The following is a 221,350-nucleotide window of genomic DNA, read 5'->3' as shown; positions in this document are numbered from 1 at the left end:
AACGGTGCGCACAGCGTCGCTGCTTTCAGGAGCCATTGGAATTTTTAAGGTTGCGCAAATCATTCAAAAGTTACGGTAATGCTTGGTGGAAAACTCAATATCCCACAATTCATAGCACGCCTCTGCCGAGTCAAACAATGGCGGCCATCACTTAGTTTTTATTTTCCTCTTAATACTGTTTCTAGGTCACAAAATAAACTTTTAAGATATTTTCAGGCGAGAATATAGGTGTGTAAACTTCAAATATCTGCTCATTTTGTCAAAACATCCCATATTAGCGACAATGTTCTGACGATGTCGTTTCTGCTTGAGGCTAGCTGGCTAGTGTGGCTAGCGCGGCTTTGCTAACAAGCTACAGCCGGCCTGGATGACAGTGAGAGCGGCTTACTCTGGTTTCACACCCGGTCCTTCGTAAAGTCTCGTGGTCACAGCTGGACTTATTTTAAATAAATAAATGATTTATTTATTTATTCATTTTAGTAACGGTATAAACAGTGAAAGGTGGTGGATTGGCCAGATGTAAACTTCAAATATGTGCTCGTGTTACCAAGACATCCCATATTAGCTCTGATGGTTTCGGTGCCTGCAAAGAGCTAGACAGCTAGCTAGCTAACTGGCTGTCTTTTTGACTCAGGGTCATAGCTGGACTTATTTTTCGTTTTTATGAGCCGATGAGGGGTTTTTTTTAGTAACGGTACAAACAGTGAAAGGCGGTGGATTGTCCAGATGCTGGTCGATGTGGAAAAAATAACTGAGTTGTTTGGTGGTCGCTGACGCGGAGCTACAACCGAGGGCAGCTATCCACCGGTGTGTGTCAGACAGAGCATGCAGGGAACGAGGCGGCGAGGCGACCGCCGATCAACCGGTGGTAGATCGTGGATCAGGGAAACCGAAGGCAGGAGAAGCAGGCGGCTGCCGGTCAGAGCGTGAGGTGAACTGAATTTCAGGTAAGAAGTTATGAACTGCACTCTATTTGGGTCAGATATAAACCGAGTTTAGGTGTAGTTTATTTTCGTTGTGCTGACTTTTTACAATCAGTTATAATAACTCGTACTGCGTGCTAGCTAGCACGACGGAGTTTCTATACAGCTGTGTGCGCGCTAAGTTACTGATGTTGAACTTTATGACAGCCTCCCCTGTCATTCTCTCGCCTGTTCAAACTTCAGTCATGAAACTGATCAATGATCGGCTTTTCTCTCTTGTTTGTTTATCGCGCTAAACAACAGCAGCACGTTTAAGCTTGATCAGCTGTTGTTAGAATTCATTTGATTTTAATTTCTAGTATCAGCTGATGTTTGCTGGAGCCACAGCTGTAGAAGCGGCTGGTGGAAACCAGGAGATGACCTTACTGAATCATCAGAGCTCAACTGGTGATGGAGAAACAGGTTTACCTTTTTTTTAGGTGACATGAATGAGTTGAAGGGAAGTTATGAACTATTTCTGAGAGAAATAAACACCAAGCTCCTTTTTTATTTAGCTGACAGCTGGTAACTGTGCAGGGGCGGATCTAGCAAAGCTTTTGCCAGGGGGCCAGGTAGGGCATCTTACAACCAAAGTTTGTATAATAATACACAAGATTGTCTGTAGACCATTGTTAATCATTCAGAACACTGTGTAAAAATAACAAAAAACAAAAAGTGAATGCAAAAGTGCATAAATATTTATTTTACGTGATTGATGTGTGTGGCGGGGCGTGGTCTGCAGTGCCGCTGCAGGGGAGGTGGACCCACCTGAGCGGCATCTGCAATCACGCCTCTCTGGCGTAGTCTGTGCTCTCTCGGCTGTTTTTTGGGTGTGTGTCAGGCTGTGAGTTGAAAAGCTACAGCCGGCTGTGTGGGTACACCAACTATGTGTGAAAAGTGGTCCATAACGTAATGCTTCAAAGCGTGTTCATGCAAACATTGTCGGGTCTGCCGTGGTACAATGGGACTTCTGCTCATGAAACTATGTGCACAGCGTCTGCAAATCGGGGCTGTACAAAGTCACTTCATCTTTACCCAAAATTGTAAGCTGTCATCTGTGAGGTGCGAGCGGTGTTTGTTTTTACCATAGTTCATGGTGGAGAATGGCTGCTCTGCTGAGTTTTGCTCTCTGTAGCTGTATGAATGGCAAACTACACTGTTTACCAGCGGCATAGGCACACTTAAAATTTCTTCTGAAATTTTCGCTTTCTAGTTATTATTATTATTCTTCAGTTTCCGCCTGAAATTTTGCAGCGAATCTCGCCTCGCAGTTTTGAGACAAGCTTCATATATGTTACCTCATTTTGTGCGGCTGGATCAGGAATGGTGTGCTATGACTTTTGGTGTTTATGACTATTATAGTTTTTTAAATATTAATATTTTACTGAAAATTTTCCCGCGCTTCTCTGCCAAACAGTTTTGACAATAGGGTTACATATGTTAGATCATTTTGTGCGGCTGGAGCTGGACTAGTATGGTATACACTTTTGGTGTTTATGACTTTTATAGTTTTTTAAATATTAATATTTTAGTGCAAATTTAGAAAGATTCTTCTTTTGGCGCCATAGAAACAGACTTCATTTGTGGTGTGTTGGCTCCATCTTTTGGTCCCACTGATACAAATTTCAAACTTCATTTGTGGTGTGTTGGTTCTCTCTAGTGGTATGCCGGGAGTAGTACGGCCTGTCTACCCTTATTTGGATTACCGTAATGATGACAATATCAACGGTGCGCACAGCGTCGCTGCTTTCAGGAGCCATTGGAATTTTTAAGGTTGCGCAAATCATTCAAAAGTTACGGTAATGCTTGGTGGAAAACTCAATATCCCACAATTCATAGCACGCCTCTGCCGAGTCAAACAATGGCGGCCATCACTTAGTTTTTATTTTCCTCTTAATACTGTTTCTAGGTCACAAAATAAACTTTTAGGATATTTTCAGGCGAGAATATAGGTGTGTAAACTTCAAATATCTGCTCGTTTTGTCAAAACATCCCATATTAGCGACAATGTTCTGACGATGTCGTTTCTGCTTGAGGCTAGCTGGCTAGTGTGGCTAGCGCGGCTTTGCTAACAAGCTACAGCCGGCCTGGATGACAGTGAGAGCGGCTTACTCTGGTTTCACACCCGGTCCTTCGTAAAGTCTCGTGGTCACAGCTGGACTTATTTTTCGTTTATATGGACCGATGATTTATTTATTTATTCATTTTAGTAACGGTATAAACAGTGAAAGGTGGTGGATTGGCCAGATGTAAACTTCAAATATCTGCTCGTGTTACCAAGACATCCCATATTAGCTCTGATGGTTTCGGTGCCTGCAAAGAGCTAGACAGCTAGCTAGCTAACCGGAGTTGGCTGTCTTTTTGACTCAGGGTTATAGCTGGACTTATTTTTCGTTTTTATGAGCCGATGAGGGGTTTTTTTTTTAGTAACGGTACAAACAGTGAAAGGCGGTGGATTGTCCAGATGCTGGTCGATGTGGAAAAAATAACTGAGTTCTTTGGTGGTCGCTGACACGGAGCTACAACCGAGGGCAGCTATCCACCGGTGTGTGTCAGACAGAGCATGCAGGGAACGAGACATACGAGGCGGCGAGGCGACCGCCGATCGACCGGTGGTAGATCGTGGATCAGGGAAACCGAAGGCAGGAGAAGCAGGCGGCTGCCGGTCAGAGCGTGAGGTGAACTGAATTTCAGGTAAGAAGTTATGAACTGCACTCTATTTGGGTCAGATATAAACCGAGTTTAGGTGTAGTTTATTTTCGTTGTGCTGACTTTTTACAATCAGTTATAATAACTCGTACTGCATGCTAGCTAGCACGACGGAGTTTCTATACAGCTGTGTCCGCGCTAAGTTACTGATGTTGAACTTTATGACAGCCTCCCCTGTCATTCTCTCGCCTGTTCAAACTTCAGTCATGAAACTGATCAATGATCGGCTTTTCTCTCTTGTTTGTTTATCGCGCTAAACAACAGCAGCACGTTTAAGCTTGATCAGCTGTTGTTAGAATTCATTTGATTTTAATTTCTAGTATCAGCTGATGTTTGCTGGAGCCACAGCTGTAGAAGCGGCTGGTGGAAACCAGGAGATGACCTTACTGAATCATCAGAGCTGAACTGGTGATGGAGAAACAGGTTTACCTTTTTTTTAGGTGACATGAATGAGTTGAAGGGAAGTTATGAACTGTTTCTGAGAGAAATAAACACCAAGCTTTTTTATTTAGCTGACAGCTGGTAACTGTGCAGGGGCGGATTTAGCAAAGCTTTTGCCAGGGGGCCAGGTAGGGCATCTTACAACCAAAGTTTGTATAATAATACACAAGATTGGCTGTAGACCATTGTTAATCATTCAGAACACTGTGTAAAAATAACAAAAAACAAGAAGTGAATGCAAAAGTGCATAAGTATTTATTTTACGTGATTGATGTGTGTGGCGGGGCGTGGTCTGCAGTGCCGCTGCAGGGGAGGTGGACCCACCTGAGCGGCATCTGCAATCACGCCTCTCTGGCGTAGTCTGTGCTCTCTCGGCTGTTTTTTGGGTGTGTGTCGGGCTGTGAGTTGAAAAGCTACAGCCGGCTGTGTGGGTACACCAACCATGTGTGAAAAGTGGTCCATAACGTAATGCTTCAAAGCGTGTTCATGCAAACATTGTCGGGTCTGCCGTGGTACAATGGGACTTCTGCTCATGAAACTATGTGCACAGCGTCTGCAAATCGGGGCTGTACAAAGTCACTTCATCTTTACCTAAAACTGTAAGCTGTCATCTGTGAGGCTCGAGCGGTGTTTGTTTTTACCATAGTTCATGGTGGAGAATGGCTGCTCTGCTGAGTTTTGCTCTCTGTAGCTGTATGAATGGCAAACTACACTGATTACCAGCGGCATAGGCACACTTAAAATTTCTTCTGAAATTTTCGCTTTCTAGTTATTGTGTGGATGCCTGAGGCATCCACACTATTGAGTTCCTGTTTCTCTTTAAACTTTATTCTTCAAGTTGCTACCCCGTTTTTCGGCACTTAACTACTCCCTCAGTTTTCAGCCGATTTTCTCAGTTCAAACTCTAAACTGTTCTGCTCTTTCTGCTAATTCCTGCTATGACTTTTGGTGTTTATTACTATTATACTTTTTAAAATATTACACTTTTTTCCTTTAATTTGTCCCATTGAAATGAATGGAAAACTTCCACAATTCTGCTAAAACTTGCTTGGTTTTGAAACTTAACTGCTTCCTCATACTTTCACCTAGAAACTCCATTCAAACTTTAAAATGTTCTCAGATTATTGGGCTATTCCTGTGTGATTCAGCTTTTTCAGATCTTCTACCGTTTTAATTTTATACCTCTTTAAGTTTTCAGCTCCAAAATTGTGATTTTTCAGAAAATACATGCGTTGCTATGGTTGCTATGCAATTAACTCAGAGTGTGTGCTGGTCTGTTCTGAATTTTCTCTTCATGTCTGAACAACTTCTTGCTACTCGCTCAATTTCCACTCAACCTCCACAAATTATACATCAAAACGTAGGTATTTTTGCTGGCTTTCAGACAATGTTACTATCTTTATTGTGAGATTTACCGTTTTTTCGCAATTTGCCTCGAAGTGACACATAGTCTGGTTACTTCCCATTCAAAGTCTATGGGGAGGTTTTGAAATTCAGAGCTGAAATTCTGTAACGGGAGGCATTTTGAAATCGCCATATCTCCTTAACAAAGCAAAGTTAGGACATGAGGCTTGTGCCAATATATCTTCAGACACTGCTGACACTCACAGTGGAAGCAGTTTTTACAATTATCTTACCGTTGAGCAATGAATTACGTTTGTTTAAGGGGTGGAAATCTGTCCTCCTCTCAGTTTTCAAACTCCGAAAATGAAGCCGTTTCTTCTCTCGTCATATCTCCGCGACGGAGGTACAAAGAGCTATGAAAATCGCAGTCAAAATACACCAAAGTCCGCTGATTCACCCAGTACAAGAATTATGCTGCTAGCCCTCCTAGTGTTTGAGTTACACGACGTTTTGTAACTCCAAAAACCGGCGTTTTTCGCCTCTCACCGCGATCAAATTCTGACTGCTCAAGTCTCTGTCTTTCAGCCGCCCGCCCCCTTTCCAGGTGGCGCAATCAGTAATGACACGGGTCTGCAGCTCACAGGTCGTGGGTTCAATCCCTGCCTTTTCTGCTGTTTTTATTAGAGTTGTCAGCTTTTTCACCTTTTTTCAGTTATGTGAGAACCAGTTTGGCTCAATGAGTAGCTGAAAAGTTCCAGCCTCTTCTGCTCTTTCGCACATTTTTCCTCTCATCATATCTTTGTTTGTTACCAGACCTCATTTGGCTCAGAGAGTTGAGCAGCTGCCGTGAGACCCGGTGGCAGAGGTTCGAGTCCTGCCTGTGACAGTTGCTACATATCTTCCCCGCTTGCTTGCATGCACTCTGCTTTCTTGACACTCTTCAGTGTACCCTTAGACATAAAGCCATTTTCATCAAGCACGTCTACACCTCTATTTTGGAGATAATTCTGCTTTTTCAGTTGTTTTCAGCAACTGCTGCTCAAGTCTCTGTCATTCAGCCGCCCGCCTCCTTTCCGGGTGGCGCAATCAGTAATGACACGGCTCTGCAGCTCAACGGTCGTGGGTTCAATCCCACCTCAACATTTTTTTTTCACTACAAATTTATACACTATCACAGACCTGTAATTTATATTGCTAATTCATTACAATTCTGCAAAGTTTGATGATTTTAGCAGCTTTTCTAATATGGACCTTAGATTCATGCCAGAAATACATACAAGTACACAGCCTGATGAAGCAGACAGAAGCAGTACCTCTGATTGGTGAATTTGAGCAGAACCAGGTTGTTCTGCCTCTTTTCAGCAGAAATTCTGCTGACTCACCTCAGACTTTTTAGCCTTTTCACCTCTTATCAGTGCAATTCTTCTGCTCATTTCAGCAGAATTGTCCGTCTCTCCACCTCTTCTTTGTGAGAATGACTTTGGCTCAGGGGAATGAATAGCCGCCTTGAGACCAGGAGGGCCAGGTTTGAATCCTGCTCAGGGCGGCATTTTTTTTTTTTCACCACCATACAACTTTTTGCAACTTTTCATCATTTTCAGCTTTTCAGCAGACAGCTTCAGCGTTAAGGCATCCACACAGCATTTTCGCAGGAAATGCAAATTTTTCTAGTTATTATTATTCTTCAGTTTCCGCCTGAAATTTTGCAGCGAATCTCGCCTCGCAGTTTTGAGACAAGCTTCATATATGTTACCTCATTTTGTGCGGCTGGATCAGGAATGGTGTGCTATGACTTTTGGTGTTTATGACTATTATAGTTTTTTAAATATTAATATTTTACTGAAAATTTTCCCGCGCTTCTCTGCCAAACAGTTTTGACAATAGGGTTACATATGTTAGATCATTTTGTGCGGCTGGAGCTGGACTAGTATGGTATACACTTTTGGTGTTTATGACTTTTATAGTTTTTTAAATATTAATATTTTAGTGCAAATTTAGAAAGATTCTTCTTTTGGCGCCATAGAAACAGACTTCATTTGTGGTGTGTTGGCTCCATCTTTTGGTCCCACTGATACAAATTTCAAACTTCATTTGTGGTGTATTGGCTCTCTCTAGTGGTATGCCGGGAGTAGTACGGCCTGTCTACCCTTATTTGGATTACCGTAATGATGACAATATCAACGGTGTGCACAGCGTCGCTGCTTTCAGGAGCCATTGGAATTTTTAAGGTTGCGCTAATCATTCAAAAGTTACGGTAATGCTTGGTGGAAAACTCAATATCCCACAATTCATAGCACGCCTCTGCCGAGTCAAACAATGGCAGCCATCACTTAGTTTTTATTTTCCTCTTAATACTGTTTCTAGGTCACAAAATAAACTTTTAGGATATTTTCAGGCGAGAATATAGGTGTGTAAACTTCAAATATCTGCTCGTTTTGTCAAAACATCCCATATTAGCGACAATGTTCTGACGATGTCGTTTCTGCTTGAGGCTAGCTGGCTAGTGTGGCTAGCGCGGCTTTGCTAACAAGCTACAGCCGGCCTGGATGACAGTGAGGGCGGCTTACTATCGTTTCACCCCCGGTCCTTCGCAATATCTCGTGGTCACAGCTGGACTTATTTTTCGTTTATATGGACCGATGATTTATTTATTTATTCATTTTAGTAACGGTATAAACAGTGAAAGGTGGTGGATTGGCCAGATGTAAACTTCAAATATCTGCTCATGTTACCAAGACATCCTATATTAGCTCTGATGGTTTCGGTGCCTGCAAAGAGCTAGACAGCTAGCTAGCTAACCCGAGCTGGCTGTCTTTTTGACTCAGGGTCATAGCTGGACTTATTTTTCGTTTTTATGAGCCGATGAGGGGTTTTTTTTAGTAACGGTACAAACAGTGAAAGGCGGTGGATTGTCCAGATGCTGGTCGATGTGGAAAAAATAACTGAGTTCTTTGGTGGTCGCTGACACGGAGCTACAACCGAGGGCAGCTATCCACCGGTGTGTGTCAGACAGAACATGCGGGGACCGAGACATACGTGGCGGCGAGGCGACCGCCGATCGACCGGTGGTAGATCGTGGATCAGGGAAACCGAAGGCAGGAGAAGCAGGCGGCTGCCGGTCAGAGCGTGAGGTGAACTGAATTTCAGGTAAGAAGTTATGAACTGCACTCTATTTGGGTCAGATATAAACCGAGTTTAGGTGTAGTTTATTTTCGTTGTGCTGACTTTTTACAATCAGTTATAATAACTCGTACTGCGTGCTAGCTAGCACGACGGAGTTTCTATACAGCTGTGTGCGCGCTAAGTTACTGATGTTGAACTTTATGACAGCCTCCCCTGTCATTCTCTCTCTTGTTTGTTTATCGCGCTAAACAACAGCAGCACGTTTAAGCTTGATCAGCTGTTGTTAGAATTCATTTGATTTTAATTTCTAGTATCAGCTGATGTTTGCTGGAGCCACAGCTGTAGAAGCGGCTGGTGGAAACCAGGAGATGACCTTACTGAATCATCAGAGCTGAACTGGTGATGGAGAAACAGGTTTACCTTTTTTTAGGTGACATGAATGAGTTGAAGGGAAGTTATGAACTGTTTCTGAGAGAAATAAACACCAAGCTCCTTTTTTATTTAGCTGACAGCTGGTAACTGTGCAGGGGCGGATCTAGCAAAGCTTTTGCCAGGGGGCCAGGTAGGGCATCTTACAACCAAAGTTTGTATAATAATACACAAGATTGGCTGTAGACCATTGTTAATCATTCAGAACACTGTGTAAAAATAACAAAAAACAAAAAGTGAAAGCAAAAGTGCATAAATATTTATTTTACGTGATTGATGTGTGTGGCGGGGCGTGGTCTGCAGTGCCGCTGCAGGGGAGGTGGACCCACCTGAGCGGCATCTGCAATCACGCCTCTCTGGCGTAGTCTGTGCTCTCTCGGCTGTTTTTTGGGTGTGTGTGGGGCTGTGAGTTGAAAAGCTACAGCCGGCTGTGTGGGTACACCAACCATGTGTGAAAAGTGGTCCATAACGTAATGCTTCAAAGCGTGTTCATGCAAACATTGTCGGGTCTGCCGTGGTACAATGGGACTTCTGCTCATGAACCTGTGTGCACAGCGTCTGCAAATCGGGGCTGTACAAAGTCACTTCATCTTTACCCAAAACTGTAAGCTGTCATCTGTGAGGCGCGAGCGGTGTTTGTTTTTACCATAGTTCATGGTGGAGAATGGCTGCTCTGCTGAGTTTTGCTCTCTGTAGCTGTATGAATGGCAAACTACACTGATTACCAGCGGCATAGGCACACTTAAAATTTCTTCTGAAATTTTCGCTTTCTAGTTCTTATACATGTAATACATTTATTACCAACCTGAGAGTTTATCCGCTGGTCATTCGACATGACGAATGACTTCTGAAGTCTTAATTCAGCTCAAGACGCTGTAGAATCCCGTCAGTAACACTTTCGGCCCGCTGATAAAACGTAGTTCATTTAATCTGCGCTCGTTTACTCTTGAACCGGAACCGGAAGTAAGTTCCAAAAAACTGAATTTTGGAACTGAAATTGAATTGTAGAACTGAAACTGAATGGTGAGAGTGAAACTGAAATTATTCGAGAGCTGAATTTTTAAAGGATAAAATGCAGTTTCAAAGCAAATGAATTCATTTTCAATATATAAAATTCAATTTCAATTTAGTGATGATCATTTTCAAACCATAAATTCAATTTCAAATTAGACTAATTCAAATTCAGTTTTCAAAAGCTTTTATTCAAGTTACAATTCAGATTCAAATTTAACTTATTCAAATTCAGTTTCTGATGGCACAGATTTCTGCCCATAGGAGATCCGTCTTTGGTCTCTGCTGGATTGTGGAAGTCACCACAGTAAACAAGACTGGTTTGGGTGTTTGCACAGGTTGTCCTTTTTGGGGGAGGGAGGGTTTCACCAGTAGTTTGGTCTTCTGTTTCCCTCTGTGTCTTCTTTCTAGCCCACATTTCCTATTATCCCCTGTCAGGTATTAATGTTTACTCCCTGTCTTGTATTACTTGATTAGTTTCTCCTGTTATTTTGCCTCAGCTGTGGTGTTTCCTTAGTCCCCCATCTGAAGTCTTAGTTTGTGTGTACGTTATGTTGTATTGTTTGCTGTTTCTCACATTTCTGTTTGGATTTTCAGACATCGTCTTCTGCCTTTTGCTATATGGATCATGTCATTTACTTTGTCACTTGTGGACACTTTTTTCCTCCCTTCACCCTAATTTCCACTCTGACTGTAATCAAATTGTGCTAAATTTCAGCCCTTTTCATGTACATGTTAGACTATTTTTATTGCTTGTGATTGCATTTACCAATATTACTTGCTATATCAGTATAAAAGGAAGTTTCATAGTGTTTAGAAAATTTACTTTATTTTTCACGTGGAAACTCCCCGTGACCATTAATTATCACCATTTTTGAATATTAGACTGATGGAAAGACTGAACAAGGAAAAACAGCAGAAAAACAATGCCTCATAAAAACTTCTTGAACTATGCAAGTATAATATACAATGTATATTTTACATGGAGCCAAAAAGCAGTCGGATGGGCCAAAACCAGCTTCAAATGTTCAGTTTTTCCTTCACTTATTATGACTTTGAATCCAGTTAAACTCCCTGGGAATTCAAAGTACTCAAATGTTTGTAAATACAAGATGTCATTAAACATCAACAACCAAACAAATACATGGATCTTAGAAAACACTGGATACATTTGGCCTTATTACACTTAAAAGCATTTATCACTGTCAGGAAACTGTTCCTCAAATGATACACCGGCTGTTATCCTGCATGTGTCAGTTGTTTGGAGGCTTCTCTGTATGTCCACTGAGCAAACACAGCCAAGACTTTTAAAACTGCTAAACACCAGGGCCCTGTTTCAGAAAGCCGGTTTAGAAAACTCAGAGTTAAAAATGATACTCAGGGTTGAGTAACCCTGAACTGTCCAACTCGGAATATTCGGTTTCAGAAAGGCTGATAACAATTAGTTCAATCAACCCGGAGTTGCTTTAACCCCAAGTTAAGCGCGCGCATAAAGCCCTGATTAGTGGAGCACAGATTAAGCGAGTCACCATGGAGACGGAGGGAAAGAAGGCGCGGTCAATGTATTTTACAGCGCTTGAGGCCGAAATTCTGATGGCAGCATATGCCGATAACATGCAAATTTTCCGGAAAAAAAGTAACACAGCCTCAGCTGCAAAAGAAAGGGAGCATGCATGGCAAAACATAGCCGACAGAGTCAATGCGTGAGTGTTAATTTAAACATTGATCTAGGGATTTCCACCCATTTAACACGTTATTTTATTATATTTCATTTTATTTTTTATTTTATACATTTTATTTTGTGATGTGATGTGAGCGCAGGTGCAACCCAACAGGCCCCAAACGTTCCTGGCAGCAAGTAAAAATGAAATATAAAAATATAGTCCAAACAGGTGTAATTGTATTATGAGCCATAGTGCTTGGTCTGTTTGTCCTATGTAAATCAATTGCAGTTAGAGGCTACATTATTTTTCTTTCTGTAAGCACTTATTGAAATTATCTGAGCACATTACAAGTACATATTTGCTTACTCTGTATGCTCAAATGTGACCCGTTATAGCCAACAGAAAAAAAGCGGAGGCCCGAAAAACAGGTGGGGGTCCTCCACCACCACCACTCACAGAGGCTGAGCAGTTGGCCCCAGCCAAAACAGTGGGCGCCCTGTGGCTGAAGGCATCTCTGCGGGGACATCCTCTGAGTCAATAACCCCGCAAGACACAAGTGCCTACATAAGAGGTTAATTACTATACTCCATTACTTTAATGAAATAATTTGTTAGTTTGAAATGCTACAGGGAACTATGTACCTGTACATTAATGCTGTGGAAAGACTTCCTGTTCACATAGTCTCCTTCATTTACTGAAGGAGCAATGATTGGAATGTGAGTGCCATCTATACAGCCAATCACGCCTGGGAACCCTGAAAATAAATGTAAAATCTAAGTAGTAGTTCAAGTATCACCACATCATGAATTAGGTTTTGTTCATCCTGATACCTGCAATTTTGTGGAATCCCTCTTTGATAAATCGTGTGGGTCTATGACCGGGGAACACCACAAACGAGTACAGGAGACGTTTCAGTGCAACTGTAACATTCCTGACTGCCCGACAGACGGTAGCCTTGGAAACGTGCTCAGCGTCACCAGTATTATACAGAAAGCTCCCGTTTGCAAAAAAACGAAGTGCAATACAAATAATATGTACAGAACAGAGAGAATGTCCGCGGTGTGTCACATGAGCAATATAAGGCCTGAGGATGTTATTCAAATAAATTATAGATTGTGCTGACAAACGGTAACGTTCACAGAGAAAATCATCAGGAAATGATAAAATGTCCAAACGCGCTCTAATCACTCTCTCCCGGCGGAGAGCTCTGCGGAGAATTTGGGCTTCAACATCTACTGGCTCTTCAAGGAAGGGGCACGCCATGTCTGACACTTCCTACAGTCAGGTTTCCGACAAAGAGGCGGAGACAGTCAGGGTTAGTTGAAGTAAACCTGCTAGGGGGCAGGTTAGCTTCACGGAGTGTGTCGTCATAGTAACTCACTCAGAATTAATCTAAACTCGCTTTGTGAAACCGAAAACCCAGAGTTTTCGTTAACTCAGGGTATACTTACTCAGAGTTTGCACTAAACCGGCTTTCTGAAACAGGGCCCAGGTTTTCACTGTGGGTCAGTAAACCACAATATACATAACAAATCATCATCAGCCTTAAGACTCAACCATACACAGTGTTGTAGATCGATGAGCATGAACAGAATTTCACAGACGGATTTTGATGAGTTGATTAATAAGAAATAAGAGGAGGGAGGGGACTTTAATTACCAATAACCAGTTTATATTGTTGTCAACATGTAAAAACACATTAAAGTGGAAATGAAACACTAAAGGCTAATTTACACTGTGGAGCCAAGCTCTCAAAAACTGTCAGATTTAACGATGTGTGAAGCTGGATTTAAGAAATCAGTGTGATGCTGTTGGATGTTGGATTCCCAATCGAGCTTCACTAAGAAATGTTTGTGGTGCACGTGCAGAAAACAGAGTGTGGCTGGGGAAGAATGGACTTTATTGCAGTGAAAGGAACTCTTTTGTTGCATGCCAGGTGATTTCAGCCTTTAATGAAATGATGAGTTGCACAAACAGGTTTGTGACTGCTCATTTTACAAAAGTCACTCTCTTCACAATGAAAGCAAAACAAAAAACAAAAAAACAACCAAACAAAAACAGATTTTGGTAGAAGCAGAAAATCTCCTTACAGCAAACCCAGTTTGACCAGAGAGAATTTATTTGATTCAGTGTGAAGTTCCATCACCGTTACGCCATTATCTGCTGTCATACATTAGGTGGACAACACCATTCAAAGTAAGCTGGGAAGTTTTGGCATTCTTCCTGTTTGGAGAAAGCAAACAAAAGCAACTAAAAGGCAGCAGGAAGACTTTGGGCCAAGTCTTCCTCCCTGAAATAAAAACAGTAACTAGTTTTAAACTAATTAACACCATATTCTTCATATATAGATGGAATTTCTATTTCTAAATGTGTTGTTCACTTCTAACCCTAAACCCAAAGACATTTATCGGTGTTTTTTGACCTGATGATACTGTACATATTAATGCACAAAATAATGGGCTCTTACATGTACCCACTACAGGGGAACACTGGACATCCTGTTTCTTTAGCACCAGCACCTGTCAACATCTCTTCATGAAGAACATCTAAAAGTAGATTATGGGTAATTACATAAAAAAGAAGTCCAGTACATAGATGCATCTGGATATGTTCACTAGGCTGTGTGTTCCCCACCGATATATGACAGATGAGGAAGAATCATGAGACGAGGGCAGATAAATAAACAGATCCCACAGATTCTGTTTGGCACAATTGAGCCAAGGGAGCAAACATCTAAGCTGATCTGAGGAATGTTGGCTGCTTATCTGCTAATCCATGTCTATTACAGATAAACCGCAGTAGAGGAAAGGAAAGAGAGAAACTCCACTCTCATTATTCACGTCAGTTCATGGATATAATGTGGTAGCAGAAGGCCTGACGGAGCCAGTCAAAAATACAGCGCAGCAGCCGATCGAGATTTCAGGGCTCGATTTAAACGGCCCAACTGGCTCATCAGCCAGCTGTAGTCCATGCTGATAACCTGCACCTGGCTTCAGGTTGGTGCAAAGAGTCATTCTGAGCAGAGGTCTGATGCAGCAGAGACATCCCTCAGTCCTGATGGCTCTTGTCCTGAATGAATTTGTATTCATACTGGAAACAAGGGGAGCAGGAGAGCTGTTAGACACAAAACACCACTTAAAGCCCATCTACTTTAATATACCAATATGGACATGATGTATCATTGTAACTCAGCTGGGTGACTTCTTTAATCAGTCGATATACAGTGCTGTAAAAAAGCATTTGCAACCTTTTATTTTTTTTTTAGTACATTTATCATGTTTCATCAAACAAATTTAATATCAGACAAACCCGAGTAAATACAACGTGCACTTTATAATTTTGAGGGATGAAGCTATTCTGGACCTATGTGAAAAGAAAACTGAAGAGCCTGTAATGGAATTTCTTTCACTTATGTACTAATCACATTATTTTATTGTATAATGCCATGTCTGACACCCATACTGTAAGAGGGAAGTTGGGGGGGAGCAGACCACTCCACAGGAAGAGTCTTTTGTCTCTTTAAGGACTCTGGGAGGTAGCAAGGGAGTGTGAACCTTAAGGTGTGAAACAGCTGTGTACTGCCTTTTGTTCCTGAAGAAGGTATTTAAACTGAGAGCCATGCTAGGCTCAGTGAGAACTCTGCTGACCTGCCCTGCGTCATGCAGGCTCTCCATCAAGCTTGGTTGTCCGTTGTCTTTGTGTGTCTGGATTAAAGAATGTTAGCTACCGCTCACCGCTCGTCTGCAGGCTTTATTTAAGTGGAAAAACTTCCACAACAGAATGGCGCTGTGAGCAGGGTGGTCCGTGTGGTCGCTGAACAACGGTTCCGTGGACGGGCTGATCACCCCTGAGGGAAAAGGTACCTTTGTCCTACCGGCTGTTGAAGCAAAGGAAATGGAGGAGTCACGGAGCCGCGTGTTTCAGCGACCACCAAGACCATCGACTTTGAGGGGACTCCTGCAGATGGGTGAGTGATAGCTAACTTGTAACAAGTCACGAGAGTTTTGTGTCTGGCCGAGGAGGTGAGCGTGTTGCAGCCTTTGGAGAGCTCAAGAAGGTGAACGTGTTACGACCTTCCAGGGCAAGAGCTCCGAGGGAGTCTTCGTGTAGAATCACGGAGAGTCTTCGTGTAGAATCACGGAGTGACATCCCTAGCATCTTCTAAAAGATCCTAACTTCTTCGAAGGAGACTGGGGGTGGCGGTGTTCGTTCCTTGGTCCGTAGAAGGCAAGGAACCTCACGGGGGACGCCTCGTGCAGTAATAGAGAATCTAGATTCCAGGGGCAGTCAGCGGAGCCGGATTAGCGGCTCGAGAGGCGACTGCGGCAGACGTTCCACCGGGCGGCCAGGGACAAAACTCAATGTGTGATTGTATGTTAAGAACTGAGTAAATGTGTGGTGTGTAAGATTGCAGAGAATGGATGTGTGGGAAAAGTTGTTGTGTGTGTAAAAAAAACCCAAAAAAAACAAAAATGGGGTTCAAAATGTTGAAAATGGGGAACAAAACAAGGACAAAAGAAAAAAAAAAAAAAAAAGAGAGAGGAGTGTAGGAATTTGTGTAAAAGTTGTTTCTAACTAGCGGGAGAAGGTGGTACTGCAGGCCACCAGCTCCCCTAGGGTGGACACACAAAAATTAGCAGAATTGTTGATGAAAATAAGTAATAAAATAGGAAGAGGGTTTGGTGGTTTTCAATGTAGAACAACAATGTAGAACAACTACAATCTCTCTGGGTTTTTAAGAAAGGGGAGTTCAGAATCAAGAGAGAGGAGATGTGTTGTTTTAAGCAGTGATAAGAATGATCAAAATGTCTCAGTGTGTCACTTGCAGGTGAAGAGCAGACCCGGATCAATTTTCCACGTGCAGCAGTCGGAAGGAAATTATAGGTTTACACCATTAGAAACACTCAAGTTAAGTTTTGGCTGAATTGTTTTACAGCTTAACTTCCATGTCTTTGTCACCCTGAGAACACAAGCTCCAAGAATCTCTCCCTGAAGACAAGAAATGCAGTTCCAGAACAACGAGATGGATCTCAAGAGCTCACAGCAGCACCCTGAGCAGTGAAGAAAAGGTCCAGCAGCAGCAGCAGCAGCAAACAGCTGTGCAAGACAGCGACAGCAAGGAGAAAAATGGCATCATCATGACTGGATGGATGGATTTGCATTTCCAACGAGCTGCAACTTCACTGTGTGTGAATGGACTTTTGAAAAGACTGAGTTGGACATTTGCCACTTTTGGAGCAAAATGGCAAGATGAGACAGTGGAGAACACAGGACAAAGCTGAAAGACAACTGACTCTCACTGGACTGCTGCAAAGGGGGAGAGATGAGATGAGACCACAGTGGAAGGAGCAGGGGAGAACATGGCTGTTTTAGTGTGGGAAATGAAATTTGGGTTTAGGAAACTGGGAAGAAAAAACGACTGCCTTGCGTGGAGAATTGAAAAGTGTCTGGAGCACCGCAAAGAGGAGAGGTACACAAAAATTACACAAACAGAAAAATGCATTAATCCTACTAACACATACACACATGCAAGGAAGCTCATGAAGACCAAATAGCATTTTAAGCATGCATTGCTGTTACCATCATCTTGTCCGGTTCACTTAGTGGGTTAAGAAGTGATACATAGACTAGTGAACTAGTATTATTTTGGGGAAGGATGATTGAATCATTGCAGGGGTGAACAGAATGCTGCAGGGGGGTCAGATGAGTGGGGACTAATAGATTATTGAGTTTCTTGTTTCTGATGTGTGGGGGAGGTCTTATCATAACACACATCTGGGTACATGGGAGAAAACAAAACTCATTATCTAATAGAATATTGTTGTGTGAGGTGTGTGACTGGTGGATGAAAGTTTTGGGGATTTACTTGGCGGATGCATTTTCTTTTGGTACCACTTTGAAACTGCCAATTAGTTTTGTTTTGATCTATCATTCTAAGAGAGTATGCTTAGACAACTTCTAAAAAGAGGCCTTCATATTTTTTTGATTTTAACAGTGCACTGAGATTTTTGTTTGGCAATTTTCTCTTTTGAAGCAGGCCTGCAATATCGGGATCGAAAGCGCTACACAACATGTTGAACAATCGCAAGTGAGTTTCTCCAAAAATTTAAATGGGCTCAGGAGAAAGCCACTTATTTGGGACAATCAGAAAACAAGTCCCTGCCAAAAAGGATTCCGCCAGGTAATCCAGTCTAAATTCTTTTTTCTTTTTTTGAAATGACGTCATTGCAGGCAGTAGAAACTTATTGCGTCACGAGAGGTTCTACTGTCAGCAAATAAAAAAATGGGGACTGACTGGACTGACAAAAGCTTTGACTGACTTGACACCAGTATGCAAGATTGCACCTCCACCTTGACCTGACAAAAGGGTGGATGTATGTATGTATGTTTCTTTTTACAGGAGCAGAAAGATGACAGCAACAGGCTGCATGACCTTTGGGGCATGCAGACTTAACCTTTAATTGCCACTTCCTGTGTCTTTGTGAATTTATCAGCAGTGTGTTATTCATGACCTTGTATTGTTTACAGTGCAGAGGTCACTGTGAGAAAGTGTGCATACAGATGCGCTGCACTAACACCTACATCACTTTTTCCACAGCAGAGGGCTAATCATATGATCTAATCACATGATTTACAGCAGGACACACCACTGGCTAATGTTTTCGTACGACAGGGCCTGGAGTGAAACTACTCCAGGGGAGAATCCCTGGGAATTTTTAAGAGACAATGCACAACTTCATTGTGCATGTCTAATTGTGCTAAGCTGACATAGGGCAAAAAAGGGTTTTCCGTGGAAGCTTTCATTTTCAAATTGCAGAGACCGTGACATGAGGGATATGGAAGGATTGACGCAGATACAGACCATGACCAGAAAGAAGACTTCAACAGGACCAGTAAGAAGCAGGGACCATCTGCAAGACAGCAGACAAACGACAGTGGGCTGCACCACTGGGCTTCCAAAGGATTGTCACGAGGAGATTTTGAACAGCAAAAATCTTAAAAATAAAATGAAAAGTTTCTACGTTGACGTTGAGGAGGACAACTAAGGTGTACGACGTGCTCTGCCTTAAATCTACAGCCGCGTTGGAACAGAAATCGAGGGATGAAGAGAGCGTGCCAAGCTCCAAAAGTGACAGCGCAGAGGGAGACCAGCGTTGGAATTATGACTCTGTAAATGGCACAGACACCAGGAGCCATGACCGAATGACCACCTAATACTGTTTCACTTTGCCATGCAAAGTACTTTGACACTCTGGAGAAGACCTTTCCTCTGTATCATTGTTGTTGCCATTTGCATGTGAGAGCTTAGATTGTGGGGAAGATTAAAGATGAACAAAGGGTGGTGGGAGAATGGTGAAGTGAGGATACACAGTGTGAAACTCCTTTAAGTGTACAATAATGTTGATGTGATATACAGAATGTCAGGAAAGAAATTCCGGTATTAATGTGATTCTTGATTTAAGAAGCAAAGGGTGGGATTGTAATGGAATTTCTTTCACTTATGTACTAATCACATTATTTTATTGTATAAAATAATGTCTGACACCCATACTGTAAGAGGGAAGTTGGGGGGGAGCAGACCACTCCACAGGAAGAGTCTTTTGTCTCTTCAAGGACTCTGGGAGATAGCAAGGGAGTGTGAACCTTAAGGTGTGAAACAGCTGTGTACTGCCTTTTGTTCCTGAAGAAGGTATTTAAACTGAGAGCCATGCTAGGCTCAGTGAGAACTCTGCTGACCTGCCCCGCGTCATGCAGGCTCTCCATCAAGCTTGGTTGTCCGTTGTCTTTGTGTGTCTGGATTAAAGAATGTTGGCTACCGCTCACCGCTCGTCTGCAGGCTTTATTTAAGTGGAAAAACTTCCACAACAAGCCTGAGAACTAATCCAGGAGGTCCCAAAAGAACCCAGAACAACATCTAAAGAACTGCAGGCCTCAGTTAAGTTCAGTGTTCATGATTCAACACTAAGAAAGAGACGAGGCAAAAACAGCATCTGTGATTTCCAACATGAAAAGTACTGCTGACCAAAGAGTCCACGTGCCTAGGTGTTTCATTTTATAAACCTGTGGTCATGAAAGTGATCACGACACTTAAACTGGATGAACTTGGATGAGTGAGCGAACAACATCATGTAAATCAGATGTTTTTGGTCTGTTCATCCACAGCCACTGTCGGTTGGATGTACTGCCAAATTCTCTGAAACGCCTTTGGAGACGGCTTATGGCAGAGAAATGAACATTCATTTCACGGGCAACAGCTCTGGTAGACATTCCTGTAGTCAGCATGCCCATTGCATGCTCCCTCAAAAGTTGCGACATCTGTAGCATTGTGCTGTTTGATCAAACTGCATATTTCAGAGAGGCCTTTTATTGTGGGCAGCCTAAGGCACACCTGTACATTATTCATGCTGTCTAATTAGCACCTTGATATGCCACACCTGTGAGGTGGGATGGATTATCTTGGTAAAGGAAAAGTGCTCACTAACACAGATTTATAAAGCTATGAGAACAATATTTGAGAGTCATGGGTCTTTTGTGTATGTTGAAAAATTTTCTGATGTTTGAGTTCAACTCATAAAAAATGGGAGCAAAAACAAAAATGTTGCGTTTATATTTTTGTTCAGTGTAATAAAAACTATACTGGAACTTTTAACCTTTTTAAATGCATCTTGAAACATTTTATATATAAAGCTTATGACAGTAATCATTATGGACGTCCAAACGTCTTTTTTTTTTAAATGGTTAAACAGATAATAGTTAATAGAAAATATTCTAAAAATGTGATGCCCCGAGATGGACTGAGGTGTTTCCAGTATTACAAAATTCAGCTTGTTACCATAGGGGACTTTTTTCATACTTGAACTGCTACTTAGACACTTTTCCATGCATCTCTCCCAGATTCAGATTTTTTTTTTTAAGTTAAGAAAGACCTGTTAAAATTTCAGGCTTTTATTTTTAGCTTTTGAGAGAGCCTGGCTCAAGCGTTGGCTCAGATTTCAAAATGCAAAGAATAGCCTGAAAGTGGACAAACCAGTGCTTTTAAATGTTAAACCTATATTTAAAAAAAAAATGTCAGTTTTATTTAAAAAAATAAATAATAATTATGAAGCTTGGTTCATGTTTGTATGTACACTACCAGTCAAAAGTTTGGACACACCTTCTCATTTAATTGTTGTTGTTGTTGTTTTTTTAAATCATTTTCACAACTATTTACATTGTAGATTCTCACTGAAGACATCCAAACTACGAATGAACACATATGTTGTAAACAAAAAGTGAGAAATAACATGTTTCATACTTTAGATTTTTCCAAATATCCACCCTTTGCTTTGATTCCTGCTTTGCTCACTCTTGGCGTTCTCTCCATGAGCTGCATGAGGTCGTCACCTGAAATGGTTTCCAACAGTCTTGAAGGAGTTCAGAGATGCTGAGCACTTGTTGGTCCTTTGCCTTCACTCTGCGCTCCATCTCATCCCAAACCATCTCCATTGGGTGTAGGTCAAGTGACTGTGCAGAACTCCATCACTCTCCTTCTTGGTCAAATAGCTCTCACACAGCCTGGAGGTGTGTTTGGGGTCATTGTCCTGTACCAAAGATCTCAAATTTGGACTCATCAGACCAAAGCACAGATGGTCTAATGTCCATTCGTTGTGTTTCTTGGCCCAAACAAATCTCTTCTGCTTGTTGCTTTTCCTTAGTTGTGGTTTCTTAGCAGCTATTCGAACATGAAGGCCTGATGTGACTCTTGGTCTTCCTTTCCTGGGGCGGTCCTCATGTGAGACAGCTTCATCATAGCGCTTGATGGTTTTTGCGACTGCACTTGGGGATACATTCAACGTTTTAGCAGTTTTCCGACTGACTGACCTTCAGTTGGTGGACTGTTGTTTCTCTTTACTTAGCTGATTGGTTCTTCCATAATATGAATCCTAACAGTTGTCAAATAGAGCTGTCAGCTGTGCACCAACCTGACTGCTGCACAACACAACTGATGGTCCCAACGTCATTAAGAAGGCAAGAAACTCCACCAATGAACCCTGACAGGCACACCTGTGAGGTGAAACCAGTTCAGGTGACTACATTATGAAGCTCACTGAGAGAAGGCCGAGGTTTTGCAGCGCTGTCAATAAAGCAAAGGGTGGCTAATCTCAGGAATCTGAAATATAAAACATTTTTCCTTTCCAGTCACCTTTCTCACTCACTATGTGTTAATAGACCTCTCTGCATTGAATCATATCTGTTATTAATCTCTGTCTCTCTTCCACAGCATGTCTTTATCCTGTCTTCCTTCTCTCTCCCCCAACTGGTCGCAGCAGATGGCCCCGCCCCTCCCTGAGCCTGGTTCTGCCGGAGGTTTCTTCCTGTTAAAAGGGAGTTTTTCCTTCCCACTGTCGCCAAAGTGCTTGCTCATAGGGGGTCATATGATTGTTGGGTTTTTCTTTGCATCTATTATTATAGGCTATACTGTACAATATAAAGCGCCTTGAGGCGACTGTCGTTGTGATTTGGCGCTGTATAAATAAAATTGAATTGAAAATTGAAATTGAATTTGGAGTTATTTATCATTGTTTCCTTTGCTACATAATTCTATATATTTTGCTTCATATATTTGATGTGTTCAGTTTGTATCTACAATGTAGAAAGTAGTGAAATAAAGAAAAACCATTAAACCAGAAGGCGTGTCCAAACATTTGACTGGTACTGTAGATTCAAAATTTGGACGATAAAATCTTTTTGCAAATCAGAGCAGAAAATGTTCTAAAAATTTTGATGAATTGAGAAGCAGTGACTGTTTAGCCTTAATGTAACTGATGTAAATGTAAACTGATTCGTTTCTTACCAAAGCTAGTTGCCGTCCAATGTTTCCCATAGTTATTACTCCTGCAAAGAAGATGCAGGGTAACCACGAGCGAATGTAAAGGAAATCAGGCGACGTATACCTGGGCAGAGAAAAGGCAAACATCAGAAACTCACTTTAAACTACACACAGCAGAATTAACTGACTGTTTGAATTAACCAAGGTTGCTTTGTCATTATTATTATTATTATCATCATCATCATCATCATCGTCGTTAATAATGTCCAGTCTCTGGACAAGATCTCTAGTCATTTAAAAAAGTGTTATACACTACTGTGCAATACTCTTGAGCCACCTGTCATTTCTTTATATGTTGAGAGGAAAATGGGAGATAGGTACAGTGATCTTTGCAGAAACACTTCTTCAGATGGTGGCTGCCTTTAATTCTGTTCTCTGCTGAGATTAAAACCGGTTCTCAATTCACATCTATAAAGTGCAAACTGTGCCCAGGTCAGAAACAACTTATGCTGCTAACACAACTTTGGCTCTTTGCAAATATATGCACAAAGAGCATGCTAACGCTAAGCTAGCCAAGAACCAGTGAGACCAGAGCCAGTCAGGCTGCGGCCTCCATTTCTACCTGTTTAAGTAGAATCAATCGTTATTAAGTTTTCTGAGCTTGTTTTCATCTTTGCTTCATGCTGTTGGCTTTGTGTTCATACCTAAATGCTAAGAGAAAGATCATGTGTGTCCTCAATATGATAGGGATTTGTGTTGGTGTGTGGGACTGCGGGCTGTGGGTTTATAATATTAAATGATATCTATGAGACAATACGTTTCAGGTCATTTTACAGAGAAACGTAATGTGTACAAGTAGTAACAAATTACTTTCTCCTGGGAGTAAGTAAGGTACTGCATTAAATTTAAGAAAAGTGTTCTGTGTAATATGTGTAATACATTATTGCTTTGAGCAATGACACCAACAATGACCACAACAAAGAGTGGAAGTACCTCTAACATGCACAAATATTTAACCACACAATATGCAATTAAATTTGGAATTAATAGCAGAGCCAATGAGAACTGATAAGGAATGGAATCAATAAGCGATATCTATCAAGGAATCTGAATCGCTACATTAGTATCGATTCCTATCCCTCGTCAAGATGATCCATTCAATCCCTCAACAACATTTAGGCTCGGGCTCACTACTGACGGAGTTCCCGTGAACTAAACTTACAGTGTGTTTAACATCATTGGCGTGTTGACAAATTAAGCTGCTGTCAATCAGAAGTATTTCAGATTGTATTGCATGATGGATAACAATCCGATGGTACTTTGTGTTCATACTTCCATTAATTTTGGAAAAACCCTTAACATCACAGGGTGAAATGCTGCCCGAACCACGTCAGAGCCTCCAGTGTGATTTCCAGGTGCCTGTAGACAACAGTGTACCTCTCTCCTGATTTCCTCAACACATACTGACGTCAATGTGAATAAAAATGTCAGAATTTGAATTCATCACTCCATAAAAGCAGTTGACCCTGATATTCAGTCCACTTCTAATTTAATGTGTAATTTTATTTACCTCAGCCTTTCCCTTCCTTAAGAATCAACTACTGACAGCCACTCATCCAGTAGAACAAAGAGTAGATGGATAAACTGAAGGGCAAGACACATTTCCTCACATCCTGTGTCAAGTCGTTGCTAGATTTTTTTCATATTTCTTAATGATATAACTTTCAGTACTGTTCACCTGCTATAGATAGTTTTTAGGCATGCCATTTCTTTGGTTCTCCACCTGTCCACTTTCCTCAAATTGGTTTTCATGTACACACTGCACACTATGCCAAGACATGTCAGGTTTTCGTGTTTATGCCTGTCGTCCTGTGTTATCTTTGCATTTTTAGTAGATTTAACTAAAGAAACAGGAACAACCTGTGTGTTCCACTTTAGTAACAAAGTGACTAAATATAAGACTGTAAATTGGTTCTGTGCCAAGTTGTCTGTTACATGTCAACACCACACTGGTACAATCTCTAGGTGCCTTTTTACACTTGAATGACTTAAAGGTCAGTGTTATGGATTAACAACAAAACAAGAAATCTTTCTCAGATGGTCAGGTTCATGGGCCGGCCTGAAAACACCTCAAACATATTCAGAACGCTTGAGAAATATCGCTCAAGACCACTTTAAAAGTTACAAGAAAGTCTGTCTCCTTATGGCATATAAAGTGCTAATGGGTGGCTCAAGGATTTTGCACAGTAATACTAGCATTCTGCACATACTCTAACATTAGTCATTGTGCTGGAGGATATAGCTGTGTGCTGTAAAGGCAGCGTGGCGCTGCTAATATTATGCCTCATATTAAGAGTGTCAGTTTTCTTTTGCTGAAAGAGATCACTGTGGACCAGTCAATATTCAACTGTTGGAGCTAGAGGAGGGTAACTTACTACATGGTGATATAACTTCTTATTATCAAATACTAAATTATAAACAGGGATTACAGTGTGCTACATTACTCTATTCAATAAGCACAATACAGAAGCCCACCAGACAGAGTACGCCATAAGTCTGTGCTGGTACACCAGTGCAACTACTTACAAAGTTCACTTGGAGTTCACATTATTGCATTGAGCAGTTTATTTAATGGTAAAGTCTGAGTTACCAAATTCATTTGTCGTTGTAATGATTTTCTCTCAAATCAGCCTCCACCCTGCACTTTCCACCATTTTATATGTTTTTACATTGTCTTAATATGCAAACTAGTGTTTGAGTAACTTACTGGAAAACTCCGTTGTAAACCAGGAGCTGGGTGGCCAGCGTACCCAAAAAGGCAATGCAGATTCCCAGACCGAAGCCACTGCGGGAGCGATCGAATGTCCACCACAGGCCAATGGAAAGAGCTGCCAGAGTCAGAGACAGCTGAACATTGTTGGCAAAATCCACTTTCTGATGCAGGCAGAGGTCAAGGACCAGGCTGAATGCTCTAAGATGCACTTACACACACGCTTACACAATGTACAGCTCCATCATCTACCCAGTAAGTCATTAAACACAAACTTCCTTGAATTAACAGTGAAACTCTGTGCTTTACTTACATCTTGAATGCTTGATTTAAAATCCACTCTGGTGGTGTAGAGAGGAAAATTATTAAAAAGAGAGAGAAAATAAAAAAATACCAACGTTCTAAGGATACAGCACTGGCGTGGTTGATACCCACAAACACAGCCACGCAGCGCATCACGCTAGACCATTCCCGCTTGAACTTGTGTGGTTCACCCAGACGGCTGTCGATGCAGGGGTACAACAGCCCAATCATTGCTGCGAGGGGGGGAAAAAAGGAAAAAGAATACTGTGAGGAAAGATAAGGGAAGTTAGGCATTTGTATAGCACCAATTCAAAACAACAGTCGCCTCGAGGTGATTTAATATTATTGTAAGACCCTATAATATTTGAGAAAATCCCAACAATCAGACGACCCACTATGGGCACGCTCTTGGCAACAGTAGGAAGGAAAACGTCCCTTTCAACAGGAAGAAACTTGTAGCAAAACGAGGTTCAGCGAGGGGCCTGAAAACAACGTAACAATAATAAACAATAAAGAGCCAAAACAACCAAAACCATCAGAGACTCATGGAGAGGAATTTGCTTTAAAAGTGTTGCAAATGAGAACAATATGATCCACAAGCATAAACTGTGCAGTGATTTGTGTGCAACTTTCGAGGTCACACAAATGCGTGCTCCCATCCACACAACTGCAAAGCAATATGACCACTCTGTATATTTAGAATATAGATGTAATTCAGGTAGTGTGTGATAATACTTTGACAGTAATAGCAGTCTAACACTGATGTTAGCTTAGTGACTAATCCTGAACATTTCAGCATGTAGGCAGCATTTTATGGCTAATGTGTGATGGTTTTAATTGTTAAATCTAGGTTTTCTAGTAGAGGGCTGAAGAGCTGCTCTATTTATTTAGAAGAAGAAACGTCCAGTTTATTAAAAACAAACACCAACAACGCCCAGATGTCCCAGTTTTACACCGGGATTTGAACACAGCTTACATTCATGGATAGAAGACTTTTTGAAATGGAAAATGAATCTGATTTGTGAAGCTAAACTTTGTCCTTAAACACCATTTATTCAGGTTTGGATGTACGCGTTTCTACAGTAGTTTTTGTGTGGTCACAGTGGTTCGTGTTTGTATGTACACTACCAGTCAAAAGTCTGGACACACCTTCTCAGTTAATGATTTTTCTTTATTTTCATGACTATTTACATGTTGGGGGATTGAATAAATCCCCACCAGTGTCACCAGAAAAGCCCCCCACCCCAACCATCATGCCTCCTCTATGCTTCATGGTGGGAACTAGGGCTGGGCCATATTGTACCGTTAACGGTAATACCGGTATAATGTTAGGCAACGATAGGAAAATGAAATATCGCGATAGAATATGGGTCAAACGCGCATGCGCAGTGCCTTTGTTTTCATACGCACATGGCCGATTGTTGAGTGAAACGGATGAACCAGAATTAGTTTGTAAAAATGGTGCCACTTCAGTGATGTGGAATTGGTTTGGTGTTTGTCCGTCAGATACACAACAAAGCACATTTTTTTTGTAGAACATGCAAGCGGCCGCCGTTATTGCCGTATTTGTCGGACTAAGGTGCTCGTAAATCTGGGAGTAATCTGGGTCCTAAACTCCCTCCGCTTCAGGTCCCAAAGTCAAACAAACACTGCAGCATCACTAAGAGTTAAAAACTGTCTAAATTCTTTCATCTTTAATAAAATGATCAGCATTGCTGCTTTACTAGGTGTAACTATGAAGTTTAAGATCCAGGCATACATGAAAACAGAATTTATTACATTTAACGGAGTCAGTGGCGGTCCTAGCCTGTTTGGCGCCCTGGGCAAACACTCCCTCTGGGAGTGAATTTTAATGATCACTGGGTTTTCATTTGTTTGGTTGCTATGGTGATGTGTAACGGGAGTCACGTGGGTGCTAGCGGTGACATTAAGAGGGCGTTGTCAGTCTGTCATTCACTGGTTTGATTTTGACAGAGAGAAGGGCTGGGTAGCCGTAGTTTTTGTTGACCGCAGCACAACGAGTTTCCCCTTGTTGCATTAGAGCCTGTGATGTTTTAAGAGTTTGAATCGCGAGCCGATCACATTGCTCTGTAAACTTTTCAAGCACTTTAATAAACAAGCAAGCAATTCCACCTCTCGCATTATTGCGTAAAGTTGACAGCGCGTCAGGCAAATAGGCAGGCTCCATCCCCAGCCTCTAGCGACTGTGGAAGTCGCTACACTCCTCCTCTTCTTTTCTCTTTTTTTTTTAAACTTTAAAAACGGGTTGTGTGTGAGACTTTAAATCAACAAAATATAAAATATACATTTTAAATTGTTATTGATCCCTTTACCCCTGGTCCTAAAGTGTATATTTATTTTTTTACTCTTAAATATTTATTGTTTGTTTACTTGCACTGCTGTAACTGGAGCCTCGTCGTCTCGTCTCTCTATATCAGGGGTGCCCAATCCCAGTCCTCGAGAGCTACCGTCCTGCAGCTTTTAGATGGATCCTTGTTCCGACACACCTGAATCAAATGAATGGCTTGTTATCAGGCATTTGCCAAACTTGATGGCATGCTGAAGAGGCAATCAAACCATTTGATTCAGCTGTGTTGGAGTAGGGCTGCATCTAAAAGCTGCAGGACAGTAGCTCTCGAGGACTGGGATTGGGCACCCCTGCTCTATATACTGGACTGTATGTAGCAGAGATGACAATAAAGTTTACTTTGACTTCAGCAGCGCGCAGGCGCACCGAGGGCTCTCGCGCTCACTTTTCGCGTATAGAATTTTGAAAAAACATTGGTGCAAATTATAAGTCTGTATCACGATGTCTGGTGTTTTCGTGTTTGTTGGTTTGTTTTTATTTTGTTTTATTTTGCGAGTTGGTTATTAGATGCTGCTCCAGCCAGCCAGAGAATCCCCCGCCGCCCCGCCCTCTCCTCCCTGTGCCGCAAGCAGCAGGCGCACCTCGCAAACGGAGGGCGCCCTTACTCCCAGCAAATGGGCGATAGAAAACCGATTGGTGCCTATGCCATTCCCAATATGCGCTGGTCGATGTCAGGGCAGCATGAGTACAAGCATTTTTTTTTTGCCGATGTCCGTGATGCCGCCCCCCACCACGATGCCGCCCCGGGCAACCGCCCGTGTCGCCCGTATCTAAAACCGCTACTGAACGGAGTTAGAAGTTAGCAGGAAGCTAGCGGAAGTTAGCTCGCTAGTTTCGCTAGTTACCTAAGCATGATATAGCATGTTCTGACTGAGAGATTTCTGAAAAAATTCAAACGTACAGCTCTGCTATCACTTCCAACATAAATGAAGACAGGAAACTAAACAGCAGTGACGTTTGTAAGGTTACTGAAGTTGGGCTAGCTGGTATGTAATGATGTGCTACGTGATCGCTAGCGACACAGCTATGTTAGCATAACATAAACAGTGAAGCTGGAGGATGAACGCTAACACTTTTCCACTTAATAAAAGTTAACCTGAAGTTTCCTGATGGTTAGAGACAAATGCAATCGCATAGCAGGATGCTGTAAACGGACCAAACTTTAGTCAGGAGAACAACTGAGATAATCCATCCACAATAGAAGGTTAGTCATTAATATACTGCAACAACATGGGAATAGAGCAGCTGTGATAGAATACAGCATTAATGAATCAATGGTACAGAAGTGGAGGAAGCAAGAAGAATGAGTTGAATAAAGTTTGATTTATCTGACTGCTTTGTTTCGCTTAATGTGCCTTATAATCCCGTGCACCTTATGGTCCGAAAAATATGTATTTGACTTTTTTATTTGGCACACTGCAGTTTAATGTTGCAAAGCAACTCTTTTTAACTTCAGTGGATATTATACATGGTTATGCTCAGGATATGTCAGCCCATTTCTACTGGAAATGCCTTTTGGTTAAACTTTCAGCAAGGAATTTGCATTTGCACTGTTAAATTTTTATATAGCTTTAATGCACATAAAAAAACAGCTTCTTGTTTAAGTGAAAATAAATGGATGGTGTTTTTTTGTGCTAGTAAAGTTGTGGAGTTGTATTTTGTCTCGCATCAATTATATCGTCAGTTATATCGTTATCGCAAATTTTCAAATATATATCGTGATAATTATTTTTGGCCATATCGCCCTGCTCTAGTGGGAACCATACATGTAGTTGTGGTTTCTTAGCAGCTATTTGACCAAAAGAGCCTGATTCACACAGTCTCCTCTGAACATGTAGAGATGTGTCTGCTACTGGGGCTCTGTGTGGCATCTATCTGGGCTCTAATCTGAGCTGCTGTTAACTGGAGATTTCTGAGGCTGGTGACTCGGATGCATTTATCCTCAGCAGCAGAGGTGACTCTGGGTCTTCCTTTCATGGGGCAACAACAACAAAACCCACTTTGTTCCCATTTCTGTCATTTAATCTGGTAAAAAATGCCAACGATAATGGTTCGATAAGCACAACAGCATGCAAAAATAAGTTCATTTCTGATCGAGCAAGGAAACTCAACTTAGAATTTTTAAAAACAAAACAAAAAGATTATTTTCATTGCAGCACACATCTACGAAAGCTCTAACCTAGCTACTACAGCTGCGAATCTATTTCTGCACTTTCAACAGAATGCAGAAGCCGTCCTCTGGGATACAAAGTACTGCGTATTTCAACAACAGGTGGAAATGACAGGCTCCTGTGGGCGACGATGTGTGTCTGGGGATTAAGACAGCCTTGGGCTGTTGTGCTCTGTGCTGAGCCACTCGGGAGCAGCAGGCATTGCTCTACATTTCCATCGGCAGCATCACACCCAGAAGACAGCATTTCAATAAACCAAAAGCCTGGCAGGTATGTTGTAACCTTCAATGTAATGATGTGTGTGCGTGCACAGTTATCGTCATGTTAAAGGTGCCCTGACGCAACCGTTGTTGTGATTTGTTTCTATATAAATAAAACTGAATTGTATAGTGTGCATAATTTTTCTAAAAATGCCACATAGCACTATCAAGTATGCTTTTATATAAATGGTAAATGGACTGATTCTTATACAGAGCTTTTCTACTATCCCAGAGTACTCAAAGCGCTCTTTACAACATGCCACATTCACCCAATCACACCCATACTCACAAGCACTTTCTCTGTACTTAGTGCTTTCTAACTACAGTCACACACATTCACACTCCGATGGATGCATCAGAGAGCAACTTGGGGTTAGTATCTTGCAGCCACCCCTATAAAAATCACAAATTTATTGTGAAAATGATTATTTGTTTGACTCAGCAGTGCTGTTGAAGCAGGAGCATTACTGTCCTCTTGAAATGTTTCCCAAACTGTTGTTCAGTCATGAACACTGACACATGTTAGTGGGAGCAGCTGTCTGTCTGCAGGGTGAAGTCAGCTACAGGAAGCCAGTTTGTATCAATACGGATGCAAATTAAGATTAATATACATTTTCAGTATTGATTAATATCTGAATATGGATTTGCATTTATTTTTTGACAACCCCAATTCAAACTCAAGTACACTGCATTTCATCATACAAACAGTTAGTGCATGTGTCTGAAAGGTTTTAGCATTTGATTGGCCAGAACCAGTGACTCAGGGACCTTCTGTCTTTAGATCAATAAATACATTTCGATGTCATATTAGTTTGATAACCTTCACTATCAAAGAGACACTTTAAAATCTCTGTGCAGATGCAAAACATTAGGGCCCTATAACAAAAGTGACACAGCATCAGTTAGGCTGTCAACATTACTAGTGGGTGTAAATCTCTAACATTTTACCACCTGTGAGTTTTAATCAGCATGTATCTCTGAAACAGAATGGCTACAAAGCCTGGCATGCAACTCTGAGTCCTATTTGTGTTTGTCCAAATCAATGAAATAATAAAAAAAATACATAAACTTAATTATAAATAGTAAAAATAAAAAATGTGCGTATACCTAGTATACGCACATTTTAAATTTGAGACTCTCAGGTGACTACCTTCATGAGTTAACATAGTTTCAGTTTTTGCTGAATTCTACCTTTAAATTTATGTGGAACACCGTTTTAACATTCAGAAAATGCATAAACTGTGTGTCTTAATTGTATCATAAACTGAATACCATCATGCACCTGGTGAGTGCTCACAAAATATTCTGCTTATTACTGTGTAACTTGCTCATTTTAAGTAGGACTGGGAAAGATCTGTCTATGCCTGACACAGATGGACAGCGTCCAATGAGCTTCAGACGGGTTCAAAGGTAAAGGCTGACACTGTTGCACCCAGAGGTTAGTACCTTTTCTGCATGCTCAGTAATTTGCTTGTAGCTGTGGAGCATTTAAGATTCATTTCACTGGAGGTATAAAGGAGACTGGAGCGATATTCTTTCCAGTACCCTTCACTTAGTGAGTAATCTAACCTGAAAAGCAGTTTAATACTTATTGCCATACAGAGAGTTCATTTTTAGTGTGCTGCTTGGTGTCGTTTTCAGCTAACAACATGGAGATTTTAGCTCAGTACCATCGCAGAACTTCAAGGTCTAGAGGACAGCTCTTGCTAGCATTGTAGAAGATGAGCAAGCAAACAGAGCACAGACAAGTGCCATTTTGGACCACAGTGTGTCTGTGAGCTGTACAGAGTGTGTATTTCCCATGGAGAAGAAGAAAAGTATGATAAGTGCACTCTGACATGGAGAAAGATGTAAGAAAGACGGGACAGGAGAGGTAAGGCCTACTCAGTGGTGTCTGATAAACTGGAAATCATGGTAGATGCAGTGCAGGCTAAGCAGGTTACCTTAAAGTATTGTTGTGAAATGTACAGGGATGCACTATGTTGGACTGTTGCAGGCACGGCTGATGTGGTAACGGGCAATGTTAGGCTATATCAAGGACAGCAGACATCAATTTAAATTTAAGGCCAGGACTGGTACTCGTGCCTAAGTACCTAAGCTGATCTGTCTGCTTAGATCTTCTAGAGTTCAGTTAAATCTGCAAAAAAAAGGTAAATCTCAGAGCAACAGCAATGCTTCTTTCCCTCTTAATTACCATGAAAACATTAAGGATGTTCTTTGTTTCTTACTCTGCATTTTAGCTTAGCTTTTGTTAAATAAATAATGACACAATGTAATAAGTCATTTATTGTTGTTTATCTGAGCTTAGATTTGCCTTCTCTCTCTTTGTTTTCCTCGAGCGTTATGGGAGTAAACAAAAGGACACAAGGCAAAGTGGTGTCCGCAAGACCACACATTATTACAAAGTTCAAACTGGTTGATGAACACAGCTCCTGAAGTGTTTCCCAGTCATAATGAAAAACTGATAGCACTGTGCACAAAAACAGAACTTTTTTGCTAAGGACTCGAAGCTTTCGTCGAAGCGGCTATCCTAGAGCGCAAGCTAGCCTAGGTAAATACCACTTCAGTTGCAAGTATCACTTCTAGCTACACCCTACATCACAGAGTTGGAGAACATCAAGAATTACTTACAGCAATGATAAACAAAGACGTTAAAATCATTTTCAACTCCAGAGGGAGCCACTGGAGATGGGCAAAGAGCCACAGGCAGCACCAGGGCAGGAGGTTCACAACCTCTTGTCTAGCTACATTTTGTGGTTTCCATCTGAACTTTTTCTTTCCCTTTTTATCTCGCCTGCCACTTAAAATACATTTTTTTGAAACTCATTTTGAAAAGGGAAACGTTTCACACACCTGCAGCTGTCCCACAGCAGAGCGGCACCCACCAGGCCGAGGAGAAGATACTGGTTATGACATCAGGGGGAAACAGGGTGATGTTCCTCTGTACCTGAAGTAAGTTAAGCACCAGGGCCAGGAAGACGCCCACAGAGAACAACATGGCCCCTCGGATCAACAGGTTGGTCGTCCTGCAGAGCAAAGTAAAAGGCGTCAGGATGCTGGTCTGGATTGGTATTTAGGTGCTATTGTGTTTTCTAGTCTTCTTGACCACTCAAAGATCTTTTTTCTCTGTACTTTAAGCACTTCATTCACATGCACACACTCACACTCTCTTGGACCAGAATTGTACCAGTGGCGAATTGGGCTTCACCTTGCTCACGAATACTTTTAAAAGTATACTGAAGGAGCTGGGACAGACCATTAGTGGACAGCTTGGCTACCCTGTTACCCAGGTCACACCCAGATTACCTGCATACAGTGTTGAGTTTTAGCAGGACAACTTAGCCTCAGATTACAGTTTCTCTGCTACAATGTTCAATGAATAAAAGACTAATGAAAGATTTACCTTACTATGTAACATACAGCAAAGACAGTAAAAATAGCACTATGGGAGTTTGTTGTTCTTCTTATGGTGACCTTCTGTAGCACACAGAGCTAACCTGTTGGTGATAACTGAGATGTATGGTCCACGAGAATGCTGCATCTCTCCAGACCTCGACCACTGCTGCTGGTCACCGGTCACTGTTCTTCCGCTCATCGTCGTCAAGGTTAGAGACATTCGTAACACTAATTCAGCAAATTATAGATGGTGTCTGACATCTTTAAACATTAGTGTGGTCAATGTCCTCCACTGACATCCCAAACCATGCTGAAAAACAAGAACAGACAAAAAAATGAATAATTAGGCTGATTTCTGTTTCAATCAGAACATCATAAAAAAGGTAGGTTAGCTGGGTGCTACATGCAGTGGGTGACCTAAGGATTTTGGATAGTAAGTTTTAGAACTTTTTTTTTTAACCTAAAGGATTTATGGTGTAAGATATCATATGCACGGCTTCTAACGTTAAAACTTTCTGTATCTTTCTGAAATAAAAGTCAGTGTGTATGTTAAGAAAAGTCTACATACTCCATGTTTGCTTGTAATTACAACACAAACCACCCAACTATACTCCATGATCATGAATTCCTGTAATCTGTGCTCATTCATGTAGTCTTGTACCATCAGTAACCATGCATAGAGGTGACTGTAAAACCATGACCTGTATATAGATAGAATGAGTGGTTGACTGCATGTATACAACCTGTGCAACTTGAATTCATGTATCTAAAACTAATACACTATTATGTAACCACCATCCATGTATGCATGTGGATATTTGGTTACTGGCTGTTAAACTGTGTCGAGCCGAGGTGATTATTAGAACAGTGATGACTTCAAAGTCAAAGTCAAAGTCAGTTTTATTTGTCAATTTCTTCAGATGTACTTGCCATACAAAGGAATTGAAATTACGTTTCACACTGTCCCATGCGTAGACATAGACAACAATAAAGTGCAGATGCACAACATTTAGGTAACATACAGGATATAACAAGACAGGACCTACACATAACATATAATAAAGTGTTCAGCAGGACTTTAGGTCTTTGCTTCAGTATCAGCAGGAACAGGAAGATGTTACTGGTGGATTTTACTGGTGGAGAGCTGGTGACCACAGAAAAAGGATCATATTACATTTGGATACAATTCAGGAACAGTTTAAAAAAAAAACAGGGGGGGGGGGGGGGGGGGGGGGGGGGGCTTCCAAAGGATGCACTCTCTGAGAGCAACTCCTGCAAAAGAATCCAAACCACTATTTTTGAAACCCTCTGATGAGGGAAATGACTCCACAAACACCAAAACCACGTTCCTCAAGTCTGGTAAAGAGCCACAGACCGAACAGCAGCTATACCATCGCCATGACTTCCTCCATTGTTGTGTCGCATTTGTTTCTCAGATAGAAATGATGTCACGGGACTTTAAGCCGTGTTGCTATAACGACTTCACGCACATTTAGTTGGCACTCAGTTGTAATGGAAAATGACTGAAACCGAGCAGAGTCGAGTCATGCCGAGTGGGTACCAGTGGAAAAGAGACAAATTAGTCTGCATCCACCTAAAGCATCAAAATCAAGTCTCACATAGGGAGACTGACAGATGCACTTCCACAGCACCTGCAAACATAGATACTAGAGCTGGGCGATAAAACGATAACGATATGTATTGCGAAATAACTTTTTCTCGATAGAAAAATTAAACTATTGCGATAGACCTCATCTCTCTCTTGCTCTCTTAAAAAAAAGAAAAGAAGAACAGCCAATCCAAATTAAGAAGCGCAGAGCCGAACCAATCACAGCCGCAGCGTCACGTCACGTGACTTGTTACGTACAGCACAAGTGCCAAGCCGCACATTATTATTAGTAGTAGTAGTAGTAGTAGTAGTAGTATTTCGTAGTGATGTGTCGGTCGCGAACGAAATGGCTCTTAGAGCCGGATCTTTGACGTGAACGACGCGAGCCGGCTCCTTATCGCGACCCGTGGGGTTTTTTTTTTTTTTTTCTTTCTTTCTTTCTCTCACCCTCTCTCTCTCTCGCACTTCTTTTCCGCTTCACTCCGCACACGAGCCTTGCGCTTTGCGCTGGGAAGAGGGGGGAGGGGCGGTAGTTACACTCGCAGTAGCACAGGAACAGAGCGGGAGGGAGAGAGAGGGAGAGAAAGAGAGCCAGGGACAACAACGTCACATTAGAAAGGTATAGTATTCATCCACAACTATTTTCAGTTGCGGATGATAAAGGATTCAGAAAGTTCAGAAAGCTATACAAGGAGAGATTGAAAATTTCCTTTTAGTTCTCAGTTTATTTGATATTGACAGTTAAGTTAAGTTAGTCAATTTTGTCTGTTCTTCTGTAAAACAAACAGATTTATTTTTAGAATTAATATTTTGTTTCTAAGTGGAATTGACAATTTAGTAGTCTGTTTTGTTTGTTCTATTTTGAAACTTAAACGCTTTAGCGGCTGCCTTTTGTGTAGTTTGCAATATTTGCCTTTATTTATCTGAAAAAGTCTGATGTTCCTTAAGTACATCTACCCTGTTGAACTTATTATGAGAAATAAATAGTAAAATCAAGACAAGCTGCTGATTATTTCACATTTTACTTGTGAGCAACGGCACATTTAAATCTTACAAATATAGTTATTTGGCTTATATCGTGATATATATCGTTATCGCCTGAAATGAAAAAAACATATCGTGATATGAAAAAATCTTATATCGCCCAGCTCTAATAGATACTTAACTTTTTTTTAACTTAACTTCCTTCATGGCTTTCAAGCTGTCCTGAAAGGCTAGGTCAATTTTACTAGCATTACCGACAATTCAAGCACTTTATTATCGTTGCTAATACTAGCACTGCGCAAAATGCAAGCACAAAGGAGTGCCAGTACACTTGTGAGGAAAAGTAACTGATTTAATTAATTGAACTGAATTAAAGATTAATTCTTGCTCTTGCTTTTTTAAATGCTCCAAAGTAGCAGCTGCTGTCATATTCAACTGCAGATAGGTTGTTGTGGGTTTGCTTTATAGTAGCCTGTATGTAGAACTACAATCAGAATCCATTATTATATAGACCTATAGTACTAATGTCATCAGATAAACAGTCTCTATGCCCTAATGCTGTGCACTGTTTTGCTTGTATTTAACATAACTTTGTTAAGCGGTTAACATACAGTGGTGTGAAAAAGTGTTTGCCCCTTCCTGATTTGTGATGGGCCATGAAGTTCAACTTCTGTCGAGTCAGTCCACAGAGTATTTTCCCCAAAGTCTTGGGGATCGTCAAGATGTTTTCTGGCAAAACTGAGATGAGATGATGGCAGTTCCAGGATTTTCATCTTGGAACTGCCATGCAGGCCATTTTGCCCAGTCTCTTTATGGTGGAGTCATGAACACTGACCTTAAGTGAGGCAAGTGAAGCCTGCAGTTCTTTGGCTCTTGTTCTGGGGTCTTTTGGATGAGTCGTCATTACCACTCTGGGGGTAATTTTAGTCAAATGGACACTCCCAAGAAGGTTCACAACCGTGTTTTCACCATGTGTGGATAATGGCTCTCACTGTGGTTCATGGAAGTCCCACAGCTTTTTGACTGTCTTTGTAATATTTTGGCTGAGAGCTCTCAATTACTTTGACCGATTCTCCAAAGAGGTGATCCACCACAGCTAATTTACATTATAACGGGGAGGAGGCAATAACTTTTTCACACAGGGCCATTTAGGTTTGGCCTTTTTTTCCCCCTAAATAATAAACACATTCACTTAGAAACTGCTTTTTGTGTTTACTTGTGTTATCTTTGTCTAATATTTAAATTTGTTTGATTACCTGAAATATTTAAGTGTGACAAACATACAAAAAAACTAAACAAACACAGGAAATCAGGAAGGGGACAAATACTTTTACATACCACTGTAGCAGCTATATTAACCAATGCTGAATATAATGCTGTGATGCTGCGACATTTTTCTATCTACAGACAGTTTGAGCAGATATACCTCGTACCACGTATCTGTATCTTTAAAGCTTTATTTTTAGCAGGCGTCAGGGCTGCCGCAGCCTTTTGCCCTCGTTAGACCGATTAACACAGCCCCCATTTACCTGTCCTTTACTACCTGGTGGCGACCAAAACATGTCAAAGAAACAACTAAACACCCCAATTAAATAGTCACATTTGAAAACAAGCAACTGTCGAGGTAACGTAGGTTAGCTTAACGTGAAGTCCGTTGTGTGTACGTAAGCACTGAATAGTTAGCTAAAACGAACGTGTCGTGTACGTGATAGCACACTGGCTAAGGTCCAAGCTCTTACCTTATGCCGACAAACACCTTGTTCTTACACATTTATTCATTTCAATGGCTTTTGCTCGTCGTGTAACACTAAACTGAAACAGACGAAAAGAGTTTTCTCTCCCTATTGTGACTACTTCCGGCTGAACGGCTAGCCAATAGGCGTTTAAAGGCATGATGTAACCGCGTCACAAAAATTGACGTGTCATGTGATTGGATGTGTGCGGAAGGTTAACCCAGAGAATGAATCGCTCTGGATTATAAAAGAATGCCAGTGATATTCTAATTGTGCAGAAGCAGAGACAGATGAGAGAGAGGATCTTCTTCTGTAGAAATAGTTTCAACTGTTGATTGTTTTTATTTTTTTTTAATTAACAGTCGCTTCATGCGAAATGTTTATGCCTCAATAACTAGGGAAGGGGCAATGGCCATGTTTAATTTAGTGAGCAATTAAATTTATCTTTTGTAGCTTAATAAAACAGCCACAATACCCAGCTCAGCGTTGTACTCTAGTTTTTATCCACTCAAAAGAATCCTCACATATACACATACACTTAACTTTGTATTTATTTATTTTATTTACCACATATTTGATTTGTTTGTGGTCTGATTGGCTTACAGTAATGAAAAAGTGAGAAAGTCACCGTGCGGTGTGGATTACTCTTAATCCTCATTTATGCTATTTTGTAATCAGCATACTGAGACCTGCAACTCATGATGGTGTTTTGGGGATTATACCTAGGTACACAATGGTCTTAGCAGAAAGAGGCTTGCCATGCTCTCTTGTCAGCTATAGCACTTGGTTAACTTTATCTGTTAACTGGAGTTTACATGCTATGGATCTTAAAAATACCTGTAGAAAGCTTAACACTGAAGAAATGTTGAACTGAGGGAAATTGTTTGTTAATATATTTAGTTAATATATTTACTAAAATCCTGGAATAAACTCAAATTAGAATTAAACACGAGTCCTATATGATAAACTGGACTGTACTACACTAAGCAGTAATTGTTAGTGCTCACGTGGTTGAAAAGAGTGCTGTACCTTCACTGAGTCCAGCAAAGTTGTGTCCTCTATGATTTCTACATATTTTGGGAGGTTTGATTGACATGAAGTTCAGTTCAATTTATTTATACAGCACCAATTCACAGTTGCTTCAAGGTGCAGTTAGAGTTAACAGTTTGAAACAATTTCTTTCCATCTGAGGGTCACTTTGGATCTCCTTCCAGCCCCCGGCAAAGTGGTGACACATCCAGAAAACTTGTACTTACATACAATTGTTTGAACTGATCTTATCCTGTTTAGAAATGGCTACAAAAGTCATTGCCAAGTGGTATAAATTTAATCATCCTTCTTAGGTCTTCACTGAGCTCCTTGGAGTTTCAGAGTCCAGCATGTGCTATTTAACAAATCCTTTTAATGTTCTGTAACTATGTGTGTAATGTTATTAATAAACTTTAATTATTTATACATTTGTTTTTATGTGGAAACAGTTCGCAGAATATTCAAAGGATGGTTTAAATGAAAACCACACATTTAAGTTACACAACATGCACACTAATGATTTTTAAAACTCAGCTAATTGCCTCAAAGACAGACAATCATCTGAGACAGAATGTCTTGGAGGGAGGTTCAGAAGGTGAGAGGGGTGTACAACGTCTTGAGACCCATAATGCATCTAACCAGCCCCTGTAAGACACTAGTCAAGTGCACCATGAGAAAAACACAATCTGAACCAAATGTGCTTCAATCCGTTTGCAGTCCTTTTATAGAAAAAATGTCTCACCATGCTTAAGCACTTTTCTCCATTGCCACAGGCACTATGAGCATAAAAGACCTGCTCCAGTCACATGCAATATGGCCCAGAGTCTCAGCCTCTTATGTGGCATTAATTCCAGTTTCTGCCCCTCATTTGCCTTGAAGTTCCACATTGGTGTACCCTCAAGCTCAGGATTGACACCTATCCCCCCTCCCCCACATGTCCTCCATCTCAACGAGCATTTCAAGAGCCCACTCAGTGGACAGCTGATTTGCCACCTGACCAAGTGCCACTAATGTCTTCTCCTGTGTTTTCACATGAATTACACCACACCATGATTTCATCATGTGCAATTAACCTCCATTAATCACTACTGAGATCTCAGCCTTTTCTTACAAGAAACAAAGAGCATTATGTAGGATGAAGGATAGTTAAAAAGTTGAAAAAAGTATTAATTTCTTTAAGTATACTGCAAAAAATTAATCTGCGAAAATCTGACTGTAACAAAATCAAATCAGTATTAGCAATAAAAATCCAAATGTGTCTTTACAAGAATATATTAAGCATGGATTTAATCGATATTTGTTCTAAACACATGCATTTTCTTTAACAAGCTGCATCACGTAAGCCAGGCTAATCTTCTTAGATTCATCCACACATTAAACTGATCGAACTGAAAAATCCCACCGAAACAGGCACAACATCACAGGAATTTACTGGAAAACACAAAACAAGCATGGCTGCCTCGGCTGGTAAGAATCACGAGTGATGCTTGCTGCTTTACACTTTGTTAAAAAATGTGACGAGTTGCTGCTTGCCTGGCAGTTTTATGGAAGACTAAACTAAATAGAAATGATCATCTTCAACTTCCACCAACTATGTTATTGAATATTAAAAGGTAAACAGTCATACTACTATGTTTACTGCTGCCTTAAGTTGTGAAATAACCAGATGTGATGGTTTATTACAGTAATATGTAACTGTGAAATATACATTTTAGAAATAAAAAATATAAATAAATAAATAGATAAATAGCTGGTTTCATTTGAAGATACATTTGTAACTGCTAAATGAAACTGATCCCACACTCCAGTGAACAAAATATATATCTATATTATTATTGTGTATAAAAACAGCCGTGACTCCTAAACATTAATGCTGTACTACTGAAAGTCTCATTATTATACTTAAATACACGCAAGGACATAACTGTGAGTTACAGCTAATATTTCTCTGTTATTTCTTTAAAACATTCCCAAAGATCAAAAGCAGCAATTTCTTAGTTGAGCCCTGAATACGTTCTCAGTTTGCTGAAGCAACAGTACAGCTCTAAAAAGTCTCAGATAATAATAATAATAATAATAATAATTATTATTATTATTATTATTATTATTATTATTATTATTATTATTATTATTATTTAGACCATTTTTATGTAAATTTAAAACAGTGCTTTTTCCAAACATGACAACACATCTTTATTTATTTACTTCATACAAGTAGTACAATATTAAGTGAAACTGAGTTAAAAGTACTTACATTGTGTGTGTGCTTACCATCGGGTCATGACACATATCAGGTTTACGGTCACCATTAGAAGTACTAGAATCCATTCATTGCTTATCTTTTGATAATATTATATTGCATTATTATTCACAATGATACAAATACAATTAGAATTGACTTCTGTCTGATATCTTCAATCCTCAGAAAACCCTCAGGCCTACAGAGTGTGCTCCTCACATGGCTGCAGCGCACTGTTCTTTAGCCCATGCTGCTACACTGATCTTTATGTGTGTTTTTTATCCACTAAGATGACTCAGCAGGTTCTGTGCTGGACTATCAGAGAGTCCTAAGGGACACTCACTTAACTCTAATAATTAGATTGATAAAGGGAAGTAAGAGGAGGATATAGGGAGCTTTAAATTAGCTGTCAAGAGCTACTTGGAGGCCCCGTTACACAGTCGAACAGGCAGGATACAATTCATCATCCTGCCTGTGCCGAGCACTGAGGACCTTTTCATGATTAGTCCTCTGTCGGCTCATTCACTTTAAATGTGAGTGATCGTGTGTGTGGTGTTGATTGTGGATGGTGATGGAGAGGTGGGGCTGGGCCTTGATCATAACAGTCATCCCCATTGGACCATTGCAAGTCCCATCTCAAAAATAATAGGCCTTGTGACCTCTCTGTTGTCTAGAATTAACCTCTAACCCCCTCCCTGTCTGTGCCATCTGCCAATCCCAGGACAGCCGTCATGAAAAGGGAGAGGCTGTTTGGCGAGCGTGTTCAGCAACTGCACGTGTGAAGGATTCAAATGGGAAACAAGAAAATGGCCTCTGCTCTACTTTTCATAGTATATACATCACAAGTTTGGGGACACAATAAAGAATGAACAACAAAAATTCTTGTATGTTCAGTGTGAGTTTATTTAGAGCCCGAGAGGGATTAAACATGTACAAAACTGTGATTTTTTTTTAACATCAGGGAAAATATTTCAAAATTTAAAAAACAAAACAAAAAAGAGTTATGGATAGACAATACATATACAATGTGCATGCTGCTCAGAGTTTGGTTTCTGTGCTTGGCATGATTCTGAATGTGCATTACCTAAGCTCTGTATGGTGGAGAAATACTCGGCTCTGGGAAGAAGAAATTAGCCCGAGAACACTGCTACCTCCCCGATTCACGTAGTCTGACATTTACCAACAATGAAACATCTAATGAGCAAACAACAGTGTAAAAAATCCAAAATCACAAAGTTAAATGATCCCTAATGGATGGAGCTGACACCTGTACATGATGACATTTATATGGCTGAGAATCACATCAGGAGCAAATGAGACACGGAACAAGGGAGCTTTTCTGTTCCTGCAGCAGCAGGCAGAAAAATCTTTAATGTCCATCCAATGGAACCAGAGCCCTGATTTGTGGTGAATCATTGTCTGTGCACATTCTTGGAACTATGAGGAGGAAATGCTAATGTCCTGTTGCTGGCGGCACCATGAAAGCAATGCCAGCATGTGTGTGGCATACTGAATGATAATGACAAAGTGTACCATATCCCCTGTGAGCAAGCCTGCAGAACAATGATTACAGATTGGCCAGTGTGTCCTTAGGATCACAAGGGAGCCTGGTTCTAATGCTAATCAGTGCTGCTGCCCGCTGAAACATATCTGTACTTGCAGGACATGAGGAAATAAGCTGGAATTTCCAGCTTAGACTATAATTTTACGATGGCGCTGTTTATTTTTTATATTTTAGCCCACAGGAATTTACAAAGGCAGGTTTAACCTATTGCACCACCTGCTGGTCTCAAGTTGGTAAATAGTGATACAAGACTATTTTTGTTCTTCAAGCAATTATCCACCACGTTGCGTTAAACATTGATGTATGAGCTTCGCTGTATTCTTCATTATTCAGTTTATTTCACAGGGTCTGTTAAAAACGCCTCATCTCCTTCTTGTTAGGGGGGAATGAGCTAATCCAGCCTAAGGAGGGATTCACCTGCTGGCCATCCACCTCCATCAGCTAACCCGCAACCCCTCCACGCCACCACCACAACCAACGGCCCTCTTGGAATATACTCTATTTTCATTCCAGGGAGCGAAACAAGAAGGAGAGCTGAGGCACAGCAATGCTCAGCTGCACACTCAATGTAGCTTAATGGAAGGGAGGAGAGTCTGAGTTGAGGCTGTCTCTGATTGGCTGGCCCCGAGATGTGCAGCTTCTCCGCAGCACAACCTGTCACAGTTAATCAGGACCCATCTCTTAACAGCCAGCCGGGGCTATTGAAGAGGTGAGCCTATTTCTATTCAGGACGAAACAGATGATAAATCATTTGTACATAATTAGTGCTCAGCAAGGTTATAACTGACACGTATTTTCATCTTAATTAGGAGGGAAATTTGTTCCATTAATTTAATTTGGCGCGCATGAGTGCCTCTGCACCTAACTAAGTTAATCTTACACCTGTCAGGGTGGGAATGGAGTTGGGCTTTAGATTACAGGGGAAATGGGAAAGAGTGCTCTATCAGATTGTTTCATGCTGCTGTATTATGAGGTAAACTCAAACTGCAGCTGCACATCTCCTGCTAAAAGCAGGACAAAGCCACTGTTAACGCAGTCTGAGGCACTCAGCAGTAATTAGTCTTATCTAAGAAAGCCCTTTTTTTCTGTAACATTTCACAGCCATCCCACCACCCTGCAAAAGAAAATAAGCTGGGATTGCATCCTCGGTGCTCAGTCTGATAGGCATACACACTTCTTCATCCCTGAACAAATATTTAAGCAGATCTCACAAATTGGTGCGATGGAGAAAATCACATTCCATCATGGGACCCGTTTCCATTCAAAAGCCCACATCTCTGATTTACAGCCACGGGAGCTTTCATTGGTTCGAGCGAGAAAAACTGTCTGATCCTGTTGAGGTTCAATAGGCAGGAGTAAGTCCAAGGCCTGGGTCTCTTTTCATTGCTGGAAGCTGTATGAAGCTGTAGTAATTGCCCCAAAGAAGTGGCTCAATAAAGAGTGAGCTGGAGAATGACTGATTTAGTAACTATAAGGTTTCTAATCGAGTTCTTCATCGCCTCGCCGACATACAAGCTGACAACATTACCTGAACTGATGCACAGTCCATTACAGAGTGCTCTGCTTTAATCGAATGTCTATCATAAAAATACAGAGATGTCGGGTGCCAACGCATGCACTCTCACCCATGTGTGAAGGTGTAACCAAACTGTAATGGCTTTTCTTTTAGATATACCATTGCATGGCCTTAAAAATGAATATTAGCAGGGAAAGAGAGTGAGAAGAAATGAGCTTTTAACTTGTAAAAATGCTGCTGTTGGACGCTCTTCTTTCAGACAGGAGAAATAAGCAAGCTCACTGACTGAATGAAATGGGACCAGGCTACGGCAAGTGCAGTCAGATGCCTGTGGAAGTAAATCATTCAGATGGTTGCAGTACAAATCCATCATACGATAGGATGCTACAGCTAAGCTTTTGGTGTTTGTTGAGATTATCCTTAAAATTACAGGCGCAGAGGTCGACATCATTTTGTGTAATTGCAAAACCACTGATTTAAAATTAACTAGGTTAAAATTTGGACTTTAAATTTCTTCAGTTGTTGAGGCAGTGAAGAAACTCCGAACCTGTAACTGAGACCAAACTGTGTGATTCACACTGTGACTTAAGTTGTCTTGTATTTTAATTTTATGCTGCATGCGGCTTCATTACTTGTAGTCCACGCCTTTAGTTATTCTTACATTTCATGAAGAACATGAAGACAGTCCATCCATCCTTTTCAGGGTCGTGGGGGGGCTATCCCAGCTGTGTTAGGGCGAGAGGCGAGCTACACCCTGGACAGGTCGCAGGGCTGATTAAGAATTAATATACTTATTTTAAAAAAACAGGACGGCTGAAATAAGGGAGCAGCTGAAAGAACCAGTTGGATGAGCTGATTTCTCCTTGTAAATGGTCCCCATCAGTCAAAATTGAGGACATATCTGAGAGTCTGCATGATTATATTATCTAAGTATAATAAATTTAAAGTGTGAAACTGCCGATGAAGCTGATCAGTCTGTTTGTGGTTTAGTTTTGCTCTCAGTGCGCTCAAGATTTAACCCAAAGAATTATTTACAAGTGAGCTCAAATATACACAGGTATCCTTCTCTGGTTCAGTGAAGAAAACTTCATTTACATCAGGTCACTTATAAATTCAGTTTGTTTTTTATTATTGTGACCATTTACTATAATTATAATAAAAAAAAATGAAATACCCTGAGTGTGTGAAGTTTTGACTGGTACTGAAAGAGTGTGTGTGAAAATTCCCACTTTGTGTTACATTAACAAACATGAGATGAAGACAGCAGTTCTTCTCAAAGACACTCCCTCATTTGTTGATGTTGACCTAACATACTGAAACCTCCCCCTGCTGTTAAACTCGGGTGAAACATTACGATGAAGCACACAATGTGTGATTACAAACATTTTGTAGGAACAGTGAACCCTTGTGTACAATAGATGGCAGCATTCCCACACAGACCAGGACAGCCAACTGCCCCCACAACAACAGTGCTGCCTGATCTCCTACTTCAGGGTTCAGGATCAACTCTTTTAATTCGTCTCCCATTTGTACCTGTCATATGAAATACTAAAGTACCTGTGGGCTGTGTGCACTCTGCTTTAACAACACTTGAATTTCCAAAAGAAATAAAAGCTACATTACATTTAGACTGAATACTGTAACCATACGGGATGTCAGGATAATATTCTGTTAGTAAATACTTTAAGAAAGCACCATAAATAGAATTTCAACATTTCTAACACTTTTGTTGTATGCTACTTCCTTCTTCCACTGACTACATTTAAGAGAAAAAATGGATCTTTGAGCTACAAACGACCCTGTAAGCTCATAAGGTTGTATATAAAAGTCCAGCAGCTACAACATGGATTACACATCGTTGCCTCAATATTAGTAATCTAACGATGTGTATCACAGACCCCTTAACTATGTTTACCTGCTAATACTTACTATTTATGTAGGATTTACTATGCAGCTCTTTCACTTGAGTATTTTTACAGTTGTTTTGATACTTTAACTTGAATACTTGCTGTGTTTCAATGCACAAAGCTGCAACACTCCCATGTATGTTTAAATGAATTCTTAATGTATTAACGTCTTTTGTATGTTACTGCTCTAGATGTTTAAGACTGAGCTTATCTTAACTATCCTACTTGTGAGCAGAAGCTTAAACAGCAATGCGATGTACTCATGTTTATAGTGACACAACACATTAAATCTTAATGTAATGTACAGTCCTATTTTTAGCCCAACTTCTAATTATCTTAAAAATCAACAAATCGAACACATCTTTTCATGGGACTTAATATAATCAGAACGAAAGCTAAAGTTCTCACACAAATGTAGTGGAGTCCAATACAGACCACCCGCTTCGAGTGAAGTCAGTGGAAATATAAAGTAACATATATTGTATATGTTTCAGTATTTATTTATTTACATTTTTCTCGAGTACTTAAATGCATATGATGATGATTATAATTATATTAATTTCCCTTTGGGATCAATAAAATCATACTTACTGTATACCGTTACATTTAACTGGTGAGTATAACACACAATAACCTGGGAATATGCTGCAATATACAAAGATTTGTCTCCATTAGAGAAAACTCACAAACCACATTTCAACACATTCGAAATGTTTCACAGCCTCGTGTAAGAGAAACTGGGGAAATTTGAACAGGAAACACATGTTGGCAGCAACAATGTGCAGACTCTGAATCTGCAAACACTTCATTTCATGTGAAAAACCTTCTTTAGAGAGCCCAGCCTGTGTGTTGTACCACAGGTATCGCCTTTTCCAGGAAAGATTAGACATTATAGCACACATGCCATAGTGGTGATAAAAGATTGATTCAATACAAATTGGCAGGAAAAATAACAAAAAACACCAACAGTCAGTATAAGAGTGTAATTAAAAAGCAAATTTTCTCCAAGAAGTTACAAAGCAGACATCTCGACATTCTGAGATATTTGTTTTCTACAGCGCGTCTCAAATAACAAATAGAACATTTAAAAGATCTCATCACCATTTGATCAGATCAGCCCCTGAAACAGAAAAAAATTATTAATGATATTTAGTCACTTCAAATATTCTGACATTACAGATCAATTCCACTGCAGCAGGGAAAGAAATGTTGTGAAGCGATGTTTTAATAATGTCCACAAAACAGCTTCTTTACATCATTTAAGCTCTTAAGGTTTTCTTTTCACACTACTGCTGCTTCCTGCAGACGCTCCGTTCTTGTCCTTCACTAGCTCCTCCCGAGTCATGGGCTCGATGATGGCGCCCAGCTTGGTGACGACCTTGGGCTTGGTGACCTTTTTCACAGTGTGCTCTGTGTTCCAGGTGCGGCCAAGCGCAGAGCGGATGGTGTTCTCAAAGACTGAGGGGCTCTCAAAGGGAAAGGGCAGCGCGTTGACCTGATGGAGCCTGATGGAGCTGCTCCTCTTCTCAGAGATAATGACACCAGGTAGATGCTTGTCTTTCCTGGGTGTGGGTGGGGTCATCTTTCTCCTGAACTTCCTGCGTTTTCTGCATGATGGCTGCAGTCCTCCCCCTCCCCACTCACCCCACCCAGGTAGTGTCAGGTCTACCACCTTAGGCTTCCCTGCATCCTCTTGCTTCCTCTTTTCCTTCAGAAAGTCAGAGATGATGTCATCTCCAGCGAAGGCCTCTTTAATGAGCCCCCTCTGGTCCAGCTTTTCCTCCGAGTCCTCTGCATCCTCGATGGTGGGAGCAAAGGAAACCTGGAGGACCTGTGCGCCCTTGGTGAGAACTTGTTTCAGCTCAATCCCTTTCCTCCTCTTCCTGCTTTTGCCCGTCTTTTGTCCATTTTCTGTGGCTGGAGGATGCTGCGGAACAACAGGTCCTTTATCTGTGGCTTCCTCCTCCTCTGCCTCCTTGCCCTGAGTGAGAAGCTCTTCATCCTCTTGACACCTGATTTTGAGCTCCTTTTCCAGCTCAGCTGCTGTGTCAGCCTCTCCACAGCGCTCTGCTATTCCTTTGAAAAGGCTTGTGAACTCTGAAAGCTCTTCTTCCTCTTTGTCAGAAGCATCTTTGTTTTCCTCCTCCTCCTCTTCCTCCTCCATAAGCATCACAGCTGCGTCGGCTTCCTGAGCTTGACGCCGTTTCCTCCTGCTATCAAATTCTCTGAGTAGCACCTCCTCTTCTGTCTCCTCCACCTCCTCTTCCTCAGCTACATTTTCCTCAGCTCTAATAGTCACAGCATTACTTGTCTCCTTCTCCACACAGTCTTGAGAGAGCTTTCCAGTCATCCAAGGATTTGAAAAATCCAGTCCTTCCTCTGCATCATTCACAAAGTCAGGCACCACGTCTGCGTTACCTTCTTCCTCCATCGTCTCCTCCTCTTCCTTGTTCAGTGAGGTCACCAACTTCTGGGTCAGGTCTTTGTTCACTTCTAGCTGCTGCTGAATAGCTTTGCGGGCACCTTCATCATATTTTGCCATGATGGCCTTGGACCTGGCCCACTTACTGCTGTTCTGGTGCTTCAGTGACATCCTCTCCTGCATCCTCGCCATCTCCATCTTATTCAGCTCCTCCAGCGCAGCAGCTGGGTCTCTCTTCACCATCTCATCAAACTGCTTCTGGAAATCCTTGGATTTGGCCTTGTTCAGCACTTTGTGGTATTTCTTGCTCTTGATCTTCTTTTGCCTCCTCGCCTTGGCCTCGTAGTAGGACTGAAGAGCCCGGGCCTTCTGCAGCTCTGCACGACGTACCTTAGCTTCCTCCAGGCTCATCGCTTTCATGGAAGCCTCCTCAGTGGGAGTAAGAATGGGGTCATTAATAGGCTGCTTGTTGGCAGACAGGAGAGTGAAAACTTCTTGCTCAAGCGGAGTCTGAGCCTTCCAGTCCATCACCACCCTCTCAATGGGCTTGGGGCCTGAATGCTCCTGATTGAGAGGGAAGACCAGCTGCTCAGCCCTCTCATTCTGTCTGATGACACTCTTCCAGTGGCTCACCTCTTTGGAAACCTTCTGAAAAGCCAGATCTCTCCTTATCCTCTCGCTCTCCTGCTTGCTTAGCGGGCACTCTATGGTCTTTCTGCTTTGCTCCAAATTCTTCAGCCGCTTCTTGCTCTTGCCTGAGAGTCCAGGAGTTGTCTTCATGGACCCTATCAAGTCCGACAAATCGACTTTGTCGCCCTCGCCCTCTGCGTTGACCGTAAATTCGGACATATGCACGGCCGCCTCGGACCTCTCCCCCAGAGTTTTCTTCCTCTTACCACTGAGAGTTCCGATAGCCTCCAGCAGCTTTTGGCGTTTTCGTTCATCGTACCCGTCTTCGTCCTCAACAGTAATATCTTCATCAGTCGCATCCTCCTCCTTTTCATCGTCGTAAATCACGTCTGGATGCCCCTCGTTGCTCTGCTCCGCACCTCCGGAGCGTGTTTTCTTTTTACTCGCTTTCTTTTTCGAAACTTTAGCCATGCTGAAGCAACAACCGCCGGAGCTCAATGCACTAAACTGGGACGACTGCATGCCCCACGTGTGCCGTAAAAAAATCCGTTGTCGCGAAACTTGCGACAGTGTTCTTCTTCTTCTTCTGACATTTGTATTGGCGGTTGGCAAACAACTGAAAGGTGCATTACCGCCACCAACTGGTACGGAGTATGGTCTGGAACAACGCTCAAAAAAAAAAAAACTCAAATCCTGCCAAACAGGTTCCCCTCTTTTAAAAACAGAAATAAGGCCTGATAACTCTTGCTTCCCGATTCCTTTTGCAACAAATCAACAAGATTCAGTTTGATTTTTAGGTTTTGCGACAGTGTTGTTCACTGTCGCAAAATATGTTGGGGTTTGTTTTTTTGGGGGGTCCCACTTCACACTGTATATTATCATTTTATAAATAATATCATCTTAAATAAAGAGATGAAAATGTTCCTGTCGATGATGCGGAGACATGTTTAAGAATTCATAATTATTCTATGAGCGTTACATAATAAACACTAACCAGCTTCAGAGTGTACACTGCGTTTCCTAAATGTTTGACCCACATTTGATAATACTCTTGTGTTTTTATTCTTTTATTAGCCATGGCTCCTTCTTGGTCGAAAGAATCGTCTAATACAGTTATAATTTCTCATTGTACCTTGTGGTTGTGACAATATAATAGTTTGGACATACTGTCACATTATCAAACAATAAGCTCCTGAAGAATCTTTTTGTTGTTGTTGCAAAGCTGATTATCTGTTCATCCAGAGGCACCTTTATAGTTTGAGTCACTTCAACAAACTTTAGTGGAGAAAGTCCGTTTGCTGTTTCAGCTCAGTGCTGTGTCCCCATCTGCTGCTCATACTCAGAACCACTCGGTCGTTATTATATAACACAGCGGTCCCCAATCCCCGGGCCTCGGACCGGTACCGGTCCGTGAGTCGTTTGGTACCGGGCCGCGAGAGTTGAGGCTCAGGTGTGAAATGTATGGTTTTCAGGGTTTTTATCGGTTTTCAGCGTTATTTTGTTATCGTTTTTATCGTTAACTCGGTTTTCCTGGGTCTTTTCACGTGTGTTATGAATAAATCTTCATTTTTTCGGTACCGGTACTAGTTTTATTTTGTTCTATTTATCCGCAACACCTTAAAGACCGGTCCGTGAAAATATTGTCGGGCATAAACCGGTCCGTGGCGCAAAAAAGGTTGGGGACCGCTGATATAACATACATTCCGTTGGACACACTCGGAAACGCTGCGTTGAATATTTCCTGTCATATGCTACGGTCACGTGACTGTCATCCACAGTGCAGTTAAACATGGCGGTGGCTACGTCTGTTTTCCACAGAGTAAGAACCGGGTCGAAAATAGGCGCTCAGTATGACCAAGACGGCAACCTCATCCAGGTACAAAGTAGCTGGATCAGATTTCAACATGATGGATTTGAACTGTCACACTGCGGACGCATATCGATACAAGCTAACACCGAAGCTAACGGTGAAGCTAGTTTGTTAATGTTGAATTAATAACGTTTTGATGCATGCTAAATCATCCACGCAAGTAAATCCCAAAAAGTTATTTCTGTTGATTAATGAGCAAGAAACTGACCTCACAGCTGTTCTTTCAGTGGGCTGGTTTCAGTCACTGTGCAAAAGTACTGTTTATAAGGTTGGAAACCTGCAGTCAGCTGAGACTGAAGTCACCTGGATGAGTGACGAAACGTTTGTCCCAGTGAAAACGCTACGTCCAGATGAACAGAATCAACCTTTTGGGATTGAGTTAATAACGTTTAAAATCGTGCTAGTAGTAATTTTAGTAACAAAAAATGGAAGAGTAAATGTGAAGGTCTGAGAGCAGACGGATTCCAATACAGTAGGACCTCAGCCATATGTGAGCTATGAAGTGTTTCTGGCCTGCAGGTGGAAACCCGGGAGGATGAAGAGCAGAGCGTGAAGCTGACAGAGATCCTGGAGCTCCTGCTGGCAGCTGGATACTTCCGAGCCCGGATTAAAGGATTGTCACCTTTTGATAAGGTATACGCTGGACTTCTGATTGCTCTTTTCTTCCTCTCTGCTCTTCTTCCATCCCAACTGGTTTTATCAGATTAATACAACTTGTTCCTGCTAAAGGTGGAAACAAAAAACTGTTTCACTAATTGAGCTAAACACACATCCGAGTACAAGCTGACTATAAAGGCAGTGAGGAGGTGATGTGTGACCAAAAAGTAAACAAACTTCTCTACCAAGCACTTGCTGGCTACACAGACTGGTACTGATGTAGCATCATTCTACTCAGCTGAGCATTCAAAGTGCCTTCTGACAACTGTCATTCACCCAGTCAGCTTTTATCTGAGCACTTTCTGACATTGACACACTCTCTCTCTCTCTCTCTCTCTCTCTCTCTCTCTCTCTCTCTCTCTCTCTCTCCCATGGATGCATCGCTAGCAACCCAGGTTCAGTATCTTGGTTAAAGACACTTTAGCATGTGGGCTGCAGGCTTGATCAGCTCTACCACCACAGCTGGCTCCATGTGATATATGAAAGGAAGCGTAATCTGTGGGTAATAATCACTGGTGCATTTACCTGGTGGTAAAGAATGACTTTAAGCAGCCTGGTGAAAACCTTGACCCAAGATACAACGTCCCAGATAAAAAATATTTTTGTAAAATGTATTAAATTAATTTTCACCTCAGAATTCTACACGCCATATCCCATAATGACAAAGTAAATAAAGTTTGCTTGAAATTCTTGCAAATGTATTAAAGATAAATGAATAAATAACATGTAGATTATTATTTACAGCTTTACCTTTGGAGAATTTAGATGATAATCCATGATTTGGAAATTCACACACCTGTCTATATAAGGTCCCATAGTTGACAGTAGATGTCAGAGCACAAACCAAGCCAACCATTTAACCACCATTCCACCAATCACACCTGTAGAGTGGCCAGGCACATGACAGCCCACCTGGTGTTTGCCAAAACACACCTCGCAGACCATGAGAAACAAAATTATCTGGTCTGATGAATCAAAGATTGAACTCTTTGGCCTGAATGCCAAGCGTCATGACAGATGGAAACCAGGCACTGCTTATCACCTGGCCTATACAGTCACAGGTCACCCACAAATTCGAAGGTTGGTAGTTCGATCCCTGTCTGCTCCAGTCTGCATGCCAAATATCTTTAGGCAATAAACTAACCTCAGATTGCTCTGTGATGTCAGAGTATGAATGTGTGTGAATGTTAGTTAGAAGCACGTATGTAGGAGAAGCAGAGAAAAAAGTTCTGCTGTGAATAAAGTAAAGCACTTAGAGTGCTCAGAGTAGAAAGGTGCTGTAGAAGAAGCCGTTCTTTTACAGTGAAATGTGGTGATGGCAGCATCACGCTTTGGGGAACTAGGAGACTAGTTATCTTTCTAAGGGTATCTCCCTTAGAGCTACGGTGAGGAGAGGGGCTCATAGTTGAGCTGCTATGCTGCCCCTCGACACTGAGAGGAGCCAGTTGAGGTGGTTCGGGTATCTGACAAGGATGCCTCCTGGGTGAGATGTTCTGGGCTTGTCCTATCAGCAGCAGGCCTCGGTGTGCACCAAAGACATGCTGGAGAGATGATATTTCTTGGCTGGCCTGAAATGCAGCAGTGTTTCTGCCTGGGCAGAGCGAGGTCTGGGGTTGTCTGCTTAGGCTACTGCCCCTGCAACCTGGCAACTGATGATTGGCACTTATATGAACATAGAAACATCAAGTCAGCAGAGATATGAATCATTCCTTTATGTCAGAACTTTTGGAGTAAAATCTGAATAAAAACGTACTCCAGATATTTGAAAACTGCATTTAGCATTGATCCCATGCTGTAGTTGTTTAGATATTTGCTTAACGAGTTTAGTATCTCTGGTTGATTTCTGAGAGGAGAAACAAATCCCTTTGGGTTTGCAGAAAGGGCATCTGCTGAGCTACCTACTGTGGTGACGCCTTGTGAATGAAGGTCTGAGTAAAGCCAACATGTTTGATGATATTACCGGCAGCGGGAAAGCCACTTCTATTTATGTTCAGCATTTAGGTGTAGGTAGGCACTGCAGTATTCTCCTGAATGATGGGTGTCGCCATTCAGACAATACCACCACATCAGCACTGATACAGGAAGAGAAGTTGAGCTGGAAGCAGAGAAACTACAGGTTTTCTTTGGTTTGTTTTAGGGTTTTTCTCTCTGTTTGATTAGCTAGACCACCACTACCGTGAACTGAAGTATTTATTGTTATTGTGCATTTAACTGAGAAAACCTCAGCTCACAGTTCTCCTCTACAGGTGGTTGGGGGTATGACCTGGTGCATCACCACCTGTAATTTTGACATAGACGTGGATCTTCTTTTCCAAGAAAACTCAACTATTGGGCAAAAAATGTGAGTGTTGGCTGATTTCTTTCCGGGTTTCTCTAGGCTGGTCCAGATAAATCAATTTAAAGTGACACATCATACGAGCCACATTTGAATCCAGTTAAAAATGAATAATTTTGCTAACTTAAGAGCAGCTCAGATGGATAATGTCATCAGATATTTGGTTACATTTTTCCATCCTTTTAAGTGTTTTTCTTTGTCTGGGTTTTGCAGTTTCACACTGGTTCCTTTCTAACAGTGGCAAGTGCTGTTTCGTTGCAGATCCTTGACAGAGAAAATTGTTTCTGTTTTACCAAAGATGAAGTGTCCTCATCGCCTGGAACCCCATCAGATCCAAGGGTTGGATTTTATCCACATTTTCCCGGTCATACAGGTATACGGAGAATTCAACCAAACTAATCTCAGATGCATTAATGTGCTTAATGCATCTGAGGAAAGTGCTAATGAAAAGGTTAAGTGGTCTACTTAAAGTGTGCAGTGTTTCCCCTAGGTGCACCCTCACATACTTACCCACATGCAGTGCTGACGTTTTCCTGTCATCACAGTTTCAGGGTTTCATACTTTACAGAATTCAGAACGCTGATATGATGTTTGTGATTTGTCTTTAAAGAACGTATTCATAGCCGTCTGGAAGCGTGTGAGTAACATTAGTATTAGCTAATGAGCTTTGACTGCTGCTGGCATCAGACCCAGTACAGCTAGCAGGTCCAGCTGGAGCATGGACATGGCCAGTCTGTATCTGCTGGTTCATCCTTGTGTTTGATGAGCTGTGTGTTGTTTCATGCCAGTGGCTGGTGAAGCGAGCCATAGAGACGCGGGAAGAGATGGGAGATTATGTGAGAGCCTACTCCATTTCTCAGTTCCAGAAGTCCCACAGCCTTCCAGAGGTAACAGACATTCAGCATGAAGACCAGGCCGTAGCTTTACTAGACACATCTTTGTATACAAAGGTCATAAAATCACTTAAACAAAGAATTTAGTTGTTAATGACCTCTGCTCAGTGCCATTATCTCCATACCATACACACAGGCAACAGGTCTTACTACCGTCTCGTCAACCGTGCCATTCGCTCTTGCCGCTATCCTTCTCGCTCTCTTCTCCACCCTGCTTGCAGTCTCTTCGTCTCTCCTGTGCACCTTCCATTTCTTTGGGTGGTCGAGTGCAGGTTTTTAACTCTAACGAGTATTTAGACATCTGCTTCCTGCCTGTCTCCTTCACACACATATTCTCTCTTGTTTCTACTCTCCAAAGCAAACCTCCCCCTTTCTACTCTTTCTCTCACCTGCTTCCTCTTTCTTGGGCTTATTCTCATATTCAACAAACAAAAAATAATAAATGGTAGGTAGGCGTAACACTACAAAAGATTTTCCAGAGAAGCCCACCTGGAGTTCCTCTGGTTAATTACATCTTGACCTAAGTTGAAGTGTGGTTGTTTTAACTGGACCGAGTTTATGAAAACAAAGTAGTCATGATATATATGAAATACAAAGTCAGACAGAAAAATGAGGCAATAAAATATATAATATCAAGATAAGAAGGAAGATTTATGGGCTTTTAGTGATGATTGTACACACTCTAATTGAAAGTAATGAGACACAAAGGCATTTTAATATGGTAAACATCACAAGAAGGCAAGAAAGTAACGTTGGGACTTCTTGTCTGATTGTAGGAATGGGATTCAGTGTCAGAAGTCTAACACGGTATTCAAGTTTTAATGACCGCTGTATCACAACCCTCACAGTCATAGAAACGTGTTTAGTCAAAGTGTTAGTCGGCCACATGTCATTAAACGTCCTGTGTGTAAGAGGTGCTGTTCACTGTACTGTGACAGGATAAAGAGTTCCTCCAGAGGAAAGACAAAGCAGTGAGGGCAGTGCTGGACGTGTTGGTGAGTGACTACACTGATACAAACGATACACTAAAATGAAATGTACCTGCGTAATCAGCAAAGTCAAATCGTAGGTCTGTTGTTTAGATAACTGTCAGGCTTTTTTGAATGAGCCTCGTTCTTTTCTAGGAAGTGTACAAACCACAGAGGAAGTACAGGAGGCATAGGAATGCAGAGGAGCTGCTGGATGAGGAGTCCAGGGTCCACTCCACTCTGTTGGAATATGGAAGGTGAGCTTTCACATCCGGGATGTACATCACTTTCCCTGTTAATCCATCTTTTGCCAAAGTGGCTGTAAGACGTCTGTCTCATTTATTTGTATTTCCGTGTAAATAGAAAGCGCTGAGTTATGTCAAATCACCCTGTCATTTCTCTTTGGAGCCATTTGTAGATCAACTTTTATTCTTATAAGGCTGTTGGTGCCCTCGTTTTGTTGTTGTTGCTTTTCTCTCCGCTGGACTTTGTTCATATTTTCTGATGTTTATAGACTAAGCAGGATAGTAATAATAGGACTAAAATGTGCACTGGCTGCTCGCTTTATTGGACATATCTGTTAAACTGTTCTTTTAAAGTAAACACCACCCAATTACAAATTTAATGCATTTAAAACTGACCCAATCTCAGCAAAGGGATTTTGCATCTTCCCTTCTGTTTATCTAAGAGCAGCGAATTGAGGCTGTTTTCAGGAGGAGCTCATCACGCTGAAGACTGAAAAAAGATCGCCAGACATTCGACTTTTGTTTCACTGATCTGTTGTATATCTGTCGCTGATTCATTTAGACAAGTGTTGGTTAGCACATGTAGGCGCATCATCAAACAGTGTTGCTTTTGCATTGTATTGGCAGAACACGCACTGTCAGTGTTGGTTCCTCATACACATACTGTGGGAAGCCAAGCTGGTGATTAAGAATAAAATTAGCTTAATTGTGCAGCTCTAGCTGGTTCCTTATTCCTTTTTACCCTTCAGCTTTAAAGGCTGATGGGCTGTTGTTGTCACCTCAGCGTGAACACCCAACTTTGAGAACAAGGAGATTAAAACTGATGCTGCATCTCCTACGAGGCTGAGGGGTAGGACCGGCAGCCACCAATGTTTTTACATTTCATATAACATGGTGAAAGTTTCAGATGAGCTCAGCCATCTACCTGCTTAAATGTTGTGTTAGAAAGCAGCAGAAGAAAGGGAAGAGAACTACAATGTCTTATTTTAGAAGGATTGATTGTGATGAGGTTAAAAGTTGGGTCACAAATCTGCAGAAGTTACATAATGTAAACATTCTTACACCGTTCAGTCTGTACCACATAGATTTCAGGTAGCTCTCCACCAAGATGTGCCTAATAAGGTGGTCAGTAAATGCATAGGAATACAGAGGTTTTGTGTGCTGGATCAGTCGTTGGGCTGTTCCTTCTCTGGGCGCCACAAATTGACCTTCTGTGTCTAATTCCTCTCAGTGTATCAGCCTAGCTCTTAGTTTATAGGAAACGAGTCAAGAATTAAAAACCTGAGATTTAAACTTAGACAATGTTCAGTGTCTCATCTGATATATTGTTTTGTTTTCTTCATTCATCCATCCCTGTACTAGCCTCTGTACTAGAATGTCAGAGCTCTTGCTGTAAGTACTGTATAACTGTGTGAAGCTGGGGGGGGGGCAGCATCTGCTTACAGCACCCTGTGTTGTGGTTCAACATGTTTGTCAGAGAATGCAAACAGTGCACACTTATTTTGGCATGATGGACTGTGGTGCTGCTTCACTGCACTCCTGCATTTTATTTTATGTTTTTTAGTTGTTTAAACAGACGCTGCAGATCGGGGAACCATCTAGTTTGTCCACCTGATGGATTCATGCGCTTTATTGTGCTGATACTTTTTTATCGCATGATGTAAATGAATTTTGGGGGTTTGGGGTAAAAAGAAGAGTATACTTTATTCCAATCTGAAGTCATATCTCATACTCGTTGCTTTTGTTTTTTCCAGGCGATATGGATTCAGCAAGCAGAGCAAACAAGACAAGGTAGGCGCCTGAAGGCCTGACTGTAGCTGGTTCCACTGTGGGTGGAGCTGCAGGGAGGTTTGGCTGCTCTCTGGTCAGCAAGGATTTTGCTCCGTTCTTCATCTTCTCTTCTTTTTGCCTCTTTTCAGGTCGATGAGGGGAAGGCTTCACTGGCCGGTGGCTCTCAGGCAGCATCTCATGGGATGGCTGACGTGTCAGAGGAAGAGGACCTGCAGGCAGTAGAGGAAGTGAGAACTTTATTTACTGAGCATTTTATACAGAAAGACAAATTAGGCACACGTGTACAGTAGAGGGCAAAAAATGATACGCTAAGCCTTTCAGTTTAAACATTTAATTCACTTCAGTTTTATTTATGTGGCACAAAATCACAACAGTAAGTCACCTGAAGGCACTTTTGTCTCCTGTCCTCGTGCCCTTGTTCTTGATTTTCCTGTTGTTCCTGGGCCTTAAAATAATGCTGTTTGGTGTGGGCTTTGCCATTTTAGAAGTACAACAAAAATCTATAGCTCACTAATGAAAAGGAAAAACTCAGAGTTCTTTAGTGTGAATCAAAGCCAGCGTGTGGATGCTCTCAGGTTATTGTGATCTGTTTCACCAGTCTGTTAAAAGCCTGGAATAATAAAATAAGACCATATTGTGTTCAACAAATAAATGACATTTATTTTTTTCCTAGATGCGAATTAAAACGTTGATGACCAACATGGCTGCCATGGCAACTGAGGAGGTATGTAAATAAAACACGGTACAGAGAAGCAGAACATTTCTGCATCCGGACGACCCAAACATATAAATATATGTAAAGGAGCCAAATAGTGACTGGTCTGATATTCAGCTGCCACTGAATAATCTTGTTGATTGCATGGAGTTAGTCAAAGTTGGGTTTTTCTTTGATTCCTGCTGACTTTCCTCACCGCTGCACTATGGTAGTGACTGAGCTTGTGTTTTCAGGGGAAGCTGACAGCAAGTGCAGTGGGTCAGCTCGTCGGGCTGCAGTCTGAAGAGATCAAACAGTTTGCTTCTGAGTACGCTGAGAAGGTAAGCAGCTCTACACTATCTGCTCCAAGTTTAGACTGCAGTTACTGTGTTAGTCAAAGAGAGGGTAATCTTATAGTACAGTTCTGTCCTAAACACCAGCTGTATATAAGATGCTGCTGTGTGTTGGCAGCTTTTTAAAGTGTTCATTCGGACTTTCTTCTTGATCAAACGCAGTGAAAAAATCACCAGTTAGCATGAATCCAAACCAGAATGTCACCTAATGGTAACTTCTTCATTTTTCTAAGAGCATTGCTTTGCTGACTGTTGTGTCTTCCTTGTGTCCCTGCAGCAGTTAGAGCTGTCCTCAGAGGAGCATGAGCATTATGGCCCACTGCAGCAGCACCACAGGGTGGTCGCCTCACTCAACAAACAGATCCAGCAGAAGACTAAAGAGCTGGGGGAGGTGTGTAGGTCACTGTGGTTTAATGAATGTGCCGTCCTCAACTGTGTCCAACACTTTATTTTAATTTTTTTACATTATTAATACTGACCTCACATCTGAAACCAGTCTCGGTAACTGAAACAAACTTTTGATCCTAATGTAGCAAAAGCATGAAGTGATTTCGTTGTGTCAGTCGTAATAGTGTCAGAGCTTCCTTTGACTGTATCTGTTTTTGTGGCCACAGCTGCAAGCCAAGCATGCAGAGGTGAAGATGGGCTGTGATGAGGACAAGAGGAAACTAACGGAGGTGAGCTCAGGTCAAGGTTTCCTTCACTGCCCAGTATGGATCTGATCCATTGGTTGTACAGCCTCTTAATGATAGAAAAACACCTGGTCCTTACCAGATTGTAAAATGATTTAAATACATCTTCAAATGAACAACAACACCTGATATATTACACTGTGATTGTTTAACACACACACATACATGCACAGTGTTTCAGAAAATGAGCTGGGACACAAAATCACCTTTGGATTTAAGAAGTGACCTATTTTGTTGTCACCACAGGACAGGAAATCAGAAATGTCAGGGGTCAAGTTTTCTGAAAATCTTGCAAATGCGATAACTTGAGAACAAGGTGATGTAGGATTTTGATACCACTGGTGTATGGGTGTACTGGTACCAGCTGCTGCTGCCAGTATTTATGGAGTTTGTCTGAGCTGGGTCCACTTCTGGGAAGATTTTTTTTTTTTTTTTTTAATAAAATAATAACCCTATAACACTTTCCACTGAGGGGCAGCATTTTTTGCTTTTTTAAGACCGTTGGTCTGCATTCGATTAACAGCACCTGGACCAATGCCTGGGCCCCACGTTTGCCTGACCTCTTTGGTCCATCTGAAGCTCTGGTCCAGATCTGGGAGGAGACTCCCTAGGACACCATCCATCATCTCATCCTCTCATCATCAGGATGTGCCTTCTTTTCCGCATGAATGTACATGTAGAGTTGTTCACATTGAAATAGAAATAGTCAAAACTGTTTGGCAAAGAACTCAGCTAAAACGTTCAGTGAAATATGTTTTACATTTCAGGGAGCTATCAGCCATTCAGATGCTTTGATCAGTAGCTTTTAATTTGCAGGCTACAAAGGTGTCGGAGACTTTGGGGAAAGAGTTGGTGTGTTTGGAAGAAGTGGAGGAGCAGGCTGACAGGAGGTGAGTCAACAAAACGGTCCTTCTGTTATCTGCTAACGTTTTATTCTCAAGAACTGCGGACTTAAAATATTCACACACACGTGCATTGAAATGGATTCTAATCTAAATTTTGAATATACACTTTTTGTACACTTTTTTTTAACAATACATCAACCAGTTCTCCACCTAGTATATATTCTTGTTAGAGTAAAATTGAATGTACTGGTAGTTACACAGCGCCTTTGTAATGTGGACACTGTCTGGTCCACATTAGAATAAAAAATAAAGGTAAAATGTGCTGTCAAAAATAGATGGGCACCTACTGATGGGCTTTTATGTTGTAACTTTACTGCACTCTATTTGATTTGATGACAGCATTTTGTGGGTTATTTTGTAAGTGATTTATTGCCAGCCACGGATTATCTGAGAGCTGCTAATTATGGATTTAATTTTCTGCCAAGAAAGAGCGTTCAATACATACTATCTTTAGAAGACTGCATTTCCCAGAATCCCTTTCAGTAGAGATGGGAGGTGCTCCTATTTGGCTAGGGAAAGAAAAGTTCTGCAGGGAGCCAGTATATATGTTGCTCTGATGTTGGTCAGTTTTTGTTGTACAGCCCTTTTTTGAAGGCGATCGTTTCTGTAACTGATGTTCGATCCATTTTCTTGCCACATTTTGTATTGACAAACATAGTGTGTGATTGCTGTACTAAAATGGGCTTGACCCTTTAATCTGCAGACTTGGTTTGAGCAGCTTCTTGTAGATGTCTACAGTGGTGGAGTGTTTGCCCCCTTCCTGTGGTTTGGGGGGGGGGGTTCGGCCCGCTCGTCTTTGCAGAATTGTTGTAATTCAGCCACATGCGAGGGTTTTGGAGCATGAACTGAAAGTGCAGCACCCGTCTGAATCCTGACGATGAATAAATAAACACTTTAATAACACTATTTGTAAAAAAATATATTATGTAGATGGCTTAACAGCAGTTTTACTAATAATGCATGGATTGCACCGTTTTAAAATGCAGTAAATTGCCCGCTGTGAACCACCTGTATTTTATTTTTTGGACTCTCCTTTCACGCTCTGCTCTCTGATAAATCACTGCAGTTATTTTAAGGCCAAACCAACTTTTACAGACAGGTAAGAAAGAGCAGACGGTCGCTGGCTTCACAGAGAATTCATTAGTCACACATCAGGTGATCGTTCAAACCCCCCACAGAAGGTGAACGACTTTCAAACTCACGCCCAAATATCCTCTCTGTGCCGGCTGTGAGTTTAACACATGTAAACACTATTCCAGGAAAAACTGACAGAAAGTATTTACTGAAAAATAATATAAAAAACAATCATTTACTTTGCATTTTTCCAAACTTTAAGTTCAAATGAAGGATTTTTGCTATTCTGATTTTATTGCCACACTTCGTTTGCATTGAAACTATCATCAAGGTTCTAAGATCAACTAACGATCGAAGAACCTTCAACGAACAAGCCATCAGCTCAGCCCAATGTCATTTATTTTGTATTTTTTTTTTTTTTTTTTTTTAGAACAAACAAGTAAAAGATGAATCACCTCTATCAAAAAATGATGTTTAATATCGCGTATCATTATAGCTGCACATGCTGTGATATATGAAGACATCTCCTCAGTGTTGAAAGTCCAATGTAAACAACAGCAGTCACATCTTGTGGTGAAGAAGTTCTTTAAAATCAAATGACTGGCTGCCTGTTCAGCTGCAGCAGTGCAGCAGCAAATGTAACCCGTGATTCTGGGCCTTACCAGACACTGGACTTTGCCCTCTGTGCATTTATTAAGCAGCTGTGAGTAATAACAGGTTTATTTCCTGTTAATAGACCTGCTCATTTGTGTCGAGGGGAGCTCTTATGGCAGCTAATTGTACTTTTGCATTCCATGTGGTGGGAAGCATCCGTGTGCTGCTCAGTAAGCAGTCTCATGGTTGTTCTTGTGTTGCCTGATGAGTCTGTTTGAATGTGTTATTAACTGGTTTACATTTACCAGTTCCTACCATGTCATTGTTTAGTAATGATTAAGTAAGTTTTCTGGGAAGCTCGATGGTGCTCGACTAACACATGCTGCTGTCTTCTCTGTTAGCACACCACAAACACAGACACCCCATGTCCAGTATGTACTCCCTGCTGCTCCATTTGTATGAAGAATAAACTATTCCTTCTCCAGACTCTGATTCTCTAATCAGAATTAAGTCCATATTGTTTCTGCCTCAACCAGCTTATATTTAATGCTAGAGTTTGAATCGACTGTGGAAGTTTTAGTGACAATTGTACTAAAACACATGAGGTTACTGGCAGTGACAAAATGTGTCTCCTTTCATCAGTCGGTGACTTTCTGATCAAATGTTTCTTTGTTGAACAGGCTGCTCGATAAGCTGAGGGCTCTGGTGACGATGAATGAGAACCTGAAGCAGCAGGAGCAGGAGTTCCGCACACACTGCAGAGTGAGCATCAATGCAATCACTGTCACTGTGTATCCTGCTCATGGTCACTAGCAGCATTTCTTCCTCTTAATGCTTGTGCTCTGTATGCAGGAAGAGATGGCTCGTCTGCAGAGGAACGTTCAGGAGCTAAAGTCTGCATCAGGACAGGATACAGAGGAAGAGAAGGTACATATCATAGACTGGCTGTTGTCTCTTACAGTATAAAGTCATTGTTGCCTTTCCTAGATTGTGAGTAGGTGAAAGTGAACTTGAGCTTTCCACTCAGATAATCTTGATTTACAGCACTTTCTCTTTCCTTAGGAGAGGGACCAACTGATAGACAAACAGTACAACACAGGGAGGGAGAAACTACAGAAGATCCGCCTGCTCATGGTAACTACTTCTTAAGCCACAGTAATGACTGTAAAGATGTGCTGAAAAGTGCGAACAGGTGGTCGGGTCTCTCGTGCCCCAATCCTGGGTTTCAGCACCACTGTAAACGATGCGCGACAGACCCGACCACGTGTTTGCAATTTTTAGTACACTTCTTTATTGCGGCTGTCGACTAACACACACGGCTGCAGCGGTTGCGCATATTATTAACCTGAATGCCGCGAATTTCTTTGTTCCCCCATAAAATTGATTCCGATGTTAAACATTAGTTCCACATGACTTTTCTGCCAGGTAACCTGCGCCCCACCTGTCAGAACTCTGCGCCCCCACACTTTGAGAACCAGTGATTTAAACTAACATAAACCTCCTGGTAAACAGTAAATCAGTTTGCTAACCAGTTATTAAACCATGGACTTCACTTTTTTTAGTCTTTGGTACACTTCTATATTGTTCTTTCTTTGTGATTTATGTTTGCTGATTTTTGGTTTGTGTTTTGTTGGTTTGGGAGAAGACTTAGTTTTGGGGTTTTGGGGGGAAACCGGGGCTGAAAAGCTGATTAAAATCTCTCACGTTACAAAACTCGCTATTGCTCTCGCTCTCTTTCACCACTGTCACTCCCAAAACTTTCCCCTCTTCCTAAGCAGCCAAATGCCGTGTGTTGCCATATCATATTTTGATTGGTTGACAGTGGTGCATTTTTCTACCAATAGGAAAGGGGGTGTTGTCCCCCATGTCTGTGACACTATATATTGTAACCCTACAATAATAATGAGTATATCCCAACAATCAAATGACCCCCTTGAGCAAGCACTTGGGAAGTTACCTATACAAGTACCTGAGTCAAACCTATCTCTTTGTGATGCTCTGTAGCTGAGTAAAAAGGCTGTTTTTTATGATGAAAAGTAAATTGGCCCCAGGACCGAGAGCTGTTTCTTTATCTCCTGTACCTCCACCAAGGACGTCATGTTTTTGGTAGTGTCTGTATGCGTCTGTGTAATCAGTCTGTTTGTAAACACGCTAGCTCAGAAAGTTTTGAATGAATTCTGATAAAACTTGGTATGGCTTTCTAAGTAGCTGCTGTTTTGCCCCTCTGGTGTTTCTGGGCCCCACTTAACTATTGCCCATTCATCTTAGCCGCTATAACACCTGACAGGAGCTTCCATGTTGTGCTGAAGCCAGTCCCTTCTGGGGGGGATCCTTGGGGATCAGGACTGTCCAGCCTTCAGTTAGCCATTCTCGGTGTGTCTCATCTATTAGAAGCTTTGTTGGGGCTGTTCCTTGAGAATACACCTTGGATGGTTCACTGGAGAACTATCTCCCTGGCTTCTATCTCTGTGGTATACCTCTTTGACGGCAAGCCAAGGCTGTGAGTCTTTGCTTGGCTGTTTCCAAGGCCTTGGGGAGGGACAGCTTGCTGTACTTGTTTTCACACCTTTGTACAGCTCCAATAGTTAACTGATTTCCATCTGTGCTGCCTTGATCTTGGCCTCTAATCTCTTTCTCCGTGGAGGGTACTGCTCCTTGTGCCTGTTCATCTTAGAGCCAATTGTCTCAGTTATCACTGCTGCCATGGTGTCTGGTTTGTTTCAGTGATCGTCACAGCAAGGATTGTCCATAATCCTTCGTTCACATCTTCTGGTAGACCTCCAGAGTGTATGTCACGTAGTCTTGGTATTTGGCTATGGATGGTCCAGGTTTCCAGCTTAGTTATGATCCTCTATTTTTAGGTCCGCTTCTCTTGCACTCAATGTCTCCAATGCACTAGTTGTTCTTAGTGCTTGGTACCTAATCTCAGAGGGTGGGGATGATGATATCTCCCCCCTCACCTGATGTACTGGCTCCTACTTGCAGCAGGAATTGTGTTGGACCTCATCTCTAGTTGTGATGGCAGTTGCTTATTCCAGATGTTGGAACCCTGACCTACAGACAAAAACATGGCTGTGCCATGGGCTCCCCAGTGTCACCTATTGTAGCCAACCTTTACATGGAGGAAGTAGAAAGAAAGGCTCTTGGCTCTTTTAAAGGGAGAGTACCCAGCCACTGGTACAGATATGTGGACTACACCTGGGTCAAAATCAAAATCCACGAAGTAGAATCCCTCACTGCTCATATCACTGCTGTGGATAAAAACACCAAGTTCACCAGGGAAGACACAAAGGATAACTGTTTGCTATTCCTGGACTGTGCTGTGCACATTGAGGAGAATGGAAAGGTCAACATTGAAGTTTACCGGAAGCCCACACTCATGGACCAGTACCTCCTCTTTGACTGCCTGAAGGGAAAAAGAAGGAACACACACATGTAAGGGAAGCGCTTAAAACATGTGGTTATCTTAATTGGGCTTTCATCAAGTCAGCAAAGAGGCACAGAAAAGGAGGTCAGACACCAGCGAGGGAGGATAAGAAGACAAACGCAACAACATTGTCATCCCCTATGTAGCCGGTGTATCAGGAAAAACTCAGGAGAGTTTTCTCCAAGCACGACATCCCAGTTTACTTCAGACCCAGCAACACACTCTAAAAAACTCAGACAAAGACAAAACTCCAAAACACAAACTTAACAACGTAGTGTATGCTGTACAGTGTAGCGAGGAATGCTCAGAGCTCTACATTGGAGAGACCAAACAGCCACTTCATAAACACATGGCACAACATAGAAGAGCCACCTCCATGGGACAAGACTCAGCAGTCCATCTGTATCTAAAGGTCAAAGGTCACTCTTTCGATGATGCCAATGTTCACATTTTGGACAGAGAAGACAGATGGTTTGAAAGAGGAGTGAAAGAAGCATCTATGTCCACTGTGAGCGACCATCTTTGAATAGAGGCGGTGGTTTACGACACCAACTGTCTGCCATCTATAATCCAGTTTTGAGACGCCTTAACGCCCACTCACATCCTGGGCCATCTGACCTCAGGAAATCACATGATAGGGTGGGGCCAGGTTTCACAGTGAGCTCACCTGAAACCCTGGCTGATTGTGACCCACACCCGTTTTCACACCTTGGCTCATGTGATTAGGTAGAGGATCATCAGGGGGTCATTTTGTCCCTCTTGGGAGGGACACTTCCACAGGGCTTAAATCTGGGACTCTCCACCATTTGACCCTGGAACAGAAGAATCTTCTCGGATGAGAGGTGAAACGTCTTCAAGCAACTTAAAGAAGTCCAGACGCTTTTCATTCCAAGCTCCTTAGAACCCTGACCTAGTAGTTGTTTACTTTTAGTCTAGATTTTGGGTGTCAGAAAATCCATAGGTGCTACATGCTCTTCATGTAACCCCTTCCACAAGGATTACTTGCATATTAATATTCCAACAGCTCCCTATTCTCATCCCTTGTGCCTTCTTGCTCCATTAGCCCACTTCTCAATACTGGTTCCTCAATAACGGACACATACTTTGTTAATCCGGGCAACAGCTGAGTCTGTAAGGCTTCACTCATATATTATTCGCGCAAACTTGAAGGTAGGCTGGGATGGCATGTGGGGCATTCTCCCAAACTTTTCCCACAAAGTTAGGAGAATGAAATTATCCAAAAAGTCTCCTTTCACTGGAGCTAAGGGTATGTGCTCAACTCCTGAAAAATAACCCCACGTCATAATCCCCCATTCCACCAAACTTTACACTTGGCAACCCCCAAACCTAGACAAGAGCTTCATGGAATGGGTTTCCATGACCAACCAGCTGCATCCGAGGCTTTGCATTTGCAAGCTCTTGACTTTTACATGGCCTACCACTTCCTGGCTGCGTTGCTGTCCTTCCCAGTGGCTTCCTATTTGTTATAAACCAACAATAGTTGACCGTGGAATATTTAGTAGTAAGGAAACATCACGACTGGACTTGTTGCATAGGTGGCATCCTATCATAGTACTACGCTGGAATTCACTGAGCTCCTGAGAACAGCCCATTCTTTCACAAATGATTTTAGAAGCAGGGGAGACTTCAAGTTACAGATGGACAAACTGGCGATCACTAACCAACCGCATTTAGTGGTGGACAAAGTCTTGTTTAGTGATCGATGTAGCTCGCCCAAGTGATAGCTACATCAGGGACGTATTCACTCATTCTAATATGTATATATCGCTTCACTCTCCACAGGCTCGGAGGAACCGAGAGATTGCCATCTTGCAGAGGAAGATTGATGAGGTGCCAAGCCGAGCTGAGCTGACACAGTATCAGAAGAGATTCATTGAACTCTACAGTCAAGGTAATTTCCTCGTCTTCATCTGCTTTGACCAGTGCTGTTGCTGTGTGCAGGTCATAAATGAATCCCATAAAAATCAGGAGTTATAAATAAATGCTTGTTCTTTTTGTGCCTTTCAGTTTCTGCTACTCACAAAGAGACTAAGCAATTCTTCACTCTGTATAATACATTGGATGATAAGAAAGTCTATCTTGAGAAGGAGGTAAGTAACCACAGCAGACCCCTGTCAGCAGGGTGCGAAATGATTGCCAGTAAAATTTCTGATAGCATTTGGCTTTGAATTATGATTTGTTTCACTTGAGATATGTGACTGATTAAACACCTTGGTAAGTGTCACGAATAGACTTGTACTTAATGCTATTCATAACAAAATTTTAATTTCTGTAGGTGAACCTCTTGAATTCTATTCATGACAACTTCCAACAGTAAGTATAATTCTGCTCATTTGTCACGTCTAACACTGATGTTGTTCCAGTGAATAGTTTTCTATCAGTACGTTTCTTAGCTCATTGCAGTGAAATAGTGCTAACGTCCTCTACTCTTGTTCAGAGCCATGTCGTCTTCAGCTGCCAAAGAGCAGTTCCTCAAACAGATGGAGCAGATAGTCGAGGGAATCAAACAGAATCGCATCAAGGTACAAGTCTTTCTGTAAAAGGGGAATTCTGCTGCTCTTCTCTTTATAAACGTGCGTTATAGGGATGGAACCAAATCACAGATTTAGTGGTCAGTATCAGTAACACACATTTGTTCAGATTTATAGAATTAAAAAAATGTCAGCCTGTTTTTGACAATGCTGACTACAGATAAGATAATGAGCTCAGGGTATATGGCAGTACTGCTATAGACCTGCACCGCATGTCACAGCCTAATGATGCAAAGTTTGTCCTGTTTAGAGACAGATTCCTGCAGTACTGGTATGGCATGTGTTTCTCTGGTTTTTCAGATGGAGAAAAAGAAGCAGGAGAACAAGATGAGGCGAGATCAGCTGAATGATGAGTACCTAGAGCTCCTTGACAAGCAGAGGCTGTATTTCAAAACTGTCAAGGACTTTAAAGAGGTAAGAAAAGCATGTGCTTAAGTGCTGCTGGCTGTTTCTGAGAGGGCATTTAAAGTTAGAGCATACCATTATAATGAATGATGAATGCTATTCAGTAAGCTATAGTGAGCTATTATTCTTAGGGATAAAGATGGGTTTCACAAAACATTATAACACCTAATCGTGTTGGAAGATACAAACTGTAGCCTTCAGAATGGTTGTGAAGCAAAAAAAGTATCACAACCAGCGACTGCCATGTTAGACAGCGTTAGTAATAAATGGATGTGCCTATAAAAGTGAACAGTTAGTGTTTGTTGACAAATGTTTCATAGTTTGGTGTTTTATTGAAAAATGACCTCAGAATGATGTGATGTGAGAAACCGCAGTCATGCCACAGAACTTATGCCTGAGTTTCTCGCAGTCTCAGTTTGGAAAGCTACATTCAACAGAAAGTTATTCACTCAGTCATCTTCTCTCAAATTAACCCACTCATTACTTTAATCACTTGTCCTGATTTAAGGCATAAAAGCATTTAAAATAAGTCCCTGAAAATCCTCTCTTCCCTGACCACCTCTAGATCTTTAAGCTTACAGGGTTGAAATACAAAACACTGGGAAAAATTCTTAGTAGATTTCTATCTGAATGTACTGTAACTATACAACATTTAAATATAAGAAAGAAATTAGAATTACTATCATTTTCTTCAATGCCATGTGCTAACACAATGCAGAGAAGTTACCTAAACTTTACTACCACAACAGGTCAATAATTCAGTTAAATTTTTATATAATATATTGTCACATCTGAACAAGTCGCCTCAAAGCGCTTTATATTGTAAGGTAAAGACAACATTACCGTTACTAATTGAAGAAAACCAGTTCAGAGTTATAGCTCTAAGTGCTAATGACTTTGTGAACTTCTGCTTATCCGGGGCCTGGTCGTGGGCACAGCAGCCTAAGCAGAGAAGCCCAGACCTCGCTCTCCCCAGCCACCTCCTCCAGCTCGGCCAGCCGAGAGAGATAATCTCTCCAACGTCTAAAATCCTTACCCTGTCTCTAAGGGAGAGGGGAGGTCTAAGGGAGAGGCCAGCCAACTTTCAGAGAAAGCTCATTTACACCACTTGTATCCATGATCTTGTTCTTTCAGTCACTACCCAAAGCTCGTGAACACAGGGTGAGGGTGGGGACGTAGATTGACCGGTAAATCGAAAGTTTGGCTTTTTCGCTCAGTTTTCTCTTCACCGTGACGGACAGGTTACCGCTTATTGGCTGCAGTGACCTGTCTGTTGATCTCCAACTCCCCCCTCCCCTCACTTGTGAACAAGACCCCTAGATACTTCCCATTCCCGTCCCTGACCCGGAACGGGCACTCCACCCTTTTCAGAGTGAGGACCTGAGGTCCATCTTGTTCTTTCCATTCAGCTGAGTCCTCTGGACCTGCTTTACTGTGTGCAGGTATTTGGTGGTTGGAGCCTCTTTGTGGTTCCCATTTGCCCGTGGGATTACCAAGTACTTGTAGCTGACCTCAGTGTCTGCAATCCCCTCAGTTCTGACTACTTAGTTGTAGTTACCATCCAACTACACTTCTCCAGCCCAAAAGACGTTCCAATGCCGTTGGTGTAGATCAGTAAATCGATGTCTTGTTCACTCCTGGCATACAGCTTGATGTCATCCATGTAGAGGAGGTGGTTGGCATTGGTCCATTCCAGTCCAGGGGTTCAGGCCTATGCAGAACAGCAGTGGGAACAGAGCATTTCCTTGGTAAATCCTGCTCTTGATAGTGACTCGTCCTATTGGCTTGAAGCTCGCCTGTAGTGATGTTCGCCACATCCCCATGGAGTTCCTAACAGAGGCTCTTAGGGTCCTGTTGAACTTTTGTAGTTCTAGGCATTCATGGATCCATGTGTGCGGCACTGAGTCATAGGCTTAGCCCACAGGTAGGTCTGGTCTTGCACTGTTGAGTGACCCTTCTGTCCACCAGTAGTTGGTGTTTTGCCCCTCTGGTGGTGCTCCTGCTAATTCCTTTCTGTGGCTCCACTCATGTATCGAGCCATAAGCCTGTTCACCTTAGCCACTATGATGCCTGACGGGAGCCTCAATGTGGTAGTGAGAAAACATATTTGGTAGTTGGATGGGACCAGTCTCCTCTGGGGATCCATGGGACTCGGGAATGTCCGGCCTTCAGTTAGCTGTTCTTTGTGTGTCTCATCCATTAGCAGCTGGTTCATTTGTGGTGCCAGACAGTAGGCATGAATCATGACAGAGTATACCTCAGATGGTTTAGTAGAGTTGAGTACAGCTGGTTTATTCTCCTGCCTTCTGTCTCTCTGGTAACAAGCTATACCTCTTCAACTCAGGCTGTGAGTCTGTGCTTGGCAGTCCTGCCATGGAGTAGATCAGCTGATTAGTCAGCTGTTTGGTGGGCTTCTGCACTCAAACCAGCGCCATCCTCAGCCTTCTCTTTAGTTTAAACCAGGAAAGACTGAAAAAAGCAGTCAGATAATTCAAGAAAACAGAAAAAATATTCACTGCAAATTATGCAAATCAATCACAAGACAATGTGAAACAAATGTGCACACCACCATTTAGAAAACAGTGTGTCATAATATATTAAAACAAATTAACCAAATAAATTACATGAATTGTGTGCTATATAGTTTGCAGTCAATAAAGCAACACTTTTGTTTCAGCAAACACAGTTAAATATGAAAAAAGTGGGAGTGTAAATCTTACCTATGTTTGAATAGATAGAATTTTATTTTGAACATGCAAATATAACTGAAATAACAAGAGAAAAGAAGAAAAAAACTTCAAGTTTTCTCTATCTCTATAGCTACACAATGTGCATGCTCAAAAGGGAGTAGAATGAAGTTTTAATATGAATGTTAAATATAGATAATGTCACCGGATTATTTCAATTGTGTGGTTGTGGACACAACCATCACAACTTGTTTATGCCTCCCAGTGTTTGAATTGGGTGTCTGCAGTTGTAGCTTTCCAAACACAGAGTTGAAGAGTGCCATCTAGTGGACAAACTGTGCAGTGCCATCAAATAACATTGTCAAAAGGTGTTTCTCCCATGTCTCGTTTTTGTGTGTTGTTGTTGTTGTTGTTGGTGGTGGTGGTTTTTTTATGTGTATATATATCTTGGTTTTTTCCTGTGTATTTCCCATAATAACTGTCGATAGCTAACATTACATAGCTAACATCAGCCAATAATATCAACCCACTGATTGGCCTGACTCTAATGAAAAATGTTTTAATCAAAAAGATTTGCAGATTTGATTTGAGCTGTCTTTTTGATTACCATAAAGAGTCGCCTCAGAATTGAAAAGACTTTGCAGTAAGTCACAGGTCACGATTGAGTGGATTGAAATTAGGCTTTATACTGAAAAATGATCATTGCATCCTAGTTTCTACTATAGGTCTGCCTTAAATAAAGGCTTGTTACTTTCTGCTGTTGAGGTCTATAAAGGCCACAATCTGTATTTCAGGAAATGTGCTATAATAATTTTCAACAATGACCCTCTGAATGTAATGATCATGTAACAATAATAACTTTTTTCCTTTTTTCCCCACTAGGAGTGTCGGAAGAATGAGATGCTACTGTCTAAACTGAGAGCTAAAGGAGCCTCTTAGCTCCGACCATACTGTTAGTGTGTTTCATTTTAAGTAATAAATATGATGCAAACCAGTTACTAATCTAATTACTTGGATGACTTTCATATAAAATCCTGGACATGAAATGTGTTCTTCACATGTGCCAGATGCAGCAGACTGGACAACATAAATGCAAATCATTGTTTTAATCACACCTTCTGTAACATCACAGTGATCACTAATTAAGACCATGATCAGCCAGTTCTGCCTAATGTTTTACTTTTCATGGTGAACATAACAATAAAAAACTTAACCAGCGCTCCACAACAGTCTTGCAAATTATGACATTGTGTTTAATAATACTGGGCAATTTTACTAACACCCCGCACTGTACTGACTGTGAAGTTATACGTATGTCTTTATGTTGATCATGAATTCAGGCTGCAACAGTGAAGAGAATCCCATAACTTGTAATAGTGATGTTTTTGTGTTGGAGAGTTTCCTGGTGTATTTACATGCCTCTGAAGATTGTCTTCCATGTACCATCCAATCACCATGGATGCAGTATTTAATGAATAAAGAATTGCTTATACAAACAGCATAAATGACTGTGGTCTGTCTCATCTCAGATAGGATCTAACTAGTGCTGGGTATCGTTACTGATTTCTATAACTGATTCAATTCCAATTCACAAGGTCCTGATTCGATTCAATTCGATTCAGTTTTGCCTCTGACAGTCAGAAATATAATTCTGATCATTTATCAGTACTGACACTTGTGAGACTTCATTAGAGGTGTAAGCATCACAGCCTTTGTCTCAAAGTAACTGATGATAAAACAGAAAAACATGAAGGAGATTTTCCTGGTCTGGATTTTTATAGCAGATAACCTTAACCTCCTAAGACCCGAACTCTTCCACGGCATGCATTTTTAATTTCTCTTTGATATCTGGGCATATTGGGACCTGATGAATGTAAAAACAAAGAATTAGCAGATTTTTTTTTTTTTTTACCTATTTTTTGTTTCTAAGAAAAATGAGAGCCACATATGAGGATATTCGTTTAAAATTTCAATAGAACAGTAGCAGTATAATGTCCTCGTAATTGGATATCGGGCCCTTGTAGAGCAAAATTGAGTATTTTGGTCGAAATAACCCAAAATGTGATGTCCACATATGTGGACGTCAGGTCCTAGGAGGTTAAAAATATTCTCCAGTAGAACAAAAAGTGAAGAAAACCATGAATCAACATCTGAACATTACCTGATGCTGCCGTAAGCTGGAGAGGAAATGGCATGTCACAAATTTAGATCATCATTTAGCCTGGAGAAATAGTTTGTTGCTTTATAAGAAAGCCCTCCGCAAAGCCAGAACATCTTACTATTCGTCACTGATTGAAGAAAATAAGAACAACCCCAGGTTTCTCTTCAGCACTGTAGCCAGGCTGAAAAAACAGTCAGAGCTCTGTTAACTAGTAATGACTTCATGAACTTCTTCACAAATAAAATTTTAATCATTAGAGAATAAATTACCAATAATCATCTCACAGATGTAATATTATCTACAGCTACTTTCAGTACCATTGATATTCATTTAGACTCTTTTTCTCCAATTGATCTTTCTGAGTTAACTTCAATAATTACTTCCTCCAAACCATCAACGTGTCTTTTAGACCCCATTCCTACAAAACTGCTCAAAGAAGTCCTGCCATTAATTAATGCTTCAAACTTAAATATGATCAACCTATCTCTAATAATCAGCTATGTACCACAGGCCTTCAAGCTGGCTGTAGTTAAACCTTTACTCAAAAAGCATCTCTAGACCCAGCTGTCTTAGCTAATTATAGGCCAATCTCCAACCTTCTTTTCATATCAAACATCCTTGAAAGAGTAGTTGTCAAACAGCTAACAGATCATCTGCAGAGGAATGGCTTATTTGAAGAGTTTCAGTCAGGTTTCAGAGCTCATCACAGCACAGAAACAGCTTTAGTGAAGGTTACAAATGATCTTCTTATGGCCTCTGACAGTGGACTCATCTCTGTGCTTGTCCTGCTAGACCTCAGTGCAGCGATTAGAACATGCTGTAGGTATTACAGGTACTGCACTGCAGTGGTTTGTATCATATCTATCTAATAGACTCCAATTTGTTCATGTAAATGGAGAGTCCTCTTCACACACTTACGTCAATTATGGAGTTCCACAGGGTTCAGTGCTAGGACCAATTCTGTTTACATTATACATGCTTCCCTTAGGCAGCATCATTAGAAGACATAGCATACATTTTCACTGCTATGCAGATGACACGCAGCTCTATCTGTCCATGAAGCCAGATAACACACACCAATTAGTTAAACTGCAGGAATGTCTTAAAGACATAAAGACCTGGATGGCCGCTAACTTTCTGCTTCTTAATTCAGATCAAACTGAGGTTATTGTACTCGGCCCTGGAAATCTTAGAAATATGGTATCTAACCAGATTCTTACTCTGGATGGCATTACCTTGGCCTCCAGTAACACTGTGAGGAACCTTGGAGTCATTTTTGACCAGGACATGTCCTTCAATGCACATATTAAACAAATATGTAAGACTGCTTTCCTTCATTTGCGCAACATCTCTAAAATTAGAAACATCTTGTCTCAGAGTGATGCTGAAAAACTAGTTCATGCATTTATTACTTCCAGGCTGGACTACTGTAATTCATTATTATCAGGATGTCCTACAAACTCCTTGAAAATTCTTCAGTTAATCCAAAATGCTGCAGCAAGAGTACTGACAGGGACTAGAAAGAGAGAGCAGATTTCTCCTGTATTGGCTTCCCTTCATTGGCTTCCTGTTAAATCCAGAATTCAAAATCCTGCTCCTCACATACAAGGTCTTAAATAATCGGGCCCCATCTTATCTTAATGACCTTGTAGTACCATATCACCCTATTAGAGCACTTCGCTCTCACACTGCAGGCTTACTTGTTGTTCCTAGAGTATTTAAAAGTAGAATGGGAGGCAGAGCCTTCAGTTTTCAGGCCCCTCTTCTGTGGAACCAGCTTCCAGTTTGGATTCAGGAGACAGACACTATCTCTACTTTCAAGATTAGGCTTCAAACTTTCCTTTTTGCTAAAGCATATAGTTAGGGCTGGACCAGGTGACCCTGAATCCTCCCTTAGTTATGCTGCAATAGACGTAGGCTGCTGGGGGATTTCCATGATGCATTGAGTTTTTCCTTTCCAGTCACCTTTCTCACTCACTATGTGTTAATAGACCTCTCTGCATCGAATCATATCTGTTATTAATCTCTGTCTCTCTTCCACAGCATGTCTTTGTCCTGTCTTCCTTCTCTCACCCCAACCAATCACAGCAGATGGCCCCGCCCCTCCCTGAGCCTGGTTCTGCCGGAGGTTTCTTCCTGTTAAAAGGGAGTTTTTCCTTCCCACTGTCGCCAAAGTGCTTGCTCAGATGGGGTCATATGATTGTTGGGTTTTTCTCTGTATGTATTATTGTAGGGTCTACCTTACAATACAAAGCGCCTTGAGGTGACTGTTGTTGTGATTTAGCGCTGTATAAATAAAATTGAATTGAATTGAATTTTTATTACAGACACAGATGGGAGGAGTTGGCCGTCCAATTGGGGTCTGGGCCTCCCTGCGGCTGGCGGGCCGGGGGCGGCCTGCATCCTTCCACCCCAGGGAAAAGGGTAACATCTCCTGGGTCTGGGGCCTGATTGCCCCCCTGGGGGCAGTGATACCTGGACCTGGGAGTATAGAGTATGTTTAGGGAGTGCATGTCGTGTAAACCCTTTGAGCGTTTACAATATAACACACTTTAAGGCAGCTGTTGTTGTGATTTGGCAATATGTAAATAACGTTTAATTGAATTCCACAGTTCACAAAGAGGTGTATGTGCTTTATTTACTCTCCAGCTGCTTCCTGCTTATTCAGAGAGGTCTGTTTGCAGGAATCAGTGTTCAGGTGATCAACAGCCTTCTTCCTCCCTTGTCTCTATGCTTCGAATACATTCTGTAACCCAACCCACAGAGCAGGAGATACAGCATCACCTGATCTTCATGCTGTGTGGGAACATTTACCTGCTCAGGTGTCAGTTTGTGTCAGAGCGGAGGCACAGCAGGAGGGCAGCCATTAGGACAAAGAGATAGGAGGAAAAAGGAAACAGACAGTGACCGTAATGAAGAGATATTAGGGAGTTTGAGGTCTTATGGTCTTAGTCAAAGTGTAGCTGAGTGTGGACGATGGCATGATGACTGAAGACTGTGAGAAGATCAGTACGTTGGACATAATTTCGAATTTAGGAATCCACTACATACAGCTTTTGTCTTTAGGACTTGACTTTTATATCTACTCTCTCAGTAACATCTCCAGTTACCTCTCTGTAGCACTGTCTCTTTATTCCCACAGGTCCTGCTGCTAGTGCTGATAACACATCATCCACCTCAACAGTAAGTGGACAAAATAGAGTACATGAGAAACTTTGTATTTTCTTTTTCGTTGAAGGCCACCAGGGGTTATGTAACATCCATGCCTTAGACATGAATTACTGTAATGTTGCCAAGAATTGGCTTCAGAGTGACTAACAAAGCTACTGTGTTTTAATCTAAAGGTTGTAAATGTCAAATAATAAACGATGATCATATACAGTTGACTTGGAAGACACAGCTGTTCAGGCTTTCCTTTATTTAGTTTGAACTATTTACACCATTTTAATTGCTGTTTCTTATTCTGTATTTTAAAGCACTTTGTGAATTGTGTTCATAAACAGGGCTATGTAAATAAACTTTACATTATTTTAAGCCATTTGAACATATTTTCACTAAAATAATTTTCTGACAGTTTGTTATTGATCTGAACGGTGAATTATAAATATGTTTAGTGATATAAATAAAATTTTAAATTCATATATTCAAAATCTCATTAATCTACATTTACAAGGCAACAACAAAGAGACATGTGTTTTTTTGCAAATCAAGAAAAATAAAGATATCTGTCATTTTCAGACAATTCTGTTAAAAACAATTCAATTTTATTTATATAGCTCCAAATCACAATAGCAGTCACATCAAGGCGTTTTATATTGTAAGGTAAAGAGCCCAGAATAATACAGAGAAAACCCCAACAATTAAACAACCCCTATGAGCAAGCACTTGGTGACAGTGGGAAGGAAAAACCTCCCGCAGAGCCAGGCTCAGGGAGGGGCAGCCGTCTGCCACCACTAGTTGGAGGTGAGTGGAGAGACACGGGACAGAAAACAGAAATTAATAAGAGAGACAGAAGTTAGTAATTACTAATGATTAAATGAAAAGCATTGTGTGAGCTCATAGAGAGTAAAAAACGTGATTGAGTGCATCAGGGGAAGCCACCCGGAGGTTGCGTGTCCCTTTGTATATTGCAGCATAACAAAGGAAGGTTTTAGGATCCAGCCCTAAGTATATGCTATATGCTATAAACCAAGCTTTGATTGCTGCCAAAAGCTGAGTAGCACGTGCCTTTTTCAGGAAGGTGACCAGACACCACTTTGTTAGTCAGGCTTTTATCTGAAAGTAACGAGAGAGATATTTCATTTCAGGGCTATTTGCCAGAGATTCTTGTAAAACTTGTTGTTAATCATGTAAAGCTCCAACTTTTACGACCAGACTGTCAATCTTTTCCTTCTCTTAAGAGATTTTTGTGCCTGGGCCAGCCAATCTGAAAGTGAAAAGTGAGGATAATAAGGGCAAAAATGTAAATAAATTTAATCTGAAAAAAGAATTGTTTTGGTTATAATCAAACCCCAATCAACTCGGGATAAAGAGTGTTTGACAGATTAATACATTCACCACAACCTGCCTCCTAGATCACAGTTGTCCCCCTGCATGATGGCTCATCTAATCCCAGCCAATAGAATTTCATCTGTTAATCAGAGGTCTGTTCAAGTAAATTGTCTTGATGCATGTTCAATCATCCAGGTAAGGAAATCACAAAAGGTTGATTCAGTTCATCTGGACGTAGCGTTTTCATTGGGCTAAAATGTTTTCGTCATCATCCAGGTGACTTCTTCAGTCTCAGCTGACTGCAGGTTTCCAATCTTATAAACAGTACATTTGCATAATGACTGGAACTAGCACCACTGAATTTACAATGGGCAGTAAGTTCAGTTCCTTGATAATTAATATGCAAATTCTCATGGACATTGATCAGCAACCAATGATCAATGTCCATGAGTACCATTCACAGAGAAGACACAGTTCCAAAAGCAAACGCACTTGGTCGATGCTGAGAGTGGTCCTGTTGCTGAGGTTGGGGTCATCCTGTAATCTCTTACGAACTACCTCCAACGCTTCAGTGACTGGGATGCAAGTGAAGAGAGATGTAACATCATACGAGACCATGGTTTCATCTGCCTCCATCTCTCACCTCTCACAAAATTTTCTCATGATAGTCTTTCTAGTTTGGCAGAATCGTGCACGTACCCATGTCTGCCGGAAGTTGTTGTCGTTACTAAGTGATGTGAGTGCCACATTACTATAAGTAAGCCAAACGAACAGCACGCAGCAAATAAGTCAAACGTCCTTTGTTGCCTGGTCTTAGACTTTTCCTGCTGAGCTAGATGAGCTTTCTCAGTTCATTCAAACACCTTTTGAAAAGGATGTTTGTTGTTGTTTATCAATGGTCATAAAATTTGCATCTTAATGATCAAGGAACTGACCTCCCAGCCCATTGTTCGTTAGTGGTGCTAATGGTGCAGTGGTGCAGTCATTGTGCAAATGTACTGTTTATAAGATTGGGGTCAGTCAGCTGAGACTGAAGAAGTCACCTGGATGAGTGACGACTCGCTTCTCCCACTAAAAACGTCCAGATGAACAGAATCAAGTTCATGTAAATTGTTGACAGGTGGACATAACCACTGCTCACCGGTTTCTGGAATTTGCATTTTAAGTTCTCAACATTAGCAATTTGGCAGGGACCGTTTTGTTTGTTTGTTTGTTTGTTTGTTTGTTTGTTTGTTTGTTTGTTTGTTTGTGCTACAATTTATCATATTTTGATGAGAGGGTGGAGTGTTTTGTTATCTGCCTTGTTTAGCAAGTTTGATTAACAAGCAGCATTCATTACTTATATAGTTTTAACACACATACTTGCATACTTGTTAATCCAGTGTTTAAAACAGTTATAGCGGCCAGTGTCAGCTCACCTGTGGGCCTGAGCAGTCATGTCCATGACTTATAGTTCAATTAGGAAAACAATTCAACTATTTAATCATCAGGCTCAGATGTTGCTGCTAGCCCAAGCTAGTTCTGGTTTACAGCAAATTTGGGTATTTAGACGTTTTAGTTTGACAGTCACACCAACATTTTTCTAGCAAGCCTTGTGTTGGCTGTAAATGTCACATAGTTTATCAAATAAACTGAACATTGTTATAGTTGTATCTGATTTTCCCTTTTTTTTTTTCAATCTTACGCGTAGGAACCAAAGAAAGACGCACCGGAGCAACCAGGCTCCTCCACGATAGACGTGGTCTCGGTGACAGAAGAAGACCTCCCTACTGTCGAGACCCCCACCAGTCTGAACATCAGCCCCCTGGGCAGCTTTGTTATTGAGCCACAGTCAGGGAACTATTGCACTAAACCCGCAGATCCCCAACCTCCACCCAGTCCAGCCATGCCCATTACCAAAGTGCAGCCATTTATGCATGGTGAGATGCTGTGATACTCTAGGGGTGAATATGTACTTGTATGACATAATATTACTGTTCAAGGGTAAAACTAAAAGGAGATCAGCACAAAATCCAACTAAATACAATACAAAAGATCTTTTACAGATTCAGCTCTTTGTTACTTGAACGTCTTTACGCCTCCCTTTTTAAAACGACTTTTACAATTTGCTTTCTATCAAAAAGGTCTGAGTAATATTGAAGAAAATTATTTTGACAATTGTCTTGGAAAAATGTCAAAATAATCTTCCTGCTGCTAGATCAGTGTTTGCAAAGGGACACAGCGTGTTTCCTCGGCTCAGGAATTAAAATGCAAGATGTAAAATGTGATGACTAAATAAAGCACACAGTCAGTGTAATAAAGCCTAAACTTAAGAGCCATTTAGTGTTGGAGATGAAAAGCTTTAAAACTCAGGTGCTCATATTGTATATTGTTGGCACAGCAAATGTTCACTAACCCCCGTCTGTCCACAGAAGATGACATGGATAAAAGCTGGAAGAGCAGAATCTTAGCCCATCGCTTTGCCGTTCTGATATTCGCTGTTTGCTGCATCCTCGGGGTGGCTGTCCTGCTCAGCGTTGGCCTTGGATGTAAGGAGCTCAGTGCTGTGGTAACTCTCTACATTTTGCAAAAATGAGCCACTGAAGTGTCAGAATTGTTGCACGTTCAATATGTCACGTGGTTGGTGGTCACAACCTTTATAGGACTGTGTGAGGAATGACCAAGAATGACAGAGACAGAATTTAGTGGGTCGTTATTTTTATTTATCAAAGCTCTAATTCACAAAACTTAACATGGCAACTCAGACAGAATCACACAAATTATTAAAATGTTCAGTAAATAATCAATAAATACATAAAATACTGAAACAAAAATAACATTTACTCCACACAAGCAACAAAATACGTTATTACAGACCAGCAGAGGTGTTCCTCCCTGGTGCCCACAAGAAAGATTGCAGGTTGCCCATCTTTTCTCTTTATGTCTGCAGTATTACCAAACACTGAACAAGATCATTCAGTACTTCTAGAACCTTCCTTATCTACAGTTTCATCTGTGCCTACAGTGGGCCTGAGCTGTTCGGGGAGGTTTCACTGTGGCTCCTCGTCTCAGTGCATCAACAACATTTACTTGTGTGACGGAAAACTTCACTGTAAAAATGGGGAAGACGAGCTTGGCTGTGGTAAGACACACAAACACGCACACACACGCACACACACACGCACACACACGCACACACACACACGCACACACACACGCACACACGCACACACACACGCACACACACGCACACACACACGCACACACACACATAACCATACCATATAGACTGGAAGTGTCGTTTAGTGTTTTAATATTTCCACATATGGAAATACAGCAACTGTAAGTTGAGCTAGCAGACACATTTTGTGCAAACTGTGCAGAAATATTTGTGCTTCTGCTGGAATTTTTTAACAGTTTGAAATGACCTGGCCACAACTTTAGTGACATCTACAGCACCACAAGCATGAGAAGAAAAAAGGATGTGTTGAGGGTGTAAACAGGATGACACTGTTTTCATATTACTGTGTGAGTTTCTCCGTGTGGTCAGCTCACAGCAATGCCAGCCTGCAGGACAAACACACAGGATCTGGGGGATCTCAGGTGGACTCCCATACAACCAGGCCTGGCTCTGCTTAGCTTCTGAGATCAGATGTGCTCAGTTGGCATTAACTGAAGATGCCAGAACAGCAGTTCTATGTTTTAGAAAACAGGATAGTCCTCTATGTATTTGAGTGTACCGTCTCCGTTCTTGTAATTTCCTGTCTGTGTCGCATGTGTCTGTCTCTCAGTGCGTCTGAGTGGCAGAAGTTCAGTCCTGCAGGTTCAGATCCAGGGAAAATGGAGGACAGTCTGCTCAGAAGATTGGAACAACAGGCTGGGCAGAGCTGCCTGCAAGCAGCTTGGATACTCCAGGTTACACCAATGGTTCATTCATTTCTGCAGTGTCTAGTTGTCAGGCTGAGATGATACATTTCTTATTCGTGTCCTTTTTTTGTTTAGCACATTTTCTTGTTTTGGATGGACTTTTAAAAAGTGGCCCACTGCTCCAAAGGTGGTGGACCAGTGGTCCATTTGACCAATTAAATTACAGTACAGTTACTTCAATAGACTGGGAAACTGTCTGGGATGTGTTTTGTTTATTAACTTGTGGAAGATGGAACATCCATGAATACTGTAACATCTGAGATACTGATAATATAGTACTAGTACTAGAGATACTATATGTCAAAAAATATGAAGAAAACTTATTCAGTTTGTGTCCAACATCATCTGTAACTGACATCACTTCAAAATAATGCTTGAAAGAAAGGATTGCTTACTTGGTTAAATGCCTGTTCCCTTGAACCCTCCCTCCTTGTGTCCCTGCCCCTGCTCTGTTCACATCAGTGATTTAAATTCTGGGGCCATTACATCTGGTTCTTTGCGACTGTGGTTCGATGTTTGGGCTTGTTATTATGCTGCAAAATGAATTTGGGTAGTTTGGTTTATGCTGGCAGCAGAAGATAAACTATAAAGACTGCTGAACCAAAAATGTATTTAAAAATTAAAGTAAGAGTCAAGTCAGCTTTATTTGTATAGCACGTTTAAAAGACATCAAGTGTCAGGCAACTAAACTCTTACTGTACATAAGAGAGTACAGTAAGAGTTTAGTTGGAGCATAAAAACAACTGTGTTTACAGGGCTTTTATCATTCCAACTACAGTAAGAAATAGATGGTTTAGGTCACAGAGTAATTATGGTTTTGAAACAACAGTAACCGTGGGTTTACCAAGGAAAATTCTGCAAGGTGCATCACCTTCAGCGGAAATGACAAACAGGCCTGTCAAACCCTGAAATGTATCTGTGTGAGCTGTAACAGATCCAAGACATGAAAGTCTCACAGGATGTCAGACTATGAAGGATTTGGGAAGTTTTTAGTTAGTATCACACACACCTAAAACTCATAATTGTACTGCTTAGGACAGGGGTTCATGTCACTTTTGGAGGAGCTAACCATACTTGAAATATTTGAAGTATGAACATAACCCTGACCCTTTTGTTTTTCAGTTATTTAGAGTCTTTCTTCATCTCTCTGACCTACATTGAGAAGGACCTTCAGAGTGACCTGATGTCTTTCCACTGGAACAAGTCACAGATAATCAAACTTCAGAACGCCCCATCTATCAGGTGTACACACCTTTTGTCCTGTTTGAGTAAATGGAAAGTGTGTATTTTCCCCAAAGTGATAACACTGCTGTTGTCATCCAATTAGCCAATCAGAATTTAAAAAAATAAATAAATAAAAAAATGTATTGCCTCAATATTAACCAATCAAACAAAATACTCTCCAAAAAGGTCTGTTACACAGCAATGAGCTCTATAAATATTTTCACTAAACTATGAAAACATTACAAATTCAAAAGAGACAAACTATTACTATATCAGCCACGGGTAGTTCCACCACTGCGATACACATTTGAACTCTATAGATGTACCCTGGGGTCACACATGACAACATCAAAGACTTCTGATAACCACTGACTGCTACAGAACACTATTTAAATAAATTCTGTGTTATTAAAAATTGCTAATAATAAAAAACTCATACATGATATTGCCAAAGTATTCACTCACCCAACCAAAGCAAATACTTTTGGTAAAATAGTGTGCAAACATACACTTCACTGGCTTTAGTATCTTGTCCAAGAACACTTTACTATACAGACCAGAGGAGCCAGACATCGAATTACAACCCACCAATTACCTCGTGATCTACAGCTGTCCAGTGGCTGAGCATTTAAAGAGCAGAAATAGAACAGGTCATATTAAAGCTTAGAGGGAATGAGATTAATAAAAGATGTCATTTAGTCCAGTACACCATCACAGTATTTTGAAGCTTTCGTTTTAAGGTATAAGAGTGTTTTAACTTGTTGTACGTGTTCAGTTCGGCTGAGCTTCCATGTCATTTGACCTATGGTTTCTATTTCACCACAGTAAGACACAGTGCAGCTCAGGGCTGGTGACAACTCTAAAATGTCTAGGTGAGAAAGCATGCAGCATTTGTTTTATTGAGTGTTTTTATTATATAAGAAAGTTTTCCACACACTTTGCTTGTTCTGTGTTTTGTCATGTTACAGCCTTATTTCAAAATGGATTAAATTAGCTTTTCACTTCCAAATTCTACAAACAATACCCCATCATGACAAAGAGAAAAAAGTGAAACAATATAACATGCGTATTTAAGTATTCACAGTGTTTGCTCAATGCTTTGTTGAAGCACCTTGGACAGGATTTACAGTTTTACATCTTTTCAAGTATGATGCTACAAGCTTGCCACACCTATTTTCATCTATTAATCAACCAAAGACCCAGACAGACTTTTAATTCATTTGAAAGCCTGATGCTTAGCCTTGTCCACCCCAGCTGTAAAACTCAGAAACCAGTCTTACTTGTTATCATCTATCGTCCACCTGGGCCTTACACAGAGTTTCTCTCTGATTTCTCAGACTTTTTATCTGATTTAGTGCTCAGCTCAGATAAAATAATTATTGTGGGTGATTTTAACATCCATGTAGATGCTAAAAATGAGAGCCTCAACATGGCATTTAATCTGTTATGAGACTCAATTGGCTTCTCTCAAAATGTAAAAGAACCCACCCACCACTTTAATCACACTCTAGATTTTGTTTTAACAACGTACGACTCTGGATACTGTAGCTCCTGTGAAAACTAAGGCCTCAAATCAGAAGTACCTGACTCCGTGGTGTAATTCTCAAACACGTAGCCTAAAGCAGATGACTCGTAAGCTGGAGAGGAAATGGCGTGTCACAAATTTAGGGGCTCATCATTTAGCCTGGAGAAATAGTTTGCTGCTTTATAAGAAAGCCCTCCGCAAAGCCAGAACATCTTACTATTCGTCACTGATTGAAGAAAATAAGAACAACCCCAGGTTTCTCTTCAGCACTGTAGCCAGGCTGACAAACAGTCAGAGCTCTTTTGAGCCAACCATCCCTTTAACGTTAACTAGTAATGACTTCATGAACTTCTTCACAAATAAAATTTTAATCATTAGAGAAAAAATTACCAATAACCATCCCACAGATGTAATATTATCTACAGCTACTTTTAGTACCATTGATGTTAAGTTAGACTCTTTTTCTCCAATTGATCTTTCTCAGTTAACTTCAATAATTAATTCCTCCAAACCATCAACGTGTCTTTTAGACCCCATTCCTACAAAACTGCTCAAAGAAGTCCTGCCATTAATTAATTCTTCAAACTTAAATATGATCAACCTATCTCTAATAATCAGCTATGTACCACAGGCCTTCAAGCTGGCTGTAGTTAAACCCTTACTTAAAAAGCATCTCTAGACCCAGCTGTCTTAGCTAATTATAGGCCAATCTCCAACCTTCCTTTCATATCAAACATCCTTGAAAGAGTAGTTGAGTAGTAGTGAAGAGCTGCAGTCGTTCTGGAAGGTTCTGCTCTCTACAGAGCAACACTCTTGGTCACCTCTATGACTAATGGTCTTCTACCCTTATTGATCAGATTGGCTGGTTGGCCAGCTGTAGGAAGAGTCATGGTCAACGTTCTTTCATTTATGATTGATGGTGGCTGCTGTGCTCTTTGTTGCAGAACATTTTCTTTACCCTTTCCCTGATCTATCCCTCAATACAATCCTGTGCATTTTATGTTTTTTATTTTCAATACATTTGCAAGAATTTTGAGTTTATTGTATGTAGAAAGGTGTGAGGTGAAAATGTAATCGATTTTAATCCTTCAATGCTTTTTTTGAAATAAGGCTATAAAATGTGGAGCAAATATATACATCCCCTACAATTAGGATAGAGGAACCTGTGTCACTCTCCTCTGAAATCTAGTCTAAACAAACAAAACAAACAAAAACTATTTTGTCTATATTTAGCTTTAAGAGCATAGCAAGCAGCCTTCCAGTGGTCCTTTTTATGACAAAAGTTACAGACTTTGTCCAGGTTGTATAAGTTGACCTCTGATCCACCTGACTGGACAGAAACGCTAACAGAATCAGCACTTGCTACCACTGTAGTACCAGGGTTATGAGAATCCCCCAAAACACACTTATGTGCCACCATATAATCATCTGCTAGAGCAGCAGCTTCAGTAGCAGTGTTTGCTTTTTAATTGTTGATGTGCGACTATAGCCTCAAGAATCCAAATTTTAAACTGTTCCAAGACTATAACCCAGTAACCCTAACCCAGCCTACAGGGTTAGATTACCAGTGCATGATGTGAACAGATAAACTCAAGATTGTTTGTTCTCCTTTTTTTCCAAGTCCCAAACCGTTCCCTGTAAGCGTCAGGAAAGCTGCTTTTACAATATAATAACTTAGAATAAAGAACCTTGAACCTTGAACTTTGTCTTCTTCAGAAAACAAAGACAAGTAAACTTCCAGTGCAAACTGTAGCATTAGAGTGTCAGCAGAATCGAGCCACTGTCATTGATGTGCAACGTGTTCGAGCAAGGAGAAAAAAGTTTTCTGAATCATTTTCATTAAATTTTGACAACAGTGTCAGGCTGCACAAAATATAATACTTTTCAGTCCAAGGGTAAAATAAAGAATTCCGCAGCTCAACAAGATTTCAGTTTTCAAATATAGCCTATATCTCTCCACAGCTTTCAAAACACATTCTCTCCATTGCTAACTGCTTCTCATTTTCTGCATTTTGCTTCCTTGCATCATGTTCTAGCAGTAATTTAAGCAACTCTTTTTACTGTTCAAATGTTAAACCGATATCTGGTAGAGAAGAACTAGGAACAGCTGAACCAAGTTCCATTGTACATGAATCAAAACACCCATTTCACTTAAATTTGCTTGGATACTTTAAACGTGTCCATAAAGCTGTTGTCAAATCTCAGTCTCATAATGATCTACTATTGATCATCACTATTAATGAGATAAAAGCTTTAATAAAGTAATCTATTTTAGCCATATTTTTACAACACACAAGTCAGAGGATCAATTGACCTCCTCTACATGTCATGCTAAAACCCAAACATGGCTGCTTCCAGGGTACAAACAAATCCAGAAGAGTACAAATCCCTTCTAATATACTACCTGCTTATAAAGCATAACCTGATACTTAGTCAGCCTACTCTTCATGCAGTGTCAGTGCCAGATTGGCTGTCTGTGTCTGGAAGTCCCACGGGATCTCAGCTTAGTCATTCTCAACCACCCTAGGGGGCATATCCCATTTTCACTTCCAAGGGGCTTCCAAGCCATACTTGACACAGATGTTACTGTGTACTATTCTAGGCACTTGGTTATGCCGTTCCATGTATGCCCTGCCTGCTACCATCTTGCACTCTCCTGTTATGTGCTGTCTTAGGGCCATCTTTGCAAAGCCTGCACCTGGAGTCTTGTCTGGTGTGGTAGGCTCCATCTCCTTTCAATCTTGTGCTTAGAGCTTGTTCCTGTGCTGCCATGATTAGTGCCTCTGTGCTGTCTTTCAGTCCAGCTTTGTCCAGCCATTGTTAGGATTTCTCAATATTAGTTACTTCTTCTATCTGCCAGTACATGTTGTACAAGGGCACGTCCTTCCATAACGGTTTCTCTTCTCGCTCCTCTTCTTTCTTGGGTTTCTGCTGCTGGGTAGTGGTTTAGACACACACTAGTCCTTGGCCTCCTTTCTTCTGCTTCTGCTGGACTTGGGGTGAAACCCTCGTGGCATGGTAAGGAGCTTTCTTGACCTGATGTCAGTGTCTTCTGTCTTCTCCTTTGACCAGTTATTGTATCAGCAGGGTATCTGACAACCAGCAGGGCATAGGTGTTGGCTGGATCTTTTTCTTCCCATTCAGCTGAGTCCTCAGGACTTACCTTACTCTGCAGGTATTTGGTGGTTACAGCTTTCCTAGCAGCCTCTTCATGGTTCATATTTGCCTTTGGGATTCTGAGGTCCTTAATGTCTGTAATGTTGTGTCTCCCACTCTTTGTTACCATCTGACTACACTTCTCCGGACCGGATGAAGCTTCGATGTCACTTCTGTTAGATCTTAGTAGTGTGGATCAGTGAACTGATGTCTCGTTCACTCCTGGCGAACAGATTGATGTCATCCATGTAGAGGGTGTTTGCTCCAGTCTGAATTCGGTATCTGTAGCCAGTCTTGCTGATGATCTGGCTGAGGGGGTTTAGGCCTATGCCGAACAGCTAACCTCTTGCTAACAGTTAACCTCTTGTGTTTTTCCGCCCATCTTCATTTTATTCCTGATGAAGGCTCTTAGGGTCCTGTTAATCTTGTACAGTTCTAGATATTAGAGTATGAACCATGTGCCTATTCATGCTAGCTGCTATGATGCCTAACAGGAGCATCCATGTTGTGCTGAGGCAGATTTTTGGCCAGTAGTTGGATGGGACCAGTCCCTTTTGGAGATTCTTGAGGATCAGGACTATCTGGCCTGCAGCTGGTCATTCTGGGTGCATCAAATGCTTTAGCAGCTGGTTAGTTTGTGCTGCCAGACACTCATTGAGTGCAGTTAACTTATTGAGCAAGTTGGAGTGAATCATGCAGGCCCTGGTCCTGTCCAACTCTTCATGCTGTTTCTTGGATGTCTCCCTTGGATGTGACTGAAGCATGTTCAGGGAGGAGACAACCGTGGTCTGCTCTTAGATCCACTAACCACTGAGCATTGTTGTTATGCATTGCATCCTTCTCCCATATGCTCTCCCAGTAGTGCTCCACCTCCAGCCCTGGTGATGATGTTCTCATACTGTTCCCCTGGCACTGAAAGAACATCTTGGATGGTTTGATGGAGAACATCTTGTTTATCCTTCTGGCTTTTATCTCTCTATATCTGCCCAATTATTAAATCATTTATTGATAGGGACCTAGAAGAGAGAGACCTAATGTTTAATAAACCAAATTTAACTGTTTTACTCTGATTTAAGCATTGCTTAAATGCTTAAATGTGATGCTTAAATCGGTATAAATGGTAGAAAATTGTTTTTTCAGCAGGCCAAGCATTCCAAAATCTGTTTCTTCTTTTTCCCCTTCTTTTAGGCTTTAAGCAGTGGAGTTGCTGGCATGTTTCAGATCATACCTTCTGCATAATCAGGGCCTAAGGGCTTAAGATGCAGGGCCTAAACTGATGGCCAGATATTCTCCTTCAAGATTTTTTTGTACAGAGCAAGGTTTCATCAAAGTAGCAGTAGTAGTAGTAGTGGCTTTTTTTTGGTCAGCAGTATTGAAGTCGTTACCCCAAAAATGTAAGGTATTACACATTACTCATCACTTTCATTGCTACTAATTACATTTACTAAAAGTAACCTTTTCTTAAAAGTAATCCATTACATTCCTTAATTCTTCACTGGAGAAACAAATTCTTTACGCTACTTGTTGCATTAGTTTGTCGTTACTCTGTAAAATTACTAATTTACAAAACACACATTATATCAAGGGTCAGTGGTCAGCACTGTTGTATCACAGAAGAAAGTCCTGGGTTCAAATTCTAAATTGGTGATTCTGACTTGTGTAAGTGTGATTGGCTGTCTGTCTCTCTGTGTCAGCCTTGCAACAGGCCTGTGCAGGGTAAGCCCCTCCTCCTGCCATATGGCAGCTGAGATGGGCTCCAGCATCCCCGTGACCCTGAAATGGATAAGCCCAGGAGACATATCAAATGTTTATTATTTATTTGGCTTATTAACCTCACCATACGACAATGCTGCAAAAAAATTAATTTTCAAGTACAAAAATAAATACCAAACTTTAACCAGTTTATAATCAGGTAGACGAAAAGATCCATTCACTGATTGTATGTACAATATGCATAAACTTTGAACTATTTACAGTGAAACAACACAGAAGATCAAACAACATAAAACAACATAACATAAATTAAAATATGTAAAACTAAAAAAACAGCATCCATGTAACAATTTTAGCAACTCTTTCTGCTGTCAGTGTAACTGAAGTGTATCCAAATTTAATGTGTCACAGCTCGTTGTCTTTGTAGTGGCTATACTCTTTCTAACCCCCCCCCCCCTCCCCCCCTTGCTTGGTGTGTGCTGAGTCTGTAACCCCTCCCCCCACCCTTCCCCTTCCTGCTCAGTGCATAGCAATGACTATTTGATGTGGACTATCAGATGTCCTGTAGTCGACCAATCACACACAACTTGAACAGAAAAAAAAGAGAGAGGAAAAAAAAGAAAAAAACAAAAGCTCTAAAAGAAATTTCGTTCCCAACCGACACACTATCACTATAGGACAGTACTAACCTTCTGGATGGGTGGTGACACTATAACTGCTTGACACTTTATTTCTCTGTGCCCTCAGACTGTGGTGTCAGGCCTCAGTACAGGACACGTATTGTTGGAGGTAACATCTCGAAACAAGGCCAGTTCCCCTGGCAGGTTAGCCTCCATTTTAGGAATGAACACCTGTGTGGAGGCTCCATCATATCACCATACTGGGTCATCACTGCAGCACATTGTGTGTATGGGTGAGTCAATCAGATGTAGATATTTTACATTCTCTACAAGCATTAACATCTGGTTCTTCTTAATACTGACAACAAAGGCCTGTTTGTTGAGCAGGCATAAAAACAGTATTATGCTTATGTCTGTTAAGCATAAGTCTTTGTTGTATCCATAGTGTTCTTCTCCTAATGCCTGGCAGCTCCAACTTTGCCTAATGTATCCACTATCCCTCTTCTGCACGTGTCCAAACCACTTCAGGTTGTCACGGTCTGTGTGGCAGACCGTGGGGATGAGAGGAATAAGGACCCAAGATGCAGGACTTAATGATGAAGGCAGTGCGTTTATTTACAGTGGTGTAAATAGTTCACAGAATAAATCCCCGTGTTTTCCCCTTGACTTCCGTGTCGTGTCTTCACCCACAAGTCCCCAACAACGCTTCATTAGCTGCAGGTGTGTGTGATCATCTGCTTCAGGTGTGGCCATCCTCTAGACAGGACACGCCCACCAGGCCTACCTGAAACCCAGTACTCAGCCACACTCACAGACACACCCACTTGCCTATACATACAAGGATGGGGAAATCACAAGAACAGCAGCAGTGCAGACAACACACACATCACAAAATAACAGCAATAATTATAACAGTAGTCCACACTGCTCACGTCCCCGAGTCCCCGGAGCTGGGTCCGTGACACAGGTTGGTCCCTCTAACTTTGTCTCCAAACTGCTCGACCTGAGCTATCCCTGTGATGGACTCTTTTATCATCCTGCCCGTTCTGTTTATTTCCAATGAACATCTTAGCATCTTCAGCTCTGCCACCTCCAGGTCTGCCTCCTGTCTTTTTGTCAGTGCCACCATCTCCAAACCATAGCAGGTTTCACCACTATCTTGTAAATATTCTTTTACTCTTGATGATGACTGTAAGGGCTGACAGTGTTACCTGAAGATGGCAGCAACCCAGTCACAAAATCCAAAGTGATATAGACCACAGGTGACCAGGTGTTTAGGGGCCTCAGGAGCCCTGCGGGTGCAGATGTAGAGCACTTGTTTTGAACGGGTTAGAACTCTGTGGACATCTTTGGCTAGAGATGGCCACCAGAACAGATGCTGGAGTAATTTAGTGACTCGGCTGATGCCAGGATGGCAAGTGAATCTAGCGGTGTGAGCCTCATAGATGACTTTGGATAAGACTCCCATGGGGATATAGTCAATTTGGAGAGCCCATACCAGGACCAGGTTCGGCATTCCAGCCAAGCGGATCTCGGACTCTGTTTCCCAGGTTAGGGAGCCAACAACACAGGACACAGGCAGAAGAGTCTCTTTTTCGTGTGACCTGTCTGGATAGACCAAATGTCTAGAGAGAACGACAGGCTTTACATATTGAGAACCAGGTCTGTAAGTTTAGCAAAAATTAAAGAGAGTAAAGAACAGGGCCCACCTGGTCTGATGGGAGTCATTTAGCAGTTTGAAGATAAGTAATTCTTGTGATCAGTCCAGTCTACGAGTGGATGCTCTGAGCCCACCAGCCAATGCCTCCACTCTTCCAAAGCTAGTTTAATGGCCAGCAGCTCCTGATCACCAATGTCATAGTTTTTCCTACGGGATAAAAATGTGAAGCGAAAAGGGTAAAAAAAGGGACATGGGTGCATCTTACCTGCATCTTGCTGTGGGAGGAAGGCTCCCACTCCTGAATTAGAGGTGTCCACCTCCACTATGAAGTTTTTACTCAGGTCAGGTTGTATAAGAACAAGGGACTGTGGCAAACAGTTGTTTTATCAAAGGTGGCCTGGACTGCACAGTTCCACTGAAATGGGTGCTTGGGAGAGGTGGGACTGGTTAATGGAGAGGCACCTTTACTGAAATCTGGATAATCCTAGATAGAAGTTGGCCAAACCCAGAAGCCTTTGTAATTGTCTCCTGCTCTCCAGCACTGCTGGCACAACGCTAAGGAGCATTGTGTTAGAAACCACCAATTTTCTCTAACTCACCCGAGAATACTTCAGGCTTAGGCTGAGGCCTTTCCGGGGGTTCGGGAGGCAGAACAGCCATAATTCAACAGGTGATACAGAGTTCTGGTAAACAGGTGGGCTAGACAGAACACCTGTAACTAGAGTTTGCATCACACCTTTAACTTCGAACAGGTGTTGAGCGAGTTCTCCAGAGTTCTCTGGTGAGTTCTCAGTTCTTGGGTCATTGCAGAAGTTCAAAGCTGGCAAAGCTGTTTCTTTTGCATGACTACGGCACAGTGAACAGAATCTGAGCCTGCTGAGTCCATTCTGGCTGAATTGTATGTGCAAAAGCAGAGTGAAGGACCAGTTGTGGAGAGCTACAGAAACACCTGGAATCATGAGGTGCAGATGGCCTGTATGCGTGCAAGACTTTTTTGACAAAAAATGCCACGTTCTTAGTCAAGTGTGTGCGTGTGTGTGTTCCTGTCTAGCTATCTTTGTGAGGACCAAATCCTGCATTCTACTATACTTGTGAGAGTGTGGGACAACAGAGGGCAGTGAGGATTAAGAGAGCTGGAAGGTGCATGCACCGCTGGAAGCCTTTAATTCATTTTATTTGTGTGTTTTTTTAATGCGGAAAAAAGAAAATCAGAATCAAAGTCAGACTTACACACACTCCACGTCAGTGTGAGATGGTCATACCAGAGCAAGGAGCCCCGAGAAAAGTAAAAATGTGTCTTCACACAGCAGCCAGTGTGGGTAAAATGACATTGTCTCTGTCTCACAGTGCGACCTGAGCTGGGACTCCTCCCCTCCTCCCCAATAAAGCAATTTAAAATAGAAGTGGCCCTACCCTTCACCAGTGAGAAAAACCTCTGATCAATAAAGCAATTTCAGAAGGGCAGACTCTCGCTTTTACCAGTCAGAGAGCGGAGGAGGCCTGGGTTTAACCTGATCCATGTAAAACTGCAGTTTGGGGGGGTTATGACCCCCACCCTCGCTCAACCCCAGCAACCCAGAGTGAGCGGAAACTCTCGCCTGCCTCACTTTCATCTTCTGGAAATAGCGACCTGACTGTAACCCCAGGCTGCAATCTTGAACTCCTCCCAGACTGTCAGTAAAGTCCTTTCAGAGAGGCAGGTTCTCGCTTCGGCCACTAAGAGAGCGGGAGACGGTTTTGATCTGACCAATGAGCCGAATTACGGCCTTCTGACGAGTGAAGCGTGCAGAGTTTTTTCAACCAAAACAGCTTTGCAGACTCTCCAGAAATACACAAGTCCTTACCAGCTGCCCCACAACCCAGTGTTTCAGATGGCTGAAAGAAATGTTTGATGGCAAAAGGCAAAGCAGTGTTGAGGTTCTAACGTTTAAATAAGAAAATGCCAAGAGGAGACCAGCAGCCCTGAGTCTGCATGCAAAACATGAAAAACTCCAAAGCAGATACTTGTTCTTACATAGCTGCACATATTCTTTGTTGTGGTACTTTTCTGTTCCAATGAAACAAGAAGATCTCTTTTTTTTTGCCATCCTGTGATTGCATTTGCCATATTCTCTTAATATCTTAGAGCTATTTCCAAGAATGTTAGATTCTGTTCTAAAGCTGGATGTGATCTTAAAGTCACTCTCACAGCACTGATTTTAGAGTAATGTACAATAATTGTAATGTCATTTAAATTTCCAAACTGCAGTCAGGGTTATGTTGAACTACAGGCTGTATGGAGGACCGTACCTTAACTGTTAAGCTCGCCTTATGACACCATGTCTGTGTGAATTACTGACATGATATCAACATACCAAGGAGTTTATGACTTATCTGTTTTTCTTTTCTCAAAGAAAAGACGGAAAACTTGAAGTTACAGCACAATTTCTCCAAATGTGTACTTCTTTTTCAGCCAGGGTGCTTTTACAGCTTCCATATTAGCTCAGGTGATAAAAATACAATGACCACACAGACAGGAAGTGAACTTTAACATTCGAGGTTCTGTTCGAGCCTTTCTTAGATGATGTGAACAGTCTCATGGACCTTCTTTTTTGTTTATTGCAAATCACTTGTACTTTATTTGAACACATGCAGGGAGCTTCTGTGATGCATTTACTTCTCCAGCCTCGTGTTCCCGTCTTGTATTTCTAAAATCCAACTTCTGTGTTTGCTCTGTAGACTCTCAGATGGAAACACCAATGAATCTAAACATTCACAGATTTCATCAGGACATCTTTAACATCTTAAGTCTTTGTTGTTTTTATGTTTTACATTTTAAATAAATTTCAACATTTTCTATTTTCAAAGCACAGTGGCATGGAAAGATATTTTTCTGCTGCTGCAGAAATTATTGTCCCAGAATGATTCTGGGATTTTATGGTCAAACATTGGGATTTTCTAACTGTGTGTGGAGTAACATGGGCTTCCTGTGATGATGTAAGTGTCCTGACCAAGAATGGTTCAGGATTAACAACACATACTGTTTTGATAGCAGAAACAGTCTTTCTTATAGCTCTCAGGGGTTACAGCCAGTTTTACAGACACATCCTTTTTCATGTCTGTTTACGTGGTTTTTATGTGTAAAGTTATTTTCAATAGTACAAGCATCGTCTAACTTTTCTTTGCTCTACAGTGTAAATGTAGGAACTTGCAAGTTTTTTTCAAACTCTCACAATTTAACACTCAATGCCAAAAACAGGGTTGACCCATGTTTCTATGAAGTCTGCTTCATATATGTACAGCTCTGAAAATTCCTTTTTTTAAAAAGTAATGTAGAACATGATCTCTCTCACTCTCTGTGTCTGTAAAAAAGAAAACCACAAACTGGTAATCGCTTCTGAACAGTGGGGATAGTTTATGGCTCCTTATCAGCTGTAACATGTTAGAATCTCTTATAAGGGCCCCAACCTGCAGGCCTTAGGTGTCTGACCTCTAACCCTTGCTGCCATATGTCCCTCTGAGGCCCTTGTGCAGTAGCAGTAGTAGTAGTAGTAGTACTATTTGTGCAACAACCAGGGATTCCTGGTCAGTTCATGCAATAATTATAAATTAAAGCTGCACTTCAGTTAACTCTTTTTTTCTAATTTAGAATTTCATAACAGGTTTATTTCTTAGATCTACTGATACAGGCAAAACATATTGCTTGTATAATTCTGTAGTGTGTCACACCTTCCCCTTTCCCCCGGGACCACAACAGGGTGATTCCCAAAGTATGACTCAATAAACGGAGACACTAAAGCCAGAACAGAAAGATCCAGTTGGAAGATCAAAGATTAAAAATAGTGTTTTTGTAGTACGTAGTAAACCATCTCCTCGTCCTCTCGGCCTTGTTGTACCTTAGAAGTCAAATTATACATTAGCTATACTTCCAAAAACATTTTACATTTCATTTCTAACTGAGATGCCAAGCTGCTGTCAGAAATCTTATGCTCATCATGTATCCCCACTTTCAAAACCTTAAGGTGTCAAATCCACGATCCCACCATGGGGCCATTACACACGGGTAAGAAGTGCAGGTCACCCTTTACTGACACACTGTAAGTAAGTTTAATGCTGGACAACAGGACTAACAGCCTCATGAACAAGCATAATTTCCACTTCTGGATAAAGATCACTCTATCCACTATGGATACCACGGATTTCCTTTCCGATCCGATACAAAGTAAAATTCAGGGTGGTACATTGTACTCCATGTTTTGTGCTAACTGTGTTATGTAACTGTAATAATAATATAATAATATAGCTTCATAATGATTATAGACATCAGACTACTTGTTCTTATTGCTTAATAATGCAGAATTATCATATAGAAATAAAAAACCTGAAGTTGTGCGCTATTTGAACACCTTGCCTGCCTGCAGCACTAAAGGACTCCGCGACAGACGTCTGTCTCGCCCTGGCAGCACCTGTCCCTCTCCTCCTCTTCAGTTCACCCCAAGCTCGTCATATTCTGTGATATGATTTACTCTGAGGTGTTTGACGAGGTCAGTGCTGTTACCACAACACCTCACTGTCTTGCCACATGTATCGCAAACCGCTTCTTAGCTGTTTGTGGAGGTAAAATACGTCCACACGTGACTCAGTTTACACTCAGCCATTGTTGTGAGTGTGCACGCCAAGAGGCTGCGACACATTTATACAGCCGTGTTTCGCACATGACTATGAAAGGCGTAAGAGGAAGTAGTTCCTTCCAATTTAGACGATCCGAATGATATAGTTTCTTTCCACTGTGTTCCTGTTAATGAAAAACTACAAATTTACCCCAAAGTACTAAAATATTGACATTTTAATATGAGAATCGATTATAGAACATAAATTACTGGTATCGGAAGAATCGATATTTCAGTATCGATCCGCACACCACTACTATCCACAGCAGCCTCTGACCTGATGACCTCAGAGCTCGGGAAGGGGGATGAGGTTTCAGCAGATCAGATATAAAATGGGGAGCTTGTAGTGCCCTTAAGGTTAAAACCAACATTTTAAAGTGAAACCTAAAATTTCCTGGCAAGGAAGTTGTTGTTTAACCATTGCTTGATATCTGCTGGGCAATTACTTAAACAAGACAATTTAAAACTCAGACTTTGAAAGAACAGTATAACTGAATGTCATCAGCATAGAGATAGGAAATATTATTGTAATGCCTAATGATTCGGCCCAGGGGGGAAATATAGAGCACAAAACATGGAGTACAATGTGTTTAATACGTTTAAAAGAGCATTTGTATCCTACATGGTTCAATTTTACAAGCATCCTGTTTTATTGTGAAGAGCTTTGTAAGAAGAAGTGAATGTGGTTGTGATCGGTAGCAGGATTGAGAGAAGTTGCAATGGACAGTACAAGAAGATTTGTATTTGTATGAACCAGACTATCTGCCTGACAGTCTTTATCCATGCACACATTTTGCAAACCGCCTGTGAGAAGCTCGAAATCCACAGTGCAGCTGCTCACTTTTGTTTTAGCATCCAGAGCACGCGACATCTTAGAGTTGTTCGCTAATCACTCTGCATTCCTTCACACATAACTGCTTCGGTACATAAAACATGCCCTCCACCCTCTGGAAACATGAGACTACAGAGCCTATCGAAGCAGTATAAAAACATGTCTGTAATGAGTTGAAGTTTGACAGTGAAAAGACGTCCACAACAACCACATTTTAGCCCATACATGGAGGTCGTACAGACAACAACACTAGATGTTCAGTAGACATTGGAAAAAGATGTCTCCTGGCATTCCAAAACAACAATATTCAATTTCAATTCAATTTTATTTATACAGCACCAAATAACAACAACAGTCGCCTCAAGGCGCTTTATACTGTAAGGTAGACCCTACAATAATACATACAGAGAAAAACCCAACAATCATATGACCCCTTATGAGCAAGCACTTTGGTGACAGTGGGAAGGAAAAACTCCCTTTTAACAGGAAGAAACCTCCGGCATTGGAGAACAATGTTTCCTTTTCTCTCTCTATCTCAAACATGTTTTCCTCCTCTCCTTCTACTCTGTCTTCAGTAACATAATTTCCACTCGGAGTGGCTGTAGCTCAGGAGGTAGAGCAGCTCATCTGCTAATCAGAGGGTTGCTAGTTTGGTGACTGTTCCAGTCTGCTTGCCAAAAACCTGTGGGCAAGCTACTGATCATTTCCAAAGTTGCTCTCTGATGCAGCCATCAGAGTATGACTGATGTTGTCTAAAATGCTTTGAGTGTACAGGTAGAGCAGAAAGGTTCTATAAGAACAAGTCAATGTACCACGCTGCTGGCCAACAATGGTTGTTGTCACGTTCAGTATGTTTATTTATTAAATGCCAACATCAGGAACATTTTAGATTGACATAAACTTTTCTCAGTTATCATCTGTCACTGTTACTGTTCACACTTTGCAGCACTTATAAGATCACACTGAGGCTGATGGAACAACTGGGACAGACTGAGACTGAGCCTACCCTATTTGTTGTGTGCTCATGTCTTTTTTTCGTTTTGTCCCCCCCGGATCTTTTCTTGCTGTTTGTGTTTAGGTTTGTAAACTCCTCCATGTGGTCAGTCTATGTGGGACTGACAGAGCAGCCGCTTCACGGGGCCCAGGCTTTGGCTGTTGAGAAAATCGTATACCATAATCGTTACCGACAAAAAGGACTCGACTATGACATCGCACTGATGAAACTGGCCAAGCCACTTGAAGTTAATGGTATTAGTATCCTTCAACATCTCATTCGCTACAACTTTTTTCCTTGACAACACTCCCTAACACTCATTATTTGTAGCCAAAGCTAGAGTGTTCCAGCTGTCTTCATTGGCAGACTCACAGGATGCAGTTCAATCCCCAGACCAGCCAGATTTACTACTTTTGTTATTCACATTCTTTGTAGTTTAGTAACTTTATTCTAAGAAAGTACTTTACTTCATATTCCTGTAAGTGCATCTTTGTTAGAATGTCTTCAGCACATACTGTAAGTGAACAATGAGCATGACTATGCAAATACATTTCACTACATACAACAGTAAATGCATCCTTATTAGTATAGATTTTACTACATATAAAAGCACATATCAGAACACATCCCACTTCAAATGGGTTTCCAACAGTGATTGCACACTGAACACCAGTTGCCCCATGCTGAGTTGGTGTACGTTCTCTGTTCACTGGTAAATCTAAATTATTGACGGCCTTATTTTTTTGCGTACTGTGCTTTTAGACCTATAAACTGCACAGTGCACTGCATCAAAGATCATTCCGTGTCTGGCAAACTTAAAATACGTGACAGCTATCAGATAATCTTCCTTTCAGTCCTGTTTAGGGATCTTTCACTCTTCCCTCCCTTCTGCTTTACTTTCTCTCCTAGGATATTTTCTTCCTGACCTTGGAGTCCCATAGATCAGATTGTATGAATAAGTCTGACATGTATCAGTAACACTTTTCCCTGCAGGCTCTGTGCAGCCCATCTGCCTGCCCAGCCATGGAGAGGAGTTTAAGGAGGGCACCTTGTGCTGGATCTCTGGTTGGGGTGCAACAGAGGAAGATGGTGAGTGTAGAAATCTAAAGCTTATTTTGTATTCTGTTTCAGTTGGGTGTTGTTTAGGATGTTTTTGTGGGGATGGGGCCACATTTATATGGTTGAAATTCTTCTTTTTAACAGGAGACACTAGTGTCGTTCTGCGCTCAGCTGTGGTACCACTTATCTCCAACCAGAACTGCAACAAACCAGAGGTTTACAAGGGCTTAATCTCCTCCTGGATGATCTGTGCAGGATACCTGGATGGTGGAATTGACTCCTGTCAGGTACAGCTAGTTTCCTTTTGCACTAAAATGAGATATATCAGTTTTATGGGGAGGAGGTGGATTGCACAGATGAGAGTCTGAAAGGGAGAATGACAGAGAGCACAGATTTAAACCACTGTACGCATTGCTATGACCACAAGCACGCAAACAAGGTACAAGGGTTGTAATGGAAAACCAGTCGATCCGAGTCGAGTAGTGTCGATCCGTGGCAAGTCGACATGATTAGGTACTAATGGAAAAGGGGTGTATGTATGTTTTCACCTATCTGGTGTTTCCAGGGGGACAGCGGCGGTCCGCTTGCCTGTGAGGACTCGTCTGTGTGGAAGCTAGTTGGAGCAACCAGTTGGGGCATTGGCTGTGCTCACATAAACAAGCCGGGCGTTTACACCCGCATCACGCACGCTCTCAGCTGGATCCACAAACAGATGGAGGTCAGTGAGAAAAACCTGTGTCCATATTTAAGGTCCTGATGTAGCAAATCTTGACTTGAGTCAAGTACTAATCCTGTCTGTCACATCCAGCAGACAATGTCTATAGAGCTAAAAATGGATTCAGACTGATACATTATGAATGTAATATTACTATTAATGCACATGCAGCATTCTTTTGAGGCTCATCTACGCGTAACTGGTTTAAATGTCTTTACACACATAGCGGGTTTAGTCGGTGCGTTTTGATTAGCTTGTGAACAGATACACAAAGCGCTTTATTATGCAATGAAAATGCAAAAATGTATGCATCAGATGTCATCATCTGACATAACTTATTCAAAGTTTGTAACAATCTGCGTATACAAAGATGCAATTACTTCTCATGTTATTGTTTAAGACGCTATATTTAGAAACGGAATCACTGTCATTGCGAAGTTTGAACACAAACAAGGAATTTATCATCGTGTCGTGGTGCAAACCCCCCCCCCAACAAACAGTGGTACAGAGATAGAATATATGGTACATTTCTATGTAAATATTACAAATATGAAAAAGAAATACACACAAAGAGAATATATACTAACTACCTACAGATATAGATCACAAATTAAAAATGAAGAAATATGTATGCAAGGTACATGTAAGGTACGGCATGATGTGCAAAGTGCCTTTACTGAATTGTCGGCAGCAATCTTCTTCGCCTGTCTCAGTGTCCTGGAGGTGTACAGGTCTTGTAGGGAAGGCAGACTGCAGCCAATTAAAGTGGAAGTGGAAGGACTTCACTGTCTCCACTGGGCAGGCATGCAGGAAGATGGGATCTGAGGGGCTAGTTTCAACCCGAGGTCCACTATGAGCTCCATTGTTTTGGCAGCACTGAGCTCGTCATCTCCACCTGAGATGAGCCCGATGATGGCGGTCTCATCTGCAAACTTCAGGTTTGTTGGACTGGTGATTGGAGGCTCAGTGTTGGGTGTACAGGGAGAATAGCAGAGGAGAAAGTACACAGCCCTGATGCACTGAAAGTCTGAGACATGCCTGCCCAGTCTCATATGCTGCCTTCTGTCAGACAGGAAGTGCAGGTGGGAGCAGGAACAATCAGCTGGGGAGCTTGTCCTGCAGCAGAGGCGGGATGATTGTATTCAAAGCAGTACTAAGAAATGTCACTTGCATAGGTTCCAGTGCAGTCCCATGTTAACAGCATCATCTACTGACCTGTTGGCTCTGTAAGTGAAAAGGAGGCCCACATGAGGGTCAGTGATAGATCTGACATGATATAGTACCAGACGCTCAAATGTCTTCATGAGTACAGACCTCAGAGCAACAGCCATTAAGGTTTGTGATCCTTGGTGTTTAGGAACATGGTTAACATTTGTGCAAATCCACAGGCTTTGGAAAGCCACGAGGATTTCAAATTGAGCACTGCAGCCGGAGTAAAGATAAAACTGCATGTTTTAAAACATATCGAGTGCATTTTATATGTATTAATAAGCATCTCCGTACATTTCAGAAAGAAGAGGCTCTGAAAACAGGAAACTGAATCCCCCACAGTGACTTCTCACCGGACTATACACATGTCTCCACATTTGGCAACAAGTACCTGTAGAGACAAACTGTACACATTATCACAGAGACTTTGAAGCAGTCCTGTTTGATGGAGAACCTGACGGAAAAAGAGTAAAGAGACAGTGGACGGCAGAGTTAGGCATCATTTATTCCAAAATAGAAAGCTCTAAGGCAAAACAGACGAGCGAGAAGTACAAGAGAAAAGTGAATGCTTCAAAAAAGCTAGACAGAGGTGACAGAGTTCAGCGAGGGCAACGCGTAGCCATTAAACCCTCAGACTGAATCAAATGAACAAAGTTAACTTTACAAGAGGGATAAAAACTGAGTTACTGCAACTACTTACAAACAACTGTTTTACAGTACAGCATTACAGTTATTTAAACAAGAGGCACCCCAATATGTGCAGTAATGTCAAACTGATGGAGCTTTCAGATCCTTCACTGTGTGTGTGTAGTGGGGCGGGGGGTCATGGTCGCAGCTGCAGCCCTTGGGATCATTCCTTCAGGAGGGCAATGACTCCAAGTTTCCAGCTGCTCTGTTTTCAATGCAACAGCATGTATGTAGCGTGTACATAAAATAAAAGCTAAATGCGTGCAAAAAGTCCACTGCTTCTTATTGATGGAGTTCGTAACCCCTCCTGATTGTGTGGTTAGCATAGTGTTCTGGATTGTGCATTTTAGAAAGTGACACCTACGCTACTACTGTAAGATGGTTAAAAGACATAATGTATGGTATACACATTGTGGGCCAAACAAAGACGGGAACGCTGCAGTCGCTTTGCTGCTGGAGAGGGTTCCCGTGATACTGCAGTACACAAAGTAAAAATATGCTTTACGGAGCCACAAGTGTTCCACTGTTTAGTGTCTTTTTGGCCAATTTCTCCAAGGGTCATACTTCCTTTTTGTGCTTCTTGGTAAGATTTATTTTAGAAAAGAACACAGATAAGGCCTTGTTAATATTTTAAGCTTAAAACCAATTTAAATAGTAATTTTCATCAGCATTCAATTTCTTTTTCTGTTTTTTAGAAAACTTCAAAAGAACCCTGGAAAACAGGGTCACAGCATTTATTATGAATCTGTACATAAATATTTCTTACAAAACAGGAGAACACAAAAATGAAACCAAAAATCAAACAAAAAAACACTCATTTCATATGTTTGTATAGAAAAATAAGCATCTCTCCTCTAATTTACTTTTAATCTCTCCACCTGTGCTCTACTCTGCCTGCAGGGGGCAGTGTGAGCCATGGAGTCAGTCATAAGAGCACACATCTACTTAAAACACAAGCATGCAAAAGTCAAGACAAACCAGAGATACAAGAACAAGACAGAAGTGGTCTCATCCAAAATGACAATCTAGCTGGGAGCAGGGGGGGGACGGGGGCGGGGACAAAAAAAGTCAACATTTATTAACGGAGTATACAAACTTGTCTCAGGTGTTTTTAACACTTGTTTTGTTTTTCAGTTTGATTTCATCTTTTTGAGCTTAAATATACAAAAAGTGCACTCACCTACATCATTTATATAATAAAAAACTGTTTGTGAAATGACACTCCTGACATACACGTGCAGCAACAACCGCCGTTCAGCAGGGTGGAGGCAGGGTCCGTCCCAGTGTGTCCTGTGCTCTGTGGAAATCAAACGGACGCACCTCTGTTCTGTCGAACTCATTTTGTGTGTCCTCTGCGTGTGGGCGGTGCTTGTCCTCTACTGCAATGAGTTGCTATTGTCCAGGCCCAGCCCCGCCATGTCCGCGTCATTGTCCTCATCTCCGCTGTCCCCCGACTCGTCTTCACTGTGGCCTCCCAGCATCACCTGCTGTACTGCCAGCGTGGCACCGTCTGATGTCAGGCTCTGCAGACCCTCCACGTTCATCGTCACCATTGTACCTAAAATATTGAGACAGTTTTTTTTAAAAGCTTATTACCAAAAAAGGCAGAAGGGAAAAGCTGTGGCTGGAAACTCCTGACACGAGTCACGAACATGTCTCGTTGTTTTCCAGGAAATGACTAACGTTTGCTTTGTGTGCTTTTATTCTGCTTTATCATGTAAAACACACATCCAATATGATCTTACAGTTTTGTTTTTTGTTGAATTAAAACTGTATTTGTTTCAGTCTGCCTTGCAGCCTTGAAATGAATATGGTCTGTTACACCTCATGCCCTCTTTCCTCTCACTATATAAAGTAGAAGAGCTGCTGTGAGCCTTCAGCATCTGCTTTATTTAAACTAAAACTGTATCAGACTAAGTTCACGTCTTTACTTAACAGTTCATCTGTTTAACTTCTGTAGTCCAGATTTTTTTTGCCGTGTAAAACAAACAGGGGTGGACAGAGCAGCTTACAAAGTTCGCTGTTCTTCATGCTGGAGCTTGTTGATCAGGTGGTTTGCTCAAGAACTCCTGCCAGCTTTTTCCTAGTAAAACTTCCTGTGGCAATCATAGCAACAGCACTGTTGTTTTGGATGCTGGAAAAATCTTTTTTTCTCTACCTGAGCGCACTGTCTCTGTAACAGTACCAACTGCCTCTGTGCTTTCCACATTAAGCTACTTAATAGTGACACCTGAGTGCTACAGAGCTGTAGATTAAACAAAGCATTGAATCAATTTGTGTCAAGGATTTTTAAACAATCGAGCTATGAAATGTTGCAGTCCTAGTCACATTGTCAGCAATTTGTTAAAAGCAGCAACATTTGTGATACAGTGATGACATTTGTTGCCAAACTAGAACGACAGTTTGTCAAGCAGCAGCAGCGGGCAGGAAATCTGCTGGTATCACTACATTAACTAGTGTGTGTCTGTTTCTCTGCATTAACTCTAATATAATGGGCCAAGTACAACAACAAAAGCATCTCGATACGGTGTTGTGCTGCCTACCATCAGGCATGGTAACTTGCTGCTGGGTCCCTCCTCCTGCTGCGATGGAATCAGGCCAGAAGCGCTGCAGTGGCCGGTTTTGAGGTGTCTTTTTCTTGGCTTTGGGTGTCTCTGAAGAGCTGGCATCCAACATGGGCTGCAGGATCCGTCTCCGTGCATTTATAAACCTGCAGACACAGGGTGATGCTGGCTGTACAGACCTTTGCACTTCAAACGCTAACAGGTGCTGATTAGGCTCACTGACAGGTATGGACAGCTGTATGGTTAGCTGGATTTTACACACCCTGACTCGAAGGACACAAAGAATAGGAACTGTCTGATGTCCTGTACATATTAAATACACCGTAACCTCCTTAAACTTAGCCAAAAAGGTGACACGTCCTACCTGTACTTAAAGAAGTTGCCGTTATTAACTTAGGACAAAGTTAAATATCGTCTTTTTTGTTTTGTTTTCATTAGGCAAAAAAGCAGAGAGGTCAAATGGCAAACTATGGGAACAAGTCAGAGTTTCATGAGTGAAAAGTGAAACGAGATGAGTAAAGAAGAAACCCTCAGCTGATCACAAGAAGCCCCGCACAATTACCTGGCTGACCAATTATACTACAACAATTAGGCAAGGCAAGTTTATGTATACAGCAGAATTCAACAGCAAGGTGATTCAAAGTGCTTTACAGAGACATTAAAAAAGAAAAACAAATAAAAAGCATGATTTAAAATGAAAAAAACAAAAAACAAAAAAAAACAAGTTTTGAAATTTAAGCTTAAAAGTAAAACAGTGCAGATTTGGTGCTTTATTCAAATGCAGCTGAGAACAGGTGGGTCTTCAACCTGGATTTAAATAAACTGAGTGTTTCAGCTGATCTGAGGCTTTCTGGGAGTTTGTTCCAGATATATGGAGCATAAAAGCTGAATGCAGCTTTTCCGTGTCTGGTTCTGACTCTGGGAACTGATAAAAAACTGGATCCAGATGACCTGAGGGATCTGGAAGGTTCATACTGGGTCAGGAGGTCAATGATGTATTTTTGTCCTAAACCATTCAGAGCTTTATAGACCAGCATCAGAACTTTAAAGTCTATCCTCTGACGGACAGGCAGCCAGTGTAAAGACCTCAGAGCTGGACTGATGTGGTCCACTTTTTTGGTCTTAGTGAGGACTCGAGCAGCAGAGTTCTGAATGAGCTGTAGTTGTCTAACTGATTTTTTAGGTAGACCTGTAAAGATGCTGTTACAGTAATCAAGCCTGCTAAAGATGAATGCATGGACTAGTTTTTCCAGGTCCTGTTGAGACATCAGATCCTTGATATATTCTTGAGGTGATAGTAAGCTGATTTTGTTATAATCTTAATGTGTTTTTCTAAGTTTAGGTCTGCATCCATCACTACACCCAAATTTCTCGCCTGGTTTGTGGTTTTTAGGTGTATAGATTGAAGTTCTCTGGTGACCTGTAATCGTTTTTCTTTGGCTCCAAAGACTATTACTTCAGTTTTGTTTTTGTTTAGCTGGAGAAAATTGTGGCACAACCAGTCATTAATTTCCTCAATGCATTTACCAAGAGCCTGTACATGGCCTCGGTCTCCTGGTGACATTGTGATATATATTTGTGTGTCATCTGCATAGCTATGACAGTTTATTTTGTTGTTCTTTATAATCTGTGCCAGTGGGAGCATGTAAATGTTAAACAGAAGAGGTCCCAAGATGGAACCTTGGGGAACTCCACATGATACTTGTCTGCTCAGATGTGAAGTTACCTATTGATACAAAGTATTTCCTGTTTTCTAAGTATGTTTTGAACCAGTTTAGTACAGTTCCTGAAAGACCTGCCCAGTTCTCCAGTCGTTTGAGTAATATGTTGTGATATGGCTGTGATGGCCGAGTGGTTAAGGCGCTGGACTCGAAATCCAATGGGGTTTCCCCGCGCAGGTTCAAATCCTGCTCACAGCGTTCGGGTCCTCCACCGGACAGGTGAAGTATTTTTAGGCAGGGATAGCTCACTAGGTAGAGTGGTGGCCCTATGATCGGAAGGTCGGTGGTTCGAATCCACTGAACGGCTACCCTGAGGTACCCCTGAGCAAGGTGCCGTCCCTACACACTGCTCCCCGGGCACCCAATGGCTGCCCACTGCTTCACAGAGTGAATGGGTTAAATGCAGAGAGGAATTTCCCCATGGGGATCAATAAAGTATACTTTCTTTCTTTCTTTCTTAACTGTATCAAATGTTGCACTGAGATCCAGTAAAACTAAAACTGACATTTTTCCACTGTCTGTATTCAGACATATGTCATTAAACACTTTGGTCAGAGCGGTTTCAGCGCTGTGGTTCTGTCTAAAACCTGACTGGAAGGCATCATAGCAGTAGTAGAAAAATGCCTGCCATCACAAACATGACTGTAAATAGTAATGTAGTTAGTATTTTCTTGGGATGAAGAGCAACTCACCAGTTGTTGACCTGCAGAAGTGTCAGGTTTGTTTGAGTAGCAATCTGCTTCTTTTCATCCTCTGTGGGATATGGATGCTGCACAATAGAACAGGGTTGAAATGCATCACTATTTTGTAAGGACTTGAGTTCTATACAGGCAGATGATCTATGCACAAAGACTCACCCCGATGTGCTGGAAGAGCCATGAGCGCATGACATTCGTGGCATGTTTTGGAAGAACGCCGCGCTTGTTCTTGGTTGAATTGTCCTCATGACTAAAGAGGTTCAAGTCCTGGTGAAACTGCAGCTGAAGCTGAGTACACAGATGTTTGTTTAGCCATCTTTTAATTATCTCAACAGAATGAAAGGTTATGTTAAATTACAATACTGTTCTACATCATTTAATCAAGGACCTCAGCTCTAATTTTGAATTATTTGCCCTTAATGACAGGGCACCAATCTTAAAAAGCTACATCATTTGTTCTTAGGAGCAGACAACACATTATCTGCCATAGTCAATACGCAGTAAAGGTTGTTCTATAACAATGTAACAGCAAAGTTACAACGTGATGCCCTCCAACACCTCTAAGCTTGTCTTCATTTAATTCAATACACTTTTACTCTGCCTCCCATTCTACTTTTAAATACTCTAGGAATCACAAGTGGGAGCAGTAAAATTCAATGACAGGGATTCCACTTAATAGCACGGCAGCAACATAGACAGATGTATTACCTGATTGTTCTGGACGCGTATTGTCCCGGGAGAAAGAGCCTGTGTTACCACCTGGCCCTGAGGAGTTACGACTGTGACTGGCTGGTACACAGTCCCGCCTGAAATACAAACACACAATTTTCTAACCTGCTCAGCTGAGCGCAGAAGACTCGATCAAAGAGTCCTGTTGGTACATGTGAATATTTCGGCTACAGTCATTAGTGCAGTACCTGAGGAAGGGGTCGTACGCCAAGATGACATACCTGCGACCACCTGGGTGGGGTTGACAGCTGTCACGGTAACGTTTCCTTGCTGAAGGGCCGATGCTGGAACTACAATTTGACCCTGGGGACTAATGGTCCCTGATATGGAGCTGGGGGTCTGTGTAATAGAGCATGCATAAATAAAGTAGGCGCATGTATGTTTTCCATGCTGCTAACTCTTACAACGCCATTTTTAAAGTATTCCCATTTAACTGGCTAATATACCCCAGCAGGGGCACTGATCAGTGGTAGCTAACTCTTCACCTGAGGCGTTTGGTGGTGACGCCTGTAGTTCACCTACACTGCATACCTGAGACTTGGTGGGTGAGAAGCTCTGGGCCTGGCCTTGTACAGGTGAGTATGGGCTTCCCGGGTCACCACTCAGCAGAGTCTCACTGTTCATCTTAGTCTTGAGGCAGGCGATGTAGCGACTGCAAAAGTCCTTGCACAGGTCGCTCACCTTCTCCAGCTCCAGCAGATGGATCCGCAGCACCTGGATGGCTTTCACCATCTTCAGATAGAAGGAATGGAAAGAGTTCTTAGGCTCAACATCTTTCTGTTTAACAAATGTTTACCTGAGGGCATTTCAGGGAGGTCAAAGGTCAGGTCCAGCTATGACAGTCGCTTCTGATCACAGCACAGAATTTCCAAGTCAGACCTGACCACTCAATAATACCCACTGTGGCATCATTTTCACAAGGAATTCTTATTAACTGGTAGAAACCGGTGAACAAGCAATACAGCACGATGCCACCCTGTGAAGATTTAATTACTACTTATTTGTTGTAGCATGAATGGTAACGAGGTCTTTCTCAGTAGGAAAATAAACCTAAAAGTCTAAAATTTATGCCCTCCTTCACATTTCCAAAGCCATCCCGTGGGCCGTCTTTAACAGGCCGATTCTGGCCCCTGTAGCCGTTTACTGTCACAAACAACAAGTCTGTGGGCTTCTACTGTTGCTGGCCCTTCAGAGAGAAGTGAAATCAACAAACAAAGAGCTGAAGTGAAAACAATGAAAAGTGTCCACCAAAGCCTTTCATGCTGTTCTTGATTATCTTTTATTATAGTTTACTTTTTGTGGTTTGTGTTGACCTTCTGTCACTCCCTTTCTTTTCAACCAATCGGTATATCAACATCCCTGTTGAGCTTCAAGTTGTTGGTTGTTTGGAAGACAATATGCAAGCGTGTTCGTATAGGTTACATAGCCCTCTGCATGTACAAACATAAATGCTGTGAAATAGGGTTTAGCTTTCTGAAGCAACAATGTCTCACCAAGTTGTCAAGTTCAGGGTCTTCGCTGAAGAAAGGTTTCCCCTCCTTCTCTTGATTACGGACAAAATTCTCAATGTCCACATCAAAGCTTGCTGAGGTGATGCAATCAGAGCTCAGCGTGGACTGCTCACACTTCTCAAACAGCAGGGCCAACAGAGGGAACAGAGGATGCCTGCGAAAGGCACACACACAGACACACACACAGAAAAAGGATCACTTCAAGCTTCCTCAGTAAGAACTTGGAAAATCCACAGGGACGGGGAAAAACAAAAAAAGTATTGGCAGCAGGACGTGAGACCTAAATGAATCAGAACTTGTTGTTGACATCAGACATTTAATATATGTATATTTACACACACGTATACACACACAGTCCTAAACTCTTTCAACCATTCAACCTGCTTCCCTCCTGAGGTGAGGTGTGGAGGATATCCTGAACTCTTCTGTCAGTAACCAAAAATATTTTTGCCAGTGTTGGTGAAACTTTCTTTGAAGTGGAGCTCACGTTGTTGGACTCTAACGCTTGGAAAATAAACTCTCATTTGATGTGAGGATGTAACCAAACTCTTTATCTGGACCCTTTTAGGACACTAGTCTAACATCAGCTGGCATAATCTTAGCTTATAACCAGCTGTTGCTGCCTAAACAACAGCTGGTTATAAGCTAACATGATGCTCATTGTAAGCAATCAGGGGGCAGCAGGGTTACAAGTCTAATCTGCTGATGATATGTAATTAGGACAACATTTGGAATAAATAATCATGTCTATGCACATTTTCATGTGTTAAAGATTTGACTTCAGTTCAGGAAGTCAGTTTGGAGGTGAGGATGAAGAGAAAAAGAGGCGTGAGAGAGAGCAGTGGTGGAGAAGGAAGACTACAGAGGAAGATGATGAAAATATGCATGTGCAAACTTTTTTTCATATATAGTTTGATTTAATTTAAATTAAACAGCTTGCATATACTGCTACTGTTGAGAATGTCTGATTTTCTATTTAAACAAACACAAACATACACTCCTACCGATATATGGAGGCCTTGTCAGCGTCCATGGGTGTCTGTGGCTCTGTTGGTGCCAGGCTGGGCACCTCTCCCAACGTACCCTCCATAAACTTCTGCTCCGAATCACTGTCTACCTTTATGATGCCTTGCATCTGCAGGGAAGGTGAGAACAGACAAGAAACAGACAATTACAGCATGGAGCGTTCAAGAGAAAGACGACATGTGACAACGTGTGGCTGAGCTTCATTTTAATAGCACTCCTTTTCAAAGTCATAGGAATTTTCAAGCATAAAGACTATTTTCTGAGATCAACAAGTTACTCACAAATGACTACAGAAAACCTGGACGACCTGACAGCTCCCAAAAAGTGTCTACTGCCCCCTGGTGTCAGGCTGCAGTACAGGTCATAAAGCCCACCCTCTCTGTTAGCAAATGGGGCAGGGCTCAAACAAAAACAAAAGAAGTTCACCTCAGATTACTAGTACTGCCATTACTACTACTCATCATGTTGATCTGGGTTCAAAGAGTCACCTTTCTTAGAAGTTTGATGAGCAGCAACAGTTAGAGAATTTTGGGTGTATCTCCTTGGTAACTGGAGGCAGAGTCTAGATACTGAGAGAAGGTCTACTGTTTACTTTCCATAACCACAACCTGCTGTTTCAAACTGACAATAAGGTGTTCTGCAGTAAACTGGACTAACAGAAAGAACATGTTTCTACACCATGCCTCATTCACCCAGTCACACATATTAATTCAAGTGCTTTCTGTCTAACATTTACACACAGTATCCATCTTCAGTGTCTTTGATACTTTGGCATGCAGACTGGAGCAGCCAGCGATCAAACCACAGACCTTCCAACCTGCTCTACCTTCTGAGCCCAGCCACCCTGCAGGTATACGACTAAGCTGGTGACCAGCATGTGGAGGAGCATCACGTGCTACTGAGGCCCTGTTTGGCAAATGCATAAACTGCCAATATGGCAGACTTCAATCATCCAAATCAATAAATGACACCAATCAATAGAAGAATATGCTGTTTGGAAGGGAAGATTTGGTGAGTTTTCGTGGGTGCAACCCACATACTCAATTTTGCTGCTCAAAGCACAAATCCATTTTCCCTACAACTGTGAAAAAGTATTGAACACATTAAGAAAGGGAGGTGCAAAAGCTGAAATCTATCAGTAATTATAAAGCAGTCCTGCCACTTGGTGCAAATTAATATCAGCTGGCTCAGTCCCAACTGGTGACTGTGAAAAGCTGAATCGTTACCAAGGTGTCACACAAGAAACATCTCATACTGGGTAAAACCAATGAGCTCTTTCAAAACCTGCGCAACCTTATGGTTCCTGCAAAACATACTGATGGCATCGCTTACAAGAACAGTTCTGAAGACTGTTCTAGTGATTAGTACTGTTTGGGGCTATAATGTGGAAGTGGAAAGAGCATCGTTTTACCAAAACCAGCCATGACCAGATGCTCCCTGCAAGATTTCAGACAGGGGAGTCAAAAGAATTATGAGAAGAGATCTGGAATCAGCAGGTACGACTGGCCTGTATGCACAATGACCACACAAGACTCCACCGCTGAAGAAAAAGCATGCTGAAGTGTGTTTTAAGCCTGACTAAACAACATTTAGACAAGCCTGTGAAATACTGGGAGAACATATTCTGGTCAGGCGAGACCAAAACTGAAAACTTTGGATGCTGTAATACACACCATGTTTGAAAGTCAAACACCCCAAACCGAGAGTGAAGTTTGGAGGTGAGAACATCATGGTGTGGGGCCATTTTTCCAGCATACGGCACTCGCACACTTCATATATCTGAAGGAAGGATGAATGGAAAAATATACCGACATTCCTGATAAAAATCAACTGCCATCAGGCCCAGCCAATCACACGACCTGAATCCAATTTAAAAATCCATGGAAAGAACTAATGCTTATTTTATTGCTCTATATAGCTTTGTTTTTTAACAAACACTTTGCATGTCAGCTGTCATCAGAATTGCAGACTGTAAAATATATAAGACGTTCAGAACCAAAGTGTGTCAGGATAATGGAAGGATGAGCTTTAAGGGATAAACTTCACATTTGACTGTGATGATTCTTTGATTACCGGAGTTGCTCTCAGATTTCAGCACCACCCAGTGACAGATGAATCATCCAATATGCCCACTCTTTATGCTAAATTCATTTATTTAACTTTGGAGCAAAATTATAGTAACTCAAAAAATGACCTGATTTAAAAAAAGAACAAAGGCTAAACTGCCAGATTATTTACCGTCAGTGAAGGCTGCAGCTACCTTACTGAGGAAGTTCATGAAAGAAAGTCAAAGGGATTATATATCCATGTAATTGGTATCATTATGTACCATTATCCTCTTTACCTTTAAGCGCATAAACAGTTACTCAGTTTGGGATTTAAGAAAACTGATGATGTCTGCTGTGCTCAGCTTCTGAACATATTAGGGCAACACCTCTCTAATTACTATATGTTTAGATTTTAAATAATTTTCTACTGAACTAAATGTAACACCATTGTGTAAAAGTTCAGAAACACTGTTTAAGTGCTGGGTTTGTCCTCCTTTTAGGCCTACGGTGGAGATCTGAAGACTTCCCTTTGAGGGAGCTGATGGTGAAGCCTGAGCTCTTCTTGATCCCTCTAATGAACCTCAGTCCTCCTGATGTTTCTGACACGATGTCTACCCTAGTGGGTCAAATGAACATCTGGCACAGGACAGCTGTGTTGAAAGAATAGTAGGAAGTTTCTACAAACCACTGGACCCAAGAATCCAGACCCAGCTTGGCTCTGATAGTCTCCCTCACTTGTTTTTGCCTGAGTAAATGCAGCTGTTGATTTAAAAAACAAACACTAACAACTACTGCTACTCTGGGTCATGTTGTTAAATGAAAAGAAAAAAGTTATACTTCAAAGAAACTTTCTGCTGATGTGTTTTTAAATGTAAGATCCAATTGAAAGTTTCCATGTTACCAGGCTGCAGAGTGCTCAGAGAGTGTAAGTCTCCAGTTCTCTTTATGTTAAAATCTCAAAAGGCAACATTGAATCTTTAGATAATTACAGTAACACTGTGTTTCTGAGGTGTGTATGCAGCTGTCATTTCTCTTGTCTAAAATCAGGGTAACAAAGTTACACTGACTAATTAGTCAAACATCTCGACTATGAGCAACACTGGTGTATAACAACAACCTTCTAACAGTGTGTGTGCTAACTGCTAATCCAGCTAACACGTTAGCAAGGATGAAGGAAGGGATGTTAGATGTTGTATACAACTATAGTATGGTAAGATGTGTGCCTTTTTAATTAAACCAACATGGCTTTATTTGCCTTAATTTCCTGAGTCGTGAGGAGCAGTAAAACCACCAGCAGAGATGTTAAAACTGAACAACCCCGGCTACATAAAAAGCACATGGGATATGCTCACGTTTAAATCATGTGGGGCTGTAGACAGGAGACCAACAACTCCTCCACTAAGAGTCACTACTGCACAGACTCTGACTCCTGAAGTACAAGATGGCAGCCCTCACAAGTGGGAAATTTTGGCTTCATTTTTGTACGACTGATGAAATGGAGCCACGTCATCATGGATAGTCACATTTTTGGAGTCATGCATTTCGATGACATCATGTTACTTGGAAAAATAACTGCTGTGTATCTGCGGCAGACAGAATCACTTCAGTCTATTTCAGCATAAAATTTCCCACACTCTGCAGACACAATCTGTACTGCTGTTCAACAGACATTGGTGTGAATAAACAGTGGTATAGCTTTTTTCATGAGCACCATTTTGTGGGTTTACATCACTTCCTCTGAGCCTCCCTGCCAAAAGGAGACACATTAAAGCGATCACTCAACCCCATTAAATGAACAGAGTAACAATATATATATATTTTTAAACATACAATGAAAAACATTAACAGATAGTTTCTGATGTTTAATCCCAGCTGCCTCTGTCATGCAACTTTGTGCTTCACTGTTACAATGCATTATGGGTTATTTATGTCAGTGTCCTCCTGTGTTTGCTTTTGACAACATTCCCTTGGAAGTAGCACTAGGCGTACTCCTGGGTGGATACATAATAAGAATCGCACATGAACTAAATGCCACTATTTTACCTGACATTGTTTTGCAGGCACCGCAGAGTTTGCCAATGACTGCACCGAATGAGTGTGGGAGGTACAATTTTATCTTGTTTATCATTACTGTAGCACTGTCCACCTGATATAATGTTAACTGAGTGGTGGAACAGACAGATCAGCATAAATGCTTATATATATCTCAACACACAGCAGGACAGGCAACACATCAGAGAGTTTAGTTCCCACCTCCAGTATAAAAGGAAAATAAGATGACAATGACCGATTTGCTTCTTCCATTCCCTTTGCTAACATCTCCATACTTTAAACAAACAAACTGTTAAAAGAAATGGGAAAATATTAAGATTCATTAGGTTGTAACCCTTTTCTGAAATATTTTTTTAAGTCCCCAGTGCATAGGTCTGGCAGAACCCTCATGATCCAGAAAGTGAAACACTACCATCTCTGCTGTCCAAAGAATAACAACTGAGAATACACTCCCCTAACTTCCATACGCCTGTGTTAACAGACCTCTCTGCACCGAATCATACTTGTTATTAATCTCTGTCTCTCTTCCACAGCATGTCTTCTATCCCATCTTCTGTCTCTCACCCCAACCAATCACAGCAGATGGCCCCGCCCCTCCCTGAGCCTGGTTCTGCCGGAGGTTTCTTCCTGTTAAAAGGGAGTTTTTCCTTCCCACTGTCGCCAAAGTGCTTGCTCACAGGGGGTCATATGATTGTTGGGTTTTTCTCTGTATTACTATAGGGCCTACCTTACAATATAAAGCACCTTGAGGCGACTGTTGTTGTGATTTGGTGCTTTATAAATAAAACTGAATTGAATTGAAATGTGAGCACAGGCTCTGCAAAATACTTTCATTGAGCAAAGTCTTTCTCCCTTTTTACACTGTGCCTGCCTACCAGCAACACAGTCCCTTCGAGGAGCATAAATCCCATCCCCAACCATGTGACTGCAGCCAACAATGACTTAGATTGAACACAAATAGACCAAAAATGATTGCCTGCGTAGGGAGGAACATTTCTTCTTAGTCATAGTTCATTCTTAGCTCTCAACACCCACAAATTTTGGCACCTAAATAAAGATGTTTTTTAAGCAATTTACAAATATGCATACAGATAAATACTAGGAGGAAATGAGGCTTACAATGCATTACTGATGTCTCCCATACTGAGTTTCAGAGACAAGCTCACAGCCTATATATTACTCAAACTGGTGTAACAGCACTGACACTGATTGCGTACCAGTGTTACATGCACCAAGTGTTCACGTTATTCTGCTACCAAGGCTGACTTATCACCACTAACAATAAATTATCTATTAGGCAAAGAGTCCAGAACACTCAAAGTTGTAGCCTAGAATGTTTAGATGTCCCAATTACAAACAGTATCCTGTCCTGCTGTTGTGCTTATTCTCTTTAGTTAACTAGTATCTCAAAAGAGCAGACTATAGCTCCCTGCAAGTCCAAGCAAAGTTTGTCCCTCTCACCCACCTGCTGCTCTCCCTTTGGGTACTTATCTATGGAGACTGAGTGGGCTGCCATCACGTTCACTGCAGATGTTGCAAACACTGGGGCATTATAGAGTGCAGGGACTGGTGGCCAACCTACACAGTACACACAGTTTCAGTTAGACTGCCTCAGGTGTTTGCACATAAGCTTCAAATGACAGAACTGTTCTGATTTCACTATTAAACTATTATCAGTGTTACTGGCTTTGTTAATTAGGCTGGCATTGTTACGGTAAAATACAGAAGTATGGACATAATACTGTTCCCCTTTGTAACACCAAGATGAAAAATATATACAAAATGTCAATATTAGAACAGAAATGACAAGGTGCTAATGATATAATCGAATGTTGTCTTCATATGTGCTCGTAGCGAATGCACACTACGGGGTCCAACGTTACTCTTCTTTGCATATAGCTTATCCAGCTCACTTCTAAAAGCCAAGAAGAGGCTGGTATCATGAACCTAAGGGGTGTTGTACAAATAATAATGCTGATATTATCTTAGCGTGTCTTGCAATTGATGTTAACACACCCACCACGGTTTAGCCTTTAGCTCGTGTTAGCTTTGGCAACCGTGGCGGCAAGGGGACATTAAAGTGAAATAAATCCTTTGGCCTAATATTAGCCTACTCTCCTATAACCCGACTAACGTTACTCGTAAACAAAGCAGCCCGACTGGAAAAACGGTCGTTTTCGTACAGCTAACAATTATCCAGTAACGTAAACGCCACATTTGCGCTAGTTCACGAAGCCAACCTAGGCTTCAGTCAAATAAGCAACCATATGGCCGAGCTAACGTCTTCGACGTAGCTAAGTATTAACTTCAAAGTGTATTCGTGCTGGTAGTGCAACCAAAACGCAAAGCGCCATATTTAGCGAAGGTAATCGCGGCCAAAAAACAAGCTAGCTAACCAATCTAGCCAGGTACAGAAAAAGACCCTCCTGCGGATTGATTCGAAGTAAGCCATTTTACCAAATAATAAGACCGCGTCGGTCGCTTAACAGTATGCATTTTAAATTAAATTATATTTCTTGTCAGCTATATGAAATAATTGGGCAGCAAAGAAATTATTAAGTATTGGATTGCTAGCCCGGTTGATCCTAAATTCCTCCCCTTTTCAGTCAATCAATCATGCGGGGACAGCTGCCCTCTACTTCCCCTCCCCTACGTGGTAAAGTGTTGGGCCTCGTTTCTAGCGCTCGCCCTTTGCTTTTCCACAATCCTCCTCAGCCCCCAAAACGCCGACATATTTTTTAACCCCCCCTCCCATGTATACAGTTTTTTTTATCCTTCACACAGCTCTGCCGCTTCTGTTTCCTCTAAAAAACATCCTCTACTGCCCTGACTAAGTCCGCGCTCCTCGCCCTGGGACATTTTTGCGTGCGGCCCAGATTGTTTGATTGATAGGGAACGGAAAAAGAGGGACTTTGAGTGACAGCTTACCTGAGTGCCAATCTTCGTCACACTGACAAGCGGCTGCAGCAATCGGGACCCGCAGTTGTCGCGTTACGTCATCGCGCAAGGGCACGCAGGGGCGCAGGACTCATGATTATGTATTAGGTGGGCGGAGACATGACGTCCTGCTGCCTGCGAGTCCTTCTGCGCCCTGCTGTTTTTTTTGTCTTAGCAAAAGCGATTCACTTCCCTCGCTTTATACTTTGTTCCTTTATATACACACATGTTCTAATCATCAACATACTAATGCGTGAAACACAACAGACTGCTGAGTGCTTATTCCTAAACGAATGCGTATGGATAATTTGAACATTATGTGCATGCAGGCATGCTAAAGGAGTCAAAATTGTAATCATTAAAATAGAACCACAGATAAACCACTTGCACACTCAGCTCTATTCAAATGATGCCCCTAAGGCAGAAAAGCATGATAAAAGAACTGTTTGATCTTTCCCATTTCTTTATACACCAATTGCTTTATACAAGACAAAACAACCAAGTCAGGCAAAAAACAGACCTCAATTCTTATGTGTGGACTTTAATGATTTACTTTAAAAACAACAGAAGTAGGGGGAAAATGAAAAAAGGACACACTGCCATCACTGTCATCTTTAAGCCATAACTTATGGTCATATCAACTCTTTTTAGTGCCTGGGTGAAGGCTTGCCAGAGGAGGGCTGAGGGAGACGAAACTTGGCCATCTGCACATCCAGGTCTGCGAATGTGTAGGGGTTGTAGCTGTGGTGCTGGTAGTTTTTGTAAGTGCTGTTATCAAACAGTTCTTCTGGCTCCGAAGGCACGGCCGCAGCTTCTGCAGTAAGGAGGGGGAGGGAAAGAAAGATGTAAGAAAACTGGTAGAAGGGTGAGCTTTACAAAATGTCTTGTATGGGAACAGAAATAAAACAAGGTCAGTTAATGCAGTACTAGGTTTAGTCCTGTGTCCCTGTTACTGATTTTAAAGTAGTAACTGCTGCTTGAAGGGCTTCATCACACCACATTTGATAATTTCTAAAAATGAGAACAAAGATGCAGTTTTGTATGTGTTTTTTGAGGGGACTGCACATTTCCACATTACTCATGCTAACACAAGGAGGTTTGTGGCCACAGATTTTTACAATGGCAGCAACCCCCAATGGAGTATGGAGACACTAGCGTAAGGAGCATCATGTTTGTGACTGGAAAAAGGATGTCAAGATAAACATGTTTCCAGAGAGTAAAACAGCCCATCATAGAGAAAGAGTGATACTGCAGAGGTAAGAAAAGAAATGGAACAAAACAAGTCAAAAAAAAAAGATGCCTGACCCCCGCACAGCGCTATGTTACTCTTAAACAGAGATACAAGAGAGAGGGATTTCCTGTAAATCTGCCAGCATGCTGTGACAGTAAAGTTAAAAAAAAAAAAAAAAAATGAAAACACATTAAAAACTTTTTTCCACCTACACTTATCGACACTTATCGAATACGATTCCAGATAAACCAAAAGCTAAGATTTCAAAAAGTGAAATAAACAAGTGGTGCAATTAATGACCAAGGTGAGGAGCGGGGGAAGGAAGGTTACTTCAGGAAGCAGGAATACAGTCTTGGGATGTGTGGGACACTTCCAACTTCAAACACAGCTAACAGCCGTGTAGTTGGATCATCTGAAACCCCGTGAAGATACTGCAGCAACGGCCTTGATGTAGGATTTGCACTCTTCTTCTTTTTTGGGACTCAAACAGTTTTTAAAAAGGGCCTGCAATCCTGATTCCTGTAGTACTCTCACCAACTCCAGCCACTCCCAGCTTCTCCTCGTCCAGCTGCTGTTAGGGAAGAGCAGTATATTCATCTACACTACAATCATGAGCCACTGATGCACCGGGGACAATGATCTGTAACCTCAACATTACCTCAGGCACCTGTAACTCACATTCCATACACACAAAGATAAGGGTGCAAATGAGCCCATGTGAACAGACGTTAACATGAGAAAATAGCAGTCAACTACTCTGTGAGGGAAAACAGACACTGTTAGCAGTCCTAGGACAAGAACAATCAAACTGTGAAAGAGTTCAGTTGGTCACAAAGTCAAAGGGAAGACTGCACAAGCAGGTTTAGTGTAGCAGTATGCAAGAAGCAATTTCATCTGATGACAAACCTTTAATCACATACACCTTTGCTCTTGATCCTCACAACAATTAACTTCAGTTTGAGTATACAAGTCAAGTAAATCCTCCAACAGTAGCATAACACAGAGTATGGATGAAAAGAGCCAAAAAGCTCTACAAGCATCGACCCACAGCGTGTACAGTAGAAAGCAGAACTAGAGAAGAACTACTTATTCCAATTTAAAATGATTCTTTCATGATTAACAGGAACAGTTAAAAGATTCCACCTCGTGATATACACTACCGGTCAAAGGTTTTAGAACATCCCAATTTTCATTAAAAATTATGCAGTTCAATGTCTCATTGCACTCTGAACGGTACAAATGAGCAATTGGAGTTAAAAAAAAAAAAAACAAATCATAGAATCTATTTACAGAGTAAAATGTATTCTAAACTTTTGACTCAAAGTAGCCACCTTTGGCAGATATAACAGCGGCACACAACCATGGCATTCTCTCTACAATAGAAATCAAATATTCTTCACAAAATTCTTCCAATATCTGTTGCAGAAGTTCCCATAAATGTGGCACCTGTAGGTTGCTTTGCTTCCACTCTTCTCTCCAGTTCATCCCAAACCAGCTCGATGGGGTTTGGGGCTTACTACGACTACTATTAAGCTGTTGTGCTGTGAGCCGCCAGCACACAAGCGGTTAACTCTCAGAAACTTGTCCTCTGATTCAATTTTGTCTTTGGGTCTGCCAGACCTCTTCCTGTCACAGTTTGTTTCTGAGCCTTTGGATGGTGAAAGAAACACTGACACCTTGACTTTCTTTGCAGTTTCTCTGTAGGAGAATTTTTTAAGTGTTATGATGGTCCATCTCTCCTCCATTTTTAACTGCCCGTTTCTCGCTATTTTTGTAGCAACACTCTACTTTCTGCAGTACAATACGGTTCAACTGATGCTCACGAGGGTATGGTACCACAGTGTGTTCCAACACTGCTTTTATGCAGGCAGAGGGGGAAGTAATCCAGAAAGGTTGAACACCTGCAGGAATTAGTAGCAGCAGCTTTCAAGGCTTGATCAGCCTCCTTCGCTGCAGAACAGCTTTAAATTGTTAACCTATGTTGTGTTCCCTGAAAAAGGCCATTGTGTATAATTCTGATGTGTACATTATTTTACAGTTTTGGGTAACTTTTTTTTTTGTAAACCTCTGGCAGTTCACCACTTACCTTTGTACATTTTCAAGCTGTTCATTGGACCTGAATGACTTGAACTGCAATAAACAACTGGAAGAATTGTGGTGTTCTAAAACTTTTGACCCGTAGTGTATATTAAAAAAGAAAAAAGAAGTGTTCCACATTAGAGTACAGTAACCACTGTAGCACAACTGAAATCAGCTCAACCTTTGTTCCCTATATGTCCACTAGCCATATGATCGCTTCAATGTTATTAGCAGGAAATAAGCATTTTAGCCATTCTGTGACTAGAGGGTATGGGAGGGGTCAGGAGCTGCAGAAAACACTAACTGACATCATGCACTCCAATATAATCTATCCCAGAAAGAACGAAGAAAACTCAATGAAGCTTGCTTCTGTCACAAACATGATATTGTGCCAGTTCTCATGTGCCTACAGTATGTCCCTGAGATGATTTCAGTCTATTTCTTTCTAGTCCTGTTATTGTTTGCCAGCACTAAATTGGCAAGCAGTTCAAGCTGCAAAGATGACCCAATTCTCCATAAAGGTTTTCATCCTGTTTACGTTTTCAGTTCTCTTACGTGGATGAGCAGAACTTTCAGGGAACTTAAAACAATCAACATCAGTGTAAAGTTGACATATTCTAATGTCAGGAACCAGGAACAACAAACCTCCGACGTTTGTCTTTAACCTGAACATCAATGTTGCCAGTGGGGTTTGTCAGAGAAAAACAAGCTGCATATCCCAAAGTATTCTCTAATATTATAGACAAGTTTAAACTAGTGCATCTCCCTTATTTATGTTAGGATCTCTTTGTAATGACTTAGAATTTAATGAAAATTGAAGTAGTTCTCTACTCTTTCTCTCCCATGTAACTAACAAACTGAATCCAAGGCAATCAGAGATATCGCTTTAGTTGCTGTAAGTTAAGAAGATAAGAATAAACATTATTGTCCCATGTGGGAAATTTGTCTTGGACAAACAGTGCTAAACATAGTAGCATTCTGATAATAAAAGCAGCACCTAGAGAAGCTTAAAGGAGGCCATTAAATAGAAAACACGGACGATACTTTTAAAATACAACATGAACTGTTACATGTGAGGGGAGCTGCCGCCTGGTTAATGGAGCAACAGCACTCAGACTGTGTTTGGAGGCACAGGCAGAAAAACAATGGTCATTTCTAGAAGAGCCATAAATAAAAAGAGAGGGAGGTAAAGATTTGAGGGTCAGGGTAGTGTTGTGTGTACCCTTAGAGTGTTCAGCTGTGGCCTCTGTCTGCAGTTCCTCTCCTGCAGTTTCAGTTACAATAGGAGCAAGGTCCATCTGCTCCTCGGTGCTCCCTGCACAGACTGAAGCTTCAGCCACAGCAGCAGCTACAGCAGGAAGGGCGTCTTCTGTTCCAGCTTCAGCAGCTTCGCCTCCAGCCACAGGAGCAGCTTCAGCAGGAAGGGCGTCTTCTGTTCCAGCTTCAGCAACTTCGCCTCCAGCCACAGGAGCAGCTTCAGCAGGAAGGGTGTCTTCTGTTCCAGCTTCAGCAGCTTCACCTCCAGCCACAGCAGCAGCTTCAGCAGAGGAAGACCTCGGGTCTTTTAGAGCCTCACCAACGGCTTCGCCCGGAGCTTCTATTTGAGCATCAACAGGAAATGCAGCATCTTTTATCACTCCTGCAGCAGTTTTGGCTGAAACATCAGACCCGGTCACCTCTCGAGTGATGATTTCAGGGCCTGACTTCACCAGCTTCTCAAAACCAATGCTGGGTACCTTCACTGTAGCTTGAGCTGCTCCTAAGGGTGCTGGTGTTTCTACACCAGGTGTGATAGGAGCCCCATATTCATTCTGAGCTTCGTTAGTGCCTGCCTTTACTCCTGTGACTGTGATCCTCTGGGGTTCTGCCTCTGGTGCAAAGCCCTTGATTTCTTTCTTCTTCTCATCCTCAGAGTCAGAGTCAGAATCGGAGTCAGTAGAGTCTGAATCGGAGTCGGTAGAGTCTGAATCGGAGTCGGCTGCTGGTTCAGCAGCTACTTGCTCACTGGCAGCAGTAACAGGAGTGATGGCTTGTGCAGCTACAATGCTTTCTGCAGTGGAGACAACCGCTGGTCCCGTTCCATCTACAGACTGTGCTGGGAAACATCCAGGCCCTGAAAGTCTAACTGGGAAGGCAACTGCTGTCTTGTAGGCTAACAGGTTTGCTCTCTCATCTGGAGCCTCTGCTGCTGAAGAAAATGGTAAATATAACATGAACAGTTAAATAATAAAAATAATATATTCAATTTGATTTGTCGGTGTGCATTCACAACTCCTTTTAGATACTTTTAAATCCCACTTAGAATTAAATGTACTTCCCCAATCCCATAATCTGGAACTGTTACCTCACAAACCTATTTTATACGTAACAGAACATCGTTTAAACATTTGATATGTTTTCTGACATATCTTACAATTTTATGAAAAATATAAGCTTTTTTTGAATTTGATGACAGAAAAGTGTTACTAAAAAGAAATAGCAGGGGAAACATTTTGTAACTGATTAGTTTAACTGGCAACAGGTCAGTGACATGACTGAAGAGAGCATCTTAATGAGGTGGAATTTCTAAAAAAAGTAAAGATGAACAGATGATCACCAACTTCTAAAAACTGCCTCTGCAAATTGTGGAACAATTTCAGAATAACGTAACATTATGGAGACTTTGATATCGCGTCAGCTGCAGTTCATGGTATCATCAAAAGAATCAGAATTAAGAGACTCTCTAAGCAGGTACATGCTGTAAACCAATATTGGATTTTTAGGGCTTCAAGCTGCACAACATTAAAAACAGGCATGAACACTGAAGAGAAGAGGGACAACCAAAAGTCTGCATCTCTAAACCTCACCTGCACACCTCACCTTTCGCCTGTGGAAAGGTGAGGTGTGCAGTAGGACTGACAGACGGGTTCAAGGTTTTGGTGGGATTACATGGGACCAGCTCTGAGGACCTTTTTGTTTGCAGTGGTGATGGACAGGTTGGCTGATGAGGTCAACGAGGAATCCCTGTGGACTGTTTACAGACAAAACAGGAGGAAGTGAGCCTGGAGAAGGTGAGGTAACATCTGGACAGAAGAGGAACGAAAATCCACAGGAACACGTGTATGAATGACACGAACACAGAATGGTAAAAATGCAAGGAGCAGAGGGACAGAGGGAACAAAGGTGGAACACTTGAAATACCAGGGGCCAACTATCCAAACAACAGATAATGCACAAGAGAGATGAATGGTAAAGGCACTGGTTCTTATAGAGCGCGTTGCACAACTTGCCTCATTCACACAAGCAAATGCTTTTTCTATGTAAGTGTTTTCTATTTAATATTCACATTCATACTCTGATGCATCAGAGGGCAACTTTGTGTTCGTAACCTTCCCAAGGATATTTGGCATGCAGACCAGGGATTGAACCAGCAACCCTCAGATTAGTAGATGACCTGCTTTACAGCCATCCCAGGTGAGAGTGCAGGACCGGTGGAGTGGGTGAAAAAGAGCGCCAAAGGTGATACATCAAAGAAGCATCACAGCAAGAGCCGAAGGGAAGGTTTACAAGACGGTATGGGTTTGGAGATGATGGCAGTAACATGGAGGCACGAGGTACAGCTGAAGCTGAAGATTGGAAGACTTCAAGTCATTAGGAGTGACAGAATTAGAAATCAGTACATCAGGTTGAGCAGATTGGAGACAAAGTGAGAGAAGCAAAGTTGAGATGGCTTTGAGGTGCAGGAGGGATCGAGGATATGCCGGACAAAAGATGGTCAATATGGAGTCAAGAGGAAGACCTCAGAGAAGGCTGACATATGTAGTGAAGGAAGACATGGAGGGGATCGATATGACAGAAGACAACAATAATCCCCTGTGGCCACCACTACAGGGACTAAGGGGACCGACCAAATAAAGAGCTTTATCATCAAGGATCTACGGCTCATCTGGGCTGGTACCAATGTTTAAGAAAGACAAAACAAAACTATTTAGCTGGCAACCGATGACAGGGATTGTTTTATTTCCCATTTTTGTATTAAAAGGAGACGGGGAATGTTGATTATCAAGAAATAATATGTTTAAGATCATTCAGCTTCGTACAAATTTAGAAAATTGGCTATTAGACAGAAGGACCACAAAACTAACGACAACATGTCACAGTCAGAGTAAAACAGCAGCAGCTTTATCCCTTACAGACTTATACTGAATTCAATTAAAATGATTAAAATGTACCACATGCTCTAAAATGTAAAAATCATATGGCACATTAGCTTCACTGTGGAAAGAAGTGCATGTTACGCTTTAAAGGCATCATAATTGAAAGTACACATATACTCATCGTGCACATATGTATTATTGTATGAATGAACAAAAGCAACCACCCAGCACAACTTAAAAAGCCACAGCATAAAGCAGTTAACAGAACCCAAAGGTCTTTTTCTTGCCTGCAGTCTTGGTCTTCTTCCTAGGTTTTGCTGGTTTTTCAGTCTTGGTGCAGAACGAAGCAGCTGGGGAACTATTCAGGATTCCCAAGTTCTCCAACTGGAGACGCTGCAGAAGAGAACAAAACATTGTCCGGTGAGAATACAGAACCACACATTCAGGCTCGTTTTTGTGATAATTTCACTGGTTCTCGCAGTGTCCTATTTTCTTAATCCTGTCTGAAAAGACCAGACACACATTAACTTCTTTATAGTCACTTTAAGTCTATCTGCACCATTTTTGCATCCACCACCACTAAGCATTTATTTATCTGACCAAGGCTAAAGTCTGCCACGAAGAGGAAACTGCCTGAACACCATCAACACTGTCCACCGTGAAGTGAGTTTTACATTGTCATGGTCTGAGAGGGTGCTGACCTAATAAGAAATCTCTGGTCTACCTCCAAATTCTCCGACTTCACCTCAAACCAACAACGAGTGTGTCAAACATGGACACACATGGACGCATGGGTGTCAAACTGCAGCCCTCGAGGGCCGGAGTCCTGAAACCTTTAAATGTGTCCCTGCTGCAACACACCTGAATAAACTGTGATCCTTAACACACATCAAAAGTGTTTTTAGAATGGATAGAGCAGGCTAACATTACACTTACTGAATATCCTTCCCAAAGATCCCAACTTCAACCTTATTGAAAATTTGTGGACTACACTTAAAAGTTGGATCTATCCTAGGAATCCAACCAATTTAAATAAACTCTACCAATTGTGCCAGAAAGATTGGTCAAATATCCAGCCAGAATTATGCCAGAGGTTTACTGGTGACTACCAAAAGCATCTGGTTGAGGTGTCAGTGTATGCATATATTCAAGCCAGTATGTATATTTTTGACTCTGTATGGAAAATCCAAAATAAATTCAAACTTTAAAGTCATTAAAGATATATGCTGTACAATCATTCCACCCTGGAAAAAAGAACAAGTCAAATTAGAGTGACATTCATGCCCAGTGATGAGCGTATATAAACTTCTGACCTAAACTGTACACACTGCTCGTTTTGAGCACTCTTACTTAGACTGATCAATTGTAACATTATAATCATCTTCCTAACATTGTACTGGTCCTCCTTCAGCTGTCAAAACAACCCTGACTTCAGGCCGAGGCACGGACTACACCAGACTCCTGATGGTGCGCTGTGGAATCTGGCACCAACATGTTAGATCCTTCAAGTCCTGTAAGCTGCGAGCTGGGACCTCCATAGATCTGACTTTTTTGTCCTACACGTCTCACAGATGCTCGACTGAACTGAGATCTTGGGATTTGGAGGCCAAGTGAGCGCCTCAAAATCATTGTTGTGAACCTTAAACCATTTCTGAACCTTTTTTGATTTGTGGAAGAATTCATTATTATTAGGATATTATTCATTATCCTGCTGAAAGAGACCTCGGCCATCAGAGAATACCCACAAAGACTCACGTTTTCCCAGCAGAACATTACCGAAAGCATCACAGTGCCGTCACACTTGGAGATGCTCTGACCCCGTAGTCTAGCCATCCCACTTTGGCCCTTATCAGACTCAGTCAAATCCTCACGCTTCCCTGTTTTTTCCTGCTTCTAACAGATGATCCTTGGGAAGAAAATGTCCACTTACTCCCCAATAAATTCCACCTATTAATGGTAGCAAAAATCAATATTTTTACTTCACATGTCAATGATCATAATGTTATGCCTGATGAGTGAATTCATCTATTCATAAAATCAGACTGTGAAGACATTTTAGCTTTATCATGTTAGTTTATCACCTATTTTATCAAGTCACAGAGGAAAGGTGCGAGTTGGGGCTGACACGCCTGGGAAGGGTTCTAAAAGTCGGTTCATCCCAAGGACAACACTCCCAAACACAAGCTAAAAACATGTATACTGTCAAGTGCAGCAGGGAATGCTGGGACCTCTACAAAGGAGAAACCAAACAGCCATCCACAACATGGAAGAGCCACCACAGGATAAGACTCAGTTGTACACCTGCACACAAAGGATGCCGATGTTCACATTTTGGACCAAGGGACGAAAAGTACATGAGGACCATCATCATCATCTGACACGAGCCATCAGCCACCAACAACACAGTTTTATGCCTGTATGCTGTGCAATCCATCCACCCTAAGAAAAAATCAGTCCTAACCGTGATAAAACTGGCTTAAACTATCACAGAGCACAGGGATCATTTATTTCCCCTTTTTTCAAAGTAGTTCGTCTCTTTCCAATAACAACAGGAACAAACGATGTGACCTGTAACTGTGACAGTTTCAGGGTCATGTGTCGGTGCTGCGGTTGGCCTGTCCTGTTCCGACAGTTGTCGTCTGGTCTGTACTACAGACGCCAGCGTTGATGTGACTGAGTCCAAGTGTTGTATCTGTACTAGTACAGCTAAACACAACACCGATACAGTAAAACACTGAGAGGTAGTACAGTTCTTGTTACCTTGAGAGAACCCAATCGTCCTATGCGAAACAAGAAAGTCGCCATTTCGTGTTCCCAATATTATTCTCCGGTCGGAAACTGGGCTTAAATACAACAGTTCCGTGATACCAATGGAACTTTGAAAAACAATGTTTTGATTTTAAAGGATTTAAAAGCAACGTGATTTGATAGGCCTTCTTTTTACTTTTACTATAAAATGATTTAGGTTGTGTCAGTACAGACATTTGGAGGCTTCTCCTCGTGTAAATAAGCGAGACTCACTCTTGTGGGGGCGCCACAGCGGATCACCTGCCTCCATCTCATCTATCCCCGCGTCCTCCTCGAAACAATCTGAAACCCATCTCCACAGTGACACCTGCTGGCCAATTTGGCTGTGGTCACAACTGCTTATTATACTGTGACTGTGAATAACTCAACACAAATTTTGGAGAAATCCACACAAACAACAAACAAAAATATTGAGACTGTTAAAGACAACAAGCTGTGACTGTAATGGATTCACCGTCTGTTAACAATCGTGCTGCTCACAATAAATCAGTTTATAAAGTAAAACACACAGAGAAGACTGCTGTGTTTGCTGCAATAAGCACACAGGTTTCCAGCTGCATTTCCAAGTAGGATTCAGCAGGTCGGAAAACCCTAAAACTGACTGTAATGGCTCCACATAGGGAGAAGGATCGACTCCCAATAATTAGTGTGAATGCTTGTAAAAGCATTCACAGTATTGTTCTTCTAATCTTTATTATTATTATTATATTTTAAGTTTTGTAAGTTTCATGATGTTTTTTCAGCCGTTTCAGAGTTTATAATGGGTGTGTATGGGACGGAATGTTGCTGCTAGAGTGAGACAGCTCAACTGCCAGAGTGGAAGCAGGTCGAAAATTAATCTTAAAATCTTTTTTTTAAACTGCTGCTGTGTCCGTGGCATTTGCTCCACAGGCATGATTTTACCCTCAAAACGTAGCCATCGCTGTCCTCTTTCATCCAATGTGTTTACTATTGTACTAGGTGTTATGGTTCTTTCATAAATGTCACCAATGCGCAGCCTACTCCCTCCAACTCTTCCATAGACTCTAATGTTAAAATGGCTCAGGAAGTTCGTTTGAAAATCAGAAGAGCATGCTGTCTTTACACTGTCACCACGTCCATATAATAAACTCCACAGGCATGAAAACTGAGAATTCAGTAGACTAGACATTGCTGTCGCTCACGGTGAAAGAATTTCGTCAATACGACTTGTACTTTTAATTTGGGAACGATTTGTTTGGGGCTGACTTTTCTGTTCATTTTAAGCAGCAAAAGTGAGGTCCATGTCTGTGTGCGTGTGTATGGAGCCATTGGGTGCAGTCACTATAGCAACCAGGCTCACACCTGCCTGCTTAACAAGCTCTGTCTCTCACTGTGCCAAGATTCATCTTAAACACTTCTCTTTCAACTGCTGCTGTTTCCACAGTGTTTGCTCTACAGCCATCATTTTACCCTCAAAACGTCGCCATCGTTCTTCTCTTTCCAACACCATGTCTTTCAAAGCTCAGAGATGTAAACCTTTAAAACTGTGTGGATCCAAGTAGAGGGATCACATTTTATTCATTCAGTTATTCAAAAAATATGAAGTTTTAATATTCATTCAGAGGTTTTTTGACTCTAAATTTTCTTTTCTTATTTCTTAGGTTTTTCTAATTTTTATTTAAAAACTTTTCAGCTATTTTCCAACTTCTTCTGTGTGATTGTCAGCTTTTAGCAGTTTACCACTTTTGTTTTCAGTTTCAAAATTCAGTTTTTTTCATATCTCATTCAACATTTTTAACTTAAATTCAGTAATTGTTTCATTTCAGTGCATACATTCAGATTCAAGCATTCACACTGCAGTTTCTTCAGAAAACATTTTCAGCTATTTTCCAACTTCTTCTTTGTGCACTTCAGCTTTTAGCAGTTTAGCACTTTTGTTTTCAGGTTAAAAATTCAGTTTTTTTTTCTCTCATTCAACATTTTTAACTTAAATTCAGCAATTAATTCATTTCAGTGCATACATTCAGATTCAAGCATTCACACTGCAGTTTCTTCAGAAAATGCACTTTCTAGTTTCTAATGTGAGCTTCTGTAGATTTTCTTTATACACATGCTGTAATCTGCTGACCTGCTGCTCTTTGTGTCTTTAAACAACTGAATTTAACAAGATGTCAGCAGTTTCATCCCCTACACTTTACACTTGACAGTATACAGCTGGAGTTCAGTGAATTAATCTAAGCATCATCAGCTTAAATACAAATTCATCTCTGCCAGACTTGATAAAACCTAAATCTGAGCATGAGCACCACAGCCACCGTGTATCAGTACAACACAGTGCTTTACTGTGCTGAACACACTCACTACAGTTACTGGACTCTACACACTGTCACTTCAAACAATGCCACTTTGAATGTTCACTGCACAGTTTTGCACAAACTGTAAATACTAAACTATTTGTTTTAAATTCTCTATAATTTTTAACACGTTTAGTATTTTTATTACATTTTTAATTTTATTATTAGTATTATTATTCTTTTCTTTAATATACCTGTATACTTTATATATGTTCATGTAAAGTTGGGGGACACGCGTCTAAGAATTTCAATAGGGCTAAATGTTGCTACAATGTTATGACAATTTGTATGAATAGTCTGTGGGCTGCTGTTGCTTGTGCTGTACAAAGTAAGCAGCCAGGGCGGTGAAGAGGGAAGATATACGAAAGCCCGTTTTTCATAAGTACCTGGAGAGCTGAAGTGAAACTGACTGTTAATTGTAATGAAAAAATGTCCACGACAGATGCTGTCTATGCTTTTCTTGCTGTATTTAGTTTTACATCTGCTCCCAGCGATGTACAATTAGGATCTTAAAGGATTTCATGGGAGCACATCTGAAGTGGGTGAACAGCTTCCTCTTGCTGTCAGAATAAAAACATGTATGTAGACAGACGTGTTTCTGGGACCATAAATTATGCATTAGCTGCTCTTTTTACACCCAATCATGTCACTGACCTGGCCAGTTAACATAATCAATGGCACAAGATATTTATTTTGATGTCACTTACTTTTCCAGCTTTTTGTTCTCCCCATCCCAACTTTTAAGAGTTGATGCTGCCATCAAATTCAAAATGAGAAATTATAATCATGAATTACTGTATTCTGTTTTTATTTATATTTTATATAGTGTTACAACTTTTCTACTTTTGGAGTTGGTAAAGAATTTACTCCAGTGTCCTGTTATATTATAAGTAACAAGGAGCAGACAGCTGAGTTTATTAAACTCCACTGAGACAGCTGGTGACACAAATCTGAAGGCTAGACCGTCCCATTTCACAGCCACTCACTTCCAGCCTTCTCAGTCTTCAGAGGACTTGGCCCACGTAGACCGTGAAGGCCGGGTCCTCCGAAGGATGCAGCTCCTGAATTGAGACACAGCTAATGTGGGCTTTAAGGGTCCTCCTTTCCAGGCACCTGAGGACCAGGTGTCCCACCAGCAGGGTCCACAGAGACATTCCGATAAAAAGTGTCGAGCCATCCTGCACAAAGAGGTGCCAGAAAAGAACCTTTTTTTTAACATAAAAACAACACTGTCACAGACATGAATAAAACTGAGGGTGCAGTGTGTTCAAAAAAAGGGGGAAAAACCCAAAGTACAGGTCAGTCTGTCTCCCAGCGAGGGTGGAGCTGTACCAGCTTTGGATTCAATCCCCCGGGTCCCTTGGTTGCCAGGGAGAGGGAGTAACACAGTTACTCATCCTTTATCTATACTTAAGCTCTTTTACCCTAACATTCACATACATATACTCTTTTGGACATACTGGGGGCAACTCAGGGTTCGGCATCTTGCTAAAAGGTACTTTGACACAGGACAGGAGGGGCAAGGGATTCATCCACCAACCTTCCAACTCGCTTTACTATTTGAGCCACAGCCACAACTGTTGACAACAGACCCAGTTTCTTATGAGGCTTTTCTGTCACTGGGTCTTATGGAGAAATTTCACCAGCACCTTGCTCTATTTCATAAGGGAAACTGTTTCATTTAGAGCTTGCTTGCGTTGCCCTGTGCATCCCTCCCTGTGGCTGGATGCAGTGACATGGTGCAAGTTTCCCACAAATGCCGTTTAAAAAAGTATTCACTGTTGGTATCCCCGTGGGTATGATGGATATGAGCAAAACTGTAACAACAGATGCCTCGTTGACAGGGTGGGGCTGTCATGCTGCCAGGCGCCAGTGCTCACATATAAACTGCCTCGAGCTGTTGTACATATTTCTGTACAGCCTGCGTGCGCTGGGCACAATGAAGCAATGAGCAGATCCTAAACCTGAACAACAGCATCACAGCAATGTTAAAATACCTCAGCAATAAACTTCCCCACCTTTCAAGCTAAGCGCTACCTGTGCTGGAAGTATGAACAGTCTTTAAATCTTATTTTTCAAGGTTTCGCTCCGATTTTAAAGTTGTTTTTACTCGTTCTTCTTCTCCTGTGGACACGGCCGCGCTTCTTATGTGTGTTCCGTACTCAAGGGGCGTTCTGTGACGTATTTCGTACGCGACAAAATACGGCAGTTTCCCGTCGCACACATGGACGCCCAGTCGCATTAAGCATCATGAGTGCTGTAGGTTTCTGTGGAAACTGGATTATTGTCACCTGCGACAAAAAACTGTTTGCAGTACATACAAAGGAAGCCAGGTTTGAATGACTTTAAATCTCTTTCATTGGTTCCGTGTTAGAAATGCTCGCAGCTCTTCACGTTAGATCGAATACACTGGAACATGGACGTATGGTTAGCTTGCTTTTAGGGCTTTCTAAAATAGGAGGTCATACTTAATGTTGTTTAAAAAAAGTGCGTGTTACCCTTACACCCCACTCAACCAAGCGCTAGCCTTGCTGAATCTATACTTGTGGATAACCGTACAAGAGAATCTGTGGATAGGAGGTAACTCTTGTTTATTGTGTAGAGATATATAAATCATGACACAACGATGGTTTCAAATGATAAAAACCGCCACTTACGAATTACACTTGGTTCCACAAAAACGTGTACAGTGATCACGTTTTTGCAGTGTTGCTCCTGCACACACCAACAGGGGAACAAGCTGAAAGCTCTCAGCTTTAATTCAAGGGGTTCCTCCATTTTCACAGGCTCAACAGAAACTGAGCTAGCAAAGTTCTGAGGGTTATTTGAACATTAGATTAACATCCTCTGCGGTCAATGACTGCTTGAAGTCTGGAACCGATGAGCATTAGCGAATAGTTTCCTCCTTTGAGATGCTCTGCCGCCTGCCACCACCTTCAGCTGCTTCAAACCCTCTGAGTACATTCATGATGGGATCTTTTGACTGACTGCCTCTAGCAGTAATAAGTCTACCTTCTTTTCAATGCGATGCTGTGAAGAAATGTTTCTTCACAGGTTATAGACTTGATATGCGTTTTTTTACACATAACGTTTTACTGAGCAGTTCTGCCACTGCTGTAGCTCTCCTGGTTGAGCTATCTGTATATGAAACACTGAGCTCTTGTTACAGAGGCCTAGGTTTGCTTGGTGTCTGGCAGCCTTTGGTTTCTTTCTGCTCCTCTTTAAGTGTTGCTGTCCACAGATAAAATGCTAAAAAGCAACAAATTGTTGGTACATGTGTAGGTGTTTGCTCTCCTATAAGCTTTTTTTTTTTCTTTACCAGCCTAATGAAAGCATTATTTCATTTGCATCAGCAACTTGTGTTGGGACAAATTAACATGAACTAAATCCAAATGTAACACTTAAATAACAGAAACACAGAAACAAGTCATTTGCCAGCTGTCCTGTTACTTTATTGCTGCTGAAATATATGATTGTTGAGTGGATAAAGGGCAGTAGAATTTCAGATTGAATTGTAACTGATTTACTCTCCTGTACTTGATCACAGAGATCCATTTGTGTTTGACTGCAGCACTGCTGAGAAGAAGCCTAAGAATACAAAGGATGAGAAGAACAGGTATAAATGGGCTGGTAATGTGTTTGTATTGTGCAAATGAAAATAAGAATACAAACAAGAGAAACACAGACGCAGAGTAGAAGCAGATTTATGCAGCATTTAGACTTCTGTGAGAAATCTCACAGAAGTTTACGTCAGGCTTTAGGATATAGCTATAAAATATCTGCTCTGTTCATCAGTGATGGCGGTTCCTCAGAAGAAACAGGAAGTGATAAAGTCCTCGCCTTTGCTGTATCTCCATCTGGAAAGCTCCTGGCACTGACTGATGACACCAAGAGACTAGTTCTGTTTAGCTGTGAGCCTTCATGGCACTGTATCAGCATCAGGTATGACTTCACCTCTGTCACTCAGTTTCAGTAGCTTCATCTGCTGCACGGAAGTGTTCAGAACGGCGCTGTGTGTGTCTAACAGGTGGGTGGTGAGGAGGTGCACGTCGCTGGTGTTCACCCAGGCTGAGGATGAGCTGCTGGTGGCGGACAAATCAGGAGATGTGTACGCGTTCTCGGTGGTTGAGCCACAGAAAGAAGGCGGGCTGAAGATGGGCCACCTATCCATGCTGCTAGCTCTAGTAAGGAACACCACTATCATTCAGTGCCTTATAAATAAATTTATCAAAAGAAGAAGTGCTTTGGCTGCTGATTCCTCACGGTGGATAAACAAACATGTTAACAGTATGTGTGTTTTATGTATGCGTTTCCATCAGTCATTTATAGCATGTTGTTACCTGTTGCTCTTGCCTTTAGTGGCAGCTGTCTGACAACATACTGCACTGAAATCTGCCGTTGGGTAGTCATCAGTGTATTTTTTATCAGAATGTCTGTTGAAGATGCTCTTGTGCCGTCTTTCAGACAGTGTCGCTGGATGACAAGTACATCATCACAGCTGACCGTGATGAGAAGATCAGAGTGAGCCATCTCAGGTCTCCATACAACATCCAGTCCTTCTGCCTGGGACATCGTCAGTGAGTGTGTTAACAGAAAGGGAAAACACTGTCTGTGCACGGTGTCACTGTAGCAGCGTGTAGGTGAGGTTTGCTTCAGTGTTTTTTGTGTGTTCTCTCAGGTTTGTCAGCGCCCTGCAGATCCTGTCAACACATCCACACTGGCTTCTGTCTGGATCAGGGGTATGTGACATCTGACATGAAGTCTGCGTGATCTCCCAGTATATGTATGAGTTTTCTCTGCAGTTTGTCCCACTGTTGTAAAGCATGCCAGGCCAATGTTACCTGTCATGGGCAGTTCTCTATGAGCTTCACTCTACATCAACATAAAAAAAAGAGTGGTCAGAGAATAGAAGGGTCATAAATCTGTTTTATTGAAACAATGTCTTGTTTTGTGTCTTTTGACACACTGTACTCTACTGATGAACAAATCATGTGAATGAGATCGGAAAAAAGTAACAAGTCAAAACCCAAAAACATGCACATTTGCTGGGGTTGGATTTTATTGAAGTACTTTGACTGAACAGATAAAAATCACCTGCAATTGAGTGTCAGTGTGCTTCTTCACCAGGATGGGACTTTGAAGCTGTGGGACTATGAATCTGGCTCTGAGCTGCAGAGTTTGGACCTCAGACAGCTTGACGAGACCACGAGCTCTGAGGCTGACAAAGACAAGGTATCCAGTGTGTTTCATCCTGTAACACTGACACTACAACACAGGTTCAGCCCAGCCTAACCTGTTTGGCTTCTCTAAAGCTGCACGATGTAGCTGGATGGAGAGAAATTGCCTCAGAAGTGTTAAAAATGCATAGCATATAAACTAAGATTGACAAAAGTGTGCAGTGATGTGTGTGACTTCTGAGGACTGCATGTGCTTCAGTTCTGTTGGTGATGATTTACACAGGATTTATTAAGTTCAGCTTCATGAATCGGATCATTTTCTTTCAAATAGCTTCCTGTGCACACAAATGTCTAAAACTACATCCACAAATGTAACCTGCGTTCAAGTCCCAGTGTAAAACTGGGACATCTGGGCTTCCACTCATACCTGTATTTTGTATATGGCCATAAAGTGCCCTATAATGATCCTTCTACTAGAAAGCATAGGTTTACAAATTACAGACTGTACACAGTAAACTTTAAAGATTAATATATGGTTTAAATAACCTGCTGCTGCATCCTGAAGTGTTTGGGATTTATAGTAAGCTAACATCAATGTTAGCCTGCTGTTATCAGAAAATGTTAACATTAATTTCAAAGTGCTATCACACATTACCGGGATTATATCTATATTGAAAATATACATATACTCTTTCCAGTTGAGCCACAGTGATGTGCTGTATAGATATGATGTTCCCTCTGCAGCTGTGCACTGACTGACTTTTCCCTGCAGAAAAACGCCCAGCATGTAGAAGCAGCTTAGCCATTTGTTAATCTTTGAACTGTGTAGTGTCTGTAATTGGTAAATCTCTGTTTTCTAATAGAGCTTTGTTTATTTAGAAAAATAAATTTTTTTGGAAAAAGAAAGCAGGAAGCCGAGCTTCACACTGGGACTTGAACACAGCTTACATTTGTGTGAAGCTGGCAGTGTGCCTCACAACCCCACATGGGCGTGCAAAGTGATCTGTGCGTGTGAGGCGATTCGCCCACTTGCATTTAAGATGTTGTGAGCAAAAGGGAAGTGTGTGTAGTTTTACATATGTGCACGCACAGACAGCTTTTTCAAAGAAAATGATCCGATTTATGAAGCTGAACTTGAACTGTGATCAACATCTATTCAGCTTTGGGTGCACGCATTTGTAAAATTGTTTTGTGTGTGCTCAAATGGGTTAGTATTTGTATGCAGATTAAAGCACACACTTGTGAGTCCTTAGACGTTACACACAAATCATTGCACACTTCCTAGTTTTTGCTGATGGATCATACTGCAGACATTTGTAGCACTTTTGAGGCACATTTCTCTCCATTTCAGACGAAGGTGTCACTGTAGCACATTACTGAAACCTGTTCAGAGACATCCAAGTCTGAAACATTTCTTACTTCTTGACAATTGTCTGTATGCAGTGTCTGTTTGCTGCTGTACAGCTTTAGGAGACATCTGAACGTTTTCACTCACATACTTGTTAAGAATACTCCTGACCACAAAGATGCATTGCTTTTGGCAAACAGGGTCCTGAACAGTTAAATCCATGGATCATCATGACAGTTGATACGAGGCTTTGGGGAAACTGCTGAAAACGACCTGTGGATTTATCTCACCAACCAAACCTTTTCATATTAGAAATCTGTCGAAACAAGTCGCTTTGTTAAAAGGGCAAGTAGTCAGAGTGAACCAATCCAATGTATGTTTGTTTGTTTGTTTTTTCATTTTAATGCTCAGGATCCAACAGTGTGCCGAATTACCAGCTCGAGTGATGGTCAGTATGTAGCTGTGCAGTGTGACAGGTGAGTCTCCATGTGTGTGACTCTGTTGTTGTTGGACTGTGCACTATATACAACTTTACAAATGTAACCAGATGAGCGCCAAATTAAAGGAAAAATGAGTAATGGAACAACAAATACAGTTATCATTTATCATCATGCTCAGTGGCAGGCGGAGGTCATCTAAGATAAGGACGATGCTAAACTATACCTCCCACCCACTCTGTGACATGCTGGCCAGTCACAGGAGCACGTTCAGTGAGACAGAGATTACCCATAATGCACCACTGAGCGACACAGGAAATGATTCCTGCCTGTGTCTCTCTGTACAACTCCTCTATCTAATACACAGTGCAGCAGTTTTACCCTTTTGCTCTACAGTAAAATAACAAATGAAGTTTTACAGGTTGGAGTAAAATCTCAATCATATATATTTCACCTCCGTTATAGTCTTGATATTTATAATTGAGCTATTTGTATATATTAGAGCTATTTCTTATATTTTAATAGATTAAATGCTGTGTTGAGATGGATTTTAAAATCACCCACAATAATTCTTTAATTTAATCTAAGCACTAAATCAGATTTAAAAAAAACCTGAGAAATCGGATAGAAACTCTAAGTAAAGGCCAGATGGACATGTGCAATGAAACTGTGGAGTGGTGTACTGAGCGATTGTGTTTAGGCTTCAGAGGAAGAGGCCGAGGAGTAGCTAACTTATGTGTGGTAGTTGGTTTAAGCTAGTTATGTAGGGCTTACCTTTGCTTTAACGATGAACACTCTCTTGTTCTTCACCTCCTACATGATGGCACTATTTAACCATCCAGATTGAAAATACATGTTGCTGTCCTTACTTTGAAGGCTGTTATTATGGCTGTATATGTCACTCTGTGAGAGATGTCGCCACTTTCAGGGATTTAAATAAAGCTGCTGGGGCAGAATATGGATCACACTTCCCCAAAGTCGTAGTTTCTTTTCATGTGTTCGTTTTTCCTCCATTGATAGATGATCCAAGTAGTCTGGGCTCAAGACAGATGAGGAAAAAACAAACAAAACATTTTTGTCCTGCAGTACCACCGACTGTCCACTATCTGTGGTCACAGTGGAGTAATGTTTTGCCCACCAGGGTCAGTCACAAGACTGAAAACTAAACACAAGCACTTTGTGTTGTGAGAAGTGCAGCAAAGTCCAGCTCTTTACCTTTACTTTGTCCTTTCTTTGTTTATAACGATCAGTGGCGGTCCTAGCCTGTTTGGCGCCCCGGGCGAACGCGCCCTCTGGCGCCCCCCACACACACACGCACGCACACACACATATATGACCCTATATATGAAGAGAGAGAGAGTATGCATAGTATGCAAACGGCTACCAAACAGACATCATAATTCGTCATACAATGAGAACAGGACAAATCAACAATTGACACTGACTAATTAATATTATATTATTGTATATATTGTTTGGAGTTTAGTCTGTTACTGTTACTATTTTTACCATTTCTTCTTGGAGGAACTGTAACCCACATAATTCCCTTAGGGATTAAGAAAGTATTTTGATTCTTAATGTTTTAGGATACATGACCTGCCATTATCCAATGACACATCTGCTTACCTGTATCTTTTGCTCGTTTCTCCTTGTAGGAGCCATAATTAAATGTATTGAATTTTAATGATCACTGGGTTTTCATTTGTTTGGTTGCTATGGTGATGTGTAACGGGAGTCACGTGGGTGCTAGCGGTGACATTAAGAGGGCGTTGTCAGTCTGTCTTTCACTGGTTTGATTTTGACAGAGAGGAGGGCTGGGTAGCCGTAGTTTTTGTTGACCGCAGCACAACGAGTTTCCCCTTGTTACATTAGAGCTGTGATGTTTTAAGAGTTTGAATCGCGAGCCGATCACATTGCTCTGTAAACTTTTCAAGCACTTTAATAAACAAGCAAGCAATTCCACCTCTCGCATTATTGCGTAAAGTTGACAGCGCGTCAGGCAAATAGGCAGGCTCAGTCCTCGGCCTCTAGCGACTGTGGAAGTCGCTACACTCCTCTTCTTTTCTCTTTTTTTTAAACTTTAAAAACGGGTTGTGTGAGACTTTAAATCAACAAAATATAAAATATACATTTTAAATTGTTATTGATCCCTTTACCCCTGGTCCTAAAGTGTAGATTTATTTTCTTACTCTTCTTATATTTATTGTTTGTTTACTTGCACTGCTGTAACCGGAGCCTCGTCGTCTCGTCTCTCTATATACTGGACTGTATGTAGCGGAGATGACAATAAAGTTTACTTTACTTCAGCAGCGAGCAGGCGCACCGAGGGCTCTCGCGCTCACTTTTCACGTATAGAATTTTGAAAAAACATTGGTGCAAATTATAAGTCTGTATCATAATGTCTGCTGTTTTCATGTTGTTGGTTTGTTTTTATTTTGCGAGTTGGTTATTAGATGCTGCTCCAGCCACCCAGAGAATCCCCCGCCGCCCCGCCCTCTCCTCTCTGTGCCGCAAGCAGCAGGTGCACCTCGCAAACGGAGGGCGCCCTTACTCCCAGCAAATGGGCGACAGAAAACCGATCGGTGCCTATGCCATTCCCAATATGCGCTGGCATGATGTCGGGGCAGCATGAGTACGAGCATTTTTTTTTTTTTTTTTTTTTTTTGCCGATGCCCGTGATGCCGCCCCCCACCACGATGCCGCCCCAGGCAACCGCCCGTGTCGCCCGTATCTAAAACCGCTACTGATAACGATTTCTGCAAACATTAGATTTTCCACTCTTTTCTTCACCTTTAGTTTTGTTATCAGAATCAGTTGCACTGTCCATCCTGCGGACAATCCTGGGACCCACTGTCTATTTTTAGCTGCCAGCTCCCACCTACAGCAACTTTAAACCCACCCATCCTGTGCGATTCACGCAGGGCTCCGGTCCCCACACTGGGCTCTTGTCCCCGGTCCCCCGCGCAGGGCTCTGGTCCCCGGTCCCCCGCGCAGAGCTCCAATGTGAATTGCACTATCAAATAAGACGTTATGTAAAAGTGTTTAATTAAATGGGCCACACAGGTAAGGTACATAAAACACTGCTGTGCTTTGTAACAGGAAATGTTACTGTACTGCAGAGAGCCAACACCAAGCACTTCGTCCGCCTTTCTACACAACTACAGATTAGTTCTGATTCGATCTCGTTTCTATCCATTGACAAAAGTGTCAGTAAATTTCATCATAGCTTCTATCCTTGTGCTTTACTTTTTATTCAGTTAGCATCTGGCTTTTGTCAGTTGACAAAAAACTAAGCCAAGTCTCTGTAGTAGAAAATCCAGAGTTTCAGAATTAAATCTAGAGTCTTACAGAGGGGCTCCACTGATGATTTGCATGTCCCCATGTGTTCTCAGCGTGCCCATACTCCAGCTTTTCACACTGACTCAGAAGGGCAAGGAGAAGCTTGTGCCGCACAGCAGGATCTCCCTGCCCTGCTGTCCCCTGGACGTGAACTTTGACCCGGAAGGACGACTGTGGGTGCTAATGGACTCTAGTGACGCACCACTTCAAATCTACTCACTGACACACAGCTCCTGGGAGGTACGAGGCCATACATTCATAATGAAAACTTCTCCTCTGGTTCTCTGTTGAGCATTACACATGTAGAGAAGAAACTGCATTCAGATATTTTCAGATGATTGGAGTCTCTGTATTGGTTACATTCATACACTGGATACGTGAGATTGTAGACTGGACACATCCAGTGTTCATATTGGATATATGACAGTAGTTGTAAGTACTGAAAATGAGTTTGTCCTTTGTGATACAAGGCACTAACTCTGATGAAACACCGGCTCAGCGAATCAGATCCTATGACATGGGGCAGTACAGCTGTACCCTGTACCTATTGTGTTCTGCTGGACACGTCTGTGTAGTTTCTCTCTTCCAGGGATATTGGCCAACATTTCATTGTGTATAGTAATAAATATAGTCTGTATTTTTAACATTCAGTCAGAAAAATATTTCCTTATCATTTGTGCTGCTGCTGCTATCGTTTACCATTTACAAATTTCCCAGTTTAATTCTCTCCCATAAATGTGTATGGGTGTGTTGACTCTGGCTGACCTGTCTGCTCTCTGGGTCCCTCTAGTGTGTTGCTCATGTACCTGAACTTAACAGAGTGACTAAAGCCTTCAGGCCACACTGGGAGACACTTGAAGGTGAGTTTAATTCAGTTTTATTTATTTAGCGCCAAATCACAACACGAATCGCCTGAAGGTGCTTTATATTGTTAAAGACCCTACAGTAATAGAGAGAAACCCCAACAATCATATGATCCCCTCTGAGCAAGCACTTTGGCGACAGTGGGAAGGAAAAACTCCCTTTTAGCAGGAAGAAACCTCCGGCAGACCCTGGGTCAGGGAGGGGCGGGGCCATCTGCTGCAACCATTTTAGGGTGAAGGGAGGAAGACAAAAAGACACGCTGTGCAGGAGAGCCACAGTTTAATAATAACTAATGATTACATGCAGAGAGGTGTATGAACACACGTGGTGAGTGAAGAAGAAACATTCAGTGCATCATCCCCCAGCAGCCTACACCTATTGCAGCATAACTAAGGGAGGATTCAGGGTCACCTGGTCCAGCCCTAACTATATGCTTTAGCAAAAAGGAAAGTTTGAAGCCTAATCTTAAAAGTAGAGATAGTGTCTGTCTCCTGAATCCAAACTGGAAGCTGGTTCCACAGAAGAGGGGCCTGAAAACTGAAGGCTCTGCCTCCCATTCTACTTTTAAATACTCTAGGAACAACAAGTAAGCCTGCAGTGTGAGAGCGAAGTGCTCTAATAGGGTGATATGGTACTACAAGGTCATTAAGATAAGATGGGGCCTGATTATTTAAGACCTTGTATGTGAGGAGCAGGATTTTGAATTCTGGATTTAACAGGAAGCCAATGAAGGGAAGCCAATACAGGAGAAATCTGCTCTCTCTTTCTAGTCCCTGTCAGGACTCTTGCTGCAGCATTTTGGATCAGCTGAAGGCTTTTCAGGGAGTTTTTAGGACATCCTGATAATAATGAATTGCAGTAGTCCAGCCTGGAAGTAATAAATGCATGAACTAGTTTTTCAGCATCGCTCTGAGACAGGATATTTCTAATTTTAGAGATGTTGCACAAATGGGAGAAAGCACGCTTACATATTTGTTTAATATGTGCGTTGAAGGACATGTCCTGGTCAAAAATGACTCCAAGGTTCCTCAAAGGAAATACAACCCAGAGTAAACATCTGGTTGGTACCATATTTCTAAGATTTTTAGGCAAATTGCCTAAAATTTGCAAATTATTGATCAAGGAACAGACCTCCCAGCCCATTGTTCATTCAGTGGGCTGGTTCCAGTCATTGTGCAAATGTACTGTATATAAGGTTGGAAACCTTCAGTCAGCTGAGACTGAAGAAGTCACCTGGATGAGTGACCAAATGTTTCTCCTGCTGAAAACGCTACGTTGGGATGAACAGAATCAACCTTTTGGGATTTCCTTACCTGGATGATTGAGCCTGCATCAGGACATCTGTCAGTATTATTATATTCTTCATATACTGATGCAGACATATACTTACTGTACCTTCTCTTACATACCAGCCTCCTTAAGGACTAATAACCGCTTTGAGCAGCTGCACAAGGTGACCTTTGACAATGTGGCGGTGTACCTCCAGAGGAAACAAGAAAGGCTGGAGGAGCAGCACCTGAAGAGGAGCGGGGGTCAAAGAGCAAAGGGCAACAAGAGGATCAAGAAGGAAACTGAGGCGGTGACTCAGCCATTTGCCTGAAGACATTTGAAGAACATTTATTTCCTTGTTTTGATGCATTGATAAAATGTGTGAGCTTCACCTCACAGGCCCGATGAGGGGTTCTTATGTTTGACTCAAATTTCTCTTATTTTTAAAGAAAAATGTTATAGAAACATTATCATTAAAGTCTGCCCTATGTTTCCACCATCACCAGTGAAGGAAACGTGCTGTTTACGGAAATGCACCATATGCACTCACACTGTCTACGGGTTAGTTTGGCTCTCTGTTCACATTTTGAAGCAGGTTTCTGATTGCATGCATGCAGTGTGTGGTAACAGCAACTGAGGAATTCCTCAGGGTTTTTCCAGAACACGATTCTGACTGGTAGGAAAAGTTGAGTGAGTTATGAGAATGAATGAAACTCAGGGTTTCACAGGCTCTCAGCAATAAATTGAAGTAATCATTTTCTCGATGACTGTTTCATGTAATTGTGAAGGAAATTGGGCCTATTCTGTTTTACATGGTTTATGCATAGCTGTCCTGACACTGTAGGGTTGAGGCCTGGAGTTTGGGTTACTGCAACACCTCCTTTCCCAGGTCAGGCGGCGAGAAAAGAAGCTCACGTCATTACCTGTGCACCACAGTGCAGACAGCTGGTGAGATGCTTTTTGCTGTTCTGTGTGTGTGTTTTGGGGGTTTTTTGGTCAAATAATTTATTCTCTATCACATCGAGACTCTCTCTCCACTCCGTTACATATTCCATATGTACAGGGAATGATCCCCATTGGTTGGATGTGTAGATACTTCTTTAAGACACTCTGCCTAGCCTGCCCTACATATCCACTGGTACGTGGCCCACATGTATTATCACAGCAGGGCTGCTGTAAATCTAATGATGAGCTGATGTCAGTACTTCCACAGGAGCCGTTCAACGGGGCTTCGTGTGATCTGCCTTTTGGCGAAGCAGTTGGTCAGAAAGATTCGCCACATTCCCAGGGCTTCATCACACCATCACTAGTAAACGTACCCACACTGTCACCACACACTAGAACCCCACGGACTTTACCACACATGGCACAACACAAAGTACACAAACACACATTGCACCAAGTAGAGATAAAACGATTGCGAGTTTCGGGTCTGTACAACTGTTTTATATGTAAGCTGTGGGGCATGGCCTGGATAGCCGGGGTGCCCATGCACCATGACCAGGGTGGGGGGTGGCGTTCATATGTAATACATCACAGAGTGGGGAGATGGTCTCGATCGATATGATAGAGAACACCTGATCCAACGAGCGCAACAAAGCAAAGAGGTGAGGAGCCGATTCCTTTTGGGCCAGGAAAAGTTTGGGACAGCAGGCCAAACAGGCGTTTTAGCTACTCGCCCACCTCACTTACCCTGACGTCTGTGACGCTTCCTCCAGTGAGGTGAGCTTGGAGGTTGGTAGAGAAAAGCCAGTATCCCAGATAAGAGTGGGGGTAAAAACTCTTGCCCTTCATGGGGGAACTACACTAGTTTTACAGCAGACAAAGCTTTAGAAGTGTCTGGTGGTCATACATCGGTAGACACTTGACATTTTCCTTGACACACAACAACAAAAACAAAGTGGAGAGCAAAAGATGCAGCAGATGGCATGCCGTACACACTGGCGCCATAATGACCCTTGAAGTGAGGGGGATATGGAGAGGGTGTGACAGAGGAGGATAGGGTAAGATGGATGTAGATGATCCAGTGAGAGGGAGCAATCAAAAGAAGAAGGAAGAATTAGGAAGCATTTCATTTTACTGCATTTTGTTAACTTTTGGCTTCTCCCTCTCTTGTATTTTGTCCTTGTCTCTCTATGCCCTCCTTTTTTCTTCTTCTCTTTTGCTGCCTTTCCATGACAAATAATTGGCTATTTTGTTTGAAAATGAAAGAAACAGTCCAGACAGAACTTTGCTATTAAGATTATACTTTTACTTTTTTGTATAAAATAACAAAAGCCAATAAAAATCTGTACATCTGTAAAAGCAAACAAAAAAAACAAACACAATACAAGAATTATATCTAAATATTGTTCACTGAAGTAGTCTGTGGTATTCGAATGCTAGCATTCAACTAAAACCACTCAATTCAGAGTCCCTCTGGTCCTCAAGTCCTGTAGCAGCTTAAGAAGCTGCTCTTAAACATCGTCCATCATCTTCCTGTGGCACACTGGAAACTACAACACCCTTCATGCTGCTCCATGTGAGGAGTGGACAGGGTGATGGAAGGTCTTACAGCTCCCAGTGGAACAACACATCTCACTATTCCACTGTACTTGTGCTCTGTGCTCACTGGTCCTGAAACACATGGATCACAAAGAAAGCAGTTCATACATAGTCTGACTGAAACCTTGCAGCAAACACTTGTGTTTGGTTCCTACCTTTTCAGAACTTTTCACTTCTCACCATCCATTGTTAAATTCTCACTTTTCTTTTTCTGCACCTGAAGGAAACACACTTTCTCACTTACAAAGTACACTCAGGACCCATCGGACAAATTAAATGCAGCCACATTTAAAAACACACACATTTGTAAAAATCCTCCAACCTCATTCACGGCATCATCAATCTGTTTGAGCTCTTCGTACCGGTCTCTTGACTCTCTGAGTGGCTTTACCATCACCTCCTCAATCTGTGGGAACAGCTAACAGATGCACACACACACATGCAGTCAGCATTAAAGCTGCAAACGCCTCATTATTTTGTGTTTATGTAACTCGTAAGAGTCAAGATGTGTGAAGTCAAGAGACAGTGTAACAGTGTATAACAATAAGCAGTCCATTTAGATCCTTAGCATAGACAGGTTTACACTTGTAAAATGTAACACTTTGGAATTTTAGCAGGAACTTCCTGGTTGGAATTTATAATTATTACTGTGACAGTTTATGCATTATCCTCCATTTTATCATTATTGCTGATGTGTCACTGCTAAAGCACAAATTTACGGTAACAGGTGCTTGAGGTGGAGCTAGTTTAAACTGCTTTATATACTCATTCTTATAGGTGATCAAAAAGTTCTGCACCATCACCAACAAAAAATCTATTTTGGCTAATCTCCCTTTAAGGCCATCTGCTACTGGACCTCTGCACCACTTCCTGTTCTCCCATTCTTGCACACTTACACAGAGAGCAAATGTTAACTTCTCTGACTGTAAAGGATACATTTACATGATGACTGACACTAGCACCACTGGTGAACAATTCCTCGATTCTGGCGCAGTGTGATTTGGAGTTTGAAAGTCACAGAGACACCATGTTTAGGGAAAATGTGTCTGTTATTGATCATTGATCAATGGTCACTGATCAGTGGTCATGACAATTTGCATATTTATGATCAAGAAACTGACCTCACCAGTGGTTCTAGTTTCCGACTTTATGCAACTTTGACTGAAGACGTAACTTGGATGAGTCATGAAATGTTTCTCCCACTGAACACGCTGCATCCAGATGAACAGAATCAACGTTTTGGGAGGATTTAGCATGCATCAAGACACTTCTCTGATTAGTGTTATTGGAGTTGGGTCTCCACTTACAATTCAGAGACCAAATATCAGTTTAAGTAAAAGACATTATAGTGTCTCAGGGAAATGTCATTTGTTGTTTGAACAAGACCTTTGGTCACAAAGCATTCACTTTATCCAAGAAATTTAGTGTAACATCTGAGGAAGAACATACAGCACATACAGAACAGCTGGGAAGTATTCACAGCGCTTCATTTATTCCACATTTTTTCATGTTATGTCACTTCAGAATTTTAGACACAATCTTGTGCTCAGAGTTTGTTCCTGTGCTGCCACGGTTAGTGCCTGTGCTGTCTTTCAGTCCAGCTTGCAGGAGCCTGTCCTTCCATGATGGCTCCTCTCCTTGCTCCTCTTCTTTCTTGGGTTTCTGCTGCTTGAGGTATTCACTAAGCACATGTCAGTTGTTTCCATCTTCCTGATGTACTTATGGATGTTCGTTGTCTCATCGGTGGTTGGCGTCCTTCCTTTCGCTTAGCATACATTGCCGTCTATCTCCTTCTTTGGCCAGCTTATTATCCCAGCAGGGTATCTAATCACCGGCAGGGCATACAGTAAGTGTTGATTGCCCAGATCTTGTTTTTCCCATTCAGCTGCTCTTTCCCATTCAGCTGCTCTTCAGGACTTGGCTGACCCTCTGCAGGTATTTGGTGGTTGCGGCCACCTCCTTTATATATACAGTGGCTTGCAAAAGTATTCGGCCCCCTTGAACTTTTCCACATTTTGTCACATTACAGCCACAAACATGAATCAATTTTATTGGAATTCCACGTGAAAGACCAATACACAGTGGTGTACACGTGAGAAGTGGAACGAAAATCATACATGATTCCAAACATTTTTTACAAATAAATAACTGAAAAGTGGGGTGTGCGTAATTATTCAGCCCCCTGAGTCAAAACTTTGTAGAACCACCTTTTGCTGCAATTACAGCTGCCAGTCTTTTAGGGTATGTCTCTACCAGCTTTGCACATCTACAGACTGAAATCCTTGCCCATTCTTCTTTGCAAAACAGCTCCAGCTCAGTCAGATTAGATGGACAGCGTTTGTGAACAGCAGTTTTCAGATCTTGCCACAGATTCTCGATTGGATTTAGATCTGGACTTTGACTGGGCCATTCTAACACATGGATATGTTTTGATTTAAACCATTCCATTGTTGCCCTGGCTTCATGTTTAGGGTCGTTGTCCTGCTGGAAGGTGAACCTCCGCCCCAGTCTCAAGTCTTTTGCAGACTCCAAGACGTTTTCTTCCAAGATTGCCCTGTATTTGGCTCCATCCATCTTCCCATCAACTCTGACCAGCTTCCCTGTCCCTGCTGAAGAGAAGCACCCCCAGAGCATGATGCTGCCACCACCATATTTGACAGTGGGGATGGTGTGTTCAGAGTGATGTGCAGTGTTACTTTTCCGCCACACATAGCGTTTTGCATTTTGGCCAAAAAGTTCCATTTTGGTCTCATCTGACCAGAGCACCTTCTTCCACATGTTTGCTGTGTCCCCCACATGGCTTGTGGCAAACTGCAAACGGGACTTCTTATGGTTTTCTGTTAACAATGGCTTTCTTCTTGCCGCTCTTCCATAAAGGCCAACTTTGTGCAGTGCACGACTAATAGTTGTCCTATGGACAGATTCCCCCACCTGAGCTGTAGATCTCTGCAGCTCGTCCAGAGTCACCATGGGCCTCTTGGCTGCATTTCTGATCAGTGCTCTCCTTGTTCGGCCTGTGAGTTTAGGTGGACGGCCTTGTCTTGGTAGGTTTACAGTTGTGCCATACTCCTTCCATTTCTGAATGATCGCTTGAACAGTGCTCCGTGGGATGTTCAAGGCTTGGGAAATCTTTTTGTAGCCTAAGCCTGCTTTAAATTTCTCAATAACTTTATCCCTGACCTGTCTGGTGTGTTCTTTGGACTTCATGGTGTTGTTGCTCCCAATATTCTCTTAGACAACCTCAAAGGCCGTCACAGGGCAGCTGTGGAGCTGTTTTGCAAAGAAGAATGGGCAAGGATTTCAGTCTGTAGATGTGCAAAGCTGGTAGAGACATACCCTAAAAGACTGGCAGCTGTAAATGCAGCAAAAGGTGGTTCTACAAAGTATTGACTCAGGGGGCTGAATAATTATGCACACCCCACTTTTCAGTTATTTATTTGTAAAAAATGTTTGGAATCATGTATGATTTTCGTTCCACTTCTCACGTGTACACCACTTTGTTTTGGTCTTTCACGTGGAATTCCAATAAAATTGATTCATGTTTGTGGCTGTAATGTGACAAAATGTGGAAAAGTTCAAGGGGGCCGAATACTTTTGCAAGCCACTGTATATAGAGGATCCCAGATACCAACTACAGATCCCATTCTGTAGTTGGTATCTGTAGCCATTCTATTTGAATGAGTGGATTCAGGCTTATGCAGAACAGAAGTGGGGAAAAAGCATCTCTTTCGGTAAATCCCGCACTTGATGGCAACTTGTGCAATTGGCTTTAAGTCTGGCCTTTGTTGCGCCCTCCTTCCTTGTGCTCTTCCAATATTGCTCTATCTCCATCTCCAGTATTCCCTCTGTGTGGCCTCTAGTCTCCTTCTCCATGGAGGATACTGCTTTTTGTGGCTGTTCATTTTGTAGCCAAGCATCTGGACGAATCTTGCCATGATGTTGCCAATTCACTTGCTCACAGGAGATCATGTCATTGTTGGGGTTTTCTCAGTTTTCTTTGTATTATTGCCAGCAGGCAATCGACCCAAGGCTCAGCCACGTCCATGGCCCTCACTTCATTGGAGATGTCACAACATTTGATAAGTACCATCTTCAGCTGCACACAACACAGGGTCAGAGGGTCAAGGCTACCATGAATGCTGATGTATCAAGCCGCCTGTGAGACTCAGTTCATATCCACGCCTGCTGCACTTTTCTCATGATAACCTCCCCAAAGTGTGCAGCTTTGCTCTCAGGTCCAAAACGTGTTGAATTTCATTCTTAGCTGGGCTTGGATGTGCTGGCTTCCTGCCGAACAGTAACTCACAGGGAGAAAATCCCATGGATGCCTGGTGAACCTCTCGCACTGAAAACAACAGAGGCTCTATCCAGGGGATCCCAGTTGTGTTCATCCTTCTGAATGAACTTACGAATCATGGACCTTAAACTCATATTGAGTCGCTCCACTAACCCGTCAGTCTAGGGTGGTAGACACTGGTCCGAACAGATTTAATGCCCATTAATTTGTACAGTTCTTTTAGTGTGCGAGACAGGTTGTAAATGCATCCCCACACACTGGCCCAATAGATTCTTAAAATCCCGGCCAATCTGTCCCCAGAACTGAAGCCTTTACTCTGTGTATTTTGTCCTGAAACTTTATCTACAGCACCACTAGGGGATATCTGTGAATGTCCCCATGCACACACCTGACCTCCACCCACTCTGCATCCAACAATGCCTGTGAAGCCCGTTTCCACCAAAGCTTGGCATATATCCCCTGGGCATATATCCCCCGGTCATCCTGGACCGGAGGAGGGTGTTGGAGCCCCTGCGACGCTGAACACCTGCTCCATGTCTATCAGTGGGCACACTCCCACCACAGGTGTCCCGGCCGCCCGTATCTCCAAAACCCCTGCCTTGGCATCGGTGCGCCCTGCGTGGTGTTAGTGGGCTGTAGCTGCAGCGGCGGTTCTGCCAGGGCAGGGCTGGGGAGCCAGCCAGCCAGTGGGACGAGACCAGTTCCAGTGACCCTCTGCCTCCTCTGGTTGCGTGGCCAGGTGGTCCTCCTCTTCCGGCTCGTGGCAGCAAACCCACCGTGCTGTCTCCAAGGGGAGCCCCTCCACGAACTGCTCAAGGACCACCTGCCCTAACACCTGCTGTTCCAAGTGGCATAGACATGATTGAGCAAGTAATAGCATTCTGAACTCCGAGGTGGGGTTGGTAAGCGAAATGAAGGGGGTCCAGATGTGGCCTGACCGTAGGTCAGAGCTGATCGAGGATCAGTCTATCCAGGGTCTGCATGATGTCTTAAACTAATGCCACAGGTCTGTAATCCTGGGGGGCACTGGGGCGTGGCATCTTTGGTACAGGAACAAGCAATAACATCTTCCACAACACTGGGACCCTCTGCAGACTCAGGCTCATCGTAAACAGTTTATAAAGGACTCCACAAAGCTGGACTCCAACTACTATAGGATTTCACATCAATTTATAAAATTGACAGAAAGTTTGCTGTTTCTCCCACGGCAGTCTCAAGAGCATAGATTAAATTTGAGGGCATAGGCAGTTACTCTCTGAGAGCTGGGCAGGGCAACACAAGGTCCTTAGCGCCTAAACAGGATTTGCTTGTGGAAGGAAGAACAGGCTGAGCGTTGCCAGTGCTGTGAATGTCTCTGACCAAACAATCACAAACAGACTTCATAAGGTAAGGTCCGATGTCCTCTACTGGGCTCCGTGCTCGCTGCGCAGCACTTTGCCATAGAATACCAGAATTGGCAGGTCAGCCACTGGCAGGTTCACCCGGGCATATGTGACAGTGGTGACACGGTCTGCATGACTGGTTTGGTGGTAGGCCAGTAAAGATCAAAGAATTGATACTATTGACTGGGCCCCTGACCTAAATCCAACAGAACACCCCTGTGACATAATGCTTCGATTCATCTGAAACATCTTTCTTCCTTTTAGCAGTTAACATTCTCCAGCAGGAACAAAAGCTTCATTTCTGCAGAGGAATCATTAAGCCGAGTCTTTTCAGGTCTATCACCATCACTTCCAAATGAACCTGCTAAACTTGTAGAATTGTTTGTAAAAGTCCAGGACACTATTTCCACAAATGATTTTATTGTACAACAGCAGTGACATGCAGTTTGAATAAATGTGTTAGCTACTGAAATATTTCTGCCTCAGACTGTACAGTTTAAATACGTCAGTTGTTGTGTCTCTGGGGTATTGTAATGCAAAACATGAAATTATAAAAAAGGTCTAATAATATGCAGAGGAATAAACATGGTAGACCTTCACATATATTTGTTGCATCTCTGTTTGCTACATTCTTAAAATTAGCAGGGTAATACTGAAAATTCAGGAATTCAAAGTAGATAATCGTCTCACTTCAGGTGTAATAGGAAAGCTGTTAGCCTAAAGCAGCAACTAGTTTTCTTTCAATTTGAACCCTTTACCCAATATGAAGAATTATAAAGAGAGCAAGCCACTTCAAAGGTCCAAGGACCCACTCCTATGTTGCACCTCTCTTATTTTGTTTGTCCTTGACTGTCACCGTCCACTCACCTTCATCACAGTCTCAAACATGGGGAGGAGGACGAATTTGATGAAGCCAATCTGGGCTGTTGACTTGGTGACCTTTTCTCTGTCCATGAACGGAGCCACAGGAAGTCCTTCAGCCTTCTCCCTGTCACTCTGAGCAGCACAAACACATATTTTCCATAAGCAGCTCACTCTTTCTCATTTACTTATTCTTTTTGGCCTCCTACTAAAGTAAATGAAGCTAGACTAGACAATGAGACTCCAGGTGTCTCATTGTTATTTATTAACCTTTAGAATTCTGTAGCATCACTCTATCTTAGTATATAGGACCACAGCTAACCAGAACTTTCCATGTCCAAATAAAACAGACTTTGGAATGCTGCCTGCTTGTATTCAAATGCTCCATGACTCTGCTATACCTACCTGCATGAAGTACTCCTCCAGCAGGCAATCGACCCAAGGCTCAGCCACCTCCATGGGCCGCACTTCATTGGAGATGTCACAGCATTTGATAAGTACCATCTTCAGCTGCACACAACACAGGGTCAGAGGGTCAAGGCTACCATGAATGCTGATGTAGCTAAGTACATTGTTGTTTTTAGTTCTGATCCATTTGAATACATGTTCTGTTTGCATATTTTTCAGTAATCCTATCCATTGGACAGGTTGGGGAACAAAGTGACTAATCTCTCTCTCTTCCAGTTTGCTCAGCAAAGTGAAGCAGGAGTTACCAATCACATTATTTTCATTTTACTGTCTGTAATTGCAAGACTGATACTGATTTACTAACTGTCCAGTTAGTGAGTTTTCCACATTAATCTTTAATTCATGTGTTATAATTTATGTATTTGTTGGTTCAGATTAGCTGATCCTAACTGTAGGTGTGACAGCACCAAGATTTATTTGTAAATGCGTCCTTACACAGGCAACATGCTCCTTATTTGTGTATTCAAAGTTGTCAACTTTCTGCTTGAAGGTTTTTAGGATCTCACTGTGGCGTGCCATGTCTGTGGCCAGGATCAATGTGATAGTTTCCTGATAAACAAGACAAAGGAAATAAATCAGTATAGACACACGGAGAACTCAGTGTCATATACTATTTTCTGTAGATGTAGTTTAAGATAAAGAGCATGGTGTGAAATAGTCTTAATTAGTCATTCAAATCTAATTTTGAAACAGTTGGATGTAAAATGTGAATTAAAACAAAATGCAAATTGTAAATGTCATATTAGCACAATCTAACATTCACACATATTCATAGATGCATCAGAGGGCAACTTGGGGTTAGTATTTTGCCCAAGGATATTTAGCATGCAGACTGGAGCAGCCAGGATTTAAACCACCGCCCTTCTTATTAGCACATGACCTGCACTACTTCCTAAGCTACAGCCACCCCAACCACTAGGGACAGCCACAATGTCCATAGCACTGAGAAGCAAGTAGAAGGATGGCTGAAGAACACTGATAGATGTGGACTACATGGGAGTTTAAGGCCAACATGGCCTGTTCCCCAGGTTAATGTAGCCCATGACAGTGCATGCTGTCCCATTTACTGTACTGGAAGGAATGAAGTAAAAGATCAACAAGTACCTCAGCAGGTGGCTGGGAATCTAGAGCTAGAGAACTACAACTACCCCTGTCATCTCTCACTGAAAGGTTCAGTGGAAAGAATATCAGGTGATCTTGACTTTCAGAGACTCAAGAGACACGAGGTCAGAGAAGCAGGGATAAAAACCAGATCGAACAAAGATGAAGACCTTGTACATCACTGGCCCAAGCAGAAAGAGTCCTGAAGTCCAAGGACTTCATCAGCCTTAACCAAAAAGAGTAATAGTGCAAATGTTTTTAATGGCAGTATAAAGCACCAGTCAAATATTTTGTGCAGGATCTCATCGAATAATTATATTATTATTTTTGCCACTGTAGTGCATGTATTAACCCCAACAATACTTCTGTTTCTGCAGCTGCACATAAGTACCTGCCGTATCTGTTTAAAGGCCTCAGGGTCAAAGTTGATGAATATGTTGCAGTCAGGCCGGGAGAAAATCTGGAAGGCCACAGCACAGTGATGGTTCTCCAGAGGAGAAATATCATTGTAGCGAAGGGCCATCTCCGTTCTAGCATTGATCTGATACCTGCAGAGGGAGTTATGACAAAGAGGATCAATAAGAGGAGTGAGAGGCACAGGGACAAACGTGAGATGACAGGAGGAGAGAGACTGAAGACTGAGTTAGTAGAAAATTGAAAACACAAAGAACTTCCTGTTAGTTTGAAAGGTAATTGTCTCATGTTCTATGTCTCATTCCCTTCTCAGCTCTCTATCAGTGTGTAGATTTGTCTTTTACAAATTGTTTGTACTCATACCTGTTATTCTTTTTTTTCATCCTCTATCCTGTTACTACAATTATTTGTGCTATTTTGATGTAGTTTGTTTTTATATTCCTAAATCTTTGACTTATCCTCTCAGTTTAATACTGCACCTCTGTTTGTCCTACTGAATTGATCTTTTGTTTGTGTAACTGGCATGACTCCAGTGTCTGCATCTATTTGCTCCATGTGAACAAGAATAGAATGGGCAAAAAAGAAGAAATGGAAATGGGACATTGATGAAAGCAGGGACAGATGACACAGAGAAGCACCATCTATTGCTGCATTTCTGTGTCTTTTCTTACATGTTGTTGAATCCGGGATGATCGAGGTCATGACACACAGCAGCTGTCATGAGAGCCAGAATATCCATCTGAGTAAACTTCTCCTAAAACATAATATGCACAGTGGTTTTATTAAAAAGACCCAAATACAGGACTCTAAAGGCAGAAAGTAAAACACCAAAAAGCTTTATTACTGAGGAAAAAGGTGCAAATAATCCAAAACTAAAATTCTTAAGGGCAAGGGAGGGCTGAGACAAATATATGTATATATATATATATATATATATATATATATATATATATATATATATATAGATATAGATATAGATATAGATATATATTCCTCCATTAGTTACACTGCAGTAGGTCTAAGCTGCTGGGTCTATGTATAGACCACTCTGTGTTTAATTAATAATTATTAATCTGTGGCTTCCACAGCCTGCCTGAGCCTGGGTCTGCAGGAGGTTTCTTCCTGTTAAAAGGAAGTTTTTCCTTCCCCCGTCACCAAAGCACTTACTCATGGGGGCTCATATGATTGTTGGGGTTTTCTCTGTTTTCTTTGTATTACTGTAGGTTCTTTACCTTACAATATAATGCGCATTGAGGCAACTGTTGCTGCGATTTGGCGCTATATAAATAAAATATAACTGAACTGAACTGAATTAGATAATTGCAATATAACCATAATACCATAACAAAAAAACAACATGTTGAGATTACAGAATACAAAGCTATAAAACAAACATAAACAAAATCAGAGAACCCCTAAATATCCCCAAACTCTAAATCCTGGGTCAACGACCCGAGGGCCATGACGGGTACAGTGGAAGAAAATTCATGTGGTAAAGTCGCGGAGAATCACATTACCTGAAGGCTGCAGAGGCAGATCATGCTGTACATCATCTGGGTGACACAGAAACAGTGGCGGAAGTTGTGGTAGGGGTTATTCCTGTAGTTGTCATGGATACACAGCTACAGTGAGAGAGAAAGCAACAGTTTCATCACAGAAATTCCCAAACAGAAATATTAGCTTTTGGAAATGATTTCTTTATTTTCTGTTCATGTGAGGTATATTTTATAGAAACAAGGTAGAGCCAACTGTAAGGTCTCACCAGCCATCTTTTCAGTGTGATGGGATTTATATTAAAGTCTCTGACCAAGCCCAGGTCATGGTACATATGTTCCAGACAGCCCAGCATCTGGACAACAAAGGAGTTTGTTAGTGCAGAGTATAGGATGTTATTTTTGGTCTGCTTATTCTTAAAATTCAACAGATGTTACTGTCCTTTAACAATTTGAACATAAAATTAAGTATAAATATATAATTATGTATAATTAGACATTGTTAGTCATTTATATTATTATTTTAAAAAATGAAGTGCATTTGTTTATGTTTTGGATACATTATTATTATTATTATTATTATTATTATTATTATTATTATTATTATTATTATTATTATTATTAACTAAAACTAAAACGCCTATGACTGATACCTGTAGCGGCAATGTGTCTTTAAACTCTGTTTAAATGTTTAGTTTTGCTTGGTCTGGAGCTCCAAGATCTTGCTTCATGGGTTGAGGATGATCATGAGAATGGTGGTGGAGCCCAAAACTACACAGTTAATGATGTAAGGGCAATTGTAGACTCTACAGTGTAGAGGATTGAATGGATCTTCCAAGGTCCCTCTCCTCAAGAAAGCACATGTACAGGCCCGTCTTTGGTTTGTCAGTGAATGATGTTGTAAATGATTCAGAGAAGGTTTGGGAGAAACTGATGTGGTTAGATTAAACCAAAATCAAGCTCTTTGGCATCACCTAGCCCTGCTGTGTTTGGAGGAAGAGAAATACTGAGTTTGACCCAAAAAGCACAGAAATATGGACATGGAAACATTGTGCTTTGGGGCTGCTAAGAGTATAGGACGACTTCTCCGCACTGACGGGCTAAAGGACAGGGCCATGCACTGGACGAGAACCTCTTGCCCTCAGCAAACACTGAAGATGAGTTCTGGATTGGTCTTCCCACATGATAATGACCCCAAATTTAGCACCAAGGCAACAAAGGAGTGGATAGAGAAGCAACACATTAAAATAATAAATGTATATGTATATCTTTTCTTTAGTCTTGTTTCCCATTCAAAACAGTGCTGTATATGATTGTTTTCAGGCATAGGAAAGAATTTTGATCTCAAGTTTTACCATAAAATCTTCTGCTTTGGACCTGATCCAGGGATGTTTACTGTCCTAGTATAACTGACTAAACTTCTGTAAAGCCGGTTACATTGTTGGAAACATAGGGACCATTTTTTTACATCAAAATGGGAAAAAGAAAGATTTATTAAACTGCTCATCCCGAGTAAGGCACAGTTCTAGTCAGGTGGTGATAACTCTGTGGACTTCTCTTTAAGTGATAATGTCCGTCTACTTTCTTACTTTGAGCCAAGACTCAAAAACAAGTGCTAACTAGTTAACAGTCAGAAAATTGTTAAAATCACATTCACTGGCTAATCACTTGTCCTTGATAAATAAAAGAATTAGTGTATTAATCTCACCTCATTGGGCTCCCACTGCCAAGCATCAAATGTAGGCAATCTAAGAGCTTCCATTGTCTCCTTAGACAGATGGTACTTGACACACACACAAAGGACAACAGGACACACAGGAGTCACAAAGAGAAGAAGAGAGGAGAGACACATATTGTGGGTGATGTGGGTTCACTGCCTCCACAGCCAGACATCAAAGGTGGGCTTTTCAGGGCATCTTAGGTCTGCTGTGACAGCATGCACTGCAGGCAGCTGATTTGCAGTTAACCCTGTTTACATCTATCTGGCTTGGGGGGCATAGTAAGTAAGCGTGGATCATAATACTATCCACACTCATTATACTCTTTACACATTAAAACTAAGAGACATCGACTCTATCCTGATCAGTGTTAATAAAGGTGGCCAATCTCTGAAAATTAGACACATTAAATTTTGTCTTGACAAATTTCGTCTCCATTTGTGGATTTGTGATTTGAGCATTGTGGAGGTGTGACACGTGAACATGGAGTAAAGGCCTTACTTTGGGGTAAGAGGGGATGGCTCTGCAAGGACTCAGCTTCTTGTTGTCGTCCAGAAAATTACTGAAAAAGAAAAAAAACATCACAACAGTTTATTTCTGTAATATTAATCATAATACAAAAGACCATTTTATTAGCATAACCTTCATCATTTACATGAACTCCTAATTATTTCTGTTAGTGTTGCTGCTCCATGACATTAAGTCAGAGGGACAGCTCAGGTTGAGCAAATTGGATACTAAGCAAAAGAGGCAAGTTTGGATGGTTTGTCCTGAAGGAGGACACGCAGATGATTGGTGTGACCGTGGAGGATGCTCGGGATCGGGTGGGAAGAAGGGAAATGATCCACTGTGTTGACCTCTGAAGAAAGCAGCTAAAAGATGAAGTGTTGCTGCTACACGTACTACTATTAAGGTTAAATCAGCTAAACAAATTGCTCATGGAGAAATAGTAGTTGACTGATTTTATAATGACTGATTAATTGTTTTTAATTGTTCCAATAGTGCATTAACTAACACCGTCCCTGGGCTTAGCACACTAATACTGATCTATTATCTTAAAGGAGCAGAGAATTCATTGTGTTGCTGTTACCTGTTGTTTCTGGATGCGATCTCATCACGGAGCTTCTTGATGTCATTGCGACATTTCTCAATCTCCATCACCGTCATCCCCTCCACTGCAGACAGAGTTATTCGTTAAAACCATGTCAGACCTCTGTAAAGTTAGCATTTGCAAGGTATTGTGTACAACACTTAACTTCAGTGACCATTCTTGCTGACTGAAGGATTGCAGCAACATGCTCAGTCTATGCTGTAGTTTACACTGACCTTTATTCATATGAAGGAGCACGAGCAAAGGAAGAGCATTTCTGAAATAACTATCGCTCTCTTTATAACAAAGAGACAGAGGACTGGCAGAGGATGTACTCTCATATCTTTCATGGAGAAATCTTGAGGTGTGTTTTGCCAAAGTGTGATGTTGAGAGGTCATCACAGTCAGGATTTAATGAGGTTTGAACAGCTGTGTTTAAAGCCAACATTCATGGTGTGCTCTTGATCCGCCCTGCTGGCTTGTTCTTAGGCTAGAACTGTTTCCTGCTGTTGCATCAAAAACTGGCAAAAACCTTCACTTTGTTCTGAACACATGATTACATCACTAAGATGCCCTCACAGTGCAGAAATCGTGCATCACAGAGTTAGTGAGCTTCATTAGCTGCTCTGAATAACTGCTTTACTTTATTTGCAATACAACAGAAAAAAAATGTGTTTCTACCACTTTGATCTTGGATTCAGAAAACAGACACAGTCTTTACTTTTAAACTTTTGAAGTTTCAAATGTACTTTTTTTTGACAAAGCTTACAAGCTTACTGGATCACGCAATCTTGAACCATGTTCTAGTTATGCTTTTATGTTTTGTTTTGGTTTTTTTTGCATGCTATGCTAATAATTCTTGTGGAACTCGTACCTTAATATAAAGTGTTACCACACAGTTCATAAAACAGGTGTGATAACTACACTTCTTGATTTACTACTATTTTGTATGTTTGTCGCACTTAAATGTTTAGATTATCAAACAAATTTAAATATTAAAGATAGCACAATAAACACAAAATGCACGTTTGTTATCGGGAGATTATAGCATATAATTATAGCCTTGCTTCAATCATTGCAATCATTGCAAAACAATGACAGATAAAATGTTCCTGCTGGTAATTACTTTAACAATAAACTCCTAGAAGTCCTATATTATAAAAGATAAAAGAATAAAAGAATAAGAAAAGTAAGACTATCACAACATTTATTGATCATATTGTATAACTTTATGTTGCCTGCCAAGACGCCATCAGACAAGCTGGTAAAACTAAGTCTAGCAGCACGGTGAACAAGTCGGCAGCCTCAGAAGAACAAAGTTCCCGCTTGCACTTAATAACATGGTAGAAGCTTGCTAGAGGAAATGGCATTGGTGCATGACCTTACACTGGATGTTGTGTAAGTATAAAATGACAGCACACACTTTTATACTCTGAACAGGTCAATGTTCAGTAGACTCTAATGATCTCACAAAGTTAACCGCCTCCAAAGGTGGGTTAGCAGACCACACACACAGTGGGGCATCAACTTATCATGATCTGATAAATCTCCATACAGATAGAGGTTCATGTCATGGCTTATCTTTTCATGTCAAACCTGTTTTTAGCCACAGAATTCCAGAGAATTGCTATGACACTTCAGAAAACAGTTCATTTTGAAAAACAATCCTTTAAGGGGGAAAATAAAAATGAAAAACGTATAAAAACCTGGTTGCATAAATATGCACTCTTAAACTAATACTAACAATGTGTTTTTGCAAAAGGCTGTCAGTAACAAAGTGCCTAAATAAATAATTTCTAATTGTTTCTTTGCTCAATTGTCTTGGGAGAAATTCCCTTGAGAAACAGACGAGAGATGAGAAACTGCAAGTCTTGTGGAGTCATATTAATAAGCTAAACTTGCTTCTGCTCAATATTAATTTAGTATATAGAAATAGAAATAGGTGTAGTAATAACATCAACATTTTATTACTATTTAATCAACATTCGCCAAAAGAGTTGTGAGAAACGGGCATATTTTTTTAACTTTATGGAAAATGCTATTGTCATTTTGCTTGCAGTTTATTTACTTCATGTGTAGGTTTTCTGGGTTGTATCTTGGTTAGTAGGAGAAATCTAGCCTTTTTTTGAGCTTGGACAGTAGTGTATTAAAGCCACGTTCAGTATCTGAGGTAGAAGTGCAAAGCGTGTCACATGAACAATGAGTAAGCCTTCCACATCTGAGAGCTCTGGAATATCTTTCATTCCTTCTCACAAAACCCTTGAGGTTCCATGTTGTTTTTAACATTTTGTCCAGGCCAGTCCTCCTGACAGCTGTCTGTTAGCCTCTGTCACCATTTTCTGCCCCAACAAAAGTGCAACAAACTGTGATTCGGTGCTCTTGCCCGATTATTTTTTTTCTTTCAGTTACAGATGCCTTCTGTGTGTTATGGCTTGCCTAGAGAGGGGCACATTTTCAGATTCTTCTTTTTTTCTCTGAGCATATTAGAGGGGCAGAATCCACTAAACACTTTAATAAACTCGTAACAGAGAATGACATGACAACTCCATCAATGGAGGTGTAAATCTCAGTAAAAAAGTGTAGCCTTATGAGCAATTTTTCCAGCTCCATATCAATTAGGTTCTGATATTTCTCTGTGTGTTTAGTCTCATAATGGTGATTCAAATCATAGTCATTAAACACAACAATCTGCTCTCCACAAACCAGATGTGGGCTTCTAAATAAATAGAAGTCCGTATCTGGTTAAAAATAGAGTACAAAATAATGAAGGTCAAAACATAGACACCAAAAACTTTCACTCTTTAATGGAAACCATGGAACTTGGAGGAACAGACAAGGCACAAAGCAAGAAGGAGGATGTGACAGAACAGAAGCAAACTGAGGGTATCAATACACAAGAGGAGATTAGGGCAGAGTGAAGACACCTGTTAACTACAGCTGAACTCAATCTACCTAATGAGACATGGAGACAATAACTCACACGAGGACCTATCAAAATAAAACAGGAAGTAATAATCCCTGGCACCAGGACTAAAACATACTAACCTGACAGAACTAAACAGGGAGCATGGAGACAGGGTGCTAGCTAACCAAAGCACAGGGACACAGCAATGGGGACAGAAAGGGATACAATCACAGAGACAAGACTAGGACGGACTACACAAAAACAGAAACTAAGATCATCTTCAGAAGAGCACAGAAAACAAAACTAAAAAGCTCTAGGGAACAATCTAAAACTCTAAAGCACAAGATATAGAAATAGATCATAAATCGTCTCAAATCCTAAAAGAAACCAAATCATGAGACCACAACATAAATTGAAAATTCTGGGACGAAGACGAGAACCATGACTGTGGATACACATCCATGTAACTTTGTGCTGAACATTGGGGGGTTCAAGATCTCTGTCTAAATAAATAAATAAATCTGGGTAAATTCCCAGATGATTAAACATGCAACTATTTTGCTGGTAATAACTGAAACGAGTAAAGAAAACCAACAGCCTATTTATACAAGATAATTCATAATTTTATTGGGGGGGCTATATTGGTTGGGTCTGATTATTGTGTGGGTCATATCCCCCCTAACCCCCCTGGAAATTACGCCCCTGTGGATACATGAACAGATTTATTAGAACCTGTCTCAGTGGATGAGTGGATGAGTGACTGAGAAGACGTCATTCTTTAGGAACGGAAACATCGAGAAAAAAAACAACTGAGCCCTTAAACAGGGATTAAGAAGTGAATATAAAATATGTACACTTTTAAAATAGTAAGTGTCTACAGCCTTTTGTCATGGTGGAGGCTCAGTTATGGTTTGATTTAATATTTCAGAGGTGTTCTATTGGATTTAGTTTGTCAAGTGTGAGTGCCAGCCAACGGTGTTAGGTCCGTCATCTTCCATGACCTAAAGCATATTCTTGGCCCGTGATGTAAAATGACTTTGACATTCCTGTGCTAAAGTAACCGCCTGTCTCCTGGAATTCCCTCCATGCTGTTGAGACTGTGCTGGGAAAGATGCAGCAAATTTTCTGATAATGGCATGTTTTGATATCTGCTTGAGGCTGTGCTGGCAGACATAAACAAAAATACTTTGAAAGACACAGCAAAGCTTCTGGTAATCAGAAAGAATCAGAGTTGTGTTTATTGGCCAAGTATATGTGCAGACACATACAAGGAATTTAGTTCCGGTAGATGGTGACTGTTTGCTCTGTGATCCTGGAGGAGTTGGACTACCAGACTATACAGACGTCCAAGGTTTGTTCTGAAGTATTGCACTCGTCTTGTGCTGGGGTGATGTGTGTGTGTGTGTGTGTGTGTGTGTGTGTGTGTGTGTGTGTGTGTGTGTGTGTGTGTTCAGTACCGCGACGGCTTGTCAAAAGAAGCTGGTCCTGGTTTGGATGAATGTGCAGCATCTCCTAGAGGGCTGCAGTTTGAACAGGTGAGATGCAGGATGGGTGGAACGTTAGAAGGTCGCCAGCAGCTTCTTACAAATGCTATTTCTTCAGAGCACTGTGAAGTATTGCAGACACTGCTGTGCCTTCCTGATTATGGTGGAGATGTTTACAGTCACGGAGAGGTTGGAAGAGATCACAGTGCCCAGGAATGTGAAATCCTGAAGTCTCTCCACAGGGTCATCATTTATGTAGAGGTGAAGGTGGTCTGCTCTGTGTCTTCTGAAGTCCAGGATCATCTCCTGTGTCATTGTGGTGTTCACAGCCAGAGTGTCTACTCAACACAATGCAGACAGATTCATTACCTCGTCTCTGTGGCAGAGTCATCATCATCATCTGCAAACTTCCCTATGGTCTTGCTGGTGTAAGCAGGTCTGCAGACAGTGGTGTAGAGGCTGTAGGGCCATCGGCTCAACATACACCTCTGTGGGGAGCCAGTGCTCAGCAGAGGAAAGGTGTGGACTGAGTTTGGAAGGTTGCTAAAGATCCAAGAACAAGTGGGAGGGGGGAATCCCAGTTCAGACAGTTTCCTGACCAGGATGTCAAGGCATGAGACAGTGTTTAGTTCTTCTGCATGGGTCTACAACTGTCTTGGTCTGCCCTCTGAAGTAGGTGATATGCTGGATGCCCTGCCACACCTGCCGAGAGGGCGAGAAGGTCCTCAGTTCAACCCCACCATCTGGCCGGGGCCTTTCTCTGTGGAGTTTTGTTTTCTCTGGGTACAGTCCAAATGCAGGTAGTGAGATTAGGTTAACTGGTGATTCTAAAGTGTGTCTCTCTCTATGTGTTAGCCCTGTGTGAGGTTGGTGACCTATTCAGGGTGTACCTTGCCTCTTGTACTATGGTAGCTGGAATAGGCTCCAGCCTACCTCTGTTCCCATCCCAAGAAGCTGATCTCAGTGTCCCATTTGTTTAACTTAATCTCTGTCGCTGAAGATGTCTTTGGAAATCAACTGGAACCACACTGGTCAGGACTTCCTCCCAGAACAGACAACAAATCGATCATCACTGTCTTCCTGTTCCAACATATTTTCCAGGTCAGAAAGTCTGGTTATGTGCTAAACACATTCCTCTCCGCACTGAGTCAAGGGAACTGTCTCCCAGTTTCACTGGTTTCAGTCAGTCATAAATCCCGTCACATGCATCTCAAATTACCCAGAAATATGAACATCTGTAAGTCTTGCAGTGTATCGAGGGTTAAACCAGCCTGTGACCTCTGGCCACTACCTGCCTACTCTGTGATGAGGTTACTGGATGTTTGGCCTGTCTCGTGGACTGGGAGGGGTATAGTCCAGAAGAGAGATCCTGGGTGCCTCGGCCATTCAATTGAATTTATATAGCACCAAATGACAAGAGTGCTGCAAAACACTTTATATTATAAGACAGAGAAGTTACAATAATAGAGAGAAAACCCAAACAATCATATGACCCCCTTTAAGCAAGCACAGTGAAAAGGAACAACTTCCTTTTAACAGGAAGAAACCTTCAGCAGAACCTGTTGGAGGTTTGTCTCCCAAATCCAAAACGGGGTTATAAACACATAATGTTTCACTTTCTATGTGACATATATGATCACTGACTTTTCGGTGAGTTGGCTATAAGTCATGAGGATAGTGATGACTAATCAAGCACTGTATTCCTTTTTCAAATGTGTCTTTCATATCCAAGTTTAACAGCTGATGACGGAAGACAGTAAATGTGACTGTAGAGCGGTGGGAACAAACTTACGCTCTACTCTCTTTTCCAACATTGTGAGACGGTTGGTGACCTCAGTCTTCAGCTTGTTGATTTTGAATAACCTGCAGACACATGGAAGTAGGTGGGAAAGAGGAAATGGAGAAGTTGTTAATGAAAACGGAAAGACCAGCATCTGAGACTCTAAACCAAACAATCAAAATCTGTGTGTATTTATAATGTGCGTATTCCTCGTCAGTTCGTTATGTTAAGTCCGTGTGTCTTAGTCTGTCATGTGTCCATCTTTCCTGTTTTATTTTGAAGAGGTCTGATGTCCCATGTTCATTGTGTTTAGTTCTACTTCCCCTGTGGCATCATTATGTTCATTCCACCCAGCTGTTTCCACATGTGTTTGCCCTGATCACATCCTGTCAGTGTTGGGTGTAATGCGTTACTAAGTAACGCGTTACTGTAATTAAATTACTTTTCCACTGAAAAAGTAGAGTAACTAAATACTGTTCATTTTTAGGTATTTTAATTACAGTTACTTACAATGTACTTGCGTTACATTGTAAAATAATTAAACTCGCTGAATATCATTATTTAATTTCAATAATTTATCTTCTAAAGGTAAAAGTAAACTCTGCCGCTTTAACATCGCTGTAGTGCAGCTGCACGTCATTTCGCGCCAGTTTGCTGCATAGTCGTATTCTAAAGCGGAAGATGTCGGACTCGGCTGAAGCGAGGGCCTGTTTTATGAAGTGGACATACTCTTCACTTTTCTGAAACAAGCAGACAAGAACATTACAGTAATATGTAAGCTATGTCCTGGGGAGAAAAAACTATCGGCTGCTGTTAATAGCACGAGTAATCTGACACGAGAGCATAGACGAACACTTCTGAGTGATCCTTGTTCATCATCCATGGATAACACCGCGGCAACTCCTGCTAAGCAGGCAAAACTTGATTTTACTTCAGCAGCACAGAAAGCGTCTGAAGGTGAGCTTAAAAAATGATTGCAGCCTATATTGTGGAAGAGATGCTACTGCTGCGTACTGTAGAGTCTCCGTCTTTAAAAAAAAATGTATTTATTATTTAAAGGGTTTAATTTCTGTTTGTCCACTCAAGGTTTATAGGGATTTTAAGAAGTATTTAGTTAAACTACTTATTTAGGAATTAAGTTACTTTTCTGACACAGTAATTAGATAAGTATTTTAAATACAATATTGACTAAGTAATTAGTAATTAGTAATTAATTACTTTTTTAAAGTAACTTACCCAACACTGCATCCTGTGTGTATTTAGTCTTTGAGTCTGCATTTATTCCTTGACCGATTGTCTGCTATCCTGCTATGCTCATGCCATGTTTTCCAGGATTTTCATGTACTTATGCAAAGTCTTCACGGTTCATGTTTTCACGTTCAGGGTTTCTTATGTTTATCCTTAGTTCACCCAGTTTAATGTAGTGTTTAGTTTTGCTTTTGGCTCTTGTTTTGTACAGTTAAAACCAGCCTGTAATAAACGGCTCGCTTTCAGTTAATATTAAGTTTATTTCCACGCTTTGTATTGTTTGCTTTTGTGTCCCCTATTCTCCACTCCACACAGTCTGCTGACTGAGGCAAAGTCTCCATTTCAACCTGAAATTACTGATTTACAGTGGTGTCACAAGGACAAATAATTGTGTCATGGTCCAAATACTGATACCTAACTGCACATTCCTGCACTGCTCTACTCCATATATTTACTTCTAATGTCTACAGTATGTATATCTTCAAATATTAAGGTGCTTCAAGATTCAGCATGACTGCTCCAAGCCACATAGTTTGACAGTTCATAAAGGAGTGAGGGAGCTCATGGAGAAGCTTAATGATCAATGAGCAGTTATGTTTACACATAGTTTTTGTCTTAGTAAGAGCAAGAATATTTATATTCTTGTGAACGTGTTCACATTAATCCATATCCGTTGTTTATTCATTTTTGGCCTGTCGTTGTATTTTAACTGTTTCAGGTGCCCGTCTTCATACCTCATCTGTCATAAGGAAGCACATGCAGAATGCTACATAGATACATAAACATGTTATTCTATTAAAATGTGACAGTAAGTCAAATAATGTTAAATATTCTTCTGTTAGTCTTAAAACACAGCAGGTGCAAATTCACTGCTCACAGCAAATTTATTTTCACACATGAAGATCCTTTATTTCAGCTTCAGACTTTGACAAACCACCAAAGCTCTGCTCTACTGCAGAATTACAGCACTAACAACACTGCTTAAATGTTTCATTGGCTTGAAAATGACATGAGAGCAAAAGCAGTAAAATCATCTGTGGAACAACAAGTGAAAGTTCAAAGAGGCAGATACGGATGAAGAGATACGACAACAACAACAGATAACTAGCAGTAACATTAACAAGTTGCAGCTGCTGTTAACATGAGGTGGGGTTATAGCCTCGTTGAATTAATACAAAGTAAAGAACATGAAAGAAAAGCCACAGCAGTCATAAAACCGACATTCTCATCATTCTGTTTCAGGTTTTGGAGATACAAGGTTTTCTGTTTTCTGGACAATGCTCTACAAAAACCCCAAGCCAAGCTAATTGAAACAAGAACTATAAGAGACGGTGTTAGAACAGAGTGTAAAGGAACCATTTACAGTAAATTTAGACTGAAACATTCACACTCACCTATCTGCTTACTTTGAAAACTGCTCTGCTACTCGCGTCAGTACTTTCTGAAAGAGTTCCTCTTTATCTGAAGAGAGAGTAGGCATGGAGCTGTGTTACGTACTCCTACCCCCTCCCACCCCAGCCCTCCCCAGACACACACACACTCGTACACACACACACACACACACACACACACACACACACACACACACACACACACACACACACACACACACACACACACACTGAGGGGTTAGTGTAAACAACTTCAGTCCACTCAGGCAGAATATTTCATTGTGAATACAAAATGCAGCAAGAAGAGCTGTGCATGAATATTTAGGATAAATACACACTGTCTCTTTGCGTCATACAGGCATGAATACACAGAGATTATATAAACAAGTCACAGAGGCCAAGCAACAAAAGGCAGAGGCAGAAAAGATAAATAAAGTGTGTCCTCTTCCCTTTGGCTTAGCTGTTGGTGACTAACAAAGTGTTTGAAGACAACAGAGACTTACTGACAGCTTAATGTGTTAACAAGCCACTTCTGATTCCTCTTACCACACAGTGGGAACAAGCAGGATGTACAAACAGAGTCCTGTTACTGCCTTAAAGCGCCAGCATTGTGGGCAAAGTTCAAAGCCACAGGCCAATAAACTAAGCGCTACAAGAAATTGTAAAAAAAAAAATCCACTCAGGTCAGTGCAGACAGGAGACTTGTTAACAGCATTGCTCTGTGTGCTTAGTTAAGCTGTTTCAGCTGAAGTGACTGGAAAGACCCCTCAGGTGGAACATGGTGGAGCAGGCATGTCTAGATGAACCCAAACCAGTGTTTAGTGTGTGTGAGCGAAAATCCAAACACACTGCTTCATCATCGTGTGGAGACAGTCACAGCTCGGGCCAGCTGGGTCAGTGGTGACAAAAGATGTTAAATGAAAAGATCTTCTGTAAGGTTTCATCAACATCTCATGAGCTCACATGTGTGAGCACAGCAGTAGTTTATTCCAACAGTTTCAGACGTGGGCTGAAGTCGCACAAGAAAAGCAAAATTGACACTTTTTTCACTCGTCTGCTGTGGGACTCAACCTCATCAGCTACAGCAGCAGAAATGTGACTTAGTGACCTATTATTTTTTTTTAAGTGGTTAGTTATTAACACAGGAATAACACACGTGTGACTCCATATTGTAATGGTTTGCACATTTGCCTAACAGGCAAAGAGTCAGTGGTTTGATTCCAGCTCCAGGTGTTGTGGTAGGAAGGGCGTCTCATATAAAACTCTGCCAAACCACAACAAACAGCTGAAAGCAGCTTTTAAAAAATCAAATCTGCAGGCAGAATGCACAAGTTTCAACAGCATAATGCACACTTTGAGTTGAAGCTGCTTTTTAGCAGTGAAACCTTAGTTTTAAGTGTTTTTATTAGAAAGTTGCACATAACTTTGATGTGCACAGGAAACTGGACACCAAGGCGTTCCCTTGGGAACACCAAGGGAATGCCTTGGTGTTCCCCTGGACAAGCTGGAGGAGGGAGGTCTGTGCTTCTTTGCTTGGGCTGCTGCCCCCACGACCTGGCCCCAGATAAGCGGAAGAAGATGGATGGATGGACATATATTCATGGATATACTGTATAAAATACAAAAACAGAGATTGTGGCAACAAAGTTTAAAAGTCAATGTTTAGTACGACCGACTTTATTCTTCAACATAGCTTGAACTACCTCAACCAAGCTTTGTGTAATTTACTGTAATTTATGTGAGTAGTCTTCAGAAATCGTTCTCCAGGCTTCCTGAGAGACATTCAAAGCTCTTCTTTGACACATGACGTCCTTTTGTTCTGTTCTTTGTCAAAATGATTCCACACTGGTTCGACGGTGTTGAGGTCCGGTCTTTGGGGAGATCGCTTGTGACTGGTAGAGCTCCATCGCGCATGTTTCTGTTCAGTTATGCTTTCTCTGTATTTGTGGTGTGTTTGGGATCACTGTCGTGCTGACAAAAGAGCAGTTGGAAAAACAATGTTTACCAGACGGTAATGCATGTTGGATCAAAATCTGATTGCACTCTTCTGCATTCATAATTCATACAAATTTGAGAAGATCCCCAACAACACTGGCTGAAATGCAATGCTGAAACACATTCATAAAAATGACTCAGGCATAATATTCAAAGTTGACTCAAAATGTTGATTTAGTTTTTTTTCTGCACATTTTTTCAGTCCACTGCACAGTGATTAGTTCTTATTTAGTGTTTGGTTGTGCAAACTCTACAGCTTAGTTGTCCCCGCCCTCCTTTGTCCTCCTGCCCCCCTCCCCTCCAGTGAGGAGTTAAACAGTTTGATGGCGTGTGGGACAAAGGAGTTTTTAAGTATGTTGGTACTAGACTTTGGGAGAAGCAACCTGTCACTGAGCAGACTCCTCTGGTTGTTTATTATGACCATATGCAGAGGATGCCCAGCACTGGCCATAATGTCCAGCAGTTTCTTTAATGTCCTCTTCTCTGCCACTGTCGCAAGAGTGTCCAGCTTCATGCTGACCACAGAGCCAGCCTTCCTGAGAAGTGACTCAGAGGAGATTCCTGATATAATTCCAACCCCACCTTTAACCCATCTGTCATTCCTACCACACCCTCACATTGTCCTCATACATGTCCTGCACCACCCTCACATATTTCTCTGCCACTCCTGACTTATGCAGTACCATCATTCCTGTCTTGGCACCTATCATACTGGCTGTACATGTATTTACTAAACCCCATCATATTTTCTCCATTATTGGTGGAGTGCCCTACTGCACGGTCCTAAAGCCTGACTGGGGCCTGTCTGTGTGGAGTTTACATGTTCTGCCTGTGACTATGTGGCTTTCTTCCGAGTACTCGAGCTTCCATCCACAGTCCAAAAATATGCACAATATGTAAATTTGTCTTTCTAAATTGGCCATTAATGTGAGGTCACATGCTTAAAGTGTGTAGAATTAAGTAAAACAATTAAAATAAAAAATGTGCTGATTAAAATGTGATTTGCAGTCTAAAGCAATGGTCAGTAAGACTAGAAAAGCACTAAATAAATGCAAGTAGATTACAGTACAAACTACAATACACTGGAATCTTTGCAGCTCTGAGGGGGAATAAGTAGTTTAACTGTGACAAGCTGCACCAGACCAGAATTTATATCGTGTGTATGTGAAACATGCAGAAGAATAAAAGTTTCTGTTTGGATTTTCTTCTCGATCTTGCTGTTAGTGGCATCTGACACAGGTGACACTGAGAATGGCTAAATACGCTTTTTAAAAAATCATTGAATTTTTATTTACATTTAACCTTTTGTATTGTTTATATTGTCTATTTTGTTACTTAACATTCTGTTTATTTTAACCTTCGTGTACAGCGCTTTATGACTGGCTGTCTACAAAAAGTGCTAATTAAATAAACTTTGCTTACTTACTCCATAAAATGTCACCGCACTACAAGGAAATCAGAAATTAGCTCATTACCAGGAACTGTCTTGTGAGAAACTATAGTTGCAAATTCCATGAGCCAGGGCTGTAAGGTAGTAGTAAGAACTGCTCCTAGTGATGGAATTCTAAGAAAATTCCTAGAATTAGAATAATTTTCCTTCTAAATTTAGCAGTAAATCCTGGTAAGCATAAAAGTTATTCAAAGTATCTCAGTCTGTAATAGAGCTCTGAAAGGTTAAAAACTGTTAGTTGTGAGGAAGTGGACTTTTAGCTTTTCTTAAGTAGTTAAGAAAATGGCAGAAAGATATAATGTAGCCAGGAATACATATCTAATAAACATTTAAGTTTTAGGGAATCCCATCATCAATTAAGCAATGCAAACTGTGAATATTTTATTTCCTCACTTAAGTAAAAAGGTCAAGTGCACTCTGGTGACTATAATTTTCAGGTTATTTTCTCCTTTGCTTTAAGATGTCCGTAGCATTCCCTACTCTCTTCTGTTCTAACATATACTGTTAAAAAGTTTAAAGTTTCTTTACATTTCTTAAATATTTCTGCAAAATTGTGATTTAAAGCATCACCACCACCTTACATTTTAGACGTGGTTTTTATTCATTGCCGAAAATTGTCTGAAATTTCCACATCACCATATCAAAATTATCCATGTCACTGAGTGCCAAAAGTATGTGAACATTTGCTTTTAGTATCTGGTGAGACATCCTGGCGCAGGCACAACTGAAACTAGCATTCATAGTAACCGCTGGGCAGTCCTAAACCTGGGCTTGGAGGAATTTAAAAGCTTTAACTGTGGGATTGAGGAGGGTCTCCTCAAATGACCTGCTCGCTTCATTTTTCTACATTTCTGTTGGATTAAAGTCAGCACTTTGACTTGGCTATTCTAAAACACTGGCTTAATTCCTCTTGGATTCCTGATGGAATAGCTTCTATACTGAGCATTGCTGTCTTACTGAACCAATTTCCACCCGTGATAGTGGGCAATCTTAGAAAGATAAAGATCAAATCTATGGCACTGAGGCCATTCATGGGTTAGGGTTATTACTGTCTCCAAATGAAATGCTTCTCAAATCAGACAGTTCTAGTTTAGGTGTCATCTGGTCAAGTTTGCACAGGATGGTTGTTCCCTGTTCTCATTATCATGGACCCTTGAAGTTTAGCAATTTTTAAAGTATGTGACAAATGCTTTTAGTTTTTAAAAGTTATATATGGTCCTTTGGAACCTCCAAGACGATCATGTCTTCTTTCTTGGAGCGATCTTGTTTAGTCTACCTCTTCTTTCGAGTGTAACAATGGTCTTGAATTGCATTTGTTTATTCAACCTCTGACAGTGAACTGGTTGGGTCCAAATGTTTTGGTTCTGTAATCGTTTCCAGCCTGATGTGTGTTAACATGTCTTGCTTTGAGATGTATGATTTTCTCAGAAATTGAATTTCTTCATTTCTTTGAAATGACAATTCACTTCATGTCATGTTATTTGGTGATAGATTTCTGTTTCCAATTTCAATTCTATTTCTTGAACTGAGGCCTTTGTTTACAGAAATAAGGTGTTTAGATAATTAAAGTAAACTGCTCTTGTGTCAGCTTTCTAATTATACATTATGCATGGCATTTTCTACTGTCATAACAGAATATAATTATATAAAGTACATTTTTATTGCATAACTTTTTTATTTAATTAAAGCAGTCTAAGGAAAAAAACATTTATTGCTCTAGTTATTTACTTCATGATGACTTAAGATGAATTAAAGCCATAGTCATAAATTAATCTTATGTAGGTCTCAGAGTGCAGTCCAAGCAATCTTACAGTACAGGAGTACATTAGTACCTTTGCAGGTGAATCAGTAGTTTAACTATAAAAAGCTGTGCCAGACAAGGATTTATATAATATGTATACCATATGAAACATGCAGCAGAACAAAGGTGAAGGTTTTTCTACCCTTTTCTTTTTTTTTTTTTTGACAGGGCTATCAGCAGCATCTGACACAGGTGACACCTAGAATTGTTAAATAATATCATGCATAAAATGTCATCACAATAAAAAGAAATGAGAAATGAACACATTACCAGGAATCACCTCTGTGAATTCCACGAGCAAGGGCTGTAATCACCCAGTTTCCTAGTATGAAGAACTGCGCTTAGTGATGGAAATCTAGTACAAAATTCTTGGAATTAGAAAAAGAATTTCCCCTCAAGCTTTAGCAATAAATCCTGGTCAGGGTAGAAGTTATTCAAAGCATCTCAGCCCTTAAGAGAGCTCCTAAGGTCAAAAAGTGTTTGGACTGAGGAAATGAACTTCTAAGAAGTTTAAGAGTTTCTCAACCAGATAATAAAATGCCAGAAAGAACAATTTTCTCCTCTGAATGAAGAGTTACAACATTTTCAGTTTGCATAATTTAGTTATTTCATTACTTTCTGCTTTAGATACTCCACTCATCTTTAGAGCATAACATGCAAGACACCTAGTTAAAAACAAACTGAAAAGAAAAAGCTGTCATTTTATATTTAAGATTAGCTAAGTGAGCCATTACAAACTAACGCACTGATTAAGAAACTAGAAAATATTCCAACCTAAAAGTCTCCAGTAATTGCAAGTACCCATTTTAACATGAAGCTGAAGGTACAGTATACTTGGTGAACTACTCATGCAGTCTAATCTTGGATCCTGTGGTTATAACTGACTAATGTATGAATTTGCCACCATAATATAAGTGATTGAGCTACTTTGGTAACAAGTCACAACTGAAATCAGAGTGTGTGGATGCACATACCCATCATTGGTGCTCTCCTTTACTTTGACAAAGAACACTGCAAAGAGAAGTTTCATGAGCGCTTTTATGATGAAGCTTGTGATTTTCCACTTCCTAGTAAATCATTAGCATGAGTAATGAAGAAACTGACTAGACTTTCACTACTGGAAAGCTAGTGAAAGACATGGACCTCTATAACGTGGTTGTAGGATAAAGTGTTTTACATAAGCTTCCTGCAAAAGTGACCCACGATTTCGTGCTGTATAAATAAGAATCCAGTGACTTGAATATTTTAATTACTTAAAATTATTAACTGAAAATGTTCATTAAAAAGCTCTTGATAAACACAGCTACTGGTTTCTCGACAAACCTGCTGATGGCATTTTATGGTGATTTGTAGCCAGAGGAAGGAGCAAGAGACAGACTGAGAAATATAGTCAGTTAGGGAATGTGCCTTTCAATCAGCCAGCTGGTTAACTTAACAAATGCTGGTCATACCCCCTGTGTGAATCGCTACCTTATAATGGTGGAGGTGTTTGTATGTCCCAGGGATCCAAGGGGCTATGTTGTCTGGGGGCTTTTGCCCCCTGGTAGGGTCTCCCATGGCACATTGTCTGATCCCTCACCCAGGACCAAAGACTCAAAAAACCCAATGAGCAGACGATCAAGGGAACAGTTCATGCTGATCGGGATAGGGTTATCAGGGCCCAACCCTGTTAATCCGGCCACTTGTGGATGAGAGGGTTTGTTCCCTGTGACTTCAGATTAGGGAACAGGTCCTGACTGTCGTCTGAGCTTATTTGCACTCAAGTACCGGCCTTCTTGGAGTCCCTGAGCGGGGTGCTCTGGTGGTGAGTTGTATCAGGTGGCAAGGAGAGGATGTTGGACACAGACCTGGCGCACCTAAACGTATAGTGAGGGTGCCCTGGGAACACCTGGCAGAGGCCCCAGTCCGCGGTCCACCTCTGGCAGAGCTTCGATAGCATTCTGAGGGAGACTGGGGACACTGAGTCCAAAGGGACCATGTTCAGCATCTCCGCTGCTCAAGAAGCTGCACTGAACTACGGCCGCAAGGTGGTTGGTGTCTGTTATGGTGGTAAACCCGAATGAAATGGTGGACACCAGAGATGAAAGAAGCCATCAGGCTGAAGAAGGAGTCCTATCAGGCTTGGTTAGCCTGTGTGACTTTGGAGGCAGCCGATAGGTACTGACAGGCCGAGTGGAACGCAGTTCAGGCAGTGGCTAAAGCAAAAGTCCGAGTGTGGGAAGAGTTCGGAGAGAACTTGAAAAAGACTTTCGGGACTGCCTTGAAGAGATTATGGCAAACCATCAGGCAACTCAGGAGGGGAAAGCGATGCTTTGCCTGCACTGTGTATAGTGCGAATGGACTGCTGCTGACTTTGACAGAAAACATTGTCAGGCAGTGGAAGGAATACTTCAAGGACCTACTTAATCCTACTGGCTCGTCTTCCGTCGAGGAAGCAGAGTCTGGGGACTAGGGGGAGAGCTTGTCTATCTCCAAGGTCACTGAGGTCACTGAGGCAGGTCACTGAGGCAGGTAACTCCTTGGTGGCAGAGCCCCAACAGATAAATATGAAGGCAGGCCAGCTCAGACGTCACCTGGATCAACAAGGTCCACGTCAGGTGTTGAGGAACCAGGGCACCCTGACGAGAAGTGGGCTACTGGAACAAGAAGGCATCTGTGGGCAAGAGACAAAAATAGGGCGTTGTTGGAATGCTACTACGCAAGTAACCCTGTCGGAAGGGGTTACATGAATAGGATGAGGGACCTATGGAATCTTCGATACCCAACATCCACAATGACGGCGAAACAACTAGTAGCTCAGTGTTCCAACATTCGAAAGAAGGGACTGCTCTCACAGGTAGAGACTGACGAGGTACAACACAAATGCTACGGCAAGGGGGAGTCAGAACGCCAGGTTGGGTACCAGGTACGAGATTGGGTACCAAGCCCCAAGTGCGATAGGAGGATCGTTGAGTGTGAAAGGAACTGACCTGAAAGACAGAATCATGGCCAAGCTTGAAACCTGGATCCCCCATAGCCGGTTACCAAGACTACGTGAAGTACCCTCAGAAGGTCTGCTAGATCATGCTAATGCAGCACTACGGACGATACCTACAGTCACCATTACCGAGACTAACAAGCTGATCTACACTACGGCAGCAGTGATCAGTGAGATGCTTGGCTACAAGTTGAACAGCAACAAGGAGCAGTACCCTCCATGGAGAAGGAGGCTAGAGGCTAAGATCAAGGTAGCAAGGAGGTAGGTTAGCCAACTATCGGAGCTGCAGAAAGGTGCGATGAAGAAGGTGCCTAAGTATTACAGCAAGCTGTCCATACCTGAGGCCTTTGAAACTGCTAAACAACGACTCACAGCTATGGCCAGCCGCTTGAAGAGGTACACCAGAGAGATAGAAGGCAGGAGAATAAACCAGCTGTTCTCCACAGAACCAGCCAAGGTGTACTCTGAGAGGCAGGGGAACAATATGAGAACAGCACCTCTAAGGCTGGAGGCGGAGCAATACTCTAAGAGCATATGGGAGAAGGACGCAACCCATAATGGGAAGTGGTTAGTGGATCTGAGGGCAGACCACAGCAACCTCCTTGAACAGGTTCCAGTAACAATCACAGTGGCAGACATCCAAGAAAGGGTTTCCAGTATGAGGAGTTGGACAGCACCAGGCCCTGACATGGTTTACACCTACTGGCTGAAGCAGCTGACTGCAATCCACGAGCATCTGGCAGTACAAATGAACCAGCTGCTAGTTGATGAGAGACACCCAGAATGGCTAACCGAAGGCCGGACATTCCAGATCCTCAAGGACCCTCAGAAGGGACGGGTCCCCTCCAACTACCGACCAATAACCTGATTCAGTATCATGTGGAAGCTCCTGTCATGTGGGTCAATACATGAGTGGGGCACAGAAAGGGATGGGCAAGAATATCAGAGGCGCAAAACACCAGCTACTGGTAGACCGAGCAGTCAGCTGAGACTGCAAGACTAGGCTGACCAACCTGTGCACTGCCTGGATTGATTACAAGAAGGCCTATGACTCAATGCCCCACACCTGGATCCTGGAATGCCTAGAACTGTACAAGATCAACAGGACCCTAAGAGCCTTCATCAGGAACTCAATGGGGATGTGGCGGACAACACTAGAGGCCAACTTCAAGTCCATAGCACAAGTCACCATCAAGTGCCATCCCCACTGTTGTTCTGCATAAGCCTGAATCCCCTCAGTGAGATCATTGACAAGACTGGCTACGGATACCGACTATGGAATGGAGCAGTTGTCAGCCACCTTCTATACATGGATGACATCAAGCTGTATGCCAAGAGTGAACGAGACATCGATTCACTGATCCACACTACCAGGATATACAGCAATGACATCGGGATGTCATTTGGGCTGGAGAAGTGTAGTCGGATGATAACAAAAAGAGGGAAGGTAGTCAGAACTGAGGGGATCGAACTACCAGAAGGCAACATTGCAGACATAGAGGACAGCTACAAGTACCTGGGGATCCCGCAGGCAAATGGGAACCATGAAGAGGCCGCTAGGAAAGCTGCAACCACCAAGTACCTGCAGAGGGTCAGGCAAGTCCTGAGAAGTCAGCTGAACGGTAAGAACAAGATCTGGGGTATCAATACCTACGCCCTGCCCATGATCAGGTACCCTGCTGGGATAATACGTTGGCCAAAGGAGGAGATAGAAGCCACTGACATCAAGACAAGGAAGCTCCTGACCATGTATGGAGGGTTTCACCCCAAGTCTAGCACCCTGAGGCTGTACGCTAAGCGGAAGGAAGGAGGCCGGGGACTGGGGAGTGTCAGCACCACAGTCCAGGATGAGACAAAAAACATCCACGAATATATCACGAAGATGGCCCCAACTGACTCCGTGCTCAGTGAACACCTCAGGCAGCAGAAACCCAAGAATGAAGAGGAAGTGGACGAACCATCATGGAAGGACAGGCCACTGCACGGTATGTACCACGGCCAGATAGTGGAGGTGGCTGATATCCAGGAACCCTACCAGTGGCTGGACAAAGCCGGACTGAAAGACAGCACAGAGGCACTAATCATGGCAGCACAAGAACAAGCTCTGAGCACAAGATCCATAGAGGCTGGGGTCTATCACACCAGGCAAGACCCCAGGTGCAGGCTGTGTAAAGATGCCCCTGAGACAGTCCAGCACATAACAGCAGGATGCAGGATGCTAGGAGGCAGGGCATACATGGAATGCCATAACCAAGTGGCCGGCATAGTGTACAGGAACATCTGTGCCAAGTATAACCTGGAAGTCCTGAGATCAAAATGGGAGACACCCCCTAGGGTGGCGGAGAATGACCAAGCTAAGATACTGTGGGACTTCCAGATACAGACCAGTGTTGGGTAAGTTACTTTAAAAAAGTAATTAATTACTAATTACTAATTACTTAGTCAATATTGTATTTAAAATACTTATCTAATTACTGTGTCAGAAAAGTAACTTAATTACTCAATAAGTAATTTAACTAAATACTTCTTAAAATCCCTATAAACCTTGAGTGGACAAACAATAGAAATTAAACTCTTAAAATAATAAATACATGTTTTTTAAAAGACGGAGACTCTACAGTACGCAGCGGTAGCATCTCTTCCACAATATAGGCTGCAATCATTTTTTAAGCTCACCTTCAGATGCTTTCTGTGCTGCTGAAGTAAAATCAAGTTTTGCCTGCTTAGCAGGAGTTGCCGCGGTGTTATCCATGGATGATGAACAAGAATCACTCAGAAGTGTTCGTCTATGCTCTCGTGTCAGGCGCTTCAGTAGATTACTCGTGCTATTAACAGCGGCCGATAGTTTTTTCTCCCCAGGACATAGCTTACATATTACTGTAATATTCTTGTCTGCTTGTTTCAGAAAAGTGAAGAGACGGGAATATGTCCATTTCAAAAAACAGCCACACGCTTCCGCTTTAGAATACGACTATGCAGCAAACTGGCGCGAAATGACGTGCAGCTGCACTACAGCAATGTTAAAGCGGCAGAGTTTACTTTTACCTTTAGAAGAATAATTATTGAAATTAAATAATGATATTCAGCGAGTTTAATTATTTTACAATGTAACGCAAGTACATTGTAAGTAACTGTAATTAAAATACCTAAAAATGAACAGTATTTAGTTACTCTACTTTTTCAGTGGAAAAGTAATTTAATTACAGTAACGCCTTACTTAGTACTAAGTAACGCGTTACTTAGTAACGCGTTACACCCAACACTGATACAGACGGACAAAATGGTGATGGCTAACCAACTGGACGTAGTGGTGGTAGACAAACAGAAGAAGACGGCTGTAGTGATAGATGTAGCGGTTCCCAATGACAGCAACATCAGGAAGAAGGAACACGAGAAGTTTGAGAAATACCAAGGGCTCAGAGAAGAGCTTGAGAAAATGTGGAGGGTGAAGGTAACAGTGGTCCCAATGGTAATCGGAGCACTAGGTGCAGTGACTCCCAAACTAGGCGAGTGGCTCCAGCAGATCCCGGGAACAACATCGGAGATCTCTGTCCAGAAGAGCGCAGTCCTAGAAACAGCTAAGATACTGCGCGGGACCCTCAAGCTCCCAGGCCTCTGGTAGAGGACACACACACATACATGGAATCCAAGATGGCAGCATGCTCTTTGTTCGTTACGTGTCCGTCTGTAATTAGTTGTCTGTAATTAGTTGTTCTTAAAAGATTTTTTCGTATTTTTTCGTATATTTTTTCTTGCATTTTTTAACGTATTTCTTAACTATTTTTTAACGTATTTCTTAACCTGACAGTTAATATTGCATGGATTGTTGGAAAATGTGTGGTTGGTAGATGCTTTGGAATTTGATGGATGCATCTTCCTGGAGCTAACAGGCCTAGCCTGGCCCTGTACCGTTCTCCTGGAGTTAACTGGCCTAGACCCGGCTCTACACCATCTTCCAGGAGCTAACTGGCTAAGGTCTGGCCCTGCACCATCCTCCAGGAGCTAATTGGCTTAGGCCTGGCCCTGTGCCATCCTTGTGGAGCTAACAGGCTTAGGACTGGCCTCGCATTATCCTTGTGGAGCTAACTGGCTTAGGTCCGGCCTTGTACCATCTTCCATGAGTTAACTGGCTTAGGCCTGGCCCTGCACCGTCCTTCAGGAGCTAATTGGCTTAGGCCCGGTCCAGCATCTTCCCACAGGAGCAAACTGGCCAAGATCTGGCCCTGCACTGTCCTCCAGGAGTTAACCGGCTCAGGCCTGGCCAAGCGCTATCCTTTTGGAGTTAACTCGCTTAGGTCAGGCCCTGTGCCATTTTCCTGGAGCTAACTGGTTTGCTTCACCCACAGGTCTGTACTGTTCACTTTTGTTAAGTACTAAAATTGTGGATGATGGCAGTATTTACTATTCTTATATTCCTCTTGGCCTTTTTGGACCCTCGGATAAGCAATTGCATATGGACACATAGCAGGGGAATCTCTGAAAATGATCTTTATCTGCAAGAGAATTCTGAAAAAGGCACATGCTCTATAATGTTGCAAAAAATAGAGCAGCTACCAGCTCAGTTGGATCATGACATTAGTTTCATGCCTGTTTTGCCCAGAGACTTCCCTAAACTTCAGTCTACTCTGGTCTTGCATACTTATTTCATTTGCCCATTTAATGGAGGCTTCAGCTCGGGTTCAACATATCAAAGTTCTGAACCCAAATCAAAGGTGAAACGGAGGTTGTTGATTGTCTTGCTCCTATTTTTGTCAGGAAATGTGCAACCAAATCCTGGCCCTGAACTGCAATATTCCCAGACTCCTTCTGATTTTAAAATAATGTCTGGTGTCAAATATATTCATCTTAATGTGCGCAGCCTACTACCGAAGATGGACATGGTCAAAATTTGGGTTAAATCTACAGATGCAGATGTTGTTATAATTTCTGAAACTTGGTTAACTAAATCTATTACTAATGAAGACATTAACATATATGGGTACAATGTATATCGTACTGATAGGCCAAAAAAAGGAGGCGGTGTAGCTATTTATGTCAAATCAAGATTTAATGCCTCGATTGTTCTGTCCCAATCGATATGTAAACAAATGGAGTTTTTGGCTTTGAATGTAGATATTGCTAATACTCTTTCGATAACCATTGTTGGGTGTTACAGGCCCCCATCTGCTTCAAAAGAGGCATTATCTTCACTAAAGCACCTTTTGGCTAAATTAAATTACACTGAACTACTAATGGCTGGAGATTTGAACTGGGACTGGCTAAATGCAACTTCTGGTGAATTTAAAGAATTTTGCGATTCAATTAATCTTACCCAGCTAGTCTATCTTCCTACCAGGCCAAATCTTAAATGCCCTGAAAAGTCCACATTAATTGATTTGGTTTTAACAAATGTACCTCATAAATTCTCTTCGCTTGGTGTCTTCTGTAATGACCTAAGTGATCACTGTGTTGTTGCTGTTTGTAGAAATGCTAAAATTCCAAAATGTAAGCCGCGCATAGTGTGTAAAAGGAATCTTAAACAATTCAATGAACAGGCTTTTCATCATGATTTGTCAGTAGTTAATTGGGAAAAAATCGGACTATTACCAGATGTAGAGTTAGCCTGGACATATTTTAAGGAAAGCTTTATGGAAATTGTTAATAAACATGCCCCCTTACGGAAAGTTAGAATTAAAGGTCGAGAAAATCCCTGGTTTTCGCAGACACTTGCAGATAACATACACAAGCGTAATAGAGCATGGGACAAGGCGAGGCAAACAGATACTTCTACTGATTGGTCTGTTTTCAAACAGCTTAGAAATAAATGCACTTCTCTTATTAAAAAGGCCAAATCCGAATACTTTTTGTCTGTCACCACTGAGAATCTCAACGATCCACAGAAATTTTGGAAAGTAATCAAGTCCTTTTCTGCCAATAAAATGACTCAAACCTTTCCTAAATTTGTTGTAAAAGATTCAGTCTCAATTAATGATAAAACTGAAATTTTGAATTGCTTTAATGAGCACTTTTTATCAGTGGGCTCCTTGTTTGATTTTGCAGAAACTTTTTTAACAAATTCTTGCCCAGAATTCTCTATGTTTTCTGGAGACCGTTTTAACTTTGTACCTTTTAGTGTTTATGAAGTGCATAAAGCTTTAAAGGCTTTGGATCACAGAAAACCTCCTGGTCCAGACTTGATGGAACCTTATTTTTTGAAGCTGGCAGCGGATTATATTGCAGAACCACTTTCAATTCTATTTAATTTTTCAATTAAAACCAAAGAAATTCCATCGGTTTGGAAATCAGCTTTTGTCCTGCCTTTATTGAAAGGAGGTGATCCATCGGTGTTGACTAATTATAGGCCAATATCAAATTTGTGTGTTTTATCCAAAATCATGGAATCTCTAGTTTGTGACCAGTTGAAGGAGTTTTTGTACTCTAATGATATTGTCTCTAAATTTCAGTCAGGCTTCAGGAAAAAACACAGTACTAACACTGCCACTATGAAAGTGATAAATGATATTATTATGGCACTTGATAAGAAATTGTACTGTGCGTCACTCTTTATTGACCTCTTGTAATATTTAAAGAAATTAGGTCACTGCTGAACTGTATCTAACCATCATCCTTAACATTACATTAATTATCATTTCATCAAAGTGTTTATTGAAGCTGCTGGCATTATGTTATAAGTTATATTATAGGGGTTATCATAATCAAATATTAACATGTTTATTACAGGTGCAGTTATAACTACTTTAAAATGATTGAGTTAATATATATATATCATAACTCAGAGCCTGAGTATATGGTTACAGTAAAATAGTAGCTGAGCAAAGGCCTGAATGTATTCAGCTTCTTGTGGTATTTGAGTTTGCTTAGTTACAGGTGACGAAAGGATGTCCAGTCCATGGGGACCTCAAAGGCCTGAGATCTTCACCATATTTGGATGGATGGGGAACTTCTGTGTCTGCAGTTATCTCTTAAAATACATGGATGTTTTGTACATGCAAATTATGTGCTTGTAAACGCAAGAAGGGGCGTTACAATACCCTGATGTTATAAAAGCAATCTAGAGTGTATTTTGGGTAGAGATGTACAACTGATGTTTTGCAGTTTGCACCTCTCCACGCTGCGTGCATTCATTAAAATCAATTGTTTGACCGACCTCTTCTGGACCATCATTGTTTTACTCTCGTCCTCAATTTCGAACCCGTAACATTTGGTGCATTGGCCGAGGGTTGAGAGAGGGAGAAAGTTGGAGATTGAGACCGAGAGGGTCCGAGGTACTCAAACGGGCAGACACGAGTCAGTGGTCGAAGTGAGTGGACATAAGCCGGCTTATCTAAAGGTAAGGCACTACCTGTTGAATTATTTCCAAACTGTGCCAGATTGACGATTACAAAATTGAAAGTCTACTCACTGAAAATTACTGGTAAAGGTCTGTTTTGATTTTGGTGAAAATCTCATGAGAATGGAAGTTGAAGTAATGATAATGAAGTAGAAAATAAGTAAAGAGTAAAGAGAATAAGAGAAAATAAGTAAAGAGTAAAGAGAATAAGAGAAAATAAGTAAAGAGTAAAGAGAATAAGTGTATGAGAAAAGTGAATTAAGATAAGTTTAAGGAATTACACTGGTAAAGGAATTAAGGATGACAGGGAATTGGTGAATTTTGTGACAGTAATGTCCCTATTGATTATAAAGCCGGGCTTGGACACCGATGTGGTTGGTTTTGTGGTTTTGTGGGGTGTCTTCAAAAGTAATTAAATTTCCTAGAACGGAACTTTGGGAGTTCTAAGAAGTGCATTTCTCGGAGGTGACGCTCCAAATTTCCTGGGGACGCTTGGGATTTTTTAGTCCGAGTTGGCTGTCGTGGAGAACTTGGGAACCTCCAAAATAGGCTACTGACTGGGTCAGTTTACCGTCCGGGACGGTAGTTTGCACTTTTTTGGTCAGTAGAAACCGGGTTTCGGGCGTGTAACATTACAATTACAACTTCGGGGAAGCCTACCATAGCTTTTCGACAGGGGTTTAGTTGGTTGGCGCTTTTAAATTGTTTTAGGGTCTTAGAGATTTGACCACGGCCCGGGGCCGAGACTGGTTATAATTGATTACAAAAAACTCAGGGAGTTTATCGGTTGGACCGTTAAGGTTAAATTTTTTCTAAATTTGGTAGGTTGTTCGCTTTCAGGCCTTGTACATATTTGTCTATTTTATGAGACGTCTCTGTGTTATAATTTGTTGTTATACTTTGTAGTTTTGTATATATGGTCTCTGTCTGCCACGGGCACTGCAGCAAGCTGGTTATTTTGAGAGTGTGTGTGTGTCTATGTAAATGAGGTGCCTGTGACTTTTTACAGTGACATTTCCTGTTTACTAATGAGTGGCTAATGACTGACTGCAGAGCCTGGGTTAAGGATGACTTGTATTGGTGTTTTAAGGGAAGAATTGCTTTTATTTCTACTTTGTTGGCATTACGGTTGTTAAATACGATGACTACTTTATGAGACATGTAGAATTGGAGTAGGGGTTTTGCTTTACACGTCCTTGAACGACGTAATACTTGTTGAAAGTAATAGGACTTGTGTTTTATTGATTCTTTGTAATCACACCGTGTTTTTTGACTAACATTTTATAACAGTTTGTGTAAATACACATGTTGGATTTAGGGTGTTGTGTAGTTGAATATAAATGGACAGGAGATGTTTATGATGTAACCTGTCGATGTCACGCTGTGGTTTCAGATACTCATTATGGCTTTTTAGTAACTTCAGTAATAAGGCGATCAGAAGAAGCATTATTAGATTTTGCAGGTAGTAGTATTGTTATATTTCGGGCCCTGGAATTATACTGTAGGTAGGATAGAAATCTAAATCCCACTGACACTGATTGAAAACACATAAGTATATGCACTTAGTACACCCACTCAAGAAATGATTGTGTGACTGATGCTGCAAAACTGACCTAAAGAATGGTGATGTGTGTGGAGAAGTGTTAGTTGTCCTGATGTGTGAAAGAGCGCTATTAAAATGTGTGTGAGTGAAATGAAGGCATATTGCTTTTAAATAAAGATTTAGTAGAATTACTGATTATTTGTAGACTGTGAAATCAAAAAAGAAGTCTCTGCAGAAGCTGTAGAAACAGGAAACCGTGTGTGTGTCTGGGACAGGAAATGCATGCCCATAAAAGGGAAGCTCAAGGTGACAAGTATGCACCCAGAGTCGAGAGAGAGAGAGTTAACTGTGGGCAGATGAAGCAAAAGGGAGGTTTTAAGATAAATAATGATTATGATACTAATTATATGCTTTAGTGTGTTAATACAGGTGAACGTCTCTAAACCTGGAACCCTTGAGCACAGCAGCAAAAGCATAGATTAACACAATTGGGAAAAACAGGCCACTCTTTGGCTTAAAATTATAGCTTCACCTGGCACTTTGTCCTTGACTCTGAGAAGAAGCTCAAAGGCCAGCTAATCTCCTGATGAAGACCGACAGAACATCGTGGATCAACAGCAGACAAAAGGAACCGAACTATTAACACCGACGACGCCAGCAGCAGCATGTATGCAACATGTACTGTGAATTACAGGCTGGGCAGTTGAACAGTGGGATAAAGAACTGTGGAAAAGCATTGGGCACCGAGTTTCATGTTTGCCATGCTTGAAAGAGAAGACTGAAAGATGGCTGGAGAAGAACAAGAGAGTAAATGAAAATAAGATTGACTGATGACTCCAGAAGCAGAATGGAGGAAACCCCATGATAAAATATGCAGGGGGAACTGGAGGCTGGTCAAGAACAGTGTCAAATGACTGGGGGGCACTGAGGCGAAGGAACTGAATGTGGTATTTTGCCAGACTGGAACTTAACGTAAAAGAAGACGACGGAAAGATCAAGACAGAGAAGAAACAGACTGTGTTTGCTTTGAAGGCCGAACAGGACAGTGGGAAGAGAGGGACCAAGGTCAGGTGAACCAGGACAAGTTTGACTGCGAGCATATAGGATATGATTGGGTTGAAGTTGAACGCTGGACTCTTGAGGTTTTAGGGAGGTCCACCACATCACAACAAAGAGGTAAACAATACAAAAGGTAAAGATAATCAAAATAACTGACAATTATATTAATGAATAGAAAACACACATATACAAACTGTTACAGGTGAGATTATTTTTGAAACGAATCAGAAGTGAGATAGTTTGGATGTAGAGCTCAGTGAAAAGATGCATAAATTAAATATGAATACATGAAAATGCAATGAATACATAAGGATGCAATGAAGAAGCAGCTTACATTCATGCAATGAAGAAACTGCTTACACTCAATTAAGATGATCACCTGGCATGCAATGAAGAAAACAGCTTACACTGCATTTACATGACCACATAACGCAAGGAAGAACACGCTTACATACATGACATAATTGGTATTTTGACTAGAAAAAGAGAAATGGGTGGTTTAGTGGGTCGTTTAGGCACCCGTGATAATAATGCAAATGTCTTAGTTTGTTATTTTTAGGAGCAAAGCAGACCCGGACCAACTCTCAAGATCCAGCAGTTGGAAGAAAATTGTAGGGTAACGCCAATGGATATGTTAAGGCAAGTATATGGTTGAATTGTTGACAGAATCATGTGTCCATGAACCTGGAAAACAGGCCCTAGCTCCTGGCTGAAGATTAGGAGTGCTTATTTAAGGTGGGAAATTAAAATAGAGGGTTAGTAATTCGGGGAAAGAAAAAACTGACTGCTTAACTGGAGAATTGGGAAGGAGTTTGAAAGACTGCGGAGCCATAGATGCATAAATAACACACACAAACAGAAAATGCATTAACTCTAAAAAGACAAGCTCATGAAGTTTAATGTATAGAGACATTGAATAAACCTGGCTAAGAACATAAGCATATGCAATGAAGATCTGCTTGCTGCTTGTATGAGTGAGAGAATGGTGTGAATGGTTAATAAAATTGATGGAAAGATTTAAAAAGATGGAAAAAACACAAGAAAAGTATTAACGCAGTTTTAAAAGAGTGCCTTAGGAGTGCTCTCGTACTGATTGATAAAAGTAGGCGATTAGTATAGAAAGAAAATGAAAATAATTGAATAATGTGATAAGGTTTAAACATGTATTTATCTTGTGACTGAGTATGAAAATTAGTTGGAGAGCTAATGTGAGTGATGACAGAGGAGCTTGCTGTGTGTGTGTGATTGAGGCCTTGAGGAAAGGAAGCAAAGTAGACTGTTACGAGGTGAAAATTTGATTAAGAGATTTATAAATTAGTGTTGACATATTGTGAGAACGTGCTTATATGTTTGGTTGAATGTGAGTTTGGTAAAGTGCTTAAAGGGGGATATTGTGTACGAAACGGTGTAGCTTTTTACGTTTTGGGTGTGTTCTATGGCTGAAATTTAAGATTGTTGAAGATTTTTGAGGTTGTTGTTTTATTTTTAAAGAGGGAGTTTTAATAAACATGGACATGTTTAAGGGGTTTTGTAACAGTGCACTTATAAAGAAAAAACCTGTCAGGTGATTTTGTTTTGTACTTTGATGAGCTAATACTCAGCTCTCTTTTTTTTTTTTTCTCATTTTTGTTCTAAGCAGGCCTGCAAAAGACAACAATGAATAACGGCGCCGACAATAGTCTCAGGAAAACAAAAAGTAAGGTGACCTTTTCCGAATTACAATGGGTCAGATTGTGGGTCCCTGTCTAAGAGGATTGCAGCGAGCCAATCCAGTCCAAAAGTATAAAGAACTATTTTACTAGAGACAACAAAAAAGAAAATAAATGAGTATATAAATAAACTGAGTTTGCTGAAGGTGGTAAATCTGATTATTTGTGCGGAAGTGAACCAATACCCGATGTTAATGCGTGTGAGTGAATGTGTGGGAATGGACGGACCAGGCAGACCATAGGTTGGACTGACTGGACACTGACAAAAGACTGGACTAAGGTTGGACACATGACTGATAATTGTTATGTTTTAAGTTTTGTTTTATAACACAGGTTGGATCATAAGTGGAGAAAGTGAGTATAAAAGGTGATGTTCTGGTTAACACACAGGCTTTTGTTTATAGGACGTTTCAAGGATGCAGGCTGTGGATGGAGCCAAGAAGGGATTTTGACATGATGATTAATTTGATTTCATTCCTTAAACACAGGTTTGAAGGCCCGGAGCATCTATACCTAATATGATATGATTAACCTTTTCTTTTAATTCCCTAACCTGAGTGAAGGATTTTGAGTTTGTAACACATGAGATGTGTCACAAAAAGGGGGGTCTTAATATATGTGATTAGCTACAGGAAATGAGCTACAGGAAATGTGCTCTTTTAGGGTTACTAAGCAAATGTCTACGTGACCTTTACCTAACAACCTTTGTGATGATAAACTTGTTTACCGACTTGCTCTCTTGTAGAACATACAGACTTAGGAAAGGGGAACCTCAGCTCTGAGTTTTGAGAATAACTCTGTTAAGTTGACAGGAAACACGTCGGAATAGCCATATAGGGCAAATGTATTAGAGCTTGTAATTAAATGTGGGACTTGAAAAGAGGAAGCAAATTTGGTACAGGACGTACTTGAGATGATCAGATGAGAGAAGGAGAAGGTCAGGAATAGTTTAAAGTAAGATTGAGAAATTAAATGGGGTAAAAGGGGGTGTAGCTTCAGGGCAGTTCACAGCCCGGCGTAAACGCAAGGTGCTGTCACACAGCTTAAGTTATTTGGTTGATTTATTTTATGACAAAATAATAAGGAAATATTAAAAATATACAACACGTTGAGGAGATCTCTTTTGTTATATTTTAGTGTTTAACATGGAAGATGCCTCTCTGGAGCTTCTCTCCTGATGCTACCCCACCAAAAGACGCTTATCCATAGAGACTATGTCAGCTCCCAAACAGACAACAACAAACCAAGACTAGCAATAAACAATCTAAACATAAATAATAACAAATAAAGAACAATACAGAATAAAAATTTGAACCGAAGAATAAAATAGTGAAATGTGGATTATTAAATATTAAGTATTTCTCTTCAAAAGTCTCTGTTAGCTGACGCCAAGCGGTCGCAGCAGATGGCTGCCCGTACCTGAGCATGGTTCTGCTGGAGGTTTCTTCCTGTTAAAAGGGAGTTTTTCCTTCACACTGTTGCCAAAGTGCTGGCTCAATAGGGGGTCACAAGATTGGTGGGTTTTTCTCTGTATATATGAAGCACCTTGAGGCAATTTTTGTTGTGATTTGGCGCTATATAAATAAAATTAAATGGGAATGTATTGAAGTAAACTTAAATGTCATAAACTAGGAATTAGTTCATTTCTCAGGGGAGAAATGAAAAAACGGGGACTGGTGTTAGGAATAAAAGCTATATTTTTAATATGAATCTGCTCATTATCTTGTTTTATGTACTTTAATAATGAAGGCTGGCTTGTAGAGCAAGGCCACCTTTTACTCACAAACAAGTGCTCAGCCAGACTGAAAAACAGGAAGTTTTAGTGCACAAGGCATATTAATAAATATAGACACAAAAAAGAGGAACTCCCCATATAAACAATATTCAAAATGTGTGAAGTATAAAGTACCGAAATAACACTATATAAGTCACAGCTGATGATTCTAATGTTAGAGAGCTCTTGCAACTGGCGTCTGAGCTGTGCAGAGGTCGCTCTTAAGACAGGTACTTATGTAGGTTAGCATAAGGTTGAGTCCAACAGAAGCAAGGCACCCTAAATGTGCATAGCATGCAGCAGGGGTGGCCAAAATAATATAGGAAACAGCACATGTAGGGAGAGAACACTCACTAAAAGTTCTGACTACACATAGTGTGGTGGCTTATGTGAACTTGCAGGCGTTCACTATGACATCATTAGCACAACAGAGACTGAGTAAAGTTTCAGATGCTCGAAATCTGACATTTACACATGAAGAAATCAATATGGCAGATGTAATGGGATTAGGAGGACCTAATTATTGTACTAAGACAGCAGAACTTGAAGGGAGAGCCAGGGAAGATTTAAAAGCAGGACCTGTTGGGATTGGGGATTTAGAGATTCTTTTATTGCTATCATATAATCTGCTTTATGATGACTGCATTAATAACATGTTGTACAGTATTATTTTAATAGTATTGAATATGTTTGTGATAACAGTGATGTCTCTATTTACAGGTTGAGTTAATTTCAGACACAAAGCATAACTGTGCTTGTTTAGAGTTGATGTTCCGTCCAAAAGGGTTTAAGCTTCACTGGTGAGAGTGTCCAGGTGATACATGTTGAGGGAAGATGAGAACATAGCAGGTTAATCGCATGCACGCTTACAAACACACATGATTTAAATATAGGCCAGGCCGAAGGCCTGGACTTTATGTAGCTTTTAAATTTACAGCTCCTAACTTGCAGGAATGGCGTGGAGTGTAATGAATGAATGCAAAACATGCTTACAGACACAAACATGACATGGATTTATTTTGTAGGGTAAAGGTGGACCACATGTTGCTTTGTTTCTGCTTAGCAACTACTGAGTCGGGTGAAACAAAATGTTGTAGATAATGGAAACTTGTCTAAACTGGTATGAACAGTAACTTTTGCATGTTATGTATATGCTTGAAGCAAAAAGAGGAGTAAATGATGATAGAAAATTTTGAAGTGTGTTTTCTAGCGGACATTTAGGCTGACATAGGGCTGGTGTATATTTTACCCGGGGTGTTTTTTAATAGAACTAAAAGCGTTGCTCACACACATAAAGAGTATTGAGATTAGGTAAAGTTAATATAATGGATAGAGCCCAGAACATGATGTTGTGAACCAACTTTGAATAATGACAGGAACCTTAGATGAACACAGTAGGTTAGTAAGGTGTAGCAGAGAGAGGCTGTTTGTTTTATCCCTTACAGGAGAAGATTTCCACTAGAGAGGGACCCAGAAAAGGAGCAGAGACCACTTAAGCATGAAGTGTTTTCAAGTGGGAGCTGGTGTTTTATTACTGGACCACCTAGAGGACATGAGGTGGTTGTCTGATTTGCTGAGTCAGAGGACGCCTAGAGAGGGTCAGAGCGAAGGCAGTGGACCTGGGAATGGTGGTTTCGGGGCCCATGAGGCCATTAATGGATGTAGAGGTGACAGAGTGGGTCGAGGAGTGACACAAGGAAATGGTGTGGTGATGTCTCTGGAGAGACATCAAGAGAGGGAATTGTAATATTTAAAGAAATTAGGTCACTGCTGAACTGTATCTAACCATCATCCTTAACATTACATTAATTATCATTTCATCAAAGTGTTTATTGAAGCTGCTGGCATTATGTTATAAGTTATATTATAGGGGTTATCATAATCAAATATTAACATGTTTATTACAGGTGCAGTTATAACTACTTTAAAATGATTGAGTTAATATATATATATCATAACTCAGAGCCTGAGTATATGGTTACAGTAAAATAGTAGCTGAGCAAAGGCCTGAATGTATTCAGCTTCTTGTGGTATTTGAGTTTGCTTAGTTACAGGTGACGAAAGGATGTCCAGTCCATGGGGACCTCAAAGGCCTGAGATCTTCACCATATTTGGATGGATGGGGAACTTCTGTGTCTGCAGTTATCTCTTAAAATACATGGATGTTTTGTACATGCAAATTATGTGCTTGTAAACGCAAGAAGGGGCGTTACAATACCCTGATGTTATAAAAGCAATCTAGAGTGTATTTTGGGTAGAGATGTACAACTGATGTTTTGCAGTTTGCACCTCTCCACGCTGCGTGCATTCATTAAAATCAATTGTTTGACCGACCTCTTCTGGACCATCATTGTTTTACTCTCGTCCTCAATTTCGAACCCGTAACACTCTCAAAAGCTTTTGACACTGTTGATCATGCTGTCCTAAAAAACAGACTGCTCAGCCTTGGATTGTCAGAACATGCAATAGCGTGGTTCTCAAATTATCTGAATAATAGAACCCAGTGCATTAAACTTGAAGGTTTTTGTTCTAAATTTGTTGCTGTCCACAAGGGGGTGCCACAGGGCTCAGTTTTGGGTCCCCTTCTGTTTCTTTTATATATCAATGACTTGGGTCAAAATGTCTCAGACACAAATTTGCATTTTTATGCTGACGATACAGTTATTTACTGCTATGGATCATCTCTTACTCAGGCCATTGAAACCTTACAGAAAGCCTTTGTTGCTTTCCAGCATTCACTTATCCAGCTAAAATTAGTTCTCAATGCTGACAAGACTAAGCTAATGTTGTTTTCTAAGTCAAAGAAGGTCCCAGAGCCTATTCCAGCGGTGTCCACCCTTGAAGGAAATGTCATAGAGATAGTTCATGAATATAAATACCTTGGTGTCTGGATAGATGACTCCTTTACCTTTAAACCACATATAGAGAGACTTGTAAAGAAACTGAGGCTGAAACTTCGTTTTTTTTCCCGTAATAAACAGTGTTTTTCTTTTGCAGTAAAAAAACATCTTGTCACTGCAACCTTTTTATCTGTGTTAGATTATGGTGACATTCTGTATATGAACGCTTCTTCCTCATGTCTTCTAATGTTGGACACGATGTATCATGCTTCCTTGAGGTTTATCACCAATTGTAGATATCTGACCCATCATTGTGACTTGTACTTAAGAGTAAATTGGCCTTCTTTGGCCACTAGAAGACAGGGGCATTGGTACACTTTTATTTACAAAGCTATGCTTGGATTGTTGCCTCCTTATATTTGTACTTTGGTCACAAGGACAAATAGTGGTTCTTACTCCTTGCGTTCAAATGATCAGTTGCTGCTGTCTGTTCCCCTTGTCCGCACAGAGTTGGGTAAGAAAGCCTTTGTCCACTCTGCGCCTTTTTCGTGGAACCTGTTACAGAAAGACTGGAAACTGACTGAATTGTTGTCTTTAAATGTTTTTAAAACTAAACTCAAAGGCCTACAGACTGCCTCAATAATGTGTAATTGTTTTGTGTAATTTTTAATCTTGTTTGTTTGTATGTATTTGTTTGGAAATGTGCTGCCTCTTGGCCAGGACTCCCTTGAAAAAGAGGTTTTTAATCTCAATGGGACATTCCTGGTTAAATAAAGGTTAAATTAAAAAAAAAAAAATATATATATATATATATATAGATAGATATATACACACACACATACATATATATAGATATATACACACACACACACACACATATATATATATGCATAGATTTGCACATCAATAACATTTGCACACGAGCGGTTTAATCGTTTATTGAATATTTATTGAGTACTTCAATAATTAGCAGGTAGCTTTTTGTTCCAGGTCCTGCATAGCTGCTCCTCATCAGGGAGGAGGAAAGAATTGTTACTGGGAGCAAATAAGCTCTACTATTAAGGAAAACTTAGGCAAATGTGTGTGCAAAGCCTAGAGGTAAAGGTTGGTGCAAAAAGTTGCTGTTGAGGTGTGATCACTCACCTGCCTTTTCTGTGTCCTCTCCCAAATGTTTCCCCAGGGATCTAGACACCATTTAAAGGTTCTGGGAGAGGCCAAGGGTGGGGACTCTCTGTGCATGGGGTTTTGGGGGGGGGGTTGTTGTTGTTTTTTTGTAACATTGTTAACGTGTAAGGGTAAAATAAAAAACATTTAATCCTGTGAAAATGGTAAAATGTCCTTCCATCTTCATCCGCTTTATCTGGGGCCGGGTCGCGGGGGCAGCAGCCTAAGCAGAGAAGCCCAGACTTCCCTCTCCCCAGCCACCTCCTCCAGCTTATCCGGGGGAACACCAAGGCGTTCCCAGGCCAGCCGAGAGATATAATCTCTCCAGCGTGTCCTGGGTCTGCCCCGGGGCCTCCTCCCGGTGGGACATGCCTGGAACACCTCACCCAGGAGGCATCCTTGTCAGATGCCCGAACCACCTCAGCTGGCTCCTTTCGATGTGGAGGAGCAGCGGCTCTACTCTGCGCCCCTACCGGATGGCCGAACTTCTCACCCTATCTCTAAGGGAGAGGCCAGCCACCCTTCGGAGGAAGCTCATTTCCGCCGCTTGTATCCGCGATCTCATTCTTTCGGTCACTACCCACAGCTCGTGGCCATAGGTGAGGGTAGGGATGTAGATCGACCGGTAAATTGAGAGCTTCGCTTTTACACTCAACTCCCTCTTCACCACGACGGACCGGTGCAGCGTGCGCATCACTGCGGCCACAGCACCAATCCGTCTGTCGATCTCCGGCTCCCTTCTCCCATCACTCGCGAACAAGACCCCGAGATACTTGAACTCCTCCACTTGGGGCAGGAACTCATCCCCGACCCGGAGTGGGCACTCCACCCTTTTCCGGCTGAGAACTATGGCCTCAGATTTGGAGGTGCTGATTCTCATTCCCGCTGCTTCACACTCGGCTGCGAACCATTCCAGTGCGAGCTGGAGGCCATCACCCAATGAAGCCAACAGAACCACATCATCCGCGAAAAGCAGAGATGAGATTCTGAGGCCACCGAAATGAAAGCCCTCCGCCACTTGGCTGCGCCTAGAAATCCTGTCCATAAAAATCATGAACAGAATCGGTGACAAAGGGCAGCCCTGGCGGAGCCCATCACCCACCGGGAACGAGTCCGACTTATTGCCGGCAATGCGAACCAAGCTCTTGCAACGGTTGTATAGGGATCGAATGGCCCGTAGCGATGGGCCAGACACCCCATACTCCCGTAGCACCTCCCACAGGACACCCTGAGGGACACGGTCGAATGCCTTCTCCAAGTCCACAATACACATGTAGACTGGTTGGGCAAACTCCCATGCACCCTCAAGTATCCTTGAGAGGATAAAGAGCTGGCCCAGTGTTCCGCGACCAGGATGAAAACCGCATTGTTCCTCCTGTATCCGAGGTTCGACTAGCGGACGAACTCTCCTTTCCAGCACCCTGGCACAGACTTTCCCAGGGAGGCTGAGAAGTGTGATCCCCCTGTAGTTGGAACACACCCTCCGGACCCCCTTCTTAAAGATGGGGACCACCACCCCGGTCTGCCAGTCCAGGGGCCCCTGATCTCCACGCAACATTGTAGAGGCGTGTCAACCAGGACAGCCCTACAACGTCCAGAGCCTTCAGGAACTCAGGGCGGACCTCATCAACACCAGGGGCTCTGCCATCAAGGAGTTGTTTAACTGCCTCAGTGACCTCGCCTCCGGAAATTGGCGGGTCATTCCCCTCATCCCCAGACTCTGCTTCCTCCTCGGAAGACGTGTCAGTGGGATTAAGGAGGTCCTCGAAGTATTCCATCCACCGCCTGGTAAAATGTCTATTTATTTATTCAAATGGTGTATTGTACAATGTTGGGGGAAGGTTAGAATTTGGAAAACTTGCCTGACAGTAAAATAATGGTTTAGTCCTTAACAGCTGAGAGTATTCAGGCCGGATTGTTTGTGCTGTGAGGCTTGACATGCCAGTGATTGAAATGGCCTTAGAGATATGTGGGCAGATAAACGCCTCTTGCTTCCACCATACTGTATCTTAGTCTTCCTCACTGTAAATCCAGCCGCAAAAGGCCGCCCCGTTACAAAGTTTCCTTCATATATTACCAATGGACTGAATTTTGCTTGTGTGTACCCATCTTTGTAGTAAGCATCAACTTTAAACTTTTAGGCAGAAGTGAAATCAAAGCCTGAAAGGTGGATCTAATGGAATAAATGTGTTATTAGCTCATTTCAAGGATCATCATGTAGCTTTGGCTTTTCTCTATTGTTCATGTGCTTCTGTGTAATTTAGAGTCTGTATGTATCACTGAGTGGGATTCTCCTTGTCAGCTTACCATTTCCACAACACCTGCCACTTCCAGGTGAGTCCACATCATGTACAAATTAAAGTAATTTTAGCTGGCTTGCAGTAGCATACTACAAAAACAGGGATCAGGCAACACAAGGTTCAACCAGTGAAAAAAGCAAATGGTTTATTTGTTTTCTCTACATAAATCAACTTCAAACCAAGTTCATTTCCATGGAAACTTAAAAAAAAATCCATTGCCCTACAAAAACCAGGAAAGGCACACAAGGTCTCAAGTATTAATCTTACCACTGACACATAATATTTACATGTGGTCTTGTTCCAAGGATATTGTCTTAAGAGTACCAGCAAGATCCCCTTTAAAACACAGTTACATAAACCTATTTCACATCTTTTAAATACATACAATATATCACTCTTAATGATTAAAAAACAAATCTGCAGAAAAATAAATCAATGTTTGAATTCATGATATACATTTTGTGAATTTTTAATGCGTATAAGATCACGAGAACAAGAATTAAATGTAGTGTTTAGTCCTTCTCAATAAATATTCTTTAAATATTCCTTCCACTGTAAAACAGAAACAGTCTTATTCCTCTAACATAAATAACCCCCCAGCCCCCAATTCACCACAGGAAAGAAAATCCAGCTTCTTCAAGACATAAACACACCTGTGTGTGCGTCTGTGTGTAGAGAGCGAGAGAGAGAGAGACAGCTACATTCATTTTATTACAAAATCATAAACTACCACAGGACAATGGAAAAGGAAACAAAAAAAGTTAAATGATTTTCAAAATAAATACACATGTAAACGAAACCAATCCCATCATCTCTTTGGTTCAACGAGCAAAGGTAAGATAAGAAAAGAATTGTACTGGTCAGCATCCACACGAACTTGTCTGGGTCTGCCACCCTTGGTGCCATCCATCAGGAAGACACCAAGGTCTGAGAAAACAGCAGAAACTGGGCCAGCCACTGAAACCAGTAAGTCTAACTTTGGGACAAAAAGCTTGTGGAGCTTTGCCAGTGGCAAAACAGCTGGTCTTTGTTTTCCTTCTTCTCTTCAACAGATATGATGGAATTAGTTCTACATCACTGTTTCTAGATGACTGCTATCTGATTAAATTCATGTTTCAAAAAAGTTAACAGCTCTAGGCACGATATTAAGAAGTGGTTCTGTCCAGGTTTTGGGTAGAGGTATATGAATTTATCCCAGTACAACAATAAAAATAAAAATATCAGTATTGGCATAGAGTCCTCCTCATAAGCCTCAAACTTTGACAGACAGCTCACATGGCACCAAATAAATGAACTGTATGAAAATTTTGCCAATACAAACACCAACAATACACCACAATATTCATACAAAAAAGGCAGTAAGGACACAAAGACCTAGCAACCTGTGGTGTTTCCAGTTTTAGTGGTTCTAATTGGCAGAACCACAATCGTTAAAGTGCTATTTATCATGAAGTCCTGGGCGAGTACAGTGTTACCTGAGACTCTATCATGTATGTTTCCTGTATATTTGCTACAGAACTACACAGGAAGTAAACTGTAAAAACTGCATGCTTGCTGTTTTTGTAGCAGGTCTGACGTTATTTTAGTCCCAGAAAGGACCCCAGTTTTGATGAAGTTGTTCTTAATTCTGTGATTCATAGCTTTTAAAAACAACTATCAAAGCTGACAACGCTAGTCACCATTGTAAAAGGCACAAACCTACAAATAGCCCCTTAAATTAACTGGACAGGTAAGGTTGAAAAAGTTCCAACATACAAGTGAGCAGCAAGATATACCAGTCATCAAGTTCAAACTGAATTCAAGGGCTAAGAGGGACATTGGGAAGTTATGCAAGTACAATAAGTGCACATGAGACTTTCAGACTAAGTGTCAGACTAAGCTGCTTGCTCAGCGCAGCGGCTGCAACTTCAGTCATAGCTCTTCGTCAGTAAAGCACTGCAGCATGATTGTAGGCGCACACAAGCATCCACGCTGGTTTATTAACAATCAGTTTCATCTGTCAGGACAGTCCAGTCACAATCCATATCAACCTTAGGTGGTTTCATTGCACTCTGCGTGTGTGTGTGTACGCAGTGCAAAGTGCTCAGTGTTCCTTCAACCTGTGAATAAGAGACAAAGATTAACGCTGTGTTGATAAGTTGAGTCATTAAGCTTTACAGTCAACACCAGTGAACTTCCTGCCCATGAGGGAACATTACAGTTGGTTTGTTTTTAGGAAATAAATCAATCTGCACATGTTATGTTCACATTCAGCCCCGAGATAGAACACATAGTCGATCACTGACTGTAGTCGTACAAGGGCAAGAATATTCCAGTCATGAACCAAGTTTGGACTGGTTTTTAAGAAACTCAAGTATACAAGCTCAACCAAACACACAAAAATAAATAAATAAAAGAAAGAGCCAAAAAATGATCATCTTTAATGTGTAACATGTCTGGTGCTGGTCTTCCATGAACTTACAAGACCATAGAAGAATTTGGCACAGAGACATCAGCAACATAATTTTAAATTGCTGTCATTCACAGACAAGGAAGAGTTATTTCAGATGTGCAGTTTTTATGTAAACGCCAGCAGGTGGTTGCATGCAGAATTTAGTTACCAGCACATATCAAGATCAAGAGTTACTAGCAACCATTGTTGTTCGTTTTCCAGGGGCCAAGAGCAACTGACAGTGAAGGAAACCTGAAATGTTGGCTAAGGATAAACACAGTAATGACACCCAGTTGCATCAATCAGAGGTTTTCTCTGGTGATTGCCCCAACTGGAGCAGTAGTGACATTTAGTTGCATGTTCTCTAAACAGCTGGCAGTCTGAGTGGTCTCCAGAAAATGATGTGGGCTTCATAGATAATTGGGAAAATTTCTGGGGAAAACCTGGTCTTGTTGAGAGAGATGGCATCCATCCCACTTTGGATGGAGCAGCTTTCATTTATAGAAATCTGGCAAAATTATGACCAGCCAGAGTTGGGACAGAAAATCTGAGCTGCAATCGTACACAAAGAAAGAACAATATAGCTTGCTCATTTACAAAAAAAAAAAAAGAGTAAAAAATTTAAATGTGGACTACTAAATACAAGGTCTCTCTTCCAAATCCCTGTTAGTACATTAATTAATAATTGATCACACATATGCAGCTGAACTGTGCTACCTCCTGAACTACAGCCAGCCCAAACCAACCAAACACACATAGAGTTTTAAATCTTTGGAAAGCCTGACACTTAGCTTGTGCATCTTAGCCAGAAAATTCGAAAACCAGTTTTATTTGCTGTAATCCATCGTCCACCTGGTTCTTACTCAGAGTTTCAAATAATTTTAAAATGATTATTGTGGGTGACTCTAACATGCATGTAGATAACGAAAATGACAGCTGAAACACATTTTATCTGTTATTAGACTGAACTCACTCTCAACCCAGCAACCTTTGTGAAACCCAACATCTGCGTCATTCTCAAAACTTTTGGCCACACTGTATATTCGGCATGTCTAACTGAAGACATGCCTGGCATTTTCATTCTCCACTGGTGATATTAAGATGATGTCGGTGTGTGTGGCTGCTCGTCTGCCACTCACACAGTTTGCTTGTGTTTATATATTGAGCACTCATCAGGTAAAGGTGAGGTTTTCCCTGAGCTATGATTCTGCTGTTGTCTGACCAGCACATGGATGGCTCCAAAGATTGTTTTGTGCCTCTCCATTTCCCGGATTCTGTTGTTACCTGCCTGGTACCCATGATCAGCTGTAATGAACTCTCCGGCCCTGCCGGCTATGCTCTGGCTAAACCTGCACCGGGAATATCTCTGAAACCTGAGATTGCTGCACCGGGTTTCTCAGCTTTCCGAAGCCAAAGCTCCAGCTCCTGCCTGGTGAACACCAGATCACTAGAAAGGAAAACTTTTGTTCTTCTGGACTTTTTCAGTTCCCATGATCTCGATGTTTTGTGTGTGACTGAAACATGCCCCCAATAAGAACTTCATAAAGGACTTCTGTGGATTTTTAGCTGGGATCATGCCAATCTTTGATCATGTTGTTATTGCAGGAGATTTTTATATACATGTGTGTTGTCTTAATACGTCATTGGTAAAGGACTTTCTGCGCCTCACTGACTTTTTAAACCTGGTACACTCTGTACCGGCTCTACACATGAGCATGAATATGTTGGCCACAGGCAGGCCTGTTGGTTTTACACGTACTGCAGTTACATGTTGTGCTCCTGTTTGGCCTTCAGGTTATTATCTCCCTTTTTTGTTTTCTGCTGCTTTCAATCAGCTCTGTGGCCATTCTGACTGAAAGGAGTTTAGTTCCTGGTTTTATTCTTGCTGTCACACCATCGTGGACTCTGTGGCTCCATTTAAAAACCAAGCAGCCTAAAGCTAAACCTGAGCCTTGGTTTAATGACTCATGCTGTCAGGAGGGAATGTTGCAGAGCACAACGCAGATAGGAAAAGATTAAACTGCAGGTGTCGTTTCACATTTTAAAAGACTGCCGGTGTTGTTACTGCGATGCTATCAAAAAGCCAAAAAAGAAATATTTTGCAAATATCATTTCCTCCAAAGGCCATAACTCACGTGTGTCATTTAACACTACTGACTCTGTCCTTAATGCTCCACAGAATGTCTGTTTAAGCTTCTCCTGATATATGCAATAATTTCCTGAGCGTTTTTATTAAAAGATTGCCACCACCAGGGCTCTTATCACAGCTCTCCTGACCCCTCTGTGCTGCTGTCTTTACTCGGTTTGAGTCTGTGACTTTGTCCCTCTTAGAGGATGTGGTTTCCCATATTAAGCCCTCATATTCCCCCCATCCCTGATTTTTTTTAAAGAAATTCGGCAGTATAAGGCAGTCTGTTCTTGCCATTATAAACATCAGTCTGTCCTCTGCTGTAGTTCCTGCAAATTTTAAACATGCAGTAATACAGTAATTGCCTAAGAAACCTGGACATATAAGCTCTTGAATATTCAGGCCCAGACTTATCTTAAAGACCTCATAGTACCGTATCACCCTAATAGAGCATTCACTCTCAGACTGCAGGCTTACTTGTGGTTCCCAGGAAATTTAAAAGTAGAACTGGATGCAGAGCCTTCGGCTTTCAAACCCCTCTCCTCACTACTTTTAAGATTAAGCTTAAAACTTCCCTTTTTGATAAAGCATATAGTTTGGGCTGGATCAGGTGACCCCGATCACTCCTGTAGCAACACTGGAATGGACCTAGTCTGGTAGGGCTTCCCATGATGCACTGTTTCTTCTTTACAGACCTCTGTTTATGTCCCACTTTGCATTTAATCCTTAGTTATTCTTAATCTGCGGCTCTCTTTCTTTGTTAAAACAGAGTTTTACATCTGATTGTTGTAGACATTTTACATTCATTACCATCTGTCATCTTTGCCCACTGATACTACATTAGCTACAATGAGTGGAATGAAGCTCCATGATGGCTTTGAGTCATGTGACTACCAACACAATCAAGCATTGTTTTCTCCATGTGAGCGATTATTATTGTAACCTAAAAAAAGATCATAGTGATTGTAGATTAAGCCTATTCATTTTGGGGGGCAAAGCCAGTGTTCACACTCATCATGCAGTTGTATTTAATCCATATGAGTAGCATTAAACTTTATTATCTTCATGTTTGAAAGTTCTGCATTTCTTTTGATAATATAAACACTGAAGTACTTCTCAGTGTATTATAACGGTTTTGTTATTTAAAAAAAAAAAACAGCAGCCCAACATTTGAACATCAAATCAATGCAGATACACAAGAATTACAGTACAGCACCAAAAGCAGCAGTCAGGCTGAGTATAATCATGATCAAGATAACAGGAGGACTTACTCTACAGTGGAGATAGGATGGGATTTAGATGAGGCCAGCTCCTTTGTCACGAGCCGTAGCAAAAGCTGCAAGGTTACACATTAGTATGAGCATCTGTTTTTCTATAGCAAGCAAGACCACTCGTCATTCAGTTCATTTTATTGGCCGCCCTAAGGCTTCAGAAACAAGGGTAAAAACACAACATTGTCTTATTTTTCTCATCTCTAGCTCCTGAGCTAAATATCTGACTTTTCACTGGTTCACCAGCTGGTCTCTGCATCTGTCTGCTCTTTGCTGCTGACCAGGTAGTGACTGATGGATTTTCTGAAAACAGCTGCTCGTTGTTACAAAAAACCTTTACAGCAGCAGTGACTGTTGTACAAAGAGCTGGAAAACTCTCAGTGTGTCCAAAGTGACCAGTATTCTGTGCTAATGTGCACATAGGTGCCAAGTTTTCTGCTTTCGTTTTGTCATTTTGTAATCTTCTTATATGATGCAAGTTAAAGGCCTTACCAACAGAGCAAGAAAGTCAGCAGTCATCAGCATGTAGAAGACCTGATCCCAGCCGCCTGCAGACAGCAGTCCAGCTAACAGCGGGCCGAGTGCTGCGCCTGACATCACAAACATGAACAAGATTATTCGTGTACATGAATCCTCTCTTCACATTTCTACATGGGATGGATTATAAATGAGTAAAAATAACACAAGGCATGCTAACATAATCATCATTAAATGGTAACTAAACTGATATTTGTATCATTTATTATCATCAAATCCAACAAAGCCAGAGCTTCATTGTTTAGCCTGAGCCAATGAGATCCCCTCATTACTCTGAACACGCACAACAGTTTATGCCACATACACCAACCTGCTGCAAAACAAGATTGTGCACAAATTTAATACCAATTCCTGGCTGAGGATTCATGCACTTGTTAAATGTAATTATTAACAATTATTACTATCATAGATATCCATAATAGGACCCTAATAAGACCCCTCATTCTCATCCAAACAAGCCGTAAACATAAGCTGAGCAGCAGTACTGACCTACAGATCCTGTGCCATCAATGATGGCTGTGACTGTAGACAATGCTCTGGCGTTGCCTTTCAGGCTCTTGTGGGTGCCCTACAGACAAATAGAAAAAAGGGGGGCAGAGAAAAGACGACAAGGGGAGAAGGGTGATTTTAAAATGAAATAAATGATGATTTACAAACACAATCACACTGGAATTACAGTAGTGTTAAACATCCTTACCAAATCAGCAGACACTGCAGTTGTGATAAGCGCATACGGTCCATTCACTAGACCGCCGCACACTAACAGCATCCCTGAAGCACACAGATTAAGGAAGTTTTATCCTGGTTGTAAGGAATGGAAATTCTGCAGCCACTGATATCTTACTGCTGGAAACAAATGCATGCAGGCTGAGGTGTGTGTGCCCTCCACAAACCTGCTGGTAGTGTCACATCTAGCATGTGCACTTCTCTTCATTAGAATGTGTGTTCATGTAATTACAGTAAATGTGAGCTGATATTGCTCTGAAGGCACTACATTGTATCCCATAATGCCAACTTCCCTTGACCATCAGCAGCTCAGAGAGAATGAACAAGAGTCATCATTCATGCCACAGTAAACAAGTCACTTGTGTTTATTTAGATTTGATTGGACACTCAATCGCTGACTGATAACCTACTGTAATAAATGCAACCAGCTCATGTGACTAAATTTGTTTGGACCTCAGCACCTGGAGACAAAGGGGGATATAACTCTAGTGCTGATATGAATTTATTTATTGTCCGTCTCGTGAATCACAGTGGGAGCTGGTTCCACAGAAGGCGGCCAGAAAGCTGCAGGCTCTGCCTCCCATTCTACTGTTAAATAACCTAGGAACCACGAGTAAGCCCGCAGTGTGAGAGGAATCTGATTGGCTTCTGTTTCAACAAACAACACATGACAGGTCTGGACTGCAGGCCGCTTTTGAACCTTTTACTGCAGAGCAATACTACTGAAATACATTTTCAGAAATTTGCACCGCAGCATATGCTAACATGCCTTTATCATTTCATTTACATGTATTGCAATTAAGGAACAGAAAATTGTTCCAGTCCTACTAATTAACCATCATTCAGTGCTAGCTCTGACTGGCTGAGGACTGATAGCTGGTTCTTACCAATCATTGGCCCCAAACCAAACCCACTGATCATGGAGAAGCCGTAAAGCTGCAGGAAAAGAATAAAACAGGACAGTTAACACTCACATTCTAATGTCTAATATCACCTCGTACTCTTACATGTAAGCCTTTTACTATAAAAAAAATAGCATGAAATGTGTTGTAATCTTTGCTCCTCAGCAATTATGCTCACTTGGACACTTTATAGGGGACACTTGTCCAACAAGTTGTTAACGCAAATACACAGCCAATCACACGGCAGTAACTCAATTCAGGGATGTAGACAAGGTCAAGATGCTGAAGTTTAAACTGAGCATCAGAAAGGGAAAAGAGGTGATATAAGTGTCTGTGAACATGGCGTGGTTGTTGGCTGGAACAGAAAATATACTTTCTAGACAATCAGCCAACAACTGAAAAATGTTTTGAGCACCTATTGATCTATGAAATGAAGAATCGCGGTAGTTCTGAAGGCAAAACGGGGCCAACCAGCACCAGCTACTACCTAATAAAGTGACTGTGTCAAGTGCTGCACAGCAGGGGGAGCCAAAAACCTGGTCTAATCTCCCCTGTGCAGGCTTCATAATCAAAGAGTGTTTTCACAGTCTTGCAGCACACAGTGGACGATGTTTCCTGACTGTTGCAGTACAGTGAAGACTTACTGTAGGAGCAGCCAGCAGTAACATGACTGCACAGGTGGTGGCTCGCTTCCCCAATTTATCAGAGATCACGCCTGCCAAGACGCCCCCTATACGACAGAAAGACACATTCAGTCGTTAATCATCATAATACGTCATGGTAATCATATTGCACATTGCTTCATAAACCCTGACAGCTGGTCTCTGTCAGGGTTAAGTATCACAGACCTAAAACCACAGACATGCAAAACATGCACGAAGCTTCCAGGTCTGAAAAGTGAAGTTGAACAGATTTTAAACCTGCATTCTGTCTGAAGGCCAGCAGGGAGAGACTCTTTCTGTGTATGCAGTGTGCATGTCTATGGGAAAATGCCCCTCTGTTCTTTTGCTCAGTAAACTGCATGGCTTCATTTTCTAGATCACAAATCTGAATATAATATTAAAAACAAACACAGTCTCTACCTTTGAGACATCAATTTTGTCCCCAAGCGTTGCTATACAGTGAGGCTGAAGGTCCACTGGGACAGACGAGCATTAAAAACAGACACACACAAACAGCACATACCCACAATTCCTCCCACATCAAACAGTGTGGACAGATCTCCAGCCCTTTTGGCATCCAGGTGAGCTGAAACACACAAACACAGAGTCTATTATGTCAGCTCTCCTTCTTCAGCAGTCTGCTGACAGTCTGACACATGAGTGGACTGCTCACTGAGAGAAGCCTGTCCAACTCTGCCACACTCTTTATCAGCCTCTTTCAGTTTAACATACTGGTTTTATATCTCCATAACCCAGTTACTACATTACAAACAGACAACAGAAAATTCTTTAACGGTGTTATATTACATGTTGACAATGTTTCTGTGGATTAATTACAAATGAAACCAGAAGGTCACAGTAACTCATGAAGCTCAAGGTCCACCACAGTTTACGTGTTTAAGGACTGAAAGAACGTTTTGTTGTCACTGCTGGCTGTACTGCACAAACAATGAGAAGTCGAGGAGGCTTGCATTCATATTCAGAACAACTTAATCTTAACTTAACTTAACTTAATCTTGTTTCACTGACCAACACTCTGGGACGAGTCTTAACAGCTGTGGAGGGACGAATGCCTTGCCCATTCATAAGCTCATTGGTCGTTGAGTAACAAACGCCAAAGAAACCAAAATGAATCCATCTTCACACAGTCCTAAAGATTTCTCTTTTTCCAGTATGAACTGGCCTTTGTTGATCAAACCAGGCTCATAAAAACTGTTCAGTTTATGTAAGGACCTGCTCTCACACCTACAGGACATTATCAGTAATTACCTCTTGTTTTTTAACAACACATCTAGTATGTATTAAATTGCAGCATAGTAGCCAAACTTTGAACTTATGGTAACCTGAGTTTGTATGTGTGTGTGTGTGTGTGTGTGTGTGTGTGTGTGTGTGTGTGTGTGTGTGTGTGTGTGTGTGTTTGTGTGTGCATGCGTGCAGTAGCGGTTTTAGATACGGGCGACACGGGCGGTTGCCTGGGGCGCCGGCATCACAGGCATCGGCAAAAAAAAAAAAAAATGCTCGTACTCATGCTGCCCCGACATCATGCCAGCGCATATTGGGAATGGCATAGGCACCGATCGGTTTTCTGTCGCCCATTTGCTGGGAGTAAGGGCGCCCTCCGTTTGCGAGGTGCACCTGCTGCTTGCGGCACAGAGAGGAGAGGGCGGGGCGGCGGGGGATTCTCTGGGTGGCTGGAGCAGCATCTAATAACCAACTCGCAAAATAAAACAAAATAAAAACAAACCAACAACATGAAAACAGCAGACATTATGATACAGACTTATAATTTGCACCAATGTTTTTTCAAAATTCTATTCTATACGTGAAAAGTGAGCGCGAGAGCCCTCGGTGCGCCTGCTCTCTGCTGAAGTAAAGTAAACTTTATTGTCATCTCCGCTACATACAGTCCAGTATATAGAGAGACGAGACGACGAGGCTCCGGTTACAGCAGTGCAAGTAAACAAACAATAAATATAAGAAGAGTAAGAAAATAAATATACACTTTAGGACCAGGGGTAAAGGGATCAATAACAATTTAAAATGTATATTTTATATTTTGTTGATTTAAAGTCTCACACAACCCGTTTTTAAAGTTTAAAAAAAAGAGAAAAGAAGAGGAGTGTAGCGACTTCCACAGTCGCTAGAGGCCGAGGACTGAGCCTGCCTATCTGCCTGACGCGCTGTCAACTTTACGCAATAATGCGAGAGGTGGAATTGCTTGCTTGTTTATTAAAGTGCTTGAAAAGTTTACAGAGCAATGTGATCGGCTCGCGATTCAAACTCTTAAAACATCACAGCTCTAATGTAACAAGGGGAAACTCGTTGTGCTGCCGTCAACAAAAACTACGGCTACCCAGCCCTCCTCTCTGTCAAAATCAAACCAGTGAAAGACAGACTGACAACGCCCTCTTAATGTCACCGCTAGCACCCACGTGACTCCCGTTACACATCACCATAGCAACCAAACAAATGAAAACCCAGTGATCATTAAAATTCAATACATTTAATTATGGCTCCTACAAGGAGAAACGAGCAAAAGATACAGGTAAGCAGATGTGTCATTGGATAATGGCAGGTCATGTATCCTAAAACATTAAGAATCAGAATACTTTATTAACCCCTAAGGAAATTATGTGGGTTACAGTTCCTCCAAGAAGAAATGGTAAAAATAGTAACAGTAAGAGACTAAACTCCAAACAATATATACAATAATATAATATTAATTAGTCAGTGTCAATTGTTGATTTGTCCTGTTCTCATTGTATGACGAATTATGATGTCTGTTTGGTAGCCGTTTGCATACTATGCATACTCTCTCTCTCTTCATATATAGGGTCATATATGTGTGTGCGCGTGCGTGTGTGTGGGGGGCGCCAGAGGGCGCGTTCGCCCGGGGCACCAAACAGGCTAGGACCGCCACTGCATGCGTGTGTGTGAGCAGACTCCTCCCGTACAGTCATTCTGCTGCAGCTGTGTGTGTCCTGTGAAATATGCTGGCAGATGTGCAATTATCATCCCACCCAACAGTTTCACCATCCTTAATGACTAGAGCCCCTTCACCCTTACTTATTAAATGATGCCTTATCTACGCCCTCACAATGTTCTTGTAACTTATACACTGTGTATATAGTGTTTTTTTATATTGTCGTTTTTAAACTTGTCACTTTCTTGCATCTTTGTGGTCTTGTTAGCTAATTTCACTGTACAATGACAATAAATAAAGTTCAAATGTTTCTATTGACTGATGTCATGTTTTTTGACAGGATAAATACTGCTGTAAACACTACTCCAGTCTCTCAGTTGGCCAATATTTTTGCAGAATTCTCTTTTGCCAATTTACCCATAATTCAGTTTCCTGCTTCAGATAGCCAACGTATAAATTTAGACATATTGGACGTCTGTCTATGTAATCGGTTGATTTAATCCACAGTCAAAATCTATGTATGAAGTCGTGCCTGAGGGGTTTCTATGTGCTCCTCACCTGCTTTGGTGATGTAGAGCGGCAGCCAGAAGAGGAAAGTATAGCTGACCAGCTTAGCAAACAGCAGACACAGAGAGAACTCCACCACTCCCTGCAGACAAACAAACGCACACAGTAATCAGACTTAATTCATAAGTTACGTTAGATCTGCCTCAGCTTGCAACTCAGATAACTGCAAGCTAATCACTCCAAAAGCTGTCCAAATATAAGCCTTTCAGTGTTGTTTCTTTCTCACTTTGAGAGAAAAGATCTAAAAACCAGAGCAACTAAACAAGATGATTCTTCTGAATTGATTTTCTATCTTAAAGCAAGACAAAGCACTTACACAACAATCTTACACATCCTGCTCTTGCTTAGAGCATCACTCTTAAAACAACATCAAAAGACTTTTGCCTGATAGAAGACTTCATCAGACTTTGTTGCAGTGAAAGCATTAGAGTGACGCAGGTGATGGACACAGGGTTGCATGTGTAACTTACGGGTATCCGTAGCGCTCCCATGAAGCTGATGGCAGACGGCTCCGACTCACTCTTCACCACCACAACCGGCTGCATGGGGATGCGCTCGCGCTCTCTAGGCAACAGGAGCTCTGTGTCGTAGCTCTGAGGGAGAGAGCAGAGCAAAGATCTGTACCCATACCCAGACCACCGGACAGCTGAAGAACAAAGGGGACCCCGAGGGGTCAGCACTGACAGTACTTGGACTGGACTTTTTTTTCATAAATAAAATTACAAAAATAAATAAATAAATGGAAAAGAGTGAACTTAGCCAACCTGCAATTTAAGACCAATTATTGAAAGATTCTCCTTTCTAATTAAATAACCAATGAATATTTCTCCCCTCAGATGGTACAGACCAACACACGTTGTGTCACCATGTATGTGAAGTATAACTGTATGATTATGTCAGCAGTTTGGTGTTATACTGTAGATGAGCAGGGTTTGCCAGCAGAGCATTCATGTAAAGGACCTAAGGATAAAACTCCCACTGATAAGTTTTGAAAGAACAGAAGCTGGTAAACCTCGCCCAACTACGCTCCAAACAAGAAGAGAAAAAAAGGAGAAAAATAGAAACCCTGCGGCTGAATCCGAATGTCCTGATTTTTCTCATATTTGCAAACTTGCTTTCTAAAACTAAGTCTGTGCAGACACACTGTGCTCTGCAGGGTAGGACTCGCTTTGATGACACTGTACAGATGTGGATAAGTACTATATTTAAATTCAAACATCTCCTTACATTAATACTAAAAAAAGAGCTCCGGGTCAGAGTGTCAGGGTCAGAGCTCCTTGTTGCAGTCAGAGTGTGCTTGACTGCAACCCCCCATCACCTTTAATGCTGACCCTTTCTACCTCCTGAGTAGAGTGGTTAAAACACGAGTTCACCCTAAGCATTCTTCAGCGCTGCAGTCATTCCTCATGTCCAGACATTTGGATTCAGCCTAGCAGTGATTTCACCCAGCATCCAAAGCTCTGACCACCAGCAGAGATCTCTGAAGAACTGACCTTCCTGTTTTGAATACTATCCTTGTAATAATAGCAGACCTGAATGGATTACAATGACATAATAGAACATGTTTCTGTGGTGCTGCATGACAATCGGTCTTATTAGATGCACACATGAAATTCATTTCTTGCTTCCAAAATGTGGCCTGTACAGTTTATTGTTCAACAGTCTGAAATGTGCCACTTAGAAACTTTTCACTGACAAAGTATTAAAGTTTTATTTGAACATGGACAGAAGGCTGATTTTGTTCTAGAGTAAAGCAAAAAGATTACAAGCTTATAAAGTTTTGTTTGTAAGCTTGTAATCTTCTAGTCTGATCCATAGATGTTTGGAAATACAGTACATGCAGTCCACACACACAACATACTTGGTGATTAGTTCAGTGGTGTGTGCGTAGGATTGGTTATCCATCATGACCATGTGATGTGTGATGGAATAAGTCGTGGCCTTACAGTAAGTACAGTAAATAATCTCAGTTTTAAGTTAAACTGTGAGACACACCTGATTTTTGTTGTCCTTGTACTGTAGATACACCTCTGTGTGTCCGTTCACTCCATTCCAACTCTTGGTTGGGACCTAATCAAAGAGAGACATTCACAGCTAAACAGGGCTGCTGACTGATAATTCAAATGCAAATAAAAATAAAATACTTTTTCCTTCATTTCCACATTTAATTATAAATGACAGAGTTAATATTACACTGAAATATTATTCATGCTTAATGAACCAAACTAGTCTTCATTATAAAATTGTGTACTTACAGTCTTGCCTAGAGATGAATTTTGTGTATAGATGGTTTTTAGGTCATTAGGATCTGAAGAACGAAAACAGTACCATCAGATTAATACAATATAATCCATTTACAGCTATAAAGTCCATTCTTCAAAGAGCCAACGCACTGAAAAGACAATCACAGGAAGCAGACTGCCTCAGCTAACTAAACCTAAATGCATTCATTTCATTTGATAGCAAGCATTCTTTGAGCAATGAAGAATGTGTGCGCTTAGAAAAACAAGAAACTCCTTATAACACTCATCAGAAAAACATGATGAAGCTGTACTTACGCTCAATGAGAAACAGAAAGCAAACCACGCCCATGATGATGATGATGAGCCCTGGTACGATGAAGGACATGCCCCAGTTGGAGGAGACCCAGTAGCCAGCAATCAGAGACCCCAAGATGTTTCCCACTGAAGTGTGAGAGTTCCACAGCCCCATGATGAGTCCACGCCTGACCCAGAAACAGAGACCTTCGGTTCATACAGTGCTGACGCTGACAGAGATACAGTCTGCTCCACAAGTATTTGGGCAGTTTTTTGGTTTTGATGCATGCTGAACATTCCAGGTAAGGAAATCCCAGGATATTTGGAATTTCCTTACCTGGAAATTACCTGCCCCCACAGTTGAAGCAGTTAAGACACGACTAAAGTAAGGACATGTATTCAAGGATCAATTGCTATTCAACTCCTATGGACGGATATTTCTGCTCTTTTCAACAGTGCAGACGAGCTGAAATGAGCTTTCTCTGAAGGGTGGCTGGCTTCTCCCTTAGAGACAGGGTGAAGAGCGCAGCAGTTCGAGGGGCTCAGAGTAGAGCTGCTCTCCTCCACATGGAAAGTTGAGGTGGTTTGGGCATCTGACTGGGATGCCTTCTGAGTTAGGGGTTCCAGGCATGTCATACTGGGAAGAGGCCTCAGAGTATACCCAGGACATGCTGGAGAGATTATATCTCTTCACTGACATGCTAATGTGAGTTCCCCTGGCTAAGTGGAAGAAAATAGATGGATGGATCTTGTTTGGTCATAAAGTCCAACTTTTTATTTCTTTTGTTCTGCTAACAGCCAGTGTGCATTATACAGCCAGGAATTCTTAGACATTACCTTCCCTTTCCAAACCAGTTGCCGATACAGGTCACTACACTAGGCCAACCAGTGGTCTGAACCAAGCCATTGGCCACCTGCAAAATGACAAGAAGGTGAATCACTGTACAGAACAGTTTGTTGTTATGCATTCCTTACAGGGTCACATGTGCACTTCCTCTGTATAAACATATACAATGGCAAGTTTATTGCTACATAAACCTGTCATTGTGCATATCCACTTACACTCCTATGTGTACTGGAGAGTCCTTGTAGAAGTAGTAGTCGTAGTAATGTCTCTGAGCCAAGTCAGTGTCATGTGAGGTTGTACCTCACCGTCCAGCAGCTCAGTAATGCTGCTGACAGTGAGGTCCACATCTGGGATGAGATCCCCAGGATATCACCCACTGCTTCATTAGGAGCAGGCCTTGATGTGGACTAGCCTGCCACATTATTTTTTACACTTTTTTCACTTTCATTGTTTCTTTAAATTTATCCCTCTGTAGGTTTATAATTGTCATTTTCATCAAACGACGTCTTTTCATTCCTATTCATACCCAGTCTATATCAGTACAGACATCTAGAATGATGTTCTTTTTCTTTACTATTGAGCTCTGATGTGTGTTAAAATGTTACTTTAATTTTTTGAGCGGTGTAAATGCACATATCATCCTATAAAATGATCATCCTGCGCCTCACCTGGACAAATATATAGAAGCTCAGGTTGTGGATGTTGTAGATGTAGCCAAGCCCAAATAGGCACGTGAACACACCGCTGGCCAGCATGCCCGCTGTGAGGTACAGACGAATGGGCAGGCGCTCCCCAATAATGCCGCTAGATGGATGCACAGTGATGACATTATATTAACCATCACAACACATTTCAGTGCAAAAAGTAGTTTAAATATTTGAGAGTTACTAAGACAAAAAAAGTTCTCTTGTGGTTTTTGGGGTTGGATAAAGAGGATAAATATACTGAATCAACAATTATCACTTTATTCTGGCAACTTGCTAAATTAGTGGTCATAACACACACACTCACTCCAGCGGTATATGTCAAGGGGCTGCGGAAGGACAGACTGGGAATCGTTAGATCGATGGAAAAATGGAAAACATGCTGGACTTCAGTGAAACCACAGCACATATAATGATGGAGGAATATGTAGGAATTATTGACACAAACAGACCAGAGAATTTTTAATAATTCGACTAATAACGGTGGGTGGCAGATGGTTAGTATTGCTGCCTCATAGCAAGAAGGTGCCTTGTTCAAATCCACTGGCCAGCTGGGGCCTTCTCTCTTCATCACCAGTTCACATTTACTGTGTAAAATCATTTCCTCCTCCACACCTTGCCATCTTACCTCAAGTACATTCCAATTGCGTAAGCACACAGAAAGGAGTAGTCCATGGCTCCCAGCAGCTGTTTGTAATTGCTTTTATCTGTAAATATGAGGAACAGGTGTTTAATTCAGGACAGCACATCAGGTTTTTTTATCTGCGAGGTTTTTACTAATTGCTCGACACATTCATCTATGTTTTGCATGCATGAGTATTAAGAAACCTGCTGATGATGATGCTGTGGCCTTTAGTGTAAACTTGTAACATTATAAACATTCCAAAAAGATGAAAACATCTCAAGATAAGACAGACCAAAAGGTTTCCAGCCGCAGTCGACATCTGTGTGGAGAGATGGCAGGGAGGGCTGCTGGCTGCTGCTGGATGCAATCATGGCTGCTTCACTGACGGCTGAGCAGTTCTTATGAAGCTCACTCTGTAAGCACAAAACCATAAAGCCACACAGAAAACACAGGAAGAAGAAACAGGGGTCTTTACTGTGATTGGGTAACTGATTAAGAGGTGAGAATTTCAAAAACAAAAAATGTTAATACTATTGCTTGTTGAATATCTCAAATCAAGCATCTAACAGTTTCAAGATTCAAAATAAAAAAGTAGCAGCTGAGAGTTTTTCAGTTCTTATAGACTCAGTCTGCCAGTTAAAGGTCTCCAGTTTTCTGAGGTTCTTGGACACACGGAGCCACACGCTGCTCTTTTGAGGTGTGTTTAGCGTCACTTTCCTGATGTGGAAACCATCCTGCTCACTTCTCTGGCAGTTTGATTGTTTAATTGAATATAGTCTTCCCTGTTCCACTGGCATGATCTTTCCTGCCCTTCACTAAAAGATCTGAAAGATCTTTCTTCTCATGAAGACTTTTCTCCCTGACTCCATGATGGCCACAGTAGAGAAAGAAATATTTATGCGTTACCATAGCTACCAGAGAGCATTAAGGGGCAGAGAGGAGGATGTTACTCTCAGTGTTTTTGGTGCATTTCAGGAGGACGCTGCTAATAAAGTTATTACACAGTGAATTCACGTTTATTATTATATTTACAGAATACCACAGTTTTTGTCTCGGTCGTATCATTTTATTTTGTTGTATTTATCTGCGACACCTTAAAGGCCGGTCCGTGAATATATTGTCTGACATTAAACCGGTCTGTGGCGCCAAAAAGGTCGGGGACTGCTGCTGTAAAGCACACCACTCAGCGTCTACTCAGTCTTTGTCCCACCTCCGTTGATTTTCTGCATTGAGTTCTTTCACAAATTTGTCCCGGGTCCAGACTGCATCCATTCCAGTTCAGTGTTCTTTCTTACTGGGATTACAAATCAAGCTCCTTTGCTACCTCTTTTAGCTTTCTCCTGTTCTTTTCTTTGGGGGAGATTTGGACAGGGCCCAAGGCTGCGGGTGTTTATTAGGACAATGTACACCAGCTGGTCGTAACCAGCGATGGCTGTAAACAAGCTGTGATGGAGCACAGACTGGAATGATGAGTTTATTTTGGCCGTGTGTATATATGTATACGTAGGTCTTGACATATAAATAATTGCTACAAACATCTGAGATTTGCTATTTTTTCAAAGTGTTCTTTTAATTTTTTGGAGCAGTGTACAAACATCGCACAACAGTGCAGCACCTATTAGTACAATCATTAATGCCATGTACTGTTTCTGGAATACCATATCTTACCTTGACAATACTAATTGGTTTCCTGGACAGGTGGAAACTGGTGTAGAGCAAGAAGGTTAGGATGAAGGTGAGAGCTCTGTACCTGAAGGGAGAGCACACAGGAAGGCAGCTCTGAGAAATGAGGGAGCTCATAACATGGAGATCACAGGTTTTGATCACAGGTTTGAGATGCCCATAATTATGAGTCATCTGCACTACCCCAGATACAGTGGGTTACAAAAAAGATGTAACTGACACCAAACTCACAATTTTGAATTCCCCCAGGGAAATTATACTTAACAAAAGGATGGTGGGGCTGTGTTCATGTAGCACAGCCCCCCACTGTGAGAGCAACAGTGTCACAGTGCTTTATTTTGTGCTTAAATGCTTTCTAGCTGTTACCAACAAACTCACACCTTGATGGGGCAATGTGGAGTTCAGTATCTGGCCTATGTGGTCTGGAGGAGCAGAGTATCAAACCTTTCTTCAGACTGTTGGGGATGAGGGTGGAGAGGTGCAGGTGACTTGGCCATTTCTCTTCTTTGTTTAATAATAGACTGTTTGAAGAACAGGGGTACAGTGCACTTAGAGATGGACAGGCTGAAAAACACCATGTATACAGTAGCTAGCTGGTTGGAGTGAAAGAGGCATTTAAAAAAATAGACTTAATAAGTGAGCACAATTACAATACAATAAAGAACACGTAATTGTTATAACTTATTATTATTATTATTATATTAGCTATTGGATGATATTTGTCAACTTATGTTAAGTAATCATGGAAATGGTAAATCAGTCATCACTGTATGCAGTGAGAGTGAAAGTGCTACCCTAATGGTTATACATGAATCTATTTGGTCGCCCAGTCTGGTGACTGGTGACTGTTTGTCATTGGTGGCAGCAACAGTATCAGTCATCTAGCATTAGCCTATGGAGTCGACCGCCCAGCCCAAGTTTAAACATTGTTGCAGTTGTTGTATTTTTAGATGTTATTTTACAAAGAAAGTCCACATCTCAAACTGTAAAATGCACAAAGGTTCACTGCAGACATTTTGTGGCCCTACAAGGAAATGTTGCAAACTGATTTGACGCGCCACACCTAGCTGACCAACGCTACAACATATGTAAATAAACAGGCAAAAGTACTGTGAAATATTTAGGCAGATTAAAAATCTCATTTCTAAGAGAGACCTGGCATCAACTGATTAAATGTATCATGTGTTACAATAAGCAGGAGGAGCTGTAACAAGAGACTGGAGCCAACAAATTCTATTACATCCTGTAATAGAATCCTGATATCCTGTACCTGGATTGTGTACTTTACTGTTTGCGTTACCTCAGTCATATTTACTCTCGTCTTTGCTCACACACGTCTGACTTGAGTGTAAGGTCACTTCTAAGCAGAGGCTGACACAAGACAGAAAGTCAAATTCAGCCAAATAAGACGTGAGAGAAGGTGTGGCTGTGCCCAAAATCCACATTTCATTTGACCCGCAGTACAGACTATGGTTGGCTTTACCAGGCTGTGCAGCAGAAACTCAAAATGGGCCGAGAAAAAGTTAAATACACTCTTATCCAGCAGTTGGACAGCATGTGGTTAGTATGTTGCAGCAGTGCATCCTGGGTACAGCAGGATGACCAAATCCATCATCTGACAAAACAGCTTGAAACCTGACAGATACAAAGTGCTCACAAACCACCAGGTGTGTTAGGCTGCAAATGTCTCACTAAGACATATAAGATGATAACTGTATGAAGAGAAATGTTCAAGGGTAACATAAGACATTAAAGTTCCTGATGTGAATTACAGTGCGTCTGGAAAGTATCCACAGCGCTTCATTTCACAATCAGAATCATTATTATCATTGTAGCAACAAAACACTGAACAAAGTGCAATATGTGCAATTCTCTCAGTGCAAACAACCAGAGGAGTCTGCTCAGTGACAGGTTGCTTCTCCCAAAGTTTAGGACCAACAGACCTAACAACTCCTCCAAAATTTGTGCTACATTTAAATGGGATGGCTTCTATGTTTAAACCTGCTGCACTCTTGAACTTACATACTGGGCAACAATTTGTCTTTTTTTTCCTTCAAATAATAAAAGCTAGATATATCCAGTGCACAGCAGTCTGAATTACAAGTAGCTCAAGTGAATAACAACCACTTCCAGCAACAGTTTCAACCTTGTAGATGAGCAGAAAAGCTGTGCTTCCTACCAGCTGCTCTGATGATTAATGACCCCTACATGTAATGCATGGAGTGTCACATCATTGCCCCTTTCTGTATCACCAGTGTTACCCTAAATTGGTAATTTATAATAGGTGGCCGGGACCAACGCACTAGCTGTCCACAGAGGAGTGCACAATTATTCTAAGTTATATAAACACACAAGTAAAAAAACAAAACCCCACTATAACTTTTCAAAGGCTTAGTGAAGACAGTGTAACTAATGAAACCTTTACAAACCCAAACACAGGGTCAAATGTCTTAAACGTGTAACTTATTACTGCATTTGTCATGCAGTAGAAAGAAAACTTCGGATGTTTCAGAAACATTAAATAAGATATGTTTCCTATAAAGTCTGTGTCCTCCTGCTTTTGCTGAAAAATTATTGAACACGTTTGTTAATAAATCAATTGTTAAATCAAAGTCAGGATAACAAAAAATGGGTTTGTTCCTGTTCATTCCAATGTAACTACTAAGATGATATTTCTGGATGCGGGCCAAAGATGAGCCCAAACAACTTAAAGCCTACTTTAAAAAAACCCTGATCTCTTAAAAAAAAGAAAAGAAGAAAAAAAAGAAAAAGGAAAGAAAGAGATCAAACTTACTGCTGTTCTGCTTATTCAGCATTATGGAAAGAATTTTTAAAAATCTTTTCAACAAAAATATTATAAATAAATCAACCACAACCAAAAATAACAAACATTCCAACATATTTTCAGAAACCTGAAAGTCGAGTCTACACAAAGCATCAGGTATGTGAAACTAGGTGTAAGCACAGGTAAAACTACCTGCCGGGAATTTTTGCTGACGCAGCTCCAACAATGCCACTTGGCCGGCTGCAGGCTCAACAGCCAACTACTACGTCAAAGAGGCAGAAACTCACTGCTCGACCTTGTACAGTAAACTTTACAGGGTGATCAGAAAGATCAGCTTCAACGTATGCAGCGAGTAAAATAAATATTGAATGTGTCACCAAATTTCTAAGTAAATATATTTCTAAAGGTGCTATTGACATTAAATTATCACTAAATGTTGGTGACAACCCATCCAATCCACACATGCAAAGAAATCCAACCATAGAAGTCCATAAATTATGTGTAATAATGTAATAATCACGCTTAGTGAAATGTATTTAATACTTCATACAAAAGCCTTTGTTGGTGATGACAGCTTCAACACACTTCCTGTGTGAGGATACTGTCTCATGCATTGCTATTAGTTTAATTTTAGTCTCATCTGACCACACTATGTTCTCTCAGTAGTTCACAACATGCTTTTTCTTCAGCAGTGCAGTCACGTATGTGAGCTTGCATACAGGCCACGGCAAATGTGACATTACTTATTGTTTTCTTTGAAACAATCATACCTGCTGGTTCTAGATCTTTCTGGAGCTCTCCATTGGTTTTGTCCAGTATGAGATGTTTCTTGTGTGACATCTTGATAATGAGAGCTTTTTATAGTCACCAGTTGGGACTGAACCAGTTGATATTAATTTGCAGTAAGTGAGAGGTTAGTTTTGTAATTACTGATAGATTTCAGCTGGTGAAATCTTTCCAGGTCTTTTTGCACCTTTCTTTCTTTATGTGTTTCTGTACCATTTCCCTGTGCCACTTCTCATTATTACATATAATTTATGGCCATCTATGGTTTGATTTCTTTACATCTGTGGACTGGGTGGGTTGTTACCAACACCTGGTCAGAATTTAATGTCAATAGCACCTTTAGACAGCCAGTCCAATTTAAACTCACCATTGGTCCCTGTCAAAGGACACCAGCAGGCGGACCCCTGGAGGAACAGGAGCCATGTTTGAACACAGGTATGGACAATCCCACTAACAGGCAGCTAATGAGGGCTCAGCATTCAAATCTCTTCACGCTGAAGGAAATCATGAAGTACATGCAGACATGGCCCTGCTGTCTCTGTTCATATCCATCTTCAAAAGAAACTACAGTCAGCTGATCCACAAAGCCATGGAGCTGGTTGGATGATGTCAGCAGTCTGAAAGGATGAATAGAACAGTGAAGAAGAGATAATGCTAATAATAAATAATAATAATAAAGATATTAAGAGGGCAAGAAAAAGCCTAGTTTACAATATGACATGTTTTTACTGCACAGCTTAATTCAGATGTGGTCCTCAGCTTCATACTACCTCACAAACAAAATCTGAGCTGCTAATGAGTATGAAGTCTCAACTTTGCCTGGGCTAAGATGTGTGAGCCCATTCAGTCCACTGAGTTGGTCAACTTGACTTCAGGAGGACACGTGGGTCATTCCATATTAATTTACCAAATTTCACAAAAATTCCCAGTTTGACCACCTCTGATTTTCCAGAACAAAATTCAAGGGTGATGATACACTTTTTAATAGGAAAACTGGCAAATTGTAGACCTATACCATTATTAGTTTGATCATAAAAAAGACTTTTGCGATAGGTCACAGGGCGATTTTCAAGCCTTTTCTGTGGCTGAACATTCAACGATATAATAATACTCTGTACTAGGGCTGGGCAATATTAATGGATCATTATTATATTATTATTATCATCACCCACTTCACATACTCACATAAAAGCTTCTCTAAAAACTATGAACAGACTCTGTAACAGGACACCAGGACAGCCCTGGTAGAGTAAAACATGTGTGCAAGAATGAGTATGACTTATTGCTGGCAATGCAGACCAAGCTCCTGCAATGGTTATACAGGGATCAAATGACTCATAGTAACAAGCCAGACATCCAGTATCCTGAGGTCAGCAACACCTCGCCCCCATCATACACCGTGCTTTACCTTCCATAGTCACTTGACAGTTTGCTAGAATAGCTTTGTGGCAGGCTGAAATTCTTTTTCCATGGCCTCCCCAAACTCCTTCCACGCCTGAGTTTTTTTGCTTCAGGTGTGGAAGTGCAAGTGGAATCCTGGGCTGGATTCCACTTGGCCTGCCAGTATCTGTCAGCTGCTTCCTAAATCCTACAGGCTGAGAAAGGCCAATAGGACTCCTTCTTCAACTTGACTGCTCCCTTCAAAGAGATGTTAGAAATCCTTGAACTAGAGGTTTGACCTCTAGTTCAGGGTTGGTTACCACCATGATGGTCAACCACCTTGCAGCCACCTCAGCAAAGGAGTTGCAGAACATGGTCTACAACAAGGTCTTCATGTGCCCAGCCTCCACCCGGAATGCTGTCGAGGTTCTGCCAGAGTTGGGAGTTGAAGATTTTACAGACTAGGGGCTCTGCCAGGCGTTCCCAGCACACAGGTAAAATTCTTAAAGGAAAGGTGCCTCGAGAATGCCAGGTCCAAAACGAGATGGCACTTAAGACTCTTAGCCTTACCAGATATGGAAGACGAGAACACGAGAAGTGGTTATTAGAATATTCACTTGCATCATACTGGGATGATTCAGGATACAGTGGATACAGTGCCTCAACTGGGTAAGAAAAACAATTCAGAGAACTGTCATCATCCACCTCTGCATGCAGAATGTATGAGATGAAGCTGATGAAGATGCAAAGGTCTGTAAAGAAGTGAAGAGCCACACTTCAGAGAGACGATTTCCCAAAACAGAAAGCAAAAAGTAGTCTGACACGTCAGACTACTTTTTTTTTTTGAGTGATCGGCAAACCCAGAAAACCGATATTTAAATAGGAGTGCATCATCACTTACAACAAAGCAATCAATGTATTTCACTGCCGACATCTCGATTAGTTACTAGCCTTTCATAATCACAATCACCATAAACACTCACAAATCTCAAGTGACATCAATGTCACATGCTATAGCTCACTGGTTTAACAATCTTCTGATATTTTAACATCCAACTATACAGGCACAACTCTCCTAACAGCGTGGTCACCGTTTCTGCTTCCTTGAAAGAATTTAATATAGCCAGAAAGGAGGACGTGCTTCCGGTGCTTTGTATCAAACAACACGTCGGCCCCCGGCGACGCTTACTCGGACACGGATGACGAACAGGCTAATGCACCGACTGTGAGATTTGGCGACATTTTCTCTTCCTATTTACCTTTGTAGCTATATCAAAACCGCCCTGTTATCCGTAAACCATTAACAAAGGCAAAAACGAGAGCCTCCAACGTCTCGGAGTAGCACTTTCATCATGTGGGAGACAGCAAGGTGAATATAGCCGAGCTTCCGATTCATTTTAAAGACTGCTAGCTAAACCGCTACAACTGTGGCAGCAGCAGACATCCAACTGCAAACAAACACGCCATAGCTGCTCAGGGGCTTACCTCGGAGGGGGAAACTAGCGCTTCACGTTCGTTCCAGGTTTCCCTTCAGTGACATACCCTCCACTTCCTTGTTGTACGAAAGCTGGCGACGAACTGTCACACACTCGCGCGCGCGCTCACAGCTGGGCTTGCCGGGGCTGTCGTTGACGTCATCACCGCTCTCTCGCGCTCGTGTTCAGATGACCCTTGTTGCCCTATCAAATATGTATGTGCTCTTAAACTGAAAGGTATAAATACGGAAGTGTGTGGTCAATAAAAGATGGCGCAAAGGAAGGCGTGTGCCTCGGATGTAAAAGTCGAACAACGTGTATGTGGTTTATTCCTCCATGAGAAGTACGGGATACCACGGTATTTCCTGCCCTAGAGAATGGAACCCGCAACAGGTTATGGGCCCAGGAGGGATGTGGGAAGCCGGTGGAACCGTCTGTGCTTCGACGGGGACGAGAGACACTACGAATTGTGGGAAACAAAGTTCCTGGGATACCTGCGGCTACTTGGGCTAAGGGCCGCCATTTTGGACGAGCCCGGCGAGTCGGATGAAGACGACAAGGACTTGGATGACAAAAATGAAGTAGCTTATGCAGAGCTAATCCAGGTATTGGATGACAGAAGTCTTTCACTTGTGATGAGAGATGCCAAGGATGACGGACGGAAAGCGTTGAAGATTCTGAGAGAGCACTACGCTGGTAAGGGGCCACCACGTGTGATTAGCCTGTACACAGAGCTAACGTCGCTACAGAAAATGCCCAGTGAGAGCGTCACAGACTATATGATAAGGGCTGAGACTGCCATTACAGCTCTGAGGAATGCAGAAGAGACATTAAGTGATGGACTGCTTATTGCAATGGTGTTAAAAGGGTTGCCTGAATCTTTCAAGCCATTCTCCATACACGTAACCCACAGTGACAAAGCAATGACATTTAGTGAATTTAAAGCTAAATTAAGAAGCTATGAGAGCACCGAAAAGGCCACATGTTCTGAAGATAATGTGATGAAGGCAAATAACTGGAAGAAAGAGAGAGACAATGCAGAAATCATATGTTACAACTGTGAGAAAAAGGGTCATATAGCACGTGAGTGTTACACAAAGGCCGAAAGGAAAGAACAAAAAGAGAAGCAGTGGTGCGGTTACTGCAAAAGCTCAACGCATAAGGACAGTGACTGTCGCCGACGAAAGAAGACTACTGCTAAACACGTAACTGATGCAGAAGATCATAGTTTCGTGTTCAAAGCTAAAGACTGTGTAAATCAAGGGCTGAAACAGAGAGGCCTAATGGTTGACACAGGGGCTACTTCTCACATTATTACGGACATTCAGAGATTCAAAAAGTTTGATGAGACGTTCACACCTGGAAGACACTTCATGGAGTTAGCTGATGGGACGAGGACGAGTGGGGTCGCACTGAAGAGGGGAGATGTGGAGGTCTATCTACAAGACAGCGAGGGACGAAAGGTGAAGGCGACACTGGAGGGGGCACTTTACATTCCCTCTTACCCGCAAGATATCTTCTCGGTCCAGGCGGCGACGGCCAAAGGAGCCTCAGTAACCTTCAAGAAGGGCTGCAACCAGCTTATCCATAAGAACGGGACAAGGTTTCAGATAAGTGAATATGAACGCTTATACTATTTGAACAGTGTTACATCTGATCATCATGTTGACAACGACGAATGCAATGGCTGTCATGATGTAGAGACTTGGCACAAAATCCTCGGCCACTGTAACTATGAAGACTTGGTTAAACTAGAGAACATTACCGAGGGTATGAAAATAAAAGGTAAAACTAAACATTATCAAGACTGTGAAGTGTGTATAAAAGGGAAATTTAC

At 41.5% G+C, this 221,350-nt stretch overlaps 9 protein-coding genes and 1 non-coding gene across 20 annotated transcripts; 4 read left to right on the top strand and 6 right to left on the bottom strand.

Annotated features, from left to right (window-relative positions):
• Positions 1–13,566: 13,566 nt before the first annotated feature.
• Positions 13,567–38,218, bottom strand: insig2 (insulin induced gene 2). The gene is made up of 7 exons (XM_063497168.1): positions 38,094–38,218; positions 33,863–34,071; positions 33,219–33,391; positions 25,675–25,799; positions 25,261–25,427; positions 22,518–22,617; positions 13,567–14,773 (listed from the first exon to the last, which is right to left on the bottom strand). The coding sequence occupies exons 2-7, from the start codon at positions 33,979–33,981 to the stop codon at positions 14,732–14,734; spliced, it is 726 nt and encodes a 241-aa protein (XP_063353238.1). The 5' UTR covers positions 33,982–34,071; positions 38,094–38,218; the 3' UTR covers positions 13,567–14,731.
• Positions 38,219–46,840: 8,622 nt separating this feature from the next.
• Positions 46,841–49,918, bottom strand: si:dkey-251i10.3 (uncharacterized protein LOC553498 homolog). The gene has a single exon (XM_063497139.1). The coding sequence runs from the start codon at positions 49,914–49,916 to the stop codon at positions 47,610–47,612; it is 2,307 nt and encodes a 768-aa protein (XP_063353209.1). The 5' UTR covers positions 49,917–49,918; the 3' UTR covers positions 46,841–47,609.
• Positions 49,919–51,138: 1,220 nt separating this feature from the next.
• Positions 51,139–73,031, top strand: ccdc93 (coiled-coil domain containing 93). Of its 2 annotated transcripts, XM_063497141.1 has the most exons (23): positions 51,139–51,270; positions 51,784–51,897; positions 54,168–54,262; positions 54,518–54,629; positions 55,045–55,143; positions 56,088–56,144; positions 56,274–56,374; positions 58,117–58,153; positions 58,282–58,380; positions 58,827–58,877; positions 59,102–59,188; positions 59,478–59,591; positions 59,815–59,877; positions 60,709–60,782; positions 63,146–63,227; positions 63,318–63,392; positions 63,528–63,599; positions 67,696–67,804; positions 67,921–68,003; positions 68,189–68,226; positions 68,351–68,435; positions 68,745–68,858; positions 72,419–73,031. In XM_063497141.1, exons 1-23 carry the CDS (start codon positions 51,184–51,186, stop codon positions 72,473–72,475), a joined length of 1,905 nt encoding a protein of 634 aa, XP_063353211.1. In that variant the 5' UTR covers positions 51,139–51,183; the 3' UTR covers positions 72,476–73,031. The 2 variants fall into 2 exon arrangements, with proteins under 2 accessions (XP_063353211.1, XP_063353212.1); XM_063497142.1 differs by lacking the exons at positions 51,139–51,270; positions 51,784–51,897 and having other exon boundaries at positions 54,555–54,629.
• A 3,650-nt stretch (positions 73,032–76,681) lies between these two features.
• tmprss3a (transmembrane serine protease 3a) lies at positions 76,682–101,859 on the top strand. The gene is made up of 14 exons (XM_063497643.1): positions 76,682–76,706; positions 76,840–76,880; positions 79,879–80,107; positions 80,600–80,716; positions 81,193–81,309; positions 81,959–82,082; positions 83,217–83,336; positions 84,144–84,190; positions 90,460–90,625; positions 98,552–98,721; positions 99,461–99,556; positions 99,671–99,813; positions 100,092–100,244; positions 101,752–101,859. The coding sequence occupies exons 1-14, from the start codon at positions 76,682–76,684 to the stop codon at positions 101,779–101,781; spliced, it is 1,578 nt and encodes a 525-aa protein (XP_063353713.1). The 3' UTR covers positions 101,782–101,859.
• An 80-nt stretch (positions 101,860–101,939) lies between these two features.
• On the bottom strand, positions 101,940–117,501 carry pknox1.1 (pbx/knotted 1 homeobox 1.1). Of its 8 annotated transcripts, none has more exons than XM_063497149.1 (11): positions 117,415–117,458; positions 115,952–116,064; positions 110,365–110,495; positions 109,343–109,514; positions 108,381–108,581; positions 108,038–108,188; positions 107,829–107,926; positions 107,280–107,408; positions 107,115–107,191; positions 104,681–104,847; positions 101,940–103,695 (listed from the first exon to the last, which is right to left on the bottom strand). In XM_063497149.1, the coding sequence occupies exons 2-11, from the start codon at positions 116,000–116,002 to the stop codon at positions 103,514–103,516; spliced, it is 1,359 nt and encodes a 452-aa protein (XP_063353219.1). In that variant the 5' UTR covers positions 116,003–116,064; positions 117,415–117,458; the 3' UTR covers positions 101,940–103,513. The 8 variants fall into 8 exon arrangements, with proteins under 8 accessions (XP_063353219.1, XP_063353218.1, XP_063353217.1 ...); XM_063497148.1 differs by lacking the exon at positions 117,415–117,458 and adding an exon at positions 116,944–117,114; XM_063497147.1 differs by lacking the exon at positions 117,415–117,458 and adding an exon at positions 116,507–116,926.
• trnas-cga (transfer RNA serine (anticodon CGA)) lies at positions 106,539–106,620 on the top strand. The gene has a single exon. It is a non-coding gene; the product is annotated as a tRNA-Ser (tRNA).
• A 447-nt stretch (positions 117,502–117,948) lies between the features above and the next one.
• Positions 117,949–127,962, bottom strand: ndufv3 (NADH:ubiquinone oxidoreductase subunit V3). 2 transcript variants are annotated; one of them, XM_063497157.1, is made up of 4 exons: positions 127,891–127,962; positions 125,157–125,262; positions 121,956–122,918; positions 117,949–118,237 (listed from the first exon to the last, which is right to left on the bottom strand). In XM_063497157.1, exons 1-4 carry the CDS (start codon positions 127,930–127,932, stop codon positions 118,071–118,073), a joined length of 1,278 nt encoding a protein of 425 aa, XP_063353227.1. In that variant the 5' UTR covers positions 127,933–127,962; the 3' UTR covers positions 117,949–118,070. The 2 variants fall into 2 exon arrangements, with proteins under 2 accessions (XP_063353227.1, XP_063353226.1); XM_063497156.1 differs by lacking the exon at positions 127,891–127,962 and adding an exon at positions 127,630–127,754.
• A 4,244-nt stretch (positions 127,963–132,206) lies between these two features.
• Positions 132,207–143,126, top strand: wdr4 (WD repeat domain 4). The gene is made up of 11 exons (XM_063497158.1): positions 132,207–132,325; positions 133,540–133,608; positions 133,788–133,934; positions 134,020–134,176; positions 134,457–134,569; positions 134,671–134,731; positions 135,120–135,224; positions 136,929–136,993; positions 140,347–140,533; positions 141,084–141,153; positions 142,570–143,126. The coding sequence occupies exons 1-11, from the start codon at positions 132,243–132,245 to the stop codon at positions 142,755–142,757; spliced, it is 1,245 nt and encodes a 414-aa protein (XP_063353228.1). The 5' UTR covers positions 132,207–132,242; the 3' UTR covers positions 142,758–143,126.
• A 167-nt stretch (positions 143,127–143,293) lies between these two features.
• On the bottom strand, positions 143,294–166,664 carry pde9aa (phosphodiesterase 9aa). The gene is made up of 15 exons (XM_063497159.1): positions 166,606–166,664; positions 163,976–164,046; positions 157,795–157,879; positions 157,206–157,266; positions 156,695–156,769; positions 155,256–155,342; positions 155,011–155,115; positions 154,165–154,247; positions 153,471–153,627; positions 152,414–152,527; positions 151,916–152,020; positions 151,517–151,645; positions 145,293–145,388; positions 145,126–145,187; positions 143,294–145,042 (listed from the first exon to the last, which is right to left on the bottom strand). Exons 2-14 carry the CDS (start codon positions 163,995–163,997, stop codon positions 145,140–145,142), a joined length of 1,167 nt encoding a protein of 388 aa, XP_063353229.1. The 5' UTR covers positions 163,998–164,046; positions 166,606–166,664; the 3' UTR covers positions 143,294–145,042; positions 145,126–145,139.
• Positions 166,665–194,701: 28,037 nt separating this feature from the next.
• slc37a1 (solute carrier family 37 member 1) lies at positions 194,702–219,855 on the bottom strand. 2 transcript variants are annotated; one of them, XM_063497144.1, is made up of 20 exons: positions 219,524–219,855; positions 217,026–217,275; positions 213,073–213,154; positions 211,697–211,817; positions 211,408–211,486; positions 210,744–210,879; positions 210,066–210,142; positions 209,250–209,416; positions 208,947–208,999; positions 208,687–208,761; positions 207,162–207,284; positions 206,683–206,773; positions 203,725–203,787; positions 203,184–203,269; positions 202,525–202,573; positions 201,609–201,682; positions 201,401–201,479; positions 200,867–200,964; positions 200,375–200,439; positions 194,702–196,643 (listed from the first exon to the last, which is right to left on the bottom strand). In XM_063497144.1, the coding sequence occupies exons 2-20, from the start codon at positions 217,079–217,081 to the stop codon at positions 196,628–196,630; spliced, it is 1,590 nt and encodes a 529-aa protein (XP_063353214.1). In that variant the 5' UTR covers positions 217,082–217,275; positions 219,524–219,855; the 3' UTR covers positions 194,702–196,627. The 2 variants fall into 2 exon arrangements, with proteins under 2 accessions (XP_063353214.1, XP_063353215.1); XM_063497145.1 differs by lacking the exon at positions 217,026–217,275.
• Between the last annotated feature and the right edge of the window lie 1,495 nt (positions 219,856–221,350).

This window comes from Pelmatolapia mariae, linkage group LG16_19 (genome assembly GCF_036321145.2).
Source record: "Pelmatolapia mariae isolate MD_Pm_ZW linkage group LG16_19, Pm_UMD_F_2, whole genome shotgun sequence".
Classification (NCBI taxonomy): Eukaryota; Metazoa; Chordata; class Actinopteri; order Cichliformes; family Cichlidae; genus Pelmatolapia; species Pelmatolapia mariae.
This window is presented reverse-complemented; position numbering and strand designations above follow the sequence as displayed.

Coding starts and splice junctions, on each gene's coding strand:
- insig2 (XM_063497168.1), bottom strand. CDS start 33,981: ATGTCTCTAACCTTGACGACGATGAGCGGAAGAACAGTGACCGGTGAC. Junction 25,800..33,218: donor CTGCTGTGGGACAGCTGCAG/GTGTGTGAAACG, acceptor CCCCCCTCGCAG/CAATGATTGGGCTGTTGTAC. Junction 25,428..25,674: donor GTATCAACCACGCCAGTGCT/GTATCCTTAGAA, acceptor TGCCTGCATCAG/AAAGTGGATTTTGCCAACAA.
- si:dkey-251i10.3 (XM_063497139.1), bottom strand. CDS start 49,916: ATGCAGTCGTCCCAGTTTAGTGCATTGAGCTCCGGCGGTTGTTGCTTC.
- ccdc93 (XM_063497141.1), top strand. CDS start 51,184: ATGGCGGTGGCTACGTCTGTTTTCCACAGAGTAAGAACCGGGTCGAAA. Junction 55,144..56,087: donor AGTCCCACAGCCTTCCAGAG/GTAACAGACATT, acceptor GTACTGTGACAG/GATAAAGAGTTCCTCCAGAG. Junction 68,004..68,188: donor AAGTCTATCTTGAGAAGGAG/GTAAGTAACCAC, acceptor TAATTTCTGTAG/GTGAACCTCTTGAATTCTAT.
- tmprss3a (XM_063497643.1), top strand. CDS start 76,682: ATGACTGAAGACTGTGAGAAGATCA. Junction 82,083..83,216: donor AAGCAGCTTGGATACTCCAG/GTTACACCAATG, acceptor TTTGTTTTTCAG/TTATTTAGAGTCTTTCTTCA. Junction 100,245..101,751: donor GGATCCACAAACAGATGGAG/GTCAGTGAGAAA, acceptor CGTACATTTCAG/AAAGAAGAGGCTCTGAAAAC.
- pknox1.1 (XM_063497149.1), bottom strand. CDS start 116,002: ATGGCAGCCCACTCAGTCTCCATAGATAAGTACCCAAAGGGAGAGCAG. Junction 110,496..115,951: donor ACCCAAAGGGAGAGCAGCAG/GTGGGTGAGAGG, acceptor CCTTCCCTGCAG/ATGCAAGGCATCATAAAGGT. Junction 109,515..110,364: donor GACAAGGCCTCCATATATCG/GTAGGAGTGTAT, acceptor TGCCTTTCGCAG/GCATCCTCTGTTCCCTCTGT.
- ndufv3 (XM_063497156.1), bottom strand. CDS start 127,674: ATGGCGACTTTCTTGTTTCGCATAGGACGATTGGGTTCTCTCAAG. Junction 125,263..127,629: donor GACGATTGGGTTCTCTCAAG/GTAACAAGAACT, acceptor TCTCTTCTGCAG/CGTCTCCAGTTGGAGAACTT. Junction 122,919..125,156: donor GAAGAAGACCAAGACTGCAG/GCAAGAAAAAGA, acceptor TTTCTTCAGCAG/CAGAGGCTCCAGATGAGAGA.
- wdr4 (XM_063497158.1), top strand. CDS start 132,243: ATGAGTGCTGTAGGTTTCTGTGGAAACTGGATTATTGTCACCTGCGAC. Junction 133,609..133,787: donor ACAAAGGATGAGAAGAACAG/GTATAAATGGGC, acceptor TCTGTTCATCAG/TGATGGCGGTTCCTCAGAAG. Junction 134,570..134,670: donor TTCTGCCTGGGACATCGTCA/GTGAGTGTGTTA, acceptor GTGTTCTCTCAG/GTTTGTCAGCGCCCTGCAGA.
- pde9aa (XM_063497159.1), bottom strand. CDS start 163,997: ATGTTGGAAAAGAGAGTAGAGC. Junction 155,343..156,694: donor GGCAGTGGGAGCCCAATGAG/GTGAGATTAATA, acceptor TTTGTTGTCCAG/ATGCTGGGCTGTCTGGAACA. Junction 154,248..155,010: donor TCTGCCTCTGCAGCCTTCAG/GTAATGTGATTC, acceptor ATTATGTTTTAG/GAGAAGTTTACTCAGATGGA.
- slc37a1 (XM_063497144.1), bottom strand. CDS start 217,081: ATGGCTCCTGTTCCTCCAGGGGTCCGCCTGCTGGTGTCCTTTGACAGG. Junction 209,000..209,249: donor CTTTCTGTTTCTCATTGAGC/GTAAGTACAGCT, acceptor TTCGTTCTTCAG/ATCCTAATGACCTAAAAACC. Junction 207,285..208,686: donor ACAAGGACAACAAAAATCAG/GTGTGTCTCACA, acceptor TCTCTCCCTCAG/AGCTACGACACAGAGCTCCT.